Source organism: Neoarius graeffei, chromosome 8 (assembly GCF_027579695.1).
Source record: "Neoarius graeffei isolate fNeoGra1 chromosome 8, fNeoGra1.pri, whole genome shotgun sequence".
Lineage (NCBI taxonomy): Eukaryota > Metazoa > Chordata > Actinopteri > Siluriformes > Ariidae > Neoarius > Neoarius graeffei.
Window position 1 is genome coordinate 15,050,828 of NC_083576.1, and position 276,665 is coordinate 15,327,492.

A 276,665-nucleotide genomic window follows, 5' to 3' on the forward strand; every position below is an offset into this window, starting at 1 on the left:
ATGCAGGTTAGGCTAACTGGTGGCTCTAAATTAACCATAAGTGTGAATGATTGTTTGTCTCTATGTATCAGCCCTGCGATGATCTGGTGACTTGTCAAGGGTGTACCCCGCCTCTCGCCCATAGTCAGCTAGTCAGCTGGGATAGGCTCCAGCTTGCCCGCGACCCTGCACAGGATAAGCGGTTACGGATAATGGATGGATGAAGAAGACCGAGGAGGATTGTGTATTGGGGCATGCTGTGACTGTGATGTAACTAGTTATTATAGATATAAGCCAGTATGTCGTCAGCAGCCATCAGACGAAGTCCATGATGAGCGCATGAGTTGTAACATTCAGGTCCGGTTCAAGCATTTCCTTCGATGGCTTCCTAGCTTGATCCTAGGGCAGCAGACACGATGGCAAGTTGGACAGACATGGGCTGTTGCCGATGGAGCTCCTGCAGTGACCTTTCTCCTGGCTCTTTTTGTGTCTGCCTTATCATTGAGCCTTTTCTCTCCTACTTCAAGTGCTTCACTGCAAGCGGCCTTCCAGATACTACGTTCTGTCACAAGACGTTCCCAGCCGTCCACTGGAAGACCGATCGCAGGCATGTCTCTTTTGCAGACATCTCGAAAGCCTAGTTTTGGTCTTCTGACAGCCCTTGACCCGAGTTCCAGCTCTCCGTACAGGAGATCCTTGGGGATGCGACCATCCTCCATTCGCCAGACATGGCCCAGCCATCTCATCCAACACTGTCTGAGGAGGGTATACACTGAGGGGATGCCTGCTTTATCAAGTACTGCACTGTTGGAGACCTTGTCTGTCCATGAGATGGACAGAATGCAGCATAAACACCTCATGTGGAAGGAGTGCAAGTATTTCTCCTGACAAGCATAGGTGACCCAGGACTTGCTGCCGTATAGCAGGGTACTCAGGATGCAAGCATGATAGACAGCGACTTTGGTTGTAGTGGTAAGCTTCTTCTCCCGCACCCGAGGGGAGAGCTTGGCCATGCTGGTTGCAGCCTTTCCAAATCTTTTACCAAGCTCAGCATCGAGAGAGACGTTGTCTGAGATGGTGGAGCCGAGGTAGGTACCTCTCGCCCATAGTCAGCTGGGGTAGGCTCCAGCTTTCCCATGACCCTGCACAGGATAAGCAGTTACGGATAATGGATGGATGGATAACTTCTAGGAAAAGAAGACCGAGGAGGATTGTGTATTGAGGCATGGAGTGACTGTGATGGAACTAGTTATTATAGATATAAGCCAGTACGTAGAGCTAATCAATGACCAGTTAAGATCATTTGTATTTAAAATGGCTGACCATTAACCCCTGACACTATCCATGATGAAAAGATGAATTTCAACTTGTAATTATGACTTGAAAGAGGACAACTTTCCTGCCAAAATTAAAACAAAACCCGATAGAGTCAAATCATTGAGCAAATCAGTGATTTAGCAGACTCACTGGCATGGTGGCACGGTGGTGTAGCGGTTAGCATGGTCGCCTCACAGCAAGAAGGTTCCGGGTTCGAACCCAGCAGCCGGAGAGGGCCTTTCTGTGTGGAGTTTGCATGGTCTCCCCATGTCTGCGTGGGTTTCCTCCAGGTGCTCCGGTTTCCCCCACAATCCAAAAAAGACATGCAGTTAGGTTGACATGGGGTGGCCTTGGGCTGAGGTGCCCTTGAGCAAGGTACCTGACCCCTGACTGCTCCCCGGGTGCTCTGGTGTGGCTGCCCACTGCTCTGAGTGTGTGTGTGTTCACTGCTTCAGATGGGTTAAATGCAGAGGATGAATTTCACTGTGCTTGAAGTGTGCATGTGACGAATAAAGGTTTCTTCTTCTAAAAATCAAGGCGTCCCTGGCTATATACTGAAAATGTATTTTACCTCCAAACTGTCAAACCTCGTTAATATCAGTCATGCTGGCAACAGAACATTAACACCATGCATAATTTCAATGTTCTGTAAATGTTCACATCAAACATGGTGAATGTATGAACGGCAAATAAAATTCTCAGTGACACGGTTGGTGGTTCCAGACAAGTCGGTTTGAGTATTTCAGGAAATGGTGATCTCACACACACGCCTCTACATGCTAAAACATTCAGTGAGCGTCAGTCAATAATTAACAGTTATTCCACGAAATCAAGTCATACATGAGCTGAGAGCCAGCGAGGCGTGTAGCAGATTGAATAGAATAACTGTTTTATTCTCTCCACATTCACTGGATTTTGAGAAACGGAGCATTTTTATTTTTAGCAAATTTGATAAATAAAACTTTATACAAAACATCCGACAAAATAATTTCCGCTTAGAACGTAAACAAATGGGCGAAATGACAGGACAAGAACAGACTGCAACGGGCAATAAGGTCTGCAGAGAAAATTATTGGTGTCAGCCTGCCCTCCATCCAAGACCTGTATCTGTCCAGAGTCAGGAAACGGGCAGGTAACATCTCTGCAGACCCATCACATCCTGGTCACAATCTGTTTAAACTTCTCCCCTCTGGGAGACGCTACAGAACACTGTACGCAAAAACAACCAGACACAAGAACAGTTTTCTCCCTCAGGCTGTCTCTGTGATGAACAGCTAAAACCGGACTCAAATATCAGTAACATCAACTGTGAAATATCTGCACACTCATACCGTCATTCTGTGCACACTGTATATTTATATTTACTAAGTCATCCTTACACTATGCACCATTTTGCACCAAAAGATTAAATAAAAAAAATAATTAATAAATAAATAAAATCCTTGTCTATACATACAACCCCGATTCCAAAAAAGTTGGGACAAAGTACAAATTGTAAATAAAGACGGAATGCAATGATGTGGAAGTTTCAAAATTCCATCTTTTATTCAGAATAGAACATAGATGACATATCAAATGTTTAAACTGAGAAAATGTATCATTTAAAGAGAAAAATTAGGTGATTTTAAATTTCATGACAACAACACATCTCAAAAAAGTTGGGACAAGGCCATGTTTACCACTGTGAGACATCCCCTTTTCTCTTTACAACAGTCTGTAAACGTCTGGGGACTGAGGAGACAAGTTGCTCAAGTTTAGGGATAGGAATGTTAACCCATTCTTGTCTAATGTAGGATTCTAGTTGCTCAACTGTCTTAGGTCTTTTTTGTCGTATCTTCCGTTTTATGATGCGCCAAATGTTTTCTATGGGTGAAAGATCTGGACTGCAGGCTGGCCAGTTCAGTACCTGGACCCTTCTTCTACGCAGCCATGATGCTGTAATTGATGCAGTATGTGGTTTGGCATTGTCATGTTGGAAAATGCAAGGTCTTCCCTGAAAGAGACGTCGTCTGGATGGGAGCATATGTTGCTCTAGAACCTGGATATACCTTTCAGCATTGATGGTGTCTTTCCAGATGTGTAAGCTGCCCATGCCACACGCACTAATGCAACCCCATACCATCAGAGATGCAGGCTTCTGAACTGAGCGCTGATAACAACGTGGGTCGTCCTTCTCCTCTTTAGTCTGAATGACACAGCATCCCTGATTTCCATAAAGAACTTCAAATTTTGATTCGTCTGACCACAGAACAGTTTTCCACTTTGCCACAGTCCATTTTAAATGAGCCTTGGCCCAGAGAAGACGTCTGCGCTTCTGGATCATGTTTAGATACGGCTTCTTCTTTGAACTATAGAGTTTTAGCTGGCAGCGGCGGATGGCACGGTGAATTGTGTTCACAGATAATGTTCTCTGGAAATATTCCTGAGCCCATTTTGTGATTTCCAATACAGAAGCATGCCTGTATGTGATGCAGTGCCGTCTAAAGGCCCAAAGATCACGGGCACCCAGTATGGTTTTCCGGCCTTGACCCTTACGCACAGAGATTCTTCCAGATTCTCTGAATCTTTTGATGATATTATGCACTGTAGATGATGATATGTTCAAACTCTTTGCAATTTTACACTGTCGAACTCCTTTCTGATATTGCTCCACTATTTGTCGGTGCAGAATTAGGGGGATTGGTGATCCTCTTCCCATCTTTACTTCTGAGAGCCGCTGCCACTCCAAGATGCTCTTTTTATACCCAGTCATGTTAATGACCTATTGCCAATTGACCTAATGAGTTGCAATTTGGTCCTCCAGCTGTTCCTTTTTTGTACCTTTAACTTTTCCAGCCTCTTATTGCCCCTGTCCCAACTTTTTTGAGATGTGTTGCTGTCATGAAATTTCAAAATGTCTCACTTTCGACATTTGATATGTTGTCTATGTTCTATTGTGAATACAATATCAGTTTTTGAGATTTGGAAATTATTGCATTCCGTTTTTATTTACAATTTGTACTTTGTCCCAACTTTTTTGGAATCGGGGTTGTACATTCATTCCATATTTTGTTGCTCTTTTTTGTGTGTGTGTGTGTGTGTGTGTTTTTGAGGTTTTCTCTTCTTCATTAGGTTTTTTTTTGGCGGTCAGCAAACCAACTTGAAGGTACATTACCACCACCAACTGGGCTGGAGTGTTGAACAGAGAAGATTGGTAGAAAAAAATTATATTCTTTTAGCTATTTCTGTTTCTTTTAAATACTTAATTTTTGGGGTTTTGTTTTCGTGTAGAGTTTTTATTTCGTCCTCGGTTGGTTCAGCAACACGCCGCCATTTTGTTTTTCTCTACTCGCGGTATATGAGCTGATATCCTAGTAGTAGAGTAGCCAATCAGAGCGCGCGATTGCTCATATCCAGTGAATGTGGATAGAATAAATAATCTTATATTTGAGTTCTAACCACCTTCTAAGAAGAAAAATTAGATACATTTCACCCATTTTAAAGATATTTTTTCTTAATGAGATGTTTTATTTTTATTTTTTTATGTGCATGAGCTTTTGGCAACTCAACCATTCTTTGCTTGTCAGACAAAAACACAGCAGAATCCTCCTTTCTGGAAAATGACGTTCATATACATAGAACATTTCACATGACTGAGAGCAGTGATTCAAGCTCGCTTGTGGAAGACTGTGATGTAAATGGTGCAACGAACTCTTGAGAATCTCTTCCTCCTAAAGTTAAGAAAGAGAAGTTTATTGTGCTTAGTGACAATAAATGAGCCTGCAGTTCTTTAGTGGTTGAAGGCTTTCGGGGATGAAGGAACAGGAAACGAGGCACAGCAGCAATGCAAGCTTCACACACCTCCACCGGCTGGTGTTTGATCCGTCTGTGCTGCTTGAGCAAAGGAACCGTAGAAGAGAACACACGAGCACCAGGCGCGTCTGCTTCCACTGCTCCCAGATTAGAGTTTCATCTTCTAAATGTCTTATTATTCACTGTGCTGTCTCGCTCGCCTTCTCTAATTAGCACTCGTTTCTTTTTTTTTTTTTTTTGCTCCCGACCGATGCCACGTTCCACCTGTGACAAAGAGAAAAGAGAGGGAAAGGACAGAGCGATGGAGATGAGAAGGGACTCGGAACGCTAGAGCGGAGCGGAGGGGAGGATGAAGGCAATTGTCACATCTGATCTGCAGCAAGATCCAGAAACATGCGATGTGGAAGCACATACACATTGTGGTGTGTGAGCCTTTGGAAGAACAAAAGTGCTGGGGAGAACAGAAAGAAAAGACAGAGAGATGAAATGCAAGATGTACATTTTTCACAAGAAGATGCCTCTTTGATTGTGACCCACATTTGTCCCTGGGAATGAATACAAACGAACAAAAAAGTCGTCTCGAGTCGTCTGCACGTCTCATTTGTTTAAGGCCGTCGGCTGCGTTTGTAGCAGCTTTAAAGTGCAAGTTTGACGAGGCGTCTCATAAAACACGCTACGTTTACACATGCAGGAAGAAACTGCAGCAGCACAAGATGAGCAAGAAAAACGCAAGCTAATTAATCGCACGGCAAAATATACACACATCGACGTCAAGCATTCCTTTCAGCCTGCGTCTGCAGAAACGCTCTTTGGGAACATATTTTAGAGTTTAAACATATAAATGTCATTAATATAGCATGATAGTAAAAACAATCGCAACAGTTGATGCTGAGAGTTGCTGACGATTCCAGAATTAATGGCACCCCATGAACTTATATATGAGTACTAGATATGAGCAATCACATGGTCTGATTGGCTACTCTACTACTAGGATATCAGTTCATATACCATGAGTAGAGAAAATCAATTACTACTACACTCCTGGGTTTTTTTTGCATAACTTTGCAATTAGTAAATAAAGCAGGCTTTATGCCAATCACCCCCCCCCCCCCCCAAAAAAAAAGTGGCTGATGATAGCACTGAATAAAAAAAAAAATCATAAAAAAAATCTCAGTCCAAGTGTTGCAATGATGCTCACCTAGTTGTATAATCGACCAAGAGAACAGGAAAGTCACTGAACAGATGCAAATCCAGTACTGGCGATTGTGTAATGTACAACCCCGATTCCAAAAAAGTTGGGACAAAGTACAAATTGTAAATAAAAACAGAATGCAATGATGTGGAAGTTTCAAAATTCCATATTTTATTCAGAATAGAACGTAGATGACATATCAAATGTTTAAACTGAGAAAATGTATCATTTAAAGAGAAAAATTAGGTGATTTTAAATTTCATGACAACACCACATCTCAAAAAAGTTGGGACAAGGCCATGTTTAGCACTGTGAGACATCCCCTTTTCTCTTTACAACAGTCTGTAAACGTCTGGGGACTGAGGAGACAAGCTGCTCAAGTTTAGGGATAGGAATGTTAACCCATTCTTGTCTAATGTAGGATTCTAGTTGCTCAACTGTCTTAGGTCTTTTTTGTCGGATCTTCCGTTTTATGATGCGCCAAATGTTTTCTACGGGTGAAAGATCTGGACTGCAGGCTGGCCAGTTCAGTACCCGGACCCTTCTTCTACGCAGCCATGATGCTGTAATTGATGCAGTATGTGGTTTGGCATTGTCATGTTGGAAAATGCAAGGTCTTCCCTGAAAGAGACGTCGTCTGGATGGGAGCATATGTTGCTCTAGAACCTGGATATACCTTTCAGCATTGATGGTGTCTTTCCAGATGTGTAAGCTGCCCATGCCACACGCACTAATGCAACCCCATACCATCAGAGATGCAGGCTTCTGAACTGAGCGCTGATAACAACTTGGGTCGTCCTTCTCCTCTTTAGTCCGAATGACACGGCGTCCCTGATTTCCATAAAGAACTTCAAATTTTGATTCGTCTGACCACAGAACAGTTTTCCACTTTGCCACAGTCCATTTTAAATGAGCCTTGGCCCAGAGAAGACGTCTGCGCTTCTGGATCATGGTTAGATACGGCTTCTTCTTTGAACTATAGAGTTTTAGCTGGCAACGGCGGATGGCACGGTGAATTGTGTTCACAGATAATGTTCTTTGGAAATATTCCTGAGCCCATTTTGTGATTTCCAATACAGAAGCATGCCTGTATGTGATGCAGTGCCATCTAAGGGCCCAAAGATCACGGGCACCCAGTATGGTTTTCCAGCCTTGACCCTTACGCACAGAGATTCTTCCAGATTCTCTGAATCTTTTGATGATATTATGCACTGTAGATGATGATATGTTCAAACTCTTTGCAATTTTACACTGTCGAACTCCTTTCTGATATTGCTCCACTATTTGTCGGCGCAGAATTAGGGGGATTGGTGATCCTCTTCCCATCTTTACTTCTGAGAGCCGCTGCCACTCCAAGATGCTCTTTTTATACCCAGTCATGTTAATGACCTATTGCCAATTGACCTAATGAGTTGCAATTTGGTCCTCCAGCTGTTCCTTTTTTGTACCTTTAACTTTTCCAGCCTCTTATTGCCCCTGTCCCAACTTTTTTGAGATGTGTTGCTGTCATGAAATTTCAAATGAGCCAATATTTGGCATGAAATTTCAAAATGTCTCGCTTTTGACATTTGATATGTTGTCTATGTTCTATTGTGAATACAATATCAGTTTTTGAGATTTGGAAATTATTGCATTCCGTTTTTATTTACAATTTGTACTTTGTCCCAACTTTTTTGGAATCGGGGTTGTAATTTCTGGAAGAGTTTATTCACAGATCGCACTGATTGATGACACAGCAACTTTATCATTATATATATATAAAATATATATCTCATCATTTATTCTATCCACATAAACTGGATATGAGCAATTGCATGCTCTGACTGGCTACTCTACTACTACGCTATCAGCTCATATACCATGAGTAGACAAAAAACAAAATGGTGGAGCATTTTGCTGAACCAACTGAGGATGAAATAAAAACCCTACTCGAAAACAAAACCTCAAAAATTATCAAGTATTTATAAGAAACAGAAATAGCTAAAGGAATATAGTGCGCCCCCCCCCCCAATCTCCTGTTCCACACTCCAGCCCAGTCGGTGGCGGTAATGCACCTTTAACATGGTTTGCCAACTGCCAAAAGAAAACCGTAAAGAAGAAACACCTCCCCCCCCCCCCCAAAAAAAAAGCAACAAAATATGCTCTGTGTCTGAAATCGCTCACTAGTTCACTACTCCCTACTCACTAAATAGGAAATTACTATATAGTGAGCTCATTGGTAAAATGAAAAAATGCTTTCAGACACTACTCCGTTACGCTGGTATTTACATCATTCCTGTCGCACAATTAAAACAAGCCAGATCAGGCGGCTGGTAGGTTTTCAAAATAATAAATACATATTATACTGAGCGTATTTCCCACATTAATCAATACAAAGTACCTGCATCTTTCAATTTTTTTAAACCAAGGCTGAATCCTTTCTTTCTTCTTTGCCGCTGCCTTTTATTAAACCAAATTTGAGACTTTTAATTTGATTCCTTTCAGTGCGACTGCAACGCATGATGGGATATACTGCTTTGGTTAGTGACCATCATTGTACACTACTTTTCATGATGCATTGTGGGATACTTTGAGTGCACTATATAGGGTGTAAATAATCCTCACTAAGGTTTCGGACAGCACTACAAAATGGCATCCTCACTATATAGTGCCCTATATAGTGAGTAGGGAGCGATTTCGGACACAGGGATGGAATGAAAGTATTTGATGGTAAGAATGTAGCTTTTTTTATTTTTCAAAAATTATTATAGCATTTTTCACAAATTGCTCCGGTCATTTCGCTGCTTTGTTTACATTCCAAGCGGAAATGATTTTGTCGGACGTTTTGTATGAAGTTTTTATCAAATTAAATGCTCCCTTTCTCAAAATCCAGTGAATGTGGATAGAATAAAAGAGTTATTCCACTCATTCTCGTCGTACATGGCTTATAGCCTACTTGGTGCTATGCACATCATCGGCTATCAGCTCACGTACGACTTGATTTCGTGGAATAACTGTTAAATATACACAGTATAATATGAATATGCTGTGTAGTTTGAGTGAGTGATATACCTATATATGGAGTGAAAAACTGGGTAATCCGTTTTTGTTTTTTTCTGCAGAACACACTACGAAACATTTCCACCATGTTTGTAACTGTCCAGGTGTTTGAAATTTTTCTTACTGCCATCAAGGACATTTTGAAATGTTTATGTAGTATTAGAGTATGTAGAAACAGGGGTGCCAATAATTTTGACGCATACATTTTTAAGAGAAAATACTATTCTTTTAAAAGTATTAGAAGAAAGATGACTGGTTTTCTCAGGCGTTTAAGTGACAAAGGTCAATCTTTGGCAAGTAATGCTTATTTTATACAATGATTTTTGCCCGTTCTGTTAAAAGGTGCCCATAATTTCTGGAATAGGCAGTAATAATTTGCAGACAATTATTTAAAAAAAAAAGAGAGGAATAAACCATTTTAGGAATGCTTTTCTAGGAAAATAATCAACTTTGTTGTGCTAACAGTCCCATCGTGCCACATCACACTACCCTGTTGCTGATTATTTTTCTAGAATTGCACATCCCCAAGTGTGTTATTCCTTTCTTTTATGTTGCAGTCAATAACACCACCACAGGCACGTCGCTGTATGGAGAGAACATGTCAAATATGTGAATGATTTTTTTATAAAAGATGTTCATGAACTCAGACATCTGGATCCTAATCCAGTTGTTCATTATAAGGATTTAGCAGATCGCCTTAAAAGCACAATATAATGCTGTGAAGCTGCACTCTTCCAATAAAGCAGGAGTGTTTCAGCGTCCGCTGTCATGTAAGAGCCGGAGTGTGTGGATGCGCTCGTGTTTTCGCAGTCTGCTGGAGGAGATCCAGGCCGTGTGGTCAGGACATGTTTACGTCTGTCTGGAACTGCAGCTCCCAGAAGAGCTGAACAGAGCACAGAGCAGGCGGAGGAGGCAGGGTGGCACCGTCGCCGTAAACACAAAACCACCACTGACAGACGTGTTGAAATCAGCTGGCCCTGGACCCTCCTGTTTGTTTTAGAGAGACTTTCGAAAGGGATGCTGAAGCTGTTTGTTGATGTCTGTGCTATAGAAACTTATTGTTCCTTCAACACATATGGAAAGAGCAGCATCTTTATTTGATAGATGGGGGACAAAGGGAAGAAGTGATGTTTGTTAGCATCTGACACGTGTGGACAATCAAACATATACAGTGCCTTGCAAAAGTATTCATACCCCTTGAACTTTTTCACATTTTTCCACCTTACAACCACAAACTTAAAAGTTTTTTATTGAGATTTTATGTGATAGACCAACACAGAGTAGCACATAATTGTGAAGTGAAACGAAAATGATAAATGGTCTTCAAAATGTTAAACAAATAATCTGAAAAATGTAGTGTGCATTAGTATTCAGCCCCCTGTCCTCTGATACCTCTAAATACAATCCAGTGCAATCAGTTGCCTTCAGAAGTCATCTAATTAGTTAATAGAGTCCGACTGTGTGTAATTTACTCTCAGCATAAATACACTTGTTCTGTGAAGGCCTCAGTGGTTTGTTAGAGAACACTGAAGAACAAACAGCATCATGAAGACCAAAGAACTCACCAGACAGGTCAGGGATAAAGTTCTGGAGAAGTTTAAAGCAGGGTTAGGTTATAAAAAAATATCCCAAGAAGCACTGTTCAATCCATCATTCAAAAATGGAAAAAGTATGGCACAACTGCAAACCTACCAAGACATGGCCGTCCACCTACACTGACAGAGCAAGCAAGGAGAGCACTGGTCAGAGAAGCAGCCAAGAGGCCCATGATCACTCTGGAGGAGCTGCAGAAATCCACAGCTCAGGTGGGAGAATCTGTGCACAGGACAACTATAAGTCATACACTCCACAAATCTGGCCTTTTGGGAAGAGTGGCAAGAAGAAAGCCATTGTTGAAAGACAGGCATAAGAAGCCATGTAGGGGACACAGCAAACATGTGGAAGAAGGTGCTTTGGTCAGATGAGACCAAAGTTGAACTTTTTGGCCTAAATGCAAAGCGCTATGTGTGGCGGAAAACTAACAGTGCTCATCACCCTGCACACACCATCCCCACTGTGAAACATGGTGGTGGCAGCATCATGCTATGGGGATGCTTTTCTTCAGCTGGGACAGGGAAACTGTTCAGAGTTGATGGGAAGATGGATGGAGCTAAATACAGGGCAATCCTGGAAGAAAACCTGTTGGAGGCTGCAAAAGACTTGAGACTGGGAAGGAGATTCACCTTCCAGCAAGACAATGACCCTAAACATACAGCCAGAGCTACAATGGAATGGTTTAGATCAAAGAATATTCATGTGTTAGAATGGCCCAGTCAAAGTCCAGACCTAAATCCCATTGAGCATCTGTGGCAAGACTTGAAAATTGTTGTTCACAGACGCTCTCCATCCAATCTGGCTGAGCTTGAGCTATTTTGCAAAGAAGAATGGGCAAAAATGTCAGTGTCTAGATGTGCAAAGCTGGTAGAGACATACCACAAAAGACTTGCAGCTGTAATTGCAGCAAAAGGTGGCTCTACAAAGTATTGACGCAGGGGGGCTGAATACTAATGCACATCACATTTTTCAGATTTTTATTTAAAATTTTGAAGACCATTTATCATTTTCGTTTCACTTCACAATTATGTGCTACTCTGTGTTGGTCTATCACATAAAATCTCAATAAAAAAAACTTTTAAGTTCGTGGTTGTAAGGTGGAAAAATGTGAAAAAGTTCAAGGGGTATGAATACTTTTGCAAGGCACTGTAATAATAATAATAATAATAATAATAAAAAAGGCTTTTATTGCTGGTTTCACATGACGTCACTCCTGCCTCATTAGTTATTCAAAACTTTAGCTGCTGGTCTACCAAAGCTCAGTTGACAAAGTGTCTGTACAGAGAAGGTGCATTGCTGGCATGAAAAATGCCTTACACTTGCGTTGTTTTAGGTTGTTCGAATCTATCAATCCATAAAACTGATAAAGTTTCTTCAGGGTTCCTGGTGAACTAATAAAAAGGGTGAGCGAACACAGGATTTCACAAAAAGACGTCAAGAAAGGTGGCTTTTGAACCTCTCACTGAAATCGAAGGGAGCCGAGTCGAAGCATGCTCGGGTTTGCAGTGATCACTTGGTGAAAGGTTTGTATTTCCCTTTTAGCTCTGTCCTTGGGGTGGCACGGTGGTGTAGTGGTTAGCGCTGTCGCCTCACAGCAAGAAGGTCCGGGTTTGAGCCCCGTGGCCGGTGAGGGCCTTTCTGTGTGGAGTTTGCATGTTCTCCCCGTGTCCGCGTGGGTTTCCTCCGGGTGCTCCAGTTTCCCCCACAGTCCAAAGACATGCAGGTTAGGTTAACTGGTGACTCTAAATTGACCGTAGGTGTGAATGTGAATGGTTGTCTGTGTCTATATGTGTCAGCCCTGTGATGACCTGGCGACTTGTCCAGGGTGTACCCCGCCTTTCGCCCGTAGTCAGCTGGGATAGGCTCCAGCTTGCCTGCGACCCTGTAGAACAGGATAAAGTGGCTAGAGATAATGAGATAAGCTCTGTCCTTAGTATTTTCTAAGTACTTTTCTTGCTATGTGTCGTTATTTTATGGTACTTTTTTTAAGTCACGAAGCGCTAAAGTCCCCAGCTGTTTCTTTGTTTACTCCTCATTCCTCACAAAGTCCATATACATGAAGGTCACGACAAAATTCTTCCCCAGCCATACAGTTACAACGCGCCGTGATCACTTCTTCTCCGTCTTGTTTAACTAAGATCCAGGTCTTTAAAGGGGTTTCTGATGATCTTTGTGAATGATTTACCTGAGAGATAAGAGCCAACACAAGTGAGAATCAAGCCAACTGTTTGTTTACACTTCAACTTGCAGTGCTTCATTGTAAAGACACAAATGAAAAGCTTTAAAAAAAATTTTTTTAAATACTTCCACGGGCAAAAACAATCCAGGATTCATTCGGCAGCGACTTGATAGCGAGATCCTTTACCCAGCCACATACAAAAAAGTTGTAAGCCTCCATACTCTTCCATGCCTTCATCTGTTTTGCGGTGTAGAAGGACGTCTGCAACACCAGATAGTTCGAGATGTCGGGGAACTCGACTGAAGGGTAGTTTGAGATCGTATGACAAATCCTCCTTTCCCAGACTGTAGGCGTCGATTCCATTGCACATAGCAATCTTCTGAATATATCTAAAGCCAGCAGTGGCTTCTAGATTACGAGCGTACTCTGATAAGTTATTGCTAGTTGTTTGCACTACGGCAGCCGTTTTGGTTTGCTCGACCACCAGCTATTTTACCGGGAGTGAAACTGCTAAGAAAAGTCACGTGACTGAAACCCAAGAACTGGTAACTGACAGAGAGAGAAAGACCCTAGATGAAAATAAGCACAGAATACAGTAAAACCTCCAAGGAGATCTGAGCGCAAGGGATTGTGGGAAATAAGGTATCAGCTTGACAGATTCCATTTCTCTTACTGTACTGAATTGTCATGGGATGAAACATTAAAAGCATGAATGTGGGAAAACAAAGAAATATTATTGGCACACAGCGCCAGAATTTAAAAAAAATCAAGATAGATATGAAACATTATCTCACATGTTTGGTTTTTTTTTTGCTATATATAATTTTTCTTACAAAAAAAATATATCAAAACAGTAAAAGATGACTTAAAGGTAGACTGCCTTTCAGATTTTAGATCATAAAAAGAATTTTCCCTGACACCCAATTATTTTTGTTTATTGGACTGAAAGCTACTGAATTCGAATCACAGACTTCCAATTTTATTAGTTTAAGTAGAACAACGAATGAATTTAGAGCCACGTGGCCCTAAATTCTCCGCTATTTTTTCCTGCTTCACCATGACCCAATTCAGAATACTACGTCATGCATCACGTGGTGGGCTTTCCCCCTTCGCGCAAGGCATCGTGGGATACAAATTTGAAACAGAAGAGAAAAATGGAGAACATGAGCATGTGAATGAAACGTGAAAGACGACTACAGTGACAGAAAGCGGGAAGAAAAAAACGCTGTGTTATATACGAAGGAAAGGAAACAGGACCAAACTAATAAATATCGGCGGTCAGCGAGCACCTCGGTGTGATCAGCTGTTTGTTTAGCGACAGAATGATGGAACTGTCAGTGCACACTCAAAGGTAAACCTGTAGATGGCAGTAATGCAACACTGTGGATGCCAGCTGCCGTAAAACCCAAAAGAAGAAGGACACGGACATGCGCACACAGACTTCTGCGCAAAGTGAGCGATTTCATGCACATTATTTGCTCGGGAATCCCCTCAAATTAAATAACTTCTCGGCCACAGAATGGCCTGGTTTTTGTGATATATTACAGAAATAAACACATCACAATGACCACATTTCGGAGGGAACTAAATTTCACAGATTTTATGAATTCGAAAGGCCGTCTCGCTTTAAAAACACACCGAAATTCTGACTCCTCTTCGTCTCTCACACACTTTTCTCTCTCCTTTATTCCTGCCTCTCTTTTGCTAATCCGTGCTGCCCGATCCCTAATCGATCAAGCTAGAGATGGAGCTATACAGTACGAATATGTACAATTGAAGACAGAGATCATATTTCCACAATTTTTGGCTCAGATTTGGTGTCAGGTTTATCACTTATGTGCAGAGGTGGACAAAGTAACCAACTTCATGACTTAAGTCAAAGTACAGATCCCACTGATCAAATGTTACTCCGATACAAGTGAAAGTTGTACAGTCAAATTTTGACTTAAGTACTTGCTTTTAAAAATACATTTTCTGTCAATGCTTACAAAACCTAATGCCTCTGACGCAACCGACTGGATTTACTGACTCGCTTGTCGAATCTGTAGAATAAACGCCTTTAAAAACACAAACGCAGATTTCTACATTCTGTTTGGCAAGATTACGCTAAAATACATTTCTGAAAGGACTTCAGATAAAAGTTAGCGTAACTCCGTTTTTACATGCTAACTAACAGTGTCCAAGTTAACTAGCCACGTGTGAACGTCAGCCACAGACAAGGCTACGCTAACTTGGTGGGCAAATCCATAGAAAGTCCTTTGACTAACCAGACTACATAGCTACATTTGTAACGTTCTCGCTAGCTCTAAAAGCACAGACAACTTCATTGCAAGCTTTCTCTTGGAATAAAACGTTTACATACCTCAATATGCTTCCGTAGGTTGGACGGTGGGTTTTTGAAGGCCATGATGTGCTCCGTTTTCGGCAAACGTTTAAAACGAAATGAATCTTTAACCCTTTCAGAAAACTGAAACATGGGTTCTAGGTCATGGGTGTGTGTGCATTCTCCAGAAGAACCGCTGAAAAATCATTGAACTTGATTTTATAGTCTATGGACGTGACCCAAGTGATAGGCTGTCTTGGTGTCACCTGCGAAAAAATCAATCACGTTTTATCAAAGAAAAGGAAAAAAAACATCCACTTTCAAAGCTGCTCCATAGTAATGAGTAAAGAGGTCCTTGATAGAAGTGGAGTGGCGTGAAAAGTACAATATTTGTCTTTCAAATGTAGTGAAGTTAAAGTTTCCAAAAAATAATTACACTCAAGTAAAGTACAGATACTCAAAAAGTCTACTTAAGTACAGTACTCAAGTAAATGTACTTCATTACTGTCCACCTCTGCTTGGGAGTCATTTTGAATCAAACATTTTCTAAAGTGTAAATATACAAATTTTATATATTTAAATCTCAGACTACACAAACTGTCATAATTTTTCCCTTTACATTTAACGTTAATGTTGCAGAATATGAAGCTACCAATTTTAGATTAATGTGGAACGCCTGAGGGAATTTTTAACAGAAGTGACACGTTAATCTACACTTTACAGCCAGAACTACTAGAGGTGCTGTTATTGAAAAGTAATCAACACCTTCTGACCAATCCGTATCGAGAATTCAGCAGCGCTGTAGTATTCATGCCTCATCCTTACAGAACACATCAAACTATAAACAGATACTGTGAAATAAAAATTTAAACGTAATACTGTGCTTTATATTTATTAAAAGTTCAACATTTCAGACTGGTTCGGGTTCCGTTATTAATGACTCAATAGCAGACGGTCATTGAAATTGTTATTGGAGATGGTGATCAGGGTAAAGAGAAAAGAAAGGAAACAGATGTGACTCAGTGGTAGTGATCTAGTGGGAAGTAGAAGAATGGGAAAGCCATGGCTTAATGGTTAGAGAAGCAGCTTTAGGACCAAAAGGTCACTGGTTTGATTCCCTGGACCAACAGGAATGGCTGAAGTGCCCTTAAGTAAGGCATCTAAACACCCATCTGCTCCCCAGGCTGCTCTAGGTATGCTGTATGTCCCTTTGGAGAAAAGCGTCTGCTAAATGCCTGTAATGTAACGTAACGGCTTGAGAACAAAAAAGGACATGGTATCTAATAATAAATAATATAGTGGGCCAAGTGTATCATTTACTCCAGGAAATTATTACTTTGAAATTCTGACATTCACACAGGCGATTCTGGGTTTTTTTTGTGTGGTCTTTTTAATTACATTATTTACAGTTTGCTTTTTGCTAGAGGTTTTTTTCCTTCTTTTTAAGAGAGGTGTGTTTGCCTTAATTTTTTTAATTTTAACAAAATTCAACTTAGCAGTGTGTATAACTAACCATTCTTTAGAAAGACTTACATGAAGTGAAACTGATTCTTCATCAGCAGCAGCAATAATAATAATAATAATAATAATAATAATACACTGGGGGGGGGGGGCTGCTATTACTCTAAACAGCCACCAGAGGGCGACAGAATTCAGACGCGGTTTTTCGAAACGTAAAATGTTATACTAAAATCTCCCTGATAGATGATTATTATTATTATTATTATTATTATTATTAATAAAATGTAAACCTTGTTAGTATGGTGGAAAAGCAAAGCGCTTTCTGAAAAACGGTTAAGTTACATCCAAAACCGTACACTACCATACAACAGTACATCACCATGGAAATCTAATAAATGGAGAACAAAACAATCAACTATAACATTTGTATTTGCACATTTATAAAGATGATTGTAGAAACAGAAAAAAGAAACTTGCTCGTACTTGAACCTGCAATACTTAATAATAACCACTAGGTGGAAGCAATGGCTCATAATTCAGTTGCGTCAGTCATATAAAAGGTATTTTTCTTATTCTTTATAGCTCATTTTGCTATTTTTAAATAAATATGCAACTAAAAAGAGAACATTCAAGAACAAATGTTACTTCTCTCCCTCACTGAACAATTTAGCAGTGACGTGTGTGTTCGTTCTTCACCACGTTCAGACTTCTGGATGGCCAAAGTCATCAAAATGCTGCATGCCTAAACATCACATCACTGCATCAACACACAGCTTCTTCACAGTTGTGTAATCAGTTGACCTTCACACAGAGCTGTAAGGTCTCGTTCACTCCATCGACAGCTGCACACACTCCTGCGCCTGGCCCTGCTGGTGCTGCTGATCAAACTTCCGGGCTACAAAGATAAACAAGAGAAAGAGGTTTTTTGCAAAAAAAGGGTTCATGTGGATGAGTCATGTAAAAGAGCCAGGTATCAGGGTAACGTCTGACTCACAGAGAGAATACATCTCCAACTGCTGCCTGAGCCGCACTTTCTGCAGGCTGTCATAGAAATTTGGCTCCGGAGCAGATCCGACTGCGGGAGGCATGGTAAAGATGCGCATGATCTTCCTCTTATTCCTGTGGGAAGAAGTGAATTGAGCATTTTGTTACTTACTAAACAAACAGTTACATATACACCGTCAGAAATAGGGGTACAGTAGGAGTCCACTTCTGTCCCCCAAGGTACATCCGACACTAATGCATCCCCATTATTGGACCTCAAGGTAGCCACATGTACCTTTTTAGGGCCAAAAAGGTACATACGTTTTCCTAAGCGGCATATAAAGGATACAAATAAGTACCTTAAAGGGTACTGCCCCAGTGACAAGCCATTGTAGCCCTAAAGATACAATAATGTACTTTATTTTCTGAGTGTATACATAATTAAAACAAAAGAAGTTTGCAAAAATATGGGGGATAAGTTAATGAAATACATATTGTTCATGTTAAGTATCTTGTTTCAGGGGCTAGGCTTCTGCGTATGCAAATTAAATTAAATCCCAAAAACAGAAAAGCAGACTTAAGGAAGGTTTATGATTCAAGATGCAACAAAAACTAAGAACATGTGGATTATTTCATTACTTAAGTGAAGATAGCAGAATTTCCCAAAGGTTTGTGAAGCATAGTCAGGAGGTTGGTTAGTCATTATTTGTGATCATAACCCACTTTATTACTGTAATTTAAATTGAACAGGTTCATTCCAAGGACAGCACGGTGGTGTAATGGTTAGCGCTGTCGCCTCACAGCAAGAAGGTCCTGGGTTCAAAGCCAGTGGCCGGCGAAGGCCTTTCTGTGTGGAGTTTGAGGAAACCCCCACGTCCGTGTGGGTTTCCTCTGGGTGCTCCGGTTTCCCCCACGGTCCAAAGACATGCAGGTTAGGTTAACTGGTGACTCTAAATTGACCGTAGTTGTGGGAGCGTCGTGGCTCAGGTGGATAAGGTGCCATACCATAAATCCGGGGACCCGGGTTCGATTCCGACCCGAGGTCATTTCCCGATCCCTCCCCGTCTCTCTCTCCCGCTCATTTCCTGTCTCTACACGGTCCTATCCAATAAAGGTGAAAAAGCCCCCCCCAAAAAAATCTTTAAATTGACCGTAGGTGTGAATGAGAGTGTGAATGGTTGTTTGTCTCTAATAGAGTCAGCCCTGCGATAACCCCACCTCTCACCCATAAAAAAAGAAAGCACAACTTTATTCATCCTCTCTGCATTTAACCCATCTGAAGCAGTGAACACACACATGAGCAATGAGCACACACACATACCCAGAGCAGTGGGCAGCCATGCTAACAGCGCCTGGGGAGCAGTTGGGAGTTACAGTGCTCAGCGTAAATGAGTACACTCCCTTTGAAAAGTAACATTTTAAACAATATCTCAATGAACACAATTTCCAAAACGTTGAAAAGTTTAATAGAACATCTGTTTAACTTATAACGTGAAAGTAAGGTTAATAATATAAACTTAGATTACACATTTTTTTCAGTTTTACTCAAATTAGGGTGGTGCAAAAATGAGTACACGCCACAACAAAAACTACTACATCTAGTACTTTGTATGGCCTCCATGATTTTTAATGGACAGCACCAAGTCTTCTAGGCATGGAATGAACAAGTTGGCGACATTTTGCAACATCAATCTTTTTCCATTCTTCAACAATGACCTCTTTTAGTGACTGGATGCTGGATGGAGAGTGATGCTCAACTTGTCTCTTCAGAATTCCCCATAGGTGTTCGATTGGGTTCAGATCAGGAGACATACTTGGCCACTGAATCACTTTCACCCTGTTCTTCTTCAGAAATCCAACAGTGGCCTTAGATGTGTGTTTAGTCATGTTGGAAAAGTGCACGACGACCAAGGGCACGGAGTGATGGTAGCATCTTCTCTTTCAGTATAGAGCAATACATCTGTGAATTCATGATGCCATCAATGAAATGCAGCTCCCCGACACCAGCAGCACTCATGCAGCCCCACATAAGGACACTGCCACCACCATGTTTCACTGTAGGCACCGTGCATTTTTTTTTGCATTCCTCACCTTTGCGACGCCATACAGTTTTGAAGCCATCAGTTCCAAAAACATTTATTTTGGTCTCATCACTCCAGAGTATAGAGTCCCAGTAGTCTTCATCATTGTCAGCATGGGCCCTGGCAAACTCTAGGCGGGCTTTATTGTGCCTGGGCTTTAGGAGAAGCTTCTTTCCATGCATGCCATTCCTCTGCAGCGTACGCCGTATTGTGTCACGGGAAATAGTCACCCCAGTTTGGCTTTCTACTTCTTTAGATAACTGCAGTGAACTTGCATGCCGATTTTCTTCAACCCTTCTCATCAGAAGACGCTCCTGTCGAGGTGTTAACTTCCGTGGACGACCTGGACGTCTCTGTGAGATGGTTGCAGTTCCATCTTTCTTAAATTTTTGTACCATTTTTGCTACAGTATTCTGACTGATAAGGAAAGCTTTGCTGATCTTCTTGTAGCCTTCACCTTTGTGGTGTGAAGGAATTATTTTCTTTGGGGAATTCTGAAGAGACAAGTTGAGCATCACTCTCCATCCAGTCACTAAAAGAGCTCATTGTTGAAGAATGGAAAAAGACTGATGTTGTAAAATGTCGCCAACTTGTTCATTCCATGCCTAGAAGACTTGGTGCTGTCATTAAAAATCATGGAGGCCACACAAAGTACTAGATGTAGTAGTTTTTGTCATGGGGTGTACTCATTTTTGTGCCACCCTAATTTGAGTAAAACTGAAAAAAAAAAAAATGTGTAATCTAAGTTTATATTATTCACCTTACTTTCACATAATAAGTTAAACAGATGTTCTATTAAACTCTGTCTTTTCAACATTTTGGAAATTGTTTGTGTTCATTGAGATATTGTTTAAAATGTTACTTTTCAAAGGGGGTGGACTCATTTACGCTGAGCACTGTAGGTGCCTCACTCAAGGGCACCTCAGCCCAAGGCCATCCCATATTAACCTAACCTGCATGTCTTTTGGCTTGTGGGGGAAACCGGAGCACCTGGAGGAAACCCATGCAGACACGAGAACATGCAAACTCCACACAGAAAGGCCCTTGCCGGCCGCTGGGTTCAGACCTAGAACCTTCGTCAATCCAACTGTTCGACCGATGATGCCATCTCCACTGCCCTCCACTCAGCCCTCACCCACCTGGAGACAAAAGACTCGTATGTCAGAATGCTGTTCATAGACTTTAGCTCAGCATTCAAAACAATCATTCCTCAGCAGCTCATTCATAAACTGGACCAGCTGGGACTCAACACCTCCCTGTGCAACTGGCTGCTGGACTTCCTGACGGGGAGACCACAGACTGTACGGGTCAGCAGCAACTCCTCCAGCACCATCACACCGAACACGGGGGCCCCCCCAAGGATGTGTGCTAAGCCCCCTCCTCTTCACTTTGCTGACCCACGACTGCACACCAACATCCAGCTCAAATCTCTTCATTAAGTTTGCGGATGACACGACTGTGGTGGGTCTCATCAACAATGGCGATGAGACAATCTACAGGAGTGAGGTGAGCCGCTTGGCCATGTGGTGCAAGGACAACAATCTCCGCCTGAACGTGGAGAAGACGAAAGAGATTGTTGTGGACTTCAGGAGAGAGTACACCCAGCATGCTCCACTAACTACCGACGGTGCTGCAGTGGAGAGGGTGAGCAGCACCAAGTTTCTGGGTGTGCACATCTCTGAAGACCTGTCCTGGAACAACAACACCGCATCACTGGACAAAAAAGCCCAACAGCGTCTATGTACTTCCTCCGCAAACTGAGGAGAGCAAGAGTCCCGGCCCCCATCATGCACACATTCTACAGAGGCACCATCGAGAACATCCTGACCAGCTGCATCACCGTGTGGTACGGCGCCTGCACTGTGTCCTGCTGCAAGACTCTACAGCGCATCGTGAGAGCAGCTGAGAGGATCATTGGTGTCCCTCTCCCTTCTCTTATGGATATTTATAATTCCAGCCTCACCCGCAAAGCCATCAGGATTGCAGGTGACCCCACCCACCCATCTCACAGCCTCTTCAGCCTGCTGCCGTCGGGGAGGAGACTGCGGAGTCTCCGGGCCAAAACCAGCAGGCTCAAGAACAGTTTCTTTCACCAGGCGGTCAGGAGGCTCAACTCCCTCCCTGTTCTGCCCCTCCTCCCCCCTCTGCCCCCTGCCACAGATTCTGCTCGCACACCCCCATGCCCCCCCTTCAGCATTTGACATGTCATCCTCACAGTTTCCCCCCCCAACACACACATACATCTCATCGTTCATTAACACACTGAACTCAGGGACCGCACATCTCACTTTACCTCGCCCATTTGCACTATTCCGCACTACCTCACCTTAACAGCTCCTAGTTTGTTTATACTGCTTATTTCATGTTTACCTGCTATACCTCAAGTGCCCTTGACTGTTTGGTTATTTGTACCAATTTATGTGTGTGAGAGTGTTTAGTCTAGTTCATATCTAGAGTGTTTATACTGTCTGAGTGTTTAGTCTGTCTTGTCCTTATCTAGTGTTTATATTGTTTGAGTGTTTAGTCCATGTCTAGTTCCTATCTAGAGTGTTTATACTGTTTATATTGTTTGTTTGTTTTTTCAATTATTCTATTTTTATTTATTGCATTGCCTGTTTGCACCGTGGGTCAGAGAGGACTGATATTTCATCTGTGCTGTACGTCGAGCATGTATAGCATATTTGACAATAAAGTTGACTTGACTTCTTGCTGAGGCGACCGTGCTAACTACTACACCACCGTGCCACCCATAGTCAGCTGGGATAGGCTCCAGCTTGCCTGCAACCCTGTAGGATAGGATAAGCAGCTACAAATAATGGATGGATGGATGGATGTTCATCCCAAACCTCAATAACTCAAGTATCAATGAAACAAGTATTGTATAAAATAATGTGACCTGGATTCTGTTGGTGGAAAGTTTAATTCATTTTACACAGGATAAGCAGTTATGGAGGCGACAGGGTGGTGTAGTGGTTAGCGCCGTCGCCTCACAGCAAGAAGGTCTGGGTTCGAGCCCCGTGGCCGGCGAGGGCCTTTCTGTGCGGAGTTTGCATGTTCTCCCTGTGGGTTTCCTCCAGGTGCTCCGGTTTCCCCCACAGTCCAAAGACATGCAGGTTAGGTTAACTGGTGACTCTAAATTGACCGTAGGTGTGAATGTGAGTGTGAATGGTTGTCTGTGTCTATTGCCGCTTTTCCACTACAAACGCGGCTGAGCCGTGCCGTGCCGAGTCGAGCTGAGTCGGGCTGAGTGGGGCTGTTGGAGTTGCATTTCGACTACAACCGCGCTGAACCGTGCTGGCTGGAAGTGGGTGGACACATTGGGTGGAGTTAGCGAAAGTGGGTGGACGTCAGGTGATGTCGTTAAGCAGCGCAAACAGTGACATCAGTGACAGTGGCGGAACAAGTCAGAGCCGGGCCGGGGGCGGGGCAAATGACCGGGCCCTTTATTAAAGCTTATCATAACATCATTTTAGGCTACAAAATGTCCGCAACTGCGGTGTTTACCAATTTCAACACTACCGGGTGCAACTATGTTATTTAGTACATCAAGTCCTTCAAACGAACATGTAACTCAGAAACAAAAAACATTAGGATACTGTACATGGCTCATAATAAAACATCAATAGCCTATACTGCGCACATTATTTGAAGGGCATACGAATGAGCGCTCAGAGTGGTGACAGGAAGAGTCAGAAATAAAAGGAGGGCGGTGCAAACCTCACTGAATGCACTGTGTTTACCAATTTCAACACTACGGGGTGCAACTATGTTATTTTGTACATTAAGTCCTTCAAACGAACATGCAACTCAGAAACAAAAAAACATTCGGCGACATACTGTACATGGCTCATAATAAAACATCAATAGCCTACTGCGCGCATTATTTGAAGGGCATACGGCGAGCCTTGCGCTCCGCGAACTCGTCCACTATGCTCTGTATGTCACTGATTCAGTGAGCTTTTAAGCGGTAGTCTCACGACCCGAATAGTAAACAATAAACATGGAGGACATGGAGTCGTTAGTGTTGCTGGTCTTGGTGCTGTGGCTTGTTGTCACCGACAACGCAGACAGATACTGGCAAGAGCGTATAGATGAGGCGAGGCGCATAAGGCTTCAGAAATTCTCGTAATTCGTAATTATTCTCCTTCCGGGTTTGTGGTGTTTACAGATCCCAGCGCGCTCGCGGGGCGTGTGTGGGCATGTGAGGACACTCCTCCTCACCAATCAGTGCACAGGGGAGTGTCTGCTCACGCCCCCAGCCTCACTCGGCACGGCTTGGCTCGCTTCAGCCCCACTCCAAAACGGTGCGAGTTTTAGGGGCTAAGCATGGCTGAAGCGAGCTGAGTCGTGCTGGTTTTTGGTAGTCGAAACGCGAGCCGTGTCGGGCTGAAGCGAGCTGAAAAAGGGTAGTGGAAAAGGGTCATAAGTGTCGGCCCTGTGATGACCTGGCGACTTGTCCAGGGTGTACCCCGCCTTTCGCCCGTAGTCAGCTGGGATAGGCTCCAGCTAGAGATAACGAGATGAGATGAGAAGCAGTTATGGATGATTGTGAAGCATGGTGGTGGTTGCATCACACTGTTACCCTTGCTTCATAGAGTAATGATCTATATCATATGGCAACTAATTAATTAATTAATTAATTAATTAATTAAGCAAGCAACCACAGCTTTTACATTTTGCATAACATTTTTCTACATTGTAGACACTTAAATTTTCCCCAATTTTATTATTTTTTAAATTGTGGGCTATTTTGTGCATATTTATGACATTTAATCCTCATGAAGTCCATTTGAGCTCCTGGTTTTAAAACAACAAACTCTTGGCAGGTTTCAGGAAGTGAATATTTGTGCAAGGAGTTCTATTCAACGCGCTACAAAAGCAAAAAAAAAAAAACCATACATTTCTGTATATGTATGTAATAATCACTGTAGGTGAAATAAAATGGTCTTACTTCCTGGCGTACATCAGCAGCGCGAAACTGACCAAAATCACCAGCAGGTAAACATTAGTGGCTTCGTTCCACGCTTCATGCACGGAATAATCCAGAGATTCCTCATTAGCCATCACTCCAAATCCTCCCATGCCAAGCCAAAACACAGTGGGATTAAAAAGACAATACAGACACACTGAAAAATCACAAGTTAACAACATGAACGCTGAATTAATTTCCGTGATGTGAACGTAGCAACAACATAACTTCCGGGTTGCTCGCTTGCGCCTCCATTTTGTTAAAATTAAAAGTTTGGTTGTTGTTGGTGGTGGTGGTCCAGAGACTTTTTTTATTATTATTATTTCTCAATGGTTAATAATTAAATCTATATTAAAAATGTACAGTGTTAATTCAAATTAAGAAATGGGTGTCAAATTTAGATTTTTTTTTTAATCTGTAATTGACTAGTGGGGGAGAGCGGGGTGAGATGTGCCATCTCATCTCATCTCATCTCATCTCATTATCTCTAGCCGCTTTATCCTGTTCTACAGGGTCGCAGGCAAGCTGGAGCCTATCCCAGCTGACTACGGGCGAAAGGCGGGGTACACCCTGGACAAGTCGCCAGGTCATCACAGGGCCGACACATAGACACAGACAACCATTCACACTCACGGTCAATTTAGAGTCACCAGTTAACCTAACCTGCATGTCTTTGGACTGTGGGGGAAACCGGCGCACCCGGAGGAAACCCACAGGGAGAACATGCAAACTCCGCACAGAAAGGCCCTCGCCGGGCACGGAGCTCGAACCCGGACCTTCTTGCTGTGAGGCGACAGCACTAACCACTACACCACCGTGCCGCCATCCTGAAATATATGTACATAATTTAGTTGGAAGCATTACTGTCATGGCCTCGCTTTAAAGTCACTAAGTAAAAACTGGCAAGTCACCCCGCTCTCCCCTACCACTTTGTGAACAGTTTCACTTATTTCAGAAAACTTACGTTTATTAACTAGTCTACTATAATTGTATTTGTTGATACCAGATAATACAAGTCACATAAGTTTTCAACGAAAGCTCACAAGTGTGGTTAAAAATAGACAAACTAACTCACTGGCATTATGAAATCTCATCTCATTATCTCTAGCCGCTTTATCCTGTTCTACAGGGTCGCAGGCAAGCTGGAGCCTATCCCAGCTGACTACGGGCGAAAGGCGGGGTACACCCTGGACAAGTCGCTAGGTCATCACAGGGCTGACACATAGACACAGACAACCATTCACACTCACGGTCAATTTAGAGTCACCAGTTAACCTAACCTGCATGTCTTTGGACTGTGGGGGAAACTGGAGCACCCAGAGGAAACCCATGCGGACACGGGGAGAACATGCAAACTCCGCACAGAAAGGCCCTCGCCAGCCACGGGGCTCGAACCCGGACCTTCTTGCTGTGAGGCGACAGCGCTAACCACTACACCACCGTGCCGCCATCCTGAAATATATGTACATAATTTAGTTGGAAGCATTACTGTCACGGCCTCGCTTTAAAGTCGCTCTTCCCTACCACTTTGTGAACAGTTTCACTTATTTCAGAAAATTTACATTTATTAACTAGTCTACTATAATTGTATTTGTTGATACCAGATAATACAAGTCACATAAGCTTTCAGCGAAAGCTCACAAGTGTGGTTAAAAATAGACAAACTAACTCACTGGCATTATGAAATACCAAAGTCTTTTGGCAGATCTAGTTGACTCTTATTTTGCTTCCTCTTTTTCCGTAGGCTTTTGGTAAAAACGGAAGTTAAATATATTCAACGTTCCAAAAATGCGATTCGTTAAAACAAAGGGGGTGTGACCAAATTCTGGGCGTTGATTGGCTGTGCTGTAGCGCCACGACAGGGAGTGGAGTGGAGTGGAGCGGAGTGGACTATTTTGACATTGATTTTGCTGGTGGACTTTTTAGCTCGCCAACTTTCCAGCTCGTTGTTTTATTCGAGTGTTTCAGATAAGTTAGGAAATGGTGTGTCACAGGATCATGAAGGCTGTTCGTCCTTCTGCTGTGGGCTTGTTGGTAAGGATTAGTACTGTGCTACGGGAGTCCTGTCATGTAGTTTTATTGTACACCTGTCTGAAGTGTGTGTTGGATTATTAGCAGTGCGACTCATTAGCCTCTGTGTCAACCTTGAATTTAATTAAATAGTTTTAGACTTGATTACTTTCTCACTATGACGTTTAGGTAGTTCGCCAACTTATTTGAGTATAATGTCAGTATAATACACTATATTGTATTCTGCATATACTGTAATTAGCAGTAATATTGTAAATATGGCAGTGTGTGAGATCAGGATTCTGCTCACAGTGATTCCAGAACGTTCTTGGAACGTTTCAGGAATCGACAACAAACGTTCCAACAATGTTTGCTTCCTGAAACGGTCTGGCGTTTGAGTTTCTTGGTCAAAATTTGATTAAGCAGTTTCAAGAAGTAAAGTGATTTATTTTTGCTGCCAAATATATCGGGAATGTGGTACTACTGTTCAAAAGTTTGGGGTCACCCAGACGATTTTGTGCTTTCCATGAAAAGTCACACTTTTATTTACCACCATAAGTTGTAAAATGAATAGAAAATCTAGTCAAGACATATTTTTCTGGCCATTTTGAGCATTTAATCGACCCCACAAATGTGATGCTCCAGAAACTCAATCTGCTCAAAGGAAGGTCAGTTTTATAGCTTCTCTAAAGAGCTCAACTGTTTTCAGCTGTGCTAACATGATTGTACAAGGGTTTTCTAATCATCCATTAGCCTTCTGAGGCAATGAGCAAACACATTGTACCATTAGAACACTGGAGTGAGAGTTGCTGGAAATGGGCCTCTACTGTATACACCTATGGAGATATTGCACCAAAAACCAGCTAGAATAGTCATTTAGCACATTAGCAATGTATAGAGTGGATTTCTGATTAGTTTAAAGTGATGTTCATTGAAAAGAACAGTGCTTTTCTTTCAAAAATAAGGACATTTCAAGGTGACCCCAAACTTTTGAACGGTAGTGTATTTAGTTTAAAATAAACTTTATTCATAAATTTTAAAACAGAACATGTGAAATAAATCCATATCAGAATGTCATTATGTATTTCTAAGGTCGAACATAATGACATTTTCTAAACTCAAATTGCTTTTTCGACTAACAGATTCTGGAATCTTTCTTTTGATCTTGTTTCATATAAACCCTTAACTGTTTATATTTTTTTCGCGGTCCAAATCCTGCGCTCTGATTGGCTGGCGAGCGGGTCCGTATTCGCAGTTACGGACCCCGGTTACGGATCTCTGGCGACTCGCTTGTTCACAACAACAACAAATATGGTAGCTTTTTTTTGTCAACGTTTATCTTTTTTTATAAGATTTATTTATAAAATTATCAGAAATCTTGTAAATTTTTGCCAGCATTTCTCCGCATAATAGCATTAATTTTACAGCATGGATAGCGATAACGACAGTGTTCACAGCGAAAGCGAGTTTTACTACCCTGAGGAAGAAGAAATGGAAGAGAACATTTCAGGAGAAAGCTAAAAACCTGTAATTTGCTAACACCGAGCAAAAACATGGCTGAATCCTGAATGACTCAATTTTGTATAAATAGGGGACTACATAGGTGGCAAAATGTAGTTTTTTTCCTGCCATGGAAGTGCACTTGTATACCGAGGAAGAAGCCATTTGCATTACAGCCGTGAATGAGGATTCAATATGGCATTAATTTTTACAACATGGATAGCAATAACAACAGTGTTCACAGCGAAAGTGAGTTTTACTACCCTGAGGAAGACAGAATTAAAGAAAACATTTCAGGAGAAAGCTAAAACCTGTAATTTGCTAATGCCAAGCAAAAACATGGCTGAATCCTGAATGACTCAATTTGGGGACTACATAGGCAGCAAAATGTATTTTTTTTTCCTGCCATGGAAGTGCACTTGTAAACTGAGGAGGAAGCAATTTACAACCCCGATTCCAAAAAAGTTGGGACAAAGTACAAATTGTAAATAAAAACGGAATGCAATGATGTGGAAGTTTCAAAATTCAGCACTTGTAGGAAGTGCTGTAGTTCTGTACATAATAATACCCCATATGTGCACAAAATACATCATTCATACAGGAATTATTTAGTGATTTAAAAAAAATAACTTATTCACATATCTTTATGTACAACCCCGATTCCAAAAAAGTTGGGACAAAGTACAAATTGTAAATAAAAACGGAATGCAATGATGTGGAAGTTTCAAAATTCCATATTTTATTCAGAATAGAACATAGATGACATATCAAATGTTTAAACTGAGAAAATGTATCATTTAAAGAGAAAAATTAGGTGATTTTAAATTTCATGACAACACATCTCAAAAAAGTTGGGACAAGGCCATGTTTACCACTGTGAGACATCCCCTTTTCTCTTTACAACAGTCTGTAAACATCTGGGGACTGAGGAGACAAGTTGCTCAAGTTTAGGGATAGGAATGTTAACCCATTCTTGTCTAATGTAGGATTCTAGTTGCTCAACTGTCTTGGGTCTGTTTTGTCGTATCTTCCGTTTTATGATGCGCCAAATGTTTTCTATGGGTGAAAGATCTGGACTGCAGGCTGGACAGTTCAGTACCTGGACCCTTCTTCTACGCAGCCATGATGCTGTAATTGATGCAGTATGTGGTTTGGCATTGTCATGTTGGAAAATGCAAGGTCTTCCCTGAAAGAGACGTCATCTGGATGGGAGCATATGTTGCTCTAGAACCTGGATATACCTTTCAGCATTGATGGTGTCTTTCCAGATGTGTAAGCTGCCCATGCCACACGCACTAATGCAACCCCATACCATCAAAGATGCAGGCTTCTGAACTGAGCGCTGATAACAACTTGGGTCGTCCTTCTCCTCTTTAGTCCGAATGACACGGCGTCCCTGATTTCCATAAAGAACTTCAAATTTTGATTCGTCTGACCACAGAACAGTTTTCCACTTTGCCACAGTCCATTTTAAATGAGCCTTGGCCCAGAGAAGACGTCTGCGCTTCTGGATCGTGTTTAGATACAGCTTCTTCTTTGAACTATAGAGTTTTAGCTGGCAACGGCGGATGGCACGGTGAATTGTGTTCACAGATAATGTTCTCTGGAAATATTCCTGAGCCCATTTTGTGATTTCCAATACAGAAGCATGCCTGTATGTGATGCAGTGCCGTCTAAGGGCCCGAAGATCACGGGCACCCAGTATGGTTTTCCGGCCTTGACCCTTACGCACAGAGATTCTTCCAGATTCTCTGAATCTTTTGATGATATTATGCACTGTAGATGATGATATGTTCAAACTCTTTGCAATTTTACACTGTCGAACTCCTTTCTGATATTGCTCCACTATTTGTCGGCGCAGAATTAGGGGGATTGGTGATCCTCTTCCCATCTTTACTTCTGCGAGCCGCTGCCACTCCAAGATGCTCTTTTTATACCCAGTCATGTTAATGACCTATTGCCAATTGACCTAATGAGTTGCAATTTGGTCCTCCAGCTGTTCCTTTTTTGTACCTTTAACTTTTCCAGCCTCTTATTGTCCCTGTCCCAACTTTTTTGAGATGTGTTGCTGTCATGAAATTTCAAATGAGCCAATATTTGGCATGAAATTTCAAAATGTCTCACTTTCGACATTTGATATGTTGTCTATGTTCTATTGTGAATACAATATCAGTTTTTGATAACGACATAATTTTGCGACCAAAGTCACCTACCCTTTTAATTTCCGCGCGTGATGTCATCGGCAGGTTCCCCTTCTTGTGTACCACGTGACGTGTGATGTGGCACATATTATCAGCAATGGCGGATAGAACGCGATAAAAATAATACCAATAAATCTAGCTAATACCAATAAATCTAGCTAACTGAAAGATTAACTCAAAATTTTTCGCAATTTTTTTTGGCCCCCATATACGAGGAGAAATGACTCTCTCACTTTGGGGGTTTCCTGGTCTAAAAATAGACCGACACGTGGTACACAAGAAGGGGAACCTGCCGATTACATCACGTTTCACTACCGCGCGGAAATTAAAAGGGTAGGTGACTTTGGTCGCAAAATTAATATACTTGTCGTTGTCAAAAAATTATGTTTGATATATCATTTTGAAGCTAAAAGATTTCTCTGTCTAGTCATGTTGTCATAAAATATATTGTATTTTATGCCAAAGAATACATCCAATGGTGGAATGGCACTTTAATTGTTGTTTGTCACAATACAATAAAAAAAATAATAATAATTTGCACCTTTTAAAGTGGTAGGCATGTTGTGTAAATCAGATGGTGCTAACCCCCCAAAAATCCAGTTTAATTCCAGTTTGTCATGTGGGGGGGTTGAATACTTTTGCAAGACACTGTAGATGCTCCAGAAAAACGTACAGATGTTTCTATTAAAGTGGCCAGTGAGTTTAAAACGTTAGTACCCATAAATCTCGATCATTGCAAAGCTACTGCATTTCATTACCCCATAGAGACATGTTGCCATCATTTCACACATCTTGGCATAATCGGCTCAAAACGAACACTAAACTTTACGTTTAAACCGTTGCAGTCCAGGTTTATACTGAACAAGAGCGGGGTGTGTCACATGACACCAGTCAGCGTCCGCCACTCCAGCAACAGCGAAGAGGAGAAAATCAGCCGCTATCCTGTGCCTTACAAGAAAACCCTGCCTTACGACATGGTGGAGCTGATGGAGGAGGTCGAGATGAAGGTATGGCATCCAGCCTTCTCCTCTCTCACCTTCTGTGTGTAAATATATCAATATATTCGAGGAACAGTAATATATAACATGAGATCATTTCACAGGGTGGCTTCCTGCCGAACGTGTTCAAGGCCCTTGCTCATCGACCCGCCGAATTCCGAGCTTTCTTCTCTTATTATAATTTACTCATGAACAAAGAGACTGGTAAAATATTGACGAAAACATACACACACAATGGATTATGATTTGTGTTTAAAGGCCTAGAGAAATGTACCCCTTCCTCCTTGGATAAGTCCCGACGATGAAAACTGATCATTGAAACCCACGTCGGGAACGTTCAGAATTTGTCGAGTTTAAATTTCCCGCCAAGGGAATCCTGGTACGAGCATCGCTATTATTAGCTGGCTTTTGCGTGCTGTCATGAGTGTGAGTGGTTTTAGCGGCGGTTTTTCCACTTAAGGCCTCTGCATGCTCTTGCGACAAGGCTTTCGCAGACAGCTTTTCGCAGACAGTTGTAATTTTTCGTTGAGTGGGGAGTAATAGGCGTGCGCGATGTTATTCACCGCTACAACGCAAAGGGGCGCGAAGTCGCGAAATCGCTAGGAGTAGTTGGTGGGTGTGGTTAGTGGAGTGTTTATCCTCCAGTTACTTATAACGACTAGAACTGGAGTCGTATAGATGTATGTACTTCCTCGATCAACCGCTGTTCGTGCTGCTCCATCTTCGCTCGTGTTTTTAAAAATGGCGGTCGTGAAAACAAACCCAACCGGGAAAGTAGGGAAGCGGAAGTGCGTGTACAGCGGATGTAGAGTGGACCAATCAGAGCCCTCTTGTCTGCGACGCTGTCTGCGAGGCTTCTGCGGTGGTCACAATTTTTGGGAGGTGCGCACAGAGAGTCTGCGAAGGTGGGGGGGGCTACGCAGACGCTATCTGCGACACCGTCTGCGAGGACTGCGTTGTCAGCATAAATTGGCCTTTATGTCCACACTGTGTAGCTTTTGTCCAACTTTCTGCTAGATTACCTTCATTTTGACGGAAACTTGCAACAGAACACGACGTAGAAAGAGAGACAAATCGTTCAACTACAATCTACGACTGTTATGAAGAAGAAAGGGGAGAGGGGGAAAAAAAAAGGAAGGCGTGGAGGGAGTGGCCCTGTTCCTTTTCCCGAAAGATAATCACTAATTAGTCAAGACTTTGTTACAGTGAACTGCAAAGCATTTTGTTTCCAATGTACCGTAATGGAGCACTTGCATGTGACGTCACAGCCGATCCAGATTGTGACAGACGCCATCGTGTCGGTCAAACGTCATATTCCGCCTTCTACTTCTGGTTCTACTTCTGCTTTTACTTCTACCTTTTCTTCTGGAAAACCCTACTATATACAATTCTACTACAACGGCTGCGGCTACAAGCTCTCCCTACCTGTGCACGTTTTTTATGTTTTTTGTGTGTATTTTTGCGTGTTGTTCGTCTGTACCGGACTTCAATATCCACTACAACCGTATGGACTTACTGGACATTGGTTTCCAGCAGAAAATGATGGTTTGTAGCGATTTCCATCGCATGCACAACATTCCGGACGAGAAAAAAACATTCCAGACGAGACAGCGGGGTCTCCGTGGATTGTTATCGGAAGCAAAGCGAAGGAGGCGGCGCCGGGAGCAGAAGCAAAAGCGAGGCTACAGGTAGAGCCGGCCTGTTGACTAAGTTCAGAAAACAGCTACTCAAACCTCTACTGCCGCCTCTACCTCTCCAACGCCAGATCCATGTAAACAACACGGACGATTTGGAATTACCTTATTCTATTCTATAATCGGCTGGTCAGTGCTATACTCAATACTTAAGTGACTTACCCATCCAATGAGGATTATTTTCTTGTTTACAAGATGCCACATCTGAGTCGCTGACAAATCCTGAATTTCTGTAAAGATAACTGTCCAGAGATTTATAGGCACGCAGTGCTTCACCACTGAACAGCAAGGGAAAGTTAATGAGGTAATTATACACGTCCGGGTATTCCGCTGGCAGTTCAAAATCCGGTCGTGAAAACTCCATCCGGAAAGCCATAAGGGTCACAAATCTGTAGATCGTTTATTTTAGACATGTATCTAGTTATCTGTTCATTAGAAAAATGAGCCGTGTAGTCCGTCGGTTGAAATTGATCCATTCTGTACACGAGTGCAGCAGTATTCAGCGGTGTTTTTGACCGACAAGATGGCGGTTGTGTACTTTCCGGTCATGTGACTGCAAGATCTCTATACTACTAACTTGAGACTTGAGGAACAACTTCAACTTCCAGTCATCCAAACCCCGCCCCTGTCGCGCATTTACTGGGCGGTCTCCTGCCGGCGATAGACTATGCACGACCATAGAAAAGTTGAACTGAAGACTGTCAGCTGTAGCTGTACTCAGCTAGCTATCATCTTAGTCTTTTTAAGTCTATTCTAATTCTAAGAACACTTTGAAAAGCGTACTATTCCATATTTGCAAGTTGGTCTTCATGATCGTCTTCGGATTCATCATTGTCACTGACCCCGCCTTCATCGGACAACTCTGGCTCGAATCGGTACGGTTCGATACCTCTGTCTTCTTCCCGATCACTGGCCACTTCTTCTTCCTCTGTCAGTACGTCGTCATCAACTTGAACTGACGAAAAACTACTAAAAGTTTCTCCCTCGCTAAATTCCTGCTCGCTCATGTTGTAGTTCGTGGCCGACACGCACCAGCGACGTCACGTGGCTCCCGTCCGCTACTTCCGGGCGGTTCTAAAAGGGCTAAATTTACTCTGCTTTTGTCTGCGAATATATCCGCTACCGTGCGGTTTAGAGAATAGCTGCCTCTGTCCAGGGACTCAATAAACCTTGCCGAATTTAACTGCGATTCTGTTTTAGCGCAAAAAAAAAAAAAGCATTTCTCTAGGCCTTTAATAATTTTTTATTAAATTGTATTAACAGCCATTTTGTCTGCGTTTTTACAGGAGGTTTGTCAAAAGCAGATCGAGAGTTGATTGTGGTGGCGACCAGCGCCCATAACAACTGCCTGTATTGTGTCGTATCGCACAGTGCACTGCACCGTATCTACTCGAAGAAGCCCACGCTAGCTGATCAGGTGCGTGTATTCTCACTTCATTCTTTCGTTCTCGTTTTTACTTATTCTGTGTTGTATGGAATTGTCGTTGGTGCCTTTTCCAGATCAGTATATGAACCTCACAGCAGGCTTTCTTACATTCTTTAACGCGTTTAAAAGTAACCGAGGCATTTTTATAGTCATTCCATCTTTATGCACTTTATCATCAATATTTCTTACAGTGCGAGACGGTTACTCTGAGTTCGCTAATGGTGCTGTCGATTGAGACTTGTGAATTGATGCTTTTAGTACGGGAACACGAACATTTGTTATAGTCTTGAGAGCAGTATTGCTAGGCAACTGGGAAATCCGAATTCTTAGCATGCATACAAGCCAGTTTAGTCATCAATTAGTCAAAAATGCTTGAAACATGAATGAGGGTCACTCCATGACAGGTCGGTTTGCCATCCATGTTCCATTCGTGATGTTTCGTGCAGGGTATAGTGATGTCACTCTTACCGCTTTTCCACCAAATCAGTTCCAGGGCTGGTTCAGGGCTGGTGCTGGTTCACAACTCGTTCAACTTGCGAGCCAGCTGAGAACCAGTTTGCTTTTCCATAGCTCGCGGTGCTAAGGGGAGCCACGTCATTACGTCGCTGCATACGTCAGTTACGGCGCTACGTTTGCATAAACCTTGGCGCGAATATCGAAGCAAAAACAACACGGAAGAAGCAGCAGCAACAACAACAATAATAATAATGGATGACTTCGCGTTTGTACAGCTGCTGCTTCTCGGCGCTTAAAAATGGTGATCTTTCGCGGTCTTGTTATTGTTGTTGGTCTTAACAACTCCAACCCCCCGCTGACGTAAGCGGTTCTTTCCTCTGGCCCAGCAGAGAGTTGGTGCTAGCCTGGAACCGGTTTTTCTGGCCCCAGAGCCAGTTCTTTGTCAGTGGAAACAGAAAACCCGGTTCCAAACTAAGCACTGGCCCCGAACCAGCCCTGGAACTGCTTTGGTGGAAAAGGGGCATCTGTGGACAAACTTTTGTTATAGATTTCTAGTTTATGACTTTGACATTATCGAGTCAGTACAAAAACGTTTTAGAGTCCAAATGTTCGTTTTCCAGCACAAAATTAAAGGTTACAGAAAAAATTGTGTGTATCTGAGCAGCATATTACACAAGAGAGCACTTTTCAGATTAAAAAAGAAAACATAATGAAGGCTACTTGGTTTTGGTGCAAAATGAAGACGCGAGTGTGACCGTCAAAGTGTCCAGAAGAACTGTGACTGGTTCTGGAAGATGCTCAGTAAAACCTACAGCTCATTTCCGCATAAAACTGCACTCACTGGACCTGAAACTTTTTTTTTTAAAGCAAAGGGAATTTCGTCGCACACCAAGTATTGACTTTGCCTGTGTCCGAAATCACTCGCTCGTTCACTACTCCCTACTCATTAATAGGGAATTACTATATAGAGGACTATACAGTGAGCTCATTGGTAAAATGAAAAAACCGCTTTCGGACACTAGTCGGTCGCGCTGGTATTTACGTCATTACTGTCGCACAATTAAAACGTGCCAGTTCAGTCAGCTGGTGGGTTTTCAAAATAGTAAATGCATGCTTGTGTTTTTGTGATAAATCCATATTATACTGAGCGCATTTCCCACATTAAACAATACAAAGTGCCTGCGTCTTTCAGCTCTTTTTTAAAATCAAGGCTGAATACTTTTTCTTTCTTCTTTGCCGCTGCCTTTTATTAAATCAAATGTGAGACTTTTTGATTTCTTTCAGTGCGACCGCAATGCATGATGGGTATATTGCTTGGTTAGTGACCATCAGTTGTACACTACTTTTCGTGATGCACTGTGGGATACAATACTTTGAGTGCACTATATAGAGTGTAAATAATCCTCACTAAGGTTTCGGACAGCACTACAAAATGGCGTCCACACTATATAGTGGCCAATATAGTGAGTAGGGAGCGATGTCGGGCACAGGGTTTGTTTCATTTATTATGGCTTACTGCTTATAGTATTATTTTTTTTTTAAATGTTGAAGCATTTTATTTCATTATTTTTAAGCCATTTGTGGTCTACAACGGCGGCACGGTGGTGTAGTGGTTAGCGCTGTCGCCTCACAGCAAGAAGGTCCGGGTTCGAGCCCCGTGGCCGGCGAGGGCCTTTCTGTGCGGAGTTTGCATGTTCTCCCCGTGTCCGCGTGGGTTTCCTCCGGGTGCTCCGGTTTCCCCCACAGTCCAAAGACATGCAGGTTAGGTTAACTGGTGACTCTAAATTGACCGTAGGTGTGAATGTGAGTGTGAATGGTTGTTTGTCTCTGTGTCAGCCCTGTGATGACCTGGCGACTTGTCCAGGGTGTACCCCGCCTTTTGCCCGTAGTCAGCTGGGATAGGCTCCAGCTTGCCTGTGACCCTGTAGAACAGGATAAAGAGGCTACAGATAATGACATGAGGTGAGGCCAGTACGCAGTGTTCCCTTACTGCTGCACCCACAATATTGCTGACACGCCTGTAAAAGTTGCCACAACACTAATAAAAAGTGTGGCCTTTTGTTTAATTTTCTCTTGTTATCACCACGCAACAGTTCTACATTCAGACATGCTCCACACCCCGTCCACGTAAGCGCCCCGTGCGTAGCTGCCCGAGTAGTTCTGTGAGGAGATTGTCACTGATCGTGTTAGTCTGGTTTACGTCCTTCTTTATGCTGTGTTTACAGTAAAGTGCCATCCGTGTTAAGAGGCGCTTACGTGCCATGCAATTAATACGTGCCGGTCCCCAAGTTAGATCTGGAAAGTTGTGTATTGTAACTGAATGGCTGAAGCTGAAAATCAAGCTGACACTTGGTGAACATTAACTGATTGTTTTTGGTTTTTTTTGTTTTTCTTATTCCATAAATGTGTCACCAATATAGTTGAATATTAATTATAAGTCTTTAATCAAAAACATTCAAAGCAACTTTTGGCAAAAAAATGTGTCATTAATATTACAAAGAAAAGAGTGACATTCAGGAAGGCCTGCAAGTGCCAGGAAACGCACTACCACGATAAATAATTTCAAAATTTTTCCCACTTTTAATGTGATCTATAGCCTGTACAATACAACTGAAAAAACAAACAAATCTGTTCAGGGAAAAAACATAAATAAAAAACGTACAATAAGCTGGTTGCATAAGTGTGCACACCCTTAAACTAATACTTTGTTGAAGCACCTTTTGATTTAATTGCAGCATTCGGTCTTTTTGGGTTTTAAATTAAAATGACTCTGATTAACCCCAAATACAGTTCAGACATTTACTCAGTTGCATCCTCCAGCAAAAGCCAGGGTTCACAGAGAGCTTACAAAGCATCAAAGGGATCTCATTGTTGAAAGGTATCAGTCGGGGGAAGGATATGAAAACATTTCCACGGCATTAGATATACCATGGAGCACAGTGAAGACCATCATCAAGAAGTGGAGAAAATACGGGACAACAGTGACATTACCGAGAACTGGACGTCCCTCCAAAATTGATGAAAAGACAAGATGAAAACTGGTCAGGGAGGCTGCCAAGAGGCCTACAGCAACACTGAAGGAGCTGCAGGAATTTCTGGCGAGTACTGGTTGTGTACTACATGTGACAACAATCTCCCGTATTCTCCATATGTCTGGACTATGAGGTAGGGTCAAAGAAAAACATCCAGGCCTGGCTAAATTTTGCAAAAAAATGCATCAACTCTCCCAAAAGCATGTGGGAAAATGTGTTATGGTCTGATGAAACCAAGGTTGAACTTTTTGGCCACAATTCCAAAAGGTAAGTTTGGCGCAAAACCACCACCATACCCATGGTGAAGCATGGTGGTGGCAGCATCACGTTCTGGGGTTGTTTTCCTTCAGCTGGAACAGGGGCTTTAGTCAAGGTGGAGGGAATTATGAACAGTTCTAAATACCAGTCAATTTTGGCCCAAAACCTTCAGGTGTCTGCTAGAAAGCTGAAGATGAAGAGGAATTTCATCTTTCAGCACAACAATGACCCCAAACGTACATCGAAATCAACAAAAGAATGGCTTCACCAGAAGAACATGAAAGTTTTGGAACGGCCCAGCCAGAGCCCAGACCTACATCCAATTGAAAATCTGTGGGGTGACCTGAAGACGGCTGTGCACAAGAGACGCCCTCACAATCGGACAGATTTGGAACGCTTTTGCAAGGAAGAGTGGGCAAATATTGCCAAGTCTAGATGTGGCAGGCTGATGGATTCCGACCCAAAAAGACTGAATGCTGTAATTAAATCAAAAGGTGCTTCAACAAAGTATTAGTTTAAGGGTGTGCACACTTGTGCAACCAGATTATTGTACGTTTTTTTACGTTTTTCCCCGTAACAGATTTGTTTGTTTTTCAATTGAATTGTACAGGTTATAGGTCACATTAAAGGTTGGAAAAGTTGTGAAATTACTTATCGTGGTCTCATTTTTTTACATCAGAAAAGCCTATTGTGTGTGTGTGTGTGTGTACACATATATATTGCAACTACATTTTCATAGACACTAAAATAACCAGGGCTTTGAACCGGTTCAAGGAACGAAAACGAAAACCAGGAACTTTTTCTATTTCACATGGAACAGAAATGAAACCAGAAACTTTATTATTTTTTATGTTCCGGAACAGAAACGCTTATTAAAAATAATGGTAACCGGTTAATACCGGTTTTTATTTCATTCCTCAAAGTTTCCGTAGCCTACAAATAAAAAAGTCATTTTTCTCCTGCGCAAGTTTCTATGACCCGCTGGGGTTCACTTCCTGTGTGACATTCACTGACTGAATGGAGAGAGCGGAAGGGTGGACTACTATCACATCTCCACATCTTAAATAAGAGGTAAATATTGCAGTCTATCGTTATTCAAAAACGTCAATTTCAAACACGATATCAATATATTTGTCCACGTTAATGAGAGGCTCGCGAACATTAAATGACGTTAACCTCTGTTAGCCTATCAATGCATAGGGCCTGACTAGCCTTTGGTAACACACTAAACGAATTATCTTTCATTTTTGGCACTTTTTCTGTTTGTGTAGATGGGAAGACATACTGAGAATCCAAATCGCCAACATTTGAAATAATAATTGTTTTGAATTATTTCTTGTCTTATTTAATGAAGGTTGTAATAGAATTAGCCTACATTTGGCTTAAGCTGGATGAGACAGAGATATAATTTTATAGCCATTTGTTAAACAGCTGACAGGGAACGTAATTAACCGTTCCGGGAATGAAATTTTTTTGTTCTAACCGGTTCGGGAACGTCTATTTAATGGTGGAACCCAAAACCGGAAACGTTAAAATTCCGTTTCTGTTCGGAACGAACCAATAGGAAAAAAATTCTGGTTCAAAGCCCTGAAAATAACTGATATAGTCCTTAATTTATCTTCCTAGTGATGCACTCTGTACCTAAGATTATCTAGATGTCAGTGTTCTGAATCCTCTTTTTTGACTGGATCAAAAATAGACTGAAGAGTTATCTTGAAATATCCAAGTTAAAGATTTTAAGATTTTAGTCCAAGTTGTTGATTATTTTTCAAACATCTACGAATGCTATTTATTGACTTTTGTCAAACATTTTCCGATTTTTACCTCCGCTAACTTTGTTGGAGGAGGTTATATTTTCACCTCCGTTTGTTTGTCTGTTCTCAATGTAACTCAAAAAGCAGTGAACGGATTTTGATGGAATTCTGAGGAAAGGTGAGCCGTGAGCCAAAGAACAAATGATTAGATTTTGGTGCAAATCCAAATATGTGGCTTGGCAAAGGTATACGCTCTACCGAGTGCCCTTCTAATTTTCAATGAAACTTTTAACTGATAAACTCAACACAGTAACTGTGATGCCTCGTAACTCATGTTTGAGTGAAGATGTTTTCTTTTGACCCATATGCCATCATGTCTGACGGTCTTGTCCGCGTTAAGGTGGGAGTATTCTTCAAAAGCCCTTTTTCTGGAATTTTATCATAATGTCACACTTTGGCCGCAGTTTTCATGGCATGACCCATATTTATAATCTGACTGCACCTCAGATTGGAAAATTACTTCGAAAAGATGCTTTAAAAAAAAATGACGGCCTGAGTGAGCCTCACCATGTTGAGAAATGTCATGCAACATTAACCCATGAACTCAAATCTTTCAAAAAGATTTTGAAGGTCAAAAAAGTGGCCCATTTATCCAAACAATGATGTTTATCCAGTTAAACTTGCAGGTTGTAATGTTTCACTACACCTCAAGCTTTATTTTGATGAAGTTTCATAACTGAATTATTTAAAATTGACATCGTCTTGGCTTACAGTACTGTACTTGGCGTACAGTCTTCTAAGATTAAATGCATTTATTTTAATCTCTAACAGTGGAAAAAAAAATGTTAGCAAAGTGGAATATTTTATATTTAAAAACTCAAAAGTACTATGATCTAATTATACTTGACAAGTAGAGTACATGTACTCTTTTTTTTTTTTTTTTTTTTTTTTTTTTTTTACTTTCCACCCCCAATCAAATACATGTGATTCACAAGGCATGAGACGTGTGTTACACAATTACAAGACACAGTACACTGAATATTTGTGTGTTGTAGATTATTTAGTCTCCTCCGAAAGTTTGGGAAAGGCCGGTTCTTTTGTTTTTAATATGCACTGAAGGCATTTGGGTTTGAGATCAAAACTTGAATATGAGACAAAAGATCAGAATTTCAGCTTTCATTTCCTTATATTTACAGCTAGATCAGTTAAATAACTTTGAATATGGCATGTTTTGTTTGAAACGACCCATTTTTCAAGTGATCAAAAATAATGGAATGCGCACCCTACAGGTGTTTCCTGTTGCCCAGGTGTTCCCTGTTAGAGTGGTTATTGAAACAATTAATGCCTCTGAATGTCTACTCTTGGTGTGAGCCCTGGGTTTCACCTGTGAAGACTGTATTTGTTGTTAAAAAGGATTAACCAGCATGAAGACCAGTGAGCTGTCTATGGGATAAAAGCAAGCTATTCTGAAGCTGAGAAAAGAGGGAAAATCATTCAGAGCAATTGTGTAAGTATTAGGCATACAGGGTTCTCCATAAAATGTGAAGTAGCCGGCTAAAAAAAAAAAGTAGTAGGTACGCTAATGCTACGGGGGTCTGAGGGCATCTCCCCCGCCCTGGAAATTTTGAAATTTACATGCCTTCTGGTGCATTCTCAGCTAATAACTAACCATTTCCTTGTAAAATACTTGTGAAATATGTATGAAATTTCCATCCAGACGTGTGTGTGTGTGTGTTTGGCTTTCTTAGTTACCCTCTGTGGTACGCTGCCTGGCTCTGTAACATAACTACATACGCTACAGCGTGGTCACATGGTCCGGTTCAGCCAATCGGAGCGCAAGAATTGATCAACAAATATGGCGTCGCTTCCAGTCATGCTGGAATCTGAATCAAAGACAGTTTCGTGGTGAAAGAATTGGATTTGCAGCAAATTATGGTTTGTTTTTGAATAGTTTTTATTTCGTCCTCAGTTGGTTCAGCAAAACGCTCCACCATTTTGTTTTTCTCTACTAACGGTATATGAGCTAATAGCTTAGTAGTAGAGTAACCAATCAGAGCGTGCGATTGCTCATATCCAGTGAATGTGGATAGAATAAGTGTTTAATTGACCTTGAGTGTCTGTTCCCATACTTTTGCTCACCTCAAGGCTGGGTCGTGTTAGGTGTAAATATCATGAAATGAAAGCTGAAAATTTGATGTATTATCTTGTGTAGCAAAAACAAAAGCACTGGCCATGGCTTTCCAGTACTTTCAGAAAGGATTGTATATGCTGTTTATACACAGCTGGTTTTTGTCTCGTCCCACAGGTGGCGGTGAATTATAAAGTTGCAGAGTTAACCCCACGGGAGCGAGCCATGCTGGACTTTGCCCTCAGTGTGTGTTGCAGTGAGACACTGACAGACGAGCACTTCAGCTCACTGGAGGCTCACGGATTTGATCGCGAGGATATCTGGGACATCGCTGCCATCACCGCCTTCTTTGCTCTGTCCAACCGCATGGCCCACCTCACAGACATGAGACCCAATGCAGAGTTCTACAACTTGGGCAGAGTGCCTCGAGAGAAACATCCGCCAAGCACGGAGCATGACCAGCCATAGAGCAGAGCAGTGATCATAGGAGATGTGAACAAAATATCAAGCGTCACCATACCTGAAGGGATTTTCCTGATAAACATTAGGTCACATTTATTTAGGTTTGTTAAGGAAATACGAGCTGAACCATCAGCGTCACATTTAAATCCTTTTCTATCTAACTGCTCGTAAAAAAAACGAGTAACCATAATCCAAAGGGACTCATTGTCTTGTATCCTGTCTCAGAAGGTTTTACCCTAAAAGGGGGATATTTTTCAAAATCTTCAGCCCTATTCAGACAGGATTAGTTTTACATGGGCAGGTGGGGTTATGTAATCACTACCGGTGTATCTCTGGAACCCAAGTCCAGCATTATGCTTCTAGATGATCGATCTTCTCATAAAGGTTGTGTGTAAATATTTGCATAAGCCAGCCAAACTGAACAAAAAATAATTTCCGCTAGATTTACAAACGTTTCAGAAACACCGATTTTCTTAGAACTTGTGTAGATACATCAGTCACCCATAAAATGTAAACCACGTTCCTGGCAAGGCAAGTTTATTTATATAGCACATTTCATACACAATGGCAGTTCAATGTGCTTTACAGAAGTAAAAACAAAAACAGTAAACAATAGAGAAATAAAATCACATAAAATAATTTTATTTTTATTCTAAAACAATTAATTAAAAGAATTAAAAGAAAATAATAAGAATTAAACAATAGTAGAAATAAAATAATAAAATGAAGTAGTAGTTCAAATAGGAGGAGAAAAAAGAAACCAGCAGAATAGAATAAAGAATAAAATAGAATAAAGTTAAAGTAAATTTAAAACATGCAGAGAAAGTAAAGATTATAAAAAATGTAAAGAAGACAATATTAATTATTTAACAGAAAGCATCTGAAAACAGCCTGGTCTTTAACCTAGATTTGAAGCTGCCAACAGCAGGAGCATTTTTAATGTCCTCTGGCAGTTGGTTCCATAGCTGTACTGCATAGTAGCTAAAAGCTGCTTCACCACACTTTGTTTTAACGACTGGTTTTAATAGTAAATTTTTCTGTTTTGATCTGGTAGATCTGATCGGGTTAGGCCGCTGCAACATATCAGAGAAGTAATTGGGCCCTGTACCATTTAGAGATTTGTACACCAGCAGCAATGCTTTAAAGTCAATTCTGTAGCTTACTAGAAGCCAGTGAGCTGGCACAGCTCATTTGCATTTAATGACACCCACAAAACTCCATAAAAGGTCAAGTGCACAGACAGACATGAGCACGAAATGAATAAAGTTAAAGGCTGAAAGGCAAAAGTTATTTTGACTCGCTTCTATGCCAATAAAATATTTAACAATATATAATATTATTATTAATAATATGTGTGCTAAATCTTTTATCAGCTGAGGCATTTCTTTATGGCTTACAGCGATATGCTGATGGACTGACCCATCCTCCCTTTATACGGCACTGTTTCTTTTGTCATAATTGAATGAGGAGTTTTATTTGGCTTTATGGATTTTTTTTTTTGGTAATACTGAATTTCTGCATGGTATTTTAGTATGAGGATGGCATTTTGATAGAGATTCTAAAGCACTTCTATAAGTCACTCTGGATAAGTACGTCTGCTAAGTGCTGTAAAAATAATGCTGTAAAATAAGCAGTTTATCCTCGACAGTATATTCCATATATAAAAGTGCAGTAATCCCTGCAAATTATATGAATTGGTGTTAGTCAAGTTGAGGATTAGGATGAGGTTAATTCTTCTTATGTATAAATTTACACACACTTTACAGGAGTACGAGTAGGATATGAATGTTTGGTTTTTTGCATATTTCCCAGATTTTCATAGATACCAAATTACATGTGTGGACACTCGTATGAACAATTTGCGAATAAATGAATAAAAAGACCCAAAGTCAGGAATTTTATAAAGAAAGATTACACCATCTTATGCCTAGTATCAACTGAGCAGTGGAAATAATCCACCCCCTTTACCAACTGTTTCCTGTGGGGGGGGGAGGTTGTGCACTTTTCTTTCTTATAAAGAAACTCCATCCAGGAAGTGCTCCCCCCCCCCCCCCCCCCCCCTCGTCTCCCACCAAAATTAAACCAAAACTAATTTAACGTTTAACGGTATAAAATATCAATAATCTTTAAAAGGACTTAAAAGGAAAAGTAGCACTTGTTGTTGTTATTAGGGAGTTCCTAGCACAGGTACAGCCCGTTAAAATGATTTTTTTTTTAAAAAAAGAGAGAGACCACGATAAATAATTTCAAAACTTTTCCCACCTTTTAATGTGACCTATAACCTGTACAATTCATTTGAAAGACAAACAAATCTGTTAGGAGGAAAAACATAAAAAATAAAAAAACGTACAATAAGCTGGTTGCACAAGTGTGCACGCCCTTAAACTAATACTTTGTTGTTGAAGCACCTTTTGATTTAATTACAGCATTCAGTCTTTTTGGCTAGGAATCTATCAGCCTGCCACATCTAGACTTGGCAATATTTGCCCACTCTTCCTTGCAAAAGCGCTCCAAATCTGTCCGATTGCGAGGGCGTCTCTTGTGCACAGCCGTCTTCAGGTCACCCCACAGATTTTCGATTGGATTTAGGTCTGGGCTCTGGCTGGGCCGTTCCAAAACTTTGATTTCGATGTACGTTTGGGGCCATTGTCGTGCTGAAAGGTGAAATTCCTCTTCATCTTCAGCTTTCTAGCAGACACCTGAAGGTTTTGGGCCAAAATTGACTGGTATTTAGAACTGTTGATAATTCCCTCCACCTTGACTAAAGCCCCTGTTCCAGCTGAAGGAAAACAACCCCAGAACGTGATGCTGCCACCACCATGCTTCACCATGGGTATGGTGGTGGTTTTGCGCCAAACTTACCTTTTGGAATTGTGGCCAAAAAGTTCAACCTTGGTTTCATCAGACCATAACACATTTTCCCACATGCTTTTGGGAGAGTTGATGTATTTTTTTTGCAAAATTTAGCCGGGTCTGGATGTTTTTCTTTGACCCTACCTCATAGTCCAGACATATGGAGAATAGGGAGATTGTCACATGTAGTACACAACCAGCACTTACCAGAAATTCCTGCAGCTCCTTCAGTGTTGCTGTAGGCCTCTTGGCAGCCTCCCTGACCAGTTTTCATCTTGTCTTTTCATCAATTTTGGAGGGACGTCCAGTTCTCGGTAACGTCACTGTTGTCCCGTATTTTCTCCACTTCTTGATGACGGTCTTCACTGTGCTCCATGGTATATCTAATGCCGTGGAAATGTTTTCGTATCCTTCCCCTGACTGATACCTTTCAACAATAAGATCCCTTTGATGCTTTGTAAGCTCTCTGTGAACCCTGGCTTTTGCTGGAGGAGGCAACTGAGTAAATGTCTGAACTTTTATTTAGGGTTAATCAGAGTCATTTTAATTGATGGCAGGCGTGAACCCAAAAAGACTGAATGCTGTAATTAAATCAAAAGGTGGTTCAACAAAGTATTAGTTTAAGGGTGTGCACACTTATGCAACCAGCTCATTGTACGTTTTTTTATTTATTTTTGTTTTTCCCCCAAACAGATTTGTTTGTTTTTTCAGTTGTATTGTACAGGTTATAGGTCACATTAAAGGTGGGAAAATTTTTGAAATTATTTATCGTGGTCTTTTTTTTTTTTTAACTTCAGAAAAACCTATCATTTTAACAGGGTGTGGACACTTTTTTTATTTCCACTGTACATGTCATGGTCCTGCTAAAGTTTAACTTGTGTAACCACTAGCGATACAACAATGGTCAAAGGTCTTTAAGAGAGGTGTACACATGGAACGCTTGAGTGACAACCATGTGCACATCATGAAGAAACCCCCATCCATCTCTGAGAGTTACTCCAGACGACAACAACAATCCTCCAACAACATTACGCAACAGACACACGTCTGGAAATCTTATCCAATATGAACTGTACTGTATTCTCTCTGCTAAGCAAGATCGTCTGGGTGCTCAAGGCTTTTATATATACTGATCCAATCAGGGGAAACAACAGATTTCCGGTGTCTTAATCTAAATCTTTATAATCCCCATTGGTAATAATGGACATGTTTTGATTTATTATAACATTGTTAACGCTAGTTATTTTTCTAAAATGTGTTTCTTGTTAAACTGAGCAAATTTGTGGGTTTAGGCGTAAAAACTTGATCCAAAAGTTACATGTTATGACCTGATATCCATCAGGAGTCTTTCTTGTCTAAACAGCAAAAAAAGCATTCACATTAATATGTATGCTTTCAAGAAATAGCTATGTAATACAGTATTAAAATTGTTTTCCACAACAGACAATAATGGATCTGGCTTTAAAAACTATTGATGCTTAGACAGAAAAGGATCTGATGCGTATTGCATCAAACAAATATGTGATATCTGAATAAAATGTAATATATTCCCAATATCTCTTGCACTATTAAAAAAAACTGAGCTGTTAGTGTGAATACGATATCAACAGAGGGAGACATATTCCAATGTTAGTCTTTGCACTTTCATACTGTACTGTATGCTGTAAGTGTGACTAATATTCTTCCAGTAATGTGTGTGAATGTACATTGAAATGTAAGAATACAATTTTAGTCTAAAGTTATTAAAATAAAATAAAATTACACCATTTTTGTTTGTTTTTGACCTAAAACCGGTATCGACGTTTGTTGTAGAAAAGAAGCCGCACACTTCACTGGATTTGAGGACACGATTCATTTAGTATCCATTAAAAAAAATTAAAAATAATAGGTACCCTATGGGTACATGTGGCTACTGCTTATAAATAAAATTGTTTTCTGATACTATGTGTATACAGTAAATATAGCATATATACAGTGCTCAGCGTAAATGAGTGCACCCCCTTTGAAAAGTAACATTTTAAACAATATCTCAATGAACACAAACAATTTCCAAAATGTTGACAAGACAAAGTTTAATATAACATCTGTTTAACTTATAACGTGAAAGTAAGGTTAATAATATAACTTAGATTACACATTTTTCAGTTTTACTCAAATTAGGGTGGTGCAAAAATGAGTACACGCCACAACAAAAACTACTACATCTAGTACTTTGTATGGCCTCCATGATTTTTAATAACAGCACCAAGTCTTCTAGGCATGGAATGAACAAGTTGGCGACATTTTGCGACATCAATCTTTTTCCATTCTTCAACAATGACCTCTTTTAGTGACTGGATGGAGAGTGATGCTCAACTTGTCTCTTCAGAATTCCCCATAGGTGTTCGACTGGGTTCAGATCAGGAGACATACTTGGCCACTGAATCACTTTCACCCTGTTCTTCTTCAGAAATCCAACAGTGGCCTTAGATGTGTGTTTAGTCATGTTGGAAAAGTGCACGACGACCAAGGGCACGGAGTGATGGTAGCATCTTCTCTTTCAGTATAGAGCAATACATCTGTGAATTCATGATGCCATCAATGAAATGCAGCTCCCCGACACCAGCAGCACTCATGCAGCCCCACATAAGGACACTGCCACCACCATGCGTTTTTCTTTGTATTCCTCACCTTTGCGACGCCATACAGTTTTGAAGCCATCAGTTCCAAAAACATTTATCTTGGTCTCTTCACTCCAGAGTATAGAGTCCCAGTAGTCTTCATCTTTGTCAGCATGGGCCCTGGCAAACTCTAGGCGGGCTTTTTTATGCCTGGGCTTTAGAAGAGGCTTCTTTCCATGCATGCCATTCCTCTGCAGCGTACGCCGTATTGTGTCACGGGAAATAGTCATCCCAGTTTGGCTTTCTACTTCTTTAGATAACTGCAGTGAACTTGCATGCCGATTTTCTTCAACCCTTCTCATCAGAAGACGCTCCTGTCGAGGTGTTAACTTCCATGGATGACCTGGACGTCTCTGTGAGATGGTCGCAGTTCCATCTTTCTTAAATTTTTGTACCACTTTTGCAACAGTATTCTGACTGATAAGTAAAGCTTTGCTGATCTTCTTGTAGCCTTCACCTTTGTTGTGTAAAGAAATTATTTTCTTTGGGGAATTCTGAAGAGACAAGTTGAGCATCACTCTCCATCAAAAAGGTCAATTTTCTTAAAATAAACACCATTTACTTGATATCGAAGCAGCAGCCTTGGTGAACCACGAGGTGAATTTCGTTTATCTTTTTATCTGCTGATTACAGTCAAGCCGGAAAGTCTGCACACCTCTTCACCTTCACCACGTTTTATTATGTTACAGACTTATTCTACAATAGACTGAGTTCATTTTTTGCCTCAAACATCTACACACAATCACCAATAATTACGAAGTGAAAACAGGTTTTTAGAAAATATGCAATTTTATTTTACTGACAAAAATAGGTTATTTAGGGGTTACGTATCCGTACACACCCTTAGCTTAATACTTGATTGATGCACCTTTGGCAGCAATTAGAGCTTCAAGGCGTCTTGGGAAAGAAGCTACGAACTTGGCACACTTGTTTCTGGACATTTTTGCCCATTCCTCCTGGCATATCCTTGCAAGCTTTGTCAGGTTGGATGGGGAGCATCAGTACACAGCCATTTCGAGCTCCTTCCACAGATGTTCAATTGGATTCAGGTCTGGGCTCTGGCTGGGCCACTCAAGGACATTCACAGACTTTCTCCAAAGCCACTCCTTTGTTCTCTTGGCTGCTTCAGGTCATTGTCATGTTGGAAGGTAAACCTTTGCCCCAGTCTGAGGTCCAGAGCGCTCTGGAGCAGGTTTTCTTCAAGGATGTCGGTGTACTTGGCTGCATTCCTCTTTCCCTCTATCAAGACTAGTCACCCTGTTCCTGCTGCTGAAAAACATCCCCACATCATGATGCTGCCACCGCCATGCTTCACTGTAGGGATGGCATTAGCCAGGTGATGAGCGGTGCCTGGTTTCCTCCAGACGTGAAGCTTAGTATTCAGGCCAAAAAGTTCAATTTTGGTTTCATCAGACCAGAGAATCTTGTTTCTCATGGTTTGAGAGTCCTCAAGGTGCCTTTTGGTAAACTCCAAGCGGGCTGTCACGTGCCTTTTACTAAGGAGTGGCTTCCGTTTGGCCACGCTACCATAAAGGCCTGATTTGTGGAGTGCTGCCTGGATGGTTGATCTTTGGAAAGGTTCTCCCATCTCCACAAGGATGCGCTGGAGCTCTGTCAGAGTGACCCTCGGGTTCCTGCTCACCTCCCTGGCCAAGGCCCGTCTTCCCCGATCGCTCAGTTTGGCCAGGCGGCCAGGTCTAGGAAGATTCTTGGTGGTTCCAAACTTCTTCCATTTATGAATGATGGTGGCCACTGTGCTCTTTGGGACCTGTAAAGCTGCAGCAATTTTTCTGTACCCTTCTCCAGATCTATGCCTTGACACCACGCGCGATTGCTCTAAGACAGCGAGGGAGGCTCAGCCTCCTCTAAAAATGACGAACATCGTGTAGGATGAATTGCGCTAGGCTTATGTTATAGCCGACCTTATCTCATCTCATCTCATCTCATTATCTCTAGCCGCTTTATCCTTCTACAGGGTCGCAGGCAAGCTGGAGCCTATCCCAGCTGACTATGGGCGAAAGGCGGGGTACACCCTGGACAAGTCGCCAGGTCATCACAGGGCTAACATAGACACAGACAACCATTCACACTCACAATCACACCTACGGTCAATTTAGAGTCACCAGTTAACCTAACCTGCATGTCTTTGGACTGTGGGGGAAACCGGAGCACCCGGAGGAAACCCACGCGGACACGGGGAGAACATGCAAACTCCACACAGAAAGGCCCTCGCCGGCCCCGGGGCTCGAACCCAGGACCTTCTTGCTGTGAGGCGACAGCGCTAACCACTACACCACCGTGCCGCCAGCCGACCTTATAACATTGCTATTTCAGATCCAGAATCATAGAAGTATATGTGCTCAACCCACTACAGTGCGAAATCATTCCGTTATAACTTTCCCCAGTTCGCCTAATGTGTGCGTGAGTTTTTCCCCCTCGTGACAGCGCGATGCAGCCCAGCCTCAGTGGATTGGGAGCTATGTGCCTGTCAATCTCAAAATGCAAGACGATTATTGGACAAATACTGCGAAAATGCCCGCCCACAGAGTCTCACGGACTCCCAGCCTCAATGGACTTCAACGGCATTTGGGAGCTATGCGCTTTTCAATCTCAAAATGCAAGACGGTTATTTTACAAATACTGCGAAAATGCCCGCCCACGGACTCCCAGCCTCACATGGGAGGGACATGGCAGTTTCCACGAGGAGACTGGTGATTGGTGAAAGCGGCCGGATATTTTCTTTGATTGACAGCTCGTTTCAACTATAGACAGGCAGCGGTACAGTGTTGCCAGATTGGGCGGTTTTAAGTGCATTTTAGCGGGTTTTGAACATATTTTGGGCTGGATAACGTCAGCAGTATCTGGCAACATCAGTTCAGTCCCATGTGGATTCGCAAGTGCTGTGGTGTATTGTAAGAGATCAGCTTACATTTCGATTTCATTCATTACATACGGTTTCTATCAGCTTTTTTAGTTTGTATATATTTTCATTGTAAATAAAGTGTAAATATAGTGTTGTCAAGTTTGCTATCTTAGTTCCAGAAATGTCGTTTATTTGAGTGACTGAACTTGAACTTGAGGGGGCTAGTCAGCTAGCAAGAAAGCTGCGCACGGATGCCAAGCATTGATGATTTAATTTTGGTGAAGCCATTTGCCAGTCTTCCTTTCGAGGAAAAAATTTAAATTAAAGAGCAGGGTAGACCAACGCCTCAAATTGACTGGGTGAAAAAGGTAGGGAATAATACTCGTTCCTTTCAGCTCTCCTGGTACGAGAAAGTGAATTGGCTAACAGCAAGTGATCCACATCAACAACAGTAAATAGGCTACTTTAGTAATATGTCATGGATGGACCAAAAATATAGAATCTATTTAAAATATTTATGCTGAGTATATTATATTGGAATATGTTTTTCTGGATATGAATTAAACACCGCTACAATTTGGAAAACATTTTTAAACAAAAATGCAGCCGAGGTCAATTTTTAAACAACATGCCACAATTTTAAAATATAAAATGTTAAAATATACCCCTCCCCCCCCAACACCACCATCATGTATATTGGACAGTAGGCTAATGGGCCAAAAGAACCTGTTATTTCACAGTTTGTGGCCCTGCCAACAATCAGCCAGACCAGAGGCAAGAGTATGGGCAAAATTGATGTGTTTTTTCTTTTAAAATCTGGAAATATCGTAACCGACCAGCCTCCCCTGTTTGAAAGACTACCAGCCGCCACTGCTTGACACTATCCTGTTTCTGAGGTCTGCAGATAATTCCTTTGACCCCATGGCTTGGAGTTTGCTCTGATATGCTGTCAACTGTCAACTGTGGGACCTTATATAGGCAGGTGTTGGCAATCCCCAATCAATTGAATTTACCACAGGTGGACTCTAGTTAAGTTGAAGAAACATCTCAAGCAGTATCAGTGGAAACAAAATGCACCTCCGCTCACTTTTGGGTGTCATATCAAAGGGTGTGCACACTTGTGTACATATGATATTTTACATTTTGATTTTTAATAAATTAGCACAAATGTCTAAAAACCTGCTTTCACTTTGTCATTACGGGCTATTTTGTGTAGATGTTTGCGACAAAAAATTAAATTAATCTATTGTAGAATAAGTCTGTAACATAATAAAACATGGAGAAGGTGAAAGGGGTGTGCAGACTTTCCGGCTTGACTGTATCTTCCAATACTATGAAGTTTTTCTTATTTTGTTTCTAGTTCTGATTGGTTCCGAAGTTTATCAAGAAATAGAACGGGTAATCGAACTTGATCAGGATAAGTGCTAATTGGTTACGAAGTTTTGCTATTGTTACACTCATTCTTACATTCTTATACTTGTTCTTGTGTACCTTTGATAATGTGAGATCAACTGTTCATATTGCGAGATCACAATTCACTGTTCTGGTGATTGTAATGCTTATGCACTTGCGCTATTGTAATCCTTATGCGTATGTGTAGAGCGCGATTGTTACACTCTGACGTTCTTACAGCACGATGACATAGTGGCTAGTGCCTCTGTATGAGCCACAGTAAAATTGATATGTAATGATCATTGTGATCGACACACTAGCCATGTTTCCATTAACCTGCTTAATGCACAATTTGAAATTGTGAACTAAAAAATGAGGAATGGAAACTTTTTTCAAGAAAAAAAAGCATTTCTATACTCGCACGAGGTGGTTTTTTCAGACAATTCAATAAAGCGATGTTTTGCAAAATTGAAATGAAATTTTTTTTCGCACTTTCGTCAAGACATGACATGAAGAGCAAATTGAAATGCTAACTTTCTGAAAAAGAGTGCGTTCTAAGAACGATCACGAGAGGAGGAAACCCAGCTTGAATCACATAAAACACATTCGCAATTATGTTTTGTCAAAATATTAAAGTATCTCTTCTATCTTGGGCACAGAGGCGCCATGGGGGTGGGGGGGTGGGGGGGCTAGGACGATTCTAAGGGCCCAGCATTGACAGAGGGCCCTCAGAGGACAATATTAATATTATTACCATCTCATCTCATTATCTCTAGCCGCTTTATCCTGTTCTACAGGGTCGCAGGCAAGCTGGAGCCTATCCCAGCTGACTACGGGTGAAAGGCGGAGTACACCCTGGACAAGTCGCCAGGTCATCACAGGGCTATTATTACCATGTGTAAGTTAATTCAATTTAAAAAATTAATAATTTTGTCTCTTAAAATGAGAAAATACAATAACCTTCTGGTTTGGTTTTCCATTTTCCGCAAAATTATTAGAACACATAGTCTTTATATTTCACCCCTCTCCCTATTCGTTACATGGTACAGTCTTGTATAGGCGGAGCCAGAGCGTGACACCACATTAGGTTTGCTGCTTTCCAATCCAGCACTAATGTTAGCTGCACACGGTACAAGCAGAATTGATGGTGAACCATCAGTAGATTGACACCATCATGAAGAAGTCAGGTTACTAGAAATGTAAAAGTGGGGGTGCAATATTATATTTTTTCATAGGGCCCAAAATTTCTAGCAGCGCCCCTGAATGTGCAAAACTGCACTGAAAATCTAGCTAGAGACTGGTCAGTTGGGGTGGCACAGTGGTGTAGTGGTTAGCACTGTCACCTCACAACAAGAAGGTTCTGGGTTCGAGCTCAGTGGCTGACAGGGGCCTTTCTGTGTGGAGTTTGCATGTTCTCCCTGTGGGTTTCCTCCGGGTGCTCCGGTTTCCCCCACAGTCCAAAGACATGCAGGTTAGGTTAACTGGTGACTCTAAATTGACCGTAGGTGTGAATGTGAGTGTGAATGGTTGTCTGTGTCTCTGTGTCAGCCCTGCGATGATCTGGCGACTTGTCCAGGGTGTACCCCGCCTCTTGCCCATAGTCAGCTGGGATAGGCTCCAGCTTGCCCGCGACCCTGCACAAAGTGCTAAATTATTTCATCTCATCTCATTATCTCTAGCTGCTTTATCCTGTTCTACAGGGTCGCAGGCAAGCTGGAGCCTATCCCAGCTGACTACGGGCGAAAGGCGGGGTACACCCTGGACAAGTCGCCAGGTCATCACAGGGCCGACACACAGACACAGACAACCATTCACACTCACATTCACACCTACGGTCAATTTAGAGTCACCAGTTAACCTAACCTGCATGTCTTTGGACTGTGGGGGAAACCGGAGCACCCGGAGGAAACCCATGCAGACACAGGGGGAACATGCAAACTCTGCACAGAAAGGCCTTCGCCGGCCACGGGGCTCGAACCCAGACCTTCTTGCTGTGAGGCAACAGTGCTAACCACTACACCACCATTCATAAGTTATGTGAAGGAACAATATTTGCTACAAGTTTGATCAAGTTCGTATATCTATACGTTGCATATTTGACGTTTTTAGTTCATAAAATACTGTGCAAATGTCTGAAGTACCCTTAAGCTTAAATTTAAATTAAATTTAAAGTGCTTAAGACTTTGCACAGGGCTGTATATTGAGTATATCGAGTGTTATTTGTGAACATTAACACACACTATACAGCTCAACAATACAGTATAAGATAGAAACAAAAGGCATTTAGGATGTGATCAGTGGCAACAATTGCTGACAAGAAACTTTTAAATAAATTTAGGAACATCATCTGACCACAACAAGGCACCTTTTTATATTTGAACATATTCTGCACATTGTATCTGTATACAAAAAAGACAGAAATGGGCATATTCATGTTGCACAAGTATTTCGGTGTTCTACAGGTTTCCGCTGTCTCTCTGTACCCACATTTATCATTTCTCTCGCATTGCTCCCCCACAATCCTGTTTATCCTTGGTTTTTAAAAAAATGATGCGGTTGCTAGGCAACCAACCCAGGTTGTTGGACCATGAAACAGGAGCGCTGCTCTCTGATTGGCTGGAGTGCACAAGCTGGCATAAGACTGGCTAAGCTTGAGTCAGTCAGGACCTTTGTTTCTGGGTGTGGGGGAGGAGTCTATGCAGCAGAACGTACACACTGATTTCCACTCCCTCTCTCTCTCACACACACACACGTCAGTACGCCTACACCAAGGTCTGCTGCACATCAGCACTTGAGCAGCGGCAGATTGGCTGGAGCGTTGGCATCATCTGGCATTCTTTTCTTCACCAGCAAGTGTGTGTGTGTGTGTGTGTCTTCTGTAGGTGAGCATATACAGGAGAGCTTCTGTGTGTGGGTGTGTGTATGACACTTTTTTTTTTTTTTGCTTGGGATTCCTCCTGCCCCATAAGGCTTTGCAGCAAGTGGATGTGCTGATGTAGGAAGAATGGATGCACCACTGGTCACACACGTACGTACACACTCAGCGCTCAGCCGTGAGGCCAAATGAAGAAATCGACATCCACAAATTTGAGGATTGAAGATACAACAATGTGACTGAGGGTAAGAAAGAGAGGTGTGTGTATGTGTGTGAGAGAGCGAGAGTAGGATAGGGCTTATTAAATAGCTATATGTCTCAAGGTAGGGCTGGGCGATACAGTTGAAATATCATATCACGATATTTTCACAATACGTATCATGATTATGATTTGAAAAAAGTGCCAGTTACAGGAGCACAACATTTCTCCACATTTGTGAGCGTCTGGATTTCAGACCATGGATACCCCACATTACAGTTTCGAAAAATATCTTTAAACCGTTTTTGAAAATACAGAATTTACTTTTGGTCCTAATTGCGTACAGTCGGAACGTAAACATCAGCATCAGCTTTGAGCAACTGGACCCGTTTGATCAGTTAACTCAAACAATCCAACACGTCTGTTCTTTCTTCTGATTGCTCAGAAGGTGTTGATTAATTTTCCACAACAGTGGATCTAACTGCGCTTGTTCTAACCCGTTATAGTTCCTAAAGTAGGAATTAATTCACAGAGCCTTGTATGGCAGATATTGATGTGGTAATCGATGTGGTGCATTTTCTATAAGGAGGGGTTTCTTTGGCATTTTTGGAAGGAGTCTCCAGTGTCAGAGCTTTCTAATAGTTAGAGGTAATTCTGTTTATTTAAAATGTCCAACACTGGAAAGTCTGTGTAACGTGGCATGCTGCGTTTTTCACCTTTTATCTACTTCAAGAAAAAGGAAATACACTCACCGGCCACTTTATTAGGAACATCCACAGGCTTGCGGTTTGATGCAGTTCTCTAATCAGCCGATCCCTTGACAGCAGCACGATGCATAAAATCATGCAGATACAAATCAAGAGCTTCAGTGAGCTTAATGTTCACTTCGAACATCAGAATGGGAAAAACTGCGATCTCACGGTGTGACTTTCTTTCACTGTGGCATGGGTGTTGGTTTGAGCCAGATGGACTGGTTTGAGTATTTCAACGAGAAACTGCTGATCTCCTGGGGTTTTCACACACAACAGTCTCTAGAGTTTACACAGAATGGTGCAAAAAATAAAAAACATTGAGCTGAGCGAGTGACGGTTCTGTGGGCGGAAACAAACGTCAGAGAGGTCAGAGGAAAATGGACAGATTTGAGGTGGTTCAAGCTTCTTCTTTTTTTGCCAGGAAGGATAAAGTAACTCATAGCAACTCTTTACAACTGTGGTGAGCAGAAAAGCATCTCAGCATGAAACAGCAGAAGAACACATTGGGTTCCACTCCTGCCAGCCAAGAACAAGGACTCATAGAATCAACAATAAGTTCCTATTAAAGTGGCCCGTGAGCGTATGAGAGACTGGTGTGGGGGGGAAAAGGATTGAAATCCCAGTTGTTGTTGTTTTTTATGTAATCTTTAAACATTAAATACAAACTGGTAATGTAAGTTAATTTTTATCGACTAAATAAACTAATGAGGAAAAGGATGAACATTTCAACAAGTTTCACATCCGTCGGCTGCATTACTGTGACTAGCGATGGAGTTTTACACTATGTTCACACTGCAAGGCTTAATGCTCAATTCCGATTTTTTTGTGAGGTCGTTCACATTAACAAATATATGCGACTTGTATGTGATCCTCAGTATGAACGAAAAGCGACCTAAAAGTGTTCCGCATGCGCATTGCAGGATACGACGACATCACACGCAGTGAGCATGGCCAGTGTTTACGGAAGTAACCTAAAGTTTCCTGTGTATGACAGTAGCCAGCATGGAGTACCTGGCGATGATGCAGTTGTTGTTGCGACGGAGCCAGAACATGCACAATAGCCTGATGTTAAGGAGGAGGTTGAGAAGGAAGAGGGCAAGGGTTTTGGCTCAGGCGTTCTGCGGGGTAGTGACTGCAACCTCCGTTCAAAGGAACGTGTGGGTGCGGAATCGCATTGATGTCATGCGCCATGTTGTTGTAACTTTTTTGAGAGACCCGCCGCCTACTTCAGCGCAGAATAGTGACGTTTGTGGCTTGTTGATGACGTGTAAGTCGGATGAATGCGACGTGGCGGTTCAGACTGAAGTCGCATATGAAAAGATCGGATAGGAACCGGAATTAGGACCACATATCCAAACGGCCTGGGTCGGATTTGAAAAAATCGGATCTGTGTCGTTCATATTGTCAATAAAAGATCGGATACAGGTCACATATGGGCGAAAAAATCGGATTTGAGTCACTTCAGCCTGCAGTGTGAACGTAGTGTTAGAAACCGTTTTAGAAAAGTGACGAAATGACAGATATAATGATGTCAGACGAGTGTATTGTGACATTATTTATCACAATATTAGCACTGGTTAGCACTGTCGCTTCACAGCAAGAAGGTTCTGTTTTAATTATATGTCTGTAAAATATATATCATGTCTTAATTTTATATCTTTATCTGACCATTCATTCATGCTTACATGAAAGTAGAAGACTTTTTGTTGTTGTTGCATCCCAGTATATCAATATCAGATCATTATATTGCCCATCTTTAAAATTTAATTGATGAGTCTTAAATTTTATTTGATGGGGTTAATAGTGATAACATTTTAAAAGGTACGTCATTTATAAATGACAAAATCTCATTTAGAGAGAATTCTCTTCCCATAACAGTTTTTCTTGTCTTCACTGACACGATGTGACCTTTTTAGATCACTCCAAACACACTTTTTGTGATCATCCAGGAATTATAAACCAGGCAGAGTAATCTGTGTCATATTTTGGCTCAAAATCTGTTGTTTACGTCGATTGCAGGGTCAGGATTAAATTGTGTGCGTGTGTGTCTGTGTGAACTAATTCTGTCAGATGTTAACTATTTAATCAAGGATTGATGCTGTTAGTACATTGAAGCTCTGTGGGATTTTCAGAAAGATCCCTCCCCTTTCGCAGGATTGGTTCAGATGTAGCTGCTGTAACACCATCAAATAATGCTGAGCCCTGTTCTCCATTCTGAGCTCTCGGCCTTGGAGCCGGAGTACACAGAGGGTAAAGTATATAAGCTTCACTTTTACTGCACTATTACTGTACCCCAAACCAGAAACACACCACAAACACACTTATCATGTCTGATCAGGAGATCACACATGTCTCATTTAAAGTAGCCAGAAAACATTCACCACATGCCATGTGGTTGCACTTTAGTAGCTACTCATATGAGTAATCATACCACAAACTCAAAGGGACGGCTCACATTAGATTATTATGGGATAAGCCACAGTTCAGAACAAAAAAAAATTGCTCGCTCTGGCTTCCTGTTAAGTGTAATAATAATAATAATGGGGTGGCACGGTGCTGTGGTTAGCGCTGTCGCCTCACAGCAAAAAGATCCGGGTTCGAGCCCCGTGGCCCCCGAGGTCCTTTCTGTACGGAGTTTGCATGTTGTCCGCATGAGTTTCCTCCGGGTGCTCCGGTTTCCCCCACAGTCCAAAGACATGCAGGTTAGGTTAACCGGTGACTCTAAATTGACCGTAGGTGTGAATGTGAGTGTGAATGGTTGTCTGTGTCTATGTGTCAGCCCTGTGATGACCTGGTGACTTGTCCAGGGTGTACCCCGCCTTTTGCCCGTAGTCAGCTGGGATAGGCTCCAGCTTGCCTGCGACCCTGTAGAACAGGATAAAGCAGCTACAGATAATAAGATGAGATGAGATAATAATAATATCAAAATTATTAATGGGCGGCACGGTGGTGTGGTGGTTAGCGCTGTCGCCTCACAGCAAGAAGGTCCTGGGTTCGAGCCCCGGGGCCGGCGAGGGCCTTTCTGTGTGGAGTTTGCATGTTCTCCCCGTGTCCGCGTGGGTTTCCTCCGGGTGCTCCGGTTTCCCCCACAGTCCAAAGACATGCAGGTTAGGTTAACTGGTGACTCTAAATTGACCATAGGTGTGAGTGTGAATGGTTGTCTGTGTCTATGTGTCAGCCCTGTGATGACCTGGTGACTTGTCCAGGGTGTACCCCGCCATTCGCCCGTAGTCAGCTGGGATAGGCTCCAGCTTGCCTGCGACCCTGTAGAAGGATAAAGCGGCTACAGATAATGAGATGAGATGAGAATGAAAATTATTAATGATTGAAATTTAATTTAAGTAAAAATCTACCATTTACAAATTATTACAAGTAGGCTACTATATTTGATAAAGAAAAAAAACCCACCCAGGAAACCACAAATAATCCAGGTTAAGAATGGTAAACTTTTAAAATACATACCGGTACAACCCCAAATCAGAAAAAGTTAGGACGGTATGGAAAATGCAAATAAAAAAGAAAGCAGTGATTTCTAATCATTGCAGACAGTTTGAACCCAAGATATTTCATGCTGTGTCTGGTCAACTTCATTTCATTAGTTAATATACATCCATTCCTGTTTCAGGCCTGTAACACATTCCAAAAAAGTTGTGACAGGGGCAATTTAGGACTAATAATGGGGTAAAACAATTAAATAACGATGTGATTTGAAAGAGGTGATTGTAATCATGATTTGGTACGCAATCAGTATCCAGGAAAGGCCTGACCTTTGAGGAGCAAAGATGGGCTGAGGATCTCCAGTTTGTCAACAAATGCATGAGGAAAATTATTGAAAATGTTTAAAACAATGTTCCTCAAAGAAAGATGCACAGAGATTTGGATACGTCACCCTCTACAGTGCATAATATCATTAAACAATTCAAGGAATCTGGAGGAGTTTTGGTGTGTAAAGGGCAAGGGCTCAAGCCTAAGCTGAACACCCGTGATCTCTGATCCCTCAGACGGCACTGCATCAAGAACCATCATTCATCTATAGCTGATAGAACCACATGGGCTCAGGATTACTTTGACAATCCTTTGTCAAGCTCTGCATCATAGAGTTACATCCACAAATCCTAGTTAAAACTTTACTGTGCAAAAAGAAAGCCTTTTGTTAACTGTGTCCAGAAACGCCGTCAACTTCTCTGTGCTCAGAGGCATGTGGGATGGACCATCACACAGTGGAAATGTGTATTATGGTCAGAGGAATCAGTATTTACAGGTCTTTTTTTGGAAGAAGTGGATGCCGAGTGAAAGGAGTCAGTTGAGGTGGTTTGGGCACCTTGTTAGGATGCCCCCTGGATGCCTCCCAAGGGAGGTTCTCTGAGCATGCCCCACTGGGAGGAGACCCCAGGGCAGCCCCAGGACACGCTGGAGAGATTACATCTCTCGGCTGGCCTGGGAACGCCTCGGTATTCCCCCGGAAGAGCTGGTGGAGGTGGCCGGGGAGAGGGAAGTCTGGGCTGCTGTGCTTAGGCTGCAACCCCCGCAACCCGGATCCGGATAAGCGGTAGAAAATGGATGGATGGATGGATGGATGGATGGATGGATGGATGGATGCCGTGTGCTCTAGACCAAAGATGAAAAGGACCATCCAGACTGTTATCAGGAACAAGTTCAAAAGCCAGGGGGAGTCATAGTATGGGGTCATGTCAGTACCCTTGGCAAAGGTAATTTACACTTCTGTGATGGCAGCATTAATGCAGAAAAGTACACTGAGATTTTGGAGCAACATATGCTGCCTTCAAGACGACATCTTTCCCAGGGAGATTTCAGCAAGACAATGCAAAACCACATTCTGCACACATTACAAAGGCATGGCTGCGGAAGGAGAGGGTGTCTGTCTGTCCCGTCTTTCGCCGATAGAGAATGTGTGTGGTGAATTTTGAACCGAAAAAACATGACAACGATGAACCCCTTACTGTTACACACCTTCAGACCTGTTTGCAGGAAGAATGAGACAAAATAACACTTGCAACACTTCATCACTTGGTGTCTTCAGTCCCTAAACATATTTTAAGTGTTGTGAGAAGGAATGACAACATTACAAAGCGGTAAATGCTTTACCGTTCTCACTTTTTTAGAAAATGCTTTGCAAGAATCAAAATTGAAATGTGTTTGTTTTGCAAAAAACAATAAAATTCATGAGGTAAAACATCAAATAATGTGCTGTTGTATTGTTTTACGTGCAATAGGGCAAAGATTATTTACAAATCATTGTTTTCAGCTTTAACTTCGATTTCAACATACCGTCCCAACTTTTTGTGATTTGGGGTTGTATTTAAAATAAAAATAAGAAGTGATAAACAGATGAGACAATTATGCAAATGTATTTTTTTTGCACATACACTACTGTTCAAAAGTTTGGGGTCACTTTGAAATGTCCTTATTTTTGAAAGAAAAGCACTGTTCTTTTCAATGAAGATCACTTTAAACTAATCAGAAATACACTCTATACATTGCTAATGTGGTAAATGACTATTCTAGCTGCAAATGTCTGGTTTTTGGTGCAATATCTCCATAGGTGTATAGAGGCCCATTTCCAGCAACTCTCACTCCAGTGTTCTAATGGTACAATGTGTTTGCTCATTGCCTCAGAAGGCTAATGGATGATTAGAAAACCCTTGTACAATCATGTTAGCACAGCTGAAAACAGTTGAGCTCTTTAGAGAAGCTATAAAACTGACCTTCCTTTGAGCAGATTGAGTTTCTGGAGCATCACATTTGTGGGGTCGATTAAATGCTCAAAATGGCCAGAAAAATGTCTTGACTATATTTTCTATTCATTTTACAACTTATGGTGGTAAATAAAAGTGTGACTTTTCATGGAAAACACAAAATTGTCTGGGTGACCCCAAACTTTTGAACGGTAGTGTATAAAATGCAATGACAGTAATCTGTATATCAGATTTATATGGTCATTAAAATAGAAACCGTGAGTGCATGAATCAGACATTATAGTTTTCACTCAATCAAAATATGTATAGCTTCAGAAGCACTGTGTCTGCACAGCTGTTGAAGGTTTTTTAATCCTCTTTTTAACTTTTGCAATCTAGATTTGATCAATAATAATAATAATAATAATAATATCTTGATTCATTAAACATTTCATAATGCACAAAAACACAGAAGTAGTGAGAAGGGTTTGATACCCAGGGGAGGGGGACCTCTGCTGACGGGGAAGAGAATTACCCCAAGCTCGGGTGACATTCAAGTTCACCTTCGAAAAACGTTGCTTTATAATCTCCACATCAATTCAATGTACAAAGTAGAACTTTACTCATTTCCATTATTCTTAATAGTTACCAGTGTTGTAGTCGAGTCACTAAACCTCGAGTCCGAGTCCAGTCTTGAGTCCCCAGTGTTCAAGTCCAAGTCATTAAAAAAATTTCGAGTCGAGAACAAGACTCCAACCACACCATTTGACGGTGGCTGTTCCTGAACATGACGTATGAACAGGTGTATGTGCTTCTCTTTGGCAGGGAGTGTGAAGTATTCTGTTAGAGATGGTTGGGAGACGGATGTAAGTGCAGAAGGTGTGTTTATTAATACAAGTGAAGATGGTAAACAATCCAGAACGGCAGGTGAAATCATAAAACAGTGAAACGGGCAATAGGTCGAGCGAGGCACAAACAGGCTATCGTAGACTCGGCAGAATCAAAGACGAGAAACAGGAAATCAGGTATCAGGAAACCAAACAAGGAAATAAGGCTCGGTAATGTGTCAGCAATGCAACTCAATACTTCGCAAAGTAAGTGCGTTTTCACAGTTTTTATATCGGCGCGCGGATTGCACCTTGATCCTGTGCAGGTGCGAGTCGTTTATGGTGCGCGCAAGAGTCCGTTTGGAGTGTGTGCTGTCCGGAGTGTGCCCGAGAGTCTATCTGATGCATGTGCCAAGGTGCGCAGGTGTGACACTCTTGCAACAAATTAGTACAAAAATTAAGGCCATCATTCAGTCTGTTCTCTGCTCTTCCATCACTGTTTGGTTTGGATCGGTCACCAAGCAGGACAAGAACAGACTGCAACGGGTAATAAGGTCTGCAGAGAAAATTATTGGTGTCAGCCTGCCCTCCATCCAAGACCTGTATCTGTCCAGAGTCAGGAAACGGGCAGGTAACATCTCTGCAGACCCATCACATCCTGGTCACAATCTGTTTAAACTTCTCCCCTCTGGGAGACGCTACAGAACACTGTACGCAAAAACAACCAGACACAAGAACAGTTTTCTCCCTCAGGCTGTCTCTGTGATGAACAGCTAAAACCGGACTCAAATATCAGTAACATCAACTGTGAAATATCTGCACACTCATACCGTCATTCTGTGCACACTGTATATTTATATTTACTAAGTCATCCTTACACTATGCACCATTTTGCACCAAAAGATTAAATTAAAAAAAATAATTAATAAATAAATAAAATTCTTGTCTATACATACAACCCCGATTCCAAAAAAGTTGGGACAAAGTACAAATTGTAAATAAAAACGTAATGCAATGATGTGGAAGTTTCAAAATTCCATATTTTATTCAGAATAGAACATAGATGACATATCAAATGTTTAAACTGAGAAAATGTATCATTTAAAGAGAAAAATTAGGTGATTTTAAATTTCATGACAACAACACATCTCAAAAAAGTTGGGACAAGGCCATGTTTACCACTGTGAGACATCCCCTTTTCTCTTTACAACAGTCTGTAAACGTCTGGGGACTGAGGAGACAAGTTGCTCAAGTTTAGGGATAGGAATGTTAACCCATTCTTGTCTAATGCAGGATTCTAGTTGCTCAACTGTCTTAGGTCTTTTTTGTCGTATCTTCCGTTTTATGATGCGCCAAATGTTTTCTATGGGTGAAAGATCTGGACTGCAGGCTGGCCAGTTCAGTACCCGGACCCTTCTTCTACGCAGCCATGATGCTGTAATTGATGCAGTATGTGGTTTGGCATCGTCATGTTGGAAAATGCAAGGTCTTCCCTGAAAGAGACGTCGTCTGGATGGGAGCATATGTTGCTCTAGAACCTGGATATACCTTTCAGCATTGATGGTGTTTTTCCAGATGTGTAAGCTGCCCATGCCACACGCACTAATGCAACCCCATACCATCAGAGATGCAGGCTTCTGAACTGAGCGCTGATAACAACTTGGGTCGTCCTTCTCCTCTTTAGTCCGAATGACACGGCGTCCCTGATTTCCATAAAGAACTTCAAATTTTGATTCGTCTGACCACAGAACAGTTTTCCACTTTGCCACAGTCCACTTTAAATGAGCCTTGACCCAGAGAAGACATCTGCGCTTCTGGATCATGTTTAGATACGGCTTCTTCTTTGAACTATAGAGTTTTAGCTGGCAGCGGCGGATGGCACGGTGAATTGTGTTCACAGATAATGTTCTCTGGAAATATTCCTGAGCCCATTTTGTGATTTCCAATACAGAAGCATGCCTGTATGTGATGCAGTGCCGTCTAAGGGCCCGAAGATCACGGGCACCCAGTATGGTTTTCCGGCCTTGACCCTTACGCACAGAGATTCTTCCAGATTCTCTGAATCTTTTGATGATATTATGTACTGTAGATGATGATATGTTTAAACTCTTTGCAATTTTACACTGTCGAACTCCTTTCTGATATTGCTCCACTATTTGTCGGCGCAGAATTAGGGGGATTGGTGATCCTCTTCCCATCTTTACTTCTGAGAGCCGTTGCCACTCCAAGATGCTCTTTTTATACCCAGTCATGTTAATGACCTATTGCCAATTGACCTAATGAGTTGCAATTTGGTCCTCCAGCTGTTCCTTTTTTGTACCTTTAACTTTTCCAGCCTCTTATTGCCCCTGTCCCAACTTTTTTGAGATGTGTTGCTGTCATGAAATTTCAAATGAGCCAATATTTGGCATGAAATTTCAAAATGTCTCACTTTCGACATTTGATATGTTGTCTATGTTCTATTGTGAATACAATATCAGTTTTTGAGATTTGTAAATTATTGCATTCCGTTTTTATTTACAATTTGTACTTTGTCCCAACTTTTTTGGAATCGGGGTTGTAAATTTACCCTTCTACATGTACATAGCTTTTTGTTTTGTTTTTGTCTACGCTTTTTATCTGTTTGTACTAAGAGAGCTAAGTGAAGCCAGAGTCAAATTCCTCGTGTGTTCACATACCTGGCAATAAAAGTGATTCTGATGTAGATGTAAATATCTTATGCCAAATTATTATGGCATGTTACAAAAAATAAAGAAAAAAATCCAAGTCCTCGTCTCTGATTTACGAGTCCGAATGCAGTTAACGCACGAGTCCGAAACATCAGTGCTCAAGTCCAAGTCAAGTCACGAGTCCTTAAAATTAGGGCACGAGTCGGACTCGAGTACTACAAGCCTGATGGTTCCAGTAGTTTTCTGTCGCAATTAACCACGGAACCTTTTGTACAGTTTGTGAAGGACTGCTTCACTCACACCATAACCATAATGCAAAACTGCTACATACAGTGGCCCCAGAAAGGTATTCGGACAATTCAGCCACATTTACAAATGTGTGAATTTCACTGTGTTACAAAAGTTTAAAGACAAAAGGACTTGTAAATGAAAACAGACAATGTACAGGCATAATTGTGAGCAATATCAAGCAAACCAGGTGAGAAAGAGCAGCAAGGGTTACTTTAGACGTAAATTAGAATTACCGGATGCAACTTAGTGCACAAACTATTAGAAACAGGAGTACAGAGGGAGAATAAGCCATCCAGTGGAATCTATCCATCAGCCTCAAGAATAAGAAGGCAACAGCAGCTTCTGGAGAACTGCCTTATTTGCCTTATTAGATGAATGCAAATTTAACGTGCATGGATCTGATGGTCGAGTGTTTATGTGGAGAAAGCCAGGAGAAGAATTACAACCACACTAAGGGTATTAAGGGTACTATAAAGCATGGAGGTAGTTAAGGATGTTTTTCCTACAGTGGTGTTGGTGAGCTCGTGTTCATCGATGGCTTCGTGAACTCGCAAGTTTTGAATGCAAACCTGAAATCAGTAAAGAAATTGTTCAAGCGACAAAAGTGGATTTTTCCAAAAGGTTTAAAAGAATACAGCCCTGACTGAAAAACTATCTGGGAACCTACAGGATGGGATGGGATGGCAATGGAGAAGAAATTAGCAGATTGCCGATGCTCTAGTGTGGATAAACTGAAAGTTTGGTTGATTGTTGGAGGAAACTTTCATCACCACAACTGTTACAGAAACTGGTTGATTCCGTGTCCAGATGTTGTCAAGAAGTTCTGCAAACGAAATACGAAAACACCGCAGTGAAGCCAATATTGGGTGTCCAAGTACTTTTTAATTTTGAACAATATATGTATGATTTTTATTTTTAAACATGAAAATCTATTTTGGGGAAGGTTTTGTTGGAAAAGCGTGCCTGTTCTGTCTAAAATAAATGCCATGTGGTCTGACGTTGTTTTAAATCCAGTGAAATTCATACACTTTTTGGAGCCACCGTACATGATGATAGATCACTGTATTTTATGTTCATAAGTCAAATTTTTCATAATATAGATGCATTCCTTGACTGTATGACTCCCCGAATGCTGTCTATGTGATGCCACGTCCATACTGTTGATAAACTGGCGTGTCTGTAACATAGAAGTTACTTGTAAATGTTTGTTTTGTTCAAACCCTGATTCAGCTGATGTCATCTCTACGGTGGAGTTTAGCCAATCAGGAGAGTTCCTGGCCACAGGGGACAAGGGTGGGAGAGTGGTCATCTTTCAAAGAGAACTTCAGGTCAGATTTTACTCAACTGCACTCTGGGCAAGACGTGCAAATGAACCGACAGCACAACATGGAAACCTATGCACTTTATAGTTACTATGGTGATATTGTGAATCTCTCTTTTTCTCTCAGGGGGAATATAATGTATACAGCACATTTCAGAGCCATGAACCTGAGTTCGACTGCCTGAAGAGCTTAGAGATAGAAGAGAAAATCAATAAGATCCGGTGGTTACCTCAAATCAATTCCACTCACTTCCTCCTGACCACCAATGGTGATTAATACTTTGAATATGATAAACTACAGTAGTCTTTAATTCATTATATGGTTCTACATATATTCCTCACATCAGCTCTACCTTTAATTCAGTGTATCTTGAATGGCGTCTGGTTTATTGGCAATGTGTGCTTCTTCTTCTCTTCTCTTCTTTTTTTTTTCCCCAGACAAGACCATTAAGCTGTGGAAGGTAAGCGAGAGAGACAAAAGACCTGAAGGTTACAACCTGAAAGACGAGGAGGGCCGGATGAAGGACATTTCAAGAATCACATCTCTTCAGGTGCAGTCTAATACGCAGTTATGCTACAGCCGGGTCTGAGACCACAATGAAAATCAGTTTGTTTGTTTTTTATTTAAAATGGGAAATAATAATTTTTAATTATTGAATGTAAGCAAATGTGTGGTATTGTCTGTCTAATCTCTTCCATTGAAGCATGTGTTCAGATGACACGCTGTTTGATTTGAGCTAAAATAGATCATAAGGTCATGCACAACAAGTGCATACTGTCATTAAAGCAAAAAGAGGACATTCCCATCCATCCATTATCCGTAATCGCTTATCCTGTACAGGGTCGCAGGCAAGCTGGAGCCTATCCCAGCTGGCGAGAGGCAGGGTACACCTTGGACAAGTCGCCAGGTCATCGCAGGGCTGACACAGAAAGACAAACAACCATTCACATTCACACCTACGGTCAATTTAGAGCCACCAGTTAACCTAACCTGCATGTCTTTGGACTGTGGGGGAAACCGGAGCACCCGGAGGAAACCCACGCGGACACGGGGAGAACATGCAGACTCCGCACAGAAAGGCCTTCGTCAGCAGTTGGGCTCGAACCCAGAACCTTCTTGCTGTGAGGCGACAGTGCTAACCACTACACCACCGTGCCGCCCCATGTAAACGTTTAAAAGATTTTACTTTTCACTCAAATTTGTTAGTAATATTGTGGCAGCGGGGGCATGGTCAAGTGTCAGCTGTGAACGGCGAGGAGGCAGGTTCAACCAGCAGGTAACATGTGATAAGGTGCACCTGTGTTTACACACCTGAATTATACACCTGATCTAAAGCCTGCTTCCAGTTCCTTTGTTTCCCACAAGTTAGAGAGCTGTTACACTCCCAGGTTTCGGCATCACTGTAACAGCTCTCTAGCTCATGGGAAACAGAGGAACTGGAAGCAGGCTTCAGAACAGGTGTGTTTTTCTTTTTTTTTTTTTCTTTTTTCACTTTTCAGTGACAACTAACATGCAAACCTATAGTGGTGCTTGAAAGTTTGTGAATGTTGTAGAATTTTCTATATTTCTGCATAAATATGACCTAAAACATCATCAGATTTTCACACAAGTCCTAAAAGTAGATAAAGAGAACCCAGTTAAACAAATGAGACAAAAATATTATAATTGGTCATTTATTTACTGAGGAAAATGATCCAATATTACATATCTGTGAGTGGCAAAAGTATGTGAACCTTTAGGATTAACAGTTAATTTGAAGGTGAAATAGAGTCAGGTGTTTTCAATCAATGGGATGACAATCAGGTGTGAGTGGGCACCCTGTTTTATGTAAAGAACAGGGATCTATCAAAGTCTGATCTTCACAACACATGTTTGTGGAAGTGTATCATGGCACAAACAAAAAAGATTTCTGAGGACCTCAGAAAAAGCGTTGTTGATGCTCATCAGGCTGGAAAAGGTTACAAAACCATCTCTAAAGAGTTTGGATTCCACCAATCCACAGTCAGACAGATTGTGTACAAATGGAGGAAATTCAAGACCATTGTTACCCTCCCCAGGAGTGGTCGACCAACAAAGATCACTCCAAGAGCAAGGCGTGTAATCATCAGCGAGGTCACAAAGGACCCCAGGGTAACTTCTAAGCAACTGAAGGCCTCTCTCACATTGGCTAATGTTAATGTTCATGAGTCCACCATCAGGAGAACACTGAACAACAATAGTGTGCATGGCAGGGTTGCAAGGAGAAAGCCACTGATCTCCAAAAAGAACATTGCTGCTCGTCTGCAGTTTCCTAAAGATCACGTGGACAAGCCAGAAGGCTATCGGAAAAGTTTTGTGGACGAATGAGACCAAAATAGAACTTTTTGGTTTAAATGAGAAGCGTTATGTTTGGAGAAAGGAAAACATTGCATTTCAGCATAAGAACCTTATCCCATCTGTGAAACATGGTGGTGGTAGTATCATGGTTTGGGCCTGTTTTGCTGCATCTGGGCCAGGACGGCTTGCCATCATTGATGGAGCAATGAATTCTGAATTATACCAGCGAATTCTAAAGGAAAATATCAGGGCATCTGTCCATGAACTGAATCTCAAGAGAAGGTGGGTCATGCAGCAAGACAACGACCCTAAGCACACACATCGTTCTGCCAAAGAATGGTTAAAGAAGAATAAAGTTAATGTTTTGGAATGGCCAAGTCAAAGTCCTGACCTTAATCCAATGGAAATGTTGTGGAAGGAACTGAAGCGAGCAGTTCATGTGAGGAAACCAACCAACATCCCAGAGTTGAAGCTGTTCTGTATGGAGGAATGGGCTAAAATTCCTCCAAGCCGGTGTGCAGGACTGATCAACAGTTACCGGAAACGTTTAGTTGCAGTTATTGCTGCACAAGGGGGTCACACCAGATACTGAAAGCAAAGGTTCACATACTTTTGCCATTCACAGATATGTAATATTGGATCATATTCCTCGATAAATAAATGACCAAGGATAATATTTTTGTCTCATTTGTTTAACTGGGTTCTCTTTATCTACTTTTAAGACTTGTGTGAAAATCTGATGATGTTTTAGGTCATATTTATGCAGAAATATAGAAAATTCTAAAAGGTTCACAAACTTTCAAGCACCACTGTAAACACACATGTTCTATTAAATTAGAAAAGGCTTTTGGACCCCACTGTATATATAACAGTTATTCCATGAAATCAAGTCATACATGAGCTGATAACTGATGAGGCACATAGCGCCAAGTCAGCTGTAAACCATGTACGACAAGACTGAGTGGAATAACTGTTTTATTCTATCCACATTCACTGGATTTTGAGAAACAGAGGATTTTTATTTTCATTTTTTGCAAAATTGATGAATAAAAACTTAATACAAAACGTCTAACAAAATCATTGCCACTTAGAATGTAAACAAACCAATGAAATGACGGGAGCAATTTGTGAAAAATGCTATAATAATAATAATTCTTGTATAATAAAAAAGATACGTTCTTACCATCAAATACTTTTATTCCATATTTTGTTGCTTTTTTTTTGGTGGTGGTCGTGGTGGGGGGGTCTTCTTCTTTCAGGTTTTTTGTTGGTTAACTTAAAGGTGCATTACCGCCACTGACTGGGCTGGAGTGTAGAACAGGAAATATTGGGGGAGGAATAAACTATATTCTTTAAGCTGTTTCTGTTTCTTTTAAATACTTGATAACAATTTTGGGGTTTTGTTTTCAAGTAGGGTTTTTATTTCATCCTCGGTTGGTTCAGCAACACACTCCGGCATTTTGTTTTTCTCTACTCATGGTATATGAGCTGATATCCTAGTAGTAGAGTAGCCAATCAGAGCACGCGATTGCTCATATCCAGTGAATGTGGACAGGATAAACACAATTATGTGTTGATTCCAAAATTATTGGCAGGCTTTGAGAGAATGAACAAAATGTATTTCTTGTACATACCGGTACAGTAAAGGCAAAATCCAGTGGCATGGTGGTGGTTTAATAGTTAGCACTGTCGCTCCACAGCAAGAAGGTCATGGGTTCGAGCCCAGCGGCCGACGAGGGCCTTTCTGTGTGGAATTTGTGCGTTCTCCCCGTGTCTGTGTGGGTTTACTCCGGGTGCTCCGGTTTCCCTCACAGTCCAAAGATATGCAGGTTAGGCTAATTGGTGGCTCTGAATTGACCGTAGGTGTGAATGTGAGTGTGAATGGTTGTCTGTGTCTATGTGTCAGCCCTGTGATGACCTGGAGACTTGTCCAGGGTGTACCCTGCCTCTTGCCCATAGTCAGCTGGGATAGGCTCCAGCTTGCCTGCAACCCTGTACAGGATAAGCAGCTACAGCTAATGGATTGAAAGGCAAAATCCACCTCAAATGACTTGGATATCAATATCCATCCATTATCTGTAACTGCTTATCCTGTACAGCAGGGTTGTCCAAACTGATCCATAAAGGGCCGTGTGGCTGCAGGTTTTCATTCCAGCCATGCAGCAGCACCCTGATTTGGCTTATTCAATTAACTGACACACCCACCCTTTAATCAAGGGTGGGTGTGGCTGCAAGTATTTGACTGTGTGAAGACAGTTCAGTTGACTGAATGAGCCAAGTCAGGTGTGCTGCTGCATGGCTGGAATGAAAACCTGCAGCCACACGGCCCTTTATGGATCAATTTGAACACCCCTGCTGTACAGGGTCTCAGGCAAGCTGGAGCCTATCCCAGCTGACAACGGACGAAAGGTGGGGTACACCCTGGACAAGTCGCCAGGTCATCACAGGGCTGACACATAGACACAGACAACCATTCACACTCACATTCACACCTACAGTCAATTTAGAGTCACCAGTTAACTTAACCTGCATGTCTTTGGACTGTGGGGGAAACCGGAGCGCCCAGACACGGGGAGAACATGCAAACTCCGCACAGAAAGGCCCCCACTGGCCGCTGGGCTCGAACCCAGGAACTTCTTGCTGTGAAGCGACAGTGCTAACCACTACACCCTGCCACCCTTGGATATCAATATGTGATCTTCAGCTGTCTGTTTGAGCTTCTTTCATTGACATGTTGGTGTACTTTCACTTTGGTTAACAGTTTCCCACATTATCCACAATCCGTTTTACTCCCTGCTGCCAATAGGAATTAACTTCAACTTTCATGCGAATACCTTTGCTAATGCTATCGCTCTCATCATCTCATAGATCACTAAGTAACTGTGTAGTGCTAAATTATAAAGTGTTATTATCTTATCCCACTGCTGTCTTCTAACCTGATGGTAAAGGCATGTTTTAACTTTATGCTTAAAATATCTGACTCCAGTAAGTTTAATTAATTATCTGACTCCAAAAATATATCATCTAGTTATTGCTAGGAGTGTATTACCTCAGTGTTCCAATAACATTTAATTTACAGCAGCTTACAGAAGAAATACTGAACAATTAGAGATAAAGTAACAAGTAGGTTTGCCTGGGATAGAAAATATGCACATGTATTGTTCATGTGTAAAAATCCCTTTCTCATCCATCACTATCGGGGAAAAGTATATATAGAGATTTTTAAATGCAAATCAGATAGTTGTTGATGGATTTATAAAACACATCCAGAGTTTTATTAAAAATATCACGTAACACAGTCAGAATCAATAATAATTTGATCGCAAATCAAACAATTGCACAGTTTATTTGACTCGTGGTGTGCTTTTATGTAGGTCCCTGTGTTACGGCCGATGGATTTGCTGGTGGAAGCGTCTCCGAGGCGTGTGTTTGCTAATGCTCATGCCTATCACATCAACTCGATCAGCATTAACAGTGACTGTGAGACTTACCTGTCAGCTGATGACCTGAGGATCAACCTGTGGAATCTCAATATCACAGATCGCAGCTTCAGTATCCTGCCTGTACAGTTTTCTGAATGTATTTTTGTGTATGTGTTTATTTTTTGTTATGGTATATTTATGTTATTCCACAAAATCAAGTCGTACATGAGCTGATAGCCGACGAGCCACGTAGCGGCGAGTCAGCTATAAGCCATGTACGACGAGATTGAGTGGAGTAACTGTTTTATTCTACCCACGTTCACTGAATTTTGAGAAATTTTTATTTATATTTTTTACAAATTCAGTAACAAAAACTTTGTACAAAAACCCAACAAAATCATTTCCATTTAGAATGCAAACAAACCAGTAGCAATCTGTGAAAAATGCTAGTCAAGTCAAGTTCATTTGTATAGCGCTTTTAACAATAAACATTGTCACAAAGCAGCTTGACAGAATTTGAACGACTTAAAATATGAGCTAATTTTATCCCTAATCTATCCCCAATGAGCAAGCCTGTGGCGACGGTGGCAAGGAAAAACTCCCTCAGACGACATGAGGAAGAAACCTCGAGAGGAACCAGACTCAAAAAGGAACCCATCCTCATTTGGGCAACAACAGACAGCATGACTATAACATGAACAGTCCTAACATAAAGTCAGCTTCGTTGATGCTATAAACCCCCCACTGACGGAAACCCGAGCGCAACGGGTGGTGTAGTGGTTAGCGCTGTCGCCTCACAGCAAGAAGGTCCGGGTTCAAGCCCCGTGGTCGGCGAGGGCCTTTCTGTGTGGAGTTTGCATGTTCTCCCCATGTCCGTGTGGGTTTGCTCCGGTTTCCCCCACAGTCCAAAGACATGCAGGTTAAGTTAACTGGTGACTCTAAATTGACCGTGAGTGTGAATGGTTGTCTGTGTCTATGTGTCAGCCCTGTGATGACCTGGCAACTTGTCCAGGGTGTACCCCGCCTTTTGCCCGTAGTCAGCTGGGATAGGCTCCAGCTTGCCTGCGACCCTGTAGAAGGATAAAGCGGCTAGAGATAATGAGATGAGACATGCTCAGCCATTTTCTTCTCCTTTAGGGTTTTTGGTGGTTGGCAAACCAACTTAAAGGTGCATTGCTGCCACCGACTGGGCTGGAGTGTGGAGCAGGAGATATGGGGGGGGGGGGGGGGGGGACCATATTCTTTTAGTTATTTCTGTGAAATAAAAAAAGTCCTTTCCATGCCAGGATCTGATCTTCCCAGGCAGTTTCCTGTCCCAGTACTAACCAGCTCTTGAGGCGCAACGCCAATCTCTGTTTCAATAGCCCTCAACCTCTTGCCTATACAGCTAGGGGGCTAGTCCTCTGGTAATCACAAGAGTTTGACTTCCCTACTCGCATCTGTATTGCAGCGTGTCTTGCCAGATGGCAGTAAGTACCATTTTTATGATGGTCTTTGGTATGACCCGACCATGTGTAGAACTCGCAATCTCCCGGTCGAGAAGTGGACACGCTAACCACTAGGCCAACTCGTGGTTGGATCTTTTAGATACTTGATAACAAAGTGATATATCTGACTTGATGCACTCCGCCATTTTGTTTTTCTCTACTTATGGTATATGAGCCGATATCCTAGTAGTAGAGTAGCCAATCAGAGTGCACGATTGCTCATATCCAGTGAATGTGGATAGAATTATTGGATATATTTGACTAAACTGCTTACATGATGATGATGATGATGAAAATCAAGACTCTGGTCATTTTATTTGTATCTACCTGTTCAAGTTTGAGCCCAAGTTACTGTCTGGGTGGAGTTTCTGTGCATATTATTTCCATATCTGGGGTTTCCTCCAGGTTCTCTGTTTTCTTCCCACCCACTAAAAAAAAACTTCTGGTAGGTGAACTGGCTACTCTAAAATGTCCCTAGGTGTGAATAAGCATGTGAATGTGTGCGTTTTGTGGCTCTGAGATGGAATGGCATCCCACCCCATCCCATTCAGGGTAGATATCCTAGTCTCACGCCCAGTGTCTTGTGACAAGTTCCAAATTCATAGAACCGTGTATGTTCTATGACAAGAAAGATGTTCAAAAGTGTATTATAGTTTGAAAAACAATTTGTCTTTTCTTTTAAACACAGATTATTTTAAGTGGTTTAAAAATGACTCTTTCAGCTGTACTTTAACTGAAGCTCCAGGAATCTAGCGTGCCAGTAATGCTTTTGTGTACATCCAGTATATCTGTGTTTCCCTGAACACCTTTCTCAGACATTGTGGACCTGAAGCCGGAAAACATGGAGGACTTGAGCGAGGTGATCACCGTGGCCGAGTTTCACCCTCATCACTGCCACTTGCTGGCCTTCAGTAGTAGTGCAGGTGCTACACGCCTGTGTGATATGAGATCTCGTGCATTGTGCGACCGACCTGCTAAACGTGAGTCTCTCTCACTCATCCTGCTTAACATGCTGCAGTCATTGCCTGTGAAACACACAGATATCAGATTAGTGGTTCTACAGAAACAGCAAAGCTCCAGACAATCTTTACAACGAAGCAGTTCTGCTCAGAGGAGTTTGGAGGCAATTATAAATGTAAATGTGCTGGTACATTTACATGATATTTATCTCATCTCATCTCATCTCATCTCATCATCTCTAGCCGCTTTATCCTGTTCTACAGGGTCGCAGGCAAGCTGGAGCCTATCCCAGCTGACTACGGGCGAAAGGCGGGGTACACCCTGGACAAGTCGCCAGGTCATCACAGACCTCATGATATTTATATTACAGTCAAAATTTTATATGCTTTTAAGATGAAAAAAAAAACTATTAATATTCAAGCGTGCACTATTTAACCATTGCTGTTAAGGAACATTTGTGAAACTTGACACAATAAATACCTTGGTGGGGAAGCCATGGCCTAACGGTTAGAGAAGCAGCTTTAGGACCAAACGGTTGTTGGTTTGATTCCCTGGACCAGCAGGAATGGCTGAAGTGCCCTTGAGCAAGGCACCTAACCCCAACTGCTCCCCAGGCTGCTCTGGGTGTGTTGTACATCTGCTAAATGCCTGTAAATTCAATTATTTGACACTTTATACCAGAGCATGGTTAAATGCTTGAACCTGATTGGTCAGAAGGTGTTGATTAATTCTCTATAACAGCAGCTGTGACCATAGTTGCCAGGTTTATATAAATGTCTCATTTCTAATACATATTTGTTTCTATAGTAACAACGTACAGACAGACTTGTATAGTGGACGCTCCACATAAACATATTAACAACTAGAAGGGAACTTGGTAGAGTGTATACCTCCACCAAACCACATATTCAGATTTGCATCAAAATCTAATCAGTAGTTCCTTGGCCCATGGCTCACCTTTCTGCAAAATTTCATTAAAATCTGTTCACTACTTTTTAAGTTACATTGGGAACAGGCAAAAATAAATAAATACTAGATCCATCTACATATCTGGATCCTGGATCCACATACACATTTGGGTTTGCAGCAAAATTTAATCAGTTGTTCCTTGGCCCATCACCCACCTTTCCTTCAAATTTCATCAAAATCTGTTCACTACTTTTTGAGTTACGTTGGGAACAGACAAACAAACTCCTCCAACAAAGTTGGTGGAGATAAAAACCACTGATATGGTGATATGGTGAAGTTTTCTGTATGGACATTTAATTAGCATTTTGGGAAGGAGTGTCTAGTGTTGGTACGTTTTTTGTAAATTTTGTACGTTTTCCAAGACGGGAAAGTCAATTTACAACAGTAGAGGGAAAAGAGAAGGAGTATGTGGCAGTGGGGGCGTGGCCAAGCAGCAGTCTGTGAATGGAGGGCGGGGTCGGGGAAGGTAAGTGGCTAAGTCGTTACACCTGGTGTCAATTAGTGTGTGTGTGTGTGTGTGTGTGTGTGTGTGTGTGTTTGTTTGGTGCAGGGATGGAGTATAAAAGGAGGGGGAGAGCAGAGAAGAATGACCCCGGCCAGAACACGTGTGTGTTGCGTGTGTGGCGGTGTGAGTGAGAGAAGCTGAAAAGCTGATGATAAAAAGTAAAATAAAGTGTCTGTGTGAATGCCAACTCTCGCCTGCCGTGCTTCTGTGCTCCACCCACATCAGGGATTACTACAGTGGTGCTGAAACCCGGGCGCACAGAAGGGAACCACCCCATGGAGTCCTCCCCGTTCGAAGAGCTCATCCTTGCCCTCGCTACCGCCCAGCAGAACCAGCATCAAGTGCTGATCACCCTCCGGAAGAAGCAGCAGCAGCGCTTCGAAGCCTTGATGCTGGCCCAGCAGGAAGATCGCCAGGCGTTCCGGCACCTGCTCACGTCAGCAGGGCCGTCGGCCACCGCTGCCGCCACCCTCACGAAGATGGGACCACAGGACGATCCAGAAGCGTTCCTCACTCTCTTTGAGCAAGCAGCCAAGGCGTGGGGGTGGCCACAGGAGCAGCGCGCGGCATACTTTCTCCCGTTCCTGACTGGCGAGGCACAGCTCACAGCGCAGCAGCTCCCTGCTGACAGCTGGCTGGTCTTTGCTGACCTAAAGAAAGCCATTATGCAGCGGCTCGGCCGCTCCCCGGAGCAACATCGTCAGCGCTTCTGGATGCTGGCACTGGAGGAGGTCGGCCGGCCGTTTGCATTCGGCCAGCAACTCTGGGATGCCTGCCGGCGGTGGCTGAGGGCGGAAGACCACAACGCCGACGAGATCATTGATCTGGTGGCACTGGAGCAGTTTATCTCTCAACTTCCGGAAGGAATGGAAGAATGGGTCCAGTGTCACCGCCTGGCGTCACTGGAATGAGCCATCGAGCTGGCGGAGGACCATCTGGAGGCGGCTCTGACAGCAGGCAGATGAGGCGTCTCCCCTCGCTTCTCTTTTCCCTCTCTCTCTCCTGTCTCTTGTCCCCCTCCCCACCCCGTTCCCCTGCCATGAAGGCGGCAGCGGCTGGCTCCTCCCCAGCTGGCCCGTCGCACCCGTGGTGTCCTCCCATTTCCCTCTTCTGTGTCTGTGTTGTCTCCCCCTCAGGTGAGTGACACCCATAACACCAGTGCAGAGGGAAAGCCTGGGCTGGTGTGCTGGTGCGGCGGGGAATCGGAGCATCTCCAGAGTCAGAGCTCCGCAAGGGAGGTGGGTGCTGTCAGCCGGATCCCCGATGCGCCAGAAACCGCCCCTGATCGGGCCGGAACATATCGCATACCGGTGAGTATTCAAGGGGATATATGTCATGCTTTGGTGGATTCCGGTTGTAATCAGACCTCAATTCACCAACGCCTGGTGCAAGGTGAGGCATTGGGGGGAGCACAAGCAGTGAAGGTGTTGTGTGTGCACGGGGATGTTCACCATTACCCGCTAGTGTCTGTCCATATTCTATTCCGGGGCCAAACGCATAGAATAAAGGGAGCGGTTAGTCCTCGTCTTACCCACTCATTGATTTTGGGTACTGATTGGCCGGGATTTAAAGAACTAATGGAGTATTTAACACATAGTGGGTCCTGTCCTAGTAGGTCACGGGAAGATCCCGTTGTGGCATTGGCTGGAGAAGCTGTCACAGAGCCGTCTACGTTAACACCACGTCAGAGTGAGGAGCATCCCGCTCCTCCTCCCTCTCTCGGGGATTCCCTTGGGGATTTCCCATTAGAGCAGTCGCGAGACAAGACTCTGCGGCATGCGTTTGACCAAGTGAGAGTAATCGATGGTCAAACTCTTCAGCCAAGCGCGGCACCGACCTTCCCCTATTTTGCCATTATTAAAGACAGATTGTACCGAGTGACACAGGACACTCAAACTAAGGAATGAATAACCCAGTTGTTAATCCCAAAGAGCCATAGGGAACTCGTATTCCATGCAGCTCACTTTAATCCCATGGCTGGGCACTTGGGGCAAGACAAAACACTAGCCCTAATAATGGCCTGGTTCTACTGGCCAGGGATTTGCGGGGATGTCCGTCGGTGGTGTGCGGCGTGCCGTGAATGCCAATTAGTAAATCCTGCAGCCACTCCAAAAGCGCCGTTGTGCCCTCTTCCTCTAATCGAGACCCCGTTTGAGCAAATTGGGATGGATCTCGTCGGGCCATTAGATCGGTCAGCACAGGGATATCGCTTTATTTTAGTTCTAGTGGACTATGCAACGTGATATCCGGAAGCAGTGCCTCTCCACAATATCTCAGCATGCAGTATTGCAGAAGCGCTCTTCCGCTTTACCTCCCGGGTCGGGATTCCGAATGAAATCCTAACAGACCAAGGCACCTCGTTTATGTCACGCACACTGCGTGAGCTATATGGGTTACTGGGGATTAAGTCTATCCGCACCAGTGTCTATCACCCACAAATGGATGGATTAGTAGAGCGATTCAACCAGACATTCAAAAATATAATCCGGAAATTCATTAGTGAAGATGCGCGTAATTGGGATAAGTGGCTCGAACCCCTGTTATTCGCAGTACGAGAGGTCCTGCAAGCCTCCACAGGGTTTTCTCCCTTTGAATTATTATATGGGCGTAAGCCGCATGGCATTCTGGATGTGCTTTGGGAAAATTGGGAGGAGGGACCTTCACGGAGTAAAAATGAAATCCAGTATGTTCTTGACCTGCACGCAAAACTCCACACCCTCATGCACCTAACCCAGGAGAATTTGCGGCAGGCACAAGAATGTCAAAGTCAGCTGTATGACAGGGGCACGTGCCTTAGAGAGTTCACGCCGGGAGACAAAGTACTCGTATTATTGCCTATGTCGAGTTCTAAATTAGTCGCCAAGTGGCAAGGGCCCTTCGAGGTCACACAGCGAGTCAGGGACGTCGACTATGAGGTAAAGCGAATGGATAGGGGTGGGGCACTGCAAGTCTACCACCTCAACCTTTTAAAACACTGGAATGAGGGGGTCCCCATGACATTGGCGTCGGTAGTCCCAGAGAAGGCGGAGCTGGGGCCGGAGGTAAAAAAGATAACACCTCAGACCACTCCAGTCCCTTGTGGAGACCACCTCTCGCTGACCCAACTCATGGAGGTAGCCAAGGTGCAGAAGGAATTTTCCGACGTGTTCTCGCCCCTTCCGGGTTGTACCCACCTCATAGAACACCACATCGAAATGCCCCTGGGGGTGGTAGTGTGTAGCCGCCCTTACCGCTTGCCCGAACACAAGAAAGAGGTGGTTCGGGACGAACTCAAGGCCATGCTCGAAATGGGCATAATCGAGGAGTCCCACAGTGACCGGAATAGCCCAGTGGTCCTGGTTCCCAAGACCAATGGGTCGGTCCGGTTCTGTGTGGACTATAGAAAGGTCAATGCGGTGTCTAAATTTGACGCATACCCAATGCCTCGCATTGATGAGTTGCTTGATCGGTTAGGTGCTGCTCGCTTTTATTCGACACTGGATCTAACAAAGGGATAGTGGGAGATCCCCTTGACTCCTCTATCCCGAGAGAAAATGGCCTTTTCCACACCGTTTGGTTTACACCAATTTGTCACGCTCCCTTTTGGGTTGTTTGGAGTGCCCGCTACGTTCCAGCGGCTTATGGACAGGGTCTTCTGCCCTCATGCTGCCTACGCGGCCACCTATCTAGATGACATAATAATCTACAGTCATGATTGGCCGCGGCACTTGGAACACCCGAGGCCATTCTAAAGTCGCTGAGGCGGGCGGGCCTCACAGCTAACCTGAAAAAGTGTGCGATTGGGTGGGTGGAAGTATGGTATCTGGGGTTCCACTTGGGTCATGGGCAGGTGCATCCCCAAATTAGCAAGACTGCAGCGATTGCGGCCTGCCCGAGGCCCAAGACCAAAAAGGAGATGAGGCGGTTCTTGGGGCTGGCTGGCTATAATCGTAGGTTCCCACCTAACTATTCGGACGTCACCAGCCCGCTAACCGACCTCACTAAAAAGGGGGCTCCAGATCCGGTCCAGTGGATGGAGCAGTGCCAACAGGCTTTCTCTGAAGTAAAAGCTGCACTGTGTGGGGGGCCACTTTTATACTCCCCTGACTTTTCTCTCCCCTTTATTTTGCAGACTGATGCATCGGACAGGGGACTGGGGGCCATTTTGTCCCAGGAGGTGGAGGGCGAGGAGCACCCGGTGCTGTACATCAGCCGAAAGCTATCGATGCGCGAAAGCAAGTACAGCACAGTTGAAAAGGAGTGTCTTGCCCTCAAGTGGGTGGTCCTCACCCTCCGATACTACCTGCTGGGGCGCCCTTTCACTCTCTGTTCGGACCACGCGCCCCTCCAGTGGCTCCACCGCATGAAGGATGCCAATGCGCGGATCACCCGTTGGTATCTCGCTCTCCAGCCATTTAAGTTCGAGGTGATCCACAGGCCGGGGGCACAGATGGTGGTGGCGGACTTCCTGTCCCGTCGGGGGGGGGGGGGGGGGAGTCAGCTTCAGGCCGGACGGCTCCCCGGCCTGAGTCGAGCGGTGGGGGTATGTGGCAGCGGGGGCGTGGCCAAGCAGCAGTCTGTGAATGGAGGGCGGGGTCGGGGAAGGTAAGTGGCTAAGTCATTACACCTGGTGTCAATTAGTGTGTGTGTGTGTGTGTGTGTGTGTGTGTGTGTGTGTGTGTTTGTTTGGTGCAGGGATGGAGTATAAAAGGAGGGGGAGAGCAGAAAAGAACGACCCCGGCCAGAACATGTGTGTGTTGCGTATGTGGCGGTGTGAGTGAGAGAAGCTGAAAAGCTGATAATAAAAAGTAAAATAAAGTGTCTGCGTGAACGCCAACTCTCGCCTACCGTGCTTCTGTGCTCCACCCACATCAGGGATTACTACAGAGTAAAAACACATCAAGGAAGCACTTCAGAAGTGCAGGTATCCCAACTGGGCTTTTGTCAAGACCAGAAAAAGAAACATAATGGACAGGGAAGAAAACAGCAACAAATGCAAGAACATTGTCATTCCCTACATTTCTGGACTATCTGAGAAACTCAGGAGTATCTTCTACAAACACTACATCTCTGTACACTTCAGACCCAGTAACACTCGGAGGCAGAAATTGGTCCACCCTAAGGACAGAATACCCAAACACAAACAGGACAACATAGTGTACGCAATTCAATGCAGTGAGGAATGCACAGACCTGTACATTGGGGAAACGAAACAACTGCTTCACAAGTGCATGACTCAACACAAGAGAGCCAGTTCCTCAGGCCAGGACTCTGCAGTCTCTCTTCATCTCAGTAACAAAGGACACTCGTTTCAGGACTGCAATGTACACATTTTAGCCAGAGAAGACCGGTGGTTTGAAAGAGGAGTAAAAGAAGCCATTTTCATCAACCTTGAATGACCATCACTGAACAGAGGAGGTGGGCTGAGACTCCACTTATCAGCCACCTACAATGCAGTCCTTGGCACACTTCCCAGAAAACTGAATACACATCCACACCAAAACTCTGCTGACTTCGATGACTCACATGATGGCAGAGAGAGCCAACAACCCACAGATCACCCAAATGACCCTCTCGGCTGCTAACATCGTTCCCACTCGGCCTCCAGTGACCTACACCTACAGGATGACTCAACGACCCATGTGACCTCAACGATTCTCCTTAGGGTTGCTTTTGGTCCACTAGAGGATAATCTGGAACTCCCCACTCGTCAGACAGAACAGAAGAAGCCTTTTGGATGAGAGGTGAAATGTTTTCAAGAACTTCAAGCAAGTCCAGTTGCCTTCTTTAGCACCTATGGTTTTACTATGACCTGGATGACTGAGAACCTTCACAGACAAAAGTCAATTTGCTTCAAGACAGAGAAAAAAAACAGATTGGTGAAGAAACTACTTTGTACAACATTGAATGCAACTATAACAAACAAAATGTATGATGTATCATTCTTTAATAAGTAAAAAAATATATATTTTTGGCAAACTGCTGTGGTATAAGAGGAATAAAACATTTTGGGATGTTCTGTTATTTAAAACTAATCCATTTGGGATAGTAGCCAGTAAGTCCACTTTGTGATGGGTCACCACACACAACATCTCATCTCATTATCTGTAGCCGCTTTATCCTGTTCTACAGGGTCGCAGGCAAGCTGGAGCCTATCCCAGCTGACTACGGGCGAAAGGTGGGGTACACCCTGGACAAGTCGCCAGGTCATCACAGGGCTGACACATAGACACAGACAACCATTCACACTCACATTCACACCTACGGTCAATTTAGAGTCACCAGTTAACCTAACCTGCATGTCTTTGGACTGTGGGGGAAACCGGAGCACCCGGAGGAAACCCACGCGGACACGGGGAGAACATGCAAACTCCACACAGAAAGGCCCTCGCCGGCCACAGGGCTCGAACCTGGACCTTCTTGCTGTGAGGCAACAGCGCTAACCACTACACCACCATGCCACCCTCCACACACAACAGTCATTGATAATTTTCCTGCAACAACACATCCTGTAGTGTTTTATTCCTTACATAATATTGACATTCTAATAAATTGTCACAATACACTTTTTTAAGAGTATCAGTGATATCACGCAGCTAATTGGACATTTAAATATACTGTATTTTACCAGGTGATTAATTTGACCTCATCTTTCTTGCAGATCCAAATATTGTGAATTATTATACATACAGGACACTTTTTTGATGGAATAAAAACGTGTTCAATTCCCTTCTTGCAGGTTTCATTCATTTGGTTTGATAGCATGCAATATTGTTAGCATATCGCTTATCCTACATGTATTATGTCACTCTACCCAATTGAGAATGAGCATTGAATATGATTTATGACATTGCATGATTGTCAAGACAACATGACGTCACATGTCGGAGCTGACGCAAATATCCAATGAGAGAGTTTTCTGCTGCCCATGTGCAGAAGCATTTCTTTATTTGCCGGGAAAGAAAAAGACGCATTGAACACCCAAAAGGCTACCAAACCTTCATTAGATATTCTTTATGCATATTTACAAGAGAAAAACATACCAACAGACATCGAAAAACTGGAAAAGAGATACGTTGGAGATGTAAAACTTCCGGGTTAGCGAGTGACTGTGACGATTTGTAAACAAACGTGGCCACCAGGTTTGTTTTGTTAAATGCAGAAGATTTTGAGAGAATTTTGAAAGAGAAAGATGCATTGAACACCCAAAAGGAATTTGTATGTATAATAATAATAATAATAATAATATTGGCTGGCTTTTTTTCGTGGTACATTAGATATATCCATTCAGCTAGCATGATATTGAACTCGTCTTTGACTCGTTCACTATCATGCTAGCTGAATGGAATATATCTGATATATACCACTCAACGCCAGCCAATATTATTTAAATATATCATGTTCTTTTTTTTTAAGTGATCTCTTTATCTCTGTTTCTGCTGGTGTGTGTGTGTTGTCTCTCAGTATTTGAGGAGTCAGTGGACCCAGCCCATCGATCCTTCTTCTCTGAGATCACTTCCTCTGTGTCAGATGTAAAGTTCAGTCACAGTGGACGCTACCTTCTCACCCGAGACTACCTCACTGCTAAAGTCTGGGACCTCAACATGGAGAACAAACCAGTGGAGATATATCAGGTCTCATCTCACGCTCACACCCTGCTGTTATACACTGATGCCCAGTTAGATCAGATATTATTATTATTATTATTATTATTTTGTCCTGTTAATTTAAAATGGTTTCAAGATATAATAAAAGTCATTTTCCTGAGATCACATCACCTGTACTCAATATCAGGCTTTAGAGGTAGTTATAGCCAGATAACTAGCATACAGCGGTGCTTGAAAGTTTGTGAACCCTTTAGAATTTTCTATATTTCTGCATAAACATGACCTAAAACATCAGATTTTCACACAAGTCCTAAAAGTAGATAAAGAGAACCCAGTTAAACAAATGAGACAAAAATATGATACTTGGTCATTTATTTATTGAGGAAAATTATCCAATATTACATATCTGTGAGTGGCAAAAGTATGTGAACCTCTGGGATTAGCAGTTAATTTGAAGGTGAAATTAGAGTCAAGTGTTTTCAATCAATGGGATGACAATCAGGTGTGAGTGGGCACCCTGTTTTATTTAAAGAACAGGGATCTATCAAAGTCTGATCTTCACAACACGTGTTTGTGGAAGTGTATCATGGCACGAACAAAGGAGATTTCTGAGGAGCTCAAAAAAAGTGTTGTTGATGCTCATCAGGCTGGAAAAGGTTACAAAACCATCTCGAAAGAGTTTGGACTCCACCAATCCACAGTCAGACAGATTGTGTACAAATGGAGGAAATTCAAGATCGTTGTTACCCTCCCCAGGAGTGGTCGACCAACAAAGATCACTCCAAGAGCAAGGCGTGTAATAGTCGGCGAGGTCACAAAGGACCCCAGGGTAACTTCTAAGCAACTGAAGGCCTCTCTCACATTGGCTAATGTTAATGTTCATAAGTCCACCATCAGGAGAACACTGAACAACAATGGTGTGCATGGCAGGGTTGCAAGGAGAAAGCCACTGATCTCCAAAATGAACATTGCTGCTCGTCTTCAGTTTGCTAAAGATCATGTGGACAAGCCAGAAGGCTATTGGAAAAAATGTTTTGTGGACAGATGAGACCAAAATAGACCTTTTTGGTTTAAATGAGAAGTGTAATGTTTGGAGAAAGGAAAACACTGCATTCCAGCATAAGAACCTTATCCCATCTGTGAAACGTGGTGGTGGTAGTATCATGGTTTGGACCTGTTTTGCTGCATCTGGGCCAGGACGGCTTGTCATCATTGATGGAGCAATGAATTCTGAATTATACCAGCGAATTCTAAAGGAAAATGTCAGGACATCTGTCCATGAACTGAATCTCAAGAGAAGGTGGGTCATGCAGCAAGACAATGACCCAAAGCACACAAGTTGTTCTACCAAAGAACGATTAAAGAAGAATAAAGTTAATGTTTTGGAATGGTCAAGTCAAAGTCCTGACCTTAATCCAATCGAAATGTTGTGGAAGGACCTGAAGCGAGCAGTTCATGTGAGGAAACCCACCAGCATCCCAGAGTTGAAGCTGTTCTGTACAGAGGAATGGGCTAAAATTCCTCCAAGCCGGTGTGCAGGACTGATCAACAGTTACCACAAACGTTTAGCTGCAGTTATTGCTGCACAAGGGGGTCACACCAGATACTGAAAGCAAAGGTTCACATACTTTTGTACCTCACAGATATGTAATATTGGATCATTTTCCTCAATAAATAAATGACCAAGTATAATATTTTTGTCTCATTTGTTTAACTGGGTCCTCTTTATCTACTTTTAGGACTTGTGTGAAAATCTGATGATGTTTTAGGTCATATTTATGCAGAAATATAGAAAATTCTAAAGGGTTCACAAACTTTCAAGCACCACTGTAGTCTTAATAAATTAAATATATATATATATATATATATATATATATATATATATATATATATATATATATCCAAGTATAAAAGGAATAAAACATTTCAGATCATGACGTTATTGGAAAATAACCAAACTTTGGGATATTAGTGTGTCATATTACCCTGGTGTTGATTATTTTCCTATAAACAGCATGTCCTGAGATTTTATTTGTTACTAATTGGTTCTTAAAATTTATGACACAGTAACAGTCTGTTACATGTTTAATACAAATTTTGAATTTCCAGTGAGATTTTATTTTTGATGACGGACTCAATGCTCTTTAGCATGGAGGATATCAATGTTGCACGTATTTCTGACAAGATGTTGTGTTGCGGCGGCACGGTGGTGTAGTGGCTAGCACTGTCGCCTCACAGCAAGAAGGTTCTGGGTTCGAGCCCAGCGGCCGACGGGGGGCCTTTCTGTGCGGAGTTTGCATGTTCTCCCCGTGTCTGCGTGGGTTTCCTCCGGGTGCTCCGGTTTCCCCCACAGTCCAAAGGCATGCAGGTTAGGCTAATCGATGGCTCTAAATTGACCGTAGGTGTGAATGTAAGTGTGAATGGTTGTTTGTCTCTATGTATCAGCCCTGTGATGATCTGGTGACTTGTCCAGGGTGTCCCCTGCCTCTCACCCATAGTCAGCTGGGATAGAATCCAGCTTGCCTGCGACCCTGCACAGGATAATGGATGGATGTTGCGTTGCTCTACCTTTCTCTTGAAAATACCCCAAAGGCATTTTGGATTCACACTTGCCCAGGTCATAGTCTTCACTTTTTTTCTTCTCTGTGAACTCCTGTGTGATCTTGGCAGCATGCTTTGGATCGTTATCATGCTAGATTATTCCTCTTCTTCCAGAACTCCGGGAGAAAGTTTAATCTTGCAGTTTTGTGCTGAAGAACAAGCAGGTGTATTTTTCCTGAATGCCGTTCATATAGGTTGATATTATGGAATGTTCTTTGCACTGTCTGAGCTCTCACAGTGATAACCCCAATGGAAACCTCAATAAGATCTGGTTTATTCAAAAAAAACTGTGGACTTGACAGATTTCTGTTGTCTTCATATACATTCACCGGCCACTTTAATAGAAACTTGTTCTTGATTCGAAGATTCCTGTTCTTGGTTGGCAGTAATGGACCCCAATATGGTCTTCTACTGTTGCATGCTGAGATGCTTTTCTGCTCACTACGGTTGTAAAGAGTGATTAGATGAGTTATTATATCCTTCCTGGCAAAAAAGCTCAAACCAATCTGGCCATTTTCCTTTGACCTCTCTTATCAGCAAGGCATTTGTTTCCACCCACAGAACTGTCACTCACGCAACTCAATGTTTTTTGTTTTCCGCACCATTCTGTACAAACTCTAGAGACTGTCGTGTGTGAAAACCCCAGGAGATCAGCAGCTTCTCGTTGAAATACTCAAACCAACACCCATGCCACAGTGAAAGATCACTGTTACACCTTTTCCACCAAATCAGTTCCAGGGCTGGTTCGGAGTCAGTGCTGGTGCTGGTTCACAACTCGTTCAACTTGCGAGCCAGCTGAGAACCAATTTGCTTTTCCATCGCTCACGGTGCTAAGCGAAGCCACGTCATTACGTCGCTGTATACGTCAGTTACGTCGCTACGTTTGCATAAACCTTAACAACTCCGCCCCCCCGCTGACGTAAGCGGTTCTTTCCTCTGGCCCAGCAGAGAGTTGGTGCTAGCCTGGAACCGGTTTTTCTGGCCCCAGAGCCAGTTCTTTGTCAGTGGAAACAGAAAACCCGGTTCCAAACTAAGCACTGGCCCCGAACCAGCCCTGGAACTGCTTTGGTGGAAAAGGGGCATGCGAGATCACAATTTTTCCCATTTTGATCTCTGAAGTGAACATTAATCGAAGCACTGGATTTGTAGCTGTATGATTTTATGCATGGTGCTGCTGTCAAGTGATTGGCTGATTAGAGAATTGCATCAAACAGCAGGTGTATGGATAGGTGCTTCTAATAAAGTGGCCTGTGAGTGTACTATACATGTATTGTTAGTTTATTTATGAGTAGTGTGTGTTTGCAGGTCCAGGATTATTTGCGCTCCAAACTCTGTGCCCTTTATGAGAGCGACTGCATCTTTGATAAGTTTGAATGTTCCTGGAACGGAACTGACAGGTGAGACGACCATGACCTTTGACCTTCCAGCTTTGAGAGAGATTCACAATGATTTCCTCATTTCTTCCTCCTTGTCTCTCTCAGTGTCATCATGACAGGGGCGTATAATAATTTCTTCCGGATGTTTGACCGAGCGAGTCGGCGTGACGTGACGTTGGAGGCGAGTCGGGAGGTGTGTAAGCGGCGCGCCGTGCTCCGGCCTCGCCGTGTGTGTGTGGGGAAGAAGAGGAGGGACAATGATATCAGTGTGGACAGCCTGGACTTCAGGAAGAAGATCCTGCACACAGCATGGCATCCAACCGACAACATCATCGCCATCGCAGCCAGCAACAACCTGTTCATCTTTCAGGACAGACACAGCCCCGGATACCACGGGGGCCATCATTTAGAACAAGACAAGCCTCTGCAGTTACAGGATACAACCCGTCAGTGAAATGACCCTTTGGCAACAGGACATATTAATTGAAAATTTGTAATATTTAGAGCACGTATTCAGTAGAAACACAAAAGCCTAATAATTTAATGCTGGATATTATAACCACGATTATGATTGGGACTGTGCTTCAGCACTCCTGCATGAAATGTAACACAAGGACGCTGAGGTGAACCAGGAGATCTATTTGCCTGTCAGTATCTAAATCACTACTGCATGTTTACACTATTACGCTTAATTAATGGGCTTCGTCAACTGACAAAGTTATAACGGCAATGATGAATGCAAACAAATCGGACCCTTTATTTACTGAACTTATTAACTGTATCCGCCGTCTGGTGGCTCTTCTCAGGTTTCATGTTTCTTGATAGGAGACAGTACACACAGATGTCCTCTTCCTCATATCAGATACCGAAACTGAAGCAGTACAATCATGTGAATGCCTGAATGAGGAGTGATGTTTCTAAGGAACATCATGAAAACTGGATTTTCAAGGATTTTTTTTTAAAGCATGTTCAATCATTGTGCTGCTGAGATGATGCCACATGTCTGTAAGAGGGTAGGGGAGAGCGGGGTAAGTCGTAAGAGCTGTTTCGACTGAACTCACTGTCTCGCATCAGTGACAAAGTGGTACTGTAGAATTCACTATTGGCTAATAATGAGAATAAACAATAAAGATCATTTTACACCAGATGTGTAAAACATAGTGCGTTATGCATTGCAGTAGCAATGTGCACCTTTATATACGGACACGAGTGTTTTACTGGGAAGTACCGGTACTCCACTCGGATTTTTCATACGAGCTACAAATCTCTACAAGTCACTCATGAAGAAATTGACGAATTGTTTCGATAAATTTCGGTACTTTTTGTTTGTGAATGTGTCTATATAATAAAAAGAAAATCACATGTTGGCTTGAAGATATGAAGTTTATCTTCACATTTTGAAAAACTTCTATTTGTCCATAGGAAATACTTCGCGGATCTGAGCGACACATTTAAATAATACTGGCTGGCTTTTTTTCGTGGTATATCAGATGTATTCCATTCAGCTAGCATGATGTAGAGGGAGTCAAAGACGAATAGCTGAATGGAATATATCTGATATACCATGAAAAAAAGCCAGCCAATATTATTATTATTATTCATACACATTCCTTTCGGGTGTTCAACGCGTCTTTGTCTTTCAAAATCTTCTGTATTTAACAAAGCAAACCTGGTGGCCATGTTCGTTTACAAATCATCCCAGTCGCTCGCTAGCGTGGAAGTTTTACATCTCCGACGTGTGACGTCACGTTGTCTTGACAACCGTGCAATATCGTAAACCATATTCAACGCTCATTCTCCATTGGGTAGAGTGACGTCATACACATCGGATAAGCGATACGCTAACAATATCACATGCTATCAAACCAAATGAATGAAACCCGCAAGAAGGGAATAGAACACGTTTTTATTCCATAAAAAGTGTCCTGTATGTATAATAATTCTCGATATTTCACTCCAATGATGTCACTCCCCGTGTTTTCACACCGACTAGACATGCGCTGTCAGGATGGTTCAAAATTAAAATCCTTTTGATTAACTTGTGTATTGCTTTCGTGTACGCGTCCATATAACGTAAAGAACATTACACAGTGGCGCAAAGATATGAAAGTTTATCTTGTTGTGAATACGTGTATTTACGAGTGAGTGAAGCGAACAATTGAAAATATTTTCAACACGAGAAGATAAACTTCATATATTCAAGCCGGGCGGCACGGTGGTGTAGTGGTTAGCGCTGTCGCCTCACAGCAAGAAGGTCCGGGTTCGAGCCCCGTGGCCGGCGAGGGCCTTTCTGTGCGGAGTTTGCATGTTCTCCCCGTGTCCGCGTGGGTTTCCTCCGGGTGCTCCGGTTTCCCCCACAGTCCAAAGACATGCAGGTTAGGTTAACTGGTGACTCTAAATTGACCGTAGGTGTGAATGTGAGTGTGAACGGTTGTCTGTGTCTATGTGTCAGCCCTGTGATGACCTGGCGACTTGTCCAGGGTGTACCCTGCCTTTCGCCCGTAGTCAGCTGGGATAGGCTCCAGCTTGCCTGCGACCTTGTAGAACAGGATAAAGCGGCTAGAGATAATGAGATGAGATGAGATATTCAAGCCAGGGTGTGATTTTCTTTTTATTATACAGACACGCTGCTCACAAACAAAAAGTACCCAAATTCATCAAAACAATTCATCGATTTCGTTGCGAGTGACATGTCACAGTTTTGGTTCTCCGTGTCCTGCATGGAGCTTGTATGAAAAACATCAGTGGTGTATTTCCCAGTAAAACACTCACGTCCAGATAATTTTATATAATAGAATTAAAAAAAAAAAAAAAGTTCTGCCCATTACATGCACTAAAATTAGTGCAAGAGACGGAAATAAAATGCTCCCCTCTCTGTGAATTTGTGCTCGATTTAAAATTAAAAGTGCTGCATGACTTCTGGTGTAAAATGGGCTTAATTTCATCACACGGCAGCCTCTTATCATACCATCTCGTGCTTGAGAAATTCAGTGTTATCACCCTGAAAGCGGTGTCATTAAATTTGGACTTTTATTTCATTTAAAATAATTCATACAAATGCATACAGTCACAAACATTTCTTTTTTTCTTTTAATCCTGTTTAACAAAAAAATAATGATATCTCATAGTATATATAGTATGTATATTGCTAGCCTACCACTTTAACCAGGAAGGAAACTATGTAGGCAATGGAGCGCTGCAACTACCCCAGCAGCTCGGAGCTGCCTCGTAAAATACGGTACGGTCAAGTCACACAAACAGGCAAGCATGACGCCAGCTTTTCACAAGACAAACTGGTTTTTTGTTTGTTTTTTTTTTCCCGTCAAAACAGAACGGATTTTTTTTTTTTTTTACCTTTAACACATAAGGTAGTACATGCTAAGTTAACAAACAAACAGAAAATAAAATAAAAAATAAAATTAAAAAAAAAAAAACACGGAATATACTTTTTGAAAGTACTGTGCTAAATTAGACTACAAAAAGACACATGGATACAAAAAACGATGCACTATGTGGTTTAATTCCAAAGGGAGGGAGGGAGGGGGGGAAAATAATTTTCCTGAGAGGGTGTGCAAAACAGGCCTCTTTCGGGGCTTTTTCTTTTCTTTTTTTTCATTTTTTTTTTAAAAATCATACCAAAAACAATAATAATAATTTAAAAAAACAAACCCAAAAAAAAAAACCTGATCTATTAGTTGATGGTCACCTCCCTTTATGCGGTTTTACTTTCTTCCGTTTTCTACAAACCACTGATCATATCCTAAAAACTGTACACAAAACAGGTTACATTCAGAACTACGGCTGTTTGGAGCAATGAAACCCATCGGACACAAAAGAACAGGAAAAATAATAATAAATCGCCCACCGCACTTAGACAGACTACAATCTAAACCAGCAGGATTTGTTTTAAGGAGTTTTTTTGTTCCAAATCCAAGAGGTTTTCTTTTTTTTTTTGTTTACACATTTAAAAAAAAAAAAAAAAGGGGGGAGAAGAGAGAGAGAGAGAGAGAGAGAGAGAGAAGAGAAAGTGAGAGCTAGCACGATCCACCACCTTCATTCAGTTCAAACAGTTGGCTACTTCACACAGTTTGTTGTTTTTTTCTTGGCTGGTTTCGAGCCTGTGGCACTCCTCTTCTTTGGGATAAAGAAGGACTAGGAGAGTTCTCTAGTGGTACGGAAAATTCTAGATCAGGAGTATGTGGCTACTACAACTGCTCGTTGGGGTGCTGCTCTCGGTCGGGCTCGGCTTTGCCTGTCTGGCCTGGAGATGGCGCATGGGGCGGGTGTGCTACAGGGGGAAGGCTGTGGCTCATCGGCACGGCACTCGGCACGATTCCTTCCACTGGTGGTGGGAGACCACCGGATGCCAGGCTTACCACACCTGGAGGGTACCTTTAGAGCAAAGAAACAAGAAGTTCAGAGAAAAAAAAAAAATTCAATAAATATTTCATTTAGACTTGAACGTGGCAGACCATAATATTACATAGTTACAAATATGGATCTTTTTGAATTTTATTCATTAGATATGCTAATGAATGTGCACATATCCCTACATTCACTGGATATGAGCAATCGCGTGCTCTGATTGGCTACTCTACTACTAGGCTATCAGCTTATAGACCCCTTTCACATGACGTCACCGCGCCGCGAGATTTTGTTAGGCGCCATATTGGAAGACCAAGTACATGCACTCACAATATAAAACAAAGTACGAGCGAGAGTAAAGTGACACGATGGCTGATAATTCTGGTTATGTGAGTACATTACCAGCTGCAGAAAGGGCACGGTATGTGGAGAAACTGGCTGTGATTGATGGGTTTGACCCATATGATAAAACTCGCGGCAAGGGAGAATGGAAACATAAGGAGGACCGGACACCAATTCTGCCATCTGTTTGCTACCCAGACATTGTAAACTATTTGTTGTTTACACCCAGTGCCTACACTCAGTGTTCGAACTATGCCGATATTTTCGGGGGGTCCCTTTTTTTCCCTTGCGCTTGTCTCGGAGTGCGGATCTCCAAACACATGAGAAGCCTATCTTGCGCACATATCACGCGGACTCCACACCTCCACACACGCATCGCGTCTGAAGTCATAACTCATCAGGGGAAATCGTGTCCGCATTGGCATGTTCAAAAAACAACCTCGCGTCAACAATGATACCACACGCAAGGAAAAAAAAACAGTCAGGCTACTCAACAACCAACCTGGCAGCAGCGAGCAAGCCCCAAACCATCCTAAATTATTATCATTATTAAATTGTAGAAGTCTGGGAGGCTTGCTCCTCATACAGTTATCAACTTGGGGCCAATTTAGCATGTTTTAAATCTGAATTTCTTGCGTTTGCTTACCTCAAAGTGTCCGCAGATCATGCACAGACTTATCCATTATATCCACAGTTTTTTGCCAAGTCTCACACAGGTTTCTTTCAAGTCTACTGTTGGGCCAATAAATCATAAATAAAACAGCTCAGATTTGTTTGTTTAAGTCGTTTGCCACTCCACTTTATTCTCGTGGGTTCACATACCGCTGCCGTTATTATCCCCTTATCACGAGTTTGTTGGTCTTCCAAAATGGCGCAGGGTCTGTTTACTTCCGGTTTTGGGTGACGTCAGTGAAAGGGGTCTATATACTGTGAGTAGAGAAAAACAAAATGGCCGAGCATGTTGCTGAACCAACCGAGGACGAAATAAAAACGAAAACAAAACCCCTAAAATACGGAATTAAAGTATTTGATAGTAAGAACTTTTTTCCCCAAAAAATTTAGCCTGGCAAGCCAGACTAAATGTGAATATTTAGTCTGGCCTCGCTCGTAGACATTTCCGAAGGGTGTGGGAGGAACAACCCGCTGTCTTTCAAACTGTCTCTGTGCGTATAGGCCAACGCTCTGACCAATCAGCGCAACAGTGACTGTGACGTAGTCAGAGCGACAGAAAGCAGTGGGGGAGGCCTTGAAATAAATAATTTTTCAAAATGCGTATTAATTAATAAACAGGTTCTAGATATTAAGAAGTTTGGAGATAATGACAACAAGTTTGGAGTCTGTACCACATACTTAACATACACTTTTTTTTTTCAAGGGTTTGCTTAAACTGTTTTTGAGAGTTTTTATTTAGTGGTGTTTGGTGAAATAATTTCCCTTAAATTTAAAATAACGGGAAAATAAGAAACAATCAAAAAGTAATGTTTCAAAGCTGTTTATTAATTCTTCGTACTGCACAAACTAGCCCATCCTTTTGGCTACGAGCGGAGCCAGCTGGTAGATCAGACTTTTGCCATAGCCGGTCGGCAAAACAGCAAAAACGTCCTTCTTGAAAAGGAATGAGCGGAGAGCCTCTTCCTGCTCATGTTTCAACAAAAACTCCAAGTCTAATTCTTCTAAAACTGATTCCAAAGCGGAATCAAACTAGCGCTGTTCACTAGGGTTGGGCGGTATTACAGTAAGAAGGTATCCCGAGGTATCCAAAAGTACCAACGGTATCGGTCTCATTACCGTCATTTTAAAAAAATATATAATATCTAAATAAATATGGAGTACATGAGGTCATAATATAAAATAATAAATTGAAGATCATCCCGAATAACTGTGTGATCGTATTTTCACTAATTCTATCAATTTCCTAAAGAAGTTCTCATCGCGTGCAGGGTTGTTTATGTCGTTACCATGGCAACCCTGCGTGACATTTGGAGTCTGACAGAAAGCTTCGCAAGAGACTGAGACCGCGGTTGAAAGATGGTAAGTCAAGATAACGAGTTAGTGGAAAAAAAAAAAAAATACAACATCGGCAGTGTGGCAGTATTTTGGTTTCAAACCAAACGAAAAGGAAGAGCCAGCAATAATGTAAATGACCGCGCAAAATCGAAAAAAATCGAATATGTCCCCTAAGGCACACCATAGCCTGGGGTACTCCACTTCCATGAGATCTCTCCAATGAGTTGTGTTTTGAGCAGGTTACATGAGTAACAACAAGGTAAAATAATATAACGTATGACATTTGGGATGTGGGTAATAAACGTTTGAAATGTCATCTACTGAAGAAACGGAAGAAAACATCGTAGCGTAAACTGTTCGGTTTCTGGTGGGAATTAGCAATGCGCTTGCTATCTTTGTTGGGTGTGTTAAACCGTATGGATTTAAGTGGAATAATTGTAAGGAGTTATGTGATCAAGACAACGTTTTAAGCAAGGTAAGGCCATCTGATTATTAATTTCCCCGCCATGGCATGACGTGGGCCCATATGATTTTGCCTTGTGCAGCTATCACGCATTTGAATTAGGTTCGCCTCATTTGCGCTGAAGAATATGGTTTATCACGCAGTCTAAACGGACTTGGGTGTTGGTTGATTCTTTTTCTTTTCTTTTTTTATTTCCCATGCTTGAAAGGGTATGATCCTGCTCATCGTGTACTTTTTTTTGATGGAGTAGGTGAAATAGTGCTGCAAATGGCATTTCAATGCAGACATGTGTAAACGACAGTTGAATGCTATTTTCAAGATGAAGGAAGAGTTGCGTGATGCTTTGAAATATCTCTTAATCCATTCATCAATGCACAAAATTCGCTATGCTGCTTTTAAATAGTACATTTGAGGCATAGGCGCAGGTCTGGACAAGGTCCGCCGGTATAGGCGCACGTTACACAGTAGGCCGAAACAAAATATTTTTTTCTCGGTAATACCGTATACCCCGGGAAAACACAGAGACAGTTTAAAGGTATCAAAATTTGGATACCGCCCAACCCTACTGTTCACTAGCCGTAGCCATCTTTCCTGCTGTGCTTTCTCCAGCGTCGCGCAGCCTTGTCGTCACTCCTGCAAAAGCCCGCCCAAAGAATCCAAACAAAAACCTTGCGTTGTGATTGGCGGGCACGATTTGATGCCCGGGGTGTTTTGTTGATATGGTGCGAGGCTAGACCCACTCGTAGGCAAAAATATTTTTGGCCGCTAGGCTACCAAAAATTATCATCATTATTGCATTTTTCACAAATTGCTCCTGTCATTTCGTCATCTTTAAGCATTAAAATTTGTTGAATTTTTTTTTTTTTTTTTTAGACTGGTTCAAAAGCTCAACAAAGTTTGAAAATGACAGAACTGAAATGTCCACGGAAGAATTAAATAAATGTCTAAAGCTATTCTATACCTCGGCACGACAGCAAGACGGCACTTTGTACAAAAAAAAAAAAAAAAAACTAAAGTCAATTCGTGCCGCCATCGATAGCTTTTTAAGAAGTCTGTCGAAGCGGAAATGATTTTGGCGGATGGTTTGTCTAAAGGTTTTATTTATCGAATTTGCAAAAAATAAAAACGCTCCGTTTCTCAAAATCCAGTGAATGTGGATAGAATAAAACAGTTATTCCACTCAATCGCGTCGTACATGGGTTATAGTGCCATCAGCTCATGTACGACTCGATATATTTTATTCATATTCTTTGTGTACGGACCAAACACCAAAAACAGAACTAGGTCAAAAGAAAGTGAGGGGGAGGGGGAAAAAAAGAAAAAAAAGTCATCCATGTTTAAACCATTACAACAACAGGGAAGTGACACATTTTGGCTAAATGTCAAACAGACACGGAGATGTTTATGAGAAAACGTGGTTGAATACAACCAACTTCTTCTGTACTGCATACAATACTTGACTGCTTCTATTCGTCCTGTACGCTACAGCAAAACATTACACTTCCTTCTTCATTTTTCTGCTGTGTGGTTTTGGTACATGCGACACTGCGCGAATTTCACATGCGAGTACGTTAGCAGACGTGTTTGTGTCAGTGTCTGTGGGTGATGTGTGGAAACGCACACGGTTCAATACGGGGTGAAGTTCCACCTCCTACTATTAGGACTCGAACTGACTGATCATCTTTTGCAAATTAAATTAAATTTCGTGTGCTGTTCCACGTTGCGTTGGACGCCCAATAATAGTTAAAAAGATAAAAAGAAATTCTGCACTTTGTAAATCATCATCACACCCTATTTCATTGTTAAATGTCTTCTCTGTGCTGTCAATGGTTATTTTTAGAGTTAAAAAAAAAACAAAACTAGTAGCTTCCTAAAATTAATTTAATCCAAAGCACGTGCGCAGTATCATGAAGGGGGCTTTGGACAGCACATCGTTCTTTACATTTGTTTATTTAAATGCCTGAATCCTTGCACAGCCTATAGAGATCTTGCAGTCACGTGACCGGAAAGTACACAGCCGCCATCTTGTCGGTAAAAAACACAGCTGAATACTGCTGCACTTGTGTACAGAATGGATCAATTTCAACCGACGGACTACACGGCTCATTTTTCTAACGAACAGATAACTAGATATATGTCTAAAATAAACGATCTACAGATTAGTGACCCTTATCGATTACCGGACGGAGTTTTCACGACCGTGTCAGTGGATATTGAACTGCCAGAGGTGGAATACCCGGACGTGTATAATTACCTCATTAACTTTCCCTCGCTGTTCAGTGGTGAAGCACTGCGTGCTTATAAATCTCTGCACAGTTATCTTTACAGAAATTCAGGATTTGTCAGCGACTCAGATGTGGCATCTTGTAAACAAGAAAATAACAATCCTCATTGGACGGGTAAGTCACTTAAGTATTACTAGTATAGCACTGACCAGCCGATTATAGAATAGAATAAGGTAATTCCAGCTGTAATTCCAAATCGTCCGTCTTGTTTACATGGATCTGGCGTTGGAGAGGTAGAGGCTTAGCAGTGGAGATTTGAGTGGCTGTTTTCTGAGCTTAGTCAACAGGCCGGCTCTGCCTGCAGCCTCGCTTTTGCTTCCGCTCCCGGCGCCGCCTCCTTCGCTTTGCTTCCGATAACAATCCACGGAGACCCCACTGGTCTCGCTATCTCGTCCGGAATGTTGTGCATGCGATGGAAATCGCTACAAACCGTCATTTTCTGCTGGAAGCCAATGTCCAGTAAGTCCATACGGTTGTAGTGGATATTGAAGTCCGGTACAGACGAACAACACGCAAAAATACACACAAAAAACAAAAAACGTGCACAGGTAGGGAGAGCTTGTAGCCGCAGCCGTTGTAGTAGAATTGTATATAGTAGGGTTTTCCAGAAGAAAAGGTAGAAGTAAAAGCAGAAGTAGAACCAGAAGTAGAAGTAGAAGGCGGAAATATGGCGTTTGACCGACAAGATGGCGTCTGTCACAATCTGGATCGGCTGTGACGTCACATGCAAGTGCTCCATAAAACACTTGGTGAAAAAAATCTAGGGAGGAGGGAAGAAAAAAAAAAGCACGATGAAATCCGTTTTATTTTCCTATTTGGTTAAGTGGAATATTGTACCGGATGCCACAGTGGGTTTAAAAGGAAAATCAAAAATCTCACTTGACTGTTTTTAATTTTCTATGACGTTATCATGATGAGCTTGTCGGGGTTATAATGTGCTGCCGGTGTTGTTAATGCATTCATTGACAGAAGAAACTCTCAGGGGACATGACAGGGGAATAAAAAAAAACAACCAGAACACCACCCAGGAAACGGAGAAGAGGCTGATAGAGATCTGGCAACAGCATTTAAGGTTAACTAAATGTTAAACAGGTTGCAAAGCTCTCTTTTGCTGACAGCTATACAAGTATAATTTCTCCTGTATAGAGAAAAATTCTTTATTTTCATACAAGAGTCATGTCTGGGGTCGAATGGGCGTGAGAGCGAGAGGGAAAACAAGTGAACGGAATTCAAACAGACGAGAGACGAACCTGACAGACTTAGGACGTGATCAATCCTCAATCCTTCTGCGTGTTTCAGGTTAATTACTCTACGAGTTTGGGTTCGAGCTAGTGGCTTAGAATCGTATCTACAACAACATGCAAACCATCAAACCACTCACACCCTTTCCTGCACCTCCCAAACTGACTCTGCAGTTCCCCACCACGCTCGAACCTCCCTGCAGGTTTAACTGGCGTGGCGTTAAATCTATAACTGCACCTGTAGGCTCCGTTGAGCTCTGGGTGGATGGCAGGGTCCATGCCTGACCAGTGGGTGGTCTGTGTGAGAAACTCCTTATTCACACAGTTCTTCAGGCTGTCAGGAATACGACCTGTGGGGGGGAAGAAAAAAAAAAAAAAACAGCCGTGTTACACCAAAACAGTCCAGCAACTTCTAGTTCTTCATCTAGAGAAGTCATGGTCTAAAAGGGTAGAGAAGCAGCTCTCGGACCATAAGGTTGTCGGTTCAATTCCCTGGACCAGCAGGAATAGCTGAAGTGCCCTTGAGGGGATCAGGACACTTTGTCCAAAGCCTTTTTCATACGCACTATCCCTTATTTTATATGTGGTGACAATATGTGCTTGTGTGACAAGATTGAGGGGGGGGGGACCAGGATCGGAAAACCAGGGAATCTACATGGGAGAATAAGGCTTGGTAATGGGCGCTGACATGGTGTAATACTTCGCAACGAACGTTGAATGATGCCTTTTGATCATGTGCTGGTGAGCCTCATTAACAGAGTCCGCTCGGCGTGCGCGCACCAAAGCATGCAGGACTGACACCCACATAAAAGTCGGGGCCCCAAAAAAGGATATCTGGCAAGTGCAAGTACAAATCTTCTATGTAATTTGGTCTAATAAAACCAATCTCTCCCCAGAAGCGGCCCCAGCCGAACGTGCCCGAAGTTAACTCTCGACGATTCCCATCGTTTCCGGTTTCGTTTTGCACCGGCGGCCCCTAAGCCGGGCAAGGAAGGAGTTTTTGTCGAATATTTTTTGGATTTTACATGAATACTACAGTAGGTAGGAACCCATTGTTTTGACCACACTCGCCAAGAAAGGCGAGTCTGGGGCGATCTTTACTGACTGTTACATTTCACAACTGGCGTTTGGCGAGTGGTTAAACTACACGCTGCAAAAATGTGTTTCGCTTCAGTCAGATTCCACTGAGAATTCCTCCTTTTTACGAACAAACAAATACCTGAAACACAAAATAATTGATCGTGCGTATGAAAAAGGCTTCGGACGAAACGGTCGTTGGGCGAAATGACCTGTATCCGCCTTGGGCAGCCCCCAAGTGCTCCGCAGTCTGTGTTGGGTATGTTGTACACCACTCTGGATAAAAGTGTCTGCTAAATGCCATTAACGCACAACCCCGATTCCAAAAAAGTTGGGACAAAGTACAAATTGTAAATAAAAACGGAATTCAATAATTTACAAATCTCAAAAACTGATATTGTATTCACAATAGAACATAGACAACATATCAAATGTCGAAAGTGAGACATTTTGAAATTCCATGACAGCAACACATCTCAAAAAAGTTGGGACAGGGGCAATAAGAGGCTGGAAAAGTTAAAGGTACAAAAAAGGAACAGCTGGAGGACCAAATTGCAACTCATTAGGTCAATTGGCAATAGGTCATTAACATGACTGGGTATAAAAAGAGCATCTTGGAGTGGCAGCGGCTCTCAGAAGTAAAGATGGGAAGAGGATCACCAATCCCCCTAATTCTGCACCGACAAATAGTGGAGCAATATCAGAAAGGAGTTCGACAGTGTAAAATTGCAAAGAGTTTGAACATATCATCATCTACAGTGCATAATATCATCAAAAGATTCAGAGAATCTGGAAGAATCTCTGTGCGTAAGGGTCAAGGCCGGAAAACCATACTGGGTGCCCGTGATCTTCGGGCCCTTAGACGGCACTGCATCACATACAGGCATGCTTCTGTATTGGAAATCACAAAATGGGCTCAGGAATATTTCCAGAGAACATTATCTGTGAACACAATTCACCGTGCCATCCGCCGTTGCCAGCTAAAACTCTATAGTTCAAAGAAGAAGCCGTATCTAAACGTGATCCAGAAGCGCAGACGTCTTCTCTGGGCCAAGGCTCATTTAAAATGGACTGTGGCAAAGTGGAAAACTGTTCTGTGGTCAGACGAATCAAAATTTGAAGTTCTTTATGGAAATCAGGGACGCCGTGTCATTCAGACTAAAGAGGAGAAGGACGACCCAAGTTGTTATCAGCGCTCAGTTCAGAAGCCTGCATCTCTGATGGTATGGGGTTGCATTAGTGCATGTGGCATGGGCAGCTTACACATCTGGAAAGACACCATCAATGCTGAAAGGTATATCCAGGTTCTAGAGCAACATATGCTCCCATCCAGACGACGTCTCTTTCAGGGAAGACCTTGTATTTTCCAACATGACAATGCCAAACCACATACTGCATCAATTACAGCATCATGGCTGCGTAGAAGAAGGGTCCGGGTACTGAACTGGCCAGCCTGCAGTCCAGATCTTTCACCCATAGAAAACATTTGGCGCATCATAAAACGGAAGATACGACAAAAAAGACCTAAGACAGTTGAGCAACTAGAATCCTACATTAGACAAGAATGGGTTAACATTCCTATCCCTAAACTTGAGCAACTTGTCTCCTCAGTCCCCAGACATTTACAGACTGTTGTAAAGAGAAAAGGGGATGTCTCACAGTGGTAAACATGGCCTTGTCCCAACTTTTTTGAGATGTGTTGTCATGAAATTTAAAATCACCTAATTTTTCTCTTTAAATGATGCATTTTCTCAGTTTAAACATTTGATATGTCATCTATGTTCTATTCTGAATAAAATATGGAATTTTGAAACTTCCACATCATTGCATTCCGTTTTTATTTACAATTTGTACTTTGTCCCAACTTTTTTGGAATCGGGGTTGTAATAAAACAATCAGTATCGTATACACAGTATTGTTAGAAATAAAACAATCACAGCAATGACGCAGATGAGAGCGAAGCATCATGACGCATCATAACTTCGCTTGAAATTCCTTGGCGAGAGCGTTTTAAACATTTGGCAACAATACTGGCATGATGAAATATCCACATCATGTAGATAGTTCTCTCAAAACAGTGCTACATAAATGCTTATGTATAGAAATTAGATACAACACTAACAAACCAGACTTTTAGACACGATTCCGATTTGCCACAAAGTGTTGATTAATCTATAATTAAAGCAAGACTGTCTTTCAGATTTTTGAAGTTTAGGTCATAAAAAGATTTTCCCCGACACCCAATTATGTGTGTTTGTTTAGTGGACTGAAAGCTACTGAATTCGAATCACAGACTTCCAATTTTATTAGCTTTTTAAATAGAACAATTAATGAATTTAGAGCCACGTGGGCCTAAATTCTCCGCTATTTTTTCCTGCTTCACCATGACCCAATACAAGATACTACGTCATGCATCACGTGGTGGGCTTTCCCCGTTCGCGCAAGGCATTGTGGGATATAAATTTGAAACAGGAGAGAAAAATGAAGGATGCGAATGAAACGTGAAAGACCGACTACAGTAACGGAAAGCGAGAAGAAAAGACGCTATGTTACGAAGGAAAGGAAATGCAGGACCAAACTAATAAAAATATCGGCGGTCAGCGAGCACCTCGGTGTGATCGGCTGTTCGTTTAGCGACAATGATGGAACCGTCCGTGTACGGTCAAAGGTGAACCTGTAGATGGCAGTAATGCAACACTGTGGATGCCGGCTGCTGTAAAACCCAAAAGAAGAAGAAAGGTAAACCTGCGCATGCACAAACCAGACTTGCTTTCCTGCGTGACGCAAGCGATTTCATGCGCATTATTTGTTTGGGAATCCCCTCAAATTAAATAACTTCTCAGCCACAGAATGACCTGTTTGTTGCATTTTTTTGATATTGCAGAAATAAATAAATATATATCACAATGAGTAATTTTCAGAGGGAACTAAATTTCACCGGTTTTATGAAATCGAAAGGGCGTCTACTTTTAATTGGGTGGTGTAGTGGTTAGCACTGTTGCCTCACAGCAAGAAGGTTTTGGGTTCGAGCCCAGCGGCCGATGGGGTCTTTCTGTGTGGAGTTTGCATGTTCTCCCTGTGTCTGTGTGGGTTTCCTCCCACAGTCCAAAGGTTAGGGTAACATGGGGCAGCCCTGGCCTGAAGGGCCCTTGAGCACCTGACCCCCACTGCTCTGGGTATATATATCTCAATCTCACACACACACACACACACACACACACACACACACACACACACACACACACACACACAGTGCTCAGCGTAAATGAGTGCACCCCCTTTGAAAAGTAACATTTTAAACAATATCTCAATGAACACAATTTCCAAAATGTTGACAAGACAAAGTTTAATAGAACATCTGTTTAACTGATAACGTGAAAGTAAGGTTAATAATATAACTTAGATTACACATTTTTCAGTTTTACTCAAATTAGGGTGGTGCAAAAATGAGTACACCCCACAACAAAAACTACTACATCTAGTACTTTGTATGGCCTCCATGATTTTTCATGACAGCACCAAGTCTTCTAGGCATGGAATGAACAAGTTGGCGACATTTTGCAACATCAATCTTTTTCCATTCTTCAACAATGACCTCTTTTAGTGACTGGATGCTGGATGGAGAGTGATGCTCAACTTGTCTCTTCAGAATTCCCCATAGGTGTTCGACTGGGTTCAGATCAGGAGACATACTTGGCCACTGAATCACTTTCACCCTGTTCTTCTTCAGAAATCCAACAGTGGCCTTAGATGTGTGTTTAGTCATGTTGGAAAAGTGCAGGACGACCAACGGCACGGAGTGATGGTAGCATCTTCTCTTTCAGTATAGAGCAATACATCTGTGAATTCATGATGCCATCAATGAAATGCAGCTCCCCGACACCAGCAGCACTCATGCAGCCCCACATAAGGACACTGCCACCACCATGTTTCACTGTAGGCACCATGCAGTTTTCTTTGCATTCCTCACCTTTGCGATGCCATACAGTTTTGAAGCCATCAGTTCCAAAAACATTTATCTTGGTCTCATCACTCCAGAGTATAGAGTCCCAGTAGTCTTCATCTTTGTCAGCATGGGCCCTGGCAAACTCTAGGCGGGCTTTTTATGCCTGGGCTTTAGAAGAGGCTTCTTTCCATGCATGCCATTCCTCTGCAGCGTACGCCGTATTGTGTCATGGGAAATAGTCACCCCAGTTTGGCTTTCTACTTCTTTAGATAACTGCATGCCGATTTTCTTCAACCCTTCTCATCAGAAGACGCTCCTGTCGAGGTGTTAACTTCCGTGGACGACCTGGACGTCTCTGTGAGATGGTCGCAGTTCCATCTTTCTTAAATTTTTGTACCACTTTTGCTACAGTATTCTGACTGATAAGTAAAGCTTTGCTCATCTTCTTGTAGCCTTCACCTTTGTGGTGGAAAGAAATTATTTTCTTTGGGGAATTCTGAAGAGACAAGTTGAGCATCAGTCTCCATCCAGCATCCAGGCACTAAAAGAGGTCATTGTTGAAGAATGGGAAAAAGACTGATGTTGCAAAATGTCGCCAACTTGTTCATTCCATGCCTAGAAGACTTGGTGCTGTCATTAAAAATCATGGAGGCCATACAAAGTACTAGATGTAGTAGTTTTTGTTGTGGCGTGTGCTCATTTTTGCACCACCCTAATTTGAGTAAAACTGAAAAATGTGTAATCCAAGTTATATTATTAACCTTACTTTCACGTTACAAGTTAAACAGATCTTATATTAAACTTTGTCTTGTCAACACTTTGGAAACTGTGTTCGAGGTATTGTTTAAAATGTTACTTTTCAAAGGGGGTGGACTCGAGTATACGTGATAAATAAAGGCTTCTTGCTTCTACCATGGTAAAACGGCATGAGGAAAAAAAAACCTCAAACTTTACAAAAGCGTCTCAGGAAACAATAATTGAAAGTGTACAGCATGTCCCCTTGAACTTCACAAAGGCACGTGTAATTTGTGATAAAAATGTTATCGTGCCGTACCGGTAATGGCCCTGCGGATCTCCCGAGCTGCTTCCTCTCTCATCTCGATAGAGGCCTGCTCGCTGTACCAGGCGGCGTGAGGAGTGCAGATCAGATTAGGGGCATCTTTCAGAGGGCCCTGGCTGAAACTGAGACGGGCAGTTAAAGGCATTAAAGTAGTCATACAACCGATACTTCAGTGTGAAAATGATTACACTGGCATGCAGTAAGACGGTTAAGCACATAATGCTTCACTGAGTTCTGACACATCACCTGAGGCATTCGGTCTCTCTCTCTCCCCCACACACACACTCAGTGCTTACCATAAATGGCTATCTTTCTCAGTCCTTCCCTACCACACACACTCAAGGCTCACCTAAAGGGCTCGGTCTCGTGGACGTCGAGAGCTGCGCCGCGTATTCTGCCCTCTTTCAGTGCCTGAGCCAGAGCTTTCTCGTCCACCAGGCCCCCTCGTGCAGTGTTCACCAGGAACGCACCCTGACGCATCTGACGCACAGAAAAAAAAAAAAAAAAAGCACACGTCGCTCTATTTCGTGTGTATAGTCCATAATAAGGACACAGCATGATAAAAGCATAAGCAAAAACAGGGTCGAGCACCGATTTGAATATAGCCGGCGAATTCTATCCTGCAATAATGAGACGACGTTATTACATACCATACATCTGAGCAGACAATATTAAAAATATATTATTATAAGAAAGTGGTCAGGATAGAGGAACTGAATTGAGATGAGTGCACAGGACAAAAGATGGAGAGAAAGGGGCGGGGCTTCTACTAGGATCAGTTAGTATCGGAGGGATCAAAACGCCTTCGCAATTTATACGTCAGTTGATTCTTATTGGGTAGAAAAAGACGACTGGTGTATTTTATAAGTGAGTGATAACTCGTAGCAGCATGAATGAATGAACGAACCTTTATTGTCGCTAGTCACAAGTACCAGCGAAATTAGCCGTCAACCTGTCCGTACATATACACATACATACGATTAACACGGGGAGTAGACAGGACAGGAAGACAGGGATGAAAAAAATACAGTAATAACATGAGGGGATGGGAGGAGAAAAAAAAAAAGCAACCCCCACACCATGCTCCTGGGGGGAGTACAGTGTGGGAACATAAAAAAAAAAAAAAAAACCTCAGCACATAAGCACAAAAATAACACAGTACACTTTACTCGGGACTCGAGGGGGAAGGGGGTGAGAGAGAGGGCGGAGGTATAGGTAACCCAGCGCAAACAAGCAGTCCGGTCCGGCAGCCAGACGGCGCTTACCGACTTGTCACACTGGGGGTAAAAGCGGCGACCGTGGGAAGAGGGGGGAGGAATACGAGAGAGTCTAACAGCAGTGACCTCTGGGGGGGAATTGTTTCCCCAGCAACGGTCTCGGCCAAGGCCAGTGCTGTCTGAGGGAGCCGAAAGCAGATAAGATTGTTTGGTCTTGGGGCGAGTAGACGCATTCCTTTACACGACTACTCTGTCCATTCTGGTCTCCGAATCGAATCGAATCCATTTTCCTTTGCAAAGCAGAAAGCTTCTCCGTGATGTTATCCGTGTTGTGGTTCAAGTTCTGAATAGCCACAGTCTGAGTGCCGACAGCTCTGCCCACTGCTTCAATCATGTCGGGCAGCTTTATGGGGCTCTGGACAGCTGTCACCGTTTTCTGATTTCCTCGAAAACCAGGGCAATGCCTAATCCAATCAGCAAAAGTCCTGTAATCATGGTTCCGAATAGGTAGATGTCTTCAATGTCCTCCACAGAAAGAACAGCCAGGCACACGACCCGCCAGCGCTCCCACGCATCCATCATGTAGCCAGCTGCGAACGTTCCGGCAGGACAGGCTGGTTTCCCCGACCCCAGGCTTCTCGTCGAGAAGATTGTGTCAAGTGCGTGAAGAGACCAGTTTATCAATTCCATGGTTTTTAGTTTGGAGAGCAGTGCGGAGAGAGTCTCTCAAAAGTATAGACACTAGACAGACGAGACAGCAGAAGCAGGAAAGATAAGGGAAGGGAGAGGCAGAGAAATGCGACCGCCTGCTCTGGTTTTAAAATGGCGCGTACAGCTCCAACGCAAAGTCTGTCAAAGTTGGCATTTGAAGGTGAATGATTGGCGACCTGTTTGACAGATGAGATGGCGTGTGTGTGTACGTGTTACCTGTTTGATAGTGAAGTCATTGATGAGGTGGTGGTTGTGTTCGTTCAGGCTGCAGTGGAGAGTGACACAGTCAGAGTGGAACAGTAGGTCCTGTAGTGTGTTTACTCTCTGCAGCCCCAGCGCTCGCTCCATGCCATCAGACAGGTACGGGTCGTAAAAGATCACGTTAAATCCAAACGCTTTAGCTCGCAGAGCGACAGCCTGACCAACACGCCCTGAAACACACACACACGACAATCAATAATCTTTCCTCCCACTCAAATTGCACGTTTCATTTCCCCTTTGAAATGTTTTCCAAATGGCTTTAAATGAGTGATTAATTCAATAATTAACTGAGAAGTGCCTCACAACCACATTATATTAAAGATAATTTGCGATTTCTGAGTCTCTAACTGGTTGCTAATTAATTAAAACAAAGAGGCTGTAAATATTTCATTGCATTAATCCTACAGTGCGTAACATTCATTTATCATCAGGAAGTGCTTTATCCTGGTCAGAGTCGCACACAGGGTACAAGGAGTTATAGTTTAAAAAAAATCTGTGCACACAGAATAAATAGTATATTAAAAAAAAGTATAAAATACAGTGAAAAACATTTTTAGTAAATTTCATATATAATTTGATAAATTATTTCATGTCCTGGTTACTGCAAAAAAAAAAAATCTAAAAAAATTAAAATAAATCAATAATGAAAAGTTTAACAACGGTTGTATAAGCTGACCGAGGCCGATGATCCCCAGAGTTTCCCCTCGGATGCGGGCAGCTCCAGACGCGACCTCACGGATTTGCTCCACGCTCTGGACCCGCGTGCCCTCACGGAGAGCCTGGTGCAGCCAGGTGGTGCGTCTGTAGAGATTGAGGATGTGACACAGTGTCGAGTCGGCTGTCTCTTCCACCGAGGCTGAGGGCATGTTGCACACAGCTATGCCTAAAGAAAAAACAAACAAAACAAAACACACCACACACACCTTTTACTATATGGAAAGAGGCGCACACACAACGTCAGTATTGATACATTAAGAAAGGAAATGGGAATCACCCAATTCTCCAGCTGATTTGATGTCGATATTGTCGAAACCGCTGCCGATACGGACGATGATTCGAAGTGCTTTGAATTTCTCCAGGTCCTCGCGCATTAATGTAATGGTGTGGTACATAAGAGCCCCAACGGCCTCGTTCAGTACCTGGAGGACCACGGGGGGGGGTGGGAAAAAAAAGGACGTGAGGATAAATATATACATATAGAACTCTGTCCTTTTATGCCTAAACTGTCTGCAAGAGCACAACTACATTTTTAATAGATAAGGAATTTCTCTTTTTTTGTAAATTCTGATGAAAACTTGTATGAAAGGGGGGGAATGAATTTTATATATATATATATATATATATATATATATATATATATATATATATATATATATATTGCTGGGAAGAAGAAGCAAGACACGAGACAGAAACGACAACTGAAGCCAGACGCGATCCCGACTTTGTTTCACCACAAAACACCGCCAGCACACCATGTCACATATCCAACAGATGGAAGATAAGCAGGTAAATATCTCATCTCATCTCATTATCTCTAGCCGCTTTATCCTTCTACAGGGTCGCAGACAAGCTGGATCCTATCCCAGCTGACTACGGGCGAAAGGCGGGGTACACCCTGGACAAGTCGCCAGGTCATCACAGGGCTGACACATAGACACAGACAACCATTCACACTCACATTCACACCTACGGTCAATTTAGAGTCACCAGTTAACCTAACCTGCATGTCTTTGGACTGTGGGGGAAACCGGAGCACCCGGAGGAAACCCACGCGGACACGGGGAGAACATGCAAACTCCGCACAGAAAGGCCCTCGCCGGCCCCGGGGCTCGAACCCAGGACCTTCTTGCTGTGAGGCGACAGCGCTAACCACTACACCACCGTGCCGCCGCAGGTAAATATATTTTTTTTAAATAAACCGGCAATAAACTAGCCACTACTATATTCTGATTCCTTCTCTAATCCTGCACCGGCATAATTTTTGTAGAGAAATGCGAACAAATTGACCGCTCGACCATGATATTATACTATAGGTCGAGTATACACAGTTTGCACATGACGTCACAGAGTCGGGGATTCCCTAGTGGCGGCCATCTTGTGGGTCAAGCTTACCGTACGGGTCACTGAGCACACATTGTAATGCGCGAGTACAAAGTCTTCAAAAGAACCCAAGCAGGCTATTTAAAGCTAGCAATGGTGCACACCTGTTGTATTCACGGCTGTCGTAATAGGTCAGATGATGACGTCAAGCGGAGCTTTTATGGAATTCCCACTGTATGGGAGCACGAAGGCGAGCAAACAAAGAAACTCAGCATACAAAGGAGAAATCTATGGCTTGCGAGAATCGACCGCAAGGATTATCAGCCTTCCAAACACAGCAAAGTCTGCTCCGATCATTTTATAAGTGGTAAGTTGTTTAAATAAACAATCAATTGTGTTTAAGTTGGTTTTGGGAAACCAAAACATCATGTGAACAATCTCTGGAGAATGCCTAACTGGAACCGCTGAGTGTACGTTTACATTGTAATGTACACTTAATATCGCTCGTTTGTCACGTTTCTATTTGACACTTGTCACTTCACCTCACGCAAGGGTCATTTTTGAAAAACATTTTAGGTCTATTCTTATGATTTGATTTGTTTTTAATCAACTTATTACGGTTGCATAACATTCAACAGTCTATTTAAGGCTAGAATATACAACCCCAATTCCAAAAAAGTTGGGACAAAGTACAAATTGTAAATAAAAACGGAATGCAATAATTTACAAATCTCAAAAACTGATATTGTATTCACAATAGAACATAGACAACATATCAAATGTCGAAAGTGAGACATTTTGAAATTTCATGCCAAATATTGGCTCATTTGAAATTCCATGACAGCAACACATCTCAAAAAAGTTGGGACAGGGGCAATAAGAGGCTGGAAAAGTTAAAGGTACAAAAAAGGAACAGCTGGAGGACCAAACTGCAACTCATTAGGTCAATTGGCAATAGGTCATTAACATGACTGGGTATAAAAAGAGCATCTTGGAGCGGCAGCGGCTCTCAGAAGTAAAGATGGGAAGAGGTTCACCAATCCCCCTAATTCTGCGCCGACAAATAGTGGAGCAATATCAGAAAGGAGTTCGACAGTGTAAAATTGCAAAGAGTTTGAACATATCATCATCTACAGTGCATAATATCATCAAAAGATTCAGAGAATCTGGAAGAATCTCTGTGCGGAAGGGTCAAGGGACGACCCAAGTTGTTCTCAGCTCTCAGTTCAGAAGCCTGCATCTCTGATGGTATGGGGTTGCATTAGTGCATGTGGCATGGGCAGCTTACACATCTGGAAAGACACCATCAATGCTGAAAGGTATATCCAGGTTCTAGAGCAACATATGCTCCCATCCAGACGACGTCTCTTTCAGGGAAGACCTTGCATTTTCCAACATGACAATGCCAAACCACATACTGCATCAATTACAGCCTCATGGCTGTGTAGAAGAAGGGTCCGGGTACTGAACTGGCCAGCCTGCAGTCCAGATCTTTCACCCATAGAAAACATTTGGCGCATCATAAAACGGAAGATACGACAAAAAAGACCTAAGACAGTTGAGCAACTAGAATCCTACATTAGACAAGAATGGGTTAACGTTCCTATCCCTAAACTTGAGCAACTTGTCTCCTCAGTCCCCAGACGTTTACAGACTGTTGTAAAGAGAAAAGGGGATGTCTCACAGTGGGAAACATGGCCTTGTCCCAACTTTTTTGAGATGTGTTGTTGTCATGAAATTTAAAATCACCTAATTTTTCTCTTTAAATGATACATTTTCTCAGTTTAAACATTTGATATGTCATCTATGTTCTATTCTGAATAAAAGATGGAATTTTGAAACTTCCACATCATTGCATTCCGTTTTTATTTACAATTTGTACTTTGTCCCAACTTTTTTGGAATCGGGGTTGTATAAAGTTGTATATATCAGACAGCCTTTAAAGTTTGATGAAGTCAGTTTCAGGCTTTGGAGCAGGCTTTGGCAGTTTCAGGCTTTGGCTGCCCTGCATAGTCACTTGAAAATGCATCTTTGTCCACTTCGTAGGGGTCAATTCCCCCAATCAAGGCCAGTTTGGCTGCATACCGTTGTCGTGAGATGTCATCTAATGTATCTATATACTTCTGTTTGCTTGATTTTGCCAACATTGATCTTTATTTTAGAAAACTGACTATATAACTTCATAAATTCGTCCGAGATAACGTAGCCGGTAATAGCGATGGTCCGTTGGCTGGAGGGCATTCCCCGGAATGCCGTGACGTCAGTGAAAACTATGTATAGCATCCACTTGTACACCTCTGCTGTGCTTGCGGAAAATAACATCGTTATGGCGGCCTCCCTGACCAAAAAAAAAAAAAAATTAGTCTCGTCTATTTTCATCACTTTCGTGGTTATATTGTCGAGAACAAATTCAACATGCAGTTTTGCTTTTTTATTATTATTTTTTTTCTATAAAGGACAGACCGACTTATAGCTCAGTTTGTTTGTCTGCAAGATATTTGCTTTAATAGCTATCAGCTCAAAACATGACAAATATATCTTTGTGGGCTGTGATTTCCACCCCATAATAAAATGTTTAAAACTGGAGACCCCCTGACGATAGATCGAGGTCGCCACTATTAGAACCATGGATTTACAAAAAAATAACAAGAAGCAGCGAGACATGAAGCGTACAAGTCCTGCGTGGGAGCACTGAACTAATATTTTGTCTAAAATTGGTCCATATTAGTCGATGCACATTTAGGTCGAAGTGGTATGTCTGAGGCAAAAATATACATACAGCCTAATGTTTGTCAATGATTAATCAATCAATAACTATTTATGAAAGATAGTAATCATCAATCATTCAGGTGAGTTTTGCAACCCTCGGTTGCACTGTTTTCTCTTTAGTTGCGGGTTCAATCCTTTAAAAGTGACATACCCCTTTTCGATACTATTTTTCCAAGCTGACGCGGTTCCCTGAGGTCTTAATGAAAGGTCTGTGACATTCTTTGGTCAAAATTTCACAAGGATAAAAAGCACCACATCGCTCTTCTCTCCCTGTCTACGAGTGCTTGTTCCTTTAAAGGGGAACTGAAGTCATTTTTAAACTTGCTTTATTTCTTAACTAACGTGTTATTCAATTACGTTTTCGGTTTTATTAACTTTATATCGTTACGCGTATTGGCATATTATATTACACTTATCGGCCTTTAGCCAGACACACTTGCATAATATTAACGTAGATACACACTACCATTCAAAAGTTTGGGGTCACTTTGAAATGTCCTTATTTTTGAAAGAAAAGCACTGTTCTTTTCAATGAAGATCACTTTAAACTAATCAGAAATCCACTCTATACATTGCTAATGTGGTAAATGACTATTCTAGCTGCAAATGTCTGGTTTTTGGTGCAATATCTCCATAGGTCAGACCTGGGCATTTCCCGGCCCGCGGGCCGCATCCGGCCCTTTGGTTCATTCTGACCGGCCCGCGTAAGGTTAATTAGAAATTACAAAATAAATGTATTTTCTAATTTTACCTCATGCATGGACTGAATGTGCATTGCTTTTATTTTGAAGTTGTGTTCAACAAAAGCGCAATGCGCGCAACATGAACATGACATGAAATCCCACGAAACCTAATCCCGCGATAACTACTTCCGGAATTTGTCCAGACCAACCACAAACTTGTACATCATCCTTCAAACGGTCCAGCCAATCACATAGTGTGACGTCACCAGCAGGCACCGGAGCTGATCTGTAGATCTGATTCCTACACCAAATGGACTGATGATCATCTGTCAGCTGTGCTTTGCATCTCCACCTCAGACATTCAACCTGACTTTGATGCACTCATTAAAGACCGACAGAGACTAGATTTCTCTCACTGAACAAATAAAAAACTGAAAAACACCAAATGAGGTGATTAGACTACAAATGTGGGCATCATTATTATAATATGATGTATGAGCAATTCCAGCGTTATGGACGTGACACTTGAACTCAAAATGGCAACAAATGACCCAGTGCATGTTTTATTGTCTCCCAGTATTTAAACAGGTGTTGCATATTTTAAGGCTGTACCATACTGGAGAAGTGATAGAACAAGAACAATTCCCATAGTACATCTAGGGCATGCCAGAAAATGCCAATAAAAGATGCGTTATGGATGTGACAGAAAAAGTATCACTTTTCTTGGGTGACTGTACATTTTTATCAAACTCTGTGAAATCGTAAACCTAATGTCGAAATGGAGATATCCGTTTGATAGAGGGGTCCAAGGTGAATATTAAAAAAAATCTTTGTTTAAAATATTTTGTATTTCATGCAGAGTTTCGGAAGGAAAAGTCAGCGTTATGGATGTGACGAAATTCCGTTATGGATGTGATGCGTCTGAAATAGACATGGCATATGTTTAGAAAATCAACAATTTAACCACCATAACTCTTTGAAAAACTCTCTAAATATCAGCTAAAACTATCAAAGTTCTTAAATAATATTTAGGATGGCTATTGTTTTGCGGATTTTAGCATACATTTCTGTGGCTTGTGGCAATAATATAGAATTGTACATGATCAAAGTTGATTTTAGCTTGGGGTTTACATTATAAGAAAGAAAGACTGACAGTGACATATTAGGTTGGTTACAAATTGGTTCAACTTATTCACATCTGTAAAATACAGGCCTAGGTGAGATCTCTGGGAGTGGTTTTGATGTATTACATGCTGCTTTATTTTTGCATGGTGAGGTTGACATTTACATGGAATTGCCCGTATCTTGCTTGATATTTGGAGTAGAAAGACAATATTGTGATGTCTTTATTGTGTTTTGGGGTGAATGTGACTGAAAAAAAATTGGTACAAACGTTCACATTTTGTTAACCATTGTTTTGGGAAATTTGATTGAATAAATGGCATTTTTTGTAAGGCAACCTTGTTTTTTCCATACTCTTACCAGTCTTAGCAGCTTGTAAAAACAATGTTATTTACTGCTTTATATAAAGAAATACAATTAATATTATGCAGAATTTAGTTCAGCCTTTTGGTCCGGCCCTCTACAAAATTTTCTGTTTCTCATGTGGCCCCATGGAAAAAATAATTGCCCACCCCCGCCATAGGTGTATAGAGGCCCATTTCCAGCAACTCTCACTCCAGTGTTCTAATGGTACAATGTGTTTGCTCATTGCCTCAGAAGGCTAATGGATGATTAGAAAACCCTTGTACAATCATGTTAGCACAGCTGAAAACAGTTGAGCTCTTTAGAGAAGCTATAAAACTGACCTTCCTTTGAGCAGATTGAGTTTCTGGAGCATCACATTTGTGGGGTCAATTAAAAGCTCAAAATGGCCAGAAAAATATCTTGACTATATTTTCTATTCATTTTACAACTTATGGTGGGAAATAAAAGTGTGACTTTTCATGGAAAACACAAAATTGTCTGGGTGACCCCAAACTTTTGAACGGTAGTGTAAATACAGGGTGTTTAAAAAAAATTTGATATCATTTCACATTCTAATAACTTTGCCAATTCTCATTCAACTGACCTCAAAATTTTAACAGCATGTGTGGAAACAGATCAAAATTTTAATGTTCTTTTTTTTTGTTTGTTTTTATCTTTTTAGGTATAGAAATGCCATTCACTGGAAAAGAAAAGGCGTTTTGTGTGTTCGAGTACGCTCGAACAAGACTGTGCAGCGTGCATTTATGAGAGAATTCTCTAAAAATGCACCAACTGCAATGCAGATTTGGACACGGAACAAAAAGTTCAAAGAGGAAGGCTGTCTGTGCAGGGCAAAAGGATCTGGATGACCACCAGCATCGGAAGAGACGGTTGAGCGGGTTCATGGAAAAAAACAAAAATCGTGCGAAGCCCCAAGAAGTCCATAAGAAGAGCAAGCCTGGAAACCCAGATTCCTCCAACGACAGTTTGGCGTGTCCTGAGGAAACGCTTGCGAATGAAACCGTACAAGTTGCACCTCGTTCAATTCCGTGTCTCAGGCGGAACGCATATTGAAAATTGGTGAAATCGTTCATGGAATCCACATACCTTTGAATTTCTCATTAATATTTTGAGGTACAAATCTTATATTGCTCAACATCAAGTCTGTTCAGTTTCATTTGCCTAGACTTAGACAGTGGTGCTTGAAAGTTTGTGAACCCTTTAGAATGTTCTATGTTTCTGCATAAATATGACCTAAAACATCATCAGATTTTCACACAAGTCCTAAAAGTAGATAAAGAGAACCCAGTTAAACAAATGAGATAAAAATATTATACTTGCTCATTTATTTATTGAGGAAAATGATCCAATATTACATATCTGTGAGTGGCAAAAGTATGTGAACCTCTAGGATTAGCAGTTAATTTGAAGGTGAAATTAGCGTCAGGTGTTTTCAATCAATGGGATGACAATCAGGTGTGAGTGGGCACCCTGTTTTATTTAAAGAACAGGGATCTATCAAAGTCTGATCTTCACAACACGTGTTTGTGGAAGTGTATCATGGCACAAATAAAGGAGATTTCTGAGGACCTCAGAAAAAGCGTTGTTGATGCTCATCAGGCTGGAAAAGGTTACAAAACCATCTCTAAAGAGTTTGGACTCCACCAATCCACAGTCAGACAGATTGTGTACAAATGGAGGGAATTCAAAACCATTGTTCTCCTCCCCAGGAGTGGTCGACCAACAAAGATCACTCCAAGAGCAAGGCGTGTAATAGTCGGCGAGGTCACAAAGGACCCCAGGGTAACTTCTAAGCAACTGAAGGCCTCTCTCACATTGGCTAATGTTAATGTTCATGAGTCCGCCATCAGGAGAACACTGAACAACAATGGTGTGCATGACAGGGTTGCAAGGAGAAAGCCACTGATCTCCAAAATGAACATTGCTGCTCGTCTGCAGTTTGCTAAAGATCACGTGGACAAGCCAGAAGGCTATTGGAAAAATGTTTTGTGGATGGATGAGACCAAAATAGAACTTTTTGGTTTAAATGAGAAGCGTTATGTTTGGAGAAAGGAAAACACTGCATTCCAGCATAAGAACCTTATCCCATCTGTGAAACATGGTGGTGGTAGTATCATGGTTTGGGCCTGTTTTGCTGCATCTGGGCCAGGACGGCTTGCCATCACTAATGGAACAATGAATTCTGAATTATACCAGCGAATTCTAAAGGAAAATGTCAGGACATCTGTCCATGAACTGAATCTCAAGAGAAGGTGGGTCAAGTATAATATAAACATTTAATTGCAGTTAAATATTATACTTATCGGCCTATTCTTTTTTTTTTGCCTTATTGAATGTAGTTTGTTTGGTCCGCGGCAGGCGTCGCTTATCCGCGCGATCTTCACGAGACTTGTGCAAGACTTCGAAATGTGAAGTGTCAGCGCCGCCAGTTTGAAAACTCTTTTCCAAACGAAATCTTGCACAAAAATGAGTTTAAATGACGATTACTGCCTACTTTTTTTCAAACTTTCCTGATTGTTGTCAAAACAAACAAAACTTCCGGCTTGATTACGTCAGCATTCGAAGGCAGGCAGGCAGGCAGGCGCGCGTGCCTTTTGACAACGTTGGCAGATGTTGGTCGCTTTGATTTCCGCTGTACGTTTTACATCGGTCCTGTGATGTCTCGCACAGGTTTCGAAGAATCTTGTTTACGGCCATTGCTTTGACATACGGACTGATATATTACAGAGCATATTTCAAACTAGGGCTTTGACCTTGGCCCAAAAATCATATTCGAAGTTCGTTTGGAAATTAATCTAGACATTCGAATAGTATTCGAACTTTTATTAATTATATTATTCTTAAATGCCTCACTAACACCTCGGCATCAAAATTAAATGATATTCAGTCCACCAGGGGGCAGTGTTCAGTCAATGTCAATAAGATTACGTGCAGGAAATATGAAATATTCAGGCGTGTTTTTACAACCACTACTAATGAAACGTGCAGTGTCGTAGTAATTGGCATTATACCGGCTGACACTTTTAACGTTACATAATCCACAAACTTCGTCGTTTGTCCGTTGCCTTTTTTGTGTGAAACGCTGTTCCTTCGGTTTCATGGTTGCTTGTACTGATGAAAGCCTCTAAACTGTAGCCTCACTGACAATCAAAGGGGAACGCTTACAAAATGAGCAGGTACTGCTAGGCCTACACCTAATCTGTGAGTTTATAACACTGCCGTTCCGAGCCCATTCGTGTTGGCTTTTGAGAATGTTTGTTTTGAATGAGACCGGTGTCAGCTGTCATGTCACTGCTTCCTGCTCGCGTCTCTGATTCACAATTCAAACAAACACGGACACGATATGTTATAAGATCACAGATTAGTTTTACGTGCTCACTTCGTTAACTTATGAACTTCATGGTATGTAAATTCCACTATGTGTAGGCTAAATTAATTTAGGCCTATAGGCTACTTGCGCAAGTAAGCTAATAATTTTTTTTTATTTTTTTTAGCAACTATCCAAAGTTGACAAAAATAACAGCGCATGAAAGCATTACTGCGCAGTGTCACATAGTCTACGTTAGTAATTTCATTTCTCATGTTATAACATCAGGTGTACAAAAACCAACCAAATATCTGCAGAAAAAAAAACAAACACCGATATTTTCAGAAGAAAAAGTCACATTTTATATTGCATTTAATCACATCAGCAGTTACATTACACTTCATTTATTGTAGGCCTATGTTGTACTTAATAAAGTCAGACTCTGTCCAATCTCGCAAAAATGACTGACTTCTGATGAGGAAATAAAAAATATTAGAGTTAATATTAGGAATTAGAGTGTCTATCTTCACCTGCCGGCGTATCACAGACCCCTCTCGCAGCCCCCCTCACCTTCTAGTGCTCCCGCGTGCAATGTCTTCAAGTGGGCCCTCAAGTTTGAAGTTGTTGATTGATAGGCCAATTTGTTTCCACATATTTTACAGGTAACCTTTTTTTTTTTATCGCATTCTCCATCTTTTTTTTTCGAATCCAAAATAGCACCACGCATCACTTTTTAAATTCTCCGGAGTGCAAATCTCCAACGTGCTAGCATCTGACTCCATTGTTCAATGCGTGCCAGCTTGACGCTAACGTCTACAGGTGCCCAGATAAGACAAAAGACAATGACCTTCGCGATTCACATAAATTCCACAGACGTTAAAAAAAAAAAACCTGCGACCTGAACTGAAAACGTTTACAACCACATTCACAAAAATAAAAGAATTATGCCTAATGATACCATATACAGGTTCGAATATTTAGAGCTGCCTAATATTCGTTCGAACATCACTTTTTTTCACAACATTCGAATTGTATTCGAATATCGAAGTTCGAAGTCAAAGCCCTATTTCAAACACTCATAACTTGCTATAGCAGTGAAAAACAGCTATCAAAAATGCATTCCGATATTTAATAAAATGCGATAAATAGAATTTTGATAATTAAAAAAAAGCCTTCAGTTCTCCTTTAATTGATTTAATAAAGGTCTAAACTTTTCTGCAACCTCTGACTTTGAATCATTTTTGCTTGGGAGAGTTTCCACAATAGTGGGTGGGGAGAGAGAGAGAGACAGACAAATAATCCTCGTGAGCTCCCCTTGTGACATAGAAAGAGAAGGCAAACCTGAACAGCTTGTTGAAGCACATGTTTTCTGAAAAAGGCAGCCCAACAGAAACGGACTGGGTGTCTTATTTGAGAGTTTGTGGGTTGGGAGTCACTCCAGATACCCAAATGTATGTGCGCAAGCACTGAAAAAGCAAGTTTTTCCATAATACATCCTCTTTAAACCTGCCATTTCTTCGACTTCAACTCACAGGCACATGTTTTTAACATTAAGTGAGCTACTGTTTCACATAAAAAAAAAAAAAAAGCCCGGGAAGACGGAGGCTAGATCGCAGAGAAGAAGGGTTCCAAAAGAAATTAGTATTATTATCTTTATGTAGGATAATAATAAGAGAAATAAGAATAGGAATAATTTGATTAGCTGACTAATTATACAGGTTGCCTGGGCACCCAAGTATGACCACGGTGTCATCCCGCCCCCGCACAGGATATACCACAATGAGACGGCAGAGGGAAGGCCCTGCGTGCTAACCAGCCCACGGCCCATGGCCCCCCCCTCACGACCCACCACACCATCACGCAACACGCCATATTTATCCGATGTAAGAATGTAAATGGCCATATTGTGGGCTTTCTCTAATGTATTGCATTAAAAGAAGTGTGCGCGCAGGGTGAGTCTCTGCCCAGATTTCCCCCTGCACGCCACAAGAACCCTGCGTACTCATAGATATATGCCTCCTCTAAACTGTTAGCATTAAAAAAAGCGAGGCGTGCAGTGAAACACCTGCAAAGGCGTCTGCATGCACGCCTCGCTTGCCCTAGTCGATTTGTTGTTCTTGGTTATTGGTAGATGTATGCAATCTAATATGTAGTGCATTTAAAAGAGAATAAGGCGTGTTGCGTATTGCCAGGAAGAGGTTTGTGTGCACACAAAGGGCGAGTGCGCGGCAGGGGCCTGGAACCCACGAATACCCCACAGCACCGACCAACACCGGTCCCACATGGCAACCCGACAGGACCAGGCCGCCTGAGCCACCCATGGGGCCCAGGCAGAACAGGGATGAGTGAAGTAGAGGGAGGCAAAGAGAAAGAGAAGGGAGGAAAGGAGAGGGGAAAATAATAGTAATAATAATAAAATAATAATAACTTTAAATTCACTGTTGTGTTTGATTTTTGTTTTTTTGTGTAGTTGTATTGTTTGTTTTGTATAATTATATGGTATACGAATAAAAAAAAAAGCCCGAGATTAAGGAAAAATCTCATCTCATCTCATTATCTCTAGCCGCTTTATCCTGTTCTACAGGGTCGCAGGCAAGCTGGAGCCTATCCCAGCTGACTACGGGCGAAAGGCGGGGTACACCCTGGACAAGTCGCCAGGTCATCACAGGGCTGACACATAGACACAGACAACCATTCACACTCACATTCACACCTACGGTCAATTTAGAGTCACCAGTTAACCTAACCTGCATGTCTTTGGACTGTGGGGGAAACCGGAGCACCCGGAGGAAACCCACGCGGACACGGGGAGAACATGCAAACTCCGCACAGAAAGGCCCTCGCCGGCCACGGGGCTCGAACCCGGACCTTCTTGCTGTGAGGCGACAGCGCTAACCACTACACCGCCAATTGACCCTAGTTTTTTTTTTTTTATGATTAAAGTGTTTTGGTTAAATTAGAGAACTTTCTTTAAGTCTCACTGAAAAACGTTAGAAAAGTATTGCATCATAAAATACAAGAGCCAATCATGTTTCAATATGCAAATGTTTGCTATGTTAATCCAAAGGAAGTGGGCAGGACCAGAAAAGGGTTGGGGCGTTCCTAACTGCTGTATTAATAGAATGACCGGACTTCCCGATAAGCATCAGCAGCGGTGGACAGTAACGAAATACATTTACTTGAGTACTGTACTTAAGTAAACTTTGAGTATCTTGAGTATTTTTTTTTTGGCAACTTCCGACTTTAACTTCACTACATTTGAACGACAAAAATATCGTACTTTTCACTCCACTACGTTTCTATCAAGGCCTTAGTTACTCTGAAGCGGCTTTGAAAGTGGATGGTTTTGTTTTTTTCTAAAATGTGACTGGTTTTTTCGCAGGTGACGCTGAGACAGCCCATCAGTAATCATTCGGGTCACGTCACATCCGTAGATCGGATAAAATCAAGTTCAATGACTTCTCAGCAGCGTTATTTAACACGATCAGTTGATGGCAGAATGGAAGGAGGCGGTTCTTCTGGAGAATGAATGCACCCATGAACCCATGTTTCAGTTTTCTGAAAGGATTAAAGATTTGTTTCGTTTTAAATGTTTGCCGAAAACGAACCACGTCACGGCCTACAAAAACTCGCCATCTGACCTACAGAACCATATTGAAGTATATGGGTCTGTCTCAGAAACTGGGTACTGTGGGGGTACCCCACTAAATATACTCACAGTCAATAAACTATACGGTTCTGAATGGTGATGTTGGTTTTAATTTGAAATAAAATGATGAAAGAAATACAGATAAAACTAAATCTTTGATGTGAATACTCGATTCGGAATTTGGCAAAAATCCTGCAAATTTGTGGAAAAATGGCGGCTTGATCTGGGACATGATAAACGGTCGACTACTTAGCATTCCCTTAAAAAGGTTGTAGTCCACTGAAAAGTCTACGGTTATCACTAATTGTATTTTAAGTTGTAACTTTATCCACCTAAGGATTGGCGCGCTCACAGAATAATCATAACCGTAATAAAACATCATGCAAAATATTTGATCACCGTCGTAACTCCATTTTCCGCAAACCCAAAACCAATACGATCGTGTGTTTTGATCTAAACGGAAAGCCTCAGGGTCAAGGTCACGACCTCACCAAAAGTAGCAACTTAAAATCACTACGCCATATAAAAATTTAGTTATAAATCTGTGATTTTGTTTTTTAAAATGAAAGCTGAAAGTTAGGTATAGAATATGTTTCTTACAGAATATGTTACGATGGTAGCTGGTCTTGTATGAATTTCTGAGCTATAAAATGAGTTGTGGTCTATTTTTTACCGTAGCGTGTTATTTGTGTGCGGGGAAGGACACACATTAACAATTTGCATGTGTAGAATGGAATTTTCCACTCCAACAGTTAGAATTTGATCGTGCTTCCATTTGCGGCCTTTCTGTTACGCGGGTGATCTGTTCGGACGTTATCACTGAAAAGGTGAGTTTTGACAGTTTTATTTTGTTTTAGTCTTGCAGTATAAGGCAATAGAATGTTTCTTTTTCATCTTACTTTCATATTTCGTAGTGTTTGCGTATTTCTGGCCAATATTTTGCAACCATGGTCAATTTAGATCGAACTTTTGATAGAATCTACGGCCAGTCATTTTGCCCCGCCCCCGCCTCGCGCTCCGTCCGGTGCGGTAGTGATGTCCCGTTGCTCGCGCGCCGCAGCAGAGACCCGCGCGACCTTCAGCCGGTACAGTCGCTGTTCTTTTACCACCGCCGTTATTCTCATCTTTCCGGTGTGTTCTTGATTTTTCCATTGTGTCCTATTTCGCCATATCAAATACCTAAAATGTATCATATGATTCATATTTAAGTGAATAATCAATTCAGTCATCATAACTTGGCATTTTTAACCCAAGCAATCAAAAAGAGGAAATTTATTCAATATTTTCACTCATCTGTGAAGGAGGGACTTTAATTCTTCATGATGGAGTTATTTTATATGTAAATCAATTTTACAAAAGCATTTGAATTGTAATCAAAAAAAAAAAAAAAGTTCCCACAGTGGAGGCCAGATAAAGCAAGACACTATCTTTATTCTTATTAAACATGACAAAAGAAACATTGAGTGCTAGGTAAATACAAAAAAAAAAAAAAATTAGAAAATTTATTTTTTGACCATAATGTCCCAAATGAGAGACCAGTTTCTGAGACGGACCCATATAAACGTTTTATTCCAAGAGAAAGCTTGCAACGAAGTTGTCTGTGCTTTTAGAGCTAGCGATAACGTTGCAATAGCTATGCAGTCTGGCTAGTCAAATGACTTTCTATGGATTTGCTCGCGAAGTTGCCGTAGCCTTGTCCACGGCTAACATTTACACATAGCTAGTTAACTTGGACACACTTAGTTAGCAAGTAAAAACGGAGTTACGCTAACATGAATATTGTTAACTTATCCGAAGTCCTTTCAGAAATTGGTTTCAGCATAATCTTGCCAAATAAACAAATGTAGAAATCTTTCTTTTCTTAGCCTAGTAAACTAGACCCACCCGCCTAGCGGCCAAAAATATTTTTGCCTACGAGTGGGTCTAGCCTCGCACCATATCAACAAAACACCCCGGGCATCAAATCGTGCCCGCCAATCACAACGCAAGGTTTTTGTCTGGATTCTTTGGGCGGGCTTTTGCAGGAGTGACGACAAGGCTGCGCGACGCTGGAGAAAGCGCAACAGGAAAGATGGCTACGGCTAGTGAACAGCGCGCGTTTGATTCCGCTTTGGAATCAGTTTTAGAAGAATTAGACTTGGAGTTTTCGTTGAAACATGAGCAGGAAGAGGCTCTCCACTCATTCCTTTTCAAGAAGGACGTTTTCGCTGTTTTGCCGACCGGCTATGGCAAAAGTCTGATCTACCAGCTGGCTCCGCTCGTAGCCAAAAGGATGGGGCTAGTTTGTGCAGGACGAAGAATTAATAAACAGCTTTGAAACATTACTTTTTGATTGTTTCTTATTTTCCCGTTATTTTAAATTTAAGGGAAATTATTTCACCAAACACCACTAAATAAAAACTCTCAAAAACAGTTTAAGCAAACCCTTGAAAAAAAAAAAGTGCATGTTAAGTATGTGGTACAGGCTCCAAACTTGTGGTCATTATCTCCAAACTTCTTAATATCTAGAACCTGTTTATTAATTAATACACATTTTGAAAAATTATTTATTTCAAGGTCTCCCCCACTGCTTTCTGTCGCTCTGACTACGTCACAGTCACTGTTGCGCTGATTGGTCAGAGCGTTGGCCTATACGCACAGAGACAGTTTGAAAGACAGCGGTTTGTTCCTCCCACACCCTTCGGAAATGTCTACGAGCGAGGCCAGACTAAATATTCACATTTAGTCTGGCTTGCCAGGCTATTCTTTTCTAGTAACATTAGCGACCCAATATGATTTCGAGTTTGAAAAGCGTTCGCGAGGACGTCAGGTGGAGCTTCACTGACTAGCTAGCTTAACGTTAAACCGCCATGATGGCACAGCATGCGTTCATTTTGTGAATTCACATTTCTGTCTTTGGGAACGGCGTTAGGTTTTGTCAGCGTTGTGGCAATAATAGAAAATGTACTTTTAATACTAAAGTATTTTTAAAAGCGAGTACTTCAGTACTTTAACTGAAGTAAAAATTTGACTGGACAACTTTCACTTGTATCGGAGTCACATCTGACCAGCGGGATCTGTACTTTGACTTAAGTAATGAAGTTGGGTACTTTGTCCACCTCTGAGGGTCAGTGTGCAGGTGTATGATGACATTTTTCAGTGACTACGTTTACATGCACGTCCAAATCGAGCTGCTGTTGGTAATCGAGCAAAGGGTCCCAGCAGGGGTGCCAGAGAAATCCAATCCTACATGCACAAGTGAAATCGGGCTATTGTGCAAGGTGCATTGTGCACCCGAGCCACACGTGGCGCTACACGCCCCATCGTGTTGGTACACTTCCGGTTGTCGTCATGAAGAAGAGCTATAGTGTTGCCAGATACTGCTGACGTTTTCCAGCCCAAATCCACTAAAATGCACTTAAAACCCCCAATCTGGCAACACTAGCAGTTCCGTGTTCAAGCTGTTAGGCTTGCTCTAACAGACTATGGCTACAAACTGTCTGGCGCAGACCACTGTTTTGTAAGACAACTTATTTTGCACAATAATATTTTTCTAAAGTCCATTTTTTGCTTACAATTTAACTTATGTCTTAATAAACACACAAAAAGTTCAATTGTTTTGTTTTTATTGACACACACACACACACACACACACACACACACACACACACAAATACAATGACTTGTTTATGTACACAATTCACAACAGCTGTACAGATGTATTTGGTGATACAGTAAGTGAGCTAAATTTTAACAGTGCAAACAATGCCACAAAAAGAAAAGATTCATGCCGTTGTCATGATTCGTTGTCATGCCGACCGAGGCTGTTGTGTTTCCTGCTTGTGGTCTCGTCACTCGTCACTTCCGGAAGTAGCTCGACAACTAGCTCGATAGGGTATACATGCGCAAAGTAGCTCGGCAGAAATCGCATAAACTAGGTCGTGTAGCTCGATTCCGAGAAATCAAGTTCGGTTCAATTTCAGCCGAATTAAGGTGTATACATGGCATTTTGAACTTCGATTTCAGTCGAGCAACGGCAGAAATTCGATTCTCTTTATGTGCATGTAAACGTAGTGAGTGTTAAGTAAAAATATTATTGAAAAATAAACCACACCTTCAACGATTGAACGTATTCATGACCATAGGGAAATATTTATAACGGCCGACTGCAGGTGATTCCAGGTGCGTCGAGCTTTGTATCCAAACCACACGCCAATATTCAGATTCTTGTCGAAGCCTGAAAGCCATGTTACTTGCTTTTTTTTTTTTTTTTAAAGACGTTCATGTAGGGAGTAACTCGTTAGAAATTCCAGGCAGCGTTGCTCTTAGTCATCCAGTTTCGTGGTCTTGGCCACAGAAATGCACTGCATTAACATGAAGACTCGGCGAAAAACAACCATTGTGTATGTGCTGTGAGGCATTCGATGACATTAGGCTTGCTATTCATGCCTCCCACAGTTGTTACACACTGCATTACATTTCTCAGCCCCTCAAACACCTACAGTAGGATTAAAGTAATACATTTATTTCCTTGGATTTGCCGCAGAGAATTAGCTGGCATTCATGCGCAAAAAATAAATAAATAAATAAATAAATAAATAAAAAAAAATAAGTTTTACATTTCCAAGTGAAAATGCTGTCCGGAGTCGAGTCGCTTCAGCTGCACGTCCATTAGGACCTTATTTCCATAAACACTGCTGTTCACGGAAATAAGTGCTGACACTTCATCGGGTTTTTAGGTTACCATGGAAGCGTTTCTGCTCCGTCGGCCACAGGACTATAAACATTTCGGCTACACTTTATTAACTTTCATACTCAAACGGCCGCGGTCGCTCATTTTGCACACACTGCCGCAGCACTTTTTGCTTAATTATCAATATGGCTTCCTTTAAACCCATTCCAGAACTTCTCTAGAAATTTGAATGACTGGACTTACAGAAATGACTAAGAATCCAAGTCCTTAAACCTTACGTTATATTTCTACATCATATCAATTTACAAAACCGCCACAATACTGTAAAATTATAAAACACTGAATTTTTTTTTTTTTTTAAATAACAATTCCTCTGCCAAACGGAAATTAAAGTACGAGGCACGGTAAACAAACTAGAAGGGCACTCGGTAGAGTGTATATCTCCGCCGTGCCACATATCAATTGAATCTGAGATAATACTAAAACTGTACACCAAATTTCATACAAATCTGTTCACTACTTTGAGTTAGAGCCCTGCACTCCCGTGGGAGTCCCGCGGGACCCGACGCAAAGCAGTGCGGAGCGGGACAAATTTTGAAAGCTCATTGCGGGCACGGGCGGGAGGGAGAGTGCACAATGCAGGAGCGGTGATGAGCTGCAGTCCCGCTGACTAAAAACGTGTTTAAAATAAAATTTATAAATTATTAATTTATGTCTGTCTATCATATATAATTTGTGCTGGATATTTTATTTGGCATTAGTAAAAACATTTTAAGATGCCTAAATTTGCAGATGTGGTCTAATCTCGCGTACGTTTCCGATTCCTTTCTGCTCTTCCGTGTTTGAGATCTCCGATCATGGCAGAAGAGCAGAGCTCCTCTAGTGAAGCTCACAGTGCTTCAGAAGTAAGCGCTGCTTTAAAAAGAAAGTAGGGGGCGGGGCACCATCACGCTGTGTCTTTAAATTATATTAATTTCTTATAGGCCTACTTGTATTTCCTAGAATGTAAATGTGAGGAGTGACATAAGCTATGTGCAATGTACAATATTCTTAATAGCCACTGTAGATTTTGGTAGGTGTGTTGGGTATCTCTGTAAAGCCTCAACTGTGCATGCCGCCTGGCAACGCGCACCCTCGCTACATGCGCGAGGTGAAAGATCGGTCAGTGGAGAGCTCAGCTAAGCTCAGCATGTTTAATTCCCCAAGCCAATGACAAGAACTTTCGTGAGATATAACACGAACGTCTGCATCATGCGGGATTTGCGGGCAGGCGCGGGCGGGAGTGGGACTGAAAATCATAATTCTTTGCGGGAGCGGGACTGAAAATTCTGTCCCGCGCAGACCTAGTCTGGCTAACGCGACAAAGCTCTCCGAGCTATTGGTCTGGCCAAGATATTAAGCCCAACCGTTTCCCAGAGCCTGTGGTTGACCCGCCTCCCTGAAATGCCTCAGTTTGCTACTGGTTGAAGCCAGAAAAGGCTGTGACGAAGCTTAAACCAATCACATCACTCTTTCCTCTGACGTACGCGACACGACAGGGCTAACTGGTCGATTAAACTCTTACCGAAGCCGGTCGGGAGCAAGGCGAAAACGTCCTTCCTTTCAATAAATACCTCCAGGGCTGCTCTTTGCTCCGTTTTCAATGAGAACTTCCTGTTGAATGCTTTCAATACAGCATTGATGCGTAATAGATGCGGAAGCGTGAATGAAGCGCTTCCGGCATAGATTCTATAAACAATCTATGGCTTCCGGTCGCAGTTCTACTACGTCAGTGCCTTGAACACGCCTCTACCCAGGGCCGTTGGAGATGCTCAAAGTTGATTGGTTCCCGATTTTTCGGGAGCTTGGAAGAGCTGCAGATAGCTTGCCTGGCCAGACTAAGCTCGCAACAGGCCCTCGTGTTGCATCACGCTTAGGTTGGGCGGGCCCAGGCTAGCGCAGACCTCTACTTTGAGTTACATTGGGAACAGACCAAAAAAAAAAAAAATTTATTCAGGATCCTCATACATATCTGGATGTGCATCAACATGTAAATCAATTGTTCCTTGGCCCATGGGTTTTCTGCTTTATTGAAAAAGTAGAAAACATCCTCTCTTTCAGCTGCTCCCGTTCATTCGCAGTCGCCACAGCGGATCTGTTCCACATATTTGATCTGGCATGGTTTTTACACCGGATGCCTTTCCTGATACAACCCTCTCCAATCTATCCAGGCTTGGGACTGGCACCAAGTATGCACTGTCTTGTACAACCCCAGTGGCTGGGTATTTTACCGAACCTGGATGTCTTTGGACTGTGGGGGAAACTGGAGCACCCGGAGAACATGCAAACTCCACACGGAAAGGCCTCCGTGGGAAGGCCATGGGATTCAAACCCGGACCCTTCTTGCAATGAGGCGACAGTGCTAACCGCTACACCACCAGAAATCATCGAAATCATCATCGTCCCCCCTCCTGATGACATTTTGAATTGGATATTACAACAAGCTTGTGTGTTGAATATTGTAACATGCCCAAGAAGGTTAGTTCTGGGTACCTGAGTGAGGATTTACAAGGAAAATAAATCAAACAACAAGGTCGTGTGATATGGACTGACGCAAGATACGTGTTATTGGGTTATTTATTTAGTCATAACAGCACATCCTGAAGTGATGTATTCCTCTTTTACTGTAAGAATTTCTGAATGCTAAAAATTAAAGTGACGCAACCCTTTCTGTACATTTTATTTTTGAAACCAAGGGCGGCACGGGGGTGTAGTGGTTAGCGCTGTCGCCTCACAGCAAGAAGGTCCGGGTTCGAGCCCCGTGGCCGGCGAGGGCCTTTCTGTGCGGAGTTTGCATGTTCTCCCCGTGTCCGCGTGGGTTTCCTCCAGGTGCTCCGGTTTCCCCCACAGTCCAAAGACATGCAGGTTAGGTTAACTGGTGACTCTAAATTGACCGTAGGTGTGAATGTGAGTGTGAATGGTTGTCTGTGTCTATGTGTCAGCCCTGTGATGACCTGGCGACTTGTCCAGGGTGTACCCCGCCTTTCGCCCGTAGTCAGCTGGGATAGGCTCCAGCTTGCCTGCGACCCTGTAGAACAGGATAAAGCGGCTAGAGATAATGAGATGAGATTTTTGAAACCAACCCAAAGAAACAACATCTTGAAGTTAGAAAGTGACAGTTATTTACAGCTTCACTTCTGACTGTTTAGCACCGAGACTGGAATCTCCTTCAGAACTGTTAAATAAAGCTTTAGTTACAGAAAAATAAACCATGGCCTCGGCCTTATGGGTCTGTTTGCTTCTATAACAAGAGTGCTCCGAGAGCACAATATCCCCCGCTGGCAACTAGGCCACAACTCTGGTAAAATGTGACTGAATTGAACAAAATTACATATAACAGAGTCAAGTTCCTCCAAAAATTGTGAGGAGTTGATTTCAGAAGGTGAGTACCCTTTCTGGGATGGATGGACGTACATCACCAGGAAATAATCCCCCTTCGGGCCTTTCGGCCAGTGGGGGATAATCAAAATGGTGAGGGAAGTTGATTTCAGAAAGCAAGCACGCCTTGATGAAATTGCCAAAGTACAAGTTTGTTAATAATCGAGGGCATGACTCTGGGAAAATCTGCCCAAATTAAACGAAATTTCAATCTGCATATAACTGTCATATAACAAAGCCTTTTACCAAGTTTGGTTCAATTCCTCCCCAAATTGTGAGAGGAGTTGATTTCAGAAGAACCTACACCCTCATGAAATTGTCAAAGTTATTTAATTAAGGGTCAAAACTCTGGGAAAATTTTCACAAACGAAGTTAAAATCGCAATATGCGTATTACCGACTTATAACAAGGCCTTTTGCCAAGTTTCGAGGAATTCGTCCAAAAATCGTGAGAGGAGTTGGTGTCAGAAGGCGAGCACACCTTCATGAAACTGTCAAAGTACAAGGTTGTTAATTGAGGGCTGTAACTCTGGTACAATGCGACCGAATCGAACAAAAACAATATTCGTACTACCAGCATACAACAATGCCTTTTACCAAGTTTTGTGAAATTCCTTAAAAAAATAATTGTCAGAGGAGTTGATTTCAGAAGAACCTACACCCTCATGAAATTGTCAAAGTTATTTAATTAAGGGTCAAAACTCTGGGAAAATTTTCACAAACGAAGTTAAAATCGCAATATGCGTTTTACCGACTTATAACAAGGCCTTTTGCCAAGTTTCGAGGAATTCGTCCAAAAATCGTGAGAGGAATTGATGTCAGAAGGCGAGCACACCTTCATGAAACTGTCAAAGTACAAGGTTGTTAATCGAGGGCTGTAACTCTGGTACAATGCGACCGAATCGAACAAAATAAACACTATTCGTACTATCAGCATACAACAATGCCTTTTACCAAGTTTTGTGAAATTCCTTAAAAAAAAAAAAAAAAAAAAAATTTGTCAGAGGAGTTGATTTCAGAAGGTGAACACGCTTTCCTGGGATGGACGGACAGACATCGCCACGACATATGCTGTGTTCACATTTATACCGGTACGAAAGTGGTATAACTGTATCGATACAAAGTATACCGGTACAGTTTAGTGCATCTGTCCACACTAGCAAGAAATGTTTGCGGTTTTCTTTCACGGAAGTTGAAATGCGCGTGCGCGAAATGTTTCCGTGGTTACCGAGTAACTTCCTTCCGAGAATATGGCGGATGAAACAACGTGCGTGTGCTTTTTGTCGTCAATGTACAGTCTGTATTTCTGGTGGTCATTTATTCAGTCGAATCGTATAAAGCGCGCGAGGCAGTTGAGAAAGAAACAAAGAAAACGAATCTCCCTTTCTCCCCCCTCCCTTTCTCCCTCTTCCCTTCTCTTCCCCTCCCTTTCTCTCCCTTTTCCCCTCTTCCTCCCTCTTTCCCCCTCCCTCTCCCCTTTCTTTGCTCCATGGTCGTTTTGAGTCATTTTGACGTTTTATTTACAGCTGGAAAGCAAAAAATTGTATTGTATGAATAACAGCGGTCTCAAAAGTAGCCGGTCACCGGCGGCAAATCGCCGTCTGTGGCTTGTTATGCCGCCGGCTATTGTCAGTAGAGTCACAAAATTTAATATTAAATATTTCTGACGGCAAAAAAAGTTGTGAACGTAAATTACATCTACTATGTCATGTATGTCCGTTGCCACGTCAACTTTGTTTACATCCTCGACATGAGTGCAGCCATTAGCTGTGTTGCCAGATTGGGCGGTTTTAAGTGCATTTTGGCGGGTTTTGAACATATTTTGGGCTGTAAAACGTCAGCAGTATCTGGCAACATTTTTTTTTTTTACTTAATACAAGAAATTAATGGATGCCAACATTTTTGCCAAAATGGTATTTTATTTTCCATTGTTTAGGCAGCTTCAGCATCATACTGTGAGATTCTGTTCAAATAGTTTTTTTTCCTTCTATGAAGCCTGAGCCATTTATTTTATTAGTTTATAATTATTGTTTAATTTAGTCTTCAGGAGAGACTGCCTGCACACAGTACTAGTATTAATAGGTTTTTTTTTTTCTTACATGAAAGCTGAGGCATTTATATTATATTTGAAGGTAACTTCATGTTGTGCTGTGAGGTTCTCTGCACTTTAAATTTTGAACCAACAGGTGCATTTGGATAAGTAAAGCCTATTTTTCTGCATTTTTGTAGTCCTGGTAATCTTTTATATTGGTAAAGTTGTTTATAGGACCATTTCTTTGTTTTTTTTAATCAATAGTTTTTCAGTAATAACTTAATATTTAACATATCACTCAATTTTAAACAACCCCCCCGCCTCCCCCATGGGCTGCCCCCATAGTCTCCAAAATTTCTGTGGGAAACACTGGCGTGCGTAACAACGCTAATCAAGCTTAAGCTAGACGACCCGCCTCAAATACCCGTCCCGGGTAAATGTTATCCCAATTTTAGATGACCTCTATCTCTAGCCGCTTTATCCTGTTCTACAGGGTCGCAGGCAAGCTGGAGCCTATCCCAGCTGACTACGGGCGAAAAGCGGGGTACACCCTGGACAAGTCGCCGGGTCATCACAGGGCTGACACATAGACACAGATAACCATTCACACTCACATTCACACCTACGGTCAATTTAGAGTCACCAGTTAACCTAACCTGCATGTCTTTGGACTGTGGGGGAAACCGGAGCACCCGGAGGAAACCCACGCGGACACGGGGAGAACATGCAAACTCCGCACAGAAAGGCCCTCGCCGGCCCCGGAGCTCGAACCTGGACCTTCTTGCTGTGAGGCGACAGCGCTAACCACTACACCACCGTGCCGCATATATATATATATATATATATATATATATATATATATATATATATATATATATATATATATATATAAAAAATGTCTGCCGCTGGCAGACATTTTACCATTTTGCACCCTGCTGTAAATTATTTGTACCCTGCTATTCTCCCAAACTTTGAAGCCCCTGGAATAACCCGGAAAACATAGGAATTGTTCATTGCGCTTACGCATTATATTTGTATCGATACAGAGCCGCTTCATCTGTCCACACTACAGCAAAGCGCTACAGTACGGATACTGTACCGGTACGAAACCCATACATTTGTGGGTTTCGTACCAATACAGATACCGCTACAGTACCGGTATAGTTGCTAGTGTGGAGTGGACAGGTGTTGCGGTAAGAAAGTAGTTTCGTATCGGTACAAAATCCCTAGTGTGGACGGGGTAAAAATCCCCCTTCAGGCGTTTGGGCCAGCGGGGGATAGAAATGGTAAGCTATTAGTACAGTTGAATGAATATAAACCTGTCATGCTGGTATAGAAGACGAGTAACCACCCAATCAGATATGAGAATTCATCACCACTGTGGTCTAATAAATAAGATAAGCATTGCTGATTAAGCCTGCGTGTCAGCCGAGTCCAAACACACACACCTTTTTTTAATGAAGCTATTCAAGAGGCCTTGAAAACTGCTGACCACTTCAAAAAAAAAAGTTGACTTGTGATCAGTGTCAGTCGAGCGTGAAGAAAGATAACCAAGAGGTAGAATCTGACAATTACACGTTAAAAACATTGTTTCGGTTTCAAAACAGACAGCTTAAATGAAACCGAGCCCGTAGTTCACTTGTTCATTGTCATTTTGACAAAATACCACTGATTTGGATCACGGGCAGAGAAACGGCAGTATAAGAGCTTCTTTTCTCTGTCGAGAGAACTGTGTAATAACCCCATCCATTCAGCACGGGAAGTTTAAATTGGCTTGTAGAAGAGGACAGGGAGGAAAACCAGCGAGCCATCTGTCTCTGTGAGCTTTGGGAGGGCACGCTGGAGCATGGCGTCTGTCCAAAAACACACACCGCGTGCCAAAAAAGGCGATCGGCAAGTCAGCAGAAAAAGAGAAAGCCACGGGGATGTTTTAAGACCTCGTTGGGGAGATCTTAAAGAGGAAGACGAGATATTAAAATAGTTTTAAAAACACGTTTAATCATGGTGCGAGATAAAAGTACGTCGGAGGCCTTCACGGTTATACGCCAGCGTGTTTGATTTAGAGCCACAGAGAGTGAAGAACTGACGCGATAATTACAGCAATAAACTGAAACTGCTATGGAGTAACCAGCTGCCACTTTGATCTCAAAATTAGACCAGTTGCAACATAATCAGCACGCGCAATTTCACTGCAGAATGAAAATATTACACTGCACAAATTGATGCTGCTTATTATCATCAGCGTATCTACTGGAGTCAGCATGTTGATCGCGATGCTTCACGGCAATTTACAATTATCTTTAAAAAAAAAACACATTATAAAATAAATTCAGATTTATTCCCAGGCCACTAATTCACAATGTATAGCTTGCTAGAACGGTCCAACTCTGTGTCCGAAATCGCTCCTTACTCACTATATAGTGCGGACGCCATTTTGTAGTGCTGTCTGAAACCTTAGTGAGGATTATTTACACCCTATATAGTGCACTCAAAGTATCCCACAGTGCATCACGAAAAGTAGTGTACTAGTAGTGATGGTCACTAACCAAGCAATATATCCCATCATGCATTGTGGTTGTGCTGAAAGAAATCTAATTAAAAGCCTCAAATTTGATTTAATAAAAGGCAGCGGCAAAGAAGAAAAAGCATTCAGCCTCGATTTAAAAGAACTGAAAGACGCAGGCGCTTTGTATTGATTAATGTGGGAAAAGATGCTCGCTATAATATGGATTTATCACAAAAACACATGCACGTATTTATCATTTTAAAAACCTACCAGCCGACTGATCTGGCACGTTTTAATTGTGCGACAGTAATGATGTAAATACCAGCGTGACCGACTAGTGTCTGAAAGCAGGGGGGCTTTATTCTCTCTTCATTTTACCAATGAGCTCACTATATAGTCCTCTATATACAACCCCGATTCCAAAAAAGTTGGGACAAGGCCATGTTTCCCACTGTGAGACATCCCCTTTTCAACAGTCTGTAAACGTCTGGGGACTGAGGAGACAAGTTGCTCAAGTTTAGGGATAGGAATGTTAACCCATTCTTGTCTAATGTAGGATTCTAGTTGCTCAACTGTCTTAGGTCTTTTTTGTCGTATCTTCTGTTTTATGATGCGCCAAATGTTTTCTATGGGTGAAAGATCTGGACTGCAGGCTGGCCAGTTCAGTACCCGGACCCTTCTTCTACGCAGCCATGATGCTGTAATTGATGCAGTATGTGGTTTGGCATTGTCATGTTGGAAAATGCAAGGTCTTCCCTGAAAGAGACGTCGTCTGGATGGGAGCATATGTTGCTCTAGAACCTGGATATACCTTTCAGCACTGATGGTGTCTTTCCAGATGTGTAAGCTGCCCATGCCACACGCACTAATGCAACCCCATACCATCAGAGATGCAGGCTTCTGAACTGAGCGCTGATAACTCGGGTCGTCCTTCTCGTCTTTAGTCCGAATGACACGGCGTCCCTGATTTCCATAAAGAACTTCACATTTTGATTCGTCTGACCACAGAACAGTTTTCCACTTTGCCACAGTCCATTTTAAATAAGCCTTGGCCCAGAGAAGACGTCTGCGCTTCTGGATCGTGTTTAGATACGGCTTCTTCTTTGAACTATAGAGTTTTAGCTGGCAGCGGCGGATGGCACGGTGAATTGTGTTCACAGATAATGTTCTCTGGAAATATTCCTGAGCCCATTTTGTGATTTCCAATACAGAAGCATGCCTGTATGTGATGCAGTGGCGTCTAAGGGCCCGAAGATCACGGGCACCCAGTATGGTTTTCCGGCCTTGACCCTTACGCACAGAGATTCTTCCAGATTCTCTGAATCTTTTGATGATATTATGCACTGTAGATGATGATATGTTCAAACTCTTTGCAATTTTACACTGTCGAACTCCTTTCTGATATTGCTCCACTATTTGTCGGCGCAGAATTAGGGGGATTGGTGATCCTCTTCCCATCTTTACTTCTGAGAGCCGCTGACACTCCAAGATGCTCTTTTTATACCCAGTCATGTTAATGACCTATTGCCAATTGACCTAATGAGTTGCAATTTGGTCCTCCAGCGGTTCCTTTTTTGTACCTTTAACTTTTCCAGTCTCTTATTGCCCCTGTCCCAACTTTTTTGAGATGTGTTGCTGTCATGAAATTTCAAATGAGCCAGTATTTGGCATGAAATTTCAAAATGTCTCACTTTCGACATTTGATATGTTGTCTATGTTCTATTGTGAATACAATATCAGTTTTTGAGATTTTGTAAATTATTGCATTCCGTTTTTATTTACAATTTGTACTTTTGTCCCAACTTTTTTGGAATCGGGGTTGTAGTAATTCCCCTCTCAGGGTGTCTACAGGTTTGTCCAAGTTAAATTTAAGACTTAAGACTTTTTCATACCATGTTCCAAAAAAAATTAAGACCAAATCTAAAGTCACGCAAAAACGTACACTCTTGGGAAAAAAAAAAAACTATATAATTTAATGCAACTTATTGTTCTTGTAAACATTCACCAGAAAACACCATGCTAGTAGAAGTACTTCATTTCTTTTCCTTGACAGGCATTCACACACTCTGAACACAATATAAGAATCGGATAAACTTCTAACTATGTGACGATCAGAATGCAGTCACAGCGTTTGACTCCAATGTGAAAATGTGAATGAAGTCACACACACAGAATCCAATGCAACAGGTTTTTTTAATTATTATTTTCTCTGCTTGGGGAGTCGCATTGTAAGCAGAATTGTTCAATTCCATCTTTGGTCAAACAACAATGCAGAAAACAACAGTTAAACAATGTGAATGCACACACACCTGAAACTCCGGCTCACTCACTTGCACTTCTTAAAACACTTGGAACGATACCCACACACAAACGATACTATTCTCTCACATGCACGCAATAGAATATATTCTCTCTCTCATACACAATATTCTCTTCCATCTCGCAGATCTATCCTCTTCTCCACGACCGTTAGTGGTGGCAGCGCTCAAGTCGGATATTCGAGGCTGATGCTCGCGGCCTTTAGCAAAAGCAACGTGCTTGGCGCTCTTCATATGAGAGTCCACCGCTCTTATCCCCATTGTGCCCGACTTAAAAGTCTTACAGCATGCTACACAGTACGCCTCGTTGGCATCTTTGGGTACAGCTTTCAGCCACCACGACTATTTTGCATCTTGCAGCCAGTTATCATTAAATTTACATTTACCCATTGTGGCTCGGACTACCCTCCATCAACAGATCAGGCACTGAGTGGTTGTCAAGCACATGCGTGTCTAGCAACCGGCGGATTCGGAGCCTGCGTGGTATAATTGTGAGCATCAAAAACGATTAAACTTTTTCCCCATCCAAAGTGTACCACATTTTAACGATATGACTGAGTAAAATCTCCATAAATTTAAGGTGTATTCAGACCAGGATCGTTCGATAGTTCACTTGCTCTGGTCCGAACCAAATGTTTTTTATATTTTTTCATTTTGGTGCGGTTCGCTTTCACACTGTACATTTTAGTAAGCGGACCAAAATCTGTCAACAAAGCCACGCGCCCTGAGGTCGTTCAGCTATTGGTCAGAGACGACACGTGCACAAAGCGTTAAGTTCAAAAGTAGTCGTGGAGGCTTTCCGTGCTGTTATTCTTTTTAATGTCATCAAAGCTATATGTTTTTTCCAGTTTTCACAATTGTGCGATTACTATGCTGTTGTACAAGTAATTTATCAACGACAAAGGGCAAGGCGGCTACGGAGGATAGCGCTGATGAGCGCACGTCATGTTGTGACAGTTCTGGCTCTTCACGCAAGTCGCTAGTACCGCCACTTTTTGAAAGAATGTCCCTGATTTTAATGTAGGTCTGATGGAATTTCTTCACTTTTAGCCGACATTGTTCTGGGGAGCGCGTGAACCCCTTCTCCTTCATTTTCTCACTGAATACAGCAAACACGTCGGCATTTTTGTGTGTTCTCTCCAAACGCTCAGATATGTGGACATCTGCCCAGATATCCACAAGGGTACGCGTTTCTTCCTCGGCCCACGTTTGCCCCCTACTCATTTTTTGTACTCTGTACTCTAGCCTACCACTGGTCTGAATGACTGAACGACTGTTGTAAGGTTCCCTTGACAACCGAAACAGTGTTTGCACTTTGCGGTGGAGTGTCAAGACTCTGTTTCCCGTAATACTCGACAAACGACGGAAGCTCCCGAGGTACAAAAAAGCAAAACTGTCGGATTAGGTCCGGTCTGCTTTCACACCTCCAAAAGATCCGCACCAGGGTTCCTTTGGTCCAGACCGAGTCCGACCTTGCAGCTCGGTCTCGGTCCGCTTGTTTGGTCCGGACCAGAGTTCGGTGGTTTGTATTCAGACCAACCCAAAAGGTCCGAACCAAGGGAAATTTGGTTCGTTTGGTCCGGACCAAACAACGTAGGTGTGAATACGCCCTAAGATTGAAAATTTAAGACCACGGGGTTTGAAATTTAAGACAACTTAAGACTTTTTAATGGCCTTATTTTAGGAAAATTAAATTTAAGAATTTTTAAGGACCCACGGTCACCCGGCCATAATACCGAAGGGTTTAGAAAATCACAGACAAGTAATAGCTATTGTTACTTTGAACACAGGAAGTTATATTACTGTATTGTTTGTATTAATATGAAACAGTTAATAAGCCACATTATTTTATATTGTGTCTTGAGTGAAAACTTTAATGGCTTTGTGGCACCTCTAAACATTGTTCAATCTTAACCAAATTTCGCACAATAACTTCTTTTAGGCAATGTAAAAAAAAAAGGTAAGGTGGTCGTAACAAAATCCTAAAAAAAAAAAATTGGGGGACCACCCTAATTTAAATTTAAGACAATAAGACTTTTTAATGGCCTTATTTTAGGAAAATTAAATTTAAGACTTTTTAAGGACCCGCGGCCACCCTGGTAATGAACGAGTGAGCAATTTCGGACACAGGTCAAGTCTGCTGCTGGCAACGGCTTTTGATTTCACACTTACAGTGCTCTCTACAATTACTGGCACTACTTGTAAAGACGGGTAAAAAGGGTTTTAAAAAATAAATAAATAAATAAATAAATCTACCTTTTGGTGAAGTCGCTTCATCTCAGACTGGGAAAAAAAAAAAGAAAAGAAAAAATCCAACCTTTTATTGATATGAATCTATTCAAAGAAAAACAAATCCGACATCAGGAGATTATTTTCAACGAAAGCACATGTGCTACTTTTATTGGCACCACTGCATTTAATACTTTGTACGACCTGCTTTACCAATAAAACAGCACGGAGTCTCTCCTGGAACATTTTATAAGGTTGGAGATACAGAGCAGGGCATCGGAGACCGTTCCTCTTGACACAAGCTCTCCAGATCATCCAGGGTCCGAGGTGCGCTCTCTCTTGCCCCTTTTCCACCAAAGCAGTTCCAGGGCTGGTTCGGGGCCAGTGCTTAGTTTGGAACCGGGTTTTCTGTTTCCACTGACAAAGAACTGGCTCTGGAGCCAGAAAAACCGGTTCCAGGCTAGCACCAACTCTCTGCTGGGCCAGAGGAAAGAACCGCTTACGTCAGCGGGGGGGGCGGAGTTGTTAAGGTTTATGCAAACGTAGTGACGTAACTGACGTATACAGCGACGTAATGACGTGGCTTCGCTTAGCACCACGAGCTATGGAAAAGCAAACTGGTTCTCAGCTGGCTCGCAAGTTGAACGAGTTGTGCACCAGCACCAGCCCCGAACCAGCCCTAGAACTGATTTGGTGGAAAAGGGGTATCTCTCTCTCTCACAGGTTTTCACTGGGGTTCAGGTCAGGGGACTGACATGGCCATGGCAGAAACATGATTCTGTGCTCAGAGAACCATTTTTGTGTTGAGCTGGACGTACAGTGGTGCTTGAAAGTTTGTGAACCCTTTACAATTTTCTATATTTCTGCATAAATATGACCTAAAACATCATCAGATTTTCACACAAGTCCTAAAAGTAGATAAAAAGAACCCAGTTAAACACATGAGACAAAAATATTATACTTGGTCATTTATTTATTGAGGAAAATGATCCAATATTACATATCTGTGAGTGGCAAAAGTACGTGAACATCTAGGATTAGCAGTTAATTTGAAGGTGAAATTCGAGTCAGGTGTTTTCAATCAATGGGATGACAATCAGGTGAGAGTGGGCGCCCTGTTTTATTTAAAGAACAGGGATCTATCAAAGTCTGATCTTCACAACACATGTTTGTGGAAGTGTATCATGGCACGAACAAAGGAGATTTCTGAGGACCTCAGAAAAAGCATTGTTGATGCTCATCAGGCTGGAAAAGGTTACAAAACCATCTCTAAAGAGTTTGGACTTCCACCAATCCACAGTCAGACAGACTGTCTACAAATGGAGGGAATTCAAGACCATTGCTACCCTCCCCAGGAGTGGTCGACCAACAAAGATCACTCCAAGAGCAAGGCGTGTAATAGTCAGCAAGGTCACAAAAGACCCCAGGGTAACTTCTAAGCAACTGAAGGCCTCTCTCACATTGGCTAATGTTAATGTTCATGAGTCCATCATCAGGAAAACACTGAACAACAATGGTGTGCATGGCAGGGTTGCAAGGAGAAAGCCACTGCTCTCCAAAAAGAACATTGCTGCTCGTCTGCAGTTTGCTAAAGATCACGTGGACAAGCCAGAAGGCTATTGGAAAATTGTTTTGTGGTCGGATGAGACCAAAATAGAACTTTCTGGTTTAAATGAGAAGCGTCATGTTTGGAGAAAGGAAAACACTGCATTCCAGCATAAGAACCTTATCCCATCTGTGAAACATGGTGGTGGTAGTATCATGGTTTGGGCCTGTTTTGCTGCATCTGGGCCAGGACAGCTTGCCATCATTGATGGAACAACGAATTCTGAATTATACCAGCGAATTCTAAAGGAAAAATGTCAGGACATCTGTCCATGAAATTAATCTCAAGAGAAGGTGGGTCATGCAGCAAGACAACGACCCCAAGCACACAAGTCGTTCTACCAAAGAACGATTAAAGAAGAATAAAGTTAATGTTTTGGAATGGCCAAGTCAAAGTCCTGACCTTAATCTAATCGAAATGTTGTGGAAGGACCTGAAGCAAGCAGTTCATGTGAGGAAACCAACCAACATCCCAGAGTTGAAGCTGTTCTGTACGGAGGAATGAGCTAAAATTCCTCCAAGCCGGTGTGCAGGACTGATCAACAGTTACCGCAAACGTTTAGCTGCAGTTATTGCTGCACAAGGGGGTCACACCAGGTACTGAAAGCAAAGGTTCACATACTTTTGCCACTCACAGATATGTAATATTGGATCATTTTCCTCAATAAATAAATGACCAAGTATAATATTTTTGTCTCATTTGTTTAACTGGGTTCTCTTTATCTACTTTTAGGACTTGTGTGAAAATCTGATGATGTATTAGGCCATAATATGCAGAAATATAGAAAATTCTAAAGGGTTCACAAACTTTCAAGCACCACTGTATACTTTGGATAACTGTCCTGCTGGAAGATCCACTGACGATCCAGTTTTAGTTTCCTCGTAGAAGCAGCCAGATATTGATTTAAAACGTCCTGGGATTTCATGGAGTCCATGACGCCATGTACCCAAACAAGGTTTCAGGGGCTTTGGAGGAAAAACAGCCCCAAAACATCACGGAACCTCTACCAAATTTTACAGCTGGGATCGGGTTCTTTTCATCACAGACATCCTTCTTTTGACGCCAAACCCACCTTGAGGGTTTATTCCCAAAAAGCTCAATTTTTGTTCCATCAGACCAGAGGACACGGCTCCAGTCAAAGTTTCGCAAACCTCCGGCGCTTACGTTTGCGGTTAACTGACAGAAAAGACTTTTTTCAAGCGTACCTGGATATTTTGTTTTTCTGTCTCAACTGTTTCAATGAGATCCATTTTTTCTCCTCCTACCCTTGACTTGCAAGTGACGTCAAAGCAAAATAGAAACCCGGATGTCGGCCATGTTGGTGGAGATACAAACACGGGGTCAAGCGACATTCCATACAAAACATAACCATGTGTGCGCGACTCTGTTTTTCCACTGCTTTAAGCGTTCTTTTAGCGACGCCATATCTTTGTGCTGTATATGGTTGTGGTCACGACAGTACTCGTGACCGTGGCACGTTCTGATTTTTTCAAATTCCGTTTGTGATTCGGAAAGAGGGCGAGGAAACTGAGGCTTAGTACGGAGAGGAGACGAGACGAGCACGGCTGAACAACATCGGCAGGGCTGATCTAACAGGCTAAAACCAAAACTGCTCATGTTTGCAGTGATCATTTTATCTCAGGTGAGATTCAAAAGCTTTCTTGATAATATCATGGAAGAATTTTATTTCGTGTTGCGAGAATTTTGCTATAAAATGAGCGCTCCGTCTTGTCGTGGATCACTCGGTCGTTGTTATAATTTTAACTCGTGTATTACAGTTTCGCTTCTCGGAGCGCCAGCAAAATTATACGACAGAAACAATCCAGACTGGGCACCCGCTCAGAACACGGGCTGTGTTTCATCCAGGGTCGGACTTGATTCTTCGGCACCCAAACCAGATAAAACGCGATATCTGGGTACTCGATGGTCATTAGAAGCGTCTTATGTTCAGAAAAGTTTGACTTTTTTAAATAATATACAACCCCGATTCCAAAAAAGTTGGGACAAAGTACAAATTGTAAATAAAAACAGAATGCAATAATTTACAAATCTCAAAAACTGATATTGTATTCACAATAGAACATAGACAACATATCAAATGTTGAAAGTGAGACATTTTGAAATTTCATGCCAAATATTGGCTCATTTGAAATTTCATGACAGCAACACATCTCAAAAAAGTTGGGACAGGGGCAATAAGAGGCTGGAAAAGTTAAAGGTACAAAAAAGGAACAGCTGGAGGACCAAATTGCAACTCGTTAGGTCAATTGGCAATAGGTCATTAACATGACTGGGTATAAAAAGAGCATCTTGGAGTGGCAGCGGCTCTCAGAAGTAAAGATGGGAAGAGGATCACCAATCCCCCTAATTCTGCACCGACAAATAGTGGAGCAATATCAGAAAGGAGTTCGACAGTGTAAAATTGCAAAGAGTTTGAACATATCATCATCTACAGTGCATAATATCATCAAAAGATTCAGAGAATCTGGAAGAATCTCTGTGCCTAAGGGTCAAGGCCGGAAAACCATACTGGGTGCCCGTGATCTTCGGGCCCTTAGACGGCACTGCAACACATACAGGCATGCTTCTGTATTGGAAATCACAAAATGGGCTCAGGAATATTTCCAGAGAACATTATCTGTGAACACAATTCACCGTGCCATCCGCCGCTGCCAGCTAAAACTCTATAGTTCAAAGAAGAAGCCGTATCTAAACATGATCCAGAAGCGCAGACGTCTTCTCTGGGCCAAGGCTCATTTAAAATGGACTGTGGCAAAGTGGAAAACTGTTCTGTGGTCAGACGAATCAAAATTTGAAGTTCTTTATGGAAATCAGGGACGCCGTGTCATTCGGACTAAAGAGGAGAAGGACGACCCAAGTTGTTATCAGCGCTCAGTTCAGAAGCCTGCATCTCTGATGGAATGTGGTTGCATTAGTGCGTGTGGCATGGGCAGCTTACACATCTGGAAATACACTATCAATGCTGAAAGGTATATCCAGGTTCTAGAGCAACATATGCTCCCATCCAGACGACGTCTCTTTCAGGGAAGACCTTGCATTTTCCAACATGACAATGCCAAACCACATACTGCATCAATTACAGCATCATGGCTGCGTAGAAGAAGGGTCCGGGTACTGAACTGGCCAGCCTGCAGTCCAGATCTTTCACCCGTAGAAAACATTTGGCGCATCATAAAACGGAAGATACGACAAAAAAGACCTAAGACAGTTGAGCAACTAGAATCCTACATTAGACAAGAATGGGTTAACATTCCTATCCCTAAACTTGAGCAGCTTGTCTCCTCAGTCCCCAGACGTTTACAGACTGTTGTAAAGAGAAAAGGGGATGTCTCACAGTGGGAAACATGGCCTTGTCCCAACTTTGAGATGTGTTGTCATGAAATTTAAAATCACCTAATTTTTCTTTTTAAATGATGCATTTTCTCAGTTTAAACATTTGATATGTCATCTATGTTCTATTCTGAATAAAATATGGAATTTTGAAACTTCCACATCATTGCATTCCGTTTTTATTTACAATTTGGACTTTTGTCCCAACTTTTTTGGAATCGGGGTTGTAGGTCAAAACTACACATATCCACCTTCTTTTTGTATCGAATCTTCGCTCGAGCGTTCAAATCGTGGAAATACTGAGAAAATTCAGCATTGTTTACAGACACGCTTTCAGCGGCTGCTATCCTAGTCGCTTTGTATATCCGCCATCATGGCGGACGCTCATGACGTAGCACGTTTTGATCATGTGGTTGCAAGTCATCTATTCGGATGTTAGATGTGAAATTCAGTACGAAGCTCTTGATGTACTATCCTGCTGCTGCTACATGATTGGCTGAATGCATAAATGTGCAGGTGTGCACGTGTTCCTAATAAAGAGGTCTATGGGTTTAAGACTGTCCCAGTGCTAAACATACAGCTAGGCTAGAAAATGCTAGAATATCACACACACACACACACACACACACACACACACACACACACGTATATAACTGTAATTCGATTTTTTTTCTTCTGAACAGGTCCGATTTGTCCGACTAGTTTGAATGTACATAAACAATGCAAGAAAAGATTCCTCTACCTTCTCGTGGATCTCCTGGGTGGACTGAGCATCGCAAAAGGCCACAGTGGCCACGTCTTTCAGGATGGGCATCTCCACCGTGCAGTCCCGGCCGTCCAGCAGCGCCACCAGAGGGCGAGGGTGCATGGGCCCGTTCATGATTGGAGGCCTGATGCCTGCACAGAGAGATATGGAAGTTGAGTTACGACTTTTTCCTCACTGTGGTTTGACACGAATGCAAAACATCCAAGGGTTACTGGGTTGGGCTCTGGTCAGAGGCAATAAACAAGAGCTCACGGTTGTGTTGAATTCTAAAGAGACCCGAATCTGAGGTCATTTCACAGCTGAATTATGAGTAGTCCAAAATTACACCGCGGGTTTGGAACCGTTTAGATAGAAGCCTCGTTTAAATATTCATCCCTCGCCAGAAGACGTCTAATAAATATGATAATGATGCAACGAATGCTCGAGATGTCCTCGAGTCTGTCGTTTCTGTAGCGTGCGATATGCATTCAAATGTCTCAATTACAGCAACTGGACTGGTACAGAACGAAAGACTCGCCTCCCCCGTGAAGCAAGAATCAATTCCACTTAGTGGCAAAATGAATCACGGCAAGCAATACGAGCCGCGGCTTGGAAATCGAGGCCACCCCACGCTCCAGCATTACAGCCTTAAAAAAAAAGAGCAAGATGGTTCAATGACTCCAGATAAAGATACAATACACAAGGAAATTCAATAAGAGGAAAAACTTTCGCATGACCGATCAATGTCTAGATACTCTCAGGGAACACAAACGGATTTGGCACCAACGTCTGGTTTTGTGCAACGTTTCTTCAGCGCTTCACTCAGCTGTACGTTTAGACTGTGGAGCTACACGGTTTCATTATTTATTTTCATTAGTTCTTTCACAAGCAGCATGTTTCAACCCTCCAATCTTTTATGTACAGCACTTTAAGATGTGGAACTCAAAACGTCCAGTGCTCCATAAATATGATGTTTAAATGTATAAAATTTATTCTATCCACATTCACTGGATATAAGGCCAAAAAAAAAAAAAAAAGTGTGCAGGCTTTCGTCTAAACGGGGGAACAGGGGCGCTGCGCCCTCTTACTCTCGGCGTGCGCCCCCTTACCGACTCCGTGAAAACATCCCAGCAACACTACGTGACAATGTGTCTGATCATCAAATACGTTATAATTGCTCCAAAAATATTCCAATCATAGTAGATACACCGCCAGACGGTGCAAAAACAATCCGAATTGGCGTTTTCCAGACTGAGGCGCCATGTTGTTTACTTGTCGCGGCTGCTCTCGCGAGATTTGACATGGGTTACATACAAGGTCAGCTGACTTGTAGAGCGAGATTTCTCGAGACTGAATGACCTTCCGCCCACTGGCGCGGGAGCTTTTGACAGAAGTAGTTCGCGAGTTGTTTTTGTTGACACTTGGGCATTTAAAGATGTCATCCTGCGGTACGAAACGGAAGAAAGCCAAAGACTGTCCGGGGCAGAAGATGATTACTTCTTTCTTTTTCAATGTTGACAGACAACTTGTTACAATTTCCCTCTCAGATAGCCTCAGAATGTCCCATTGGAGCATTTTTCAAAGGCTTTGCACGGCGGGGGGGGACAACCGGCACCATTCCCCCCCCCCGCCATGGTGAGCGCGCTCATACTAAATTTTTCTAGAAAAAACCCTGGTGTGTTTCAGGTAACATGAAATACTAAAATAAGGTCGGTAGGTAGGAAAAAGTTTTTTTTTTTTCCTTAATTTTTTTTTTATTTTGTTCGAAAAAATTAACACAAGTAAACATCTTACAAAATAGTATTTTGGCACAGAATCCTTTATACCACACATCATAATAAAATAAGTGTTTTAAATCTTTAAACGAATAAAAAAAAAATATCGCGAGAGTTCGAGTTATGATCTATGGAAGCGTATTGCTGCCACACTCAAAAAAATTGGCTTAGAATCAAGTAATTACGTGAAAAGATATTGTTAACAAAGTTATCACGTTTTTACAATATATTTATCATGTAATAACATAACATCACGTAATTTCATGATACGAAATTATCACGTTATTTCATGATATTTTCATGTAATAACGTGAAAACACCTTATCAAGAAATAACGTGAAAATAACGTCCTAGGCTAGGCTACTTCCATTAAAAGCAGACGGCCTAGCCTAGCCTACTGTAGAACTTGGGTCGAGCAAAAACATGGCTGAATCCTGAATGACTCCTATTTGTATAAATAGGGGACTACATAGGCGGCAAAACGTAGTGTTTTTCCCTGCCATGGAAGTGCACTTGTATACTGAAGAGGAAGCAATTTGCATTACAGCCTTGAACGAGGATTCAAAATGGCGGCTCGGCTCAGTTTTACCTTCCTCCTTCAGTATACAAGTGCGCTTCCATGTTTATGCAGGAGGGCTGATAGAAGTGGCGAAACATTTTACTTTTTATCGTTTCTTTCACAACTTGAATGCGTTGAAACAAAAAATTATGACAAACTAACGCCACTTACACTAAAAGATCGAGGGAAATTTGTAATAAAAACTTTACGGTCGGCAATTTCGCCGCCGAAATTCTCGGTCGGTCGGGTTACTGGAAACACACTATTTTTTTTATTTGGTCGAAGCAATCGAGCACTCTGATTGGTCACTCTACTACTAGGATATCGGCTCATATACCGTGAGTAGAGGGAAAACAAAATGGCGGAGCACATCAAGTCAGAGATATCACTTTATCAAGTATTTAAAAGAAACAGAAATGGCTAAGGGCGGCACAGCGGTGTAGTGGTTCGCGCTGTCGCCTCACAGCAAGAAGGTCCGGGTTCGAGCCCCGTGCCCGGCGAGGGCCTCTCTGTGTGGAGTTTGCATGTTCTCCCCGTGTCCGCGTGGGTTTCCTCCGGGTGCTCCGGTTTCCCCTGTAATGACCTGGCGACTTGTCCAGGGTGTACCCCGCCTTTCGCCCATAGTCAGCTGGGATAGGCTCCAGCTTGCCTGCGACCCTGTAGAACAGGATAAAGCGGCGAGAGATAATGAGATGAGAAATAGCTAAATTAAAAGAATATTAGTTCTTTCCCCCACCTCCTACTATCTCCTGTTCCACACTCCAGCCCAGTCGGTGGCGGTAATGCACCTGGTTTGCCAATCGTCAAAAAAAAAAGAAAATGGCGGAGCGTTTTGCTGAACCAACTGAGGACGAAACTTTAAAAAAAAAAAAAAAAATACAAAAAGGAATAAAAGTATTTGATGGTAAGAAGGCATCATTTTTATTTTTCAAGAATTATTATTTTTATCATCACATTTTTCACAAATTGCTCCTGTTATTTCGCCGGTTTGTTTACATTCGAAGTGGAAATGATTTTGTCGGACATCTTGTATAAAAAGGTTTTCATTGATAGAATTTGCAAAAAAAAAAAAAAGCTCCGTTTCTCAAAATCCAGTGAACGTGGAGAGAATAAAACAATTATTCCACTCAATCTCGTTGTACGTGGCTGACAGCCGACTCGGTGCTACGTGCCTCGTCGGCTATCAGCTCATGTACGACTCGATTTCGTGGAATAACTTAATTATTTATCATGGAATTACTACATTTATTTATTTTAAACTAGCCAATCAGGATTATGCAATTGCACTCAATTCTACGTCTTTGCAATTAACTTTATGGAAGAAAACTCCTTTAATTGGCACATAATAATAATAATAATAATAATAATAATAATAATAATAATAATCCCAAAGTGCTTTACACCCTCAAATAAAAAGCAGAAAAAAAGTGAAAAAAATTTAGCAAAAAATTAAATACCAAAACGATTAAAAGAAAAAAAAAAAGCAACGTATAATTGCAGTGACAAAGACAAAAATAATAGTACAAAATAAAAAACAAAAGCGTTTAAAAGAAAAAAAAAACCGCACAATAAAAGTGCACTAAAGAAATACAAAAAGTTATTTGCCAATAAAACAAAGCAAACAATAAAACCTGATTAAATTCTACATGAAACCATTTTGGTTGATGCGTAATGTGTTCCACGTCTCTGGTGCAGAAAAACAAAAGGCTTCTTCACCACTCTTAACGTTTCCTCATAACCTGAGCACACGGGTTGCCTGTCGGCTGGCGGAAATAACGAAGCGTAATCATGCTCACCAGGCCATTATACAAGTATAAAAATTCATAAAATGCAAAAATAAGCGACCCGTTTAAACAACTGCCCTCCTGCGGGCCTTGAAACAGCTTTGCTCTTGTGCCAGCCCTGTTTCTGTATACAAAAAAAAAAAAAAGCCCAGATTCAAGCATAGACACAAACATTAACTCTCAAGGTTAATCTCACAGAGAATATTCCCAAAATAAAGCACGCCCTGGAAAATAAACTCTATACTTGACCTCCAGTGAGATATTCACATATCTCTGGGACAAACATGAGATAAATCCGTCACTGACTTGGACAAAACGCTACTACCGATTACAGCGCGCATGACCAAGCACACTGGGTTATTTTCTCACTTGTCACACTTGCGCTTCCTGAACATACTGCAACGCCGATGCATCCTGACGTGGACCGTTAGATAGCCTGAGACGCTAAATACTGAAGGCTAATCGTACCAGAGAACTGCGGGATAATGAGGAGGCAGGTCACCTTCTGACTACGTTGAATACTTGGACCACAGTGCTTTTGAATTCATGCTGATTAATTTACTATCACAGCAGTTCTGACAGTAGATCTTGAAATCACAGGCTAATATTAAGTCACTCTTTCCATTCACAGGATATGCCCCGTGTCCGAAATTACTCCTAAGGCCCCGGTCACACCGCCCGAACTTTGCTGGAGCGTTCCTGGAGCGGTGAAAAAAATTCATCACCGCTCGTAACCGTTCACCACCGTTTAACAAAAGTTGGCCCCCGTTAAAGCAACGCCGTATATGCTCGGCCACCGCTGATGTTTCTCGAGGGGCCCTCCTACCGCTCCGAAAGTTTTGAGCTACACAAAATATTGCGAGCGGTGAGGAGGGGGCAATTTTCCGCCCCGGCAAAGTTCACCCCCGCTCCACCAATGCCCAGTCAAAGTTTGGCACCGCTAGACGCAAGTTCGTGGACGCTTGGGTCCGCTAGGCCAACGCAGAAATCTTGAACGCTGGACCACTGCTGCTTCGCCAGCGTTGCCCGGGCGGCGATTAAACGTTGCACAAACTTCGGTGGAGCGGTTGTAAGCGTTTTACGAGCGGACACGGGGTTGCTGGAACGGTGTCGGGCGTTGAAGCAGCTATCCATGGCGGCGATGAACTTTGGTTTGGCGTTGGTATAGAGGTGTTGGAGCGGGACCAGAATTTGGCTATAAATACGGGGAGAAATGGACCAGGAGCTCATTTGGAATCGAGCTGCCGTTGAGTTCAGACCTCATCTATATCGAATTTGCTCAAAGTTACAGTAAAACTGTATCACCATGGATGCTGAGAGACTTGCTATGATTGGTGCTAAACCAACTTTATGCCCCCGCCGAGCCAAAGCCCGCATGCGCAGAACGCCGCTATACCAACGCTCGCGTCACCGCTAAACCAACGCTCGCTACCGCTCAACCAACGCTAAAGCAACGCCGGCTTCAGCGGTGCACCGCTAAGCCAACGCCCGTGTTTTCGATTTTTTTCCCATTTTGTGCGCGGTGACGAGCGTTGTCGAAATTCGGCCCCCCCTCCCTACCGTTCAAGGAACGCTCCAGCAAAGTTCGGGCGGTGTGACCGGGGCCTTACTCCTCACTATGTAGTGGACTATAAAAAGTGAGGTCGCCATTTTGTTGTGCTGTCCGAATGTACGTATAGTGAGAATTATTACACCCTTTCTAGTGCACTCAAAGTATCCCACAATGCATCACGAAAAGTACTGAACAACCGATGGTCACTAACCAAGCAATAAATCCCGTCATGCATTGCGGTCGCGCTGAAAAATCAAAAGCCTCAAATTTGATTGAATAAAAGGCGGCGTCAAAAAGCATTCTACGGAATCAACTTTGTGCCAAAATGTTCAAATACTTTTGAAATATCAAACAAAAACGACAAATCAAAATACAAAAAAAAGAGTCAATTTTTTTAGACTGGCAAACAAATTATTCGTGTAATCGTGCAAAATATCAGTCTGTTACTCTTCAGAAACCTTTTATTTTTGTTCCGCGTCTTTCTCGGCGCAATTTATTTTGGTTGCGATTCCAGCTTTCTCGTTTGCGCTCCCTGACTTTTTGCTCGCAGTTTTGGCGCAAACTTCACGTGTGGGTGGGCTATCCAGGAATGCATTCCCATTGGCTAACTTGTGTTTGACTGACAGCTGCGCTCAGCCATTCCCTACTCGGATTCTGGCGGACTGTTTGACGAGTGACCGATCCATTGACGGTAAACAAGGATCGAGTGGACTTCAGTAGCGACTGTGATATTGAATTAATTCAACAAAGTCTAAGTGCGCGACAAATGTGTTGTAATATGTGTTGCAGTAGTACACAAGTCCACTCGATCCTTGTTTACCGTCAATGGATCGGCCACTCGTCAAACAGTCCGCCAGAATCCGAGTAGGGAATGGCTGAGCGTAGCTGTCAGTCAAACACAAGTTAGGCCAAGAAAAAAATAATTGTTTGTTTGCTATTACATCTTGAAAAAAAATAGGGTGGGTAGGTAGGTCTTTTTATATCACACAAAATACCGGGTAGGTAGGTTTTTGTTTTTTTTTAAAAATAAATTTTAGGTGTGGGACAAACAGTGGCACATAGTGGGGAAGTGTCATTCTGTGACTCAACCATCCAGAACCAGGCCTAAGAAAACCAGTGAAGCTTGTGGAATACAGGATTCGGAGCCCATGGATAAAATATGGAGTGCTCGGACGCTTAAAGGAACTATAAACATAACTACAAATGTTGAACCTTAACTTTATTAGGAACCCTATGTTGTGAACTTGTATGTTTAATATGAATACAAAGAACATCGCGATATCGATACCGCCGTTAGCCTGGGCGCTGTGTGTATACTGTTTGCATGACTCGTCCAGCGGAGGATGTTAATGTTCGTAGAGTTCTTTTACAGTTGAAAACTTATAAAATGAACTTATTGTCTTACAATCTTCCGTGTGGTCGCAACCGATCACGGTAATCGAGAACACTTCGTTGGCCGCCATGATGCCTAGCGTTGTGTACAACACAAGCCGGAGTTTCCCGGAAAGAGGTCATGACGTCAGATTGAGGCCGTGAGAAATCAATGAGAGTTTCTTGTCCGATATATGCGTTTTAGAATTAGTCACTTGTCAGATCGACAATATTATGCAAATCGTAATGCAGATATTTTTTTTTTTCAAAATTTATTGTTGGTCGGCGAAAATACTTTTTTTTTTTTTTAAACATCTAACAAAAAAGTCTAGGGTCGGGGCATTTTTTAAACGGTCGGTCGGGTAACCGGAAACAAACAATTATTTTTTCTTGGCCTTAGCCAATGGGAATGCATTCCTGGACAGCCCGCCCACACGTGAAGTTTGCGGCAAAACTGCAAGCGAAAAGTCAGGGAGCGCAAACGAGAAAGCTGGAATCGCGACCAAAATAAATTACGTCAAACAAAACTGAGAAAGCCGCAGAACAAAAATAAAAGGTTTCTGAAGAGTAATAGACTGATATTTTGCACGATTACACGAATAATTTGTTTGCCAGTCTAAAAAAAATTGACTTTTTTTTCTTTTTCTGTATTTTGATTTATCGTTTTTGTCTGATATTTCAAAAGTATTGTATGAACATTTTGGCACAAAATTGATTCCATAGCATTCAGCCTTGATTTAAAAAGAACCGAAAGACGCCGGTACTTTGTATTTATTAATGTACGAAAGACGCTCGGTAATAATATGGATTTATCGCAAAAACACGTGCGTGTATTTATTATTTTGAAAATCCAGCAGCCTGGCAGTGCTGATCTGGCACGTTTTAATTGTGCGACAGCAATGACAAACGACAGTGCGATGGACTAGTGTCCGAGTCATTTTACCAATGAGCACACTATATAGTGATTCCTGATATAGCGAGCAGGGAATAGTGAACAAGTGAGTGGTTTCGGATGCCGGGATGGTCTCATGTCTAAGAAGAAGAAGAACCCGTCTTGTCTCACTTTGTCACAGCAGTCATGAGTGAATCTTTGTACATGACGTCAACTGTGCGCTTTGCACAGGTTCGTCTGCAACACGACATGGCGCGGAACTAACTCCTCGTGGACATTCCATGATGTTAAATATAAACAGCTAAAAACGTCAGTGTGCTCATTAATAATTTAAACCTTGTAATCATTGATAAACTGGTAATCAAATTCCAATTGGGACACAGGACAACACAAAAGCATAGCCACTTTGCGTTTTTCTCGTTACGTATTAAAAACGTGTGTTCATTCCGAGCAGTGAGTGTTGTTCGGTATGAAATCTTGATAAGTTAGACTACCAACTGTAGTCTGGTTAACACCAGACCATATCACAAGTCAAATATGGTCTGGAATCCGCCTATTGAATTTCTCGTAGGGGAGGTGTGGTTTACGATTGTCAACGGCCGTTTATTGGACGTTGTGAATGTCTATCATTTGGCGTATACGTAGCCCATGGCCAATCATGGCAGTTGTACCCGGTGACGTAGTTAGAGCGACGAAGAAGAGAAGGAAACAGAAAGAGAAAGCAAAACAAAAATAGGAAAACAATGGCACCGAACGATTACTGCCATTTGTGCAAGACAAAAATGAGACTTTTACCAAACCCTGTCGGGAGCAAGGCAAAGGCATCTGTCTTCGTGTCAACCAAAGACTGTAACGCCAAACGCTGTTCTTTTTTTCAAACAAACTTTCGCTCTAAACTATTCAGAACAGTGTCTAAAGCTTGATCGAAAGTTTGGTTCGTATCGCTCGCCGCCATGTTAAATGTGATCCGTAAACAGTCCCAAATAAACTACAAGCTTCCGTTTGTCGAGTAGTACGCGTCACCGTCTTTCCACCCCTCCCCAGTCTCTGATTGGCTCCCTAACTCAGGCGAGCCTTTAGACCATAGTTTCCATGCTGTCTTTTCAGATCGGAACGATTGTGCAAAGCAGCATGGGATTTCCCAGGTTATACCAACTGTGCTTGCACAGAGCCTTCAGGCAGGGCTCGACATTAACAATAGCCCGATTGCCCGGGGCAACCATTCAATAGATTCGGACAACCAGACTCTCACAAATGCTTGCCCGATCGGGCAACTACCCAAATGTGTCAACTTGCGTGAAAAACGATGTTTATTCATTCATATTATGATGAAATTCCATCACAATTTGCGATTGTTTGACTCGGAAAGACCGCGTCCATGTTATCATTACAGGATGTTCAACAACTAGCGGAATTCACATTTGCACATCGCGGGCTTGCAATACAGTTTCCCATTGCTAATAATTATCGCGTAGTGCATATTCAGTGTTCTATTCAGACCCTCCAGGATTTCACGATGTTGCGATTTGCAACTTCAACGCAAATTCAACCAATCCCCGCGAATTCAGGGCGGTGTTGCAATTATATCCAATCACCGCAACTTTCCCGCAAATTTGACCAATCGTTGGCGTCGTCTTGAGGTGACGTCGACAAACTACCTTCCGCCTTACTTCCGTGTATACGTTCAAGAGAAGCAGCATGCGCACAGTGTTGGCAGATTGGGCGGTTTTAAGTGCATTTTGGCGGATTTTGAACATATTTTGGACTGGAAAACGTCAGCAGTATCTGGCAACACTGCATGTGCGAGTCAGTGTTTATGTAGGCTTAAATTCTGTTACTGAAAGTGTGTGATGTTTACAGTGAAGGACTGTGCGCACTTTACATTATTTTTTACTTAATACAAGAAATTAATGGATGCCAACATTTTTGCCAAAATGGTATTTTATTTTCCATTGTTTCGGCAGCTTCAGCATCATACTGTGAGATTCTGTTCAAATTGTTTTTTTTCTTCTATGAAGCCTGAGCCATTTATTTTATTAGTTTATAATTATTGTTTAATTTAGTCTTCAGGAGAGACTGCCTGCACACAGTACTAGTATTAATAGTTTTTTTTCTTACATGAAAGCTGAGGCATTTATATTATATTTTAAGGTAACTTCATGTTGTGCTGTGAGGTTCTCTGCACTTTAACTTTTGAACCAACAGGAGCATTTGGATAAGTAAAGCCTATTTTTCTGTATTTTTGTAGTCCTGGTAATCTTTTATATTGGTAAAGTTGTTTATAGGACCATTTCTCAGTGTCTTTGTTTTTTTTAATCAATAGTTTTTCAGTAATAACTTAATATTTAACACATCACTCAATTTTAAATCACAAAAAGAGAAAATCGCAACAGTTTCTCGCAACTTTCACTTCCTCCCGCAATGTAATCGCAACAAAAACCTAAAAAACACCGCAACTTTCATCGCAATTTTTTGGAAAAACCCCCGCAACATCAGACATTTTAGCCCGCGACAATCACAAAAAAGGCCCGCGAAATCCTGGGGGGACTGGCTATCGCTATGTCCTTCACTACATGACTAATTATCGCATTACTCGCACGGGGCACTAGTGTCAATGCTTGTTGATACAGACAGCGTCTGAGAAGGTTGAATAATAAATAAAAAAATCATATGTAATATTTGGGCAACCATGTTCTGAGTTCAGGCAACCAGATTTCTACAAATGCAACCATGTCTCAAAGTTAACGTAGAGCCCTGTCAGGATGGAGGTTTGATATTTTGAGATGTATATATTTATTCTATCCACATTCACTGGATATGAGCAATCGCGCGCTCTGATTGGCTACTCTACTACCAGGCTATCAGCTCATATACCGCGAGTAGAGAAAAACAAAATGGTGGCGCGGGTTGTTGAACCAACCAAAGACGAAATAAAAACAAAACCCCCCAAAAAATAAAGCAACAAAATCTGGAATAAAAAGTATTTGATGGTAAGGACATTTTTTTTTCCAAGAATTATCATGAAAGCATTTTTCACAAATTTCTACTGTCATTTCGCCGCTTGGTTTACATTATAAGCAGAAGTGATTTTGTTGGATATTTTGTCTTAAAAAAAAAAAAGTCTGTTTTCGTTCTCACTTTTTCCCGCGTCTACACGACCGTTTTCAAGGAGGAAATCTGCGTCTATACGGTGACGCATAAATGTGTGGAATTCAATTGGATGTGAATGCCAGGCGGCTACGTGGTGCTGTGAAAGACCTCCGCTATGTCTGCACGCATGCGCAACGTCTTCCGTCTTGTCTGATCTGCACATCTGCGCCGCGAAAACTTTGACTACTCTGGCTATGGAAAGTAAGTAAAAAAGTAAGAGCATACTATACCCGCCTCTGTTCATTAACGGTATATGTGCAGATTCGGTATAGATGTTCGAAGGACTCCTGGACGTTTATTAAAGCTGCCAGAGCAGCTTGAAGGTCCGTTGGATCGATGTAATCAGACATGCTCTTACTTTTTTACTTACTTTCTTACTTCCCGGGCTGGCATGTACAGTATATGACATACGTATGACGTAAACGCGTACCCGACGTGAGCAGATCCGAGCAGAGTTTCGCGTATTGGGTAGTTTAGATGGATATGCAACGGGGGCTGTTTTTAACTTATCCACTCTGGAAGGCGTTTTCAATTTTTTCCGTTTTTCAGCCTCGGAAACGCCGTCCCCGTGTAGACGAAAGGCACTTCCGATAAAATATTTAGTCGTTTTTACCCGACAGCGTCCTCATGTAAACGGGCCCTCAAAATCCAGTGAATGTGGATAGAATAAAACCGTTATTCCACTCAGTCTAGTCATACATGGCTTCCAGCCGACTCCGTGCTATGCGCCTCGTCAGCTATCCACTCATGTTCGACTCGATTTCATGAAATAATTGTTAAATAGTCTATAGTTTAATTTTTCTTAATTTTTTTTATACACACATACTAATATATATACACACACACTTATCCGGAGATACTTTTCTGTTCACCACGGTTGTAAAGAGTTATGAGTTACTATATCCGTCCTGGCAGTTCGAACCAACCCGGCCATTTTCCTCTGACCCTCTCGTATCAACAAGACTTTGTTTCGCACCATGCTGTGTAAACTCCAGAGACTGTTGTGTGTGGAAACCCCAGGAGATCAGCGCTTAGCTGTTGAAATACACAAACCAGTCCATCTGGCTCAAACCAACACCCATGCCACAGTGAAAGAAAGTCACACTCTGAGATCGCAATTTTTTCCCCATTCGGATGTTTGAAGTGAAGTGAGAATTAACTGAGGCTCTCGATTTCGATCTGCGTGATTTGATGCATTGTGCTGCTGTCAAGCGATCGGCTGATTAGAGAACTGCATCAAACCGCAGTTGTATAGATGGGGGTTCCTAATGAAGTGGCCAGCGAGTGTGCGTGATTATTTATATCCCACACACAGCAGGGTTAGACGTTCGTGTGTCAACTTTAAACTGAAATTTCACGTCAATGAATGCCACCATTCCGGTTTGTTCCCTAATCTGATGACCGACGCTGATCAGATAAACACAGACGTCTGTATATTAAAAAAAACCCTGAACTGAGCTTCAGGTCGTCCCCAGTCTGTTTGCTCGGTTTATTTTGTTATTATAGTTTCCCGCCTTTCTACATTAATACGCGTGCTGTTAGACAGGTGACAGTAATGACTCGACGGACTCTGTAATAATTCATTTTTAGGCGACATGTACGGTAGGCTCTTAAAAATAACGCGCATCCCAAACTGACCCTGTTGTCATTTTGTTTCAATAAAATACCGGGAATGTTCTTTGTAAAAATTGGGAATATTCATCAGAATTCGGTCGACATCACCCTTGTGTGTGCGTGTGGCGCCCTTCGATGCACTCGAGTCCAATCCAGGGTAGGGTTGGGCGGTATCCAAATTTTGATACCTTTAAACTGTCTCTGTGTTTTCCTGGGGTATACGGTATTACCGAGAAAAAAATAATATTTTGTTTCGGCCTACTGTGGAACGTGCGCCTATGCCTCAAATGTACTATTTAAAAGCAGCATAGCGAATTTTGTGCATTGATGAATGGATTAAGAGATATTTCAAAGCATCACGCAACTCTTCCTTCATCTTGAAAATAGCATTCAACTGTCGTTTACACATGTCTGCGTTGAAACGCCATTTGCAGCACTATTTCACCTACTCCATCAAAAAAAAGTACACGATGAGCAGGATCATACCCTTTCAAGCATGGGAAATAAAAAAAGAAAAGAAAAAGAATCAACCAACACCCAAGTCCGTTTAGACTGCGCGATAAACCATATTCTTCAGCGCAAATGAGGCGAACCTAATTCAAATGCGTGATAGCTGCACAAGGCAAAATCATATGGGCCCATGTCATGCCATGGCGGGGAAATTAATAATCAAATGGCCTTACCTTGCTTAAAACGTTGTCTTGATCACATAACTCCTTACAATTATTCCACTTAAATCCATACGGTTTAACACACCCAACAAAGATAGCAAGCGCATTGCTAATTCCCACCAGAAACCTAACAGTTTACGCTACGATGTTTTCTTCCGTTTCTTCAGTAGATGACATTTCAAACGTTTATTACCCACATCCCAAATGTCATACGTTATATTATTTTACCTTGTTGTTACTCATGTAACCTACTCAAAACACAACTCATTGGAGAGATCTCGTGGAAGTGGAGTACCCCAGGCTATGGTGTGCCTTAGGGGACATATTAGATTTTTCGTTTGGTTTGAAACCAAAATACTGCCACACTGCCGATGTTGTATTTTTTTTTTGCCACTAACTCGTTATCTTGACTTGCCATCTTTCAACCGCGGTCTCAGTCTCGTTTTTTTTTTTTTTTTTTAGATAGGACAGTATAGAGAGACAGGAAATAAGCGGGGGAGAGAGAGACGGGATCGGGAAATAACCTCGGGTCGGAATCGAACCCGGGTCCCCGGATTTATGGTACGGTGCCTTAGCCATCTGAGCCATGACACCGCTGGTCTCACTCTCTTGCGAAGCTTTCTGTCAGACTCCAAATGTCACGCAGGGTTGCCATGGTAACGACATAAACAACCCTGCACGCGATGAGAACTTCTTTAGGAAATTGATAGAATTAGTGAAAATACGATCACACAGTTATTCGGGATGATCTTCAATTTATTATTTTATATTATGACCTCATGTACTCCATATTTATTTAGATATTATATATTTTTTTAAAATGACGGTAATGAGACCGATACCGTTGGTACTTTTGGATACCTCGGGATACCTTCTTACCGTAATACCGCCCAACCCTAATCCAGGGTGTATTCCCACCTCGGGTGGATGGATGGATGGATGGATGGGTGGATATCCGGAATGCACATTTGAACGAAATTTCGTTCCGCTGGCTTACTTCAATAAAGGGGTGTTCACACGGCAACTTTTACTCCGGTGTAATTGATATTTATTGATATATCTGAGCTCCGTATCAATGCACTGCCGAAGCGCGCAGAAGGTGTTAGTACACCTGTCATTATAGTGCGGACTTTCCATAGCATAGAAAATCGCCACGTTTCAATTTAGGGGTGTTCACACGGCAACTTTTACTCCGGTGTAGCACCGGGGCTGCCCCGGTAGAGCGTTCACACGGTACAAAGTTATACCGGTGTAGCCCCGAAAGCTGCTTAAACCGGTGCAAATCTAACCCTGCTCGGGAGGTGGTTTAAGAAATTTACTCCGGAGTAAATGCTAGTTTGCGGGGCAGCACGGATATAAAATGGGACGTCTGATCGCTACAGGGGTAGACTCGCTACGCGTGAGGAGAGTTGATTACATACGGGCATTGCATAATTTGCATCCTGGTATTTTGCGCTTCCAAAATGGCGAATATCAACAACAACAGAACTGCGTGTCTTCCAGTGTTGCCAGATTGGGCGGTTTTAAGTGCATTTTGGCGGATTTGAACATATTTTGGGCTGGAAAACGTCAGCAATATCTGGCAACACTGGTGTCTTCATCCACGTTGTTTTCCCGGCGCTTGGTGATGCCATGACAACCGGGAAAAAGAAGTACATTTTCACGCATGTGCATATTTCATTTCCGCATTATTACTATCGGAAATGATAGTAATAAAAGGAAATGATATCAAAACTTTATTACTATCAAAGGAAATGATCATAATAAAGTTTTTGCTACTATAACACGGTTGCAGAAACTGCCGTGTGACCGCAAGTGGGGCTGCACTGGTGCTAACACGCTTCTCTCTAGTAAGCAGGGTTGTGACGTGTGAACGCTGCGCAAAATTTACACCGGTGTAAGATATATCGCAACAAAATACATCGGTGCAGCATCGATTCAAATATGTGCCGTGTGAACACCCTATTTGTGTAACTGAACTGGTTTCATATCACTGGTCATATAAACCTATGTAAACAGGAAAAACGCGGAAGAGTTTGGTCGCATCTAACTACAGCCCCAAAAAATACCATTGGCCATGCTGAGCCTAGCTACATTGCTAACAGGAGTGACCGCGCGTCTGACTGACTGGGAGGTCGCGCAAAGCTCGGAGAGGTACGGAGCAGCTCGTCTCAATTCAGATAAGAGCATGTTTCATTATGGAAGTACGGTGGACTGTTCCTTTAATTTTGGAATATTAAATTTAAGACCCCGTGGCTACCATGGAATCGCGCATGGATTGAAAAAGTCGCTTGGACATTTCAAAACAACTCACTGGAATTTAAGACTTTATACCAATTCCGTACAGAATAACACTGTTTTTACGTAACTTTTCCGTACAAAATACGGCCAATCCGTACTAGTAGGCATCCCTGACTACTGTTACCACCTAAACCTGAATCTCCATCACCTCAGCCACAGTCAGCCGTGTCATTCTGTAACGTATGTAATTAAAACGGTGGCGGGGGAAAAACACTTATGAGCCCTTTAATGGCACGATTCATGGAAAATCCTCCTGGAACAACAGTCCTAAATGTAATATGTGCATCTGTGAATTAGACATGCATACTGTATCGAATCTGGCATGTGCAGACATGACGTGACTGTTTCCCCACCAACATCTCTTCCACACACACACACCTCATTATTTATATATGTTGGTTATTACTTCCACAATCCCTTACCTTTCCTCGGTCATACAAAGTGGTTTACATTCCTCTCCGGCTGTGTGAAGTCTAGCTTTCCAGAATCGCTTCTCTCTCTCTCTCTCTCTCTCCACGCTGTTCAATTCTCAGATCAAGAAAACAAACTGCCAGCATAACTAATAAGCATACCTAATCTGCCTCGTGCAACAATCAGACCAAATAAGGACTAAACAGAGCGATGAGTAATACGAACTCGGTGTTCTGGATTAGCCTTTATGTTTCTGCATCAAGGCAACGTTAAACAGGTGAATCACGCATCACGTGTGAAACAAATCGTGGAAAGAAAGACGGTTGGAGCCTGAATCGACGTGAATGCTGCAGTGCTCTTAATGCTCGCCGTCTGGGGATGTGTGTGGGATCTGTTTGAATTAGCCACTTCACAGCAACGAGATATCGGCTACCTCGGCCATGCGTGGGCAATCATTTAAACCTGCTCGCTGTTCGGCAAAACCAGCAACCCGGCCCTTGATTAAACAGCGTGTGAGGATCTTCTGACATGACCCCCAAACCCTGAGGTTTGGCTTGATCTATATATTGTGTTTTTTTGGTGCATAGTGTGTACGAAGTAGTGCTGTCGTTTCGTAAGATTTCGAATGGTGCAATAAAATACGATCTCAAGGTGAGACTTCTTTTTTTTTTTGTCTGTGTGTGTGCACGTTTCTGGAATGAACGCATAATAAAAACATCTCGTGCTCTTCCTGGTCTCGAAACGAAAATTTCCTCCCTTCGAAGGGAGTCAAGGCCAGAACTGGAAGCCACATTTCCACTGTCGAACATGTTGGGAGAACTCCCAAAATGTGAGAGGCACCATGTCCTTGCCAAACCCGTCCGATTTTCCACACAGGAGGACAGACGGACAGCGTGGAACGAGAGAAAACCCTCACGCGCCGAGGCGGCTTTGCAGAAAACGCATGCGGCGTTGGTGTGCGGGATGAACAGCCGGCGTGAAAGATAAATCGGAAAGGAGGGATAGAAAAAGAGAGAAGACGAAAGGAAAGGAGAAGCGAAAGGAAGAGGGAAAGAAAGAGGAGGAGGAAGGGGGAGGGGGAGAACCACACACACACACACACACACACACACACACAGAGAGAGAGAGAGAGAGCTTTACCGCTCAACGCCCAAATAATCGCGGTGCGTGTGGATATCACGCGCTTATTCTTCTTCTTCACGTGTGGGGCTCGTGCGAGAAAAGTGAAAGGATTTATTTACCTACCTAAAGGCAGGCCTTTGTTCAGCAAGTGTGAGCTCCCCATCATGTAAAGGTCCAAACGAACAACCCCTTCAAGGAAACATTCAAATCCTCTTCAGCATATGGCGGCTACCTCAAATTTTCTTATTCCCTTTTCCCCCCTCCGTCTCCGCTGTAGTGTGGCTGCACACGCGCGCGCGCACGCACGAGCATATGTGCACGCTCGCCCCACCGCTCTGGCTCCTTTCTCTCTCTCTCTCTCTCTCCACACACACACACACACACAGAATGGTAGCGCAAGTGTCAGTGTATTTGTGTGTGTGTGTGTGTGTGTGTGTGTGTGTGTGTGTGTGTGAGAGAGTGAGAGAGAGAGAGAGAGAGAGAGAGAAAGACTGACTGTGAGAAAGAGGGAAGAGGAATGGGGTGGAGCCTCTTCTGCTCGCGCAAAATTGATCTTTTGTTTCCTGAGGAAAAAAAGAAAAGGGGGAAAAATATGGAAATTCTAGGGAACAACTACAGGGCAGGACAGAGGACCGAGCAGAGACAGAGAGGAAAAAAAAAAAAAAAACACACTTCGTGTCATGGAGGCTGATTATTCGACAGCCGGTGCTGCTTTCCCCTTCAATTCTAACAAACAAAAATAAAACCCCATCTCCGATTATTCATCGTGGGTTTTTTTTTTTTATAAACCCGTTATTGAAAACAGAGGTCCTTGAATTCTTGCTCATGATACACTGTGATGCTCAGAAACTGTCCCATCATCATGTCGTGCTCCTTTTGTTCCTTTATGGCCCTTTTCCACTACCCTACTTCAGCCCGACACGGCTCGCGTTTCGACTACCTCAGAGCAGCACGACTCGGCTCGCTTCAGCCCTGCTCAGCACCCAAAACTCGCACGGTTTTGGAGTGGGGCTGAAGCGAGCCAAACCGAGCCGAGTGGGGCTGGGGGCGTGAGCAGACACTCCCCTGTGCACTGATTGGTGAGGAGGAGTGTCCTCACACGCCCACACACGCCCCGCGAGCACGCTGGGATCTGTAAACACCGTAAACCCGGAAGAAGAAGAATTACGAATTACGAGAATTTCTGAAGCCTTAGGCCCTCTGCATGCTCTTGCGACAAGGCTTTCGCAGACAGCTTTTCGCAGACAGTTGTAATTTATCGTTGAGCGGGGAGTAATAGGCGTGCGCGATGTTATTCACCGCCACAACGCAAGGGGGCGCGAAGTCGCGACTAGAACTGGAGTCGTATAGATGTCCGTACTTCCTCAATCAACCGCTCTTCGTGCTGCTCCATCTTCGCTCGTGTTTTTAAAAATGGCGGTCGTGAAAACAAACCAAACCGGGAAAGTAGGGAAGCGGAACTGCGTGTACAGCGGATGTAGAGTGGACCAATCAGAGCCCTCGTCTGCGAGGCTTCTGCGGTGGTCACAATTTTTGGGAGGTGCGCGCAGAGCGTCTGCGAAGGTGGGGGGGGGCAACGCAGACGCTGTCTGCGACACCATCTGCGAGGACTGCGTTGTCAGCATAAATTGGCCTTTATGCGCCTCGCCTCATCTATACGCTCTTGCCAGTATCTGTTGGCGTTGTCGGTGACAACAAGCCACAGCACCAAGACCAGCAACACTAACGACTCCATGTTTATTGTTTACTATCCGGGTCGTGAGACTACCGCTTAAAAGCTCACTGATGTCACTGTTTGCGCCGCCTAACGACATCACGTGACGTCCACCAACTTTTGCTAACTCCACCCAATGTGTCCACCCACTTCCAGCCAGCACGGTTCAGCGCGGTTGTAGTCGAAATGCAACTCCAACAGCCCCGCTCAGCCCGACTCAGCACGGCACGGCTCAGCTCGACTCGGCCGCGTTGGTAGTGGAAAAGCGGCATTAGTGTATATTAGGGTGCATCAGTCGCCCCCTAAAAATGAAAAGTTCCTCCGATCAGGATGCATTTTTGTTTTTCTGTTCCTTTTGGTAAGAAAACACACTGGGTGAAATATTTTTGACAAAATTCAAAAGTTTAATGGTGGCACCAGGAGCTCACAGTTATGGACAAAGCTGCTATTTTATGACAAAATTTCGATCACTTTTCATGAAACATTACGGCACCTTATAGAGCAGACCTGGGCATTTCCCGGCCCGCGGGCCACATCCGGCCCTTTGGTTCATTCTGACCGGCCCGCGTAAGGTTAATTAGAAATTACAAAATAAACGTATTTTCTAATTTTACCTCATGCATGGACTGAATGTGCATTGCTTTTATTTTGAAGTTGTGTTCAACAAAAACGCAATGCGCGCGACATGAACATGACATGAAATCCCACGAAACCTAATCCCGCGATAACTACTTCCGTAATTTGTCCAGACCAACCACAAACTTGTACGTCATCCTTCAAACGGTCCAGCCAATCACATAGTGTGACGTCACCAGCAGGCGCCGGAGCCCGAGCTGATCTGTAGATCTGATACCTACACAGCATCATTATTATAATATGATGTATCTTGCTTGATATTTGGAGTAGAAAGACAATATTGTCATGTCTTTATTGTGTTTTGGGGTGAATGTGACTGAAAAAAAAAAAAGGTACAAATGTCACATTTTGTTAACCATTGTTTTGGGAAATTTGATTGAATAAATGACATTTTTTGTAAGGCAACCTCGTTTTTTCCATACTCTTACCAGTCTTAGCAGCTTGTAAAAACAATGTTATTTACTGCTTTATATAAAGAAATACAATTAATATTATGCAGAATTTAGTTCAGCCTTTTGGTCCGGCCCTCCACAAAATTTTCTGTTTCTCATGTGGCCCAATGGAAAAAATAATTGCCCACCCCTGTTCTAGAGTATACCAAATATCTTAAGGTGTATTCAGACCAGGATCGTTCGATAGTTCACTTGCTTTGGTCCGAACCAAATGTTTGGTTTTTTTAATATTTTTTCATTTTGGTGCGGTTCGCTTTCACACTGTACATTTTAGTAAGCAGACCAAAATCTGTCAACAAAGCCCTGAGGTCGTTCAGCTATTGGTCAGAGACGACACGCGCACAAAGCGTTAAGTTCAAAAGTAGTCATGGAGGCTTTCCGTGCTGTTATTCTTTTTAATGTCATCAAAGCTATATGTTTTTTCCAGTTTTCATAATTGTGCGATTACTATGCTGTTGTACAAGTAATTTATCAACGACGACAAAGGGCAAGGCGGCTACGGCGGATAGCGCTGATGAGCGCACGTCATGTTGTGACAGTTCTGGCTCTTCACGCAAGTCGCTAGTACCGCCACTTTTTGAAAGAATGTCCCTGATTTTAATGTAGGTCTGACGGAGTTTCTTCACTTTTAGCCGACATTGTTCTGGGGAGCGCGTGAACCCCTTCTTCATTTTCTCACTGAATACAGCAAACACGTCAGCATTTTTGTGTGTTCTCTCCAAAAGCTCAGATATGCGGACATCTGCCCATATATCCACAAGGGTACGCGTTTCTTCCTCGGCCCACGTTTGCCCCCTACTCATTTTTTGTACTCTGTAGTCTAGCCTACCACTGGTCTGAATGACTGTTGTAAGGTTCCCTTGACAACCGAAACAGTGTTTGCACTTGGCGGTGGAGTGTCAAGACTCTGTTTCCCGTAATGCTCGACAAACGACGGAAGCTCCCGAGGTACAAAAAAGCAAAGCTGTCGGATTAGGTCCGGTCTGCTTTCACACCTCCAAAAGATCCGCACCAGGGTTCCTTTGGTCCGGACCGAGTCCGACCTTGCAGCTCGGTCTCGGTCCGCTTGTTTGGTCCGGACCAGAGTTCGGTGGTTTGTATTCAGACCAACCCAAAAGGTCCGGACCAAGGGAAATTTGGTTCGTTTGGTCCGGACCAAACAACGTAGGTGTGAATACGCCCTTAGATAGACATTTTTAGTCCATATTCTAAATATATTATCATCAAGCACAGTTTGAGTTTTAGCTACGTAGTGGATGTTCATTATGTCTAACTATTACAAATATTTTAAGTTCGTTTCTTAGACAAGGATATTTTTTTAAGCTTGTTACCTTGTTAACAGTTTCGGCGAGAATCTCCCGCCGCCTTCAGAAAGTCACCAGATGTCGAGTGGTGACGTGCCTTATCAGCTGATGTTGCGTGCAGGAGGCGTGAACGTCCCGCCCAATTTGACAGGTAGTCCACGCCTCCTGCTGTCAGGTCGCTCCTCCAGGACGGCGTACATTAGAAGGGAACATTAGAATTACAACATACAGAAAACCTACACACACCGACCAATATCTTCTCTGGACATCTGAACATCCCGTCGCACACAAAATGTCAGTAATCAGAACACTATACGACCGAGCACAGAGCATCACAGAGGAGAAAGACAGACAGGAGGAGGAACAACACATCCAACAGGCATTAAAAAACTGCCAATATCCACCGTGGGCAATTCGGAAAGGGAAATTACAGACACAAATAAAAGAAAATAAACAAACAAGAAAAAACACCGAAAAAACAAACCGGGGCTTTGTCACACTACCGTACATAAAAGGAGTCACAGAACGCATCCAACGATCCATGAGGAAATACCACATCAACACCCCGGTCAAACCATACAAGAACCTCCGACAGCTGCTAGTTCACCCCAAAGACAAAATACAACTGGACAATACATGCAACGTCATATATGAAATCCCTTGCCGTTCATGTAATAAAGTCTATATTGGTGAAACGGGCAGATGCTTCCACACTCGCAGGAACGAACACCAATTAGAATGTGAAAAAGAAACAACAAAGACTCACAAGATCCGAAAAAGAAAAAGCAAACCAAGAAAACCTAAAATCAGCCATTTCAGACCACTGCAAACGGCAAAATCACATAATGAATTGGGAAGAGGCCAGAGTCATTCGCGCTGAAGAAAATAGATTCCAGCGTTGGATTTTAGAGGCAGTGGAGATACGCAAGCGGGCGCAGAGGACGATGAACCGGGACGAGGGAGCGTATGCACTGTCACACACCTGGAGCGCCGTCCTGGAGGAGCGACCTGACAGCAGGAGGCGTGGACTACCTGTCAAATTGGGCGGGACGTTCACGCCTCCTGCACGCAACATCAGCTGATAAGGCACGTCACCACTCGACATCTGGTGACTGTTTCTGAAGAAGGCGGGAGATTCTCGCCGAAACTGTTAACAAGGTAACAAGCTTAAAAAAATATCATTGTCTAAGAAACGAACTTAAAATATTTGAGTTTTAGCTGTTCATTGAATCATTGTTCAACTACTTTTAAACAATATACAAATGTATTATGAATCACATTAATGCTTCTCAATCCCTCGCAAAGGTTCTTAACATGATCTCTAGTACCCCTTTTCCACCAAATCAGTTCCAGGGCTGGTTTGGTGCTGGTGCTGGTTCACAACTCGTTCAACTTGCGAGCCAGCTGAGAACCGGTTTGCTTTTCCATAGCTCGCGGTGCTAAGGGAAGCCACGTCATTACGTCGCTGTATACGTCATTACGTCGCTACGTTTGCATAAACCTTGGCGCGAATATCGAAGCAAAAACAACACGGAAGAAGAAGCAGCAACAACAACAATAATAATGGCTGACTTCGCATTTGTACAGCTGCTGCTTCTCGTTGCTTAAAAATGGCGATCTTTCGCGGTCTTGTTATTATTGTTGGTCTTAACAACTCCAACCCCCCGCTGACATAAGCGGTTCTTTCCTCTGGCCCAGCAGAGAGTTGGTGCTAGCCTGGAACCGGTTTTTCTGGCCCCAGAGCCAGTTCTTTGTCAGTGGAAACAGAAAACCCGGTTCCAAACTAAGCACTGGCCCCGAACCAGCCCTGGAACTGCTTTGGTGGAAAAGGGACATGGGTCACAAGAAATCAATAAATGCATAGCTGCCAACATTCCGAAATTGTAAATAGTAATACAAGGTCGGGTACTGAGTCTTGGTGGGGGGCCGCCAAAGCTTTCTCACAAAACTACCCTGAAAAATCACACTAAAACAAAATAGTTTGACAAAATTTATTCTACAAACTAAACCATCATCTTACATTAATTTGCAAAGTTCTTTTCAACAATGTATGAAAAGTCAGTGAATCAGGCAAAAACTTCAAACGACGCAATTGGCACATATAACTTTTGACAAAGTACACATTAGAGAAATAGACTAGAGCTTACTCAGTCAACAGTTGATGTTATTGCACCACATAAATGTCTCACCGACATGCAGCGCAAAATGCGTAGTGATCGCCCTTACTTGACTTAGGTGGGGTTTACATTAGACCGTATCAGCGGATCATCAGATTAACGTTTTTAAAACGATTCGCGTGCACACAGCAACGCCAATGGACCCTTTTCACGTGACGTCACGACAAACGCGGCCGCCATTTTGGACATGTACTACCAGTAGTTTACCCCAGCCAGCATTGAGGAACGGCAGCAAAGAAAGTTTTTACTTTCAGCAAGACTTCCATCATGCCACTATATTGTTGTGCACCTGGATGTAGTAACCATCAACAAGCAAGGCAAGGTTTATCATTTTATCGGATCCCGACGGAGAAGATGGATAGCGGCCATTAACAGGAAAGATTGGCAGCCCTCGGCATACCAACGCTTGTGTAGTGACCACTTTGTTGGAGGTAAGACGAATAAAATTAGCCAGAAAAGGCATTACATTGCTGTTAACATTCTGTGGCGGCGAGTGTGTAACCAAATAGGCTAAAATAACCCATTGTAACCTCTTTGTTCTTCTGTAGTAGCTACTGTTGACTAGCTAATGTCAACAACAGTAGCTGGTATGTTACTGTAGCAATGTTTACGTTCAGTCATTTGGATGACTGTTAAAACCTTTCAGTCTCAAGTTTTTCCTTTACTGGATTTACTAGTTTACTGTAATTATGATCCGGCAGCTATTTACACCGAATCCAGTGTAAATAGCTGCCGGAGCCAACGTCCGAGGTTCCGGAGCGCGCTCTGGCTTGCTCCCCTTCACATTAAGCAGCGCACGCCGGCTTGCTCCCGGAGTGCTCCGGCCGAGGTTCCCCTCAAATTAAGCCGGAGCACGCTCCGGAACCTCGGCCGGAGTACTCCTGAAGCAAGCCGGCGCGCGCTGCTTAATTTGAGGGGAACCTCGGCCGGAGCACTCCGGCGCGGGCTGCTTAATTTGAGGGGAACCTCGGCCGGAGCACTCCGGGAGCAAGCCGGAGCGCGCTCCGGAACCTCAGACGTTGGCGTGTATGTGTATGGCGATGGGTTTTTAACGACATAGGTATACAGATCATGTGGGCCGAAGTCAGGTAAAGACGAGGGCTTCGTGTACTTCCGTACGTCAGTGAACAATCCTGGTGGAAGCAGGTAAACGTCGTTCTCTAAGCCTGCCAACCTCAATTTTTGCAAATACCTCTCCCTCTGCTCGCCCTGTAAATGCCCTACGTCGCTGGATAGTGAAGATGTTTTCTGCATCTCGCTCCTTTTTCTTTTATGTTTTTCGTTTGTCGCCTTCCTCGCATTCAAACTGATTCGAGCCGAAGTCCACTACATGTCCAAAATGGCGGTCGCGTTTACGAAGGTCACGTGACTGAAAAGGGTCTATACACGGATACGCTAATCACATGACTAATTAGACGGCACGTCACATGATCCCAGTGCATATTGGGCATGCGCAAGTCACTCACCACTTGCAAGTGGAAGGATGGCAAGCGAACACCTTCTCCAGCAGATAAACACACCTGGCTGTGATGTTCATGTTCTCACTGAGTTTAAGCGCCTGAAGGAGGTAAATAAGTTGAAATGTGTAAATAAACCTCAGTGCGGCTCAGCGCTTCCTCCTGCGCTCCAAATCACTCCGCCCTGAACAGCGAGTGCCCTCTGGAGGGTGCGCACTCGGCCCTGCGCAGCTCACAGAGCGCGCGAGTGAAGCGCACGAGCAGTGATTCGGGACTGAGCCGCTGTGTGTGTGATCCCAACGCCAGCGAATCAGGAAGGTGGATGTCACAGTGACGTTGTCCAATGACGACGTCAGCTAGAGCTCAGCACAGCATTTCCTCGTTCCTCAATGTTTACACAGCACCGGATCAGATACGAACTGGATTGAATACGTGGGCCCTGGCGGATTCAAGTTGTTCCGCCTGTGGAGTCGTTTCCCGGCGTTTTAGGCCGAATCCCATTTCACCCCTTGGACATACCCCTTGGCCCTTCCCCTCCATGTTGCGCGTTCACGTGAAGGGGTAGGGGTATCCCAATCCCAGTTAACGCGGAGGGGTAGGGGAAGGGCTTCTGTACCCCTCCAAACGGAGATTTTCCTGGAGCTGACTCCGAACGAAGGGGTTTGAGTGATTTCCCACAATGCCATGCGGATTTCAGCGAGATTTCATGCGGATTTCAGAAAGATGGCGGTTCCCGCGGCGAAAGATTGTCATAAATGTGTTTTCTCCATTATTTCCGTGTTTTAAGTTGTTATCCAGAGGAAACACGCCGCTTGATTTGCTTTCGAGCTGAGAATGAGCAGCGATTTCTGAAATCCAAGCTGCTGCTGAAAAGCTTTGGGAGTGAGTATTGTTTTCGATTGCTTGACTGCGTACGTTTTGTTCTGTTATTCTCGCTTTTATTGTTTACATGAGTGTTCTGACACCTCATTCTGTCGTATGTGGTGCACGAAGCGCCAAAGATATCCCATTCAGTGGTGTTAGTTAACAAATCATACCCTGCCAGCAGAGATTTCTGGTTCTGGCTCTGACTGTAGCGGCTGGTCGCAGCCAGTGACGCATTTGGTCGCATTTTGCTAACGTAAACGCTGACGGAGGTACGCGATGACGTATGCGATCATTGAAGGGCTATCCCAATACGTAGGGGTTGAATTTCAAGCCCTATCCCTTGTAGCTCAGTTTCAAGGGGAAGGGGGAGGGGAAGGGGTAGAAATTAGAATTGGGATTGGGCCTTAATGTGCACGGACAGTGCATCCGCGACGAAAACGAGACGGATACAGTCTAATGTAAACACCACCTTAGAAATGAAGGGAAACTACTCTCGGTACGAGTCCTTGAAGCGCTGGCCCTTCCCCTTAGCCATGCTTTCTTTAGAGATTAGTACTACGCTACATCTTCATGACAAAAGCTTGAAACGCCATGCTTTGTAGGGGTGTGCAAAAATATCGATACGGCGATATATCGCGATACTTTGTCTTCCGATTCAATATCGATACTCAAAATTTGAATATCGATATTTTTTCAAATAATAAATCATGTTTCAGACGGGTTGTAAATCCAGTACGACTTCCGCACCTCCGCTCCGCGAGGTGTCGCTGTGCCGCTCCCTCACTGCAAGGCACTCTTCATCTTCTCTTTTTTCCCCGGCGGTTGCAGTGAGGGAAAAAAAAAAAACAAGCAAGCATGGCTGTTAACGTAAACCTAGAGACGCCGCCGAACTTTAAGGCAGATGTTTGGAGGCACTTTGGATTCCAAAGGAAAGGAGAAAAAAAAAAAAAAAACAGTGAGCCGGACAAAGAGTACGCACTCTGCAAAACCTGTTTCGCTCCAATTAGATATTCAGGTAACACAACCAACTTGCGGCGGCACGGTGGTGTAGTGGTTAGCGCTGTCGCCTCACAGCAAGAAGGTCTGGGTTCGAGCCCCGGGGCCGGCGAGGGCCTTTCTGTGTGGAGTTTGCATGTTCTCCCCGTGTCCGCGTGGGTTTCCTCCGGGTGCTCCGGTTTCCCCCACAGTCCAAAGACATGCAGGTTAGGTTAACTGGTGACTCTAAATTGACCGTAGGTGTGAATGTGAGTGTGAATGGTTGTCTGTGTCTATGTGTCAGCCCTGTGATGACCTGGCGACTTGTCCAGGGTGTACCCCGCCTTTCGCCCGTAGTCAGCTGGGATAGGCTCCAGCTTGCCTGCGACCCTGTAGAAGGATAAAGCGGCTAGAGATAATGAGATGAGATGAGACAACCAACTTGCGAACTTACTTAGCACAACACCGCCCCGACATATTAGCTCAGCCGGAACCGCCGAAACCCGACCCGAAGCAAACTACACTGGACAGCGCCAAAGTCCTCCCGTCTACTTCAGTCATGTGTGACTTACTGTAACTGTGAACTTAATTTTGTCATTTAAGGCCAAAGGCAAGAAGCTGCACTTCATCTTGCATTTTCAATTTTAGTGTGTGTGAGACGCTGCATTTTATTTTGAATATTTACTCTAAGTTCAGAAGAAACCCGATTCACTGAGGTTTCAGTTCAGTTTTAAGGCCAATTTATGCTGACAACCCAGTCCTCGCAGATAGCGTCGCAGACGGTGTCTGCGTAGCCCCCCCCACCTTCGCAGACGCTCTGCGCGCACCTCCCAAAAATTGTGACCACCGCAGAAGCCTCGCAGACAGCGCCGCAGACAAGAGGGTTCAAATTAGCTTGGAAGGAGAGCTTCCTGAAGTATAGAAAAGCTCTTAGTGCTGCGAGATCAACATATTTCTCCTCCCTAATAGAAGATAACAAAAATAATCATGCACATGCACACCTGCAGTATGTAGTAGCAACGACTTCATGAATTTTTTTTAATGACAAAATTGAGAATATCCGACAAAAAATTCAAACTACTAATTTAAGGTTAGACAATGTAAGTGACCCTGTAGTTAACAATATAACTGCATCAGATCAGCAGTTAGAATGTTTTACTCCCCTAAAAGAAACTGAATTACTTTCATTAATCTCTACATCAAAAGCCTCAACTTGCGTACTAGATCCCTTACCGACACGTCTATTCAAACAGATAATGCCTGGAGTAATTGAACCGCTTCTAAAAATAATAAATTCTTCTCTTATGATTGGCTATGTACCCAAATCCTTTAAACTAGCAGTTATCATCAGTTGTGCATGGGATGTATGGATGCTGTCAGTCCCCACTCGCTTGCTCACTCGAGTTTGTTGACGGTGCAGTGGCTGCTGCTTTATGTCCCGGGGCTCCCTCATGCCTGTGTTACCTTCTGGCTCTCTCCTTTTAGTTATGCTGTCATAGTTAGTTGCCGGAGTCCCTGCTTGTACTCGGTGCAATATGTATACTGTTCCTACTTATTCAGGTGACATTGGGCATACCTAACAACCTGCGTTTTCTTTCTCTCCCCCCCACCCCAAATCTGTCCTTCTGAGTTACATGGAGTCAACAGGAAATCTTTTGGTGGAGAGGGTGGAGACCTCGACTGGCTATCGTAGCCTGCAGGGAATCGGCCGTCAGACATTCTGTCGCATGTCCCAGACCCGGTGAAATGTAACTGAATTGTCTTGGCCAGGCCTAAGGGTCCCATCTGCATCTCATCATTGCTGAGGAGTGTGCTCCCATCACCCAATCAAGCATCCAGCCAGAGCAGGTCATGATATATTTTTTACCATATTAACATGCCATTGTGTGTTATGCCTGATGTAAAGACTCTCGTCTCTGCGAGCCTACCACACAGATTTAATACTTGTCATTTTTAGGGCATACCTAACAACGTGTTTTCTTTCTCTCTCTCTCTTCCCCCCCCCATATGTCCCTCTGAGTTACATGTTGATCCTGGGATTGAGATGCTGGCCTCTTCTGCCCCTCGGACCTGCTTGATCCATCCTGGTGCCCTGTGTCTGGTCGGAGTTTTATCGCACCGCTCCTGTGAAGGACGGCCCCATGAGGACAGTTGAGGGTTATACCTGTTAAAACTGTTAATATTATAGTCAGGCTGTCTGTTGTTGCCCAAATGAGGATGGGTTCCCTTTTGAGTCTGGTTCCTCTCGAGGTTTCTTCCTCATGTTGTCTGAGGGAGTTTTTCCTTGCCACCGTCGCCACAGGCTTGCTCATTGGGGATAGATTAGGGATAAAATTAGCTCATGTTTTAAGTCGTTCAAATTCTGTAAAGCTGCTTTGCGACAATGTTATTGTTAAAAGCGCTATAGAAATAAACTTGATTTGATTTGAAGAGGGCTCTGATTGGTCCACTCTACATCCGCTGTACACGCACTTCCGCTTCCCTACTTTCCCGGTTTGGTTTGTTTTCACGACCGGCATTTTTAAAAACACGAGCGAAGATGGAGCAGCGCGAAGAGCGGTTGATTGAGGAAGTGAGGAAGTACGTACATCTATACGACTCCAGTTCTAGTCATTATAAAAAAAAAGTTCTAGTCATTATAAGTAACCGGAGGATAAACACTCCACTAACCACACCCACCAACTACTCCTAGCGACTTCGCGCCCCCTTGCGTTGTGGCGGTGAATAACATCGCGCACGCCTATTATCCCCGCTCAACGATAAATTACAACTGTCTGCGAAAAGCTATCTGCGAAGGCCTTGTCGCAAGAGCATGCAGAGGCCTTCAGTGTGTGGACACTGACCCGCACTGCACTTTGTTTCATAATTGTGCTCAGGGAGACTAAGCTGCACACTGCACTTTTCAGTGTGTTTCAGACAGTGTGTCGTTCCTGCAAAATAAGCACAAGTTAAATGTTCTCAGGTCTATGTTCTCAAGTTTACAAAGAACAAATTGATATTAGTGTTAGCACTGAAATGTATGTGCAGTCTGCAGTGCAAGTTTTAAGTTTTCATAAAACAATTTGATTCTGCTTGTTAAGCAGCACTGATGTGTCCATGCTTACAGAAAAGTTGAGAATACTAGCACAGAAATGGGGATTTTCTGTATGTTGTAGTGAAGCAACTCTTGGTTTTGCCAGCAGTGGAATAGAGACAAATATATGTCTGGCAGGCGGCACGGTGGTGTAGTGGTTAGCGCTGTCGCCTCACAGCAAGAAGGTCCTGGGTTCGAGCCCCGGGGCCGGCGAGGGCCTTTCTGTGCGGAGTTTGCATGTTCTCCCCGTGCCCGCGTGGGTTTCCTCCGGGTGCTCCGGTTTCCCCCACAGTCCAAAGACATGCAGGTTAGGTTAACTGGTGACTCTAAATTGACCGTAGGTGTGAATGTGAGTGTGAATGGTTGTCTGTGTCTATGTGTCAGCCCTGTGATGACCTGGCGACTTGTCCAGGGTGTACCCCGCCTTCCACCCGTAGTCAGCTGGGATAGGCTCCAGCTCGCCTGCGACCCTGTAGAAGGATAAAGCGGCTAGAGATAATGAGATGAGATGAGATATGTCTGGCAAGAGTGTGTAGTTATGTATGTGAAATGTAATTTTACAGTGGTCAATAAATTCTGATTTTCTTCAGTGACACAGATATCGTGATGTGGTTGAAATTTCTTGCAATATATCGATTATCGCTGAATCGCTGTACCGTGATATTATCGTTATCGTGGGCAAAATATCGCCATAGTATCGTATCGTGAGGTATCTGGTGATACCCAGCCCTAATGCTTTGTTCAGAAACTTCATGAACAAAGGCCAGACGATAGCGTGCCATGGATGATCTAATAGCATCATTGATTGGCTGAGAGAACAAGCAATAGCCAATGAAATTTGGCGTAGTGTCTGCCGCTTGGAACAAAGCGGTGTTTTATCAAATACGAATCCCACCGGTGATAGACTTTGAAAATGACCCATGAAAATTGGCAAAATCGTATTTTATTGTAGTAAATTCCTATTTTCGTCATCAAAACGACAAATCGTAATAAATACGATTTATTCGTAGTAGTTGGCAGCTATGTAAATGGAGTCCAACATTGTGATTCAAACCTTACGCGAAAACATAAAATAAGCGTTTTTTGGCAAAAAAAAAATGAACCTCATGGTGCCACCATTAGACTTTTGAATATGGTCAAAAAATTTTACAGGATGTCTATATTGGTGAAAAGGAACACCCAAACAAAAATGCATCAGATTTTATGAAAGTGAGGGCGACTGATGCACCCTGGTGTATACTGTATTAGTAAAGACCTTTTAAGCTGGACTCTAAACGGTACAGGAATTAACTCTCAAATATCATTTTAAAAGGTACACTTTATATCCACACACACACACACACACACCCAGGCTGAAAGATACAGTAAAGTGTGAAAAAGTCTTATATGGACAGAGAGGAAGGATATTACACGGTTGCGTAAAGATATGAAGTTTATCTTTGCACGGTGAACATATTTCACAAGTGAGCGGTTTTTCAAACATGACAAGATAAACTTCATATCTTCGCAACACTGTGTAAATGTTCTTTATATTACAACCCCGATTCCAAAAAAGTTGGGACAAAGTACAAATTGTAAATAAAAACGGAATGCAATGATGTGGAAGTTTCAAAATTCCATCTTTTATTCAGAATAGAACATAGATGACATATCAAATGTTTAAACTGAGAAAATGTATCATTTAAAGAGAAAAATTAAGTGATTTTAAATTTCATGACAACAACACATCTCAAAAAAGTTGGGACAAGGCCATGTTTACCACTGTGAGACATCCCCTTTTCTCTTTACAACAGTCTGTAAAACGTCTGGGGACTGAGGAGACAAGTTGCTCAAGTTTAGGGATAGGAATGTTAACCCATTCTTGTCTAATGTAGGATTCTAGTTGCTCAACTGTCTTAGGTCTTTTTTGTCGTATCTTCCGTTTTATGATGCGCCAAATGTTTTCTATGGGTGAAAGATCTGGACTGCAGGCTGGCCAGTTCAGTACCCGGACCCTTCTTCTACGCAGCCATGATGCTGTAATTGATGCAGTATGTGGTTTGGCATTGTCATGTTGGAAAATGCAAGGTCTTCCCTGAAAGAGACGTCGTCTGGATGGGAGCATATGTTGCTCTAGAACCTGGATATACCTTTCAGCATTGATGGTGTCTTTCCAGATGTGTAAGCTGCCCATGCCACACGCCACTAATGCAACCCCATACCATCAGAGATGCAGGCTTCTGAACTGAGCGCTGATAACAACTTGGGTCGTCCTTCTCCTCTTTAGTCCGAATGACACGGCATCCCTGATTTCCATAAAGAACTTCAAATTTTGATTCGTCTGACCACAGAACAGTTTTCCACTTTGCCACAGTCCATTTTAAATGAGCCTTGGCCCAGAGAAGACGTCTGCGCTCCTGGATCATGTTTAGATACGGCTTCTTCTTTGAACCATAGAGTTTTAGCTGGCAACGGCGGATGGCACGGTGAATTGTGTTCACAGATAATGTTCTCTGGAAATATTCCTGAGCCCATTTTGTGATTTCCAATACAGAAGCATGCCTGTATGTGATGCAGTGCCGTCTAAGGGCCCGAAGATCACGGGCACCCAGTATGGTTTTCCGGCCTTGACCCTTACGCACAGAGATTCTTCCAGATTCTCTGAATCTTTTGATGATATTATGCACTGAAGATGATGATATGTTCAAACTCTTTGGAATTTTACACTGTCGAACTCCTTTCTGATATTGCTCCACTATTTGTCGGCGCAGAATTAGGGGGATTGGTGATCCTCTTCCCATCTTTACTTCTAAGAGCTGCTGCCACTCCAAGATGCTCTTTTTATACCCAGTCATGTTAATGACCTATTGCCAATTGACCTAATGAGTTGCAATTTGGTCCTCCAGCTGTTCCTTTTTTGTACCTTTAACTTTTCCAGCCTCTTATTGCCCCTGTCCCAACTTTTTTGAGATGTGTTGCTGTCATGAAATTTCAAATGAGCCAATATTTGGCATGAAATTTCAAAATGTCTCACTTTCGACATTTGATATGTTGTCTATGTTCTATTGTGAATACAACATCAGTTTTTGAGATTTGTAAATTATTGCATTCCGTTTTTATTGACAATTTGTACTTTGTCCCAACTTTTTTGGAATCGGGGTTGTATATGAACACATCGACAGGGAAAAAAAATAAAAAATTTCATTCTGAACCGGGTCACCATTTTGACGACACCTATCTATTCAGCGTAAAAACACTGGGAGTGACATCGCCGGAGCGAAATATTGGTGATTATTATCCATACAGGACACTTTTTCGATGGAATAAAAACATGTTCTATTCCCTTCTAGCGGGTTTCATTCATTTGGTTTGATAGCATGCGAGATTGTTAGCGTATCGCTTATCCTATGTGTATGATGTCACTAGCCAATGGAGAATGAGCGTTGAATATGGTTTACGATATTGCACGGTTGTCAAGACATGACGTCACACGTCGGAGATGTAAGACTTCCGCGCTAGCGAGCGACTGGGACCATTTGTAAACAAACGTGGCCGCCAGGTTTGCTTCGTTAAATACGGAGGATTTCGAGAAGATTTTGAAAAAGAAAGACGCGCTGAACACCCGAAAAAAAATGCGTATATGATAATACACAGGGCCAAATTACTTGATTCTGACTGGTCAATCAAGGAGGGCTTCTTTCCTTAACATGGGGCCGTATTTCTGAAATGCTATTGGCTAGTTCGTTGCTTGGTTACGGTTACAAAAATTAGCAAATTGTGTCAACAAAATGGCTTTTATAAAGAGGTTCCAATAAAATTTTGTAAACCGCTTTCAAAATCCTCGTGTCGTGTCACGATGAAAGACGCTTTAGAAACTGATTCAAACGTGCAAGATAGTCTTGCGCCCTGATTGGTTCAGAAAACGCGAATGACAAATGTGAACTTGAATGGCTTCCGAAGTATGAATTTGGCCCTATATATTATAAACAGCGGTGGCACGGTGGTGTAGTGGTTAGCGCTGTCGCCTCAGCAAGAAGGTCCGGGTTCGAGCCCCGTGGCCGGCGAGGGCCTTTCTGTGTGGAGTTTGCATGTTCTCCCCGTGTCCGCATGGGTTTCCTCCGGGTGCTCCGGTTTCCCCCACAGTCCAAAGACATGCAGGTTAGGTTAACTGGTGACTCTAAATTGACCGTAGGTGTGAATGTGAGTGTGAATGGTTGTCTGTGTCTATGTGTCAGCCCTGTGATGACCTGGCGACTTGTCCAGGGTGTACCCCGCCTTTCGCCCGTAGTCAGCTGGGATAGGCTCCAGCTTGCCTGCGACCCTGTAGAACAGGATAAAGCGGCTAGAGATAACGAGATGAGATATTATAAACAAGTAATTGTATGGTTCCTCGTAAAATTAAGGATCAATTTCACTCGTGATTTCAAAGTTTTGAAATTGCCCGAGTCGTTTTGCGACTCGGGCAATTTTCAAAACTTCGAAGTCACTCGTGAAATTAATCCTTAATTTTACGAGGAACCATACAATTACCTTTACTACTACTACTACTACTAATAATAATAATAATAATAATAATAATAATAATAAAGGCTGGCTTTTTTCATGGTATATTAGATATATTCCATTCAGCTGAATGGAATACAATGCATCTTATATACCAATCAACACCAGCTAATAATAATTTTTTTTTTTTTTTTAAATGCGAGATTTTCAACATAAGGTCAAGTCAAGTCAACTTTATTGTCAAATATGCTATACATGCTCGACATACAGCACAGATGAAATATCAGTCCTCTCTGACCCACGGTGCAAACAGGCAATGCAATAAATAAAAATAGAATAATTGGAAAAATTATATATTAAAAAACAGTATAAACACTCTAGATAGGAACGAGACATAGACTAAACACTCAAACAATATAAACAGTATAAACACTAGATAAGAACTACACACAGACTAAACACTCAAACAGACAATATAAACAGTGTAAACACTCTAGATATGAACTAGACGTAGACTAAGGGCCCGTTTACACGAGGACGCTGTCGGGTAAAAACGACTAAATATTTTATCGGAAGTGCCTTTCGTCTACACGGGGACAGCGTTTCCGAGGCTGAAAAATGGAAAAAATTGAAAACGCCTTCCAGAGTGGATAAGTTAAAAACAGCCCCCGTTGCATATCCGTCTAAACTACCCAATACGCGAAACTCTGCTCGGATCTGCTCACGTCGGGTACGCGTTTACGTCATACATATGTCATATACTGTACATGCCAGCCCGGGAAGTAAGAAAGTAAGTAAAAAAGTAAGAGCATGTCTGATCACATCGATCTAACAGACCTTCAAGCTGCTCTGGCAGCTTTAATAAACGTCCAGGAGTCCTTCGAACATCTATACCGAATCTGCACATATACCGTTAATGAACAGAGGCGGGTATAGTATGCTCTTACTTTTTTACTTACTTTCTTACTTACCATAGCCAGAGTAGTCAAAGTTTTCGCGGCGCAGATGTGCAGATCAGACAATACGGAAGACGTTGCGCATGCGTGCAGACATAGCGGAGGTCTTTCACAGCACCACGTAGCCGCCTGGCATGCGCATCCAATTGAATTCCACACATTCATGCGTCACCGTATAGACGCAGATTTCCTCCTTGAAAACGGTCGTGGAGACGTGGAAAAAAAAAGTGAGAACGAAAACGGACTTTTGCGTTTTTGTTTCAGACCGTCCCCGTGTAAAGTGGGTCCAAACACTCATATATACACACACAAATTGGTTCAATTGGTTCATTTTCACACACAATTGGTTCAAGCCAACCTTTTTTATTATATAGACACATTCACAAAGTACCCAAAATTTATCAAAAACGATTCATCAATTTCCTCACAAGTGAAGATATCAGAAGATATGCACCTCAATGTCCCGGATGTAGCTCGTATGAAAAATACGAGTGGCACATTTCCTAGTAAAACACTTGCGCGTATATATAAAATGAAGCGAGTGTGACAGTCAAAGTGTCCAGAAGAACTGTGGCTGGTTCTGTAAGATGCTCAGTAAAACCTACAGCTCATTTCCTTATCAAACTGCACTCACTGGACCCGAGACGACTTTATTTTTATTTTTCTAAACTTTTAAGCAAACGGTCGTCTCACACCAAATACGGACTTTGTTTCATTTATTACGACTTCCTGCTTATAGCATTTTTTTTTTTTTAATAGAAACTTCTAAGGCCAAAAAAAAAAAAAAAAAAAATTAGTGTTTTTCCGGTAACATGAAATACTAAAATAAGGTCGGTAGGTAGGAAAAAGGGTTTTTTTCTTTTTTTTTTTTTTTTATTTTGTTCGAAAAAATTAAACACAAGTAAACATCTTACAAAATAGTATTTTGGCCTTTATACCACACATCATAATAAAATAAGTGTTTTAAATCTTTAAACGAATAAAAAAAATATATATATAATCGCAAGAGTTCGAGTTATGATCTACGGAAGCGATATTTCATGATATTTTCATGTAATAACGTGAAAACACCTTATCAAGAAATAACGTGAAAATAACGTCCTAGGCTAGGCTACTTCCATTAAAAGCAGACGGCGTAGCCTAGCCTACTGTAGAACTTGGGTCGAGCAAAAACACCGAGCACAAACATGGCTGAATCCTGAATGACTCCTATTTGTATAAATAGGGGACTACATAGGCGGCAAAACGTAGTGTTTTTCCCTGCCATGGAAGTGCACTTGTATACCGAACAGGAAGCAATTTGCATTACAGCCGTGAATGAGGATTCAAAATGGCGGCTCGGCTCAGTTTTTCCTTCCTCCTTCAGTATACAAGTGCGCTTCCATGTTTATGCAGGAGGGCTGATAGAAGTGGCGAAACATTTTACTTTTTATCGTTTCTTTCACAACTTGAAGGCGTTGACACAAAAAATTATGACAAACTAACGCTGCTTACACTAAAAGATCGAGGGAAATTTGTAATAAAAACTTTACGGTCAGCAATTTCGACGCGGAAATTCTCGATCGGTCGGGTTACCGGAAACACACTATTTTTTTTATTTGGCCTAATGTCATTTTTACTGAAGGCATCTTTGCTCTACAGCAGGGCTTTTCAAAGTGTGGGGCGCGCCAGAGTTCTTCAGGGGGGGCGCAACGTGAGGAGCCTTTACCAGAGACAAAATGGATCGATTTTTAGTACCTAAAGCTACAGTGAGTGAGGAGACAGAGTCTGGGCCAAGCAAAAAACCAGAGCCTCCAGGAAGTTGCGATTTGCAACTTCAGCGCAAATTCAACCAATCCCCGCGAATTCAGGGCGGTGTTGCAATTATATCCAATCACGCAACTTTCCCGGAAATTTGACCAATCGTTGGCGTCGTCTTGAAGTGACGTCGACAAACTACCTTCCGCCTTACTTCCGTGTTTACGTTCAAGAGAAGCAGCATGCGCGCAGTGTTGCCAGATTGGTTTTAAGTGCATTTTGGCGGGTTTTGAACTTATTTTGGGCTGGAAAACATCAGCAGTATCTGGCAACATTGCATGATGTGCGAGTCAGTGTTTATGTCGGCTTAAATTCTATTACTGAAAGTGTGTTATGTTTACAGTGAAGGACTGATTGCACTTTTTTTTTTACTTAATACAAGAAATTAATGGATGCCAACATTTTTGCCAAAATGGTATTTTATTTTCCATTGTTTAGGCAGCTTCAGCATCATACTGTGAGATTCTGTTCAAATTGTTTTTTTTCTTCTATGAAGCCTGAGCCATTTATTTTATTAGTTTATAATTAGTGTTTAATTTAGTCTTCAGGAGAGACTGCCTGCACACAGTACTAGTATTAATAGTTTTTTTTCTTACATGAAAGCTGAGGCATTTATATTATATTCGTAACTTCATGTTGTGCTGTGAGGTTCTCTGCACTTGAACTTTTGAACCAACAGGTGCATTTGGATAAGTAAAGCCTATTTTTCTGCATTTTTGTAGTCCTGGTAATCTTTTATATCGGTAAAGTTGTTTATAGGACCATTTCTCAGTGTCTTTGTTTTTTTTAATCAATAGTTTTTCAGTAATAACTTAATATTTAACATATCACTCAATTTTAATCACAAAAAGAGAAAATCGCAACAATTTCTCGCAACTTTCACTTCCTCCCGCAATGTAATCGCAACAAAAACCTAAAAAACACCGCAACTTTCATCGCAATTTTTTTGGGAAACCCCCCGCAACATCAGACATTTTAGCCCACAACAATCACAAAAAAGGCCCGCGGAATCCTGGGGGGACTGAAAAAAGAAGGAAGTATGACCACGATTATTTAAAGTTTGGATTTTCATGGACTGGATCTGAAGATGCTCCACTGCCACAGTGTGTTGTCTGCCAAGAGGTGCTAGCTAACGATGCTATGAGATGTTTAAAATGTGTAAAACAAGATGTTTTAAAAAGCACAGATGTTTAAAATGTGAAAGAAAAAAAATAATGTGTACAACAACCATTTTTTTAAAATACGAATGGAACATTAAGTATAGCAACAACAAAAATTGTAGGGGGGGGGGGCGCTGTTGTTTATTTGCTCTCCGAAGGGGGGCTGACTCTCCCACACTTTGAAAACCCCTGCTCTACAGCATTTCTTTGTACGGTATACACCTCAGACTTTTGCACAGTACTGTAAATATTAAATGATATGAAATATAAACACACCGCCCCAGTGACAAAGCCAGCTTCCAGCTTCGTACCCTGTTTTTCTGAGTGTAGAGCAGTAAACAACACGGTTTTGACAGTCAGATCTGGGTGATGTAATACAAAGAAAGAAATATTTGCATACACTGGACAGCTCGTGGTTGATTATAAGCAAGTAAATACATCCAATAATAATAATAATAATAAATAATAATGTCAGAATAATAATGAAGACAAAGTTGAGGCATGCCTCTGTCTAACTCGTATTTCGTTTGCCATTTAGGTGACGCAGAATTCTGGGTAATGTAATACAAGGAAACTACATACAAAGGTCTAAAACCTGTTGACAAATTGTGCCGCTCATTTGGTGGCCTTGTTTGAATCGGAAGGAAGTAAGGAACTTTGCAATTAATCGATCGCTTGAAGGCGAAGTTGGACTTACATAGTCTTGATCTGATGTTCGTTTCTTTGGTTATCCGGAGACATTGGTGGTCTGGTCTTCGTTAGGACACACAACGCAGGATGCTCACCCGGAGGTGATTATTGGCCCTTTTCCACTACCCTTTTTCAGCTCACTTCAGCCTGACACGGCTCGCGTTTCGACGACCTCAGAGCAGCACGACTCAGCTCGCTTCAGCCCTGCTCAGCACCCAAAACTCGCACGGTTTTGGAGTGGGGCTGAAGCGAGCCAAACCGAGCCGAGTGAGGCTGGGGGCGTGAGCAGACACTCCCCTGTGCACTGATTGGTGAGGAGGAGTGTCCTCACATGCCCACACACGCCCCGCGAGCACGCTGGGATCTGTAAACACCGTAAACCCGGAAGAAGAAGAATTACGAAGCCTTATGCGCCTCGCCTCATCTATACGCTCTTGCCAGTAGCTGTTGGCGTTGTCGGTGACAACAAGCCACAGCACCAAGACCAGCAACACTAACGACTCCATGTCCTCCATGTTTATTGTTTACTATCCGGGTCGTGAGACTACCGCTTAAAAGCTCACTGATGTCACTGTTTGCGCCGCCTAACAACATCACGTGACGTCCACCCACTTTCGCTAACTCCACCCAATGTGTCTACCCACTTCCAGCCAGCACAGTTCAGCGCGGTTGTAGTCGAAATGCAACTCCAACAGCCCCACTCAGCTCGACTCAGCCGCGTTGGTAGTGGAAAAGCAGCATTAGTGACATGGTATCCAAAGCCTGACGACTGTTTGGGCAGCGTCCGATATTTTTTGATTAAATATTATCGCTTCTATGACGCTTTAGGGCTGCTCGATTATGGAAAAAAATAAATAATCACGATTATTTCAGTCAATATTGAAATTCACGATTATTCAAACGATTTTTTGAAACAAGGCATTTATTCAGCATTTCTCTTTAAAACAAAAAAAAAAACTGTTATTGATCATTTACGTTCACCTTTCTTTCAAACTGAAAATAACTATAGTCTAGAAAAACTTAAGTTTGCGATGTATAAAACAAAATAAAAATATTCTTTTGACATAAGACCGAGAAAAACAAACGTGCATAGGCTGCATGTCTTTGGCTAAATAATATCCGATGGATGCTGTGAGTGCGTTGTGCCTCTCCGAACTCGTGGCATACGGAGTGGCTGAAATGGATGGCTGCATTGTGGCGGCATCAGCTTTATCTTTTTGTTTGTTTTTTATTATTTCGTCGTGAATAACTTTATGGCTCAGTTTCAGGTGGTTGAAGAGGTTTGGAGTGTTGCCAAGAGGCGCAGATACTACCTCATTGCAAATCTTACACACGATGCGCTTCTGTTCCACGTCGGATTCTTCGAATCCAAAGTGATCCCATATTACAGACGTTTTTCGTCCCTTTTTGTCGACCAACCGATTCTGCCCTATTTCTGTCATCTTGCGAGCACGCTGCTTCCGCCGAGTCAGTGTTGTCGGCAAGTCCGTGCATGGGCCCGCGGGAAGGAAATGTATTGCGTGTGCGCGTCCCCGACAAATGGCAAAATAATCGTTTCAACTCGATTATATGAATTTTGAGACCGTTTGACACAAAAATCGAAATCGTGATCAAAATTCGATTAACTGCACAGCCCTGTGATGCTTGCATCCATTATATTACATGACAAGCATTTAGCAGACGCGCTTATCCAGAGCGACGTACAACATACTCGGAACAGCCTGGGGACCAGTTGGGGGTTAAGGCCAATTTATGCTGACAACCCAGTCCTCGCAGATGGCATCGCAGATAGCGTCTGCGTAGCCCCCCACCTTCGCAGACGCTCTGTGCGCACCTCCCAAAAATTGTGACCACCGCAGAAACCTCGTAGACAGCGTCGCAGACAAGAGGGCTCTGATTGGTCCACTCTACATCCACTGTACACGCACTTCCGCTTCCCTACTTTCCCGGTTTGGTTTGTTTTCACGACCGCCATTTTTAAAAACACGAGCGAAGATGGAGCAGCACGAAGAGCGGTTGATCGAGGAAGTACGTACATCTATACAACTCCAGTTCTAGTCATTATAAGTAACCGGAAGATAAACACTCCACTAACCACACCCACCAACTACTCCAAGCGACTTCGCGCCCCCTTGCGTTGTGGCGGTGAATAACATCGCGCACACCTATTACTCCCCGCTCAACGATAAATTACAACTGTCTGCGAAAAGCTATCTGCGAAAGCCTTGTCGCAAGAGCATGCAGAGGCCCTTAGATGCCTTGCTCAAGGGCACTTCAGCCATTCCTGCTAGTCCAGGGACTCGAAACGGCAACCTTTTGGTCCCAAAGCTGCTTCTCTAACCATTAGGCCATAACTTCTCCCAATAGGATGATGCAAAACTCGTGGGACAGCTACAGCTTGGGTAGAGGTAATGGTAACGGACAGAGGTGGACAGTAACGAAGTACATTTACTTGAGTACTGTACTTAAGTACACTGAGCATCTGTACCTTACTTGAGTATTTATTTTTCTGGCAACTTATGACTAACTTTACTACATATGAAAGACAAATATCGTACTCTTCACTCCACTACATTTCTATCAAGGTCCTCGTTACTATGAAGCAGCTTTGAAAGTGGATGTTTCTTTCTTTTCTAAAACGTAATTGGTTTTTTCGCAGGTGACGCTGAGACAGCCCATCAGTAATCACTCGGGTCCCGTCCCGTCCGCAGACTGTATAAAATCAAGTGCAATGATTTCTCAGCAGCGTTATTTAACACGATCAACTGATGGCAGAACGGAAGGAGGCGGTTCTTCTGGAGAACGCACGCACACTCATGGCCCACGAACCCGTGTTTCAGTTTTCTGAAAGGGTTAAAGATTCATTTCGTTTTAAACGTTTGCTTTGTTTGTCTAAAACGAACCACAATCGCAGCCTACAAAAACTCGCCGTCCGACCTGCGGAAGCATATTGAGGTATATAAACGTTTTATTCCAAGAGAAAGCTTGCAATTAAATTTGTGCTTTTAGAGCTAGCGATAACGTTAGAATAGCTGTGCTGTCTGGTTCAGGCTTTCGTCTAAACGGGGGAACAGGGGCGCTGCGCCCTCTTACTCTCGGCGTGCGCCCCCTTACCGACTCCGTGAAAACATCCCAGCAACACTACGTGACAATGTGTCTGATCATCAAATACGTTATAATTGCTCCAAAAATATTCCAATCATAGTAGATACACCGCCAGACGGTGCAAAAACAATCCGAATTGGCGTTTCCCAGACTGAGGCGCCATGTTGTTTAGTTGTTTACTTGTCGTGGCTGCTCTCGCGAGATTTGACATGGGTTACATACAAGGTCAGCTGACTTGTAGAGCGAGAGTTCTCGAGACTGAATGACCTTTCACCCACCGGCGCGGGAGCTTTTGACAGAAGTAGTTCGCGAGTTGTTTTTGTTGACACTTGGGCATTTAAAGATGTCATCCCGCGGCACGAAGCGGAAGAAAGCCAAAGACTGTCTGGGGCAGAAGAAGATTACGTCTTTCTTTTTCAATATTGACAGACAATTTGTTACAATTTCCCTCTCAGATAGCCTCAGAATGTCCCATTGGAGCATTTTTCAAAGGCTTTGCACGGCGGAGGGGAGCGATGGACAACCGGCACCCGCACCCCCCCGCTTCGCTCCCTTGCCATGGTGAGCGCCCTCATACTAAATTTTTCTAGAAAAAACCCTGTGGTGAGTCAAATGACTTTCTATGGATTTGCTCGCCAAGTTGCCGTCGCCTTGTCCACGGATAACACTAACACAGCTAGTTAACGTGGACACTGTTAGTTAGCATGTAAACACGGAGTTATGCTAACATGAATAACGTTAACTTATCAGAAGTCCTTTCAGAAATACGTTTGAGCATAATCTTGCCGAATAAACAGAAGGTAGAAATCTTTCTTTTCTAGTAGCGTTAGCTACCCAATATGATTTCAAGTTTGAAAAAAGAGTTTGCTAGCATGTCAGGTGGAGCTTCACTGACTAGCTAGCTTAATGTTAAACCCCCATGATTCCACAGGCAGATTCATATGTGCATGAATACATACACTTGGGCGCATGAGACCTGTGAGATGGACAGTATTGTACAAGTCAAGTCACAACAAATTATTGGAATTTTTTTCTTTTGATGTCAGATGATGGTCTTGGTTAAAGCAGTGTTGCTCGAGGTTTGGACCTGGGTTTTAATCAGGTTGGATTTTCTGGGCAAGCTGCATTTACTGCTATTCCACTGTCTTCCTGATTAACATGCACATACATGTGTGAACACACTGCTAGAGCTGAGTCAGAACACTACCATGCTGCTTTGTGGGGGCGGGGAGGAGCGTTACAATTTTTTTTTTTAATGAAAATGGTTCTTTTTCAGTTCAGTTGTTTTTCATTTTGTAACATTCTACCAGGCATTTATTCTACAGGTTCTACAAGCGAGTCAGTAAATCCAGTCGGTTGCTTCAGAGGCGTTAGGTTTTGTAAGCGTTGTGGCAATAATATAATGATGCGTTGACAGAAAATGTACTTTTAATACCTAAGTATTTTTAAAAGAAAATACCTCGGTACTTAAGTAAAAACTTGACTGGACAACTTTCACTTGTGGCGGCACGGTGGTGTAGTGGTTAGCACTGTCGCCTCACAGCAAGAAGGTCCGGGTTCGAGCCCCGTGACCGGCGAGGGCCTTTCTGTGCGGAGTTTGCATGTTCTCCCCGTGTCCGCGTGGGTTTCCTCCGGGTGCTCCGGTTTCCCCCACAGTCCAAAGACATGCAGGTTAGGTTAACTGGTGACTCTAAATTGACCGTAGGTGTGAATGAGTGTGTGAATGGTTGTCTGTGTCTAGGGGTCGACCGATAATCGGCCTGGCCGATATATCGGGCCGATATTCTGCATTTTTAGGGTTATCGGTATCGGCCATAATTTCCACAGATATGCCGATAACATGCCTTTTTGCAGCCATTTCGTTCCTAACGCGACTGTCACTGCACGTCCTTTCCTGCACTCGCCTCTCTGAGTTCAAGAACACGGTCCCGCCCACCACATCATCTGATTTGTTTGGCACAAGAGATATAGCCAATCGACACGCGCAGCTAAACACTCTGAACTGTTTCAAGGCGCCCGTATCAAGGTAAGGACATGCTGCTTTTGCCGCAATAAGTCACAAACACACAAGTTGCAAAAGCACAACATCATTATATATTTACATTCTTCATCTACTACTCGTTAAAATTGTCCATTTGCATCTGTGTAGCCAGGCAAACTTAGCTTACGGAAGGAAGCACTTGAATTAGCCTACAACCAACTAGTCTCGCTGAAACAGCATAACGTAGGCTGCAGTCATTTTTAAATCCCCGTCTGGAAACGTTGTGAATGTGTCAGTAGTTCTACTCGAACAGTAGAATGACAGCCATACAGAGAGGTGGTCAAGGCAACTTTATAAAGCGCTGTTTGAACATTTAAACACGCCAGGTGTGACTAGTATTTATAATTCTTGCCCAAGTGATTCTCCTCGCTAGCGCTTCTGATTTGGAAAGCGATATACTCTTAAAGGAGCAGCCGCTCCTAATAGGGAGTGATAGCCGACTTTACTGTATGTTTGATTTTACTTTTTAAAAAATGCTGCAGGCAGCTCCCTACACTTGGTTTGTTATTTAAAAACTACTTGAAGTTGGTAAGTCTTACTTAGTTCTTAGTGTAAAAGAATCCAGAGTGTATTTTCATCTATTTTCCACTGAAAATGGTGAGCTGTAATATAGTAGGGAGTGATTTTTATTTTTTTATTGGTGAATATTTATTTTATTATTATTTTCTCATTCATTCTCATTATCTCTAGCCGCTTTATCCTTCTACAGGGTCGCAGGCAAGCTGGAGCCTATCCCAGCTGACTACGGGCGAAAGGCGGGGTACACCCTGGACAAGTCGCCAGGTCATCACAGGGCTGACACATAGACACAGACAACCATTCACACTCACATTCACACCTACGGTCAATTTAGAGTCACCAGTTAACCTAACCTGCATGTCTTTGGACTGTGGGGGAAACCGGAGCACCCGGAGGAAACCCACACGGACACGGGGAGAACATGCAAACTCCGCACAGAAAGGCCCTCGCCGGCCACGGGGCTCGAACCCAGGACCTTCTTGCTGTGAGGCGACAGCGCTAACCACTACACCACCGTGCCGCCCTTATTATTTTATTTCTCATTTTATTCTAACTAATGTTTGACTTTATTGTACAAATGCTGCTGGCATCTCCCTGCACAAAATTTCATGTTCAATTTTACAATTAAACATACATTTCATGGATATGAAGGTTTGTGTCAGTGTGTGCTATTTTTAATTTCATGTCAATTATAATGTTTACATTTATCGGTTGCACATATCGGTTATCGGCATCCCAATTCCATAATAATCGGTATCGGTATCGGCCCTGAAAAAAAAAAACACATCGGTCGATCCCTATCTGTGTCTATGGCCAAGTTTACATTAGACCGTATCTGTCTCGTTTTCTTCGCGGATGCACTGTCCGTTTACATTAAACCGCCTGGAAACGGGAATCCGCCAGGGTCCACGTATTCAATCCAGATCGTGTCTGGTCCGGTGCTGTGTAAACATTGAGAATACGCGGATACGCTGTGCTGAGCTCTAGCTGGCGTCGTCATTGGACAACGTCACTGTGACATCCACCTTCCTGATTCGCTGGCGTTGGTCATGTGACGCGACTGCTGAAAAACGGCGCGGACTTCCGCCTTGTATCACCTTTCATTAAAGAGTATAAAAGTATGAAAATACTGCAAATACTGATGCAAATACTGCCCATTGTGTAGTTATGACTGTCTTTAGGCTTGCCATCCTTCCACTTGCAAGTGGTAAGTGACTTGCGCACAGCGGCTCAGTCCCGAATCACTGCTCGTGCGCTACACTCGCGCGCTCTGTGAGCTGCGCAGGGCCGGAGTGCGCACCCTCCAGAGGGCACTCGCTGTTCAGGGCGGAGTGATTTGGAGCGCAGCCGCTGAGGAGGAAGCGATGAGCCGCACTGACACATTTCAACTTGCGTGCCGAATTAGTCATGTGATTAGCGTATCCGTGTATTGGCGTTGCTGTGTGCACGCTAATCGTGTATTGGCGTTGCTGTGTGCACGCTAATCGTTTTTAAAAACGTTAATCTGATGATCCGCTGATACGGTCTAATGTAAACCCCACCTATGTGTCAGCCCTGTGATGACCTGACGACTTGTCCAGGGTGTACCCCGCCTTTCGCCGGTAGTCAGCTGGTATAGGCTCCAGCTTGCCTGCGACCCTGTAGGACAGGATAAAGCGGCTAGAGATAATGAGATGAATTAACTTTCACTTGTATCAGAGTAACATTTGACCAGTGGGATCTGTACTTTGACTTAAAAGTGCATATCCTGGACCAATTTCGTTTTGTTTTGTTTATTAAAAGTATGTCCCTTTATACACTCATCCAGAAGGGTAATTTTGTCTACAGCAGAAAAAAATAAAATAAAACGCGTCAGGAAAAATCCCAAGGGAGTCTGGAGCCAGATTCGTGACGTCACGTATGGAAGCGCCAGCAGGCTGCGAGAGCTTGCATGGTTTCAGTGCACAGCCTGTGTAGACCAAGATTAGCAGCTAGCGATTTTGCATTGAAATATGGAATTGTCACCTGAGCGCAATGTTACTTCACTTTTGGATGAAGAATATAACGAGATGTCAGAATTATTTCTTACCCTGGCAACAGTCAATTTGTGAATCACCGATTTTCATGGTCTTTTTCTCGGCTCTGCTTGGTCCTCGGCTTCGAGGGCCTCAGTGGATGCGGCACTTCGCCTTCTGTCAGGGGAGACGAACACGGCTGGCTCCTTTGGTGACGCTGACACAGATGGAGACGGTGTTGCTTTGGGCGTTCTGACATATGGAACTGCGTCTTTTTTCAGATCAAGTTGCCTCGCAAAGCCCATTTCCCACTGCAAATAGTTCTCAAAGTCGTCGGGCACTGCAAATAATGCTGTCGTCTGTAGCATGTAGCCAATTTTTCCGGGTGCCTCGCACGAAGCGTTCCCATTTCTCTCTTATTGTCCGGTCTTTTAGAAAACGATGAGTACTAGTCCCATCAAGATTAGTGTTGCTACACCCTCCTACAATACATCTGTTAACCGTTTTAATAATTACGTGATAACGGTGAAGAAATTTGCAGAAAACCACCAGGTCGTTTTCTCATAAACAAACAAACCAGCGCTGGCATAGGATTCAGAACAAGGCGTCCCGCACGCGACGTCACGAAAATCAATGTTTGCCGGGAAATCCAAACGCAAAGTTTTTTCCAGAGACGGACCAATTCGCCTCAAATGGCTCGATTTCAACTGAATTTTTCTGGTATTGCGCAAGGTAAAAAAAAATTTGCACAAAATGTGACAGATATTTGACCCAAGTTTAATATGAAATAAGAGAATTACATTGATCTTGCTCCTGAATTTACCCGTTATATGCACTTTAAGTAATGGAGTTGGGTACTTTGGCCACTTCTGGTAACGGTGGAACCTAAAGCCTAGGTCACAACCGGACGTACGATTTTTTGGCCGTGCGATTTTTGGCGTTTCCCAAATCGCTGCGTTTTTTTTTTCTGTTTGTGGAGAAAGACGCACGTTGGCACGTTTGTCTTGCAACCTGAAAAAAACGTAAGCGCCCGTAGAGTTTGTTTGAAATGACAAAGAACCTCTGCGGCTGGTCTGCGGCCAGTCTACGGCTCGAAAATCAGCACGTCACACGCGCGCCCTCCGTGCGTTTCTTGCACGTAGACCGGCCGTAGGAGCACGTGCGGCCGGTTGTGACCGAGGCATAAATAAAGCACGCTAATTAGCAGAAAATTCATACGTTTCAGCTACCTCAAGCTCACTTTGAACATTTCTATTTACGCGAGCTCCTGCTGACTGATAAATCTGAAGAGAGTAATTTTATTTAGTCAGTAATACGATCTGGCCAAGATTTTGGCCGAATCCCATTTCACCCCTTGGACCAACCCCTTGGCCCTTCCCCTCCATTTTGCGCGTTCACGTGAAGGGGTAGGGGTATCCCAATCCCAGTTAACGCGGAGGGGTAGGGGAAGGGGTAGGGCTTCTGTACCCCTCCAAACGGAGATTTTCCTGGAGCTGACTCCGAATGAAGGGGTTTGAGTGATTTCCCACAATGCCATGCGGATTTCAGCGAGATTTCATGCGGATTTCAGAAAGATGGCGGTTCCCGCAGCGAAAGATTGTCATAAATGTATTTTCTCCATTATTTACGTGTTTTAAGTTGTTATCCAGAGGAAACACGCCGCTTGATTCGCTTTCGAGCTGAGAATGAGCAGCGATTTCTGAAATCCAAGCTGCTGCTAAAAAGCTTTGGGAGTGAGTATTGTTTTCGGTTGCTTGACTGCGTACGTTTTGTTCTGTTATTCTCGCTTTTATTGTTTACATGAGTGTTCTGACACCTCATTCTGTCGGATGTGGTGCACGAAGCGCCAAAGATATCCCATTCAGTGGTGTTAGTTAACAAATCACACCCTGCCAGCAGAGATTTCTGCCTCTGGCTCTGACTGTAGCGGCTGGTCGCAGCCAATGACGCATTTGGTCGCGTTTTGCTAACGTAAACGCTGACGGAGGTACGCGATGACGTATGCGATCGTTGAAGGACTATCCCAATACGTAGGGGTTGAATTTCAAGCCCTATCCCTTGTAGCTCAGTTTCAAGGGGAAGGGCCAAGGGGAAGGGGTAGAAATTAGAATTGGGATTGGGCCTTTCTCTCTCATACAGTGTTATGCTAAATAATGCTGAAATTGCACAAAAAAAAATCTCAAAAAAAAAAAAATTTGTAGCCGGATTTTCAGTCTATCATTTACAGGAATCGTGTTTACCTGCATTATAATAAATAACCCCATAAAGTGATACTTAAGTTCCAAATGTTGGAGCTGTACTTTCTCGGAGAACTCAGAATAGATGATAAAAGTGTCAAGAAGGTATAAGTCACCTTTCATTTCCCTTATTATTTGTAGATTTTTTCCAAGCTCCAGGCCAGTGCTGTTACTCAGGTCATGGATAAACAGCAACATTCCAACTTATGATGGACACGTCAAAATATCAGTAAAGTCAGTACTCCGAGACCGTACCGTTTGGCAGCATTTTTTGTCTTGTTTAGGGGGGAGAAAAAAAACGAAAAAAAAAAAGTCTGTGTTCCATTTCTCACAAGTTTTCTTCTATTCGCCAAACAAAAGGTCATCTAAACCCATGACTGACTTTTTCAAAAAATGCAGAAATGTTTAAATACAATATTTTTAGTCCTAAAACACTGGACATGCATTTACCAAGATGACATCCTTTCCCCCCCACACACACATTCTGCAAAGGCTCTAACTGTTAATGGTGTGATGATGGGATGCTATTTATACTACAGAAAGCGACTAGCTGCTAAGATTCCTGGCTAACGAGCCAATCTGAGAAGCTGATTGCTGTTGTGCAGAAGTCCAGGCACGTTTTTACTGAAGCAGAAGATCCCTTCATTTGCGACTTCACTGGGACCCACCCTATTCAGGGCCTCACGCTGTGTCAGTTTAACCCAACAAAAGGCCGGGGTAAACCATGTTTTTGTCATGGTGTTACTTGGAAATCTGAGTACGCAGATTTCCGACTTAATTGTTCATGTCCCGACTGAACGGAACAAATCTCCCCCCCCCCAAATCAACAGAGCTGAAAAACCAGAAAGGTCCATGTGGCAGCGGGGGCGTGGTCAAGCGCCGGTCTGTGACAGGAGGGCGGAGCCAGGGAAGATGAGTGGCAGAATCACTACACCTGACGGTAATTAACCTGTGTTTGTGTGTCTTCCCAGTAACCGCGCCCTATTTAAGGAGGCAGAGCAGAGGAGACGCTCTTCCCCGGACGAGAACACTGTGTGTGTGTGTGTGTGTGTGTGTGTGTGTGTGTGTGTGTGTTTGTTTCTCTCCCGTGTTTGTTGTTAAACTGAAAAGTGTGGCAATAAAGCCTTCTAGGTCACCTTAATCTCTGTCCTGCCGTCCTCTGTGCTCCACCCACACCTAAGGGACATCCTACAGTGGTGCTGAAACCCGGGACAAAGGTGGAGCACCAACCCAGCAGCCCCATGGAATCCTCCCCGTTCGCCGACCTGGTCCACGCCCTCGCCACGGCTCAGCAAAGCCAGCACCAGGCGCTCGTCACGCTCCGAAAGGAACAAGAGCAGCGCTTCGAAGCCCTGGTGCTGGCCCAGCAGGAAGATCGCGAGGCATTCTGGCATCTCCTCGCGTCGGCGGGGTCCACCAGCGCCCCGGCCGCAGGCCCGTCTCCCCTCACTGTCACCAAGATGGGCCCGCAGGACGACCCCGAGGCGTTCCTCACATTGTTTGAACAGGTCGCCGAAGCCTCGGGGTGGCCGATGGAGCAGCGCGCGGCGCGCCTCCTCCCCCCTCCTGACGGGAGAGGCGCAGCTGGCCGCGCTACAGCTCCCCGCCGACCGCCGGCTGGCCTACGCGGACCTCCGCCGGGCCGTCCTCCAGCGCGTGAGGCGCACACCAGAACAACAGTGCCAGCACTTCCGCGTGCTGTGATTGGAGGAAGTCGGCCGGCCGTTCGCATTCGGCCAGCAGCTCCGGGACGCCTGCTGGCGGTGGCTGAGGGCCGACGATCGCGACGCCGAGGGAATCGTCGATCAGGTGGTGCTGGAACAGTTCATCGCCCGCTTACCAGCAGGAACCGCGGAGTGGGTCCAGTGCCACTGGCCGGCGTCGCTGGATCAGGCAGTCCTCGATATGATATTGAATTAATTCAACAAAGTGTAAGTACGGGACAAATGTGCTGTATGTGTTGCAGTAGTGCACATTATGCAGGTGTTTTGTGGCAAGTCAAATGTTCGCCTTAGCTCCACTACCCAATATAATAGCTGTCTTGCTAACGTTAAACAGGCCTGCATAATGTGCACTACTGCAATACATACAACACATTTGTCCCGCACTTACACTTTGTTGAATTAATTCAATATCACAGTTGCCACTGAAGTCCACTCGATCCTTGTTTACCATCAATGGATCGGTCACTCGTCAAACAGTCCACCAGAATCCGAGTAGGGAATGGCTGAATGCAGCTGTCAGTCAAACACAAGTTACCCAATGGGAATGCATTCCTGGACAGCCCGCCCACACGTGAAGTTTGTACCAAAACTGCAAGCGAAAAGTCAGGGAGCGCAAACGAGAAAGCTGGAATCGCAACCAAAATAAATTACGTCAAACAAAACTGAGAAAGACGCGGAACAAAAATAAAAGGTTTCTGAAGAGTAATTGACTGATATTTTGCACGATTACACGAATAATTTGTTTGCCAGTCTAAAAAAATTGACTTTTTTTTTTTTTAATTTTGATTTATCGTTTTTGTTTGATATTTCAAAAGTATTGTATGAACATTTTTGGCACAAAATTGATTCCATACATTTCAGTCATTTAATTTCTGATCCGTAAACAAATTTATTATCCGTTATTAAACATTAGGGTCAAAGTAACCTCCTTTTGAATGGCTGGTTCAAATATATAACTCATCAACGTTAGGCATGTGACGAGTCACCTAACTTACGAGTCGATTCACAATATTTGGTTCACAATTTGATTTTCCCCATGATAAAAAAAAAAAAAAAAGATATTAAACGAAGAAAATTGTTCCCAAAAAAAGGGCAACAATTATTTTCCCATTCATCAACTTAAATATTCCTTTTGTTAAGCAAAAAATTAATAATTTTTCATTTTCTTAATAACCTACAATAATTATTTACCCACATTTGTAATAAAATATAATAGCCTATTAACTAAAATATTCCTTTCATCAAAAATGAAAAAGTGAACAACAAACAGGCCTTTTCTTAATAAAACATTTCTACTACCTCCATTTGCTTCTCTTTTCTTTCGCGTCGGCAATCTATAAAAAGGAGCTCCGATGTCTTGTTAAATCTATTTGTGATGTGAATCGCACAACAGCATTTTTGAACCCTTTTTTTTTGTCATTTAAGGAGAACTGAAATCATTTTCAAACTTGCTTTATTTCTTAATTAACGTGTTATTCGAGGACGTTTTTGGTTTTTAGATATAAAAATATCGTGACCCGTATTGGCAGCTAATTGCAATTAAATAAGATACTTAACAGCCTTTTCGGTTTTTAGCCATGTTGAATTTAGTTCGTTTGGTCCACGGCAGGCGTCGCTTATCCACGCGATCTTCACGAGACTTCGAAGCGTGAAATATCAGCCAGACCACAACTAGGTGCAAAACACGTATTCGGCATCTTGTCACATTTATTCCACCAAATGAACTGTTTTCCAAACGAAATCTTGCACAAAAACGAATTTAAATGACGATTACTGCCTACTTTTTTCAAACGTTCCTGATTGCTATCAAAACAAACAAAACTTCCGGCTTGATTACGTCAGCATTCGAAAGATGGTGCGCGCATCTTTTGACAATGTTGGCAGATGTCGGTCGCTTTGATTTCCGCTGTACGTTTTACTTCCGTCCTACGATGTCTCGCACAGGTCTCGACGAATCTCGTTTACGGCCATCGCTTTGACATATGGACTGATATATTACAGCATATTTCAAACACTCAACTTGCTATAGCAGCGACAAAATAGCGATCAGAAATGCATTTCTATATTTAATAAAATGCGAGAAAACTGACACAGATCCTTCTTGTGACTAATGAATAACAAAATAGGAGTGGGCGACGTGACCCAAAAACAAACGCGATATGTTACAACATTTCTACGATACGCAGTATCCATGACAACATACAAGTTTGCTGGGGGAAAAAAAAAAAAAAAAAACTACGAATAAAACTACTGTTGCGTTTTATCTGTGAAACTGACACTGAGGCCCTGTCCACACGGCAACGGATTCAGGTGAATCTGATAAAATTGTTTATCGTTTCGGCCTGGCGTCCACACGGCACCGGCGTTTTGGGTGCCCAAAACAAAATCTTTTGAGAACGGGTTCCAGAGTGGAAAAATCTGGCAACGGCGCCGTTGCGAAGTCGTCTGGATGAGTAGAACGGATTTGTTTACGATGACGTCACAACCACATGACTGTCAGTGCTTCACGCCGGGTAGAAGTGTAACGAACTCGATGCGAGTTGTCAACAAATCCTATAACTTGGTTCATGAAACGCACTTACAAAATATTTTCACTGTGAATATTTATTGCGTAATGGTGCAAAGTGAGAGAGAGAGAGAGAGAGAGAGAGAGAGAAAGAGAGAGAGAATAGCTCTTAGGGCAGAGTCTTTAGTCCAAACACTGCGGAAGCAGTACCAAACCGCGCACCGCCCGTGTGCTTTCCAAAAACAATCCCGCCAGCAAAAATAGGGAAAAAAAAGGAGCGATCTCACCTCTTCAGATGTTGGTTTAAGTCCAACAATACATTCCTCAAAAAGGGCGTAGAAGAACAAAGTAATCCATCAACGTGTAGCATTCAATTTATTCCGGACCATTAAAGAATTCTGGAGGATATCAGAATGTTGGCGTACCGGCTTCCATCTACCCCCATTCATTCCTCTTTCCGCGTCTTTCGTTTTACGCTACTGATTAATAATCAAAACTTTGTGGCTGATGCTACAGAAGAAGGGGTTTATGCGCATGCGTCTACTTCTTCTATTGTTCTGGTGTCTCCGATGGGACCGTCTAACAGTGCACGTAGAGGTGTGGCATGTGTATTGCATCGTTTTCAGCAAGCGTTGCGTTGCCATATGTACCTGATATTTTACTGATCCGTTGCCCAAGTGGACGCGATATTTTTTTTTTTTTTAAATCTCATTCCTGTTGTCGCGTGGATGTAGCCTTATTTAATGGCTGCACCGATGTTAATAGACGACTCTGAAGATGAGCGGACAATAAAAATTCAGGAAGAATTTTCCGTTTTAAAATCCAGTCGACATTTTAACATGAGATCAGCTACATCCAGAGCTCGTCACTGTTTTCCAAGTAGAAAAGGAGATTGCTGAAAAAGTATACCGTGACAATCACAACATCAACGTCGTGTTCGTCATCGTGGCCAGCCCGATAACTCTAAACCCGAGCTCAGATACTGAAAACTCAACGGCGTCGACCTTAGAGAAAAGAGAAAAAGAGAAATGTCAGCTACTTAAATTGCGGTTAAACAGTCAACTCGCTATTTAGGAAGGTAGGAGGATTCGGGGGCGCTTTCAAACCGCATATTTATGCATATTCACAGGTTCAGGACTATTCCTAAAAGGGTAAAGGTTACAGATGTTCAGGCTATTTAATAGTTCCTTTTTTTTTTAAATGCAAGATTTTATATCCTATAAGTAGATCTACAGGTTTAAAATCACATACTTTTGGGGGGAAGGGGAAAAATAATAAGGGACTCGTTTTATTTATTTACGGAGCTACTTCAGATTAGATTTTAAACTAGTAAAAAGCACTGAAACCGGCATTTTGTTACAACCCAAGCGTTAAAGTGCATATTCTGGACCAATTTCAGGGTTTTTTTTTTTTAAGAAAGTATGTCCCTTTATACACTTATCCAGAATAGGGATGTTAACCGATGACCGTTTGACCGATGGTTGACCGAATCAATGTCAACTGGTTAATTTTTTATGGTTGTCGGTTAAAAAAAATCAATCGTTTTGAAGCTGCCGATTTTGGAGCGGAGAACCTGGAATTCTCTGTTGTAAACGCTTGGGGCATGCCATGCGGTGTAAGGACGACAGCTGACAAATCAGAAACACCCATTCAGTCATGTCCCGCCCTCCCGCCCCAGTTGAAGACAGCTGCCACTCGGCGAAAGAAAAGTCTCAGTGTTGGATTACATTTTACTACGATGTTAACCAGGTACGTAACATCAAGGAAATTCTTGACTATCAAAGAAACAAGAACACGGCGCATGAATGAAGTCGATGGTTGATTAGTCTGGTGAATATTAATGTCAACGTAATAATAATGCACAAGATCTGAACTAAAACCTGGTTACTCACTGATGTTACTTAGCATCAGACAGTTGCTACAACCCCGATTCCAAAAAAGTTGGGACAAAGTATAAATTGTAAATAAAAACTGCGCCGACAAGTAGTGGAGCAATATCAGAAAGGAGTTCGACAGTGTAAAATTGCAAAGAGTTTGAACATATCATCATCTACAGTGCATATCATCATCAAAAGATTCAGAAAACCTGGAAGAATCTCTGTGCGTAAGGGTCAAGGCCGGAAAACCATACTGGGTGCCCGTGATCTTTGGGCCCTTAGACGGCACTGCATCACATACAGGCATGCTTCTGTATTGGAAATCACAAAATGGGCTCAGGAATATTTCCAGAGAACATTATCTGTGAACACAATTCACCGTGCCATCCGCCGTTGCCAGCTAAAACTCTATAGTTCAAAGAAGAAGCCGTATCTAAACATGATCCAGAAGCGCAGACGTCTTCTCTGGGCCAAGGCTCATTTAAAATGGACTGTGGCAAAGTGGAAAACTGTTCTGTGGTCAGACGAATCAAAATTTGAAGTTCTTTATGGAAATCAGGGACGCCGTGTCATTCGGACTAAAGAGGAGAAGGACGACCCAAGTTGTTATTAGCGCTCAGTTCAGAAGCCTGCATCTCTGATGGTATGGGGTTGCATTAGTGCGTGTGGCATGGGCAACTTACACATCTGGAAAAACACCATCAATGCTGAAAGGTATATCCAGGTTCTAGAGCAACATATGCTCCCATCCAGACGACGTCTCTTTCAGGGAAGACCTTGCATTTCCCAACATGACAATGCCAAACCACATACTGCATCAATTACAGCATCATGGCTGCGTAGAAGAAGGGTCCGGGTACTGAACTGGCCAGCCTGCAGTCCAGACCTTTCACCCATAGAAAACATTTGGCGCATCATAAAACGGAAGATACGACAAAAAAGACCTAAGACAGTTGAGCAACTAGAATCCTACATTAGACAAGAATGGGTTAACATTCCTATCCCTAAACTTGAGCAACTTGTCTCCTCAGTCCCCAGACGTTGACACTTCCACATCATTGCATTCCGTTTTTATTTACAATTTGTACTTTGTCCCAACTTTTTTGGAATCGAGGTTGTACATTAGCTTAGCGGCTAATCAGCTCAGCTCCAGCTATCCCATTCCCAATGGCTGTGCACAATTAGCAGCCATGTAACCGTACTATCAGTAGCTGGAAAACAATTGCAGTATGAGGTCTCTGTGGCTCACTTCGAAGAAAAGTGCCTAGTCCGTAGCAGTATGCTTCAGAATAACTTCAATACCATGCGTGTTGATATTGGTAACGGCGTTATAACGATTGTAGCTAATTAATTCGATTACCCGGCGTTATAACAGCCTTTATTTTAACGCCGTTATTCCCATCACTGAATGTTATGTACTTCTTCTTCTAGCACTTGACTTTATTTTCAACGCCATCATGGCCAACTGAAACCGTCTCTAAGCTGGAGCCATTTGTCCTCCGCTCCAATACAAACCCCTCGACATCAGTGCCGCGTTTGACTAAATGTTTCGCGCTGTAGAAAAGGGAATGTGAGTGGAGGGCAGCGACTGGGACTGAATGTGCGGATGCTCACGGTCAGATTTAGAATAGATTCTAATAATTCCAATTCTAGAATTTTAAACTCATAGGTTAACTGACTTTAACCGGCTAATGAGGCTCGGTGGTCGGTGAAGATTTTTTTTTAGTTTTCGCCATCCCTAATCCAGAAGGGTCATTTTGCACAAGGCCATCTGTCTACAGCAGAAAAAAATAAACAACAACAAAACGCGTCTGGAAAAATCCCAAGGGAGTCTGGAGCCAGATTCGTGACGTTACCTGCGGAAGCGCCAGCAGGCTGCGAGAGCTTTGCACGGTTTCAGTGCACAGCCTGTGTAGACCAAGCGCTCCCATTTCTCTCTCATTGTCCGGTCTTTTGGAAAACGATGAGTACTAATCCCATCATGATTGGTGTTGCTACACCCTCCTACGATACATCTGTTAACCATTTTAATAATTACGTGATAATGGTGAAGAAATTTGCAGAAAACCGCCAGGTCGTTTTCTCATAAACAAACCAGCGCTGACGTAGGATTCAGAACGAGGCGTCCCGCATGCGACGTCACGAAAATCAATGTTTGCCAGGAAATCCAAACGCCAAGTTTTTTTTTTTTTAGAGGCGGACCAATTCGCCTCAAATGGCTTGATTTCAACTGAATTTTTCTGGTATTGCACAAGGTAAAAAAAAATTGCATAAAATGCAAAATATGACAGATATTTGACCAAAGTTTAATATAAAATAGGAGAATTACATTGATCTTGCTCCTGAATTTACCCGTGATATGCACTTTAAGCATACACTATCGTTCAAAAGTTTGGGGTTACTTTGAAATTTCCTTATTTTTGAAAAAATGAGAACTTCCCGTTGAATGCTTTCAATACAGCATCTACCGCTGTGTCAAAGGCTTGCCGCTGCTCCATGTTCGTAATGTTTCTAGTGAATGAAGCGCTTCCGGCATAGATTCTGTAAGCAATCTATGGCTTCCGGTCGCAGTTCTACTACGTCACTGCCTTGAACACGCCTCTACCCAGGGCCGTTGGAGACGCTCAAAGTTGATTGGCTCCCGATTTTTCGGGAGCTTGGAAGAGCTGGAGATAGCTTACCTTGCCAGACTAAGTTCGCAACAGGCCCCCGTGTTGCGTCACACTTAGATGGGCGGGCCCAGGCTAGTGAAGAACAGAGATTCATTTGTTTCTTTCTTTCTCAACTGCTGCGCGTGTTTTATACGATTCGACTGAATAAATGACCACCAGAAATACAGACTGCACATTGACAACAAAAAGCACACACGTTGTTTCATCCGCCATATATTCTCGGAAGGAAGTTACTCGGTAACCACGGAAACATTTCGCGCACGCGGATTTCAACTACCGTGAAAGAAAACCGCAAACATTTCTCGCTAGTGTGGACAGTAGGGCTGTAACGATACACCCAACTCACGATTCGATTCGTATCGCGATTTTTGACCCACGATTGGATACGCCCACGATTTTTTTAAAAATGTTTTTTAAAGTAGTAAATTTGACTTAACATTTACTTACTTACATTAACTATTTAATAACAAATAATTCAGACCACTGCAGAGAATGAGTAATATGTATGCAAAAATGAACAAATGTATATCCAAAGATTGTTTTATTTCTCAAAATAATACTGTTGAGCCGGAAGCTCTGTTTTTTTCGGTTCTGAAAAAGTCATTTTTCCAAATCGTGTAAATCCGTTAAGATTTTTTTTTTGGGGGGGCGGCTCTCTCACTGTCTCACTCTCATAGGGCCAATGATTTTCTGTGATCGCGGAAAACAGATGGAAATTACGGAATTTTTATGGTGAAACGTTGCTCGCGTGTCAAAATGTAACTGCCGCAGAAGGCTTCCGCCCAAGCAGACATGCCTTCAGTGTTGCCAGATATTGCTAACGTTTTCCACCCCAAAATATGTTCAAAACCAGCCAAAAAGCACCTAAACCTGCCCAATCTGGCAACACTGCATGCCTTTCCGGTCAAGTGATTGTGATTGGCTTGTGGCACACCTAGCCAGCCAATGAGCTGCTTGTTTACAGATTCGCTCCCCGCGTCGCAACCAGAATGGCGACCGCTTAAAAGAAATGAATGCTCTGCCAGTGGCGAGTGTGGACGTTGCGTGACTCGCAGAAGATTGTCGCAGGTCGGCGAAAAAACGACTTACTAATAGATATAAAAAAATAAAAGTAATTTAAGTAACTTTAAAATGTAATTTAAATAAAAAGTAAAGTATTCATAAATTGAAGTTTGGAAGCGCCTCTGTTTTTGGGCTGAGGAGAAGTTTGAAAGGGTGTACCGCGATTCTGCCTTCTTGTATCGCGATACGGATCGTGGCTCTGCGTATCGCGATTTCGATACGCATATCGTTACAGCCCTAGTGGACAGATGCACTAAACTGTACCGGTATAGACCCTTTTCACGTGACGTCACGACAAACGCGGCGGCCATTTTGGACATGTACTACCAGTAGTTTACCACAGCCAGCATTGAGGAACGGCAGCAAAGAAAGTTTTTACTTTCAGCAAGACTTCCATCATGCCACTATATTGTTGTGCACCTGGATGTAGTAACCATCAACAAACAAGGCAAGGGTTATCATTTTATCGGATCCCGACGGAGAAGATGGATAGCGGCCATAAACAGGAAAGATTGGCAGCCCTCGGCATACCAACGCTTGTGTAGTGACCACTTTGTTGGAGGTAAGACGAATAAAATTAGCCAGAAAAGGCATTACATTGCTGTTAACATTCTGTGGCGGCGAGTGTGTAACCAAATAGGTTAAAATAACCCATTGTAACCTCTGTTCTTCTGTAGTAGCTATTGGCTAACGACATTAGCTAGCGTTGTGTTCCTTTGCTGTTGGTAGACTGTAGGACAGATCAGAGGCAGTGTCCTACAAACAGTGCTTAATTTGAGGGGGAGCAAGCCGGAGTGCGCTCTGGAACCTCGGGCGTTGCCTCCGGCAGCTATTTACACTGGATCCGGTGATCCGACACCTCTTTTGACTATGTAACAAAAAAACAACAACAAATAATTAAATAAAAAAATGCAAGTTTATTTAGTGTTAATGTCTGATTTTGATATCTGCCTTGTTGGTGATTTCTCTCATGAAACGACATCCACAAAATATCTGCAGATGAACTTAATTTGCAGTGTTATTACAAAACATGCCCAGAAGCGCAGCGCAACGCAGCGCCGCGCCCCCCTCCCCCCCTCTTTTTTCCCCACACCGGAGCCGCTCATCCTCTGCGCTCCGGGACCTCCCACTTTACAAATTAAGCACTGCCTACAAATAAGTGTTCAAAACAAGAGGAACATGTATTTGTCTCTTAAATCCAGGCCGTTCCCTGTAATCTGTAACAACGGTTGGAGAAAGTAATGGCAAATAGTGAGTGCACAAACCGTAGAAGGTAAACTGTACACAGCGCCAGGGCAGTGTGATGGTACGTCTACTTTTAGATTGTGTTAGCTTATCAATGAACACACTCGTCACTCGACGAGTTTCACGTCTTTACGACGGATACTTAAATGTGTGTTAGGTATTATTGTTGCAGTCTAAGCAGTCATTGTAGCAGCTCGATGAGCGAGAACCGAAAGGGTCTGTGCCATAAACCGTTATTTCTGTACGGCGTTGCTAATGTGTCATTACTGTTGTTATTTCTCCCTCTGCTCGCCCTGTAAATGCCCTACGTCGCTGGATAGCGAAGGTATTTTCTGCATCTCGCTCCTTTTTCTTGTATGTTCTCGTATTCAAACCAATTCGAGCCGAAGTCCGCTACATGTCCAAAATGGTGGTCGCGTTTACAAAGGTCGCGTAACTGAAAAGGGTCTATACTTTGTATCGATACAGTTATACCACTATCGTACCGGTATAAGTGTGAACACAGCATATATTTTCTATTCATTTTACAACTTATGGTGGTAAATAAAAGTGTGACTTTTCATGGAAAACACAAAATTGTCTGGGTGACCCCAAACTTTTGAACGGTAGTGTATACGCAAATCTGGTCGGCGCGGACGATTTTGACCATTAACGGGACTTTCCGTCACGTTCTGGTTCGGCTGTGAAAACGGCAAAGTAATAAGAATTTTGTGACACTTTACACGCATAGTGGTCTGATCAATCCATAGACAGGAAGAAAGGAAGACAGCGGAGGAAGAGAGCTGTCAGGGGACTGGGACAGCTGGATGGCTTAAAACAACAATATGCCATTGTGGAATGGAATGAGAGAAACAAGGGGGGGGAACGAGTGGAGAGAAGAGAAGCCCCTGAGAAAGAAAGATTATACTGTCTGAGGCATGCACGGCTGCTGCCTAGCGCTCTCTCTCTCTCTCTCACACACACCAGCATGGAGAATTGTTAAACTCAACCCTCCTTCTTGTCATAAATTCTCTACGACCGCATGCCTCCTATTCAACTCGACTTGTAATGAACACAGAGCCTGTGGTTCTGAGGTAGTTGTGCTAAAAATGAACCTGTGGTCCACCATTACAGTAAAGCCTATTTTATCAAAACGATTCCCACAGCGGTAAACCGATCCCTCCGGCCAATTCTGCCATTTCCTGAAATGATCCTTCTCCTTGTTTCGAAGACGAGCCTCTGATTTGAGGTACTTAGCATTGACAGATCTCCAGCTCAGCATGACCTTTGGACAAATGTTCCATAGCTAAAGATCTCAGCCCATACGAGAACGATGACTAAATGTGAAACCGGAAAGAGTGGTACGTAAGAAAACAAACCAGTAGCTTTGCAGAAAAAGGAATAAAATCACCCACGACATTACGTCAATCAGGTTTGGTGTTGTCTGGCCTCGTTTATCTTATATGCACCGTGGTGATGTCTTATTTGAGACGGCTGGAGGCTCTCGGTGAGCTGTGGATGAATTTCTCAACGAGGAATGTCTCAGGTTCAACCAATTCATCCAAAAATAAGGCCATCCTTAAAAAAAAAAAAAAAAATTCGTTTCCTGTCCACCGGGTGAGCAAAAAAAATTTTCAGTAGGGAGGGAGGGATTTTTTTTTAATTATATACAGTGGTGCTTGAAAGTTTGTGAACCCTTTAGAATTTTCTATATTTCTGCATAAATATGACCTAAACCAACATCAGATTTTCACACAAGTCCTAAAAGGAGATAAGGAGAACCCAGTTAAATAAATGAGACAAAAATATTATACTTGGTCATTTATTTATTAAGGAAAATGATCCAATATGACATATCTGTGAGTGGCAAAAGTATGTGAACCTTTGCTTTCAGTATCTGGTGTGACCCCCTTGTGCAGCAATAACTGCCACTAAACATTTGCGGTAACTGTTGATCAGTCCTGCACACCGGCTTGGAGGAATTTTAGCCCGTTCTTCCGTACAGAACAGCTTCAACTCTGGGATGTTGGTGGGTTTCCTCACATGAACTGCTCACTTCAGGTCTTTCCACAACATTTCCATTGGATTAAGGTCAGGACTTTGACTTGGCCATTCCAAAACATTCACTTTATTCTTCTTTAACCATTCTTTGGTAGAACGACTTGTGTGCTTAGGGTCGTTGTCTTGCTGCATGACCCACCTTCTCTTGAGATTCAGTTCATGGACAGATGTCCTGACACTTTCCTTTAGAATTCACTGGTATAAATCAGAATTCATTGTTCCATCAATGATGGCAAGCCATCCTGGCCCAGATGCAGCAAAACAGGCCCAAACCATGATACTACCACCACCATGTTTCACAGATGGGATAAGGTTCTTATGCTGGAATGCAGTGTTTTCCTTTCTCCAAACATAATGCTTCTCATTTAAACCAAAAAGTTCTATTTTGGTCTCATCCGTCCACAAAACATTTTTCCAATAGCCTTCTGGCTTGTCCATGTGATCTTTAGCAAACTGCAGACGAGCAGCAATGTTCTTTTTGGAGAGCAGTGGCTTTCTCCTTGCAACCCTGCCATGCACACCATTGTTGTTCAGTGTTTTCCTGATGGTGGACTCATGAACATTAACATTAGCCAATGTGAGAGAGGCCTTCAGTTGCTTAGAAGTTACCCTGGGGTCCTTTGTGACATCACCGACTATTACACGCCTTGCTCTTGGAGTGATCTTTGTTGGTCGACCACTCCTGAGGAGGGTAACAATGGTCTTGAATTTCCTCCATTTGTACACAATCTGTCTGACTGGGGATTGGTGGAGTCCAAACTCCTTAGAGATGGTTTTGTAACCTTTTCCAGCCTGATGAGCATCAACAACACTTTTTCTGAGGTCCTCAGAAATCGCCTTTGTTCGTGCAATGATACACTTCTACAAACATGTGTTGTGAAGATCAGACTTAGATCCCTGTTCTTTAAATAAAACAGGGTGCCCACTCACACCTGATTGTCATCCCATTGATTGAAAACACCTGACTCTATTTCACCTTCAAATTAACTGCTAATCCTAGAGGTTCACATACTTTTGCCACTCACAGATATGTAATATTGGATCATTTTCCTCAATAAATAAATGACCAAGTATAATATTTTTGTCTCATTTGTTTAACTGGGTTCTCTTTATCTACTTTAAGGACTTGTGTGAAAATCTGATGATGGTTTAGGTCATATTTATGCAGAAATATACAAAATTCTAAAGGGTTCACAAACTTTCAAGCACCACTGTATATTTAATATATATGGATGGATAAGAAATCGCAATGCTGTGTTTGTTTTTTCTTTCAGTACTTTATTACAAAAGCCGACACATTTAATAAAATATGACAGGTTAATCAACTGAAACTTGTACAAAAACACGGACTTTTTCTAGTTCTAAATCCACCGTCAGGCCTAGTTCGGATGAAATTAGGCCATTATTAAAAAATGTTCTGTTTCCGGTCCACCGGCCGGGCGAGTGCCGTTTGAGCGGTTGAATTTTTTTTTTTTTTTTACGGCTTATAAAATAATTTGTATTTGAATTAAACGAAGGCGTTAAAAGAATCCGAAGCCTTATTGAATAGGTCCACGTTATTGTGGTCTCTGTGGAACAGCACGTCCTCACAGGAGTACAACTCGACCAGCTGAAGTCTTTTCCGAGACAGTGTGGGGTTGAGGTTGAGTACAACCGGAGTCTGTGTCTTCTAACAATAAAAGACATAACCAGTGCTTAATTTGTGAAGTGGGAGGTCCCAGAACGCAGGAGGTGGGTGGGTCCGGCGACTCAGGAAAAAAAAAAAAAAAGGCGGGTGGTGAAGGCCAATTTATGCTGCCAACCCAGTCCTCGCAGACAGCGTCGCAGACAGTGTCTGCGTAGCCCCCCCCACCTTCGCAGACGCTCTGCGCGCACCTCCCAAAAATTGTGACCACCGCAGAAGCCTCGCAGACAGCACCACAGACAAGAAGGCTCTGATTGGTCCGCTGTACACGCACTTCCGCTTCCCTACTTTCCCGGTTTGGTTTGTTTTCACGACCGGCATTTTTAAAAACACGAGCGAAGATGGAGCAGCACGAAGAGCGGTTGATTGATGAAGTACGTACATCTATACGACTCCAGTTCTAGTCATTATAAGTAACCGGAGGATAAACACTCCACTAACCACACCCACCAACTACTCCTAGCGACTTCGCGCCCCCTTGCGTTGTGCCGGTGAATAACATCGCGCACGCCTATTATCCCCGCTCAACAATAAATTACAACTGTCTGCGAAAAGCTATCTGCGAAAGCCTTGTCGCACGAGCATGCAGAGGCCTTGACGCCTATTGTGTGTAAAAAAAAATAAAATAATAATAATAATAATAATAATAATAATATCAGACATTATGATCTTAGAAAACGCTTTAGTGACGAACAGTTACAGACAGTAATATGTCGTGATATGTTATAAAATATTTTTATTAGGCTATATATTAAATTATATTAAATTTATCTTCTAAAATAACAGCCTGTACTCATATCACAACCGGTTTATTTCACTATTGGAGATCAGATCACACAAGACATGCGTTACATGACTCATTTTAAGGATTTAAGTAGGGTATTTAAAAGCAGTGCTAGCGGGATTTCATGGCTCAGGTGTATAAGGCGCCATACCATAAACCCGGGGACCCGGGTTCGATTCCGACCTGCGGTCATTGTCCGAGCCCTCCCTGTTTTTCTCCTGCTCATTTCTGTGGTTGGTAGAAGAGAGCAACTGGACTTGCTTGAAAAGGCTTGAAGACGTCAAAATTGAAGCCAGAGAGGATCGTTCAATTTTGTCAGACTGGAACGACCATCACTGAACAGAGACAGACAGAACTGATGATGCCTTTCGGACGAGAGGCGAAACGTCTTCAAGCCTTTTCAAGCAAGTCCAGTTGCTCTCTTCTACCAACCACAGATTACTATGTACCTGGACGACTGAGTATCTTCACAGATATCCTGCTCATTTCCTGTCTCTACACTGTCCTGTCCAATAAAGGTGGAAAAAGCCCAAAAAAGAGAATAATTTAAAAGCAGTGCCAGCAAACATACGGTAAGTGCAATCAATTCAAGTATTAGGGAAGAAATAAAGGGTTTACAAAACAAGTTGGAGAATTCATTTAAAAAATTTTAGTAAGCTTTCTTGTTTTTTTTGCCATTTTTTCCACAGCGCAAGCTAACGGCTACAAAAAACCCGGTGTTCTATTGAGCGGAAGTATACACCCCATGTCCCTCCCTCTTCCCCTTTCGCATAGATTTTGTGGATGTCATAGGAGAGAAATCAACAAAAGATATCAAAATCAAAACCGAACACTAAACAAATTTTTATTTACTTATTTAATTTATTGTTTGATTTTTTTTTTCCCTTTGTGATGGTCACGGAGGTGATCTGATCCATTTAAATAGCTGCCGGAACACCGAATGAAATGAAAATAGCTGCCGGATCCGACGACGGAGGTTACGGATCTTGTTCCGTCATGTTCCGGCTCAAATTAAGCCCTGGACATAACTGTAGCGAACAAGTAATGAAAGTGTGAGTTAATTAAAAGGATTTTGGTGCGAGTTTTGTAGTCCCAGGCTGGTGGTTCCACTAAAATGTGTCCTCGCGGTTGCATTTAGTGTAAGTGGAAAAACAATACCTGGCTTATTAAAAAATGTTCTGTTTCCGGTCCACCGGCCGGGTGAGTGCCGTTTGTGCGTTTTTTTCTTAACGACGGTTTTTCAACATTTTTTTCGGGTTCGTAAATCTAAAATCAAACTTGACATTTCCGCATTCTGCGCAAAATATAGAACTGAATCAGCTCTGCGCATGCGCCGTGCGGCACAAAAAAAATGGCAGCCACCATGAAGGAAGGAGATCCGGAGTTTTCAAACATTTGCTTAAGTGTGAAATCGCAAAATGGTATTCTAGCGAACAACAAAATAGTAAAGATTCAGAAAAACAAATCATTCAGTGATCATTTTAATAGTGTAAGGCCATCCTTAAAAAAAATCTGTTTCCTGTCCACCGGGTGAGCAAAAAATTTCAGTCAGGAGGGAGGGATTTTTTTTTTATGGATGGATAAGAAATCGCAATGCTGCGTTTGCTTTTCCTTTCAGTACTTTTTTATTACAAAAGCAGACACGTTTAATAAAATGACAGTTTAATCAACTGAAACTTGTACAAAAACTAAGTTAGCATTTTAAATGCTGACTGCAACATTTGCAAAACTTTTACAAAGGTACTTAAAATGTCCGGCACACGGACTTTTTGTAGTTCTAAATCGACCGTTAGGCCGAGTTCGGATGAAATTACACTATTAAAATGATCACTGAATGATTCGTTTTTCTGAATCTTTACTATTTTGTTGTTCGCTAGAATACCATTTTGCGATTTCACACTTAAGCAAATGTTTGAAAACTCCGGATCTCCTTCCTTCATGGTGGCTGCCATTTTTTTGTGCCGCACGGCGCATGCGCAGAGCTGATTCAGTTCAGAGTGCGCGCGCACTCGGCGGAGGCAGTAGTGTGTCGGAGGGGACAGAAGCAGAGATAACACTTATTTTGTCTCCGGTAAACCAGTCTTCTCTCATTCAATTACGTGCTGGCATCAAAAGACACCGTTGGTTGTAAATGAACCCAAACTGAGTTGTTGAAGTGTATTTTCATACACAAATGGAGAAATGTTCGCTGAGTGTTTAATTGTGTAGCCGCCACTGCAGACCGGTGTCGTTGTTAATTCATAGCATGCTCAGCTGCGTGAATGTGTCATGCACCGAAAATAAGAGATTTACAAGCCAGGAACGCCTCATGATGCAATACGCAAGAAAAGAAAAGATTTACTGCCATTTTACTTTGTATTTGAGTAAAGTGAATAAATAAATGGTCTGTGGAAAATGCATTTAATCCTGGGAACTGCGTGCACAGGAGTTTATTTTGTGTTTACTCCGCCCCCCCCCCGGCTGGCTACTTATTTGTCATGGCTGGCTAGTATGAGCCTTCGTGGAAAGCCCTGGGAATGCGGAAATGTCAAGTTCGATTTTAGATTTACGAACCCGAAAAAAATGTCAAAAAACCGGCGTTAAAAAAAAAAAAAATTTTTTCAACCGCACAAACGGCACTCACCCGGCCGGTGGACCGGAAACAGAACATTTTTTAATAATGGCCCCAGCTTAAGGTCGGTCCGTATCGTGAAATACCGTGACCGAGTTCTTGAAAGTATTTTCAAGACCTCGGGTCACGGTATTTCATGATACGGACATCCCAGCTGGTAGATAATATATACAGTGGTATGCAAAAGTTTGGGCACCCCTGGTCAAAATCGCTGTTACTGTGAACAGTTAAGCAAGTTGAAGATGAAATGATCTCCAAAAGGCATAGAGTTAAAGATGACTCATTCCCTTTATATTTTAAGCAAAAACAATTTTTTATTTTCATCTTTTACATTTTCAAAATGACAAAAAAGGAAAAGGGCCCGAAGCAAATAAGTTTGAGCACCCTGCATGGTTAGTACCTACTAACACCCCTGTTGGCAAGTATTACAGCTTGTAAACACTTTTTGTAGCCTGCTAATAATCTTTCAGTTCTTACCTGGAGGATTTTCACACATTCGTCCTTGCAAAAGGCTTCCAGTTCTACAAGTTTCTTGCGCTGTCTTGCATGCGCTGCTCTTTTGAGATCTATCCACAGATTTCCAATGATGTTTAGGTCAGGGGACTGTGAGGGCCAGGGCAAAACCTTCAGCTTGTGCCTCTTGAGCTATTCCATTGTAGATTTTAAGGTGTGTTTTGGATCATCGTCTTATTGTAGGACCCATCCTCTTTTTAACTTCAACTTTTTTACAGATGGTGTGATGTTTGCTTCCAGAGTTTGATGGCATTTATTCGAATCCATGCTTCCCTCGACCAATGAAATGTGCCCTGTGCCACTGGCTGCAACACAACCCCAAAGCATGATCGATCCACACCCATGCTTCAGAGTCGGAGAGGTGTTCTTTTCCTGGAATTTGGCACCCTTTTTTCTCCAAACATACCTTTGCACATTGTGGCCAACAAGTTCTATTCTGATTTCATCAGTCCACAGGACTTGTTTCCAAAATGCATCAGGCTTATTTAGATGTTCATTTGCAAACTTCAGACGCTGAATTTTGTGGCTAGGACGTAGGAATGGTTTTCTTCTGATGACTCTCCCATGAAGGTCATATTTGTTCAGGTGTCGCTGCATAGTAGAACAGTGCACCACCACTCCAGGGTCTGCTAAATCTTTCTGAAGGTCTTTTGCAGTCAAACAGGGGTTTTTATTTGCCTTTCTAGCAATCCAACGAGCAGTTCTTTCAGAAACTTTTCTTCATCTTCCAGACCTCACCTTGATCTCCACTGTTTCTGTTAACTGCCATTTCTTAATAACATTACGATCTGAGGAAACGGCTACCTGAAAACACTTTGCTACATTCTTGTAGCCTTCTCCTGCTTTGTGAGCATCAATTATTTTATTATTCAGAATGCGAGGGAGTTGCTTAGAGGAGCCCATGGCTGCTGATTTTAGGGACAAGTTTGAGGAGTCAGAGAATTTATACAGCTTTGAAATCTGCATCATCATCTGACCTTTCCTAACGAAGAATTTGAACAAGCCACAGCTCAATAAGCTAATTAAGGTCTGGAACCTTGGTAAAAGTTACCTGAGAACTCAAATGTATTGGGGTGCCCAAACTTTTGCATGGTGTTCTTTTTCATTTTTCACTGTCCAGTTGTGCAAAAAAATAAAACACAAATCTTGCACAAAACGCTGAAATGTGTTGTCTTTACCTTTATGCCTTTTGGTGATCAGTTCATCTTCTGCTCACTTAACTATTCACAGTAACAGACATTTTCAGTAAGGGTGCCCAAACTTTTGCATACCACTGTATATATTTGCCTAATCTGAACATTGTGAAAGGCAAAAATATTATGTATTATTACAACCCCGATTCCAAAAAAGTTGGGACAAAGAACAAATTGTAAATAAAAACGGAATGCAATAATTTACAAATCTCAAAAACTGATATTGTATTCACAATAGAACATAGACAACATATCAAATGTCGAAAGTGAGACATTTTGAAATTTCATGCCAAATATTGGCTTATTTGAAATTTCATGACAGCAACACATCTCAAAAAAGTTGGGACAGGGGCAATAAGAGGCTGGAAAAGTTAAAGGTACAAAAAAGGAACAGCTGGAGGACCAAATTGCAACTCATTAGGTCAATTGGCAATAGGTCATTAACATGACTGGGTATAAAAAGAGCATCTTGGAGTGGCAGCGGCTCTCAGAAGTAAAGATGGGAAGAGGTTCACCAATCCCCCTAATTCTGCGCCGACAAATAGTGGAGCAATATCAGAAAGGACTTCGACACTGACTACGTTTACATGCACATCCAAATCGAGCTGCTGTCGGTAATCGAGCTGAAGGTCCCAGCAGGGTGCCAGAGAAATCCAATCCTACATGCACAGTGTTTAAATCGAGCTATTGTTATGAGGTGCATTGTGCACCCGAGCCACAGGTGGCGCTACACGCCCCATCGTGTTGGTACACTTCCGGTTGTCGTCATGAAGAAGAGCTATTCAAGAGTATAAACAAAGTGACTACAGGCGGAAATTAGCATGCACTGCTATAACCTGGGACAGACATCTGTCCTGACCACAAGGATAATGTTTAATTTGTGCACTGTCCCTTTTAAAAATAAAATAAACTCTAAACTCTAAGAAGAGTGTTTGTAGTTTGTATGTCCGAACAGAAGTGTTCCTAATAAAGTGGGCGGCTAAGGTGAAGTGTCATGCCGACCGAGGCTGTTTTTTCGACACAATTCACAGCTATGCAACAGCTGTACAGATGTATTTGGTGATACAGTAAGTGAGCTAAATTTTAACAGTGCAAACAATGCCACAAAAAGAAAAGATTCATGCCGTTGTCATGATTCGTTGTCATGCCGACCGAGGCTGTTGTGTTTCCCTTGTGGTCTCGTCACTTCCGGAAGGGGCAGTGCTGAAGTAAGTAGCTCGAATACGTAGCTCAATAGGGTATACATGCACTAACTAGCTCGGCAGAAATCGCATAATCTAGGTCGTGTAGCTCGATTCCAAGAAATCAAGTTTGGTTCAATTTCAGCCGAATTAAGGTGTATACATGGCATTTTGAACTTCGATTTCAGTCGAGCAACGGCAGAAATTCGATTCTCTCTATGTGCATGTAAACGTAGTGAGTGTAAAATTGCAAAGAGTTTGAACATATCATCATCTACAGTGCATAATATCATCAAAAGATTCAGAGAATCTGGAAGACTCTCTGTGCGTAAGGGTCAAGGCCGGAAAACCATACTGGGTGCCCGTGATCTTCGGGCTCTTAGACGGCACTGCATCACATACAGGCATGCTTCTGTATTGGAAATCACAAAATGGGCTCAGGAATATTTCCAGAGAACATTATCTGTGAACACAATTCACCGTGCCATCCGCCGTTGCCAGCTAAAACTCTATAGTTCAAAGAAGAAGCCGTATCTAAACATGATCCAGAAGCGCAGACGTCTTCTCTGGGCCAAGGCTCATTTAAAATGGACTGTGGCAAAGTGGAAAACTGTTCTGTGGTCAGACGAATCAAAATTTGAAGTTCTTTATGGAAATCAGGGACGCCGTGTCATTCGGACTAAAGAGGAGAAGGACGACCCAAGTTGTTATCAGCGCTCAGTTCAGAAGCCTGCATCTCTGATGGTATGGGGTTGCATTAGTGCGTGTGGCATGGGCAGCTTACACATCTGGAAAGACACCATCAATGCTGAAAGGTATATCCAGGTTCTAGAGCAACATATGCTCCCATCCAGACGACGTCTCTTTCAGGGAAGACCTTGCATTTTCCAACATGACAATGCCAAACCACATACTGCATCAATTACAGCATCATGGCTGCGTAGAAGAAGGGTCCGGGTACTGAACTGGCCAGCCTGCAGTCCAGATCTTTCACCCACAGAAAACATTTGGCGCATCATAAAACGGAAGATACGACAAAAAAGACCTAAGACAGTTGAACAACTAGAATCCTACATTAGACAAGAATGGGTTAACATTCCTATCCCTAAACTTGAGCAACTTGTCTCCTCAGTCCCCAGACGTTTACAGACTGTTGTAAAGAGAAAAGGGGATGTCTCACAGTGGTAAACATGGCCTTGTCCCAACTTTTTTGAGATGTGTTGTTGTCATGAAATTTAAAAATCACCTCATTTTTCTCTTTAAATGATACATTTTCTCAGTTTAAACATTTGATATGTCATCTATGTTCTATTCTGAATAAAAGATGGAATTTTGAAACTTCCACATCATTGCATTCCGTTTTTATTTACAATCTGGACTTTGTCCCAACTTTTTCGGAATCGGGGTTGTATATAGCACGAGCTACTTCCAGTAAAATTGTGCGCTCTGATTGGTTCCTTGGCAGGCAGGATTTGCCCTTGGACAATTACAGACTTTCCTTCCAAGGCACCGTCTTTCAACATTGCCAAGAAAAAAAAAAAAAAAAAAAGATTACTTGGAAATCAAAAAAGGCCGAAACACAAACGAGAGTCACTGAGTTAGTAAAGAAATGAGCAACGAAGAGCATTCAGAAACCGCTAGCCGCTTATTCTGCACACGTGACTCAACTACGTTACAAAAACAACGTGACTGAAAGCAGCGTCACACCTCGTTATAATGACCGTCTATTTTAATCTTAGAAAAAAAGCCAGATAATAAACCCCTTATTAACCTCGCTTGCTCGGGCTGATTTTTTCCCGTAAAGACAGAGCAAGCGAGGTTAAAGGAATACGGCACCCCCAAGTGAAATTGAGTCAGTCCCTGCAGTCCCTAGAGTTGGATGAGTGAGCCAAAGCGTTTTGTAGTCGACTCAGCCATTGTCCTGATCTGGAAACGTCCCGGTTAGCTTTAGCTTAGTCGCTGTAATCCAGCGTGTCCAGATAGCACTGTCGTTGCAAAAGTGAATCAAATAAGATTTTTTATAATTATTTCTCATGACCTGCACATTCACATCGAGTACACATATCAATGCAAATTAACACGAAGGGATTTACTAGACCAATTTATATCTGGAACTATTTTCGGCCACAGCACAGGCAAAGCACCGCTGCAGGCGCAAAGACACCGCGCAGCGCCTGAAAACCCTGGTTTCCCTGGTAACACTGGTGTATTGACGGAAGTTGTGGTGCTGCGCGGTGTCTTTGCGCCTGCAGCGGTGCTTTGCCTGTGCTGTAGCTGAAAATAGTTCCAGATATAAATTGGTCTAGTAAATCCCTTCGTGTTAATTTGCATTGATATGTGTACTCGATGTGAATGTACAGGTCATGAGAAATAATTATAAAAAATCTTATTTGATTCACTTTTGCAACGACAATGCTACCTGGACACGCTGGATTACAGCGACTACGCTAAGCTAAAGCTAACTGGGACGTTTCCAGATCAGGACGATGGCTGGGTCGGCTACAAAACGCTTTGGCTCACTCATCCAACTCTAGGGACTGCAGGGACTGACTCAATTTCACTTGGGGCTGGCGTATTCCTTGAATAAGGAGGGGTTTTTCGCAGTCCGGTTTCCATCAAATCGTGCGCTCTGATTGGCTCACGAGCGGTCTGGAATCATACAATACGGACCCCGGTTACAGACCTCTGGCGACTCAGTCGTTCACAACAACAAACATAGTAGCAATTTTTTGTCAACATTTATTTTCGCATTTCTCAGAATAATAGCATTAATTTTACAGCATGGATCGCGATAACGACAGTGTTCACAGCGAAAGCGAGTTTAATATTCTGATGAAGACAAAATAAAAGAAAACATTTCAGGAGAAAGCCGAAAACGAGCTTGTAGCAGGTTTGTTCTAAATATGGTTTCGCTTTCAGGCGCTCTCATTTTCTGGTAGAATTTGGTAAAGAAAAAATTTATATATTATTTACCAGCTTAAGGTCGGTCCGTATCGTGAAATACCGTGACCGAGGTCTTGAAAGTATTTTCAAGACCTCGGGTCACGGTATTTCACGATACGGACCGACCTTAAGCTGGTAAATAATGCTGCGTTCATGTGCTATGGGAAGATGATATTTTCCAGTTGGGAAGTGGTATTTACCAGTGTGTTGTGTTCACATGCTTTTGTTGTTGTTGACAAATTAAAGATGGTGGACCAGATTGAGAATCAGGCCTGTTATTTGGCTAAAACAATTATAGATTGCCTTGTTCATCAGCTGCAGCAGGAATACGAGTTATCAAAAGTCAAAAGGTAAATAATGCTGAATATTTCCTGATCATGACAAGTAGAGATTTTCTTAACACATTGAATGCCACGCAGTTTTTGGAAATTTGGCTGTAGCCACAATGAGAGTTAGCCAGTATCTAGATCACGGGCGATTGCTCTAAGACAACGAGGGAGGCTCAGCCTCCTCTAAAAATGACGAACGTCATGTAGGATGAGTTGCGCTAGGCTTATGTTATAGCCGACCTTATAACATTGCTATTTCAGATCCAGAATCATAGAAATATATGTGCTCAACCCAACTACAGTGCGAAATCATTCCGTTATAACTTTAATGTGTGCGTGAGCCTCAGTGGACTTCAATGGCATTTGGTTGCTATGCGCTTTTCAATCTCAAAATGCAAGACGATTATTGGACAAATACTGCGAAAACGCCCGCCCACAGACTCCCACGGACTCCCAGCCTCAGTGGACTTCAATGGCATTTGGGAGCGATGCGCTTTTCAATCTCAAAATGCAAGACAATTATTGGACAAATACTGCGAAAATGCCCACCCACAGACTCCGAGCCTCACATGGGAGGGACATGGCAGTTTCCGCGAGGAGACTGGTGATTGGTGAAAGCGGCCGGATATTTTCTTTGATTGACAGCTCGTTTCAACTATAGACAGGCAGCGGTGAATCTCAGTTCAGTCCCATGCGGATTCGCAAGTGCTGTGGTGTATTGTAAGAGATCAGCTTACATTTCAATTTCATTCATTACATACGGTTTCTACCAGCTTTTTTAGTTTGTATATATTTTCATTGTAAATAAAGTGTAAATATAGTGTTGTCAAGTTTGCTATCTTAGTTCCAGAAATTTCGTTTATTTGAGTGACTGAACTTGAGGGGGTTAGTCAGCTAGCGAGACAGCTGCGCACGGATGCCGAGCATTGCTGATTTAATTTTGGCGAAGCCATTTGCCAGTCTTCCTTTCGAGGAAAAAATTAAAATTAAAGAGCAGGGTAGACCAACGCCTCAAATTGACTTGGTGAAAAAGGTAGGGAATAATACTCGTTCCTTTCAGCTCTCCTGGTACGAGAAAGTGAATTGGCTAGCAGCAAGTGACCCACATCAACAACAGTAAATAGGCTACTTTAGCAATATGTCATGGATGGACCAAAAATATAGAATCTATTTAAAATGTTTATGCTGAGTATATTATATTGGAATATATATTTTTCTGGATATGAATTAAACACAGCTACAATTTGGAAAACATTTTTAAACAAAAACACAGCCGAGAACATTTCACACTACAGACCTGGATTAAAAGTGAAGGGTTATCAAAATTGTCAATAAAACATTTCTCAGTCAAAATAAGTAAAATATAGGGAAAGTGCCATTGAATGAAATGTGTGGCACCCAGCTCTATGTTTGGCTCCCCAAGGTCAGTGCTTGTGCCTATTCCAGAACACTCTGCTGTTACTGCTGAGGTTCCTGACAAAGAGCTGCTTTCAATAATGATCAATTTTTAAACAACATGCCACAATTTTAAAATATTAAAATATACCCCCCCCCACACACACACACACACACCACCATCATGTATATTGGACAGTAGGCTAATGGGCCAAAAGAACCTGTTATTTCACAGTTTGTGACCCTGCCAACAATCAGCCAGATCAGAGGCAAGAGTATGGGCAAAATTCATGTGTTTTTTCTTTTAAAATCTGGAAATATCGTAACCGACCAGCCTCCCCTGTTTGAAAGACTACCAGCCGCCACTGATCTAGATCATTGTTGGCGTTCTTTGGACAGCCACAGAATATTTTGTATTCGGCTATAATACACATATTATAATAATATACATAACATGACTCGTTTAAAAGGTGAGAGTCAGCTTTCCATAGTTGAAAACCACTTCTTTCTTGGTTCATAAGCTAGTCTTGTACCGCTCGCCGCCATGTTGGAAGGTTAAAGTTCATCTCATCTCGGCAACTCGTGTATCAAAATTTTCTACGAGTTGCCCAGTGGAAAATACCACAAGAGGGGGCGTTCATGTGTGCTTTCCATGTCAGCGTTTGGTATTTACCATAATTCCCATAGCACATGAACGCACCATTACATTAATTTTTTTTGCGGTGCAGTTTCCATTAAATCCTGCGCTCCGATTGGCTGGCGAGCGGGTCCGTATCCTACGATACGGACCCTGGTTACAGACCTCTGGCGACTCGCTCGTTCACAACAACAAACATATAGTAGCATTTTTTGTCAACATTTATCTTTTTTTCATAAGATTTATTTATAAGATTATAAAAAAAAATCTTATAAATTTTTGCCAGCATTTCTCAGGAGAATAGCATTAATTTTACAGCATGGATAGCAATAACGACAGTGTTCACAGCGAAAGCGAGTTTTACTACCCTGAGGAAGAAGAAATAAAAGAAAACATTTCAGGAGAAAGCTAAAAACCTCTAACTGCTGCTAACGCCGAGCAAAAACATGGCTGAATCCTGAATGACTCAGTTTTGTATAAATAGGGGACTACATAGGCGGCAAAGTGTAGTTTTTTCCCTGCCATGGAAGTGCACTTGTATACCGAGGAGGAAGCAATTGGCATTACAGCCGTGAATGAGGATTCAAAATAGCATGAATTTTACAGCATGGATAGCGATAACGACAGTGTTCACAGTGAAATCAGAAACACTTTAATTGCCAGGTATGTGGACACACACGAGGAATTTGACTCCGGTTCATTTAGCTCTCATAGTACAAAACAGATTTTAAAAAAAGCGTAGACACAAAATCAAACAAACAACAACAAAAATAGGCGCATAGTGCAAAGTAATCCAGGTAAGTCAAGTATGGAATAGTTAAATAAATATAAGTAACAGTGAGCACAGAATGACGGTATAATGGCCCTTTTCCACTACCCTTTTTCAGCTCACTTCAGCTCGCTTCAGCCCGACACGGCTCGCGTTTCGACGACCAAAGAACAGCACGACTCGGCTCGCTTCAGCCCTGCTTAGCCCCTAAAACTCGCACGGTTTTGGAGTGGGGCTGAAGCGAGCCAAAGCGAGCCGAGTGAGGCTGGGGGCGTGAGCAGACACTCCCCTGTGCACTGATTGGTGAGGAGGAGTGTCCTCACATGCCCACACACGCCCCGCGAGCACGCTGGGATCTGTAAACACCGTAAACCCAGAAGAAGAAGAATTACGAGAATTTCTGAAGCCTTATGCGCCTCGCCTCATCTATACGCTCTTGCCAGTATCTGTTGGCGTTGTCGGTGACAACAAGCCACAGCACCAAGACCAGCAACACTAACGACTCCATGTTTATTGTTTACTATCCGGGTCGTGAGACTACCGCTTAAAAGGTCACTGATGTCACTGTTTGCGCTGCTTAACGACATCACGTGACGTCCACCCACTTTTGCTAACTCCACCCAATGTGTCCACCCACTTCCAGCCAGCACGGTTCAGCGCGGTTGTAGTCGAAATGCAACTCCAACAGCCCCACTCAGCTCGACTCAGCCCGACTCAGCACGGCACGGCTCAGCCCGACTCAGCCACGTTTGTAGTGGAAAAGCGGCATAAGTGTTCTGATATTTTGCAAGCGATATTACTGATATATGAATCTGGTGTTTAGCTGTTCATCAGAGAGACAGCCTGAGGGAAGAAACGGTTCTTGTGTCTGGTTGTTTTTGTATACAGAGATCTATATCGCCTCCCTGAGTTTTACTACCCTGAGGAAGAAGAAATAAAAGAAAACATTTCAGGAGAAAGCTAAAAACCTCTAACTGTTGCTAACGCCGAGCAAAAACATGGCTGAATCCTGAATGACTCAATTTTGTATAAATAGGGGACTACATAGGCAGCAAAATGTAGTTTTTTCCCTGCCATGGAAGTGCACTTGTATACCGAGGAGGAAGCCATTTGCATTACAGTTGTGAATGAGGATTCAAAATGGCGGCTCGGCTCGGTTTTCCCTTTCGGGCGCTCTCGTTTTCTGTTAGAATTTGGTGAAGAAAAAAATTAATCTATTATTTACCAGCTTAAGGTCAGTCCGTATGGTGAAATACCGTGACCTCGGCCTTGAATACTGAGGCTCTAAGACCTCGGTCACGGTATTTCACGATACGGACCTCCCAGCTGGTAAATAACACACATACATACACACACACATACATACATACATACACATATACATATATATATATATATATGGGGGCGGCACGATGGTCTAGTGGTTAGCGCTGTCGCCTCACAGCAAGAAGGTCCGGGTTCGAGCCCCGTGGCCGGCGAGGGCCTTTCTGTGCGGAGTTTCCATGTTCTCCCCGTGTCCGCGTGGGTTTCCTCCGGGTGCTCCGGTTTCCCCCACAGTCCAAAGACATGCAGGTTAGGTTAACTGGTGACTCTAAATTGACCATAGGTGTGAATGTGAGTGTGAATGGTTGTCTGTGTCTATGTGTCAGCCCTGTGATGACCTGGCGACTTGTCCAGGGTGTACCCCGCCTTTCGCCCATAGTCAGCTGGGATAGGCTCCAGCTTGCCTGCGACCCTGTAGAACAGGATAAAGCGGCTAGAAATGATGAGATGATATATATATATATATATATATATATATATATATATATATATATATATGAGATCCGGATACTAACAAGCTTTACATTTACATGTGTCCACTTTAACAAGGACGACATAACATCCAATCCAATCCAAGGGGCGGGACATATACATTCTGGAAAGCATTTAATTGGACGAACACAAGACTAGTACAAGCTGAGTCATCCTAAGTTTTCAGTGACAAGCTTGAAAATTCAAACAAAACAAAAACATGTTTGCATGCCCATGGAGAGGTGAAAAAGCTATGAAACACCCAAGGGCCTCAGAGGGATTGATATCTGAGGGTTAACTGAAATCAAGCTAGAAATTAAAGCACAGCAGTCACCCTGAAGATCTTGGATTAGTTTGTTGAGTGAAATCAAGTCCCTCTAATGTAAATCGACCATAAATATGACTCTACAGACCAAATGCTTGACTGTTTTTTGCTTGTTTTTGACACCCAACACTTCCCTCTGATGCAGTGTGTTTAGCTCGAAAGCCAACCGACACTAAACCAGTCCCTTCTAACTGCCTCTGCTTGCCTGGGGGAAAACAAGAAAAGTCCGTGTCGACGCACATGATGAGCCAGCTGGCTCCAGCACACAGGAAGTATGAGAAAAAGGGGGGCAAAAACAATCACAAACCTTGCATATCGCCCGCTTTCGGAGCCTCAATCAGTCCCTGAACGCGTGCCTGGGATTCGGGTATCCATTGCAGAAAAAAACCCTGACCAATCACAACCGAGGGAACGCGAACCAACCAATCAGTCAGGGCCTACCTTTGGGAACGCGCCAATCGGATCACGCCTCGCTGTAACCGCTGTTCCAAACACCTCCTAACTTCCTACCGAGGTACGCATTTAAACCGTGTAAAAATAACCAACATGTAGTGCACTATCTAGTGGGAATGGTGCGATTTGGGATTGAAGCACTCGTGTCTCATGAGGGAGGGGTCAGTCGGACAGGAAAACGAAATCTGAGCAGTGGGCGGAGCTCGGAGGGAGGAGGAGGATGTGTGGGGGGATGGTTGGGGAATGAATGGCTAAGCTAACATGAGGCTGTTTTTACTGGCTGAGGATGAAAGGTTCAAATGAGTTTTGGTTTAAGGCTGAGTGGGTGAACAGCTTTACATTAGTTCAGTGGAACAGTTTAGAAACATTTCCTATCACAGGAAGTTAAGAAACAGTCCCCTTGCTTGCTTGCTTTGGGTTATTTCATGAGATCCATTCTGACCAAATACAAAACACAATATCATATACACTACTGTTCAAAAGTTTGGGGTCACCCAGGCAATTTTGTGTTTTCCATGAGAAGTCACACTTTTATTTACCACCATAAGTTGTACAATGAATAGAAAATATAGTCAAGACATTTTTCTGGCCATTTTGAGCATTTAATCGACCCCACAAATGTGATGGTCCAGAAACTCAGGCCATGTACACACGTAGCCGGGTATTTTTAAAACCGAACATTTCCCCCCCTCCGTTTATAAAAATGTTTTATCCACACCACCTCGTCTTCGAAAAAAATCCCTTCCACACATAACCGAACATCTGCGTTTTCAATCACATTCATAAGCATTCCAAACCTGTAGATGGCATTATTTCCCCAAACCCTACCCCCTAATCACATCAGAATTGAGGTATTTCACCTGACGTCACAGGGTCACGTGACGCCCCGGTGTCCGCCATTTTGAAGGTCAAGCTAGCTAATGTCAACAACATAGTAGCTGGTATGTTACTGTAGCAATGTTTACGTTCAGTCATTTGGATGACTGTTAAAACCTTTCAGTCTCAAGTTTTTCCTTTACTGGATTTACTAGTTTACTGTAATTATGATCCGGCAGCTATTTACACCGGATCCAGTGTAAATAGCTGCCGGAGCGCGCTCCGGCTTGCTCCCCCTCAAATTAAGCAGCGCGCTCCGGCTTGCTCCCAGAGTGCTCCGGCCGAGGTTCCGGAGCGCGCTCCGGCTTGCTCCCCCTCAAATTAAGCAGCACGCTCCGGCTTGCTCCCGGAGTGCTCCGGCCGAGGTTCCGGAGCGCGCTCCGGCTTGCTCCCCCTCAAATTAAGCAACGCGCTCCGCACTGCTTAATTTGAGGGGGAGCAAGCCGGAGCGCGCTCCGGCAGCTATTTACACTGGATCCGGTGTAAATAGCTGCCGGATCATAATTACAGTAAACTAGTAAATCCAGTAAAGGAAAAACTTGAGACTGAAAGGTTTTAACAGTCATCCAAATGACTGAACGTAAACATTGCTACAGTAACATACTAGCTACTATGTTGTTGACATTAGCTAGTGCTAACAGCTAGCTGCTAGTACACTGCTACAACACAGACACCGACCCTAATAATACAGTTCTTGGTCATTGCCTGGTAACAGCAAATTTATAACGGGCCATGTCTCAACAGACTAAGAAGTTATTTCAATGACATTTAATAACATTTTGTTTATCCTGAGGACCGAAAGTAAATGAAAATGTGAACAAACCTTAGCTGTAATAAGATGGCGACCACCGGCTCCAGGGACGACCCGCTGATGTAGGCATGTTACCCAGCCTGACACAAAATATTTGTAGGCATCCAAACTCTTATACGCTTTCAGATCAATACCTGTGTATGGCGATGGGTTTTTAACGACATAGGTATACAGATCATGTGGGCCGAAGTCAGGTAAAGACGAGGGCTTCGTGTACTTCCGTACGTCAGTGAACAATCCTGGTGGAAGCAGGTAAACGTCGTTCTCTAAGCCCGCTAACCTCAATTTTTGCAAATACCTCTCCCTCTGCTCGCCCTGTAAATGCCCTACGTCGCTGGATAGTGAAGGTGTTTTCTGCATCTCGCTCCTTTTTCTTTTATGTTTTTCATTTGTCATCTTCCTCGCATTCAAACTGATTCGAGCCGTGACGTCCAAAATGGCAGCCTAACGATGCATCACATGACTTGGTCACGTGGGTGAAAAACCTCAATAGCCCTCTGTTGGCGTCACTTCCACCTAAACATAAAACATGGCGCCAAGCTCGTTCGTCTGGACAGACTCGGAGACAGAATTGCTTCTAAACACAATTTTGGAGTATAAACTTCAAAAGACGCAAGAAAACGTTGATTGGGAATCTTGTCAAAGCAAATATGTGGACATATTGACCCTGTTTTTGGAGCAGTAGTTGGGCTTCTAAAATTAAACATGTAAATAGCACCTGCACAATAATTAACGCTTTCAAGGCACTACTCCGATCCATTACTCTTTGTCCATGCTTAATCTGGCTTCTGCAGTAAACAAAGGTCGCACGTTTGACGTCAGGGCAGATTTGTTGTCATTTTTTTGGCGCAGATTGTGACGTTCTAAAACGCAAAACTCCGGTTATCTCTGTCTACACGAAAAGGCATACACAGAGTTTTCAAAAATCTTCACTTTGCCCGGAGTTTTTTTAAATATTCGTTTTAATGTGTTTTCATGTGGATGACAGGCCAAAACGTAGAAAAATATCTTCGATTTAGCAGATACCTGGCTACGTGTGGACGGGGTCTCAGTCTGCTCAAAGGAAGGTCAGTTTTAGGCTACATCCACACGACAACGGCAATGAGATTTTTTTTTTTTAGCAGGTAAAAAAAAATATCGCATCCACATGGGCAACGGATCAGTAAAATATCAGGTTCATATGGCAACGCAACGCTTGCTGAAAACGATGCAATACACATGCCACACCTCTACATGCACTGTAAGACGGTCCCATCAGAGACACCAGAACAATAGAAGAAGTAGGACTCATGCACATAAACCCCTTCTTCTGTTGTTGTTACGAATGATGCGTGCGACAGTGCTGCTTGTTCTAGTCATGTGGTTGTGATGTCATCGTAAACAAATCCGTTCTACTCATCCAGACGACTTCGCAACGGCGCTGTTGCCAGATTTTTCCACTCTGGAAACCGTTCTCAAAAAATATCGTTTTGGGGCACCCAAAATGCCGGTGCTGTGTGGACGCCAGGCCGAAACGATAAAAAATTTTATCGGATTCACCTGAATCCGTTGCCGTGTGGACAGGGCCTTATAGCTTCTCTAAAGAGAGAAACTGTTTTCAGCTGTGCTAACATGTTCTAATCATCCATTAGCCTTCTGAGGCAATGAGCAAACACATTGTACCATTAGAACACTGGAGTGATAGTTGCTGGAAATGGGCCTCTATACACCTATGGAGATATTGCACCAAAAACCAGACATTTGCAGCTAGAATAGTCATTTACCACATTAGCAATGTATAGAGTGTATTTCTGATTAGTTTAAAGTGATCTTCATTGAAAAGAACAGTGCTTTTCTTTCAAAAATAAGGACATTTCAAAGTGACCCCAAACTTTTGAACAGTAGTGTAAAGGTGAACATTGTGGTGATGTGTTTATAAATGCAACCACACATACAGCAATTATGTTTTGATTCAAAGCAAATGCCTCGGTCACAACTGGCCGTACGTGCTCCTACGGCCGGTCTACGTGCAAAAAACGCAAGAAACGCACGGAGGGCGCGCGTGCGACGTGCTGACGTTCGAGCCGTAGACTGGCCACAGACCGGCCACAGAGGTTCTTTGTCATGTCAAACAAACTCTACGGGCACTTACGTTTTTTTCAGGTTGCAAGACAAACTTATGGCCAACGTGCGTCTTTCTCCACGAACAAAAAAAACGCAGCGATGTGGGAAACGCCAAAAATCGCACGGCCAAAAAATCGTATGTCTGGTTGTGACCTAGGCTAAAGTTGGAGGTAGCGGAGTTGAGGATGTTAAAGAATACACGCAGAACCATGCTATGCTATTCTCCCTTTACACCAACGACTGCACCTCAAGAGACCCATCTGTTAAACTCCTGAAATTTGCAGACGATACAACGGTCATCGGCCTCATCCGAGACGGTGACGAGTCTGCATACAGACGGGAGGTTGAACGGCTGGTCCATTGGTGCGGTCAGAACAATCTGGAGCTGAACACGCTCAAAACTGTAGAGATGACAGTGAACTTTAGGAGGAGCCCCCCCCCCACACACACACACACACTGCCGCCCATCACCATCACCAACGACACTGTGACTGCTGTTGAAACCTTCAGGTTTCTGGGCTCCACAATCTCCCGGGACCTGAAGTGGAGACCAACACAGTCACCATCATCAAAAAGGCCCAGCAGAGGTTGTACTTTCTGCGCCAGCTCAGGAAGCTCAACGTGTCTAAGGAGCTGCTGACACAATTCTACTCTGCCATCATTCGGTCTGTTCTCTGCTCTTCCATCACTGTTTGGTTTGGATCGGTCACCAAGCAGGACAAGAACAGACTGCAACGGACAATAAGGTCTGCAGAGAAAATTACTGGTGTCAACCTGCCCTCCATCCAAGACCTGTATCTGTCCAGAGTCAGGAAACGGGCAGGTAACATCTCTGCGGACCCATCACACCCTGGTCACAATCTGTTTAAACTTCTCCCCTCTGGGAGACGCTACAGAACACTGTACGCAAAAACAACCAGACACAAGAACAGTTTTCTCCCTCAGGCTGTCTCTGTGATGAACAGCTAAAACCGGACTCAAATATCAGTAACATCAACTGTGAAATATCTGCACACTCATACCGTCATTCTGTGCACACTGTATATTTATATTTACTAAGTCATCCTTACACTATGCACCATTTTGCACCAAAAGATTCTACATGTACATAGCTTTTTGGTTTTTTTTTTGTCTACTTTTTTTTATCTGTTTGTACTATGAGAGCTAAGTGAAACCAGAGTCAAATTCCTCGTGTGTGTTCACATACCTGGCAATAAAAGTGATTCTGATTTCATGAGATCCATTCTGACCAAATACAAAACACAATATCATGTAAAGGTGAACATTGCGGTGATGTGTTTATATGCATATGCAAATGCAACCACACATACAGCGATTATGTTGATTGTGTTTTGATTGAAAGCAAAGTTGGAGGTGGCGGAGTTGAGGATGTTAAAGAATATACGCAGAACCATGGCCTCACTTTCGTTTATAAATGCCTTGAGACCTCAGGAATAGTTGGGGCGGCACGGCAGTGTAGTGGTTAGCACGGTCGCCTCACAGCAAGAAGGTTCCGGGTTCGCGGCCGACGAGGGCCTTTCTATGTGGAGTTTGCATGTTCTCCCCGTGTCTGCGTGGGTTTCCTCTGGGTGCTCCAGTTTCCCCCATAATCCAAAAGACATGCAGTTAGGTTGATGTGGGGCGGCCTTGGGCTGAGGTGCCCTTGAGCAAGGTACCTGGCGCTGTAGTGTGGCTGCCCACTGCCCTGAGTGTGTGTGTGTGTGTTCACTGCTTCAGATGGGTTAAATGCAGAGGATGAATCTCACTGTGCTTGAAGTGTACATGTGACAAATAATGGTTTCTTCTCATCTTATTATCGCTAGCCGCTTTATCCTGTTCTACAGGGTCGCAGGCAAGCTGGAGCCTATCCCAGCTGACTACGGGCGAAAGGCGGGGTACACCCTGGATAAGTCGCCAGGTCATCACAGGGCTGACACATAGACACAGACAACCATTCATACTCACATTCACACCTACGGTCAATTTAGAGTCACCAGTTAACCTAACCTGCATGTCTTTGGACTGTGGGGGAAACCGGAGCACCCGGAGGAAACCCACGCGGACACAGGGAGAACATGCAAACTCCGCACAGAAAGGCCCTCGCCGGCCATGGGGCTCGAACCCAGACCTTCTTGCTGTGAGGCGACAGCGCTAACCACTACACCACCATGCTGCCCGCCATCTGTCTACAGCAGAAAAAAATAAAATAACAAAACACATCTGGAAAAATCCCAAGGGAGTCTGGAGCCAGAGTGATCCAGATTCGTGACGTCATGTGCGGATCCGCCAGCAGGCTGAGAGACAAACACACAGGAACACCTAATTTAGGGTATAGTCTCTCTTATTTCTTACCCTGGCAACAGTCAACTTGTGAATTGCCGATTTTCTTGGTCTTTTTCTCGGCTCTGCTTGGTCCTCGGCTTCGAGGGCCTCAGTGGATGCGGCACTTCGCCTTCTGTCAGGGGAGACGAACACGGCTGGCTCCTTTGGTGACGCTGACACAAACGGAGACGGTGTTGCTTTGGGCATTCTAACAGATGGAACTGCGTCTTTTTTCAGATCAAGTTGCTTCTTGAAGCCCATTTCCCACTGCAAATAGTTCTCAAAGTCGTCGGGCTTTATGAAGCGAGCCCCGCGTATGATGCTGTGGTCTGTTGCATGTTGCCAGTTTTTCCAGGTTCCTCGCATGAAGCGCTCCCATTTCTCTCTCATTGTCCGGTGTTTTGGAAAACGATGAGTACTAATCCCATCATGATTGGTGTTGCTACACCCTCCTACAATACATCTGTTAACCATTTTAATAATTACGTGATAACGTTGAAGAAATTTGCAGAAAACCACCAGGTCGTTTTCTCATAAACAAACCAGCGCTGACGTAGGATTCAGAAATAGGTGTCCCGCACGTGACGTCACGAAAATCAATGTTTCCCGGGAAATCCAAATGCCAAGTTTTTTCAGAGGCGGACCAATTCGCCTCAAATGGCTTGATTTCAACTGAATTTTTCTGGTATTGCACAAGGTAAAAAAAATTCCACAAAATGTGACAGATATTTGACCAAAGTTTAATATAAAATAAGAGAATTACATTGATCTTGCTCCTAAAAATACCCAAGATGCGCCCTTTAAGTGCTATCAATAAATCTAATATAGTCATTTTTACGATTAAAGTGATTCATATAGGTAGCGGTCTGAGTGAATGACGTCCGTAACGTCACAGCAGGAAGTCTATCGGTCTCATCGCCATTTCCGCTATGCTAAAACACAGAGCTGACTGCAACTCCGATCCTCCATTTTGAGCTAATTTATCACCATGCCACGTAGATGTGTTGCTGGCCGGGACAGCAACACGACAGAAGGTGGATTTATGTTGCATTCATGGTCCAAGAATGTTCAAACTGCAAAGATTTGGACTCGTTTTGCGAGAAGTTCACGGGCACATTGGGCGCCTATGAAGTGGTCTCTCTTCTGCTCTGCATGTTTTACTGAAGACTTGTACAAGACCTCTGATCTGTTGAGGAACATTTGCTATAAGGCCGTATTGAAAGAGGGTGCAGTACTAACAATTAAAGAAAAAGAAAACTACAAGAAAAGGAAAGGTATTTTTTTAAAGGAAAGTTCAGTTGCACCAGTCCTTCCGGAGTGAGCCAAGGGTTGTTGCTAAAACCCGGGATGTAACGGGACGTGACATATCGCTCGGGCAGTGACCTTCCCGCGGTTGTTGCTAAAACCGGTGGCATCCCATTCCGTCCTAGGTTTTAGTAATTGCCTGAGCCGAGCAGTAATGGCGGAGTACTCCGTATGGATAAAATAGAGAATGAGTGGAGCAGCCATCTTATTTCTGCACTGGATATTGCTGCCATCTCGCCCTTACGTGGAAAAAGCAAATGAACGGAAAACTGAACAAATAACTGAAAGTCAGATTGTTTCAAAACAATCGGCCACAAGATCGGCCTTTAAGAAGCGAGAACACAGATGGGGAAGCTCTGACTCTCATTTGGATTGAAAAAAAACCCCACCACCACATTGTTTACCTGCATTTAGATTAATACATGTAATTTATATTGCGTGTTTAAGTTACCGGTATAAGATTATTTAATTTGCTTCAGAATGTGATTGTCTCAGTTCATCTGATTATTTAATTAGCCTTTTACGTTTTATCAGTGAAAATGCATGCATGTACATGTATGCTGCATAAGTTACAACACCTATCCTGTTTAAATGAGAGTCAACCCACAATCAATGAAGTCAAATCAGTCTTAGTTGAGCAAGTCGGTAACGGGATTTCTTACTTTCACCATAAATTTTTATTTATATGACTTTGGTCTATAGCTGTAAAAGGCCCCGGCCTTAAAACCAGTTACCGCAGTGACGTCACGCACTCGGCTGGCTGGCTCAACGGGGCAGCTCGAATGCCAACTTTGCGGTTGATTTTAACTCTCAAAAATATATCTCATCTCATCATCTCTAGCCACTTTATCCTGTTCTACAGGGTTGCAGGCAGCCTGGAGCCTATCCCAGCTGACTACGGGCGAAAGGTGGGGTACACCCTGGACAAGTCACCAGGTCATCACAGGGCTGACACATAGACACAGACAACCATTCACACTCACATTCACACCTACGGTCAATTTAGAGTCACTAGTTAACCTAACCTGCATGTCTTTGGACTGTGGGGGAAACCGGAGCACCCGGAGGAAACCCACGCGGACATGGGGAGAACATGCAAACTCTGCACAGAAAGGCCCTCGCCGGACACGGGGCTCGAACCCGGACCTTCTTGCTGTGAGGCAACAGCGCTAACCACTACACCACCGTGCCGCCCTCAAAATATATATATTTTTTATTCCCATTTATGCAGCATACAAGAGTCAAGGATGGAGATACTCCGAAATTTATTTTAAAAAAGGTTCTGTGTATCTGCTTTAAGGTTTGCGATGGGAGTGACAAGGTTGGACAGGATAAGGAACGAGCACATCAGAGTGAGAGCTTGGGAATTAACCTAAGAGAGTGCGATGGTATGGGCACATCCTGAGAAGAGATGCAGAGCATGCTGGAAGGGGAATGTTGAGGATGGAGCTGCCAGGCAAACGAAAACGAGGAGGGCCAAAGAGGAGATACATGGATGTTGTGAGAGAGGACATGAAAGTGGCAGGTGTGGTAGAGAAGGATGTGGAAGACAAGGAGCAATGGAGACGAAAGATCCGCTGTGGAGACCCCAATCGGGAGCAGCCAGAAGAAGAAGATTTTGATTCAAAGCCAGTCATGTTGTGATTTTAGTAAAGAGTAAAAGTTGATTTTACATAAGAATAAATTACAAATTGATTGGTTAAAATATTTTAAAAGAACTTTGAATCATGTATAAAATCAGAATAAAGTACTGTTCAAATGATGATTTTTTTTAGCTCAGTATGGCCTTGGAAATATTGGTGGAGCAAGACCTGAATTTATCTTTTTTAAAAATGACATCAGTGCCACGCTGGAAATAATGGTGGAGACAAACTTGAAACTGAAAGGGTTTATATGACCCAACAGAAAATGTCAGTGGAAACAAGGTCTTGTATGGTGAGATGTGTGAACCAATCAGAATTCATTATACTTGGTAAATTGTATCAAACTTTATGTCAGAACACTATAAAAATGGATGCTTTGCATTTTGGAGTCAGATCACTCTGCAGACTGAGTCGGCTTCTGTCAACTGATTCAATAAAAGTCTAAATGTTTCTGCAAACTCTTTGACTTTGAATTATTTTTGCTTGGGAGAGTTTCCATGACAGTCTCTTGCAAATTAAGTGACTGCTTAAAGGTGCAATAGAGATTTTTTAAATTTACAAATAACCTGGAAAATACTATATAGATGTTTAAGCAGAAGCGTCAGTATAGTACGGAAGCCGAGAGAGGCCCTTCATATAATCCTTATTTTTTTATTCACCTTGTTATCCGGGCGGCACGGTGGTGTAGTGGTTAGCGCTGTCGCCTCACAGCAAGAAGGTCCGGGTTCGAGCCCCATGGCCGGCGAGGGCCTTTCTGTGTGGGGTTTGCATGTTCTCCCCGCGTCCACGTGGGTTTCCTCCGGGTGCTCCGGTTTCCCCCACAGTCCAAAGACATGCAGGTTAGGTTAACTGGTGACTCTAAATTGACCGTAGGTGTGAATGTGAGCGTGAATGGTTGTCTGTGTCTATGTGTCAGCCCTGTGATGACCTGGCGACTTGTTCAGGGTGTACCCCGCCTTTCACCCATAGTCAGCTGGGATAGGCTCCAGCTTGCCTGCGACCCTGTAGAACAGGATAAAGCGGCTACAGATAATGAGATGAGAGATGAGATAATGAGATGAGATGAGACCTTGCTATCCCGAGATAACAACATATTTAAGTCAGGATCTCGAGAAAACAACACAACTAATTCGAGATCTCGAGAAAACAAAACCGTTATTTCGAGATCTCGAGAAAACAAAATTATTTCATGATCTCGAGTAAAGAGCTGAGAAATGGTTCATTCAGGTGCGCCAAGAGACTTGTGATATGCTGACTTTGGGGCTATTTCTCATTCTGTATAGACGCAACTTTGGTCATTAGAATGTCTGGAATAATCGATCACCTAATAAGGCAATATTTTGATCAGGGGTTGACACAGGGAAAGATTGCATTAAGTCTTTTAATAAGGGATAATTTCAAAATTAGTCCGCGGCACCTCCGCAGAAGACTGGCCCGGCTTCGTCTCTACCGACGGAGATACAGTGATCCAGCTGAGATCATGAAATAATTGTTTTGTTTTCTCGAGATCTCGAAATAATGGTTTTGTTTTCTCAACATCTCGAATTAGTTGTGTTGTTTTCTCGAGATCCTGAATTAATTATGTCGTTATCTCGGGATAACAAGGTGAATAAAAAAAGATTATATGAAGGGCCTCTCGCGGCTTCCGTAGTATAGGTATACTAAAGCTAGGGTAGGTCATTTATTTTAGAAGCGTGTTTTGTTATTTCTTGAAATTCTCTTTACATCAACAGCAATGAAGAAATCAAATGCTCTGACAATAAAAAGGAAAAAATATCCATCATCTGTGACAGTCTCAGGGCTGTAAAAATCCCATCTGGTCATTTCATTCAGTCCGAATGAAATGATTGAATAGTCTACTTGCCCGTCTACCTGCCTATACAGAAATGTATAAAATATTCCATGCAATATTTAAGGTAAAAATAAAATCCTTGTTTCCAGAATAGTGATCTGACAGGTCATTTATTTTAGAAGCGTGTTTACAGACTGCATCTGCATAAACGTTTATTTTTGCTTCCTGAAACATTCTGAGAAAAGAAAGTTCCTTATTAGGGCCCGAGCACCGTTCGGTGCGAAGACCCTATTGTTTTTCGAAGGATCTCATCTCATTATCTCTATCCGCTTTATCCTGTTCTACAGGGTCGCAGGCAAGCTGGAGCCTATCCCAGCTGACTACGGGCGAAAGGCGGGGTACACCCTGGACAAGTCGCCAGGTCATCACAGGGCTGACACTAATACCCCTTTTCCACCAAATCAGTTCCAGTGCTGGTGCTGGTTCACAACTCGTTCAACTTGCGATCCAGCTGAGAACCAGTTTGCTTTTCCATAGCTCGCGGTGCTAAGGGAAGCCACGTCATTACGTCGTTGTATACATCAGTTACGTCGCTACGTTTGCATAAACCTTGGCGCGAATATCGAAGCAACAACAACACGGAAGAAGCAGCAACAACAATAATAATAATGGATGACTTCACGTTTGTACAGCTGCTGCTTCTCGTCGCTTAAAAATGGCGATCTTTCGCGGTCTTGTTATTGTTGTTGGTCTTAACAACTCCGCCCCCCCCCGCTGACGAAAGCAGTTCTTTCCTCTGGCCCAGCAGAGAGTTGGTGCTAGCCTGGAACTGGTTTTTCTGGCCCCAGAGCCAGTTCTTTGTCAGTGGAAACAGAAAACCTGGTTCCAAACTAAGCACTGTGTTAGGGTTTTGCTGGGATTCGAACCTGGTTAGTTGGTGTGATAATCCAGCAAACCCCCACTAGGCCACCAGGGGGATGACTCAAATGCAGAGGCGTGAGGTGGAAGTAGAAAAGGTATCAAAAGGTTTATTTATACTATATACACTATATACAATCCAGGGCAAAACAAAAAAAACAAAAACAAAGAGTATAATCCAACCCTGGGAAGACAAAGGGAAAAATAAAATATCCAAAAGTTCAAAGTCCAAAAAGAAAAAGGCAAAAATGCAAAAGCTCAGAAGATCCAAAAACAGTCACTACTAAATCCAAAAGAAAAGCAAAGTGCAAAACAAAGAACACAGTACAGAGGAAACTGGAGATAAACATAACAGCACAAAGACTCCGTGACAAGAGGACTGAACTCAGGGGTATAAATACACAAACTAATTAAGGACACAGGTGAAGATAATCAGGACTAAACAGGTAATTAACAAAAACACAAAACACAGGAACAGTGGCGGCCTCTAGAGGCCAAAATAAACATGACATGAAAAGGAAATAACAGCGGCCTCTAGAGGCCAAAACAGTCCTAGTCCTAACAGGACCCCCCCCCCTCTAGGAGCGTCTCCTGACGTTCCCAGGGCGATCCGGATGGGCCGAATGGAAGTCCCGACACAGTTCTTTATCTAGGACATCCCGAGCAGGAACCCAGCAGCGCTCCTCAGGACCATAGCCCTCCCAGTCCACCAGATATTGCAACCCGCCGCGGACCCGGCGGGAGTCAAGCAGGCGATGTACAGTGAACACAGTCTGCCCCTGGAAGATGCGGGGGGTGGGGGGTTCCTAGGGGCAGGGGCATACGTAGACGTCAGTACGGGCCGTAACAGGGAAACATGGAAAGTGGGGTTGATCCTCAGAATCCGGGGCAACTGGAGCCGGTAGGAGACAGGGTTCACCCTGCGCACCACCTTGAAGGGGCCAATGTAGCGAGGAGCAAGCTTGCGGTTCTCCACCCGCAGCAGAAGGTCCTTAGTGGACAGCCAAACCCGCTGCCCAGGGCGGAAAGCGTGTGCAGGTCTTCTATGGCGGTTGGCCTGAGTCTGGTTGGTTCTGGAGGTCTGTATGAGGGTCTTCCTGACCTTGCTCCAGGTCTTGCGACACCGTCTCACATATTGGTTGACCGAGGGCACCCCCGCGTCCTCCTCCTGGTCCGGTAACAGAGGTGGCTGGAACCCGAATTGGCACTGGAATGGCGACAGCTTGGTGGCTGATGACTGCAGGGTGTTGTGGGCATACTCTGCCCATGGCAGCCAGGTGCTCCACGATGTCGGGTTATCCATAGCCAGGCCTCGCAGGGTGGTTTCCAGGTCCTGGTTGAGCCTCTCCGTCTGACCATTGGACTGTGGGTGAAACCCAGAGGAGAGGCTGGCAGTGGCTCTGATGACCTTGCAGAACCCGTGCCACACTCGGGAGGAGAACTGGGGCCCTCGGTCTGAGATGAAGTCCTGTGGAAGACCAAAGACTCGGAAGACATGATTAAACATAAGTTTCGCTGTTTCAAGAGCAGAGGGGAGTTTGCACAGTGGTATGAAGCGGCAGGCCTTGGAGAATCTGTCAACTATGACCAAAATGACCGTGTTACCTTGTGACTCAGGGAGACCCGTGATGAAGTCGACTGCCACATGGGACCAGGGACGCCGGGGAATGGTCAGAGGATGCAGGAGACCCTGGGGACGCTGTCGTGGGTTCTTGGTTCTGGTGCAAACCTCACAGGACAGGACAAATGACCTTACTTCCTTCTCCATGTTAGGCCACCAGAAGCGTCTTTTCAGGAAGTCCAGGGTCCTCCGAGCTCCCGGGTGGGCGGTGAGAGGGGAAGAGTGACCCCACTGGAGAACCTTGGACCGGGCTTGATGTGGGACGTACAAGAGGCCCGGTGGCCCCGTCCCAGGACCGGGGTCCTGGCGTTGGGCTCGTCGGACAGCCTCCTCAATACCCCAGCGGACAGGGGCCACAATCCGGGACACAGGGATAATAGGCCCGACTTCATTCTCCCTGTTAGTGGCAGAGAACAGCCTGGACAGTGCGTCAGGTTTGGTGTTCTTGGAGCCGGGGCGGTACGAGAGGGTGAAGTCAAACCGACTGAAAAACAGGGCCCACCTAGCCTGTCGAGGGTTCAGTCTCTTGGCTTGCTGGAGGTACTCCAGGTTCTTGTGGTCAGTCCAAACCAGGAATGGATGTTGCGCTCCCTCCAGCCAGTGCCTCCACTCCTCAAAGGCCAGTTTGACTGCTAGCAGTTCTCGATCCCCCACATCGTACCGGGACTCCACAGGATTCAGGCGGTGGGAGAAGTAAGCGCAGGGGTGCAGCTTTCCTTCCGAACGTTGAGAGAGCACCGCGCCGACACCACTGTCCGAGGCGTCCACCTCCACGATGAATGGTTGGGAGGTGTCCGGGAGGACCAGAATAGGTGCCGTGCAGAAGCAGTCCTTGAGGTCTTTGAATGCCTTTCCGCCTGAGGAGACCAGCCATAAGATCCACCTGTCCCTTTGGTGAGGTCCGACATGGGTGCTGCTACAGAACTGAAGTTCCTGATAAACTTGCGGTAGAAGTTAGCGAATCCTAAGAACCGCTGAACCTCCTTAACGGACTTGGGAGTAGGCCAGTCCTGGACGGCCAGGGTCTTGGCAGGGTCCATTTGGAGTTGGCCTGTCCGTACAATAAATCCCAGAAAGGAGACCTCGGGAACATGAAATTCGCATTTCTGGGCCTTGGCGAACAGATTGTTCTGTAGCAGCCTCTGGAGAACCTGGCGGACATGGTGGCGGTGCTCCTGCATGGTCTTGGAAAAGATAAGGATGTCGTCGAGGTAGACAAAGACGTACAGGTTAATCATGTCCCTTAAGACGTCGTTGATCAGGGCCTGAAACACAGCTGGTGCGTTGGTGAGTCCGAAGGGCATCACCTGGTATTCGTAGTGCCCAGACGGGGTGTTAAAGGCAGTCTTCCACTCGTCTCCCTGTTGGATACGGATGAGGTGGTATGCGTTCCATAGGTCTAACTTGGTGAAGACGGTGGCGCCTTGGAGCAGGTCGAAAGCAGTGGACATCAGCGGAAGGGGATATCGGTTGCGCACAGTGATCTTGTTCAGGCCCCTGTAGTCAATACATGGTCGGAGGCCCCCATCCTTCTTGCCGACAAAGAAGAAGCCGGCACCAGCAGGTGAGGTGGAGGGTCGAATGAACCCAGAGACCAGGGCATCTTTGAGGTATTCCTCCATGGCCTTGCGTTCTGGCTGAGAGAGGGAAAACAGTCTGCCACGAGGAGGGGTAGTCCCAGGGAGCAAGTCGATGGCACAGTCGTAGGCCCGGTGCGGAGGAAGGACGGCGGCCCTGCTCTTGCTGAATACCTCCTTGAGATCCCAGTACTCTGTGGGAACTTGAGATAACTCGGTGAGATCAGGGGGCTCGGCAGGAGACACAGGAGAGCTAGAGAGCAGACAAGAGGCATGGCATGCAGGGCCCCATTCCACAACCTGGCTAGTTACCCAGTCTATGCGAGGGTTGTGGCAAGTAAGCCAAGGAAGGCCTAGAATAACTGGGAACTCAGGTGAAGGAATCAGGTGCAGGGATATTTCTTCCTTGTGACCTTGAGACTGGAGGAAGACTGGAGAAGTAACTTGGGTGACTCTTCCATCACCTAACGCTTGGCCATCGAGGGCAGACACAGACAGTGGGACTTCAAGAGGTGCAGTCGGAATATTGATGCTTTGGGCGAAGTGAATATCCATAAAGTTCCCAGCCGCCCCTGAGTCTAACAAAGCTTGGCAAGAGTGGACAGACTCACCCCAGGAGATGGAGACCGGGATGTAGATTCCTTGGCCAGGGAGTCCGGGAGAGAGGGTAGGCCCCGTCACAACCCTCCCTCGGCTGGACGGGGCGGTCCTTTTCCCAAGAGTTCGGGACATGATGCTCGGAAGTGACCAGGCTTGCCACAGTAGATGCAGCACTTGTCCCTCCTTCTGCGCTCCCTCTCAGATGCGGAGAGGCGAGTACGACCCACTTGCATGGGTTCTGGACAGTCACTGAAGGAGGTAGACGGTTTCCAGGTAGAGGTAGGGAGGCTGGGGGGGCTCAAGGCTTGGTGGCGTTCTCTCATCCTGTTGTCCAGACGAATAGCATGTGAGATGAGGGTTTCAAGGTCATTTGGGCATCCAATAGAGGCCAGACCGTCCTTGATGGGGTCAGACAGATCATGGTGGAAGGCTGGCACCAGGGCAGTCTCGTTCCATCCACTTACTGCTGCGAGCGTTCGGAATGAGATGGCGTAATCTGCGACGCTTCCTCCTTGCCGGATGGACATGAGCTTTCGGGCTGCGTCGGTACTGATGTCCGCCTGATCGAAGACCCGAAGCATCTCTTCAGAAAACAGCTGGAAATTAAGGCAATCAGGTCCCTGTCTTTGCCAGATAGCAGTAGCCCAGGCTCGCGCCTTACCAGCTAATAAGGTGATCACAAAGGCAATCTTGCGGCGATCCGTAGTGTAGGTGGTAGGCTGAAGCTCAAAGGTGAGTTGACACTGGGTAAGGAACTCTCGGCACTCACTGTGCTTGCCGTCGTACCTCTGTGGTGCAGGAAGGCTGGGTTCGCAAGGTGAAGAAGGCAGCATGGCAGGAGGCACAGGAGCAGGAGCGGAAGCTGGATCAGGAGATGCAGGCAGAGATGTCAGCTGTGCCAGGGTTTTCCCGATTTGCTGAAGCAGTTCCTCGTGGCGAGCAAGGGCCTCACGTTGGCTGGTGAGCGTACGTCCATGAGCGTCAATGGTCAGTCCGAAGCATGTCAAAGCTGCCGTAATTCCCTGAAGGTTGGCCGGGTAGACAGTTGAAGCAGCCTCTGCTGAGTCAGTCATGACGGAGTCTTTCTGTTAGGGTTTTGCTGGGATTCGAACCTGGTTAGTTGGTGTGATAATCCAGCAAACCCCCACTAGGCCACCCGGGGGATGACTCAAATGCAGAGGCGTGAGGCGGAAATAGAAAAGGTATCAAAAGGTTTATTTATACTATATACACTATATACAATCCAGGGCAAAACAAAAAAAACAAAAACAAAGAGTATAATCCAACCCTGGGAAGACAAAGGGAAAAATAAAATATCCAAAAGTTTAAAGTCCAAAAAGAAAAAGGCAAAAATGCAAAAGCTCAGAAGATCCAAAAACAGTCACTACTAAATCCAAAAGTAAAGCAAAGTGCAAAACAAAGAACACAGTACAGAGGAAACTGGAGATAAAAATAACAGCACAAAGACTCCGTGACAAGAGGACTGAACTCAGGGGTATAAATACACAAACTAATTAAGGACACAGGTGAAGATAATCAGGACTAAACAGGCAATTAACAAAAACACAAAACACAGGAACAGTGGCGGCCTCTAGAGGCCAAAATAAACATGACATGAAAAGGAAATAACAGCGGCCTCTAGAGGCCAAAACAGTCCTAACACACTGGCCCCGAACCAGCCCTGGTGGAAAAGGGGCAATAGACACACACAACCATTCACACCTACGGTCGATTTAGAGTCACCAGTTAACCTAACCTGCATGTCTTTGGGGGAAACTGGAGCACCCGGAGGAAACGGGGAGAACATGCAAACTCCGCACAGAATGGCCCTCGCCGGCCACGGGGCTTGAACCCGGACCTGCTTGCTGTGAGGCGACAGCGCTAACCACTACACCACCGTGCCGCCTTTTCGAAGGATTATTATTATTATTATTAGGGCCCGAGCACTGTTCGGTGCGAAGACCCTATTGTTTTTCGAAGGATTCTTCTTCTTCTTCTTAATATTATTATTTTTCTGTTGCGCTTGGCTTTTTTTGAGGCATTTCCCATGCATGAAAACTCATGAAATTTGATACACACATCAGTCATTGTAACCGCTTCTCAGCCACAGACGTTTGGCCCCAGGCGTGGCCCAGGGACTTCATAGCGCCCCATAATGTCATGGAGTCCTTGGATTGGCATATAGTTTCAGCTACGCATACCAAATTCGGTACGTATGTAGTTTGTCCCAAGATGAACGACTTTTGTATATACATTGCATTAGCCACGCCCAACAGGAAGTGAGGTAATTGGGCTTATATGCGTTTAGACACATGGTCATTTTTAACGTACTCTCGGTTCATCAGATTCATGTCAAACTTGGCAAACATGATGCCAAGATATTGCTGATGTTGAATTGCGAAGGGATTTTTGATATGTTGTAATATGTTGAAATGGCAATCTTATGAATTTTAATACTCGCCACATAAACAGGAAATGTGTCATGAAGTCAAAATACATTTAATGATTTGGCTGAAACCTTTCAGGTTATTGGAGAATGTGATTATTATGACATCTAGATGCCCAATATGCCTGTCTGGTATAGCGCCACCAACTGGTCAAGGAAAGAATAGGGTTTTGAATATGTGTGTTTTGACACATGATGAATTTTAACATGTTCCTCCTAGACGGTTCATGAGATTCATGTGAACTTTGTTATACGTGATGCCAAGATGTCGCTGATATTAAATTGCAAAGGGATTTTTGATATCTTGTAATATGTTGGAATGGTCGTATGATTTTAATATCTTGCCACATAAACAGGAAACGTGTCAAAGCCACAGTGCATTGACTGTATGGTTGGACACTTCTTACTTCAATAGATATTATGATTATTATGATAACCTGATGCCCAATGGGCCTGCCTGTTATAGCGCCACCACCTGGCCAAGCAGGAAATGTGCCAGAAATTGGCAATGCCTTAACTGATTGATCTGACACTTGACAAAATATTGTGTATTATGATTGTGATGATATTCACATGTAAAATTCAGATGCCTAGCACAGCGCCACCATCTGGCCAAGCAGGAAATGGGGAAAAAATGTTCAATTCATTGATGGATTGATCTGAAACTTTACAAAATATTGGATATCATGATTCTGATGATATTGACACGTCTAAATCACATGTCTAGCACAGTATCACCATCTGGCCAAGCAGGAAATGTGCCAAACATTTTCAATGCTTTGATGGATTGATCTAGCGCGCACGTGTGCACACACACACACACACACACACAGTTGCAATCATATACACACACATGAATACTCACGAGAATGGGTGACGTATACAGTTCTGTGCACACACATACACACACAGTCATATGCATATTTATGCATACACACATCAAGTATGCACTCACATGCACACGCTTTGATACGACTTGTTCAATTTCAGACAAATATTGAGCATAGAAGATATATTCAACATTGTTAGCAAACCTGCCATCTGCATTCAAAATCCTCATGTTGAAATACCTAGACAAAGTCAGTCTGTCTTTTCTAGCATCACTATATACAGTGGTGCTTGAAAGTTTGTGAACCCTTTAGAATTTTCTATATTTCTGCAAAAATATGACCTTAAACATCATCAGATTTTCACACAAGTCCTAAAAGTAGATAAAGAGAACCCAGTTAAACAAATGAGATAAAAATATTATACTTGGTCATTTATTTATTGAGGAAAATGATCCAATATTACATATCTGTGAGTGGTAAAAGTATGTGAACCTTTGCTTTCAGTATCTGGTGTGACCCCCTTGTGCAGCAATAACTGCAACTAAACGTTTCCGATAACTGTTGATCAGTCCTGCACACCGGCTTGGAGGAATTTTAGCCCGTTCCTCAGTACAGAACAGCTTCAACTCTGGGATGTTGGTGGGTTTCCTCACATGAACTGCTGGCTTCAGGTCCTTCCACAGCATTTCGATTGGATTAAGGTCAGGACTTTGACTTGGCCATTCCAAAACATTAACTTTATTCTTCTTTAACCATTCTTTGGTAGAACGACTTGTGTGCTTAGGGTTGTTGTCTTCCTGCATGACCCACTTTCTCTTGAGATTCAGTTCATGGACAGATGTCCTGACATTTTCCTTTAGAATTCGCTGGTATAATTCAGAATTCATTGTTCCATCAATGATGGCAAGCTGTCCTGGCCCAGATGCAGCAAAACAGGCCCAAACCATGATACTACCACCACCATGTTTCACAGATGGGATAAGGTTCTTATGCTGGAATGCAGTGTTTTCCTTTCTCCAAACATAACGCTTCTCATTTAAACCAAAAAGTTCTATTTTGGTCTCATCCGTCCACAAAACATTTTTCCAATAGCATTCTGGCTTGTCCACGTGATCTTAGCAAACTGCAGACAAGCAGCAATGTTCTTTTTGGAGAGCAGTGTCTTTCTCCTTGTAACCCTGCCATGCACACCATTGTTGTTCAGTGTTCTCCTGATGGTGGACCCATGAACATTAACATTAGCCAATGTGAGAGAGGCCTTCAGTTGCTTAGAAGTTCCCCTGTGGTCCTTTGTGACCTCGCCGACTATTACACGCCTTTATCTTGGAGTGATCTTTGTTGGTCGACCACTCCTGGGGAGGGTAACAATGGTCTTGAATTTCCTCCATTTGTACACAGTCTGTCTGAATGTGGATTGGTGGAGTCCAAACTCTTTAGAGATGGTTTTGTAAACTTTTCCAGCCTGATGAGCATCAACAACGCTTTTTCTGAGGTCCTCAGAAATCTCCTTTGTTGGTGCCATGATACACTTCCACAAACATGTGTTGTGAAGATCAGACTTTGATAGATCCCTGTTCTTTAAATAAAACAGGGTGCCCACTCACACCTGATTGTTGTCTCATTGATTGAAAACACCTGACTCTAATTTCACCTTCAAATTAACTGCTAATCCTAGAGGTTCACATACTTTTGCCACTCACAGATATGTAATATTGGATCATTTTCCTCAATAAATAAATGACCAAGTATAATATTTTTGTCTCATTTGTTTAACTGGGTTCTCTTTATCTACTTTTAGGACTTGTGTGAAAATTGGATGATGTTTTAGGTCCTATTTATGCAGAAATATAGAAAATTCTAAAGGGTTCACAAACTTTCAAGCACCACTGTATGACACCCTTCTGGGAACAATACAGGAAAACACTTAGCCTCGTTTGATTGGTCGACAAGCATTTTGACCGGGCTGTTCCCCTCAGCCGGAGCAAGATTCAAAATACTGTCAAAATATTGGTCCAAAATTTCCTGTCCAATATCAGCTGGCTGGAGACAAGTATCCATGTACATGCAGTGCTGCTGCCTGTCATGCAAAAGCTCATCTTCGTTGTCACCTGGAGCTGGTTCTACACTATCTGTTTCTTGATTATCCAGTTCATCATCTACAGCATCCTTTGAGAAAACATTCAACCAGTCTTCACTGAACTGTATATCTTCATAATATTTGTTGTTCTGTTTTAGATATCTTAATGCTTGGTGAACATGATGCATATTCACATATTCATATTTGTAATGGGGCGGCACGGTGGTGTAGTGGTTAGCGCTGTCGCCTCACAGCAAGAAGGTCCGGGTTCGAGCCCCGTGGCCGGCGAGGGCCTTTCTGTGCGGAGTTTGCATGTTCTCCCTGTGTCCGCGTGGGTTTCCTCCGGGTGCTCCGGTTTCCCCCACAGTCCAAAGACATGCAGGTTAGGTTAACTGGTGACTCTAAATTGACCGTAGGCGTGAATGTGAGTGTGAATGGTTGTCTGTGTCTATGTGTCAGCCCTGTGATGACCTGGCGACTTGTCCAGGGTGTACCCCGCCTTTCGCCCGTAGTCAGCTGGGATAGGCTCCAGCTTGCCTGCGACCCTGTAGAACAGGATAAAGCGGCTACAGATAATGAGATGAGATGAGATATTTGTAATGTCCTTTGTAAGTCAGTTTTCTTTTGAGTTTGACACGCAAAAGAGAGTGGTCAACATCTGAACGTGGCAAAACATTTGTGGTTTCAACAATGTTTGCAGGAACACATGTAACTGGACCATGAACTCCATTTTGACCACCTTTTGGTAATGTTAACAACTTCATGAAGGGAATGTGTAAAGCAATCAAATGTTGTTCTAGATTATTTAATGAGATGAGATGAGATGAGATGAGTTGAGATGAGATGAGGTGTCTGAGGGTATGGCTGATAAACTGTTATGCACACTTTCTGGAGGCATTTGACTTCTCCTTAATTTGGTATCACAGGTATGGCAGATCCACAACCGACTTCTACATGAGCCTACCCAAGCGCATTCAGGAACACACCCTTCATCACATTTATGTAAATAGTCTTCAGTAATGCAGTTTTCTGCAATTCTTGTGTCTTTGTGTATACACTTTCGACACAGTCTTTTACCTGATGCTTGAAAAGCAAGCAGTGGCATACACAGCACATATAATTGGGACCTTCCTTTAGGGTACGCTGACACTTGCACGATTCCGTGGCACGCATTGGCACGACTCGAGTAGTGCCAGTGCGCAAACTAGTCGTAAATTGGCGTGAAGTGTGCGTAAACCCGTCGTGACTGCGTGCCATGTCGGGACGAGAATTTTGAAATGTTCAAAATTTTGGTCACGACAAAATTTCGCGACCGGGTCGTGAACTATGCGCAAACTGTTCGTGATCTCATCGTGAACTCGTCGGGATGATGCGGGAGGATGCGTGCCAGTGCGTGGAAGTGCACGCCATGCCACGACTGTCACGAACTGCCACGAATAGTTCACGAACAGCTCACGTCGAGTTCACGAGTAGTTCACGACATGTTCACGAATTGGTGCGCGTCGCAGCGTGGCCGTGCCTTCCCACTGACACGGTCACGCATTGATGGCACGAGCAGTTCACGACTAGTTTACGCACTTCACGAACAGTTTGCGCATGGCACGAGCAGTTCATGACGAGTTCACGAGCAGTTCACGAGCAGTTTACGACTACTGCGCGACAGTGGCGCTCGCGTCGGTGCGGGGGTATATATAGGGCTTCCTGGACACTTCTCGCCATTCGCAATTTTTTTTCTTGCTTTTTTCTTTAATGTCTTTTATTTTCTATTCCTTCATGACTTTTTTTGGGGGGGGAGTTTCGTTTCTTTTATTTCAAAAATGGAACAACTGTGGATGCAGCTCATGAAGCTACTACCATTCTTTCTTGCCAAGGGACAGCACCAGCAGGGGACATGTAGTAATGTGACAGGTAGTCTCGCTGATCCTTTGCATCCTTCTGGGTATGATGGCCGGTTAGAGGCAGCAGCCCCTGCAGGTGTCGGTCAGTCCTCCATCCACCAGGGATCAGATCATGTGTGTCCAGATCTTCGCGGTCCACTTCTGAAATTGCGTGTGGGTATCTGATGAGGATGAGGTTGTGCATGACACAGGTGTGCCCAAGTCGGCACGACACTGTCCGAATTGCGCAAACTCGTCGTGCCAATGCGGGAAGTGCGTAAACTATGCGCAAACTATGCATGAACTCGTCGTGCCAGTTCATGAATGTGGACGGGCACGCATTCGTGAACTCGTCGTGAACTATGCGTGAACTAGTCGTGAACAGTGCGGGAGCCTCCCAGTTCGTGCCCCAAAATGGCACGACTTGCCACGACAAAATCGTGGCCAAAAGTCGTGCAAGTGTCAGCCTAGGGTTACTTTATCCAAAAATGTAGACATAACATTTTTAAATAACTTCTGACTTGTCAAATGTTGTTGCCTTTGGTTACAATTGTCCTTTTTCAGTTTTTCACAATGTTGGACATTTGTCCGATACTTCACTTTGCTAGCTTTTTTCACTGCACTCCTATGCAAAGCATTTTCTTGATACTTCATTTTGCTGGCTATTTTCTTGATACTCCTATACAAATCATTTTCTTGATACTTCACCTTGCTTGCTTTCTTCACTGCAGACCTATGCAAAGCATTAACTCTATACTTCACCTTGCTATATTCTTTGACAGCAGATCTATACATCAAATTATGTTGATATTTCATTTTAGTGGCCTCTGTCTTTGCTTTTCTGAGTTCTACATTGTCACAGTAACACTTTCTTTGAAGAGTACGCTTCCTTCTTCTTACGCTTTCAAGGTACCAATCATTATAAATGCTATTTCTTTCATCTTTATTGGTTGACACCATCTGAGCATACACTGGCTCATCAAGACTCGTTTCCATGTGACCCTGTTTTACTGCTCTTTCACTCTGGACATTCACTGGCTCGTCGATTTGCTTCCATGTGACTGCATTTAACTCCTCTTTGTCTTGTTTGCATGCCCCGTCTTTCTGTTGAAAGTTTGCACAGACTAATACGCCCTTGCCTATCTAAATCTTTAACACAAACAACAACATTATAATGGCTGTCATTACAATGAGCCAAATATATGCCAGGAGTTGAATGTGTACTCTGAACACATCTATATGACAGCCACCGCTCCCTGCTGTATGTGTGGATATCCACTCCTAAAACATTAGCCATCATCTGAATTTCGACCTCTGTTGCCCATGTACTGACAAATCTAATTCTGGACTTTTCAATATACAACCCCGATTCCAAAAAAGTTGGGACAAAGTACAAATTGTAAATAAAAATGGAATGCAATGATGTGGAAGTTTCAAAATTCCATATTTTATTCAGAATAGAACATAGATGACATATCAAATGTTTAAACTGAGAAAATGTATCATTTAAAGAGAAAAATTAGGTGATTTTAAATTTCATGACAACAACACATCTCAAAAAAAGTTGGGACAAGGCCATGTTTACCACTGTGAGACATCCCCTTTTCTCTTTACAACAGTCTGTAAACGTCTGGGGACTGAGGAGACAAGTTGCTCAAGTTTAGGGATAGGAATGTTAACCCATTCTTGTCTAATGTAGGATTCTAGTTGCTCAACTGTCTTAGGTCTTTTTTGTCGTATCTTCCATTTTATGATGCGCCAAATGTTTTCTACGGGTGAAAGATCTGGACTGCAGGCTGGCCAGTTCAGTACCCGGACCCTTCTTCTACGCAGCCATGATGCTGTAATTGATGCAGTATGTGGTTTGGCATTGTCATGTTGGAAAATGCAAGGTCTTCCCTGAAAGAGACGTCGTCTGGATGGGAGCATATGTTGCTCTAGAACCTGGATATACCTTTCAGCATTGATGGTGTCTTTCCAGATGTGTAAGCTGCCCATGCCACACGCACTAATGCAACCCCATACCATCAGAGATGCAGGCTTCTGAACTGAGCGCTGATAACAACTTGGGTCGTCCTTCTCCTCTTTAGTCTGAATGACACGGTGTCCCTGATTTCCATAAAGAACTTCAAATTCTGATTCGTCTGACCACAGAACAGTTTTCCACTTTGCCACAGTCCATTTTAAATGAGCCTTGGCCCAGAGAAGACGTCTGCGCTCCTGGATCATGTTTAGATACGGCTTCGTCTTTGAACTATAGAGTTTTAGCTGGCAACGGCGGATGGCACGGTGAATTGTGTTCACAGATAATGTTCTCTGGAAATATTCCTGAGCCCATTTTGTGATTTCCAATACAGAAGCATGCCTGTATGTGATGCAGTGCCGTCTAAGGGCCCGAAGATCACGGGCACCCAGTATGGTTTTCCGGCCTTGACCCTTACGCACAGAGATTCTTCCAGATTCTCTGAATCTTTTGATGATATTATGCACTGTAGATGATGATGATATGTTCAAACTCTTTGCAATTTTACACTGTCGAACTCCTTTCTGATATTGCTCCACTATTTGTCAGCGCAGAATTAGGGGGATTGGTGATCCTCTTCCCATCTTTACTTCTGAGAGCCGCTGCCACTCCAAGATGCTCTTTTTATACCCAGTCATGTTAATGACCTATTGCCAACTGACCTAATGAGTTGCAATTTGGTCCTCCAGCTGTTCCTTTTTTGTACCTTTAACTTTTCCAGCCTCTTATTGCCCCTGTCCCAACTTTTTTGAGATGTGTTGCTGTCATGAAATTTCAAATGAGCCAATATTTGGCATGAAATTTCAAAATGTCTCACTTTCGACATTTGATATGTTGTCTATGTTCTATTGTGAATACAATATCAGTTTTTGAGATTTTGTAAATTACTGCATTCCGTTTTTATTTACAATTTGTACTTTGTCCCAACTTTTTTGGAATCGGGGTTGTAATCTGAAACACACCCATACTCCTTTTTTAAATATGGCGCACACGCATCCTCGTTATGTTCCATATATTTCACTACAGCAAGTCGTAACTTTCTGTGACTTTTCTGTGATCCACTGATCACATGACAAATTACGCGGGAAAAACAATTACCATCTCGAACCATAGTAGATGTTTGACATGGAGGACCCAATGGTGTGTTAGTCTCTTCAATTTCCTCCTCATCACCTTCAAACTCTACATTGAATTTCTCACACAAAGTCGCTGCACCTGCCTTAGAAATAGGCTTAAAACGTGTCACACTTGTTGGCAACTCTGTAATAAACATCACATCTGCTTCCATGTTTTGCACTTTATCGCCATCATGATCATCCCTGTCAAGCACCTCTATGTTGGCCTGATATTCTCTTTCAACACTTAACTCCTTCAAACTGCCAATACTCAGTACATCTGCATCCACAGAATGCTGTTCACTGCTGATAACAGCATCTTGCACACAAACATCACTGTCATACCTTTCTGCATTGGTGTCAATGCTACAGTACCGTTGTGATTCCACTCCATCCATGCTGTCATCCTTCAATGTGTTTACGCACTCTGATAGAACAGTTATATTCCACAAAGCCACAACTTCTACACCACATAGCTCAAATCGCTTGTCAGTGCCTAAAGATGAAGAAAGGCAATGGATGTGTGTGTGTGTACATCTGTCAAAGATTTAAAGTACAACACAATGCTTGCTCCAGAACCATCCACAATACCAGCAGAATTGCGTGAATGTGAATCAAGAAAAGCAAACTGACCTTTATCGCTAATAATCGCAAAAGTACTGTTATACATTGTCAAAAAACACTTGCCAAATTTCTGAAAGATACATTGTAAACTGGGAGGCATGGTGGTGTAGTGGTTAGCGTTGTCGCCTCACAGCAAGAAGGTCCGGGTTCGAGCCCCGGGGCCGACGAGGGCCTTTCTGTGCGGAGTTTTCATGTTCTCCCCGTGTCCGCGTGGGTTTCCTCTGGGTGCTCCGGTTTCCCCCAGAGTCCAAAGACATGCAGGTTAGGCTAACTGGTGACTCTAAATTGACCGTAGGTGTGAATGTGAGTGTGAATGGTTGTCTGTGTCTATGTGTCAGGCCTGTGATGACCTGGCGACTTGTCCAGGGTGTACCCCGCCTTTCGCCCGTAGTCAGCTGGGATAGGCTCCAGCTTGCCTGCGACCCTGTAGAACAGGATAAAGCGGCTAGAGACAATGAGATAAGATGAGACAATGCAACCTGTGCCTATCTCTGCTGACAATCCACGAGAATCCCGAATGTTTGGATCCACAACCACAAAATACTCCTCATGGTGTATGATCACACACACCTGTTCATGGAGATTTAATAAGCACGCGCCATGACTTAACAACTTTTCCTGAATAACTTCCTCTAAACCTACAGCCACCGTAACATCACCAGAAACATCAGACTCTATAGACACGCTGCAGTTTCTATCAAAGAAAATGCACTGTCCCAACAATTCTGTTAAATTGCACTTTCCCATGAATTCATTCAATTCCTGTTCATTTGAACGCTGTGTCTCTGAAGGATTCACCTTCACAAGCTGATGTCTGTCACTGCACACCTCATCCACCACATCTCCCGTCCAGTTGCACACCAGAGCAATATGATGTCTGGCTAAAGCTGCAATGCCGTATGCTATACTATTCACAGAAACTTTCCTCTGACTTTTATCTCTCACAACATTCCCACAAACAATTCCCGCCGGCAACGGCTCAGAACACACACAAGGTAAAGAAGAACCATTGTTCTTACTTTTTCTTTGTACTGGCGCACGTCTCATCCTGTGTCTCCGTAATTTTGGCATAGCACTGCAATTAAAATAAAAAGGAATCAGGAATTATAGCATCCACTTATACTTGATATGGGCGGCACGGTGGTGTAGTGGTTAGCGCTGTCGCCTCACAGCAAGAAGGTCCGGGTTCGAGCCCCATGGCCAACAAAGGCCTTTCTGTGCGGAGTTTGTATGTTCTCCCCGTGTCCGCATGGGTTTCCTCCGGGTGCTCCGGTTTCCCCCACAGTCCAAAGACATGCAGGTTAGGTTAACTGGTGACTCTAAATTGACCGTAGGTGTAAATGTGAGTGTGAATGGTTGTCTGTGTCTATGTGTCAGCCCTGTGATGACCTGGCGACTTGTCCAGGGTGTACCCCGCCTTTCACCCGTAGTCAGCTGGGATAGGCTCCAGCTTGCCTGCGACCCTGTAGAACAGGATAAAGCGGCTAGAGATAATGAGATGAGACTTATACTTGATATGCAGTAACAAAAGCTTTAAAGGGATACGCCACCATTTGGGGAAATACACTCATTTTCCACCTGCCCTCGAGTTAAACTGTTGAGTTTTACCTTTCTCCAGTCCATCCAGCCGGTCTCTGAGTCTGGCTGGAGTACTTTCAGCTCCAGCCCAGCACAGATCACTGAATCAGCTCAGCCCATTTGCATCTCACCTATTAGCAACTCTCTCAAAACTGACTAAGAATTCTGATATTTTTCCTAATTAAAACTTGACTCCATCGGCGTCGCCAGGGGTATTTTACTGGGGCACGTGCCCCAGTATAGATCTGTAGTGCCCCAGTAAAAAAAATCCAGTGACGAAACGCTCTGAATTTTAAACTTGGGAATAGCTGCAATTTAATTAATTCATAACGTGGGGTAGGCTAACCGATGCGCGAAGAAGACCATCTACAATGCTTTTACATTGGTAGTTTTGGCTGGCCTCGCGCACACTAAGCAATGTGAAAAAAGTGTGCGCGTGACATGAGTAACATCTTGGTTGCTATGGGGACCGCAGACTCCAGCAGCCCTCAGATGCAATGAAATTCAGAGCAGGGGAAACCATCTCTCCGTGTTTTTCAACTGTTTACAGGTTAGTAGACAGTAATTCCACTGTCATTTTTGTAACACACACACACACACACACACACACACATACACACACACACACACACAGTGGTGCTTTTAGAGGCTTTTGGATTGTGTTTAGAGATGTTCAATGCTGAAAATGCGTGTGCTTACAAAGATATGTTTGGTGATTTAAAAGGTATCAAGTGTGAATACTGTTGGCCATTAAGTACTCTTGGTTGAGTTTAAAAACTCGGCGGTGTTGTATTGTATGTTAATATGTTCTTTTACAATATTACCAACAGTATAAGTATTACATTGCTATTATCACAAATGTTGCAAATATTCATACTGTTATTATTAAATGATTGACCTGGATTCAGTGTCCTCGTAATCATTTTGAGTTTTACAGCTCTAGTGACTAGTTTTAAGCAGGCCGTTTCTAAATATAAATATCAATATATAAATATATATTACATAAAATATAATATATATTACATAAAATGTAATATATATTATATAAAAAATATAAATATAAATATAAATATAGTGCAAAATTTTTTGCTCGCGCGCTTCGCGCGCTCGCATACATTTCCTGTGCCCCTTTTGTGCCCCAGTATGGTCTTGGGTCTAGTGACGCCCCTGCTTGACTCTTCTGTAGTTGCACAGTGTACTAAGACCAACGAAAAATTAAACGTGGCAGTGTTGTAGGCGAGATGTTAATGGTCTAATCTGATTTAACGATCTATGCTAGGCTGAAACTAAAAGTGCTACAGCCAGACTCAGAGAACAGCTGGATAAACTGGAGAATATTGTTTAATTTGAGGGGAGGTGGAAAATGAGTGTATTTCCCCAAATGGTGGCGTATCCCTTTAATAGTTTTTTTTCCTTACAATGTTTAAAGCTCACACAACATACTAAATAATATGATCGCTCAAAAGCCAAATAAACATATGCGCACGCACACTATACATTGGTAGGTACACTACCGTTCAAAAGTTTGGGGTCACTTTGAAATGTCCTTATTTTTGAAAGAAAAGCACTGTTCTTTTCAATGAAGATCACTTTAAACTAATCAGAAATACACTCTATACATTGCTAATGTGGTAAATGACTATTCTAGCTGCAAATGTCTGGTTTTTGGTGCAATATCTCCATAGGTGTATAGAGGCCCATTTCCAGCAACTCTCACTCCAGTGTTCTAATGGTACAATGTGTTTGCTCATTGCCTCAGAAGGCTAATGGATGATTAGAAAACCCTTGTACAATCATGTTAGCACAGCTGAAAACAGTTGAGCTCTTTAGAGAAGCTATAAAACTGACCTTCCTTTGAGCAGATTGAGTTTCTGGAGCATCACATTTGTGGGGTCGATTAAATGCTCAAAATGGCCAGAAAAATGTCTTGACTATATTTTCTATTCATTTTACAACTTATGGTGGTAAATAAAAGTGTGACTTTTCATGGAAAACACAAAATTGTCTGGGTGATCCCAAACTTTTGAACGGTAGTGTAGGTAACTGGATTTCCCAACAGTCATCCTTACCCCAACACCCCCCCCCCCCACACACACACACACACGCATACACCTCTTTAAATTAAGAATTTAAAACAGAAATTATCCAAATTAATGGATTCCCCACTCAGACCATCTCCCCATTTCATTAACTACTCTACTTAATACCCAAAATGAATTAAAATAAACAAAAACATGAACTTAGTAGCAATTTAAATAACATTAATCTAAGCACTTGTAACCATTGACTTGCCTAACACACTTTCCCACCAACTAATTCTTGTTTCACACAAATGCCACTTAGTCTACATTAATATGGCTTCACTATACTGAAACTAGACCATACCAACACAGACTTTACCAATCCCAGTTACAAGGAACAGCCTAGTAATTTACTGTATCCATCTCATTTATCAAATAGTTCATTGCATAACGTACCTACTCCCAACTCAGACCTGTATTCAAGACACTCCCCCCTCCCTTTACACACATTTGCAAGTTTTTGAACTTTCATAAATTAAGGTGAACTTAACACAACTCTATGCAAAACCAAGGCCTATATGGGCCTGCGGCACAGTGCCCAGGGGCACTAACCACTCACAGCCAGTGGGGGGGCACCACATGACAGAAACTTTAAAAATATTTTTCGTGAATGTTTGTACACTTAAAATGGTTATACACTTGACATTGTTAAACAGTCATATATAATTCATTATGAACACTAATTTCATAAGAACAACAACAATAATCATAATTCTGAGCAAGAGTGGCCTATGTGACCATTAACCCCCTTTTCCTCAACCTGTCAGTTGAGCCAGTCCACCTACGGTGAAATGTATCAATTTTTTAAAAAACCGCGGTAGAAATGAAAAATGGACAGACATCAATTGAGTGTTTGTGCGAAGAGAAAATTAAAAAAGAGAAAGACTCCAGGCGTGTAGCTGCAATTAAAAATGTTCCAGTGTTAGATCGTTTTTTTATAAAAACATCGACAACTGCTGTCACTACCAGCGCTGAAGCCGAAGCTAGTGAAATCAGCGATGCTAGTGAGGGAGATGGCCCTGCTAGCACTAGCCGGGGAGATGCTACAACCACAGCCAGTCACTACGTTTACATGCACATAGAGAGAATCGAATTTCTGCCGTTGCTCGACTGAAATCGAAGTTCAAAATGCCATGTATACACCTTAATTCGGCTGAAATTGAACCGAACTTGATTTCTCGGAATCGAGCTACACGAACTAGTTTATGCGATTTCTGCCGAGCTACTTTGTGCATGTATACCCTATCGAGCTAGTTGTCGAGCTACTTCCGGAAGTGACGAGTGACGAGACCACAAGCGGGAAACACAACAGCCTCAGTCGGCATGACAACAGTAGTAGCGAGCAGCAGAAGAGGTCAGGAGGAACAAACGAAGAAGAGAAAATGGCGATGTAGAGCTCTCTGAAGTGTGGGTGGAGCACAGAGGACGGCAGGACAAAGCTTCTGGTACTAATAGGCTTTTTATTGTCAGACTTTTCAGTTTAACAGCCTACTTTTATTCTTGAGAGAAAAACACACACACACACACACGCGCACGCGCTGTGTTCTAGTCCCGGGATGAGCTCTCCCCTCTGCTCTCCCTCTGCCTCCTTAAATAGGGCGCGGTTACTGGGAAGACACACAAACACAGGTTAATTACCGTCAGGTGTAGTGATTCTGCCACTCACCTTCCCTGGCTCCGCCCTCCTGTCACAGACCAGCGCTTGACCACGCCCCCACTGCCACAGGCAAGCAGAAACGTGCACTTCTGGAGCAATGAGGAGACAGAGTTCATGCTCATTCAGCTTAAGGAGTTGAATATATTAAAATTCATGGACGGGAGAAAAACGCGCAATGGAGAACACGGAACTGATAACTTTGTTTACACTCTTGAATAGCTCTTCTTCATGACGACAACCGGAAGTGTACCAACACGATGGGGCGTGTTGCGCCACCTGTGGCTCGGGTGCACAATGCACCTCACACAATAGCCCGATTTCATTGTGTGCATGTAGGATTGGATTTCTCTGGCACCCTGCTGGGACCTTCAGCTCGATTACCGACAGCAGCTCGATTTGGATGTGCATGTAAACGTAGTCACTGTTAGCCGAGGGGTCGGCGACGACGAGGATCCCGGGGGGGGCACTTGAGGTATAGTGCCCAGGGGCACCGCATTGGTTTAATACGGCACTGTGCAAAACAAGTTAAAAAGACCTTAATCCAGACAATTTTACTTTACTCCTCAAAATACAACACGACAAAATGGCTCAAATTGATAACATTTTGAACATAAAACCAATTCTAAACTAAGCCCTATATTTAAATAAAGTTGAAACGCGTTAATCCAAGCACTTTAACCCCCCCCCTCCAATTTGCTACCTATTCACACGTCCTTTGTTCCACAGATTACTTTCCACTTCACAAAAAAATATAAAAATTGTATAACTTGATAGCTATTTTGTAGATTTTATTAAACCACACAAAGAACACAAAAAGTTGCATCCCTAATTAAAAACAATTACAAAAGAATTCACCACATCTATATGAACCTTTAAATGAAATCACACTAGTAGCCTATGGCCCAAAATAACCTCCATCAGTCACACAGTCTGTCTCACTGCCCAGTTGTACTAACTAACCTTAACTTAAATTTAGACCCATATTTCACAATCATTTATTTGTCACAACAGTTTTTGTAATAATTATGTAATAATTATTTCAAAACACTAAATAACTCAGGCGGCACGGTGGTGTAGTGGTTAGCACTGTCGCCTCACAGCAAGAAGGTCCGGGCTCGAGCCCCGTGGCCGGCGAGGGCCTTTCTGTGCGGAGTTTGCATGTTCTCCCCGTGTCCGCGTGGGTTTCCTCCGGGTGCTCCGGTTTCCCCCACAGTCCAAAGACATGCAGGTTAGGTTAACTGGTGACTCTAAATTGAGCGTAGGTGTGAATGTGAGTGTGAATGGTTGTCTGTGTCTATGTGTCAGCCCTGTGATGACCTGGCGACTTGTCCAGGGTGTACCCCGCCTTTCGCCCGTAGTCAGCTGGGATAGGCTCCAGCTTGCCTGCGACCCTGTAGAACAGGATAAAGCGGCTAGAGATAATGAGATGAGATGAATCCTCACTCAATTTAAAAAAAAATACTGTTTTGCAAAAATAGCCTACATTTGTATATCTGCACAAATAAAACTCTAGATATACAGCAATCCTCAACAAAACATCATATGAGGCTAATAACACTTTGACAAACCTAGATCTAAATAAAACCCTATGCCTATACTTCCAACCACAACCACCAAACAAATATTAAACCGTACCTGCAAGTTGAACAAAGAAATAATCTCCTTCTTCTCTCTTTTAGTAGTAGTTTTGCAGATGTATTCCACAGAAGTAGTCTTGCAGATTCCAAAGTGATATTTCGTGTCAGCATACAATGCAAAGAATTTGCCATGGGTTGCCTTCCCTATATATAGCCATGTCTTTCAGAAGACTTTTTCAGTGGGTGTGGTAAGGTGAGATGGGTGGGGATAAGATGGTTTAGCCTCTCTCATAACAATCAATAGACTATACACAGCTTCAAAATTCTCCCCCAACTCCAGACTGCCAAGGAAGAGGACGAGAGAAGGCCACTGATGAACTAGACTAGTTCAAACTCAAGTGGGTTTTATTGTCATTTCAGCCATATACAAGTCCACAGTTGAGATGAAATTACACAATTTCTACTACATAAAAGTAGTAATTTTAACATACTTCTCCTAGACGGTTCATGAGATTCATGTGAAATTCGTTACACGTGATGCCAAGATGTCGCTGATATTAAATTGCGAAGGGATTTTTGATATCTTGTAATATGATTCTGATTCTGATACTCTTTAGCCGTTATGGCATCTTTATTAACAATCACGATCTTACACTTTCTCTAGTCGCAGTGGGGAGAACTCCAAACTATTTTCATCTCTTTACAAACATAACACACCTGGGCATGTCCAAAACAAAATGTGGTGTCACAACATGAGTTTCAGGCTTGTGACTTGTAACCCACTGTGGTGAAAACAAAATACTACACCTCATTAAACTGCATTACAATCACATATCACATATTGTAACTTTACAAAATATTGGATATCGTGAGTCTGATGATATAACATACAATTCTGTGCACACTCATACACACACTCACAGTCATATGCATATTTATGCATACACACATTCACTCTCTCACAAGTACGCACTCACATGCACACACAACATCTATGAGCACACTCTCTCTGTTTCACACACATACACCTTCTCTCTCTCTCTCTCTCTCCCTCTCCCTCTGACAAACACACACACACACACACACACACAATAATAGTGACCTGCCATCATTGTGCATTTTGTTGCAGACATATGAAAACTCTGCATGTACACACACACACACACACACACTGCAGACACAGGAAAGCTAAGATGACTTAAGATTACAGCGTGAGATAGATATAAGGAGGAGACATGTGTAGTTTTGTACATATATAAATGTACATTTTCACACCACAGAAACACACACACACACACAGTCTTTGTCTGTCTATCTCTCATCCGTCAAGCAGTCATGGCATTTGCAACATGCACATCACCTTTGAACATTTGATGAATATATGACATGTGACTGGGCGGCACGGTGGTGTAGTGGTTAGCGCTGCCGCCTCACAGAAAGAAGGTTCGGGTTCGAGCCCCGTGGCCGGCGAGGGCCTTTCTGTGCGGAGTTTGCATGTTCTCCCCGTGTCCGCGTGGGTTTCCTCCGGGTGCTCCGGTTTCCCCCACAGTCCAAAGACATGCAGGTTAGGTTAACTGGTGACTCTAAATTGACCGTAGGTGTGAATGTGAGTGTGAATGGTTGTCTGTGTCTATGTGTCAGCCCTGTGATGACCTGGTGACTTGTTCAGGGTGTACCCCGCCTTTCGCCCGTAGTCAGCTGGGATAGGCTCCAGCTTGCCTGCGACCCTGTAGAACAGGATAAAGCGGCTAGAGATAATGAGATGAGATGAGATGAGATGAGATGACATGTGACTGTTTTGTTGGGTGGCGGAATGTCCTGGGTTGCAGAACCACACGTGCGAGGGCCCGTCAAGGCCGCTAGCAGCTTTAATTAGGGCCCTAGCACCGTTCAGTGCGTAGACCCTATTGTTTTTCGAAGGATTATTATTATTATTTTATTATTTTTCTGTCGCGCTTGGCTTTTCTCTCTCTCTCTCTCTCTCTCTCTCCCTCCCTCCCTCTGAGACACACACACACACACACACACACACACAATAATAGTTACCTGCCATCATTGTGCATTTTGTTGCAGACATATGAAAACTCTGTATGTACACACACACACACACACACACACACACACACACACTGCAGACACAGGAAAGCTAAGATGACTTAAGATTACAGCGTGAGATAGAGATAAGGAGGAGACACGTATAGTTTTGTACATATATAAATGTACATTTTCACACCACAGAAACACACACACACACACACACACACACACACACACACACACACACACTTACAGTCTTCGTCTGTCTATCTCTCATCTGTCAAGCAGTCATGGCATTTGCAACATGCACATCACCGTTGAACATTTGATGACTATATGACATGTGACTGTTTTGTTGGGTGGCGGAATGTCCTGGGTTGCGGAACAACACATGCGAGGGCCCATCAAGGCCGCTAGCGGCTTTAATTATTAGGGCCCGAACACCGTTCAGTGTGAAGACCCTATTGTTTTTCGAAGGATTATTGTTATTCTTCTTATTATTTTTCTGTCTCGCTTGGCTTTTTTTGAGGCATTTCCCATGCACGAAAACTCATGAAATTTGATACACACATCAGTCATTGTAACCGCTTCTCAGCCACAGACGTTTGGCCCCTGGCATGGCCCAGGGACTTCATAGCGCCCCTTTTTCCATTTCCCATTGAAATGAATGGGTAGAACTTTGGAGTGATGATGTCACGCCCAACAGGAAGTGAGGTAATTGGGCTTATATGTGTTTGGACACATGGTCATTTTTAATGTACTCCTCCTAGACGTTTCATCAGATTCATGTCAAACTTGGCAAACATGATGCCAAGATATTGCTGATGTTGAATTGCGAAGGGATTTTTGATATGTTGTAATATGTTGAAATGGCAATCTTATGAATTTTAATACTCGCCACATAAACAGGAAATGTGTCATGAAGTCAAAATACATTTAATGATTTGGCTGAAACCTTTCAGGTTATTCTGATTCTGATACTCTTTAGCCATTATGGCACCTTTATTAACAATCCCGATCTTACACTTTCTCTAGTCGCGGTGGGGAGAACTCCGAACTCTTTTCATCTCTTTACAAACATAACACGCCTGGGCATGTCCGAAACAAAATGTGGTGTCACATGAGTTTCAGGCTTGTGACTTGTAACCCACTGTGGTGAAAACAAAACACTACACCTCATTAAACTGCATTACAATCACATATCACATATTGTAACAACTGAGTACATTAAATAAAAGAATATCTCTTAATTATTAGGGCCCACTCTCTCAAGTATGCACTCACATGCACACGTAACATCTATGAGCACACTCTCTCTCTTTCACACACACACTTTCTCTCTCTCTCTCTCTCTCTGTCCCTCTGACACACACACACACACACACACAATAACAGTGACCTGCCATCATTGTGCATTTTGCTGCAGACATATGAATGTGGGCGGCACGGTGGTGTAGTAGTTAGCGCTGTCGCCTCACAGCAAGAAGGTCCAGGTTCGAGCCCCGTGGCCGGCGAGGGCCTTTCTGTGTGGCGTTTGCATGTTCTCCCCGTGTCCGCGTGGGTTTCCTCCGGGTGCTCCGGTTTCCCCCACAGTCCAAAGACATGCAGGTTAGGTTAACTGGTGACTCTAAATTGACCGTAGGTGTGAATGTGAGTGTGAATGGTTGTCTGTGTCTATGTGTCAGCCCTGTGATGACCTGGCGACTTGTCCAGGGTGTACCCCGCCTTTCGCCCGTAGTCAGCTGGGATGGGCTCCAGCTTGCCTGCGATCCTGTAGAACAGGATAAAGCGGCTAGAGATAATGAGATGAGATGAGACATATGAATGTACATGCAGAGTTCACACACACACACACACACTGCAGACACAGGAAATCTAAGATGACTTAAGATTACAGCGTGAGATAGAGATAAGGAGGAGACGCGCATCACCTTTGAACATTTGATGAATATATGACGTGACTGTTTTGTTGGGTGGCGGAATGTCCTGGGTTGCAGAACCACACTATTATTAGGGCCCGAGCACCGTTTGGTGCGAGACCCTATTGTTTTTTGAAGGATTCCTCTTATTATTATTATTATTCTTTTTTCTGTCGCGTTTGGCCTTACTTGAGGCATTTCCCATGCACGAAAACTCATAAAATTTGACACACACATCAGTCATTGTCATCACTACTCAGCCACAGACTTCTGGCCCCAGGCATGGCCCAGGGACTTCATAGCGCCCCTTTTTCCATTTCCCATTGAAATGAATGGGTAGAACTTTGGAATGATTAAGTCATAAGGCCATTTGGAGTGAAATTACACATGGTCATTTTTAACTTACTCCTCCTAGACGCTTCATCAAATTCATGTCAAACTTGGCAAACATGATGCCAAGATATTGCTGAAGTTGAATTGCTAAGGGATTTTTGATATGTTGTAATATGTTGAAATATTATAACATATAATATGCCAAAATATTGCTAAATGTTGAACTTGATATCTTGTAATATGATTCTGATACTCTTTAGCCATTATGGGCCTGTCTGGTATAGCGCCACCAACTGGCCAAGGAAAGAATAGGGTTTTGAATATGTGTGTTTTGACACATGATGAATTTTAACATGTTCCTCCTAGACGGTTCATGAGATTCATGTGAAATTTGTTATACGTGATGCCAAGATGTCGCTGATATTAAATTGCGAAGGGATTTTTGATATCTTGTAATATGTTGAAATGGCCTTGTGATTTTAATATCTTGCCACATAAACAGGAAACGTGTCAGAAAGCCACAGTGCATTGACTGTATGGTCGGACACTTCTTACTTCAATAGATATTATGATTATTATGATAACCTGATGCCCAATGGGCCTGCCTGTTATAGCGCCACCACCTGGCCAAGCAGGAAATGTGCCAGAAATTGGCAATGCCTTAACTGATTGATCTGACACTTTACAAAATATTGTGTATTATGCTTGTGATGATATTCACATGTGTAATTCAGATGCCTAGCACAGCGCCACCATCTGGCCAAGCAGGAAATGGGGAAAAAATGTTCAATTCATTAATGGATTGATCTGAAACTTTACAAAATATTGGATATCGTGAGTCTCATGATATAACATATACAATTCTGTGCACACTCATAGACACACTCACAGTCATATGCATATTTATGCATACACACATACACTCACAAGTACGCACTCACATGCACACGCAACATCTATGAGCACACTCTCTTTCACACACACCTTCTCTCTCTCTCTCTCTCGCTCTCTCTCTCCCTCTGACAAACACACACACACACACACACACACACACACACACACACACACACACAATAATAGTGACCTGCCATCATTGTGCATTTTGTTGCAGACATATGAAAACTCTGCATGTACACACACACACACACACACACACTGCAGACACAGGAAAGCTAAGATGACTTAAGATTACAGCGTGAGATAGAGATAAGGAGGAGACACATGTATAGTTTTGTACATATATAAATGTACATTTTCACACCACAGAAACACACACACACACACTTATGGGGCTTTTCCACTACCAACGCGGCTGAGTTGGGCTGAGCCGTGCCGTGCTGAGTTGGGCTGAGTCGAGCTGAGTGGGGCTGTTGGAGTTGCATTTCGACTACAACTCCGCTGAACCGTGCTGGCTGGAAGTGGGTGGACACATTGGGTGGCGTTAGCGAAAGTGGGTGGACGTCACGTGATGTCGTTAGGCGGCGCAAACAGTGACATCAGTGACCTTTTAAGTGGTAGTCTCACGACCCGGATAGTAAACAATAAACATGGAGTCGTTAGTGTTGCTGGTCTTGGTGCTGTAGCTTGTTGTCACCGACAACGCCAACTGATACTGGCAAGAGCGTATAGATGAGGCGAGGCGCATAAGGCTTCAGAAATTCTCGTAATTCATAATTCTTCTTCTTCCGGGTTTACGGTGTTTACAGATCCCAGCGTGCTCGCGGGGCGTGTGTGGGCATGTGAGGACACTCCTCCTCACCAATCAGTGCACAGGGGAGTGTCTGCTCATGCCCCTAGCCCCACTCGGCTCGGTTTGGCTCGCTTCAGCCCCACTCCAAAACCGTGCGAGTTTTGGGTGCTGAGCAGGGCTGAAGTGAGCTGAGTCGTGCTGTTCTGAGGTAGTCGAAACACGAGCCGTGTCGGGCTGAAGTGAGCTGAAGTGAGCTGAAAAAGGGTAGTGGAAAAAGGCCATTACAGTCTTTGTCTGTCTATCTCTCATCCGTCAAGCAGTCATGGCATTTGCAACATGCACATCACCGTTGAACATTTGATGAATATATGACATGTGACTGTTTTGTTGGGTGGCGGAATGTCCTGGGTTGCAGAACCACATGTGCGAGGGCCCATCAAGGCCGCTAGCGGCTTTAATTTAGTTTGTGTTTGGTTTCCAGTTTCATTATGAAGCCAAAAGAAGGGCACTTAGTAGAGTGCATACAGTACCTCCACCAAGCTACATACAGTATTCGAATATGCATCAAAATCTAAACAATTATTCCTTGGCCCATGGCCCACTTTTTTCTTTTTTTTCCAAAATGTAATCAAAATCTGTTTGCTACTTTCTGTGTTATGTTGGGAACAGTCAAACAAACAAACGGAGGCGAAAATATAACCTCCTCCAACAAAGTTGGCATAGGTAATTATGGTTCAAAGGATATTCCCCGAAGATTCCCATATGGCACGTTAATTTTGTAGTAACAAAAATACTAGACTTACCTATTTGGTAAACTTCCTGTTATAAGATCATGAAGCAACATTACAGGAATATCAGATTCTACATTTTTGGAATATTAGTTTGTAGTTAAAAACAAAACAAAACAAAACAAAAAAAACAGTGCCTAAAAGCAACCTTTAACAAACTGTCCGGTTTCTAGAACATTTTGGGGAAACACGCTGATTTTGCTAACTAAAGTAAAATGTTTCCAGAATGTTATGAAATGTTTCGCCAAAAAAGTCTAAAACGGAACCAAATGATAGTGTTAGGGAAATGCGCTTATGTTTTCTATGATGAAGTTATTGTCTGTCAAAGACCACAGGCAAATTGTAAAAGATAGGGATTTTTTTTGTTGTTAACTGGGAGAAAAAAAAGTTTTATTTTTGACAGTAAATGTGCATGAAAAATCCATATGGGCCAACTGACTAATCTAATAGTCAATGGAACATCACATAATTTCCTATTTGACAGCAGTTGGGGAAATCTGCCACATAAGTAGTGCATTGCTCCTTGTTCTACAACCCCGATTCCAAAAAAGTTGGGACAAAGTACAAATTATAAATAAAAACGGAATGCAATAATTTACAAATCTCAAAAACTGATATTGTATTCACAATAGAACATAGACAACATATCAAATGTTGAAAGTGAGACATTTTGAAATTTCATGCCAAATATTGGCTCATTTGAAATTTCATCACAGCAACACATCTCAAAAAAGTTGGGACAGGGGCAATAAGAGGCTGGAAAAGTTAAAGGTACAAAAAAGGAACAGCTGGAGGACCAAATTGCAACTCATTAGGTCAACTGGCAATAGGTCATTAACATGACTGGGTATAAAAAGAGCATCTTGGAGTGGCAGCGGCTCTCAGAAGTAAAGATGGGAAGAGGATCACCAACCCCCCTAATTCTGCGCCGACAAATAGTGGAGCAATATCAGAAAGGAGTTCGACAGTGTAAAATTGCAAAGAGTTTGAACATATCATCATCTACAGTGCATAATATCATCAAAAGATTCAGAGAATCTGGAAGAATCTCTGTGCGTAAGGGTCAAGGCCGGAAAACCATACTGGGTGCCCGTGATCTTCGGGCCCTTAGACGGCACTGCATCACATACAGGCATGCTTTATTGTAGCATGCCTTGTAACATTGTATTAGTTTCCACTGTTATGCTGATGACACACAGTTGTATGTCTCTGCAAAACCTGATGAGAGACACCAGCTTAATAGAATTGAGGAATGTGTTAAGGACATTAGACACTGGATGCTTATAAATTTCCTTCTGCTTAACTCTGACAAGACTGAAGTACTTGTGCTAGGACCACATACAGCTAGAAGTAAGTTTTCTGATTACACAGTAACTCTGGATGGCCTTTCTGTTTCTTCACGTGCAGCAGTAAAAGACCTCGGAGTGATTATTGACCCCAGTCTTTCATTCGAAACTCACACTGATAACATCACCCGGATAGCTTTCTTTCATCTCAGAAATATTGCAAAGATAAGAAATTTAATGTCATTGCATGATGCAGAAAAACTAGTCCATGCTTTCGTTACCTCCAGGTTGGATTATTGTAATGCTTTACTGTCTGGATGTTCCAATAAGTGCATAAACAAGCTCCAGTTAGTTCAAAATGCAGCAGCAAGAGTCCTTACTAGAACTAGAAAATATGACCACATCACGCCTGTCTTATCCACACTGCATTGGCTCCCAATCAAATTTCGTATTGATTATAAAATACTACTATTGACCTTTAAAGCACTAAATGGTCTCGCACCACAGTACCTGAGTGAACTTCTGCTCCTCTATGACCCGCCACACCTACTTAGATCAAAAGGTGCAGGCTATCTGCTGGTACCTCGTATAGTGAAGGCTACATCAGGGGGCAGAGCCTTTTCTTACAAAGCCCCACTGTTATGGAACAGCCTTCCAAGTAATGTTCGGGAATCAGACACAGTCTCAGCATTTAAGTCTAGGCTGAAAACATATCTGTTTAGTCAAGCCTTTTGTTAATGGTGTTTATGAGGTAAAGGAGTAGATCTGGAGGGTCCTCAGACATAGAGTGTTTTGGTAAACTGGGATGTATGGATGCTGTCAGTCCCCACTCGCTTGCTCACTCGAGTTTGTTGACGGTGTAGTGGCTGGCTGCTTTATGTCCCGGGGCTCCCTCATGCCTGTGTTACCTTCTGGCTCTCTCCTTTTAGTTATGCTGTCATAGTTAGTTGCCGGAGTCCCTGCTTGTACTCGGTGCAATATGTATACTGTTCCTACTTATTCAGGTGACATTGGGCATACCTAACCACCTGTGTTTTCTTTCTCTCCCCCCCACCCCAAATCTGTCCCTCTGAGTTACATGGAGTCAACAGGAAATCTTTTGGTGGAGACGGTGGGGACCTCGACTGGCTATCGTAGCCTGCAGGGAATCGGCCGTCAGACATTCTGTCGCATGTCCCAGACCCGGTGAAATGTAACTGAATTGTCTTGGCCAGGCCTAAGGGTCCCATCTGCATCTCATCATTGCTGAGGAGTGTGCTCCCATCACCCAATCAAGCATCCAGCCAGAGCAGGTCATGATATATTTTTTACCATATTAACATGCCATTGTGTGTTATGCCTGATGTAAAGACTCTCGTCTCTGCGAGCCTACCACACAGATTTAATACTTGTCATTTTTAGGGCATACCTAACAATGTGTTTTCTTTCTCTCTCTCTTCCCCCCCATCTGTCCCTCTGAGTTACATGTTGATCCTGGGATTGAGATGCTGGCCTCTTCTGCCCCTCGGACCTGCTTGATCCATCCTGGTGCCCTGTGTCTGGTCGGAGTTTTATCGCCCCACTCCTGTGAAGGACGGCCCCATGAGGACAGTTGAGGGTTATACCTGTTAAAACTGTTAATATTATAGTCAGGCTGTCTGTTGTTGCCCAAATGAGGATGGGTTCCCTTTTGAGTCTGGTTCCTCTCGAGGTTTCTTCCTCATGTCGTCTGAGGGAGTTTTTCCTTGCCACCGTCGCCACAGGCTTGCTCATTGGGGATAGATTAGGGATAAAATTAGCTCATGTTTTAAGTCGTTCAAATTCTGTAAAGCTGCTTTGCGACAATGTTTATTGTTAAAAGCGCTGTACAAATAAACTTGATTTGATTTGATTTGATGCTTCTGTATTGGAAATCACAAAATGGGCTCAGGAATATTTCCAGAGAACATTATCTGTGAACACAATTCACCGTGCCATTCGCCGTTGCCAGCTAAAACTCTATAGTTCAAAGAAGAAGCCGTATCTAAAAATGATCCAGAAGCACAGACGTCTTCTCTGGGCCAAGGCTCATTTAAAATGGACTGTGGCAAAGTGGAAAACTGTTCTGTGGTCAGATGAATCAAAATTTGAAGTTCTTTATGGAAATCAGGGAAACCGTGTCATTCGGACTAAAGAGGAGAAGGATGACCCAAGTTGTTATCAGTGCTCAGTTCAGAAGCCTGCATCTCTGATGGTATGGGGTTGCATTAGTGCGTGTGGCATGGGCAGCTTACACATCTGGAAAGACACTATCAATGCTAAAAGGTATATCCAGGTTCTAGAGCAACATATGCTCCCATCCAGATGACGTCTCTTTCAGGGAAGACCTTGCATTTTCCAACATGACAATGCCAAACCACATACTGCATCAATTACAGCATCATGGCTGCATAGAAGAAGGGTCCGGGTACTGAACTGGGCAGCCTGCAGTCCAGATCTTTCACCCATAGAAAACATTTTGCGCATCATAAAACGGAAGATACGACAAAAAAGACCTAAGACAGTTGAGCAACTAGAATCCTGCATTAGACAAGAATGGGTTAACATTCCTATCCCTAAACTTGAGCAACTTGTCTCCTCAGTCCCCAGATGTTTACAGACTGTTGTAAAGAGAAAAGGGGATGTCTCACAGTGGTAAACATGGCCTTGTCCCAACTTTTTTTGAGATGTGTTGTCATGAAATTTAAAATCACCTAATTTTTCTCTTTAAATGATACATTTTCTCAGTTTAAACATTTGATATGTCATCTATGTTCTATTCTGAATAAAATATGGAATTTTGAAACTTCAACATCATTGCATTCCATTTTTATTTACAATTTGTACTTTGTCCCAACTTTTTTGGAATTGGGGTTGTACTGCTCCCATGGTGCTGAATGGACGACAGCGTTTCTGCACTATTGTTTTGGACAGCCAAAAACAGTATGGCTACGGAGCAGAGCCAGCTGATCAGACACGGCTGGAGCAGTATAATCGGCACCTCAATTCATCCTCCTCGAGCAACCAAGGGAGTATAAAGAGGCACCGCCACTTTCAGAGGTAAGTGAAACTCACTCAGTGCACACGTTCATTTTTGCTGCCTCTCTCTCTTCACCTAGTGCACCTCACTGACACCGAGAACAATGCCAAAGACTACAGAGAGCCTTCCCTTCTCCATTGGATCCAGCCAACTTCATTGCCTCTGGATAATTGCAGAAAGACCCAGACACAGCCAGACCCCACCTGTAACTTCACCACCAGCCAGCTTGAGTCCTCCAGAACCTGCACTGACTTCACGCTTCACTTCTCCTACATTTCCCTGGTTTTTTTCCATTAAAAATCCTTATCTTTTTGCATCAATCCCTGGGTTGTGTATCCGTGTTCATCTCGCCGCAGCTGCAAGTGCCACACTGGTGGAGAATTTTGGCAAGAACACGGCACCCCCTCCTACCCCCCACATGGAACCACTCCTGCAGCACCTCTTAGAGACCAGCCTCCAGCAACAGCAGGTGACCCAAGTACTCACTAAAAGTCTTCAAGTCACCACCCAGGAGCTGCTGCAGCAATAAGCCAGAGCCTCTCCACTCCTAGGCCACCTCCTGGACCCTCAGAAGGAAGCTCTTTGTCTGCTCCTCAAGCTGATCCCCACAGAAAACTTTGAGGCATACCTGTATACCTTTGAGCAGACTGCACTTAGGGAGGGCTGGCCTGAAGAATGGGCCCAGGCTCTGGCGCCTCTTCTCAGCGGAGAGGCACAGCTGGCATATTTCTGCCTCCCACCAGCCTTTGCAGAGGATTACCCACTCCTTGGGCACTGCGTGTTTTCCATATGCCAGGCTGTGACAGAGTTCCATCACTGGGTGTACTGGGCTGAGGTTAATCCTCACAGCCAACTGGACACTTTGCTGAGAACCACCAAACATTGGCTGCAGCCCAAGCAGCACTCACCCATGCAGGTCACAGCGCGGGTCGCCATGGACCATTTCCTCTGGGTGTTGCCTCCACTAGAGCGCACAGCCATCAGCATGAGGACACCCAAGACCCCTGCAGAGCTAGTTGACTCCCTTGAGTGCTCCCTGGTGATGCTGGACATCAGCAAGCAGGACAAGCCAATTCCGGCCCCTGTCAGGTCTGTGCACTCATCGTCTTGGGCCCACATGGTGCCTCAGTGATGCCCTCAGCAAACTGCTTGCCCACCCATCAATGAACCCATGCCCACTACACTTGAACCACCCCAGCCTGGAAACCAAGGCTCACTGGCTGAGTCATCCACTTACCTATCCACTCATCTTCCAACTTCATAATATTTCTGCTGCTGCATAATTTAATTTAATACTCTTCATATTTATTTCTGTGCTGAGCCAATTTGCAATGAAATTTCGTTTGGTATACACTTGTTGCATACTGAATGACAATAAAGGTTGTCTAAGTGCCCCAGTGCAGGTCAAGGGGCAGCCAGTGCAAGCTCTCCTGGACTCAGGCAGCACCATCATGCTTGTGCATCCCTCCATCTTGCTCAAGGCTGTGGGGCACTGCAGTACCATCAAAATTACCTGTGCGCATGGGGACGCATGAGAGGTGGCCACGGCCTATGTTCACATTGGGGATGAGAAAGGTGAGTGGAAAGTCTCTGTTAGTGTGGTACCTAATATCCCTTTCCCTCTCCTCCTAAGTCGGGACTGGCCTGGATTTCCGAGACAGCTGCCTGTTGCCAGGAGGGCAAGGAGACACTGAGCCCTGCAGAGGCCTGTGGAATGCCCCTCACCGCCCCAAGACATGTGCCTGGCTGGGGGACATGAGGAAGCCAAGGACTGCGCTGCTGAATGTGAGTCACACACCATCTCTAACCCATTCTCATGTGTGTTTAAGCAGGTGACCTGCAAAGGGAACTTGGGCAGGAGCAGAAACAACACAAGCAGCTGAAAAACTGCTGTGGGTAGGTGTGCTTTGTAGGGGGTGAAGACCAGCAGCTGGGAAAGCCAATCCCCAGCTCCTATTTCCTGGTCCACCAGGGCCTCCTCTAATATATCACACCGAATGATGAGACCAAGGCATGGACCTGCTGGTGGTCCCCTGCTCCAAGGTGGATGTGGTGTTGCGCCTGGCTCACTCCCACCCCTTGGGTGGCCATCTGGCAAGCCAGAGCACCTTCTAAAAAAAAACCAAGGTTGATGGGCGGCCAGGGATGAATGTGGAGGTCAGAAACATCTGCCAGCAGTGCCCTCAATGTCAGTGCACTGCCCCCAAAGACTTGCTCCTGCCCCTCTCATGCCTCTCCTGATCATCAGTGGTTCCTTTGAGAGAGTGGGGATGGATCTGGTGCATCCCCTTCTGAAGTCTGCCCAGGGCCATGAACATATCCTGGTCATTGTGGACTACACCACCCAATACCCCAAGGCAGTGCTGCTTAGGAAGGCCACCTCTTAGAACATCACCCAGGAACTGGTTATGCTCTTTTCCCATATGGGGCTCCCCAAGGATATACTCACCGATCAACATACCCCCTTCATCTCAAAACTAATGGTGGATGTACATCAGTTGTTGCAGGTGAAGCAGAGTCCCACATCGGTGTGCCATCTGCAGACTGATGGGCTAGTTGAGAGATTCAATTAAACCCTGAAGGGGATTCTGAGGCGAGTAGTGGACAAAGACGGAGGAAACTGGGACCTCCATCTTTTCCTACGTCCTGTTCACCATCTAGGAGAGGTCCCAAGCTTCAACTGGCTTCACCCCCCTTGAGCTGCTCTTTGGGAGAAGGTCCCGGGGCCTCCTGGATGTGGCCAAGGAGGCCTGGGAAGGCCTTTCAGCCATCACCTTTCTGGACTACCACTGAGTATGTGAAAGAGATGCAAGAGCGCATTGACAAGGTACAAAGTGGTCCCAATCATGCACCAACACATGCTCACCAGCCAGACCAAGCAGAGCCACCAGTACAACCACTCTGCCCAGCCCCAGGAGTCCCAGCCTAGTGATCAGATGCTGCTACTTGTTCCCACCCCCAACTGCAAGTTCCTCAAACAGTGGCAGGGTCCCTTCACAGTGGCTGAGTGTGTCAGGCCAGTGAACTACCACCTGCAACAGCTGGGTAAGCACAGACATCCAACTATATCACAAAAATCTGCTAAAATGCTGGATTGAGCCCTTTCCCACTGCTCTCAGCCCACACCCTTGTTTCCCCAGATCCTCCAGGGTGTGCACTGGTCCAGTTGGGAGAAGATATCTCTGGCTGACAGGGCCAAGAGCTGGGAGAGATGCTGGACCAGTATGCAGATGTGTTCACAGCAGAACCAGGTCAGACCCACTTGATCCAGCATGACATCAGGACCCCCTTGAGATGGTTATTCATCAACACCCCTATCATGTCCCAGAAGCCTGCTATTGTGTGATTTAGGATGAGGTGGCATCCACCAGCCCCTGGTCAAGCCTCACTGTGGCAGTACCTACACTTGATGGAAGTCTGAGACGATGCAATAACTTCAGGAAACTGAATGTGGTCTCAGACTTCAACAGCTATCCCCTGCCCAGAGTGGATGAATTGGTCAACAGGCTTGGGAGGGCCCGCTTCATCTCCACCCTGGACCTCACTAAGGGCTACTTGAAGGTGGCCCTGGTGCCCTGGGCCCACTCCAAGACCACCTTCACCATCGCATCAGGCCCCTGGCAGTAGTGGGTCCTCCCGTTTGGCCTCCATTGGGGGGCCAGTGACCTTCCAGCGGCTCATGAACATCATGCTGCGCCCCCACGGAGTTCGCTGCTTCTTACCTGGATGACGTCATCATGCATTCACCTAGGTTGATCAGCTGCACCACCTAAAATCTGTCCTAGGGGAGCTGAGAAAGGCTGGGGTTACTGGCAACCCCCAAAAGAGCCATCTGGGGCTGACCGAGGCACAATACCTGGACTAACGCAATCGGCCAGGGCCTGCTGAAGCCACAGGAGAGGAAAGTGGAGGCCATGCAGAAGTAGCTCCAGCCCACCAACAAGCGCCATATACTTGGGTTCTTGGGGCTGGCAGGGTATTATTACAGATTCATGCCTAACTTCTCCACTCTAGCCTCTCCCCTCTCAGACCTCACCAAGAAAGGCGAGCCAGAGAAAGTGTGATGGACCAGCCAAGTGGAGTAGGCATTCCAGGCCTTGAAGAAGGCCCTCGCCATGGACCCTGTCCTCCAAAACCTGGACTTCGACCTCCCATTTAATTGTAGAGATGGATACTTCGGCGATGGGATTGGGTGCCGTGCTCTCGAAAGTCATTGAGGGTGAAGAGCATCCCATGCTGTACATCAGCCACAAGCTACTCCCAGCCAAGAAGAACTATGTGGCTGTGGAAAGAGAAGCCCTGGCCATCAAGTGAGCAGTAACTGAGCTAAGGTATTACCTGTATGGTCATCATTTCACATTGGTCACTGACCATGCTCCACTACAGTGGATGGTGGGCAGCAAAAATACCAACTCTCATGTTACTTGCTGGTTCATGTCTCTTCAGGACCTCTCTTTTCAGGTCCAGCACAGATCTGGGACCCAGCAAGAGATTGCCGACAGCCTTTCTAGGAGGCACAGCCTCCGGGCCGAGCCTTGGAAGACAATAGGCTTGGAGCTGGGGGGGGGTGACAGCGGCCAGGGAAAACTGCCGCACAAGCAGCACATCCCTCCTCACTTTACTGTTCCCGTGGTGCTGAATGGACAACACCACTTCAGCACCGCTGTTTTGGACAGCTGAAAGCAGTATGGCTAAACAGCGGAGCCAGCTGATCAGACACGGCTGGAGCAGTATAATTGGCGCCTCAAATCACCCTCCTCGAGCAGCCAAGGGAGTATAAAGAGGCGCTGCCACTTTCAGAATTTAGTGACGCTCACTCAGTGTGCACACACGCATTTTCCCTCTCCTTCACCCAGGGCACCTCGCTGAGGACAAGGCTGAAGACTACAGAGAGCCTTCCCTTCTCTGCTGCCAGATCTGGCTGCCTTCACTGCCTCTGGACGATCACTGAAAGACCCAGGCGCAGCTAGCCCCCACCTGTGACCTCACCGCCAATCAGCTTGGGCCCTCCAGCACCCACACTGACTTTCTGCATCACTTCCCCCACACCTCCCTGACTTTTATCCATTAAAACCTCTTATCTTTTTGCACCAAGCCCTGGGTTGTGTGTCTCTGTTCATCTCGCTGCAGCCACGAGTACCACACCTACCACACCTACACCTCACATAAATAAAAATTAAAATTTCATGCTTTATAAACTCCAGGAAACATTTCTTTTTAAAACATTTCTTTCAAAGCTGGTTATCAAAAAGGTACTTTGATTTTTCTGTAAAATTGGAAAAACAGCATACTACATCATTAAACATCTGAAAAGCATTCATGTCTTTATAACCACTTCCTCAGCAGGTGCACATTTCACCCACAGTATCCTGCTGGATATTGTGCATTTATATTTAATTAATCAACAATGGGTTGGTATGATATGGCCCAATGTAAAGTGAGGGCTGTTACCAGCAAAAATAACAGCACATCATGGGGTGTTTTTCTCTTGTCTTAACCCACTCAATTTACCAACAATTGAATTTTTTTTCATTACTGAACAATGTGTCTCTTTTTTCTCACAATGTGTCTCTTTGTGGCGGCACGGTGGTGTAGTGGTTAGCGCTGTCGCCTCACAGCAAGAAAGTCCGGGTTCGAGCCCCGTGGCCGGCGAGGGCCTTTCTGTGTGGAGTTTGCATGTTCTCCCCGTGTCCGCGTGGGTGTGCTCCAGTTTCCCCCACAGTCCAAAGGCATGCAGGTTAGGTTAACTGGTGACTCTAAATTGACCGTAGGTGTGAATGGTTGTCTATGTCTATGTGTCAGCCCTGTGATGACCTGGCAACTTGTCCAGGGTGTACCCCGCCTTTCGCCCATAGTCAGCTGGGATAGGCTCCAGCTTGCCTGCAACCCTGTAGAACAGGATAAAGCGGCTAGAGATAATGAGATGAGATGAGGTGTCTCTTTGTTCAATCAGGGCTCTGTGCAGATCACTGGAGAGCTTCCATCTCCAACATTGAAAAAAACATATCTTTATAGAGCTCACTTTTTACACAGGGAACTGTCATGCTAGAACACGTTTGGGGTAACTCCTTTTAGTTCTAGTGAAGAGAAATTGTAATGGTAGTACAGCATGCAAAGAAATTCTAGACAATTGTGCCCAACAGTTTGGGGAAGACCAGTAATATAGGTATGATGGTCAGGTGTCCACATACCTTGGCCACATACAGTAATTACCTTCGTAAGGTTTATGCACCCATCCATCATCTGTAGCTGCTTATCCTGTTCTACCTGGGTCGCAGGCAAGTTGGAGCCTATCCCAGCTGACTATGGGCGAGAGGTGGGGTACACTCTGGACAAGTCACCAGGTTATCGCAGAGTTAACACAGAGACAAACAACCATTCACACTCAAGGTCAATTTCGAGCCACCAATTAACCTAACTTGCATGACCTGGGGGAAACTGGAGCACCCGGAGGAAACCCACGCAGACACAGGGAGAACATGTGCAAACTCCACACAGAAAGGCCCTCACCGGCCGCAAACCCAGGACCTTCTTGCTGTGAGGCAACAGTGCTAATCACACCACTGTGCCACCCAGCTTTATGCATGTTAACCTCATACCTTCCTTCTTCATGCTTTCAGAGCTGTAATGCCTCATGCCATCAACAGGAGGCAGTAGAGAAACCTCCATCCATCCATCCATTATCTGTAGTCACTTATCCTGTTCTATAGGGTCTCAGGCAAGCTGGAGCCTATCCCAGCTGACTATGGGCGAGAGCCAGGGTACACCCCTGAACAAGTCGCCAGGTTATAGCAAGGCTGACACATAGACACAAACAACCATTCACACTCACGGTCAATTTCGAGCCACCAATTAGCCTAACCTGCATGCCTTTGGACTGTGGGGGAAACCGGAGCACCTGGAGGAAACCCACGCAGACAGGGGGAGAAAATGTGCAAACTCCACACAGAAAGGCCCTCACCAGCTGCGAACCCAGAACCTTCTTGCTGTTAGGCGACAGTGCTAACCACTATACCACCATGCCACCCAACTTGCCTCACCTCGTACCTTCCTTCTTCATGCTTTCAGAGCTGTAATGCCTCGTGCCATCAACAGGAGGCAACAGAGAAACCTCCATCCATCCATTATCTGTAGCCACTTATCCTGTTCTACATGGTTGCAGGCAAGCTGGAGCCTATCCCAGCTGACTATGGGCGAGAGCCAGGGTACACCCTGGACAAGTCGCCAGGTTATCGCAGGGCCGACACATAGACACAAACAACCATTCACACTCATGGTCAATTTCGAGCCACCAATTAGCCTAACCTGCATGCCTTTGGACTGTGGGGGAAAACAGAGCACCTGGAGGAAACCCACGCAGACAGGGGGAGAAAATGTGCAAACTCCACACAGAAAGGCCCTCACTGGCCACGAAACCAGAACCTTCTTGCTGTTAGGCGACAATGCTAACCACTATACCACCATGCCACCCAGCTTTTTGCATGTTCACCTCGTACCTTCCTTCTTCATGCTTTCAGAGCTGTAATGCCTCGTGCCATCAACAGGAGGCAGTAGAGAAACCTCCATCCATCCGTCCATCCATCCATTATCTGTAGCCACTTATCCTGTTCTACAGGGTCGCAGGCAAGCTGAAGCCTATCCCATCTGACTATGGGCAAGAGCCAGGGTACACCCTGGACAAGTTGCCAGGTCATCACAGGGCTGACACATAGACACAAACAACCATTCACACTCACGGTCAATTTCGAGCCACCAATTAGCCTAACCTAAGGCCCTCACCGGCCGCGAACCCAGGCCCTTCTTCCAGCTTTAGGGCCTCTGCATGCTCTTGCGACAAGGCTTTCGCAGATAGCTTTTTGCAGACAGTTGTAATTTATCGTTGAGCGGGGAGTAATAGGCGTGCGCGATGTTATTCACCGCCACAACGCAAGGGGGCGCGAAGTCGCGAAATCGCTAGGAGTAGTTGGTGGGTGTGGTTAGTGGAGTGTTTATCCTCCGGTTGCTTATAATGACTAGAACTGGAGTCGTATAGATGTACGTACTTCCTCACTTCCTCAATCAACCGCTCTTCATGCTGCTCCATCTTCGCTCGTGTTTTTAAAAATGGCGGTCGTGAAAACAAAACAAACTGGGAAAGTAGGGAAGCGGAAGTGCGTGTATAGCGGATGTAGAGTGGACCAATCAGAGCCCTCTTGTCTGTGACGCTGTCTGCGAGGCTTCTGTGGTGGTCACAATTTCTGGCTATCGTAGCCTGCAGGGAATCGGCCGTCAGACATTCTGTCGCATATCCCAGACCTGGTGAAATGTAACTGAATTGTCTTGGCCAGCCCTAAGGGTCCCATCTGCATCTCATCATTGCTGAGGAGTGTGCTCCCATCACCCAATCAAGCATCCAGCCAGAGCAGGTCATGATATTTTTTTTTACCATATTAACATGCCATTGTTGTGTGTTATTCTGATGTAAAGACTCTTGTCTCTGCGAGCCTACCACACAGATTTAATACTTGTCATTTTTAGGGCATACCTAACAACCTGTGTTTTCTTTCTCTCTCTCTCTCTCCCCCCCCCCCCCCCAATCTGTGCCTCTGAGTTACATGTTGATCCTGGGATTGAGATGCTGGCCTCTTCTGCCCCTCGGACCTGCTTGATCCATCCTGGTGCCCTGTGTCTGGTCGGAGTTTTATCGCACCGCTCCTGTGAAGGACGGCCCCATGAGGACAGTTGAGGGTTATACCTGTTAAAACTGTTAATATTATAGTCAGGCTGTCTGTTGTTACCCAAATGAGGATGGGTTCCCTTTTGAGTCTGGTTCCTCTCTAGGTTTCTTCCTCATGTCGTCTGAGGGAATTTTTCCTTGCCACCGTCGCCACAGGCTTGCTCATTGGGGATAGATTAGGGATAAAATTAGCTCATGTTTTAAGTCGTTCAAATTCTGTAAAGCTGCTTTGCGACAATGTTTATTGTTAAAAGCACTATACAAATAAACTTGCGGCACGGTGGTGTAGTGGTTAGTGCTGTCGCCTCACAGCAAGAAGGTCCTGGGTTCGAGCCCCGGGGCCGGCGAGGGCCTTTCTGTGCGAAGTTTGCATGTTCTCCCCGTGTCCGCGTGGGTTTCCTCCGGGTGCTCCGGTTTCCCCCACAGTCCAAAGACATGCAGGTTAGGTTAACTGGTGACTCTAAATTGACCGTAGGTGTGAATGTGAGTGTGAATGGTTGTCTGTGTCTATGTGTCAGCCCTGTGATGACCTGGTGACTTGTCCAGGGTGTACCCCGCCTTTCGCCCATAGTCAGCTGGGATAGGCTCCAGCTTGC

General features: G+C 43.2%; 4 protein-coding genes across 7 annotated transcripts; 2 read left to right on the forward strand and 2 right to left on the reverse strand.

The window, feature by feature from the left end:
- Window positions 1–17,286: 17,286 nt before the first annotated feature.
- Window positions 17,287–25,130, reverse strand: smim19 (small integral membrane protein 19). Its single transcript, XM_060926856.1, has 3 exons — window positions 24,892–25,130; window positions 17,870–17,994; window positions 17,287–17,770 (listed from the first exon to the last, which is right to left on the reverse strand). The coding sequence occupies exons 1-3, from the start codon at window positions 25,089–25,091 to the stop codon at window positions 17,703–17,705; spliced, it is 393 nt and encodes a 130-aa protein (XP_060782839.1). The 5' UTR covers window positions 25,092–25,130; the 3' UTR covers window positions 17,287–17,702.
- A 1,646-nt stretch (window positions 25,131–26,776) lies between these two features.
- Window positions 26,777–45,141, forward strand: si:ch211-175m2.5 (uncharacterized protein LOC568697 homolog). The gene is made up of 5 exons (XM_060926857.1): window positions 26,777–26,943; window positions 31,466–31,627; window positions 31,723–31,822; window positions 34,599–34,729; window positions 42,544–45,141. Exons 1-5 carry the CDS (start codon window positions 26,890–26,892, stop codon window positions 42,832–42,834), a joined length of 738 nt encoding a protein of 245 aa, XP_060782840.1. The 5' UTR covers window positions 26,777–26,889; the 3' UTR covers window positions 42,835–45,141.
- A 13,473-nt stretch (window positions 45,142–58,614) lies between these two features.
- On the forward strand, window positions 58,615–88,903 carry ppp2r2cb (protein phosphatase 2, regulatory subunit B, gamma b). Its single transcript, XM_060926858.1, has 9 exons — window positions 58,615–58,672; window positions 67,136–67,233; window positions 67,354–67,495; window positions 67,665–67,777; window positions 72,918–73,095; window positions 75,268–75,432; window positions 84,330–84,499; window positions 88,379–88,470; window positions 88,555–88,903. Exons 1-9 carry the CDS (start codon window positions 58,615–58,617, stop codon window positions 88,901–88,903), a joined length of 1,365 nt encoding a protein of 454 aa, XP_060782841.1.
- Window positions 88,904–91,460: 2,557 nt separating this feature from the next.
- Window positions 91,461–222,771, reverse strand: LOC132890478 (C-terminal binding protein 1). 4 transcript variants are annotated; one of them, XR_009655196.1, is made up of 10 exons: window positions 161,561–161,885; window positions 144,233–144,387; window positions 108,419–108,563; window positions 108,101–108,307; window positions 107,380–107,594; window positions 105,585–105,715; window positions 105,230–105,357; window positions 99,391–99,502; window positions 97,881–98,671; window positions 92,755–92,841 (listed from the first exon to the last, which is right to left on the reverse strand). XR_009655196.1 is itself a non-coding variant. In XM_060927351.1 (9 exons), exons 1-9 carry the CDS (start codon window positions 222,669–222,671, stop codon window positions 92,655–92,657), a joined length of 1,287 nt encoding a protein of 428 aa, XP_060783334.1. In that variant the 5' UTR covers window positions 222,672–222,771; the 3' UTR covers window positions 91,461–92,654. The 4 variants fall into 4 exon arrangements, 3 of the variants coding, with proteins under 3 accessions (XP_060783334.1, XP_060783333.1, XP_060783335.1); XM_060927351.1 differs by lacking the exons at window positions 97,881–98,671; window positions 161,561–161,885 and adding an exon at window positions 222,665–222,771 and having other exon boundaries at window positions 91,461–92,841; XM_060927350.1 differs by lacking the exon at window positions 97,881–98,671 and having other exon boundaries at window positions 91,461–92,841; window positions 161,561–161,882.
- Window positions 222,772–276,665: the final 53,894 nt, after the last annotated feature.

Coding starts and splice junctions, on each gene's coding strand:
- si:ch211-175m2.5 (XM_060926857.1), top strand. CDS start 26,890: ATGGTGTGTCACAGGATCATGAAGGCTGTTCGTCCTTCTGCTGTGGGC. Junction 26,944..31,465: donor CTTCTGCTGTGGGCTTGTTG/GTAAGGATTAGT, acceptor AAACCGTTGCAG/TCCAGGTTTATACTGAACAA. Junction 31,823..34,598: donor ACTCATGAACAAAGAGACTG/GTAAAATATTGA, acceptor GCGTTTTTACAG/GAGGTTTGTCAAAAGCAGAT.
- smim19 (XM_060926856.1), bottom strand. CDS start 25,091: ATGTTGTTAACTTGTGATTTTTCAGTGTGTCTGTATTGTCTTTTTAAT. Junction 17,995..24,891: donor CTGCTGATGTACGCCAGGAA/GTAAGACCATTT, acceptor TTCTTCCCACAG/GAATAAGAGGAAGATCATGC. Junction 17,771..17,869: donor GTTGGAGATGTATTCTCTCT/GTGAGTCAGACG, acceptor TTATCTTTGTAG/CCCGGAAGTTTGATCAGCAG.
- LOC132890478 (XM_060927350.1), bottom strand. CDS start 161,603: ATGATGGGGAGCTCACACTTGCTGAACAAAGGCCTGCCTTTAG. Junction 108,308..108,418: donor CAAATCAGCTGGAGAATTGG/GTGATTCCCATT, acceptor TTTTTTCTTTAG/GCATAGCTGTGTGCAACATG. Junction 105,358..105,584: donor CACGAGACCGAGCCCTTTAG/GTGAGCCTTGAG, acceptor TGCCCGTCTCAG/TTTCAGCCAGGGCCCTCTGA.
- ppp2r2cb (XM_060926858.1), top strand. CDS start 58,615: ATGCTGAGCCCTGTTCTCCATTCTGAGCTCTCGGCCTTGGAGCCGGAG. Junction 67,496..67,664: donor CTTCCTCCTGACCACCAATG/GTGATTAATACT, acceptor TTTTTTCCCCAG/ACAAGACCATTAAGCTGTGG. Junction 73,096..75,267: donor TATCACAGATCGCAGCTTCA/GTATCCTGCCTG, acceptor CACCTTTCTCAG/ACATTGTGGACCTGAAGCCG.